The sequence below is a fragment of the Pomacea canaliculata genome, linkage group LG1 (genome assembly GCF_003073045.1).
Source record: "Pomacea canaliculata isolate SZHN2017 linkage group LG1, ASM307304v1, whole genome shotgun sequence".
In the NCBI taxonomy this organism is placed as follows: Eukaryota; Metazoa; Mollusca; class Gastropoda; order Architaenioglossa; family Ampullariidae; genus Pomacea; species Pomacea canaliculata.
The window spans coordinates 3129110-3388228 of record NC_037590.1 but is presented as its reverse complement, the minus strand read 5'-3'; the positions used below and the strand labels follow the sequence as shown (position 1 = coordinate 3388228).

Sequence of the window (259119 nt, the reverse complement as noted above, 5' to 3'; positions counted from 1 at the left end):
GAAGCAAGTGAGCATCGGCAGTGAATCGGAAAATTGCTTGCTTTAAACTATAGTCTTCAATTTCATGAAAGGCAGATTATATTTTTCTATTACTTCGCTCACCACTTCGACTGTTCTGATTGCTATCAATACAACTTTCAATACACACTGTTCTTCGTTAATTAAAGTTAAGCTTCACTAGCTCAGAGTTGACCTCAGGTGAGATGACACCGTGGACACAGAGGATGCCACTGCTAAGCCCCTGTCCTTTTATAGTGAACAGTGGGTTCATTGCCACCGAGCGATCCTCACCGGGGGTAGAAGAGTGTGGGAGGGGAGCAGGGGTGAGTCCAGCGTGAGAGACAGGACCCTGCAAGATTTTGATGGAAGGATGAACCGTGTAGTGACAAAAAAGTTCATGGATGATCCGGGAGAAGGGGAAAAACACACACACATCAACCCACCCACACACACACGTGTGTACACGACGGCACAGGGGGTAATAGGGAAGGAGGGGTTGGTGGCGCCACTGTTCTTCTGAAGACAACTTGTTTGTTGGTAGGGACGCCGTCGTGGCATAAAGATCTTGCCAAAAACTACAATAATATTGTGTTATAAAGAAAGACGCTGATTAGAATTAAAAACGGAGAGTTCACCACCACCACCACACCACCACCACCACCACCACCACCACCACCACCACCACCACCACCACCACCACCACCACCACCACCACCATGATAAAACTTCTTTTGTTTTCTTCTGTTCTTCTCATGTTTCTTAGTTTTCTTTCATTCGTTATGTTGTCTTGTTCTTTTTTATGTTGTTTTATTCTTTTGTTCTTATTATCTTCTTCCTTTTCCTTTTTTTGTCGTCTTGCTGCATGCGGTACTCTTAGTTTTCACTAACCCTTCTCTTCTTTTCCCTCGCCTTTGTCTTCTATTATCTCCACTCCGATTACTTTGCCATAGAGACCTGTCTCCAGGGTCACGTTCTTGTTGACTGAGGTCAAGGTCTGTAAAAGTGGACAGGTCTTGAAGTGATTAGCACAGCTCGGAGTGTACAGATGTCTGCAAAGTTTGCTGATTAGCATAAGGAGGCCAGCAGCAAGCACTAAATGTTTGTGTGTCGCTGTTCTCAATTATTTTGTTAGCTGGCAACAAATTTATTTTTTCCTCTGATTATTTAGAGAGATTAGGGAAGAAGAAAAATAGAATGCAGAAACAGAGACAGTAGAGTGGGAAGAAATTTCTTCATTCATTCATAATATACAAAAATATTTATATAAAGCACATAAGCCTTAATGACAGCGATTTTCAGGGGCGCTCGGTAGAGTAATGAGTAAAATGCTCATAACCACTACACCACCAGCACTATTACCAAGTACTGCTGCAACATCCGTTGTATAAACTTCTGAAATCTTATTTGCACCAACAGGTAGCTTACTCGGGAGTCAGGTTTCACTTTCTAGAAAATAAGAACTCGGTTAAAGTCTTATTAACACAAAGAGACGCAGAAAAGCCGTCAGAAAGGGTCTCACGAGCATGGGAGATAACTTTGTAATGCATCTTTAGCGCCGAGCTCCGCACAGTTAACTCCCCTAGTTTTGAGAGTTAACTTCTAGTTTGAGCAGTTTACATTCTTGTCATCATAAGTCTGATTCTTGTTTTAGTCAGCCAGTTGGTTGGTTAGTCAGTTGCTGTATATCTCGTTTGGCAGTCTTTAAAAGCTTGTCTGTCTACACGTGTCTGTCTGTCTGAGCTCCTGTCTACCCTTCGTCTCCTGTCTATTAGCACGACTGCGTGTCTCTGGTGCTCTGTTTACACGCTTGACTGTCTTCGGGTCTGGCGAACTAAATACCTGTCTACATGTCTGTCTCAGTGACTGTCTACCTATGTTCTGTCTACTCTCCCACTCGTGCTGAGGTATAAAAAATTACATCCACTAGAATGTTTTCTGTGATATTTTAAAGACAAAATACATAGCACCGGGCATATCGAAGTGGATTACAATGTATAAATATAAAAAATAATTTATGTTGCAGAGATGTCAGGCACTCTTCATCAAATTGGTTTAACTGAAGAAAGTTTTCTGTTTTCTGTCCTTTGATTTAAAACATACTGTATGAAATCGGAAAATAAAATCTTTCGTTTTCTGTTATCGAGATATAAGCCACACTTTATCAGATGGGCTGAACTAAATAATGTCTTCTGCTTGATGTATCGAGATATAAAACATACTTCCTCAAACCCACAAGTTAGCCTCCAAATGTTGACAGAGAGGTTGCAGATGTGTAGCAAAGAATTCCCTAATTTACTTTTAGTCAAAAGTCTGCTGGCTAGTTCTGAAAGCTTTTAGAAAATAATTATTTTGTTATGTTGGCTATCGTCTAAAAATACTGATATTATTAGGGTGGATATTTCCTTAAATATTTTTAAGTTATAATAGAAAATGTATGCAAGGTATCCACTCCCATCATCCCCAGTCATGCAAGGCTCTGATTGTAGACAGAAAAAATCCATTATTTAAAGTATTTTCGTATTTAATTTTTATAATTATAAGTACTAAAGGTCTTTCGTGTTAAAAAATGTTAGGAGGTAGTGAATCTGGTTTGATGCATGTATTTCAGTCGTGGCAAATGTGTCTGCACTGACGTCCAAATCCACACCCAGCGAAAATCTATACTTTGCCATCACCATCAATCGTCTTCCCCCTCCTGCCCACACCACACCCATCATCCACCCGATGTTTTGCTGTGGTGCTTAGTCACGCGCACCCAGCCGTTGCCAGCTTCAAAGGAGTCGGCTTTCCACCACCGTCCCGAAGATACGGTATCGGATCAATTGCTCAAACACCCTGGCAGGCTCTCCTAACGGCTTAACTTGTTACTGTCTAGCTGCGTTACCTGCGTTACCTGCGTTACCTGCCAGCTCAGGTGAGACACATTCCTGAGGACGAGGGTCGGCGTAGTAGTGGTCCGTCTCAGATCAATAGAAGGCCGACAGTAGGAGCAGTGCTGATGGTCGGACACCAGGTATGTTGACAAAGTGGGTTGTGAGCAAACTGGAGGCTGGCAGTGGGAACAGCTGCTGGTTCTACATTTTAAAATAATGGCGACTTCGCGCATCACGTGAGACCGTGAACAGCCACATGTAGACTCAAGGTAGACTCACCGTGAGTCAGATACTGATGTTTCCAAACATGTGAGCACACAGATGTAGAGAGTGTAAAGGTGACAAATGGTTGTTTTGTATGAGTTCACACGTGTCAAGGAGGCGGCAGTGTGTTGAGAGACTGCATGCAGCAGCCAGCAGCACTGGATGCCAGACAACCAGGCGCTTCCGGTACAAGCCTTTCGTGTGGCAGCATATTCCAGGTGCTGCAGTCACATGCAGGTATGTACAACAGCACTTTTCAGTGTAATTATCGACAATTAGTGTAATAAACCACAATTCTGTACACTAAGTAACGATAAGATAATGATGTTACCGCATGTAGTGCACTATAATTGTGTGCAACAGTCCTGTGATATAGTGATGTCAGTGTAATGTATGATAATTCTGTACAACAGTACTATAATATAGTTCTATTATAATTGTGTGCAACAGTCCTGTGATATAGTGATGGCAGTGTGGTGTATGATAATTCTGTACAACAATACTATAATATAGTGATGTTAGTATAGAATACTATAAATATGTACAACAGTACTATAATATAGTTCTATTATAATTGTGTGCAACAGTCCTGTGATATAGTGATGTCAGTGTAATGTATGATAATTCTGTACAACAGTACTATAATATAGTTCTATTATAATTGTGTGCAACAGTCCTGTGATATAGTGATGGCAGTGTAGTGTATGATAATTCTGTACAACAGTACTATAATATAGTTCTATTATAATTGTGTGCAACAGTCCTGTGATATAGTGATGGCAGTGTGGTGTATAATGATTCTGTACAACTACTATAATATAGTCCTATTAGTGTAGTGTACTATGATTGTGTACATCATTAATATAATAAAGTGTTGTCAGTGTAGTGTACTATATATATATACACAGCAGTACTACAATATAGTGCTGTTAGTGTACTATAATTATGTACAACATTACTATAATATAGTGATGTCAGTGTAGTAACTAGGTTATGTACAAGTGAGATGATATTTACATATTTATTTATTTTCGTTTTCTCGTCGTGATCTGCTCAGTTTATAGCAATGAAATATTTGTTGACATTGGTGCATTCTGTAAAGTGCAGGCGTCCTGATATTCCAACATGAACTGCTACAACACATTCATTTCTCCACTGTGTAATATTAGTGTTGATATTGCTAATCCATCCCACAGTAGTCTGTGCCGTTGTGATTCAATATTGGCAAAACATTAATAGAATATTCTTTGCATTGTAGTCACCAGTTCATAAATTACAAGTAGAACTGTTTACAAGAAACTAAGACGATACTGTGTCATTTATGTTTATCTATCTATCATTCATTCATTTGTTCATTCGTTCGTTCGTTCGTTCGTTCGTTTGTTCGTTCGTTGGTTCGTTCGTTCGTTAGTTGCACAAACAGTGAGCTACATTGTTCTGAAATTGTCTTTGCTGGGTGTTTCCATTTAATTAAAAGAAAACTCTCGCTGACAGTGAAGCAATTGGTAAACATCAACATCGACAATGCCGTTGCTTGGTAACGTCTGATCAACAAAGCCGTTAAAACTGATGGCTGTGCCGTTAAAGGTTTATTTAATTCCTGACCTTTCAAATGTTAATGAAAGTAACAGTCATAAAGGCAGAGAAGATTGTCACGTGACAGTTACGCTGTTATTAACCCTTTCGCTACCTGGATGGTCGGATTTGTGAAGATTTACTGGGATTTATGGCCTCTGTCCTGGTCTTTGTGTGATGGGAGGGGTAGGGGCAGACATCAAATACTGGCGATAACGGGATTGTTGTCTTTTCTTGCCTGGTTTATTTACAAGTCCGCAGGCCTCGAGGTGTTTTAATACAACAAGCTCTTTGATCAGATCGTTGACTGTCGTGTTTGCTTTGACAGCGAATGAACCTCCATCTTGTCTGTGGAGTCAATAAATTCAAGCCTCGCTCATTGGCATGCGATCAACACACCTTTCAATGCCTGAGATAGGGGCCTTTATAATTTAGTTTACAAAGGGGAAGGGGGAGAATGTTTCTGCTCACATACGAGATTAAAAGCAACATCAGTTTGTCAACCAGACCTGTGGGAAATACGAATCCGACTCAAGACAGAGTGTTCTCAAAATTTCCTTTTCCTCATTAGAAATGAAACTGGTCTTGTCTGTAGCCCAGCAGTTCAGCCAGTCATTACTGCAATCATGGATGGTGAGAGCAGCTCTTTCAAAAGGCCGTAATCTTGAAACGTTGAGAATTTTATGTACATTGCATGAAGAGGAGATAGAGTCTTTCCAAAAAACTACCTTGAGACATTTTTAAATGTTTATTTGACTTGTATCTCTTTATCGTAAGTATCTGTTTAGTTCATTGTCAGTTCTGTAAACAAAATATTATCGTATCTGGTACGTTATCGATCTGCTTTATTGCCCGGATGTATATGTTCATATTTCAGTAAGTCGTGAGATGACATGTAATTTATGAACAGTTGACTTCACCAATGCTGGACATGATGAGATTGACTGCCGCATAGCATCTTGCTCATGTCTCGTATTTTCCTTGCTTGTCTCTTATTTCGCGTAATTGGATTGATAATCCGCAGGTGCTTGAAAGGAAGTCAGTCTTCAAATAACCACGGCAACCATGCACCTGTCACGAGTCTGCCAGCCTACTCTGGCAGCCAATCAAATGATGCTGAGGCTAGTGCTCTTGTTGCTGATTGGCTGCCTGCGGCGCGAGGTGTCGTCCGTACAGCGTTCTTACGTGATCGGTACGTAATCAAGACTGGAGCACATAAGCACGCGCGCGAGCGCACACATAAACATCCCTTTCACACATACACACACAAGCACCCACCAACACACACACACACGCACACACAAGCATTCCTCACACCCACACACACAAGCATACCCCACACACAGGCACGCTTGATTACTGAATATTTTTTAAATGATACTCTCTGCAGGAATCATTTATGAAGACTCCAAAAATTACAGCACATTTATGACGAGAGTAACTTCCCTTTTTCACGAGCTTGATGGCGAATCTGAAATTAATATCAATGTAGTATCAAGGGCTTGGTACCCGGATCAGCCATTGACAGGTAAACATCATCTACTTTTTGTCTGCCATGCTCCACAATGTTTGATTGAGAATCATTTAATTTTAAGAAATTTTTATTATTATGATGATTCCTGATAAGAAACTATTTTATGTTTATTTACGTTTTGTTGTGTGTTTTGATATTCCTGTATCTTAAGAATATGATAAACGCCCAAATGCGATTGGTGGTAAATTCCGAATGGCAGCTTCATCACAGTGAACTGACTTGATTGATTTTCAGGGTTTGATCTGCTAGACAACAACACTGTAGTACTGGTCACCCTGGGGTCGTGCTTCTTCCAAAACTCCTTCACTCAGACCTTCGTGGCTCTGAATCTTCCGTTGCCCCTTGTTCGAGTGGATGCAGATGGACATTGTAATGGCATCGGGAGGCAGGAGAACATCTTCAGTGTGTCCACCTCACATCGGTGGCTTGCCCTCGCCATCATGGATGTGGTTAAAACTTTCAAACCAAGTCAGGTTGTCCTTGTGTGTTCACAGACACGTGAGTTACCAACTTCGCTATGCAACAGTGTTTAAAGTCAAAATACAAAGTTTAAACTCGTGCTTTAATATAGTCTGGTTGATATGATGATTATTGCTGTTATCATTAGTTGATGCATTTAAATAAACTGTCCGTCTGTATATAAGAGCAATATTGATCCACTGGGCAAGCATAAATAGTTTTTCAAAACACGCTAATTAAAAACTTTTGAAGTTTTCTTTTCAAAGCACACTTTAAGAGTGTACCTAAACACACCTTCTGTGTAGACGATTTTTCTGGATTTCCCTGGAATTTCGAGGTCTGGGCAAACTAAAGTTTAAATTTGCATTGAAAACAAATGTTCCAAGGTCTTTTTACGGTAGACTACAAGGCCCAGTGTTATCAATTTATGGATTAATGTAAAATGTACATCTCATCTACGAGATCAGGGATGCTTGTCGTCGCTTTTGTGCTCATACATTAATGTGGAAACTTAAACGAACATAATGCCATGATTATTAAGGGTTCCCTTGTCAATACAGAAAACACTTCGAAACACCTCTGTATACACAATATATTTGAGAATATCCTTTTAATGAAGGTTGAAAACTGAGAACAGGTTGTTGCAAAAATGGAATTCAAGGACGCCTTTGCCGGTCTGACTGACATTATACCTTCCAAAAGATTTTGCAGAATATTTGTGGTTTCGTAAGTTGAAGAAAATTGCTAAAGCCTAGCCGACAGAGGTATACCCATGTATAAGCCTAATGTCAGTTCCTTGAAAACGTCCACATGACGATTGGAGGAATGGGTCTCGAAAACTGAGGCTAGATTTTTCCTCAGATAAATAAATTACATTACTGAGTACTCTGTCCATTCACTAAACAGTGAGCTCTGTCAGACTTAACGACCTTTGCCCTGTTTGTAGTGTGGAGGTTAGCGACCGATGTACTGGCAGTCATGTCCAAGGAGTACATACAAGTTCTACTTCTGTCGACCGAGGAGGTGCTGGACATGGATGCCGAGGGTCTGGATGTCCTGATGTCAGGGGAAATGACCTGGAACACCAGCGGAACCGTGGTGACTTTGCTCTCTGACATGGATGTGGACATCAGACAACTGCTTGTAAGGATGAGACGGTTCCAGAGAGGAATGCTTTCATTGTTTCAGTAGACACTGGTACCGTTGTTTGGGCTAAAACAGTTATTGGTATTCAGACCAAAGGTACAAATATTTATTCTAGGGTTAGTCGGCAAACAGAGGGGTATGTTTTATTTTTTTTTTTTACTTCAAAATATTGCTACTATTATATTATATATGTTGATGCTAATGCTATTGATAATTTTGTTTTATTGTTGACTCTGTTGTTTTTGCTGGTGATGATGACTATTATTAATTTCTTTCAGGCCCTGAAAATAAAGAACTTTGTAGTATTTTCTGACAAGGCCATCAACACTGCATCATTCTGTCCTGCAAGTGAAAGTCTTAATGTCTACTTACTGACAACTGCCAGACTTTTTTCAACAGACTATTTAAATCACACGACGATGACTGATAACCGATCAGTAAGTTGTTATTCATTCAATTTTTTTTTGTCATTTCATGCCATTTTATTCACGTGTACAAGTGAATACGTTTCACCAGAACTTTTCTATCCTTCCCAAAGTATTTTCTGAGAATCCTAAATGGTTTGCTTCTAAAAAGAAAAGACTGATAGAAAGTAAGAAATAAATGTTAAAAGGACGGAAAAAACCCTTTATTCTATGTTATACTTTCTCTCTCCCCTGACAGTTTCATTTGTTATTTCGCTCTCTCCTAAAAGGTTGTTCCGGAGAATGTGATTATTGCTGTTGAGATTCTGACGAGAGCTTTGGTCACCTTGTCTCAAAGCCCAGCACTGGACAACACCACAGTTCAGTGCGGGGTGGAGAACAAAACAGTCAGTGAGGAGGCAAGTTGTGTCCAGAGCATCCTTACAGAGGTATGAACATCTTTAAAACCTAGTCTTTTTATTTACTGCATTTAGCCTCCAGCTTCTGATAGTGTGTAGTAAGACAAAAACTTGACTTTTAGCGTGTAAGAAAACGTGTATCTATTGTTGTTCTGTGAGAACAAAATAAATAAATAAGGCAACTCAATATTTGCTGACAAAATGTTATTTTCGTTGACTTTTTGACAAACTCTTGTGATAAAATGTTAGGGGTTATCCTAAGGTTCGACATGTAATGTTAATATTTAATAATATTTGAACTCATTCTGTTTTCCGTCTTCCGAATTCCAGACTTACTTCGACAAGGACGGTTACTTGAACTCCAACAGCTATGACGTCAGGAGAGTCTGTGACCCCGACTTTTGCGACGAGGGGAAGTGGATTGTCGACATGGGACTCGCTGGCCTGGACCTCAACACCGACATTTTGAAGACCCTCAACTACACCATCAGAGTCGGAACCACTGAGGTCAGTCGGCCACCTCGCCTTCCTGCAGCTGGATAAAATAAAATATTCAAAATAGTCCAGTATGGTCTCCACCGAACAAGTATTTTAACAGATGATTGCGGAAAGCATATTAATGCAAAAGAACAAAACTATACGGATTTAAAACAAATTTATTACCGGTCCGTTTTACAAATATTAGCTTGTTATTAGTTTTCTCTTGAAGCTTTGAATCAGTAGAAGGTTGTCACAGGAAGCAGCAAATACCATTTTCTTTACAATTTTTATTATGTGGAAGAGCTCTTTAGTTTAAAACAGACCTTCAATAAGACATGATAGAACAGGAAAAGGATCAAATAATTAATACTTTGTTGTTTTAAAGGTTACAGCAAAATATTTTAGTGCAGTACAATTTGATACTATCAAAAAGCATGCAAAAATAATTAGTGTAGTATTTAAAATAGTTAACTCTTTTTCATACATAAACTGTAAGTCAAGATTTAAACTGAAGCTGGATGTTTACTGAACTAATCCGAGTCATTATGTGTCATAAGTGATTTGATCATAGAAGTTGAATTTATTGTCACATAATAATTGCCTGATGACAGCTTGGATTCAATAGTACAGACAAAAGCACTTCCGTTCCAACTCTCTGAAATATTGAATGAAACAGTTGATATCAGATAATTAGTCAACCGAAGACACTAATTAGTTAATCACTGCTGAGCTTTAGGATACAGGAAGTATGCCGATAGAAGTGATTTGTAGACTGGTGAACCACTCCCACAGGCCGTGTGGCCAAGTGCAAAGCTCAGTAGACCGGATACCAGTGGATGTCCTCTTACATCCGGTTAGTTATCTAGATTATTCTTCACGCTGCTGTTCATGTAAATGTTTTTTTTTAATTTACTTTTTTTCCAGGCTTCTCCATTTGTGATGTGGAAAAACGGAGCGTGGGAAGGATTCTGCATTGACATGCTTAATGAGCTGGCGCTTGTGATGAAGTTTAAGTGAGTTCACAGACATTGCAACCATGTCAGGCAAAGGCCATGTCTCACAATAGAAGATTTGTTAATGGCAGTAAAATGATTAGCATGAAGTATGTTCATTATTTATAAATACGAGTGTAAGCAGCACGACATCAACATGTAATAACATAGGCATAACACTTTCTTTAGTAAAAACCAAACTATGTCAAAACTGACTGCATTGGTTTTTTTTTTATTTATCTGCAACTCTGCTGTTTACAAGACGATCACACTTTTAGCAATATTACAATAATAAAGAATTGGTGTATATATATATAAACCTAAAGTAAAGAAATGCGGGTACTTTCACAGTTACACAATCGTACAGTCTAAAGACAAGCTCTGGGGTGCAGCCAACTCCGATGGAACGTGGAATGGTCTGATTGGCATGGTTCTCAATGAGGTAAGTGTCTCTACAGCACTGGCTATTGGCTGTATTCTGAACTGATTGGCATGGTTCTCAATGAGGTAAGTGTCTCTACAGCACTGGCTATTGGCTGTATTCTGAACTGATTGGCATGGTTGTCAGTGAGGTAAGTGTCTCTACAGCACTAGCTATTGGCTGTATTCTGAACCTGTAGAGAAAAATGTAGGTAGTTCAGGGTACGCTGGAACCCGTGGCCGGTAAAACCCTGCCCACCCGGCAGCAATTCTTGTCTGATTTATAAAAGATGAAGAGGACGCGAAGAGAAGACACGGTGAGCCACTGCTGGTCACTGCTCCTGCGATGTCAAGGCCGTGGCCATCTTTAGTCTGAATGTTTACCATTAGTGGATGTCTTGCATCCTCACTGGAGAGCAACTGCTAAACATTTCAAAAACTTGACTTCAAACATTGTAAACAAAATCCAAATGTTGACTTTTTAAGCGTTGTCTTTACAAAAAAACACCAACAGAAGCGACTTGAAACCGAAGCAACCCTAATGAACTTTAAACCGTTACAGGAAATAGACTTGGCCGTCGGTCCAATCAGCGTCACGGCTGAGAGGGAAAAGGTCGTGGCCTTCACCATGCCTTATATGGAAAGTGCCGGAGGGATGCTCATGAAAAGATTTGAAGACACAACGGCGAAAATGTTCCGGACACTAATGCCCTTCACCTTTAACCTTTGGATGGCCTTGGCTGGGCTCATCGTTCTTGTCAGTATTCTCTTTGGTATCATAAACAGGTCAGTTTTAAATTGAAGTAATTAGAACAAGAGTAATTAGATTATTTTACTATAGAATATGATCTTTCAGTAGTACTGTGTGCTTGCTATGTTGAGCTATATATGTATCATTAACTATCTATGTATCATTATTATACACACGTTTATGATTTATCTATCAATTAAAGTGATGAGTAACTGATGTAAAGGGCGACTAAGCTGAAATAAATGTGTAGACAAGTGAATTAAAAAAATTTTAACGGCCTTTGCGCTAAGAAAAAAATAACCAAACCGTTCGTAGGGTTAACACAGGGAGGGTTACATGCTTTCTCACATCATCCCTGACATGGAGAAACTTCATTTTAAACATTTGTTTAACTGTACACGGTCAGATTTGTCATCTGTAGAGGCTTGTTATACTAGAGTCGTTGTCAATGACAAGTAAATACTGACATCAAAACTTACTTAGTTGTAATTATCAAGCATCTTTGGATATATTTTGATGTAGCATTTTGTGCATGAAGAAGTTTTAAAACTGTTGTTATTATAGATTTAGTCCTTCCGGTCGCATTCCAAGAGAAGAAACTGTGACCGACCGATGGATAACTAATATCTGGGACAGCGCCTGGGTGGTGTATGGATCGTTCATGGAGCAAGGTCGGGTGCAGCCTCTCTCTCCACTGAGTTTCAACTGACCTCTCTTACACCCAAAAATGAGCAAAAACTGTGAACAGATAATTTTCCTATTCGTTTGGCTTATACACTTAATTAACTGTAAAGTAGATGATTGGAGGTTCGATGTGACTGGGTACATAATTTCAGGGGAGGTAGAAACCGCGGAAGGGAGGGATAGTCTCCACCTTTCACATACCGTACCTTAGACATGGTGAACCACTTTTCCTCTCCTGACAGCCACTGGGATATGAAACTCTTTACATTTGACTTTCTTCTTGCTCCAAAAACCTGAGCTGCTTTTGTTTATAGCGTAAATATTTACAACTCATGCTTCGGGGTACTTTTACAAAAGCTGGATATATATATATGTATAGGAACTGCAGGAATGTTCTTGACACAGGGGCAGAGATGCATCCTCACGGGGTACCAGGCCGGGTGGTGCTGGGCTTGTGGTGGGTGTTCACCATTTTGACCTCAGCCTCCTACACTGCCAACCTCGCCGCCTTCCTGACCATCAACATGAACGCCGTGCCCATCAACACCATCTACGAACTTGCACAACAATCGCAAGTCAAACCGCTTGTCAAGAACGGAACGAACTTGTACACCTTGTTTCAGGTGACCAAGATTTGCTTACAATGACAAGCCATTAGTAACAGCATCCTATCGATACCAAGAAGATGACATGTTGCAAATGGGAAAATGTAAACAGGCATTTCGAAAGTTTTCCAGAAAGTACTAATTAGCACTATGGTTGTTTATTTTTCTTTTTAAAAAGATTTAGCTCTCTGGTATCAAGACTGATAACAACAGAGAGAAAGATGAGTGTTACTAAAGACTTCCTTCTTTCTGTTTACATTTATAATACAATGTGTGGCATCATCCAGTAGTTGGTGTATCGGCAGAAAGGAGAAACAGCAGCTTACAGACGGATATGGGAGATGATCCAGCAGGGTCCCACTGTCCAGAGCAACGCAGACGCCATGGACCTCGTCCTGTCCGGCTCCTACGCCTTCCTCACTGACCGCGAGCAGCTCAACCTCCTGAGGAAAGGCAACTGCCAGATGTTGGTACAGAGCGAGGAACCCTTCAACAACAATGGTCTGGCATTCTTCGCCAGGAAGGGTTGGCCGCTGCTTGATGAAGTGTCTCTTAGGTAAGTACAAAAATGGCTATCAGGGTGGCAGGATAGCAAAGGGTTAAATTACTTTTATTTACAGGGAGGCTCCTTTGGCTGAAGGCAAACACAAGCTAAGTGGGTAAAAACAGATTCAACCGAAAACAAACGTGGGATTTAAATTGTTTTCTAATGATTATGGAAACATTCAGTGCAAGATACTATTCCAAAAGTATGAATGCGTATTGCTCCTTCCATTCTGGAGGTACACACCCAAAAGAGTTAAAATCTTCAAGTCACCGTTGTATACAAATACATGTATCTGTTCCTCGCTCTTCTGTTGCTCTTCTGTTGACTGAGGCTTCTGGGAGTGGGTCAGCACTATGTAGGTCTGAGTGAAGACAAGGCGATCTGACACCGGTGTCCTTGGTCTGGTCTCTTGCAGCATAATCAAACTGATGGAAGTGGGTCTGCTGGAAAAGTGGCGGCGGAAGTGGTGGTCCGTGACGGACACGTGTCAGGCGGAGCAGGACTCGCTGGTCAACAGCGTCAACAGCCTGGAACTGGACTCCACGGCGGGTCCTTTCATCCTGTACGGTGCCGCCACCGCCCTCGCCCTCCTCCTGTTGCTGGGGGAGCGGGCTGTCCGCACCGTGTGGCCGGCTGTCAGGGCCATGGTCACCAGACCAGCTGTGGAGGTGTAGACGTGAGGACAGCTGTCAGGGCCATAGTCACCAGCTGTGGAGGTGTAGACGTCATTCCAGCAGTCAGGGCCATGGTCACCAGACCAGCTGTGGAGGTGTAGATGTCAGGCCCAGTCAGGCCAAGCTGCATCCTTATATTGTTTTTTGGTGAAGGGGAACATCCAGGAGTTAAACATTTAGAGGGACCTGTTATTTGTCACTTCACATAACTGTGGTTCGTTTAGGCCCTCGACTAACAACGATCATTTATTGGCGATGCGTTTTTGCAATGGGATAGATTTATTTTATAATAATAAACATATCATGTCTGTATGCATCTATATACGTGTGTGTGTGTGTGTGTGTGATATACGTGTGTTTGTAGAGGAGTGCCTGTACGATTGTGCTGTATATGAATGAGACACCACCCGGTACATTTGGGGTATTATATTTAATTTTTAATAAATTACTCTCATGATTGAATGTGTAGCTGGCAGTCAAGGACGGCTTCTTCCCGCCACCATTTTCCCCATTTTTTGTTTGAGGGAGGGGACAAAGTCCACTATTGGACTATCTGGTCCCTTTCCTAAAGAGCTCAAGTGATTTCGACGGTCAAGTAGGGGTCTTCACATCATTCCATGTGATGAAGAGAGTTTGTCTTGCAGTCACGTGATGTGACGACCACAGAACTGACTTGCCAAGCTTAACTTTCGTGCAATGAAATTATTAACTCTTTAAACTATGACAGTTTCAATTTTTGGTATTCTGATCTATGACATCTCCAATTCTTCACATTCAGAAACTGCTTGTAGTGTCATTGTAATTCCATTCCTTGATTTTAAAAGGAAAGAAAGTGTCACGAGAAGAAAAAGAGTGCAGGGAGGTGACTGGGGGAGAGGGGGAGGTGTACAGAATTATGCCAACGAACATTTCTGGACGATTATTAGTTCATCGTTGATCTCTTTAAAAAAAACCTTGTTTTGCATAACCTTTTTATCTGAATAAATAAAATTTATTAACTTACCTTCAAGTCACAGGAAAATAAAGTACAGAAGCCACCACAAGGAGGACAGAACTTTGTGTGACCTCTACAGACACAGCACATAATGTTGAGAGTTTTATTTTATTTATTTTATTTTATAGTTTCTCCTGTCACACTGGTTTCTAACATTTACTCTAGTTGCTAAGTGGAAACTAAAGCATTCATCTGTAGTATAGAAATAGTAGTTTTCATATCTCACAAACACTTTAAAATGTATTTTTTTAATTTCATTTCTGCATTAGTGTCTAAACTTGAGCTCGAAATGTTTATCACAAAACTGTCAGAGCAGGTCTTGATGCAAGTTAAGTGTTTTAGCAGTGTATCGGAAAATTGCTTGCCTCCAACTGTGGTCTTCATTTCGTGAAATGCATATTTCATTTCCTATGATTTCTCTCCTCACTTTGACTTTAATATTTGATTTATTTTAACACACGTTTGACTGTTAATGTTAAGCTGCACAAAACTTGACAGAAGTTGAGATGAAACCACGGAAACAGAGAATTCAATTGTCAAGCCCCAGAATTTCAGTGTGTTTAGAAATGTGCACATACATTTGTGATAAAATATTTGTTTACATTTTATTTCTTCAGAATCCATTCAAAGAACAGTAAAAGAAATGAAAACGAGAGAAAATGTAAATGTATTAGTCACTAAAAACTAGTTCATGAAGAAAAAACTCTTGATTCTCTTGTACTCTTGTAGGGTTGAGATGTATTAGAACTTAGGTACAGTGGAAATCGCACATATTGTGATGCTGAAAAGTGATTCTAGCTTATGTATATATCTCTATCCTGTGTAAGTGAAGTCCACTTCATTATTGTCAGAGATGTCAGGACCCGACTCAAGTCGACACTGGGATTTCCTTACACTAGAATAGCCAGCGCGGTTCTTAAGTCCCTGAAACAAAGTTTCTAGTTGCTAAAATGTAGAGTGGATTGGTATTGTTATTGTGATCACACCTTTCATTGGCGTGTTTTCATGCTCCATGCAAAAATTAAGTGGCTGTATATATTTGTTTTTAAAGACTGATATCTCTAAATTCACTGGTTGATAAAATCTGTGTCATAATACACCTTAAAGTCCAGTTAGATTATTTGAAGAAAAATTATGTTAATCTTTTGAAGGTTTTGTTATTTTGTAACAATAAAACAACTGATTTAAAGACTGTCAGTACCACCATTGTATGTATTTGTGTTTTGTGTGGAGACACAGTCCGTCTGTGTCTGTGTGTATGTGTGCGAGGGTTGCATCCGCAAGACTGGTGGTGCAGCTGTCCGCTAGACTGGTGGTGCAGCTGTCCGCAAGACTGGTGGTGCAGCTGTCCGCAAGACTGGTGGTGCAGCTGTCCGCAAGACTGTTGCTGCTCAGCCATCATGCCAGCTTCAAGACCAAGTGTGCACCTTGCAGATCGATGTCTGCGTCTTTCAATGATTTTTGTTGTCCGTGTATTTAAACTGTCAATGACACATCTCTTAAAGCACTAGTAGGCAAGAAATAGGTATGTGATTTATCAGGGGAGGTAAATGAGAGGGCTGGGCAACGTCACACCCTAGACAAGGTAGACCACTTTCAGTCTCCTACTGATTAAAGCCTATGAAACTCTTTTTTTCTTTTAACTTATGTGTAGCATTTCGCTACTCAAATAGCTGGTGTTCAAGTTATCTGTTGTGGGTTAAACACATGCTATTTTTTATTGCAGCCCACCCCTTATTCCACTAGTCATGACACCCAAAGTAATTTTAGATAAACTTAACTAGAATAAAAACTTCATTCATGGAAGGTAATTATATCTGAAAAGCTATTTCACGAGAAACAGTACTTTGTTCGTGTAAAAGGTCGCTTTAATAACACACAATGTTATAAAAAATATATTAAATATCTACCTTGACAAATTTAATTGTAAATAACAAAGCGATAATACACGGAAACTGAAAAGAATCAAAACACAGTTTAATAAGGTCTTCATCTTAAGTGGCAACAGCAGCATCACTGAGTGGCTCAGATGTAAAAGACAAGAATTTTCACACGTGGCGCAAACAAAAGGAGAGACAACAAAAGCATGCTTTGCCTGGTAGTAAACAAAATTGAAGTATGACAAAATACTGCATGGAGGTAGATACGAATACAAACGGGCATAATGAGAATCTCTCTGTCTATATATATATAAAAGCAAGTGACCACAAAACCAAATAGATTGCAAAAGTGGAGGGTTCTTTAAAAACTTAATGACTTAAGTAATTAATCTATAATAAAATATTTGTCTCCATGTTTTATCAGCTTTGTCACTTTAGGCAATTACCACTCTTGTCTCTCAACCTGGCTATATAAATAGATATGTGTATTAAACTGTTGACGCACCTTTATACGATACCCGCCAAGCGTGCTATAGTCATAGCAACACAATCAATAGGCTAACTGCATTCTTTCTCTCTCTCCGCCATTCTCACTATCTGTTAATGTCTGGCCATGCCAAGAGAAACTATTGCTTGGTGTGCTGCACATTTCCTGTCCACCACACACCTATTTCATCATTTCCCGCTCCTGATAATCTTCAGGGCAAAGTTCACACCACATCCTGCTTGTGAGCATGTCGCATGGAGAGTATGATTTTTTTTCAAAGTGAAGGTGAGGTGGACCGTGATGACATTGGTGAAGAGCGGCCATACTAGTCCAGACCCTCCCCCGACACTCCCTGTGTTTTGTGACTCGACGACAACCGAAAACTATGGAATGAAAGAAATGTTTAAAGCTTAGTATCGACAGTAATGTTACCTGTTTGCTGCCTGTCCACGAGGCATGCGCATGCCAGAGCCCACCCGGAGTGGTCGATTGCGTCAATGGACAGATGCTGGCAGCAGAATCTTTCCCGGAGAGACAAGAGCAGTTTCCTCACCCGTGACACGTCCATACCTGCGATATAAAGCCAGGTAAGTTCACCTTTGACACCACTTTAGTCTGACTTTGTAGATTCCTTTATTTGCTGCCAGATTCTGCGGTTCAGTGTTTTCGAGGAAAAAAAGCTCCACAGTGTTAGTTCCGCGTAAAATGAACTGCGGAGTATTTTTAGCCCTCGACACGAAACACATATTTTTGTGATTAAAGCTTATCAGTTGGGATGAAAGAAAGGGCATGTAGAACGAAGGACAGTGTACTATGACAGAAGATGTCGACATGCTAGGAAGGACTGCGTTACACCAAATAATCATTTTTCTGCAGATAAACCAGCCCTCGGGATGGGTGGCTTGGTACCCGTGCTACTTATTATCCTACCCGTACCTGTTCTGGCTTCGCTGGCAGTCAACACATCGAGTCTCAACGTGAGCATAGGTGCTGCTTCACAGTTTCCATTCATTTTGGGGATAAGCTTACATTCTGTTTTCAATATTTAATTATTCTCGCATTATTTACAAATTTCTGACTCAGAACTAAATATTTGTAAAGTTGTTTTCAGTTGTGAATTTGTGAATTATTTAGGTGCATCCTCTACTGAGGAAGTATACAATCCATATTAACTTTTAAATAATCATTATTATTTATCATCGTATCTTTTAAAGACTTTCGCAACAATATTACTACTAATAAATGACTACAACGACGACGGCGACAGGAAAGTCGATGATGGTGATCTCGATTACGAGGATAGATGTTAATAAACGCATGGCGTTACAATATAAACTGTAAGGAAGAAAAAAATCGATGAATAAGTCCATTAGAACCTTTTTAATTTTTAGAATTCTGTTTGGGTTTTGGATTTGGAAGTTAATGCTTTTTGCCTGCATTCAAGTCGCCATCCACTTCCTGTGATGAAATATAAAGTGTTGCTTGCTGGAGGTTTCATCTTTAACAGGAGCACTCACTGACTTTAGTTCTGTGTGTGCTGTCCATGGACTGTGTTTAACAAACATCCATGCTTTATGAGCTGAGCTGGCCAGTGAGAATCTCGTGAGAATGTTTGCTGATGTTAATCATCAGATACATGGCCTCCAGGCTCTTCTTACCGAGCAAATATAGACGAATGTTTGACCAAGATTGGTAATTTAAAAAAAAAATTAACTATAAGTATTTGGGTAAACTTTGTCAAACCTTCATTCATGTTTGTCCCATTAATAAGGACCTTAAAAGGCCATTCTAACTAGGCAAAGTGTCTAGGCGTCACACTTCAGCACCAAAGTTTCATTGTATTAGCAAATGTATTGACAAACACAACTGGACTTGGATCATCATGTTGACCAGTGCTAATATCTCGAAAGTTCGCTTCAAAACCATTGGTTTTCTGAGATCTTCACACACAGTGTTGCCAAACATGGTAACAAGTTTCACGACAGTTGTTCGGACTAACAATTGTTCTCGACGCCTGAAACCCTTAAAGGATCCAAACTTCTCAGTGACCTGTCAAACAAGTTTGTACTTAGCATGTTGCTTAAAGTTCCGATGTCTTGTTCCTTTCACCCCCAACCGTTGGTTTGTAATGTCTTCACACACACAGTTTCCAAACTGAGAAGTTTCAGAAGTATATCCGCATCTAAAATTAAGTATGCAGGGGATCTGCACGGAAGTTATTCAAATAAAAATTACATTGTGAAAAACCTTGTCCTGTCCTACTCCTCTCTCCCTCTCTCTCGTTGCCTAGAGGTGCAGGTACACTTGAACTAGGAGACAGAACACAGGAGACTACATACTGACAACTATGTATGACCATCAATAACGCACCTTCAATTTTTTTATGACTTTGTTTTCTCATCAGGTGTGATCTGGGCGCCATTAGAAAGCAGTTTCACGGTGGAGGCAGTGAACAGAACTCTCTACGAGTCGCTCATCTCCAATCGCCAAGTTACAATATTACAAGAAAATGAGATCCTCAGGTTCTATGTAAATGGTAGCTATCTCTTTAAAGTGCTGTACAATCTTTAGGAACTAGATGAAATATTTAATTAGATATTGTGATGTGTATGTATCTATCCGTAATTATATATATTTCTCCTGTCTATCCGCAGTCTATTTTTCAATTGTTGAACTTCAGAATAAATATTTAAATATGCTTAATTCATTACTGATCCACCTTGACAATAAGTTAAAACAACTTTTAGAAAATGCTCTTTGTTTTACGAGTCCTTTATTGTCTACTTAAACGTAACATTTCCTTTGCTTCTGATATTTACCGCATTTTTCTTCTCTACCAGAATATCAGCAGAGCACTAAATGGTGGGTTTTCGTGGATCTGAGAGAGTATGTGTGCCCAGAGGACATATTCCAGGCAAGGGTTTTGTCCTACATCAGTGTGACCCAGTTTTCCTGTCCCCGCCTCACCAACACCACCAGAAGGGTGTGGACCACCCTGGACACTCGGACCTTTGACCGCTGGCGTCTACTAGCTGACCTCACGGACACAGCAAACAAGACAACTGGCTCGTTGGCGCTGTTCTTTGATGTGACAGGGGAAGGTAAGTCTAGTTTCATGAACGATATTTTTATGTATGGTAAGAAATGGAAGCAGCTTCATTGTTTGCACACTCATCTGTAAAACGCTTTGTCCCGTTGTTGCTGGAGAAAGGTGCCATATGTACATCTTCTTTTTCTTCTTTTGTGAATAATCTATAAAACTAATAATGATTAATTTAATTATTTCATTAATAATAAATTAAAAATCTTTAAAATTAGTTACAGGTGAAAAAGGTAAGCTTATCTATGTCCAATAATTATATTCGGAAAAGCGGCTGCTTTGGTTGTAACCTTTCTCTCATTGCAAAGTGTGGTGTGTACTTGCCAGAATATATTTAAATAAAGGGAGATAATACACTGTCAGCTGTGCAAAGCCACAAAAAATGTATTATCAATGGTTTGTAGTAAAGCTCATTTTCTCGCCAGTTTTCCTTTCTTACTGCGCTAAACTCATACCTTTTTAGTCAGATATACACAAATATTTATTGATAAATTAAGACACTCAAAGATTTCTTATCTACAAAAGAATGCTTTTCATTGAAAAAAAAAATTAGTGGGTGTAAAACCTTTTGATGTGCTTCTTTCAGCAATGCCACTTAATCACTGAACAGAAGCCCATCAGGCGCTGAAACACACTGAGCTGTGTAACTAGAAGTTAGCACGCACTTCCTTGCAATAATACTGTTGTTGTCAAACATTTTCTTAAGCTTTTGTATCAACGGGACATGCAATCTTTTCATCAAGGAAACTATTCAGAGGACACACTCAAAGGATGCTTCGTTTCTTAGATCCTCCTTTCACAAAGGTCACATCAATAACTGTCACGGTGGCCGTCATGTCCAGAATATTTGGGATAAAGATAAAAGATTGTCTTCGTCTAATTTAAATACTTTAGTAAGACTACCTGCCTGAGACATGTTTTTGATGGGTACGTGAATACTTTTTTCAAATCTTTGTTTTTTTGAGCTAGATGTGTCAAGTGTGAGCTCAGTTCTTTGAAGTGTCCACCAGTTTACATGTTTGAGCTGTACGTCCCTCTGAACATGAACAGTTTGAGCTGTGTACCTCGATGTTCCACCTAGTGTGTGTTCCCTTGTTACCCAGAGTACGTGCTTGAGAGAAGCTCCTCACTGCGCCTGCCACTGGTCTTTGAGATCAACGTGGCCCTGGTGGACTGTCAGGCCACAGAGCAGCTGAAGAACCTGACGGCCAAGACTGAGATCAGGAACGTGCTGGTCATTGCCCGCAATGAGTGCATCTCAGAGCTTCTACGACAGGTGGGCCACCACAGAAACACACCTCATGATGCCACATGCTACCACAACCACGGCCTCCTCCTATATTTTTAAGACTTCTAGAATTATATTTTATTAAGAATGCATGGTTCATGATAGAATGTCGAGGTGTTCTTTTTTATTCGCTGTTCAAACTCGGTGAAAGAATATTGTCAAAATTTGATATCATTATTGAGAAATTTTCATTTATCGTTAAAATTAATTAGAATTTTAATTTGTGTATATTACCCAATAGGCCGGGGACCTTCAGCTGATGTTCGGCAGATATCGATGGCTTCTCAAGCCCACTGATGGCCGCCTTCCTGTCTGCCCTTTGTGCACTCATGTCAACGGTGTTGTTATCATTGAAGAAAATCGTCCAGAAGTATGGTTTCATAGTGTAAAATAGTAATGATGATGATGATGATAATGATGATGATTTGCATAGAAGCAAACTATTTGTCTGAGACTGTTGTTTATTAATCTTGATAAGTATGCTTATATTACTTGAGTCAGTTCCGGTTCTTTAGATTGTCATTACTTTCATTATGTGATTTTAGTTTGTTTACGGTTTCCTGTTTATTGGTGTTCCAGAACTTGGGTGTCACAAGGTTAGAAAAGATTTTGAACTTTGTAGACGATGCACTATCTAGACTAGATGACAATATTTCCCACTCGGAAGAAAGCATTTCTCGTGGAGACTCTACCCAAGGTGTTTGTGAAGACTACATTGAACTGTTTAAAGAGAAAATGACGAAGGTAAGCTTGCTGCTTACATTTCAGAAGCTCATGCGTCCCCTCATCATCATTTATTCATTTCATCTATTATCACCGTTTTATTCACGTCGGCTTTACGTCAAACGTCAATGAAGAGCAGAAGACTAAGTACCCGATGGTGACATGTTGATTAGTGACTGTACTGCAAAACTGTGCTCCCCTTCCATGTTCACCTCCTACCCACGATCATGTAAAATGGTATTAAAATCCGTGTATTTCATGAGCTTGATTCCTAACTTCTTCCTCTTTGTTCCCTGATTGCTCTTTGCGTCTTCAGGGCTCTCGTCTCTCGCTACTTCAGCTCTGGACCTTTGTCCCTCCCTAAAAGCACAAATTTTGACCTCATTAGTTTTTTTGTCTTTAATATCAGGTGACTTTAAAAATTGTGAAAAGTTTGCAGAAATGAAAAGTTTTTCAAATGTATTGCACTTGTGGTTTCTACAAAACCTTACCAAGATTTTAAAAGTTTTAATGTTTCCAGGCTGAAGGTGAAAAATCTATGGTCTTCTTCGCTAAAAGTGAAGAAAAGCAGTCAATTAAGTTCAACATATTACTAATGGCCAACCTCAATGATTCTCAGGTAATGACAATTAATATTTTACAAAGTAATAATATTCTACAATAAACTACAATATTTAGCTGCACACTATGAAGCTCCTTGTAAGCTACCCAAGCCTCATTACACGATCTTATTGAACGCAGTCTCTAAATGCATGAAAATCTAGTTTGATTATTCAGCAGCGATTTTAAACCAATCTATTAGCCCTGGAGCACATCATGTGTTCTAATGTACTTTGAGGCATAAAGAATTAAACAACCAGAAGAATAGTTTCTATGTTTCTCTCCCTGTTGTCCAGGCCCCTGTGTGGTCGGAAAGACTTGGACTACAACGAGGGTCCAGCAGCCTCTTTCCTCACAGCAACGCCGACATCGTCCTCCGGGCTGCTGTGGTCATTGTGAGTGGTCTGCCTTCATTTGTGTGCAAATGTTAGGTTGACAACTTTCTGACACTAAGGAAATACACAGTAGCGACCCCTTATGAAATTCTCGACTATATCAATCATCTATTTACTGTAATTCTCGACTATATCAACAATCTGTTTGCTGTAAAAGTAAAGAAGTAGATACCATGACTGGGCTAATATTAAAGACATCCTATCAAACTGGTTTGTTATCAGGAGCCGCCATTCGTGTTTCCTAAGGGAATGAACAACAACTCTAGTTACACGGGCTACAGCCTGGATGTTCTTCAGCGTATTTCTGAAATAGTGAGTTTTATTGTCTCAGATCATGTATTTGTTGAGCTGGTCTAACCTCTAACCTCACACAGAGGACAACACTACGATCTGTGTTTTAGAGGAGAAATAAAACCGCTGAGCAAGCTTAAGTACAAAGACTCGATTTATACAACTCACACCCATCTACCCTTATAGACAGAATCACTTGAAATAATTACATATTACCATTAATTGTACTCATTAATTCTGATAATATATTACATTGGTTGTAGTTATCAATTCTGGAAGCCTATGAATATTTCGAAACTAAATTCCATTTGAAAGAATTGATGGGTATAGATTATTTTGTTTATATCGTTATTTTGTTTACAGGTGGGTTTCTCCTACGTTGTGAAAGAATGTAAAAGCAATGATTACGGTGTCCTCAACAGTGAGAACCTCTGGACTGGGTGCATTGGCAGTGTGGTGAGAGGGGTAAGAATGCGTGGACGCACATACTCGCACACAACCGCATGATTTGAAGGTTCCGTTATTAACACCTTTTAAATGCAGCCCACCTAGAAATGCCCCTCTATCTTTTTAATTTCTACCCTGTGTCTTACAGATCTTGTATAGACATAGAAAACAGTAAAATGTCGACAAGCTAGAAGTTAGTTTGATTGGCGAACTGGAACAACATGTCTCAAACAGTCCCATCAGGTCAGCCTGATGAAGGTTCTTGTTTTCAGGAGGCTGATGTGATAGTAGGCGCCCTGACAGTGACAGCTGCGCGGGAAGAAGTTGTGGACTTCACATTGCCCTACTATGACTTCGCAGGCATCCAGATTCTGATGAAGAAACCCGATGCCAGCATCAACCTCTTCTACTTCGCCGACGTCTTCACGCCAGTTGCGTGGCTCTGTCTCTTCGGTGTTATTTTCCTTACCAGCTTCCTCTTGTACATGTTCGAGAAGTTTTCGCCTAGCAACGAGCTCCAACAGTCATCCGGAAGTGACGACAACGGCTTGCCAAGAGCGTTCAATTTGAAGGAGAGCATCTGGTTTGTGATTGGCTCCGTTACTCTGGCAGGTGAGAGACAGGTTTCCTGGAACATCAATTGAAAATTTTGTTAACTTCATCGGAAGAACCTTAAGTAGAAAAGTATTAAGAATAAAATATTTAGTATCTATCTTTATTTATATGTCTATATGAATATCTGAAATACATGTCAAACAAAGCGATTCTGTATTTATTTTATTCTTCCCTTTCTTATATACTGGAACTACTAACTTCCCAATTATATGACTTGTTTCGCTTTTTGATAACTTCAGAAGAAAAGCTTACTTACTTGCTTGATTACTGTCACTCACCTGTGCATCAGGTGGCGGGGAGCCTCCACGGAGCCTTGCGTCTCGTCTGCTCGTGGCCGGCTTCTGGTTTTTCTCGGTCGTCATCATGTCCACCTTCACGGCCAACCTTGCCGCCTTTCTCACCGTGTCGAGAATGGACACAGGTATCGCCTCGCTGGACAAACTGGCCGCACAGAGTGACATCAGGTGGGAGACGACGACGACGACGATGACAATAATGATACATTTCATTATTTTCTGTAGATTTCTCAAAAGTTTTATTTTGATTCAAACAAATTCATGTTACTGACAGTGGGTCAACCGGAGGACATAGTGTAAATCATTTATCTTATCTCAGGTACTCCGTGGTGAGGGAGTCTAACGTGATGGCCTACTTCGAACACCAAGCCACCATTGAAAAAAACTTCTACGAACTGTGGAAGAACATGTCTCTCGGCGGGACCTCAAAGTACAAGACCCCATCTGGAACGGGAGATGAAAAGAGTCTGGCAGTGTGGGACTATCCCCTTGGTGACAAGTGAGTAGATGAAGAGGCTTGACTTTAGGCTGGCTAAGATTTCTATGAAGCATAGGTTAGCGATGTGGCTGCTGACATTTTCTGTAATAGATATGTATATGTTACATTCTAGGCTCTCACGATGTACATATTGGCTTCTCGGCTCTCTAGCTTAGCTTCTGGTAGGATGTCTAGGAATTCATTATGAACGGATAAATCTTTTGACTTTCTTAACGCCTAGTATGGGAGCAGAGACAAGTAACGATGCCAGACAGCTGCTCTCGAGATAAAAACGACCTTTGCATCTTTTTTTCTGACCTGAATGTTACTCTGTCAATGCAGAACAATATGACAAACATGTCAGTATTTATCTAAATGCATGTACAAGTAATTTTTCTGTTTTGTTGAACATGTCAAAAATGTTTATTATGTCTGATTAAATTTTAATTTTGTACATTTGTACATTCTCTGCCCACTGATTCAGATTTGGAAATATGTGGAGCGCCATGCAAAGCACAGGACTTTTGAACTCGACTCAAGAAGGTCTAGAGAAAGTTCTGGAGGGCAACTTCGCCCTCATTACAGAGTCTCCTGTCATCAAGTATCTGACCTTCCAGGACTGCTCCCTGACGGCTGTGGGCGACCAGTTCAGCATCAGACCTTACGCCTTTGCTCTGAAGGAAAAATCTTTATTCACCTCCAAATTTACTGATGCGTACGTGAGGCAATCAGTAATAGTTGTAAAATAAAATTCTAAATTAGATATCAACAAGCAAGAAATGATGGTTTTCAATCATGATATATCAAAGTGATTATTACACAGAGGAATTGAAAATGACTGTATGTGGTACATCGTTTGTAAAACAAGACCAAGAGTATATCGAAATCGTTCTAGTGTGTTTGACTCAATATGAGTAACTGTGTTTAAGATTCTCGTCTTGTCTTTTTTTTCAGCATCTTGCAGCTTCAGAAGGAAAGAGAACTCGAGTCTCTCAAACGGAAGTGGTGGGATGACCGGAAGGTGTCATGCCCAGTGGAATCCAGTGACCAAGGCCTTGACCTGTCTTCTCTCACAGGAACTTTCATCGTCATGGGCGGTGGTCTGTGCCTGGGTCTGCTGGTACTTGGAGTGGAATGTCTCATCAGTCGACGCCGCCATCTTCTGCGCGCGGTAAGTGTCCAGTGACGTGACCTGAAAGAAAATAAGCGTGACGTCACTTCCTTGTCTAGCTTCCTGGTATATGCTTGTCTGTTTGAAAGTGAAGTGTAGTAACAAATCTTAGATACAAATGCATAAAATGCACGCTGATATGATTATGTTTCATGAGACTTTCCCATTTCCGGTCCCCTTGTTGATGACGAGTTGCTAAATGTAAAGGACACTTACCTCGAGGGTTGACGCAGGTGCCTAACAATTTCCCTTGTAAACTCTCTTTATTCATTTTCTCATTTCATTTCTTCACAGATTATTATCTATATTTCCATTTTTGTCTCAGTTTTCTATCTGTCTGTCTCTTCTTCTTTTTGCCTCTCTCTTTCTGTCCCTTCATTGACTATCTGCTTGCTTACCTGTAGCTGGCATACCTATGAGAAAGCAATGACCCTCTCACCTTTCAAATGGACTAAAAATCAAAATTGTTCTAAAATCAAATGAAATAGGAGGGCGTGAGATGGAAGCCTAACATTAGAGTTTTTTTTTGCTACGAAAAAGCAAGCAGTCTTGGGATATAACCCAGGGTGTCCATTCCGCTGAGTTTGTCCAGTGACGATTCATTGGTTCACCACTTAAGTGCCCCTGAAACCAAGCCTCTCATAACTGGTTATACAAACAAAACAACGAGCTTCTAAACAGGAACGTCCAACATGCTATCCCGACGCTAAAGTAAAATAAAATAAAGGAAGTAAAAATCAGTTGGAGATCGAATCAGTTGCCAGCGCGAGGCACGTTTGTGACGTCACTGTCGACCGTTAAACGTCACACTCGCTGGACTCAGGAGCAAATATTGATAACCAAAGAAAAGTGAGCACACTTAGCAAGAAATCTGCGGTTTTGGAGCATGCACATTTATATTTTATTCGAGTATAATTGTCTGCTGCCTTGTCTCAATGCATCTCCATGGCAACGGCAGACTCAACCTAAAACACTTTGCATTATAAGCTTGCACAGCGCAAGGTCGCCATCGTGGTCCGGTTGTCACAGACAGTTTGCAAGGACGATGAGTCTCCGGGTAGTAAGAGGAAACGAACGTTTGATCTCAGAAAAGACTGATTATTTTCTCGTTGCATAAGGGCATACAGGAAGTTCAACATGCCACCCCGGGGCTAAAATAACAGTTGTGAAAGAGGAAACGGAATCGAAGGCCGAGCTGTCAGTTGCCAGGGTGACGAACGTTTGTGACGTCACTATCGACCGTTTAAGTGTTTTCATTAGTATTGATGAGTCAACCTATTGTTTTTTTTCTCCAATGGGAAACCACATCCTTACTCCAGGTCGTCTTTATGTCGTTAGAGAGTCATTCTTGAAAACTGATTAAATAGCTAGGAGATAGTTAACTAAAAGTACCGCTGTTTAAAAAAATGACATTAAATCAAGGAATATAATGTCAATGTTTGTAATTGTGTTTGTTTACCTTCATTAAGGTGTGCAAACAACTAACAACTATTTTAATCATGTTTAGGGGACCAGTAGGAGGCCAGAAAAAGAGACAGAAGGTGCCACCCAGGGTGCACAGCACGTGACGATCTGCACAGACACACAGCAAACATCACCACAGTCGACCACCTCGTTGCGGAACGCGAGATGATGAAGCAGCTAGAGATGACACATTCCATGTGACCTGATCGTGATACCACGTGACTTGATCATGTGACCAAGGCCAGTGGTTCCTCATGTCTGTGAAAAAGACTGAGATAAACTTTTTCTTTAAAATAATGACATTTTTGTAATTAGGATGAATAAGTAGGAGATATGTTTGCACTGATCTGTTCACAACACACCTTTTAGAATATTAATACATGAGTAGTATCGGGCAGCAGTTTCGATTTAAATCTGTTCACTCACCTCTCTCTGGCTCAATGAAAATCACTTCGAGACCGACCCTTCACCCTTTAATATTCTCTCTGCGAATGTTTACAGAGGATAAAACTTTGCCCACAGAAAGTTTCAATCTTAAAGACATTTTCCTCAGTTCTTGCAATAATGATGCACATCTTCAAGCCACAATGTCACTTTTTATTACAGTTTAGAGTTGTTGTAAGCTTTCTGTATGAAGGTTGGTCAATAGAGAGTTTATTCATATAACTGTCAGAAAACTACATTATATAGAAAAAAGGATTTGAAATAAACATAAAACTTATATTGAAGTATTTTGTGTTTGTATTGCATAAAAATAATTTATTTAGATTTAATATATTGGAGGACAGATGAAACATTGGAAGAGTGTTTTCAATTTGACAATCTATCTCTATTTCTCTATTTGTTTCTATTTTTCAATATCAGCCTGCAACTCTTTATCCGTGCATCTGTCTGCTTGCATGGCTACTTTCCTGTCTCTTCTTTTCTCAACCGTTTCACACATTTGGTTGAACTTGGAGAGTTTCTTCAAAGACCATGACAGGACCCTTCTCACAAAAACTTAAAGAACAAATGAAACCCACAAAAGTTATTAAAACTAAAGCAACAAAGTAACAATTATATTCAACTGACGTAAGCTTGACTTCTCTGGCCATGTGTCCTGGCACGACACCTTATCAAAAGACTCTCCTTCGAGGTACCTTGGAGGTAAACCAGAGGAATGCCGGGCTTATGAAGATCAGGACCTGGTCACCATAACTCAAATAGGCAAGAGTACGGGACCTGCTAGCTGCCACCTCTGTCCATGTGCCCCCCCCAACGACAGGTAGCGGTCAAGGTACGACTGACCGACTAACTGACTGACCTACAAACTTTTAACCCACGCAGCTGTCTTTGAGTGCAGGAGCAATTTTTTCCACATCCCCACCTCCTCCAATTTTTGTTATCGTGTGCTTCAAGAAAGCATTATCAGCAGGAAGCAGGAACAAATATTATGAGAGGTTATTAAGAGCCAAATGTGCTTGAATGACTTGAACAACAGAGAGCAACTCAAAGCTTTTGAGAAGCATAATACTCTGACTCATTTTCCACATGAACATGTACCATACATCAGATTTTCAACATGGTTGAAGCTCCGTTCCCCACAGGGCTGCATTCAGAACTACAGCTTTTTTCATTTTGTGTGTTTCAGACAGTTCTGTGTTTTCAGAGAATGATAGAGTGGAAGCACACGTTATATTCTTCTGGTACAAGTCTGAACATACTCAGCCTTTAGTCACTGCACTCACAGAACTGTTCACAAAACATTGCCTAGTACTTTATCAGGTTGTTGTGTTGGTTGAAACCAGAGCATTGCAAACTTCTAGTCCAATTATCTTCCTTAACAAACCTTGTCACAGCGTACTTAGCTTCCATTTGATTAAAACTTTCAAAGGCCTAGAGAGTGTTTGCTAACATGATTTAAGGCCATTGTAAACAGGGCAAATGTCACCACGTTTGACCCAGTTCAGTGAACTGTGTGAAGGTAACAGAAAACCAAATGGTTATGGCAAATGCTCGGAACCTTGGTCGGCAAGCTCATCTTATTTGAAAATACATTTGCTAGTACAAAAGAACTGCCATTAGGGGGCTCATTGTTTGAGCTCTTTGTTTAAGAACCTCCTTCAGAAAAAAGTCATTTAAGTACTTCAAGAATAAAACCTTTAAAATAACTCATTAGTATTTTGATTATCAACCTTTTTAGTAATCAGCGCCAATCTCGGAAAGTACTGTCTCAGTTAGGTATTGTTTCTGTTTATTCATTGTTTGTATCCAAGGGATTAAAAAGAGAAACATGCAGAATTCAAGGAAAGATTAACTGTACATGAATGATAAAATAAAGTAATACGCGTAATTCAGTCTTCTTGAATGGTTCTTTTATTGCCTGTCACAAAAAAGATTATTTCATCGCAAGGGGATGAAATCTTTTTATAGTGAAAAACTATCTAAGTCTAAAACGTTTAATACTTCAATATCAGTTCAATGAGGAATAAAGCGGCAGAGCGAGGCTTTTGTGTGTGCATTGATCACCTGATGGCTGTGGCGGTGACTTCTTCTGCACTTCAAGAGAAAAACAAGAATATTGTATTGAAGTATGTCTACTTTGTGCTTTTACATATAAAGGGACAAGAAAAAAAACAGTTATGAAAGACTGCAACACCTCAAACAATTTACACTGATAAACCACAAGCGTTTACAAACTGTAGAAGTAATTACTCAGTAGTTTTACACTTGCTGCTTACAGTAACAGCAGCGTCTGTCATGACAAGTAATAAGTTGCAAGCATGGGTTCGCATTTAAATTATGTACTTTAACAGTTTTCCCCTGAACACTGCAAACATCAACTGCTAAACCTGTCCTCCCTGGATACAATCTCCATTCTGTTCTCCTATTACGCGAGCAGCTGACATGTGAGAGAGGGGAATGACTGTTTGTTTTCTCCAGACAGCAGTAAATCCATAATTAAAGTGTCTGATGTATCGTAAAAAGGGGAGACTGGCCGCAAAGACCCAAAAGGAAATGTGACCTGTTCAACGCATACAATAACGATTAGTTTTACATTAGTTCATGTGTCTTAAGAGAATTGCAAACATTACAATCTGATGCTTCTCTCTACTTGACTGAAGTAAATCCGCTGAATTCTGTTCAGTTTTGGCTGTCGTCGCTTATATGGCATGTCAAACCTGACTTCTCATACTTAAGAAGTCGAGAATCTTTGGAGAATGGATGCTGAAATATAGACCAGCACGGATTAATAAATACAAATGTTGACACTTAAGACCACTTTTACTTCGAGCAGTAAGTGCAGTCCCTTGCAGGCCCTTTGGTGATAGGAGGAAGCAAAGAAAGGTTTCTCTGCTAAACAAATTGAAACGATGAAATCTATGATCTTCCCTATTGCTTGCATTCTGTGAAGTAAAGTTTCGTGTCTCTTTACTAAGTGAATGCAATAAGAGTGCTGCTCTTGTCTGACTTTTTTTAAAAGGATATATAGATAAATAAAAAATGAGACAAAAGGAAAATCCTTGTAGGAACTTCTGTAAGAAAGCGTTAGTACTCAGCTCTGTAAAAGCCCTCTTTGGACTACAAGGCCATTTCAGCTTTATCGAATAGTGTATATCTAAAATAGATTACGTTCTTTATTAAAGCAATAAAATAATAGTAATGATACAAAGGTGGTATAAATGATTATTACAAATACTATACATGCTATCCGTAATTTAAAAAAAAAAAAAACCTAAGTGTAGGCTTGTTCAGTGCTACAAGTAGACTTCTAGGAAGAGCAAACTAAATTAAATGCCAGCTGAAGTGGATGCACACTTTTTCACTGTCCGGTTGTGTGAACTGACAGGCGATAGTACCTGAAGTCTAACGATGATATCAAAAAAAGTACAAACAATTGCTTTAAGCTGTGTGTCGTGCACACAAGAAGAATGCCTATGGAAAGAGATGTTCTGGCAAGTCGATCAACCTGTCGCTCCTTACTTCTTCAGAGACTCTCCGTTTGTCTAAGCTCCTGTCATCATGAGATCTCTCCTTGCCAACGGAAAGCGTCCTCCATTGCGTGGACGTGACATGCGCAGTGGAGAGCACGCGCTAGGGGCGACAACTCTCGCGACCTGCCATCGATCGAGCAGACGTGAGTCCTGTTGTCAAAAGAATAGGTTCTACGACCAAGGTCTGATTGGAATACAAAACTACGTGGCATGTGTGAGAAGCTTTAAGTGGTTTGTTCTTGAGATTTTCAATCATTCCTCTTCATTGGCGGAAAAATTACTTTTGAGGCTCAAGATGATGACTGGAAAGTGTGCGCCGCACTGAAGAGATCTAAGACGGAGATCGACGGTTCTTTGCTCAAGAATAAAAATTATTGACAGGAAAGTATTGAACACTTGCCGCTCTAAATTCTCTTCTACGAACAGTTTTACCCGGCTACTCTCGAAGCTGAATTTTCAAGAGATTTGAAATCAAAAGCCAGGTAATTCGAATACATTGTTGCTTTCTATGAATGTAATCCATTTTGTTTAAAATAGTTTGATTGATTTAAATGCTTAAGAAAAAAAAAAAAGCACGTATCACACAAAAGTAATACAGCCTACAATAATGTATATGTTACGTGTATAATAGATCTATCCATGTCCACGCATCCCACTCTGTCTCTCTCTCACACTGCCAGACAGACAGACAGACAGACAGACAGGCAGACTGTTCAGACAGACTGCTCAAGCTAACGATATTATATTTAATATTAGTTATACGATGATGTTGGTCTGCTTATTGTAAAGAAATCGGCAAATAAGTTTTATTTTATCCATTAGAATTTACTTCTGTTAATTAGGCATTCGCTAATTAATCCTCCATTCCACTGCTATTACAAATTAACGCATAGTTATGACAGCGTTTTTTCAACTTATCTTCCAATGATTGCGTTAACTGTACGAAAAAGAGACCTTTGATGGTTTATGACTAGTCGCTTCGCATATAAATCCAATTTAATGACTTCATATCCCTACCAGTTATTATTTTCGTATTTTTGTTGCTCTTGTAAATCGCTTTGAGCATTCCTTAATGGCGAGGAAACCCACTATAAAAATCAGATTATTATTACTACATACAAACAGAGGCACAGACTTTTTTCAGAAATAAAACCGGGTATACTGATAATATTTCCTAAGTGGTATTAATAAAACAAGCTATGATAACATGCAGCACTATTTTCAGCGTAAGATGGCTTTTCTGAGACATTTGCAGAAGGCCGGAGATACAATATAACATGTGTACACATGTCATATAAACTTACACAGGCATGCACGAGCATGGACATTCATGCGCCTCTTTAAGAGCAACAAATGGAGTAAGAGCAGGCGTGAGACTTCCAGTGATTCCCCCACTGTTCCTTACCTAACTTCTTGACCGTGAGAAATGGGCGTCTGCAGAATTACCGAAGTTTTCTTGAGTGGCATTGAGACCAGGCTTTTCCTATTGCTCTCCTGCTAGTTTCATGTCGATAGGTCACAGAAAGTCTTAAAGGCCGACCAGAGAGAAACATGAAATTAAGCTAAATATTGGTGATACATGAAGTCAACATATCCCTGTCATTAATCTGCCACAAAATGCGTTGTGCCTTGTAATTTTTTTTGGGTTGTGGGAAGAAGTACACGTACATTGATCTAACTTTAACCTTTTAATTCAATGAAGGTAATGCACTAGAAAAAAGCTTTGAGCAGTGTTATAGAATCCAGCCTTTAGTTGCGTCGTTGCAGGTTGTGATTCTCTTTCGTTCCAAATACGAGCGACCCTCGCATTGTTAAGTAGTTGTCTATACCGTGAAAAGAAATTAACAATTAATTTAACAATTATGATGTAGCAATTAAGCAAAAGTACTCGAAACTTAGTGTATCGCAATCTAAGCAGTGCGTCGTATGTACGCACTGCCTTACCGTGAGTAAACAAGTTGTGCCTCGCGCACAGGTATATGGTCTAAACACAGATGTATTGTTTGTTAATACAAGTGTATTTTTTAATCACAGATTTAGCGTTTCTAAATAGAGAATTATCGTTTGAAACAATATGTGTAAGCATTCCGTGCGAAATATGTAAAAAGCTGAACAGGTGCACTGTGTGTACGGAAATGTGTATCGTTTGTAAACATTGGGCATCATGCATAACAATAGTGTATCAAGCTTTATAATGCACTTATTGAAAGTCGACAACGATGATGACGACGACGACGACGACGACGACGACGACGATGGCACATATAGCTTATTTCCTTGGGACTCCTCAGCATATAAGGCCACTATGTATGTACTTATATATGTACTTAAAACCCGTACCCTGATTACGAACGAAACGTGGAGAAGATAGATTTCCTTAATCATGCACATAAGAGACTGGGGACACCTTTGGGCAAACTGGTTAAGGAAGAAAGGCTTGGTGGGTGTGGCTTGGGTCGCCTCACTGAGGCAAAATGTAATACGTTACAGACCTTTTACAGACAGGTAATTGTGGAGAATATCCACAGCATTAAAAATATGAGGAATGCAATCTGGGCAGGTTTGGGGCATTCATGTCTACAGGCAATGCTAATTTTCTTTCTATAGACTGTAGAGCTCCAATTTAGTCAACCACCTCAAAAAGAATTTTTGAATCTACTCACACCATTAACGAAGTTATAAGCTTTATTAAAATGTTTGTTTTGGTGCTATTTTGGATCGTTTCCATGGCAACCGATAGCGTGACGTGCAGTAAAACCGTTTCCTAAACTTCCATTCAACGGCAGACTAGCTGATAAAAAAATTAACGATATCTTGTGAGATGTAATTTTTTTCGGGACGTGTCGAGCCTTGATTACCACGGCGACAGAATGCAGTCCTGACAGTTCCTTGTCACTGACTCACCCCCTTGCTCAAGGTTCTCAAACCCAAGCGTCCTTCCTCCCGAGTCTTGCCCTCTTGGCTTAAGACTCGGTCTCACTGGAAGCATTGTGCTCTGCAACTAAAAACCTGTGGTAATGATTTTTAAAGTGGTTCAATTTTCGGAATTTCTAGAGACTGTCAAATCTGTTGAGTATTCACGAATGTTGTTTATAAACTATGAGAAATGTTTATGAGCAGGATTTTTTAATAAATTTTCATAAGGAAAGTCTTCTGCTGCCAGATCACGCGTGATGAGCATGAGAGGAAACTGGGTGATCACACAATTAATGACGATTCTTCTCATCGTCTTATTGTCAATGCATCGCCAGTGTGCTGCCACTACAGAGGTCACTGTGTGTACGTGAACCTATTTTCCTTTGTTTGGAATTAATTCTCTTCTAAAAATGTTTGCAAAACATTTTTTCTCGTTGCTTTTGAGAGCGTGTTTATTATTACCTCATCTGTTTTTCCTTTCTCTAGAGCTCGCACAAAGAGTTGGACTTCGCGAGAGTCGTTAAATCTTTTTTTCACAAATTCTTTTTGTCAACACGATTATGTCAAAGCGCATTGATCTTGCTGTTATTCCTATTTTTTTTTATTTTTATTTTAATTTTTCCTGTGTCTTTTGAAATTGCACTCAAATCATGAACATTGAACGTAGCTACACTAAGAACATTCATAAACTGACCCTAGTTCCAGGCTCACAGTGTAACTGTGCTATGTCGTTTCTATCCTGATAATACTTCCCTCGAATATTGTAGAGTAAATATTCACCGCTTATTTACATGTGTGTCTGCTTAATTTTCTATAACAGGCATTTTTGAGGAAGAGGGTTACAGTAGTTACTGGAGAGAACTGGAAGTCATGGAAATGTTAAAGTCTCGGCTAACCCTCCTCGATGTCAACGTTACTCTACTTCGCAGCGTGATACCCGACGTTCAGTTCTTGGGATTCCTGCTAGATGGTATGTGTATACATATATATCTCCTCTTTAAGATTTAGTTTTCCGATATATTGCACTTGATATCATAATCCAGATGCAGTTTTCGATTATGTGTTATCTCCCTATGATAACTCATGAAACAGTAGAACACCCATTTTATTAATTTACCTGTGTATGTGATATATATATATGTATGAATGTGTTGGGTTTTTTTTTCAACGTTCAAAGTGACTTTTTACTCTCTCTCTTTAGATAAAAACATACTTTCAGCCTCAAAAATTCACACAGGATACATTTCTATACTTTTATAAAAGACTTTCATTCTATTGTCACTTCTTGTGTTTGCTTGTGCTTTTATTTCTTTATATATGATTGAGTGCGTTATTTCCTAGCATGCCACCCTTATTCAACTCGTCCTGCGCTGGGTTGGTGACTTTCGCTAGCTGTCACTGGACTCCGTTCCTGGAGAGCTGGGCTGATCTACAAAATATTGTGAGCGTGGTCATCACCAAGACCCAGTGTGCTCTCACGTCGATGAGAAGTCCTAGCACGGCAAGCGAGAAGAAAACTGAACGGAAGTTGTTTCCAGATTTACTAAGATACACTGGCTGGAGTCAAGTGGCCATTTTAATAGAATCGGACACTGTAGGCAAGTGATTGACTAATTGAATTATTGGAAAGATAATATTTTTTTACAGTGAATAATCTCCATCAATCCCATAGATTCAGACCTGAAATCCCCCCTCCCCCATGCACAGAACAAGTTTGAAACAAACAATGAAAAATTATTCAGTCAGAAATGCCCATCAACGCTATATACTGCTTTTAGGCCCTTGGTCACCCAAGGTTTGATGTTAGGATAAACATAAACTGCTTTGATGGACTGGTGCAATCTACACTTTTTTACTCCTAACTTTTACTCTTAACTGTGTGTTAAATGTCTGTATGAGTATGTATGCCTGCCCTTGTGAGCGAAGACAAATTTCTGTCCTGGGTATCCTCGACAGACAATAAAGTCTGTTTTGATTTTGATTTGATTTGATTTGATTTGATAGAACCTACAAAGGAACTGTGACTATGAGTTGTTCAGTTTACTTTCTCCAAACAATACACATCAGACCTACAGAGCTAGTTTTCCACAAGCTTCAGTTGCTTACTCGTACGAGTCTTAGAAAAATGAGACTAAATGAGGATATAAACAAATTTCAAGAATGGATACAAATTTAACATTCTTCACGTCCCTGCGAACTTCGAAATGCACTTCAGAGCAGCCACAGCAGTAAAGTCCACAAAACCCCACTATTTTCATTTACACTGTCTTGAACAAAGAAAAGACAACATATTTCTTAAAATATTTTTCTTGTTCTTCCTTTCAAAAACTGTTTATTTCAAATAGTGACTTTAAGCTGATGAATAAAATACTTATCGTCAAAATACGTACAATATGTTTGCTGAATACCGATCCATTTGGCAATATGTAAACAGCTCTGTAGCTGTTGTTATGGCCTCTCATGCATGCTGCACGGTGGCTACAAAATTCTCTGTTGCAGGTGCGGCATTGGCCTCGAAGCTGGTTCGGCACCTCTCCGACGTCTTCATCGGCTCGCTCATTCTGCGTGTCTTCGACGACCCGACCCTCCCCAACTCCATGGCCACCCTCCCGGCTGCAGCAGAAGCCGTGAGGAAGAGTCTGCAGACTGTGGCGTCATCGCCTTTTTACAACATCTTACTCATGGCCGGCCTCGACACTGTCAGGCTGGTTCTGCAAGAAGTGAGTTCCAAACACGCGTGATCAGGCGTTTTTTTCTTAGCATGCTTTTTTTTTTACCCGTCTTCGTCTTTTCCATCTTTGACGATCGTCAATAGACATGTATTATAGTCACTGAACTGATTTTCCTACAACAACAACAACAACAACAACAACAACAACAGCAGCAGCAGCATTACTACTGTATTCTTTATTTTCTTATAGGTATTACAGTAGTTTGCCTAAATATATTACAAAACTATTTTTAAAAATAACAGCAGCTTGAATTTCTACTATTTGTGTTCTTCACTTAGGTAAAATATTATTTTTAGACAGTGAGACCTCTCATTCATTCCATGTGTTACTGTCGTTGAAACATTGTTTTCAGCTAGACCAAATAAAAATAAAATAAAATAAAATAATAAAGACTTGCTTATGCACACTTACATCTGTACATTTGTTTCCCTGTGTTCAGGCAGAGGTGAAAGGTCTACTATCTAGCAACCATTTCTGGATCATTTTTCTGCCTGACGACGGCTGTATAAGTCCGCTGGAAACATTTGGAGGCAATCAAACCAACATTCTTGTCATCCAGCCATTGTCTGCAGACAGACAGTCACGTGACCCCTGCAGCACGGCATTCGAGACTTGCCCTCGATCTGACACCAGGCAAACGCAGGCATGATAGCATCATACAGTACATTCAACTACGTTTTCTGTGACAAACTTGGATGGCTCTGCCACGTCGCTGACAACGGCACAATGACAAATCATTTTGTGACATACGAGGGTCGTCTTGTTAAGCTGTTCACGTCACAAAGAGACTGACCGACTACGTTTTCCAAGCTACCTTTTTCGATGATCTTAATTCTCGTTTGTTAGTTCGATCAGAATATAAAAAAGAAGAAGTTAAAAATTTGAAGACAAAACGACTATGCGTAGATTTGAATTGGCCAGTGTGAAGCAAATAAATACAAACGTTCGCCAGTCAAATACACAGCAGGGTAACGTCTGTAGATTAAAAATAAAAACCTTTATCGTGACCATGTGGTTATTTTATCGGTCATTGTTTACGATACTTTTCCATGTTTCGTTTTCGTCTTTATACTAGAATGGTTATAAAAAAATGTACACAGGGCCTACAAAAGGTTTAAAGTTGTGTTACAGTCTCATTCATTAAGCTGCACGTGCGTACTATATAGTTCACATGTGAAAGCATTTTTGTTGCCGCCATTAACTGCCCCCATTAGATGATTAAAATCTAGAGATCATATGTGCACAGCATTTATTTTCTTGTAGTTTTCTCAAATTTACTGAATTTAGACAAATATGTTTTACGTGTGAGATGGTTATAATTTATTTTAGTCGCTGGTGCTTCAGATCGAGGAGCTAGCCATCACGCTTGGAATCCAGTCAGTGGTGATGACCATCTTGAATGCCACGGCAGACAACGTGCCTAGCGATTCCACCTGCCACAAGACTTCAAACACTTTTCAGCATCAGTCACCTCAGGTGAGCTTCTCAGATGAAGCAGGAGTAAGATGTTTCCCCGAGACAAAATGAGAAAATGAAGGAATATCATGTTGCTGGTGAACTGTGCTTGTACCCTCTTTTTCTGCTTTTCTCTTTTGTGATGCCTGCCAAGCTCGTATTGGTGGTGTACTGTACTGATGCTCTCTTTTCCTCCTGCTGCCACTTGCTATCGCTGCCAAGGAGGCTTTCAAGTCCGTGGTAGTGGACTGAATTGGCTACCATATTCCTAGTGTTGCTCAGTTCTAGCTTATTTAGGTTTCTGCTATGTTTTTAGTTTAGATTTTAAAACCTGGGTTTTAGAAGGCTTGGTACCTCTTATGTATGGATGTTTTATTTTTATTTATGGAAATATCTATGGCAATACCTGTGTATCAAATGTATATTATATACAATGAAACTGCTTTTTGCTTTTATTGACTTTGCCAGTCTTCTCGCTGTAAGGGAGTCTTTACAATCTTTCAGACAACCAAGACAGTAGTAGTAGAGGATCTTCTCGCAGACATTTTCAGCAGCTTCTCTGACGCAAAATACTCCATCTGCAGCACAGAATCCGAGCATTCCACTCTGGTTTCCGTGGGTTCTTGGTCATCGTATTCTGGACTTCAGACGGCATCCGAACCACTTTTCCGCAACATTTTTCGGGACTTTGGCAACAAAAGCCTTCGAATAGCAACTCGAGAAGTACATTCCAGTCGCATAATTCTTCTAATCGTGGGAATCGTATATGTGTCTGTATGTGTGGATAGGTATATTGATGGACAGAAGAATGCACATTGGATAAGTGATCGGATAGTGGCACTTTTATCTGTGTGTGTGTGTGTGCACTTATTATGTCTGTGTGTGTATATATATATATACATGGCTGGATGGATATGTAAATGTATGTAACGATGTCGCAGTGTGGGTTTGGAAGAATAATAGTGTGTGTAGATGTATGAATGGATATCTGACTTCGTGTATATATGAATGGATGGTCGCAAAATCTTCTTTTATGCGTGCAATAGTGTGTTTGTGCATGTTGTCATGCTGTCATGCCTGTTTCCACCTTTAGACATCTCACATAATTTGTGTAAATTGATAGGAATGTTTTTAGCTTGCAACCTCACCTCTCCCCTCTCGCTTCCTTTCCACTCAGGCTGAGCCGTTTGTACGCAAGCGCAAGGTGAACGGGACTATAATCTTCGAAGGCTTTTGTGTCGACATCATACGAGAGCTTGCCACGGTATTAAAGTTCAGGTTTGTCCTTAACTCCTGAGATTCGTTGCCTGATTGGTTGTCTTTATTTCTTTTATAAATAAATTCTAGAGGATTTGGGCGTTTTGCACAGGAGATGAAACCCCAGTTCAGCTTTTTGTTACCTTGGTAGCGGGCTAAACAAGTCGAAAGACTATAGCTGCTGCTTAGAAAGTGAAGTGGGAGAAGGCTTAAATAAAATGATTGTACGGAACTTGTTGTTCCTGAGTTTTTCTATTGCATGTAAAGAGAAATTTCTTTATACTTTTTAGTTATCTTTGGTGTCGGGCAGTTACGTATTTTGTTTTTTCATCTTATCTCGTCATCATTATCTTTGGAGAACAACGTCAGCATCAGCATCAACAAAAACCAAAAACTGCAGCCAGTGTTTGCGGCTAATGCTGTTCCCACGTCACTTTCTGTGTTAGAGACAATAATATCGTTTGTGACAAATATCTGTGTTGCATAGCCAATCATGATAGCTTGTGATAAGTCAATATGGTCTCAGTTTACACTGGCATCACAAAATACACAAGCACGCAATGAACTCACAAAACTGAGGCTAACAGTAGAAAATAATTTCTTTATTTTTGAGTCGCTTATGCGTTTATTTTTGCATCATTTCACACAGAATTTCACGACTTTGCAAAGGTTTTGGGGAAGTAAAAATGAGCTATAGTTACTTGATGCTGTTAACTCAAAGGACAATGTGTTTCAATTGCCCTCCGTTAGGTGCGAGTTTGTTGAGCCGAAGGATCAAGAGTGGGGTGCACCTGGAAAGAATGGATTGTGGACAGGGGTTATAGGGATGGTACTAAGCGGAGTAAGTATGTGATTACCTTGATGTAAACCACAAGCAGAACAACTGTACGGAAATAGATATAAGGCAAGACAAATTTATGAAAAGAAAAACACTTTAATGCCCAGTAATATACCTTGATCATTTTAACATTATTGAGTTGTTTGTCTTATTCTTCATCCTGCTGTTAATGCTGTTCAGGAAGCCGATATTGGAATTGGTCCTATTTCTATTACATCCACGAGAGAAAGTGTAATAGACTTCACCAAGCCCTTCATGGAGGACGGGCTGGGCATTCTGACCAAGCGCCCGGACTCCAACGCCCAGAGTATGTTCAAAATGTTCACGCCGTTGAAGCCGCTCGTCTGGTGCGCCCTCGTCGCTGCAGTCATCATCGCCAGCCTGAGTCTGTACGTCATCGAGAAGACCAGCCCCTTCTCTTCCAGAAACGTGAATGGTAACACTCAGCTGGGCCTCCTCGGCAGCTTCTGGCTTATCTATGGCTCATATGTAGAGCAAGGTGAGGAGGTTCTCTCTCTCTGTGGCAGAGAATGTGTGTGAGATGGGTAGACAGATGTGTACGAGAAAGAGTGAGAGAATGTGTGAATAAGAGAATGTCTCTGTTTAAAGTGGGTGAGCGAGGTATTGTACATGTAGAAGCGAGTGAGTGTTTGTGAGAGTTAGTGAGAGTGTGTGAGAGCTAAAGTGTTTGTCTAACTTATCTAAGCCAGGGACTGTGTGCATGGTGAGGTTGGGGGGGGGGGACGAGGGAAAGAGTTGTATTTCTGTATGAGTTGTGTGTGTGTGTCTCAACAAAACCGAGATCTTCAACATTTCACTACCCAACAACCTGAACTAAAAGCTCAAAGGCGAGAGTAATCTGTCTTAGCATCAGTTTCATTGGATGTATTTAAGTAAAGTAATTCACACACAGTATTTACTCTCAGTCACTGTATTATTTGGTCAGTTTAGTACATTTATTTTAATTGTATTCTGTTTGTGAACCATCTGCTGTGTGTGCCATTACGCGTGTCAGTATGTTTCATATCGGTCATTATATTTGGATTTCGGTCAGTTTAGTTATTTATTTCCTGTCAGCTTAGTGCATTTTATGTTAGTTCGTATACTTAACTACAGTAGGTGTCTTCGATTTCAGTTGGTGTTTTCAAGTAAGGCAACTCTATTTTATTTTTTTACCTTTACAGTCAGTATCATTCCCTCATTTTTTTCAGTTCAATGCATCCCATTGATGTTTTTAATTTCCATGTATTTAGTTTCAGTGCAACGGAGGTCAGCTAGGTATTTAATTTCGGCTAGCATGTTTTACTTTATTCCAATTAACCCCTTGTATTTTGTTTCGGAACATGTCTCAGCGAGTGCATTTGCTTTAACAATATGTGCAGGTGGAGATCCACACCCTCGCAGTGTCTCAGCCAGGTGTCTCGTGGGGTTTTGGTGGCTTTTCACCATTCTAATGAGTTCCACCTACACTGCCAACCTCGCCGCATTTCTCACCGTCACCATCGAAGGCAGCCCCGTCAACTCCTTGACCGAACTCGCTGAGTCCTCTGACCTCCGGCCTCTGGTCAAGCAGGGCTCTAACCCCTACACCTTGTTTCAGGTCTGTTGTCAGTTTGCATGCTCTTGTGTACTTCAGGTGACACGTGTTGGTTTGTTTGTTTTAGTGGGTTCTGTAATATCGGTAAATGTTTTCATTTAAAACATTGTCGACCCGCGTTCTATTGACCCGCCAAAACGTTGTTTAGTGGATTGCGTTTATTGTTTTTTTTTTCACCCACGCTTTCATCAAGCAGCCGACCCACCGTTCCTAATGAGCAGATTGTTAAACGCAATGATGTGAAGGGGTTCTACATGAACAGTCAGCCATCACACTACCAAAATCTGGCTGTAAGGAGTATCTGTAGGAACAGTGAGCTATTTTGCTGACCAAATCCTGCCAAAAAAAAAAAAAAAAAAAAACTCGCGCAAGCTTTTCTTATTTTTTTCAACTCTCCTTACAATAATTTAGCTCCTTAACCCAACAACAAACGTTTTCATTAAGTTTCTACATTATTATCAGGACGTATCATTAATCAGCGACGTCATAGCTGCTCATTTGCCTTCATTCTTTAGTAGAAACTTTTACCATAACCAGCTTTTTTTGTGTCAGGCAGGCAGTACAACAGATGATTGAGCACCTTGATCATTTAACCATACCCAAGTTCGCTTGCATAGGAGGGAATGTGATGTAAAGTACGTCAAAGTACGTTCGAGCTACGTGACCGTAGGGCAGCAGCTTGATGAGGAAATCGTTCCTTTCCTTGCAGTCTCCTGGAACTAACATGACGAGGCTGGCACGTGCAGCCCTAACGATCAAAGCTTCGTGTTGAGGCGGAAACACGTAGCGAGCATAAAAAAGCAATCCGCGCCATGAAAGCGGAACAGTCGTAGATACCCAGATAGTAGCATGGCTCTCCTGTATCAGGAGACACTATCAGGGGAGTGAAACACGTTCTTTGAAGCAGAGAGGGAGCGAGAGAGAGAGAGAGCTGGGAGGGTAGGGGGGAAATGTCAGGCAAGAAAGTAAGGGAAGAGTAGAAATCCTGTATACTTATCCTTATATCTAAATCCTCACTTTGCGATTGTTTGTGTTTGTACCTATGTATCTATGTGTCTATGTGTGTGTGTGTTTGTGTACTTGTCGAAGTTTTCCATGTTTAGGAGGAAAAGAGAAGAAAGTGGAAGCAGAGGAAAACCCAAACATGTTAGGCAGAATAAAGAAAGTTTGCTTTGACAGATTCAGTTTTGTCTCCAAATCAATTTTATCAGCCTGCAAAAATGTCGATCATCTGGCCCAAAGGTGGTTGAGAGCGAGAAACGTTAGGACTGGAGCTGCTCAGCTGGCTGTTTGCTTTCTCCTCTCCACTGAATGATAAACACTGCAAGCCTCCGGTGCGTTACAACACCGCAACTCAATTTACCTTTAATTAAGAGATTTCACACCAGGGGAAAGAATTCAAAAATACTCATCTGCAATGAAAAGTAGAACAGGTGAATGTCATCTCCTGTCATTTTCGTTACTTATGTAAAGTGCTCGAGTTTTATCCGATGTTTTCCTTGTCCTGTTATCTTATCCATGGCATGTAATGTAATTCATTGAGAATAAGAAGAAAACGACAGCTCTTCACTTGCACATAAATTATTGAATGGCATTGAAAACGAGAGGTAAAACAAGGATATGGATAGAAGATGCAAGGATAGACACGAACTACGGATACAACGACTGAAAGACACACACACTCTCAATTGAACAAGGTAAACGCTGCTTGAAAGCAAATATCGTTTATAAAGTGTTCGCAACCATCTTTTAAATTCGATTCGCACACTTTTGTATGATACTTTCACATGAAAACACCAGATATCACTTTTCCCTTATGAACGCAGAAAACGAGTTTTCTCTTAAATCGCTTATTAAACAAACAACGTGTGATTTTTATCGAAATTTCCAATATCCATGGCTCAATTTTTAATTTACAGGACTACGATAGAAAGATCAACGCGTCATCGCTAACGACCCGAGTAAAGCCGTTACAGTTGGCTGATTTTTGTGAAGAATTGGACGACGACATTGTAAATCATTTGCTCCACAAGACTGCACTTCATCTGAAGTTGCCATGATTTTAAGACATTGTAGTTGCGGTCTAATGAAATAATATGCGGGGCTTTCTCAGTCTTCTCGTGTGTTATGTCTTCCAGCCTTTCTTTTAAAAAAATCGAGAAAAATGTAACTTCTCTTGACACATTTTTGTTCTGATATTTACAATCCATAACACATTATCATCTGCAGATTTTCATAGTACTTATTTCAAAAAGGCACCGGGGCCTGGTGACTGGTGCATTCAACTTCAGAGTAGAGCGTTGCTTGCCTCAGACTCTTTTGGGCCTGCGCATGTTACATGCGCACGTAGCATACGGGTACTTGATATATCAAAGAAAGTTCAAGGCAGCGGGCGGAGATGGGTTCCGCATGCCGCACTCTCGACACGGTGAACCTCGTCAGTTTACTACCACTACCCTTTACCTTTACCTAGGCCGTTTTCTTTACCTTTACCCTAGCTCCTTTCAAACTTTATGAGTCACTGAATAAGGTGGCTTCAGATTTTGCAGCAGACTGATAATCACCATGACTACTCGGTTGGGGACTTTTTTGTGTAATTTAACAGCTTGCGATTGTAAACAAGAGAAAATAACCTTTCATTTCAGAATGCTGACAACCCTGTGTATAGAGAGGTATGGTACAAGATGAGCAACATGCCAGTGGTGAAGAGCAACCTGGAGGCAGAGAGGTATGTGCTGCACCAGCACTATGCCTTCATCACAGACGCCAGTCAACTGGAGTACATCATGCTCGAGAACTGCAGCTCGTATGCCCTCGCCAAGGAGATCTTCAACACCGGAGGTTTCGGATTTGTCCTGCCTGAAAAGGCCCCGTATCTAGACGTAGTTAATTATAAGTGAGTAATTGTCTCCTTGCGTCGTAAACACTGTCATGAAAGTCATTGTCGTCATCCTGAACTAGACAGACTGGCAGCCAGAGACATACTGACTAGCAGACCTACGGACAGGGATGCACAAACAAAAAAGCATGCAGCTGGAAGAGCAAACTAAGAAAAAGAGAAAGTGAACAGCGTGAGCCTAGGTTCCTGACGCATGACCATATCCAGACGATTTTGTTTCACGATACTTTGCTTTAGTAAGCGTGGGCACGCACTGCTCGTCCGTTCACTGTCTTTCCTTTTTTATTCGACCGGTTACTAAAGTTTACTCGCTTACTCACCGTCTGTACTTGCCTGCTTACTTCTCGGTGATTGCCACAAATACCTTGTAAGATTCGTGTTACCAAGAGCTCTGTACTGAGAATATAATCAATTTCCTATCTTACGCAAAAGACGTAATGTGCAGAAAACAATGGGTTGTAAGAACATCGCCAAAGATTAGAGTCTAACAGCATGAAAAAACAACTCCCATTAATGTCAGCGAGTAATTACCATCTGTAGAGATCCATTACGTGAGAGAGCCATTTATTGTGATCTTTGATAAATATTATCTTGTGACACTTGACAAACATTATCTTTTGACTGTTCAATACTTCCTTGGCTGATCCTTACATGATGGCAGGTCCTACACATTTGTATTTAGTGCAAATAGAGTCAAATAGAGACTAGCCCCTCGCACTACTCTGCGCATCCTGAACCTGGTTATTCTAAGAAGATGAACAATGACTGAAGGAGTGCGTTGAGGTCTTTTTCCCGTTGAAAACCATTTTCAGTTTACTTGTCGGTACGGCCGGTGTAACCTCGCCTTTAGCTTAAACGGAGTTTATCTTAACATAAGCAAGACTTTTTCGCTTCATTTTCCTTTACCTTTTGGTTTCCACAGTATCATGAAGATGCAGGAAGCTGGGTTGATTGACAAGTGGAAGCAGATATGGTGGTCTAGCGCTGATTCTTGTGACACCAACAGCCGAACTAGTGATGCCAAGGAGCTTGACCTTCAGTCGCTGTCCGGAATCTTCTGCATTTTCCTGGGCGTCGCTCTGGTGGCCGTCCTGATCAAAGTGCTGGAAATTGCTTTCGCCAAGCCTAAGTTTTCACTGCTTTGGAACCATATGAAGTTTATGATCTTTAAGCCGTCGCCAGAAGACACCAGGAGCACTACCGCACGAGGAAGGAAAAGCTGGGTGGAGCCAGAGATTGGGCGAAAACTTAGCGACACCATTGACAAATGTGACAGCGCGGAAACCGAGACTAGACCAGCTCACGAAAACGGCAGACACATGAAACTGAACAAAGTTGGCGACACAAAAGCAGCCAAGGGTCATGTAAACAACTGTCTTCATGTGGAACTGATATGAATGTTGCCATGGTGACAGTAGAGGTCCAATGACAAAACAAAAATATTGCTTTAAGACAAGAAACTAGCTTATTTTTGTGCCAAAATTTGTAACTAACGCCAAATAAATTTGCCTGCTCTTGTTACAACGCAAATCTATTAATGTGGCTTTAATGCGGTTATTTTAGCCTTCCGTGTTCATAAAATAAATGTCATTTTCGCATACATGCATGGTTTTGAGCTCCTTGGTCGGGAATCACAGCAACGTCCTCAGGCACGTGTTCTTTAATGCCTGGATTATCCTCTATATCGGCAAGCAGAGTCTACTCAAATCCGTACAGCAGGAGGGAGGCCACGAAGGACTTGTACGGGGTGTATGGGGTAACAAAACTCTCGCTGTTACGTTGTCAAAGGCTTCCAGCCTGGCCTGGTCATTGCTGGTTGCTGTTGGGACCCTGATACGGATGTCTGCTTGCAGTTGTCGTCTTTAGAAGGGGAGTCCCCCAAGTACTATCAGCTGTTCCCCTCCAAAAGTTGTGCTCCTTTTATGTAGACCTTTGCGTTGCCGTTGGCGTTTGTGTTAGTCATGACTTTGCACTTGTCAATGCTGCTGTCCGTACCATGTGCATTCTATTTGTCAATCTGCTAGGAAGGTTTTGCAAGAGATTTTTGACGGACGTCAGTCAGTCAGTCGTCCCATGACCAGCACCTGTCGTTGGGAGATCACATGGATAGACGCGGCAGCTGACAGGGCCCGCCACACTTATCTATTGTAGGTGATAGTCAGCAGGTCCTGTACAGGATGAACTGTTCTTCTAGCAACTTCTCTGCGGGGGTTTTGATGGGGTTTTGTATGATCTTCAGCACGACCTTGCTTGGGTTGCTGATAAAGTTTATGGTTCTGTAGTTCTGGCACTGTTGTTTCCTTTTTTTTTTTTTTTTGGGGGGGGGAGGGGTATGTTTCATTCCTTTCTTGATGGCACAGTTGACTTCTTTAATCTTGTAATTGCTTCGGTTTTCGTGTCTATCTTCAAGGCCCTCCTTTAATCACAGAGATCTAGAATGTCATCTGTGACCCATGGATGTTTCTTATTCCTATGTTGCTCTAGAACTTTCTGGGCTGTTGACATTACCACCTCTTTGATGTTTCCCGCGAGGGTGTTAGGTTAGACTGTACTTCATGTATCACTTTTCGACAAGAAGATTGACATGTAAATAATGTCTGTGTCCTACTGTTTGCTGTGCTTCAATGCTCATTACTTAATTTTTCATCATGCTTAAAAGATAGCAATAAAAATTTACCTTAGCAATGTTTGGCTATTGCTTTAGGTGAGCTGTGTGAGATATTTAATGTGTGCAATCTCGTGACGCCATTTTGTAGTTTAAGGTTTGCTAAAATTATTATGTGTTTGCTTCTTGGCATAAAAATTTACCAAAGATTTCTTCAAGAAGCTATACATACCTTAAATTCAATTACAACAATGTAGGTTAGGAACATCCACATTTAAATGGGAAAATACAGAATAGGTTTAGCGCATATATTCATGGAGGTAACAACTATTGCAAAAAGATAATCAATCTCTGTCTCTTGAGGAAACCTTGCTTCAAAATTGCAAAGTCGTGTGCCATGGAGACCTAATGTTGTGTGTGCTATTCTGCTGATTTTCAGATGAAGGCGATAAAGATTTTTGAGAAAGGTTGCAGGAACTGTACCTGTGCTAGAAAAGTCGATGGATAATAGTTGTTATAAAAGCAAACTGAATATAAGAATTTTTGTCTTTTTTCTTTCTTTTTTAATTTCACTCACTGTCTTTCTTTCTGTTTCTTGCTAGATTAACAGGAAGTAATCAAATTTCCTTTGTGGTTATTATGCTTATCATATTATGGCTCCACAAGATTGTACCACGTCACCACTTTGAAAGCAATAGATTAATAGATTATAATCGACATAAGGAAAAGACAAAATAAAAAAAAAATTAAGTCACATACACCCGAAAGATTTTTCTTTCTTTCTTTCTTTTATACAGTAATTTCAGACATTATGTCCTGAAATGTTAAGGGCATTTTTTTAAACGGTTTTCCTGTTCCTAATCCATGTGTGTATTAGAAGAGCGAGATCAATCCGAATACATGGTCGGGTGTTGTTCATTAATAATAATCTTTCGCAAACAGCCGCTAATTTGTGAACACGGATGATTGCTCATGCGACTCGTCCACGTAATGCTAGCAAGAACAAAGTGGATTTGCCTTGTCAGGCTCGTTTCCTTGGCTCATTTCATTGTCTTGATTCTTTCGCTTTTTGTTTGCACGTCCGAGGGCGCACGCGAGTATTAAGTGATGGAAAAGTCTTTCTCTGCCCTCGCTGTAGTAAATATGTGCTTGGTTCATCCGTAGCCTTAAAATCTCAACATTTTTGGTTTGTTTTTGTTTTACTTTGTTTAGTTTTGATTCGTGAGTAAAAAGCAGCCCTTAGATTGTGGGGGAAATGTAGTGGTTGCGTGTCTGTGATGATGGAATCAAACATCATTTCACTTCGATAATCAGACTTGAAAAAAAAACTTTATTCTGTTTTTTACAAACGTGTTCTTAGTTTCTGTCCAGACAGTTTTGTCCATTTTATAGTTTTTGTCAATGCGTTTACTCGGTGCAGGTCCTCGTTGCCCTTAATGGAGTCTTAGCCATGGATTTAGCTACTTCGGTCCGTTGGACAATATGCCGACCTTTCGTCAACTCGAAGCACGATGAAAGGACGGCAGCTTTCAATAACAATTTTCTATTATAATCCTGCAACTCTCTTCTCTGAATTTCTTACTCTGAAAAACTATTTTCCCCTTATGGTAGAGAGCGTTTCTTCTCTGTTTCATTTTTATTTATTTTGTTACTTATGGTGTTGAATAAATTTGTTCGTTCGTTCATCCTTTTGTCTTTCTGTTCCAATATTAACTTTATCTGTTACCTGTATTAGTCACTTAAATTACATTCTTTATCTTTATGCTCTACGTGTATATCCAACAAAACATCATCTACATCTTCTTTAACACTCGATCACGACCAGCTTCATCACTGATGTGGGTGCAGACAGTCACTGAAACCTGTATTGTCATAAATGTTCTCAGGCTGGTGTGTAAGTGGCCATCCGGGTGTTTCACATCGTTTGTTTGTGTCTGGGAGTTCGCGTGCACCTGCCTGACTATGTGTGTTGTTAAGAGAAAGAGAGATTGTGTGTGTGTGCATGCGTACGTACGTGCTTGAGTGCAGTTACAACCAAGGAAGCAGCCGGAACTGTAAGCACCTGAGGGATCAGACCAAGAACAAATAGACAGCAGTTTCCGGTTCATTAAACATCGCCCCGAGGCGTCTGTGTTCCCTGCTCTCACATCATTAGTCTTCTCTTTGCTAAAATTAATTGCCAGTCTCACGTGCTCAAGGAGCTGTCTTGGCACCTCGGCCACAAATACACTTGTGAAATGATCTCTGGAGTATATTTACATTTCCCCTTACTCTCCACCTATTTACTTTCCTTTTGTGTATTTATTTATTAGCTCTACTTTTCCGCTGGCCTGCTTACATACGCACACACTTTCTCTCACAATCCCACCCACACGCACGCACGCACGCACGCAATGTTAGAACCTACATGAATGCCTTATAACTATAATGGCTGTGGAACATAAAGAAAACCAATCATAATTGGAAAAAGATTATTATGTCCTCACATAAAATTCTAAATTACTTAGACAAACTTGGCTCAGTAATTGGCTCTTTTGTAAATGTTAATAGTTTCTAGACGGACGTTCATAAAATGTACAAGATATTTGGATAAAGTGTTGTGCTTAAAAAAATTGAAGATATTTTATCAGAGCCTATCTTTTGTAACAACAAAATGAAGATTGGGAATAAACCATTTTTATATAGAAGTTGGGTAGACAAAGGGATATATTTCATTAAGCACTTACTGGATGAAAGAGGACATTTTCTATCATGTCAAGATGTTAAAAGGATTATGATGAAAACATTAATTTTGTCTCTCTGAATGGTTGCATTAATGCCATAAAGGAAGACATACATTCAAACAGAGAGAATGTAACTCAACCACCATCGCTTACACATGACACAAATATAACTTTTAGTGTAATTTAATCTATGCAGAGAGGTGCAAAACTGTATTACAATAAAATGGTAACCAATATACATGTACCTAGCTGCTGTCCAAAATGGGATAAAAGACTAAATAGAAATGTTGATTGGCGCATTATCTTCAGAAAAGTACCCAAGATATTATCTTTATGCTTGCTAAATCATACATTTACTCCTGCAGAATTTTAAAAAAATACACCCGAACTGCAACCATTCATTCGGATACTGCAGCTTAGTTATAAACTTGAAATTTAAGCCTGTAATATGTTTAATGTGTTAATGGAAAATAATTTTTTTAAAGTATGCACATACACACTTACACACAGGCTTTCACAAATATATTTAAGTTTGAATTAGACCACTTGAGGCCTTTTCAACACGACCGACCACGACTACTCTTTTGTCATTGTCTGGCAGATAGTAACCTCTGTCTAGATCAGGGGTCTCAAACTCGCGGCCCGCGGGCCAACTGCGGCCCGCGGAACAAAAGTTTGCGGCCCCCACCTCAATATCAAAGTTTCATGTTAGTGCGGCCCGAGTTTGATACTGTTACAGTATATCTTCTCCTCTCTCGCTCCTTAGTCTGCAACTTCCAGTTTCTGTCAACTGTCCTCTGGATGGTCCGGGCGGGTGGCCATAAATCTTGACCTGTGACACGTGGACTGCTGACTTCAAGCGGACGGCCGTGGGAAAAGTTGGGTGTCTACCAGTTTCCCTGAATCGGTCAACTTCAAAGGGAGGACTGGAGACACGCCACGTGGAGGGAGAAACATCTTGGCTTCTGCGTGAGAAAAATCCTCACTTTTCAAACTGCGCGCTGGCGAAAGGAGGTCCGTCTCGAGGAAACGTAAAGTTGTATGTGGTGAAGATACGCCGTTTGTGTTGGTGGTTCAAAATGGTGAAGTGTGAATTGCCAAAGAACTGTGAGTGACTATTGGAGTATGTGTGTTGTATGTAATGAGGTGTGCGGAACGAAAGTCAGTTTAAGTTTGTCATTGCCAACAGTGAGCCAGCAAAAACCTTTACGCACAGCCCCAAACATGTCTTTTTCAAAGCCTGCAGTTAAGAGAAAGGTTGGTGATGAGCACAGACAATTTCAGGAAAAGTGGGAAGAGCAATATTTCTTTGTTGAGCACAGAGGCAGCCCAACGTGTCTTATTTGCACAGAGAAAGTTGCAGTGCACAAGGAATACACTTTGAAACATCATTACACAACTAGACATGCTGAGGAGTATGCAAAATACCAGGGAGATGAGAGAGTCGACCGGGTTGCTAATCAAACATATCTACTGAGGCAACAAAATTTCTTTAAGAAAGCAGCCAAAGAGAATGACGCAGCAGTCTAAGCTAGCTACGTGGTTAGTGAGATGATTGCTAAAGCAGGAAAGCCATTCAAAGAAGGTGAATTTTTAAAAATGTGCATATTACAGGCTGCAAGTATTGTCTGTCAAGAAAGGAATGGTCAGTTTAGCAACATCAGCCTTTCTGCCAACACCGTAGCAGAGCGCATTTCTGACCTGTCAAATGACATTTATGATCAACTGTGTGAGAAAGCAAAATGTTTCAGTGTATACTCAGTTGCTCTTGATGAGACCACAGACATCACCGACACTGCCCAACTCGCAGTCTTTGTCCGCGGTGTTGATGACACTTTTGAAGTCATAGAGGAGTTGCTCACAGTGATTCCAATGCATGGCCAGACCACCGCTCAGGAGATATTTCACCAGCTGTGTGATGCCATTGAGAATGCCGGTTTGCCTTGGAGGAGGTTTGTTGGAATAACAACTGATGGAGCGCCATCAATGACAGGGAGGAAAAATGGACTGGTGGCACTTGTTCAAAAAAAACTGGAAGAGGAAGGTGTGGAGGAGGCCATTGCTCTGCACTGCATTATTCATCAGCAGGCCCTTTGCAGCAAATGCCTGAAGTTTGACAATGTGATGTCTTTCGTTGTGAAATGTATCAACCAAATCAGATCCAGGGGCTTAAAGCACAGAAGGTTTCGGGCTTTTTTAGAGGAAATGGAGTCAGAATATGGGGATGTGCTCTACTTCACCGAGGTACGTTGGCTCAGCAGGGGAAACATATTGAAGAGATTTTTTGAGTTGAGAGCCGAAGTGAAAGCCTTCATGGAGAAAGATGGGGTTGCTGTTCCTGAGCTTAGTGATCCAAAATGGCTCATGGACTTAGCTTTTTTGGTTGATATGACACATGAACTTAACGTACTGAACAAGAAGCTACAAGGTCAGGGACAACTTGTCAGTGCTGTCTATGACAACGTGAGAGCATTCTCTACAAAACTTATGTTATGGAAAGCCCAGCTTTCTCAGACAGACCTTTGCCATTTCCCAGCATGCAAGGCACTCATGGATGCAGGCACACCGTTCAGTGGTGAAGAGTATGTGGATGTCATTTTGAAGCTACAGGAGGAATTCGATCACAGATTTGCAGACTTCAAGACGCACAGAACCACATTTCAAATTTTTGCGGACCCCTTCTCCTTTGATGTGCAAGATGCTCCTCCTGTGCTTCAAATGGAGCTCATTGACCTGCAGTGCAACTCTGAACTCAAAGCCAAGTTCAGGGAGGTGAGTGGAAAAGCAGACAAGCTCGGGCAATTTTTGAGAGAATTGCCCCCTAGCTTCCCTGAGCTTTCCCGAATGTTGAAGCGGACCATGTGTCTTTTTGGGAGCACATACTTGTGCGAAAAGCTCTTCTCTACCTTGAACTTCAATAAGTCCAAGTACAGATCCAGACTTACTGATGAGCATCTTCAAGCCGTACTGAGGGTCTCAACTACTTCCTCCCTTAAGCCAAATGTGGCTCGGCTATGCGAGAGTAAGCGCTGCCAGATCTCTAGCAGAAAGAAGTAGGCAGAAGAAGCCATGTTCAAAACAGTTTATGTTCAATGTTCCATTCATGTTAAGAAAGTTAAATGTTAAAGAAATGCTAATACAGACATTTGAATCTGAATAATAATAATTACATTTCTCTGTTCAGCAACTGTATTTTCTTCAGTCTTCTATATCTGCTGTATTATTATTATATTTTCATTTTCAATTTATTTATTACTGATTGATTTATTTTTTCTTATGAATTTGTTAATTTATTTTTATTTGTTAACACAAAAATAAGATGAAAAAATAAGACATTTGATAACATTGGAATGTTTTTGTAAGAGTTTTCTTGTGGAAAACCTGATGCGGCCCGGCCTCATCCAGACTCTGCCTCCAGTGGCCCCCGGGTAAATTGAGTTTGAGACCCCTGGTCTAGATGTTTAGACAAGACATTCTGGGGCATCGCCCAGTAGTAAGTAGGTTTGATTGGAAGGGAGGGCAACCATTATGATGGGCAGCACGTGAGTATTGATCTTGACTTACACATCACATTGGACAAAATAAGAAACGAGCTGACGAATGAAAAGATCTTGTTCATCTTTTCTTTTCCACCCTAAGATGGCGGCTGACTGATGTCTTCACGGACAGGTAAGATGACAAGGTGTTGATGAATTAATTTGATACATGGTTGAAATATCTGACAATGAAAGTTGGCAACTGGGTGTAGACTAAGCTGGACTTTTACAAATGATCATCTGACCCGTAACTGTGTGTATCGTAAGCAAGCGCCTATGACTCGCAGAGCAAGCCAGGCTGCCTCTAGAGACTTCCATTCCTGCTACCATAACATCCAGCCCATCAATATTTCCTGCAGTAAAAGGCTTGCTATCAGAACCCAGTCATGCGTGTACTTGTAATGGATAGCTACGGCGTTGAGCAAATAACCGATTGCAAATGATAAAGCAAACCCCAAAATGACAACGACAAAGTGCACGCTGTAGAAAAGTGCAGTGGGAGGAGGTGGAGATGGAGAGGGAGGGGAGGCTTATCATAGCAAGCTCCACGCACCTGTGTTCTAATGAATGTTGTAAGACTTTGTGTTTGTGTGGGCTACTCGACTAGTCCTGCCAGGTAAATTGGAAGGATTTCCAGTCTGCTGCAAGATCCATCTGGTTATCTAATCGGCTGTCACATCTCGCATCATTTGTATGCCCTTGAAGACCGGAAGATGGTGAGTTATTAACCGGATGTGACGTCGCTTGGAGAAAATAAAGCAGAGTAATAAAGTCTTACTCCGGTTTTGCCCAGAGTGAAGTGCAGCAGGAAGTCATGGAGATGAGAAGTCCTGCGTTACCTCGCTCAGTGTACAGCCAGCGTCCCTGGTGACACCACCCAACAGTTCAGCCACGAACCTATGACTGGACTGCTGACAGAGGATTTTTCCAGTTAACTACTAAAGCGAGGCAGGTGTGTACAAAGCTTCCGGTTTATTCATATTTCAGATTAACTACTAAAACAAGGTAGGTGTGTTATGTTTAGTCACATTCTTTGTTTAGGCTCGCCGAGACTAACAGCGGAGAACTTCGCAAGCGTTGGTCTCGGCAGACAGACAGCAGTCCACCTACACTCTCCGTGGTTTATCATCGCTTTTTCTCCAGAGAACCAGTCATGATTTCTCCCACCACGAGCTTAACTAATTGCTTCCTCTTGCTTTTCGTCCTCATGTTCTTTGGACTGGACGGTCGTGTGTATGTGTGAACACTACTCGCACATCTGTGGAAAACTCTCCCAGTCTCTTTGGAATCATGTTTGCAGATTCATGCCAAAAATTAAGATATCATAAAACAAAAAGAGAAAGGAAGATAAGAATAGAAAAAGTTTATATTCATATTTTTAATAGTAGCAATTCTTCAACTACTGATGAATTGATACAAATGGATTTTTCAGATGATAGTCAGCAGCGGAAAATCTAAACGGGTAGGCGTGTTACTACACTCCCGTTGGTGATATCGCTCATCAAAGGCAACTTTCAGTAGAACTGAGGACAGCATAGAGATGTGTGCTCTACGAGATGTTCTTCGGACCGTCTTCATCGTCATCTGTGTTGAGACCTCCCATACAGTCTTCGGGGGACAAATAGGTCTGTTTTATGTTTATTTCTTCTGGTTATATATATATTGATTGGCTCGTTGCTTATTGTATCTTCTCCCACATGACCATGACACACAAAAGTTTGCATTTCTTACGTACTTGCTTGAGGCCACCCGTGTGGACACCAGGTCTGCTCACTACAGTGTACACACGGGTGGACGGTGGTGTCAGTGGCTCAAGCTATTTACCGACAAACAATCACAAAGACCCGCAGACAGTTATTGCGATGTCTGCGGTCGAACGATCTGTTTGCGGGTAGACAGACACACTACTCAAGTTGTACCCGGACTAACAAGCTCATATTTACACGGCTCTGGCGGGGAAAAAACTGGGTAAATGGTCTTTAAGATAGAAAAGCCTGTATGAAAGGTGCGATTGCGATTTTCTTCACGTTCGATGATTAAGGAATTTTTTTGGTCAACAAGAATAATTAGAATGAAGTAACATCAGCACCGTGCTAATGATCTTATGCAAGATAACACATGTACACCTTTCCATCCTCCCACAACCATCCACCCGCATACACGCACACAGCAAGAACTGGCAGAGAAAGCAATCTTTTACAAATGATGGGGTACTTAAACTGAATTATAAATTGAACATTTGTGTGATTTTTTTCTTCAGTTCTAGCTGTAGACACCAATTCGAGCATTAAGAATGACATTCTTTGTGACCTTTCCTTAAAAGAACCTGATTTCAAGTACCTTCTGTATAAAATCAGTCAGAATACGAGCGCAATGGATCTTCTTTCAACAGGTAATTTGTGATTCTGATATTTCTTTTTGACATTATATATTAAATGCACTAGAAAGTAAGCAGATAAAGTGCTTGGTAACTTGCTTATTCACTTTGAAACATTAAAAAAATATAACACTTACTTGAAATCAATTAAAGTACTGAGGAAAAAGTATAATTAGTATAATCTAACAAACACGTGGGATAACATGTATAAATTAAAGAAAATGTTACATATATAGCTTTTATTGACTTATACAGCTGGATACCAGCACAATATGAGTAAATGTTATCATAAAACCTAAACGTTGCTTATGAATTGTAAAAATTAAATTTTTAATCCTAGAGAAATTAGTAGGTCAGCTCGACACGGGTAGAAAGATTTGAAAACAAATAAAAATAGTTTATTTATTTCCCCTGACTTGCGTGTCTGCCTCAAAAGCTCAAAAGTGGCTCGCAGACGACAACCGAACAGCAGTTGTCGACATGACGAACGACTGTCGCTTGTCGGCCCTTGCTGCCGTGACGCAACTTCCGCTTGTGCGCGCGTCCGTCGTGAGCTGCGACCACGTGTACAGCCGCACGGTCAGCGCACGAGCCACGTTGCAGACATACGTCACGGCCAGCTTCACGACCACACCTCAAGGCTTTAGCAACTGCCTGGCACGTGTTGTCCTGGTAACGGAGTACGCAACAGGTGAGGAAGCCCAGGTGCAAAGTAAAAGATGAAGAGTACATAGTGTAGTAGCCATAAGGGCAGTTATCGTAAGTGGTTCACCATGTCAAAAGTTTTGAAGACGAAGTGAACTCTCTTCCACTCTGGCAAATGTTTGTTTACAATATTTTATTAATATTAATCACACGAGTTGTTGATCGTGTTGTTTTTGCATCTAGATGTCACCAGCTTTCCAAGATGTGCCACGTCTGCAGCGATTCCTCTCTTGATGCGCGTGCTCGGGGAGTGGCCAGTCTCTAGCGGACAGATTGCAGGCGCCGTCCAGTGGTTGTCACGATTGGCCACTCTACATACCTTGCATTATGTCACTGTCATCGGAAAAACTGCATTTCTCAAGCAAATTCTTGAAGATGTAAGCACCTTTCGTGCTCTGTCATCGTCTGTAGGTTTTGTCACTCGTCAGTTCCTGTAAACTAACGATAATTCACAAACTTTCTCCTAAATAGGAAACTTGAGAATGCGTAGTCTATTAGATATAAACGTTAGAGCTAGGCTGTTTTTGCATATTTTACAGCTGATACCAAAGATAAGAATACCTTCAGAGTCTGAATTCTTGAAATTCCTTTCTTACAACAGCTCAATGTTTTTTTTATTCCCGACATTGGGTATCTTCCATTTGCAAAACATCTGTTTAGGATCTAAAGCATTACTTTTCTTTATATTAATAAGAAGGATGCTAGACATGACCGGAATTTTGTTTTTAAAATATTATGGATCTTGTAGCGGACATTTAATTCATGGTGGCGTTTGAGTGGGTTCTGGGATTTTAAAAAGAGCTTAGGTCTTAGTAGCACACACGTGCAAGGCAAATACAGCGAACTCTGTGACATCAGGGTGATGTGATACAAATAACAAATTGTGTACACATTAAATACACGGATCAACGCAGATAAGTGACATGAGGTAAGCGACTCCCGTGATAAATGTCAACAAGAACACGTAAAACGTTTTCAGCACGTTTTAAAACGTTACGAGAGGATTGTGGGTTGACAGGCTTGGCACGTGGCGCCACATAAAGATAAACTGAGTTGATGCTTTGTTTTTCCTGTGGCCAAATCAATAATTGTGAAACCTGCCGGTGGACCACTTGCTGACGACGTGTTGCAGATGCAGCCTGACCACCTGCCGCAGAATTTGCGCTGGATGTTCCTGACGACTGATGCCACGACCTTTGACTGCACGAGTTGTCCCGCCTTAACCACGGTCATCGTCCACTCGGAGCAGTATGTCCAGGACCTTCCTGTCACGTGGAAAAATATCTCAGGACTCACTGAGGTACATGGCTTTCAATCCCTTATCAACGAATAAAAGAACTTGGATACTAAAAACAACAATAGTGAAAGCAAATTTAAATGGTGTGTGGCAAAGGTCATAGGTCGGAGTGACGAAAACCACCTCTTTTTGCTTTTAACACAAACGCGGTTGTTTTACTGTCATCACACTGATTTTGTGACAACTGCCTGCTCTTTTTATTTTGTATTTTTCAGGTTGAAAGTTTGATTCTTTTGAAAGCCGCGGCATTAGCAAGAGAGACCCTGAAGTCTGGTGTGACTGTAAGTTTTACATCCGGAGGTCAATCACAATCTATTAGTAGCATTGTAACATCTTGTTTATTCTCCAAGGCAGATGTAAGCTATAGTCATTTCTTGACCACAAAACTCTATTTTAATAAATAATAGCATATTAATTTATATTCTGTATGCCGTTACTATACATTTTTATTGAAAGGTACTTATTTTTCCAAAGCACTATACTAGCATTTCTAGTCTTCGTGTATGAAGAGGGTAACATAAAATACTTTGTTTAGGTAAAGTCTATCTTTAACGTGAGGGTCATAGTTTTTTTAGTATTGATATGAAACAGTCTGAGGATTAAAACTGGTTTTTTTCAGGATGAAATGGAAACTGCACCAAATGTGAACTTCTCTTTGGATTTTTATTCAGTTCAAGATACAAAGGCACTTAACAAAGTGAGAGCAGTTGAAGTGTTCATGAACGTACGGGCGTGTGTGTGTTGAAGGGGATGTGTGTGTGTCAGTGTTTATTGTTGGTAACTTCTTTAACAAACAATTGCAAATGTTTGAATTTTATTCTGATAAAATAACTATATCATTTACCTAAGTTTTATGTTCAGCAAAATTTTTTGATATTAATCGACTGGTTTTATCTTTAAATTAATATTTTATTCAAGCTTGGCGTGTGGACACCATCAAAAGGTCTAGTTCTGGATAAACCTGAACTTCACAGCGGCAACAATTCCTCTGTTCTTGCAGTGGCAACACTGCATGTAAGCAAACATATCTTATTTACATTCAGTCGGCTAAATGTAATGAATGTACAATGCCATTTGCTAGTTAAATCTTCTCAAAAACAAAGCTAAAATGATAACGGAAGAAATAAAGAAAATGAGTTAAAGGTGAGGCAACAACAACAACACAGGACAGCTTTCAGAAATGCATCTCTATGGCACTACGACTTAAAAGTGCAGGCAGAGAAAGTATGTGAGTGAAAGCAAACTTGATGTTTGTAATAATTTGTAACTGAAATAAAGCACTAATGTTTAAACGAATAGAAACGCTGACAGTGCATTAGGCATGAACAGATAAAGCTTTAAGCTTGAAGTAAAGGGAGATAATAGCCTCGATAGAAAATTAAAATTGCTTCCTTTTGTGGTTTCTTCATCCTTAATTTATTTTTTTATTTTATTTTCTTATTATTTTTTGCTTGCTGCATTTTATGGCTTTTTCATTTTCTTTGTTTTGTTTTGTTTTTTTTTTGTTTTTTTTGCATATATTATCATTGAATAAGCTTATCCTAAACCGCTTAGAGCGTACTCTCTAATTTATTATTGTTTTAATCGGATCTGTTACCCCAGTTGCTTCTGTGTACCTGTAGCACAAAGTATATCTGTGTAACTGTAGACACAGGTATTTGTTGGTTACAGGCTTCCTTGCTTGTAGAAGTAGCTATCAGTAGACGTAGTTGTGGGCTACACGGTCCCTTGCTTGTAGAAGTAGCTATCAGTAGACATATATTTGTGGGCTACACGTTCACTTGCTTGTAGAAGGAGCTATCAGTAGCTATCAGTAGACATATTTGTGGGCTACACGGTCCCTTGCCTGTGCAAGGAGATTTTTGTTGCAGGCGCCACCTTTTATCTTTCGAAGGACAGATGACAACGGAACAGCGCAGTACTCCGGGTATGCGGTGGATGTCTGGAACGAAATTGCATCAACACTCAACCTAACTTACTATTTTACCGAACCATTTGATCAGGAATTCGGGGTGCTGCTCGAAAACGGAACCTGGACCGGAATAGTTGGAATGGTCGTGTCAGGGGTAACACGGCGAGAGGCCCTTCTTTCTAGTTTGTTTCTACCTCTTGGCTTGTTTGACTTACTTTAACTCATAAATCATACTAGTAAGACAGTTTACATTTGAAACGATGTTACAAAAAGAAGAATAAAACCACTAACTAAATAAACAGCAACAGAAAGAATGATTAAAAAGAAAAATAACATTAAACACTATTAACACAAACAACAAAACAACAGGAACAGCAAAATGATCAACAGCAAAACTAAACAACAAAACAACATAAATAATAACAAAATGAAATATAACAACAAATACTAATTACAAGATTAAGTGTAACAGCAAATAATAATAACTAGAACAAAACAACATCAAGAAGAGAAACAAAACATTTCCAATAAAAAAATAACAGCAAAAAAAGAGAAAAAAATTCGCAATTAAAAAAATCATTAACAAGAACAAAGAAACTGCCAAAGTCGTCGGGTACTGCAAACGATGACAATGACAATGACAAGGACAATGACAATGATGGTCCTTGCAGCCATCAGCCAGCAAGCACTGACCCTGACCCTGTGTTGTTGTTGTCGTGCCTGTCGCAGACGGCGGACCTGGCTGTAGCGCCGCTGACGGTGAGTGCGGAGCGCGAGGTTGTGGTGGACTTCACCACTCCCTTCTACGAGTTCGCAGGGATCGAGATCCTCATGCAGCAAGTGAAGACGCAGCAGAACCTCCTTTTCTTCGTCACTGTCTTCTCCAACTCCATGTGGGGCGCGTGGCTAGGGGTCCTGCTCTTCACCGGGCTCCTGCTGGCCGTCTTCGACTACTTCAGCCCCTACAACGCCAGGAACTCTGGGAGAGACACCAACTGTCTAGATAAGTTCGACATCAAGGAGGGCTTGTGGCTCGTCACCGCTTCCTTCACCTTGTCAGGTGAATCTTTTCGCTTTGTGCAATTCTGACGCATAAAGTTCCTATGTATATCCATGTACCCAAGGTGTCTTCCTCTCATCCCCTGTGCTACTTTCAACCACTCGATCCCCTCGCTTAATTTCTTTGACTACCATCCGTTTGTATGTTCGTCTGTTCGTCTTCGCTTACTCCAATGTTAGTTCACTCCTGGCTACACAAGTTAATATGAGTTTGGTCATTACTAAGTCGCACTTACCTTCTGAGAACTTCCATGGTGTTCGGCAGGTCCAGAACGCACTCCTCGAGCGTTGTCCAGTCGCATTCTGGTCGCCGGCTTTTGGTTTTTCTGCAGCACAACCATGGCCAACTACACCGCCAACCTCGCCGCCTTCCTCACTACATCTCGTCTAACGACCTCCATAAACTCATTGTCAGTGAGTTCTTGTTACCTTGTAACTCCTCCTTGTGGCTACCTTGTCAGTCCCTTCTCGTGAAGTTTAAAGTAAGTTTTCTTTAATAACCGTAATCTTTAAAGATTCTCATGTCCTCGGATGCTTAAAAAGCAGCTCGAAGGACAAAAACATATTGTTCATTATACAATACATACAAAACATAAAATACTACCACATAAAATAATTTACATAAAACAACATAGACACAAGAAAAAAACGCATTGTTCCTGGCAATGTACACGAAATCTTTCATCAGCCTCTCATCATACCCTAACCCTATGAAGTCAGAAGCAGCTAATCATAGAAACATAACTATGTTAGTAACTTACACTAACAGAGATAACTTTTTTAACAACACATGCAATCATACTTAGAAATATTTCAATACTAGTTTTGGGATTTGACACATAAGTGTCACCCTCTTCCGTTTGGAAATTCAAACGGGGAGCTTGCCGGTAGGTGTCTTTGTCGTACACTCGTCGTAAGCCACATTCATCCATCCATCCATGGCGGGTAAACTTACCTTTCCTCAATAAGTAATATTTTTTCTTGCTAACATATATTTATTAGATGTCCGCTTGCACTCTTTTCTGATTTTTTTTTTTTGGTGGAACTTTTCTTGTCGAATATTTGCTACGTGAAACAAAAACACAACAATAATAATATTCAGGAATGTTCTGTGTGCGTCTTCTAAAAATGAGTAAAACACAGTGTTGAATGTCTACGTAGGACCTGACCAGACAGTCGGCGGTCCAATACTCTGTGGTTGGCGGCACCTCGGTGCAGACGTACTTCGAGCGCATGGCGATGATTGAAGGCAACTTCTACGAGTTTTGGAAGAACATCAGCAGCAACGCCTTTGAGTCCGGTGACCTGCAGAGGTCAGACCTGGCGGTGTGGGACTATCCTCTGGGGGAGACATATGTCAAGGTATTCCTGATGTTATTGCTTTTGTTCTTTCCGTCTTTCTGATTGTCTTTTTTCCTCACAACTTTTTCCTTGATTTATTTTACTTTTTATTTTCTTTACCCGTTTTCTTATTTCTCTTTTTTCGCAATAACCCTTTTTTGTATTTTTTTTCCTTTGTTTTATTTTGTAAAGTAATCTAAAAAAATCAAAGGAATGGACAAAAACAAAGCAGAAAGTTCAATAAAATGACATACACATAAACATGTGATAGTAAATCCTATTTTTAGATATTTAGATGTATGGAAAACAATAACAAGCTAACATAGGTTCTTGGACAGATAAGATAAAACCAAAACAACTGCTGGAAAGATTATTTGGATGATGCTGGAGATAGGTGAAAATATTCCATAATTTGCTGCTTTCTGTGGCTAGGCGTGGAGCGACATCCAGCGGTACGGCCTCCTGAAGGACAGCAAGGAAGGACTAGAGCGGGTGATGGCGGGTGGCTTTGCTCTCATCGATGATGCCCCGTATGTTGAGTACGAGAAGACTCAGCGCTGCGGCCTCATCACCATCGGCAAACAGTTCAGCATCAAGTCGTACGCCCTGGCTCTTCCTCAGGGCTCCCCTCTCACTGAACGCATTTCCAATGTGTTGGTATTCATCTGAACTTTTCATTTCTGTCAGTCCTCTGGCGAGTGTTCTTGAATACCTGTAAGGGTCAGATGATGGTTTAGTAATCAACTGCCTTGAGAATGCTTCTTAGGAATTTGTTTCTTTTTGTCTTTTCGGGTAATCGACATTTCTCACAAATTTAATGGCATTTGATCATAGTTTATATAGACTAACAGCTAAAAAAAGTGTCTTTAGGGTATAAAGAGACAAAATGGCAGACACGCTAGAAGGCAAATAGGCAGATGAAAAGGCAGACAGGTGGTTAGGAGGAATGCTGCATACCATTAGCTTAAAAAACGATAATATAATCACATGTATCATTATTCACCATTCTCAGGGTTAAGAATTATAGAATTAGAGTATAATAATCACACTGGACGGATGTATAGAAATCTGGTATATAATCACACAATATTATTCTGATGAGGGAAGACAGATTAAAAATTAAGTGAATAATCACAGATTATTAGACGAGTAGAAGTAACTTGTAGAAATAACGGGATCACAGATTGTTGAAGAAAAGAGTAAAGGATATATGTAGCAAAAAGGTTAAGAGCACAGAGGACAAAGTCCTTCATGTATTTCACTGTCACACCATCTGTTTCCCACCTCGCTGCTACAGAATACTGAAATGCAGTCGAAGACAACGCTGGAGGAGATGAAACATAAATGGTGGCAGATGGGCTCGCAGGACTGCAGTGATGTGGATGACAGAGATGGACTGTCCTTGCACACCCTCGGGGGAGTGTTCCTCCTGGCGGCAGTCGGGGTACTCTCGGGGCTCTTCTGTGCCTTCTGGAGCTGTGCTGGAAGTGGGTGGCTGACTGTCGTGCTAAGGTTTGTCAGCATCCTTGTGATTGTCTTCTCCTCCTCTTTTACAGCCTCCTTCTTCACATCTTCTATTATAGCTTTCCCATATTCAACGACAGCAATAAAATAAAGAAAACAAACTGGATTGCTTCATATCAAGACATTAAATCAAATTTTCTCTTACAGATTTTTAAGATGAAAATTAAATATAAAATTTGGAGACATATAAGCAACTTCTTTACCAGCTTTCCTGACTGAGAAATAACATCGAGAAGTGAATACTATTCCATATAAAGACGGATAATTAAGAGGAAGAGGAAGAGGAAGAAAAGGTTTGGAAATAAGACATCGGATTGATGAGATTGGTGAGACTGCTGGGATTGATAGGACACGTGTCTTGATTTATCATGTTCGGACTGGTTTAAGTTTGGTTGGAACAGAAGGATGACTGTTTTGATCTCTGTGATTTTACATTCGGCTTGACATGCACCATGTACAGAACAGTTAACAATTGCTTGCTGATGTCTCCATTTAATTGTTGTGAAGCTGGTGTCACTTGAAGGTGGAACTCATTTATATTTATTTTTCAGAAAGCCAGAAGCTCGCCCTCGGACAACACTCGGACAGACACAACACAGGAGCAAGAACTTGCCCAGAGTTTCGACTATGTCGCCACCTTATGTCGGGAGGATAGTAATGAAGTCATAGTTTCTTATTTGTGACTTTCTGTCTTTCTAAACCTTGGATGCGTTTGCCCTGATGGCCTCGGCCCTCACCCAAGACGTGTCTGCCATCAAGATTCAGCCCACGTGACCTCACGATTACGTCCACCAAAATCTTACCTGATTATCACAAAAACTCAGTATGACTACAACATGTTGGCATACACTGGCACTTGACAGTGACAGTGGCAGTTGCACTCCAGAGCTGAGTTGTCGTTGCACTGAAGTCGCTGTCGCTACAAAATATTGTAACCTCCATTAAACTCTAGTACAACCACACTAGCTTCTGTCAGTCCTGCCAACATCATTTCATTCCTTCTGTGACTTTCAATGAATACGGAACAAAGCTGCCACAAGAATCGCCATGTTGGTGTGACAAGGATAAAAATTAATCTGATTAGGTTTGACTTTGCCGAAGTCAGCATTTCATCATTACAACTTTATTTAATTGTTTAATTAAGTTTTGAATGAGATGTCGAGGGAGATTACGCATTGACCTAAGTATTGACAAAGTACATTTCCTGTGAACCCAGTACTTGTGTATCAGCCTGTACACATGACAATAGTCAGGTCCAGAAAGTCCAGCTTGGTTAGTCCATTGTACTGTTCTCCTACTGCTTTAGGAAGAAGTCGGGATGCTGCTTAGAAATAAGCTTCTCGTGTTGTAGAATTTAAAAGCAAATGTCGAAAATGTTTCAACATCTCCACAAAGTTCATAAATGAACGTACAACCTGACGATTATCTAACTGTTGTCATCCTCGTTCTCAATGCATGGCATATAATATGTATGGACAAATCTAATAAAAGTTAACAAATACTCAAATTATTGTTGAGTTGATGTATCCAGTATGATGAACTCAAAGCGGAAAAAATAGTTTCTTGAAATCTTGTCTTTCCTGACACAAATCTTTATTAATGATTTGGTTTGTGGTTAGTTCGGTCGGTTAGTTTGATTTTGTAGTTCGTTTTCCTGCACTTATCTTTCTGTTCTTTATCTTGTTTTTCTTTCTCTCTATTTGCTCTGTGGTGTGTGTGTGGCTTCTATCGCACTATCGCAATTAACTCAAGTACATGACAAATAGAGATTTTCGAAATGTACTTTAAGTGTGGACATACAGCAAAGGAAGGTTATGGCAGCAAGATAGTCCTTCCGCATTTCTGTTTGTTGATGGTTGTAGGTTAGCCTCTACCAGTTTGTCTACGATGAAATTAAAATTTTATCTTAAACAACTCCCAAACTCTGAAGGTGGTAGTTATACTTCAACACGTGGAGAAACTTGAAGCTATGATTGACCAACTTCTAAACTCATGGGTCTGTCCAGTGAGAAGAGAAATGCCCCTCGACCATGAACATACAATGAATACAATGACAAATGGCTCAGTTTCTCAAAAACATTGTGAAGCTTGCCTGCGGGTGTTGTTAGGAAAACGAATCTCCTCCCAATGTTAGACAAACATCCACACGTCGGCACGGGAAAAACTAAAAAGTAAAAAAATCCAACTAGTAGATGACTGCAATCTGCTTCCTGTCATGCCATCAAACATTTTAGCCAGTTATTAATGAGAACAATGGCTGGAGTATGTACACAGGACCTTCTATGTCAATAAATTTAGCATTATAGCATTCTAACAGCAACTTTTTTATTTTGTTATTGATACCGAAGTAACATGAGATGTTGAGAACAACCATCAAATAATATCTAAATGTTATCAGGCAGGGAGTTACTAGGTGAATGTCTGTATCTTTATTTCTGTTTTCTTTCTTTCTGTCTTAAAAGATTTTGAAATTCCTAAAGGCAATTTTTTATAATAAAAAATATCGTTGCCTTCCATTAGAAATTTATTTTATATTCACAAGGCATCATCCTCCATTTTCTCAATTTTCTTTACAATATTGGTCCCTGATCTTATAAATAGAACAGTACGATTGTGTGTGTGTGTGTGTTTTGTGTGTGTTTTTATTTCTGTTTAAAATATAAAGTCGGCAGTGTTTGCACCTCACCAAACTGAGCACACCTTGCGTCCCTGGATGAGACTCGTGGCTATTGACTAGAAGTGGTTCACTGGCACAACGAAAAGACTTGCATTGACAAAAAAATAATGAGCAAAAAGATTGATTTTCTTCTTCTACCGTAGCCAAGAAAAACACAGCGAGAAAGACAACCCTGTGTAATTTTATTTTCAACTGGAACCTTAACACGATAAAATACAATTCATTTCTTAATCATCGGTTAAACTTTATTTCTTTAAAAGCCAGGGAAAAAGCAGTTTTTATCAGCTGCTACTTTGTCATTATAACAAAGGCGAGCGTTGTGAAAGGGGACATCACTGGGATCAGCACCCTCCCACCCATTATGATTGATATTTTTTAAGATTATTTCTATCGACTGCTTCATTTACAGTCAACCAACACCTGAACTGCACCCTTGCACCCGGAAGCCTCAACCCACATAATTCTTGCCCATCGACTGTTATGTTTTGTTTTCCAGCCAATGAGTACTGAGCATGCTCTGTGACCGGCCTAAGAGCCCGGATGTAGAGAAGACTAGACGTGTCTGAGAGCAAATCATGGATGGAGGAAGCTTGTAGACGGGTACTCTGTGTACTCACCTCACCTCACCTCAAGTGTAATCGCTTTGCACTCGCGGGTTGTTGGTGGTGAGGGCGGGAACTGGTGCCAGACCCAATGTTTGTCGATCTGTGCATCTCACTCATTCTCTCCATCAGTCTTTAACTTCGGTCCTCCGTTGTTCAGATGTTTCCACAACTATATTTACAGGACACCACCTTGCCGAACGGTACCTGTCATGTCTAATGTGTTATTTTGATGTCACGCCTTTTCCCTATTTCCTCTATTTTATTCTGTTAAATAACTGTTGTTCATCTAGTCTTCTTTGATCTCTTACCCCGTTTTTTTCTGAGTTGTGATTTTATCTTAAATGTTCTTTGGTCCTTTAACTCTGACTGTAATTCTTTTTTCATTGATGTTTGACGAAATACGATAATACCAGAGGAGAACTTATTTAAGATACACTCCAAGATCCAAAGATAATTAAAAAGGATTTAATCTACTTTTTCAAAAAGAATGTTTTGGATGACCCTAGACTCACATCCAACCGCCATCAATGACAAACCTACATGAGTATTATCACCTAGTTAGCTCCTGTGAAAAATTCAGGTTTTAGATGATGTTATTTCTCCATTTTGGAAATAGATATTGTTTCTCTAAAATCCTTAACACCTCTGAGCTTTGTAGGGTCTCTTGTTTTGGCCATTCATGCATTTGCTGATTGTTGTAATGTGAGTGAAGACCTTAGTGTGCTGCTTGTTAGCGCTTTTTAAATACAACAGCTAATGACAGATCGAACAGTTCTCTTTGCCCTTTACCCAAGCACTTTACCAATCGACCTTTAGTGTCCACAACTTCCTGTGTTTGGATGGTTTGCACTTTGATCGTCTGCAAGCTTGAGCTGCTTTAATGCATAGTTTTCTCAAAGTGATTCGATAGTGGGTTGGACTACCTCTCCTTTGCATTGCACGAAACAGTGACAATTGATAAGGGAAAATCAGTGAAATGGAATATTTATTGACCTCGTGTGTGATGGAAATTGTTTGCAACAACCTTAATATTCTTAAAGTATTTTTGTGCTACGGTAACAGAAAATTCAAATAATGGACATAATTGTTATGATTGCTCAAAAGCAGAGACTTTCATTGACATCATCTGAGATAACCAGTTAATGGCAGTGGCAGTTGACAAGTCCGCTGACAACTGCTGTACAACTTTTCTTTTTATGTGTATCAGCAATGTCAACCGTGCTTGACAAATAACAGCAAAACGACCGTTGAACAAGGCAAAACAGAAATAGTAAAAATATAAAGATCATGAATATACTGTATAATAATAAGGACGATAATTTCACAATAATTTTCTGAAACTTTCCTGTCCTCATTTCGGGCGTGTAAAGAAAGTAGGCAGATTTTGTTAATCTCTAGACAAAACGCTTGTCTGCTTAAGTTTTAATGTGTTTGAAAGGACTACCAAAGTTTTTGTACCGACACACAGCAGCTAAAACGTGAGGTGAGATACTTGAAGGAAGGACATTTTGACAGCAAAGTTCCAAGCTGAAGCTTCATTGCAGTGCAGTTTCTTTTTATATTCATCTATTTTCAAAACCGATTATCCAAATTGCTTTTTTCCAGAAATCTGTTTTGAAAGTATTACTTAAAAATTTGTTTAGCCACATCGATCTGGTACCTGAACAATTTCGAGGCCAAGTGTTTCTTTTGGCTGGCAGCACGGCGAGAGATCGATGCCGCCTGTGCGCAGTGTTGTACATGAATGTTTTTAGTTGGCCAGAGGCTTGAGACGGCGACACTTGCTGCACTTGGACACACTTGAGCCTCTTGTGTCCACCAGTGACTAACCCTGGACATAGAAGACAGTAGGTATTCTATCTTGAGGTCCTCTTTTGTCTCTTTATGAACACAGGAGCCAAGAGAAGCGCCACATGGAGAGAAGATCTTGGTCGAGAGTTTTGTCAACTGTGTTCCTGATGATGAACATTCCGTTACACAGAAGTGAGAACATAACTCTATGTAAGTTTGATTTTATGATTTCTCCTCGAAATGTGTGCATCTGTCCTGCAAATATTCTTTCTATCATTGTCGTTTAGTTATATTGTATTTTTCCTCTTTGTCTTTTTTTTCATTCCACTCTTCTTCATTAATTTCTTTGTTAATTTATTTATTGTTGTTTCGCTCTCACGCTTTTTGCGTCTCGTCTTATTCTGTTTTCATTGTTTTCTTTTCTTTTTTTCATTTATTCAGTCATTACTTATTTTATTTCTTAATCGTAAGTCTTTCCTTATCGTCTACATTTTTCATTTCTTCTTTTTTTAATTTTTTAATGTATCCATTTCTCTCTGTTCTATATAATAGTATCATGACTTGTTCATTGGTTGGATGCCCAACAACTAGGTTTTCTCTTCCCTTTTTCGTTTCCCCTCTGTCACTCGTGAAAATCAATGTGAAAACATGTTTGATTTTTGTATCACAATGTCCGACCTCGTGAATAAATGTTAGTGAACTAAGCAAATCCACAATACAGACAATGAGTTAATACTTCGATGACATCTTCAAAAGGCACCTAAACTATCAGTGCAGTTTTCCTTCTTATAAAGGTCGTGAAATGTCAAAACTTAGTAAAAATGTAAAATGTAAAAAAATCGAGAAAGCAAACGGTTTTCGGTTAAGTCTCTTTCCCGTATATGTATTACAGCTGTTACACAGGCAAAGATAAGTAAATAAAAATCTGTTTAGGTATAGAAACTCCAGTAGGTAATTCTTCAAAATTTTATTTGCAGAATAAAAAGTGTTTTTAGATCTTACAAAGCATTACTTTCTAGCTAGTGTGTGTGTGTGTGTGAGTGAGAGAGAGAGAGAGAGAGAGAGAGAGAGTTTATGTGGCATTATGTGTTATGTTGTATAATTTGTGACTTGAGGAAACTAAAATCTTTTTAATAGGTGTAACAGAGATAAATTTAACCCAAGGAAGGTCGCTCATGTCTCAATATGTCAGTGAAGCCGCCGATGTGGTCAGTAAAACCCTCACCCAGGCTGGCTTTGATGTCCATGTTGTGTGGATGGAGCTGTCGTTGTTCTTTGGACGAGGTGAGTCAACACTTGTCATTGTGAGTGTTTCACGGCAATCCTTCCCATGCGATGATGAGACAGAACGATTTTCAGATTCTGTATTAAACTTCTAAATATGCAAATGTCAAATGCAAACAATTAAAAATTGGAGATACATGATATAACATCAACAGTTGTTGCTAATTTAATTAGTTACATCATAATGCTTTATTCCTAAATATGTATCATCTAAAGGGTTTTTGATGATGTGGTGGAGACAATGAAACTTATTTTTGTATTACTTCCGATGTAAAAGAATTTGAAGGCAGAGACACTTCATGCCAAGAGGTCTAACTCGTTCGACGTTCAGCGGCAATTCTCTGATAATTACAATAATCCATTTTTTCTCTCTTCTTCAGTTCCTTTTCACACAGTTTTCTTCACACCTTTTACAGTTCCCTCGTTATTTTTAATATCAAAATGACAGCTGAAATGGTCGCCTGCTCTTTACTGGTCAACGCTGTACTGTTGTAACGATTAAGTGCTTAAAATTTCAAAGAAAAATAAATTGGCCCATGAAACGTTTCTGGAGAAATAATCATGATAAAACAGCAAAACCAAACACACAAACAAAGAAAGAAAAAGAAAGCATGATCAAAACGAATATGCATTTCCACCCTCTCCAAACAGTTCCAGCAAAATAAGTGAATAAAGACAAGATAAAAAATAAAAAAGAATCTAGGACAGGATGGTGTCATTGATTTCAGTTGGAGACGTGGCAGCCATTTTGAAGGTGAGATCTGTGTTTTTGCAGACGGGAGGAGGAGTGCGACCTCCCAGCAGTGTCGTCTGCTACTGGTGGCCACCAGCTGCCATTTCGTGCACAGCGCCAACTTCATGGTGACGGACATCCTGCCCGAGGCCGTCGTCTTGACGGATGGCGAATGCTTAGCCAGCGCAGCGGTTTCCATGGCACCCTGGGCGGCAGAATGGACCAGCGCCATCTCCGGTATCATTCAGCAACTGAAATGGGAAGACGTTGTACTTGTTACTGATGGATTTCTGCGTCAGTGAATATTCTTTTTTTCACATAGTTTATGAGTCAGTGAGTCAGGGCGTGAGTCAGTCTGCAAGAAGTCATGTGATCTCATTTATTTTAAACAATCGAAATCTGTACTTGTACATTTTTATAAACACTTTAAATGTTAAAGTATGTCTATTCGCATTCATGAAAGAAAGATATTTTCTCATAAAGAGGCAACACTTCTGAGCTAAAGGTGACAACCTGTTTTCTAACAATAATTTTTTTGTTTGTTTGTTTTAAGGGGTGCCATCAATACAAAACACTTCCACAAAGTTTCGATTTATTTGGAGGCTATTTGTTTGGTTCTTAAATCTCACTAATAGTTATAAAAGTGTGAATGAAGCATATTAGGAATTGTCAAGCTGTGGTTTGGAATTCTTAACTTTATGCTTGCTTAACACTGTTCTTGGTGCCCGGATGTGGACTCACAGCTACCCCGGTGCGGTCCTTGCAGTCAGAGCTCAACAAGCAGCAAGTGGGTGTCATCCCGATTCACGTTGACCCCGACAGTCAGACGAACACACTCCACAACCTGACATATCACGTGGAGGTCGTCCTGCCAACGGTGGCCCCAACAGTCCGAGTCTTCGTCGTCTGCGCCTCCTCAACCACAACCGCCGCCGTCCTCAAACAGGTTAACGAGCACGAAATGTGGACATTGCAAATATACAAGTTTTGCCTTGGGATTCTTCTACATAACACATGCGCAAAGTTTTATTTCGAAAAATTCTTCCATGAAACATGGAAATAGTGGCAGGAATGGTCACTGACAGCGCGACGAGCGTGTGAATAATAGTATTCTACAAACCATCGAGTGTCATACAGGAAGTACATCTAGTCTTACTATTCAAATATAATCTTGCATTGAGATTTCAAAAGTCATCAGACAAAAAATTTGATCGCTGCTAGTCCTTTAAGTTAGCATCTCATCCACTATTTATATGCTTCAGGCTAAGGTACTTGGCCTTCTGGATAAATACTTCTACTGGCTTGTCGTTTGTGGCACTGGTGAGCCACTTCATTCGTCCTTGACCTTTCTTCACGATCTGCAAATCACCTTAGGTCTTCTGCAGCCTTTGAAGATCACGGTTACAAGAGGAGAGACGACTGATTCAATGCAGCTGTCTTCTTGTGAAAACAACGATGTAAGCATCAGACACGTGACTTTGTGTTATTAGTGTTGATACAATAAAGTCACAAGTGTTGTAAGCTGAAGACTGCTCCAAATAAAATCCTTTAAAAACATTTATGTCGGACATTATGCAAGCATATTATGTTTTATAGAATCTCGCCGTTAACAGAATTTCAGTATGAAAATTAGCTTGCTGTTGTAAAGCTAGTAATGTTAGAAATACAACATAATCTTGCTTTGAGGTGAACGGTCAATCAAGAAACAGAAAAATTGCAAGGTCCTCTTTATGTGGCTTTCGACCAGAATCTGACGATTTTCCCATGATGACCAAAGGAGATGTTGCTGAATGTTTACATTGCCTTGGATAATAGGAGGGTGAGGTTAAAAATGAAGTAGCAAAAGACGATAATTAATATGTCAATAAGTCAAACCGGTGACATTTTGGTAATTAAAACAAACTGTGTCTTTCTGAACAGATTTCTGAAAGTTTCTTGAAACAGGAAGTTTTGAAACGAGTGTTTGAAAAGCTGTCGTCTGATGTGACAGAGAAAATGTCGTATGTAGTTGAGGTAAGTGTAGGCTAACACTTAACACTTTTTATGAATTTTTTCCCGTTGATTCATTTTAAATTTGTCCTAAACAGGCAGACTGATAAATGTATCTGACAAGAACTGCTCATTTGTTGCACAGCGATGACCTAAACACGTATAAATACTTAAACTGGATAAAATATTAGGTGTCGATGGTAGTAATGTAGCCCAGACATTTAAGTTTTATTTAATTTAATAACATTTCTCCTGCAGAACTCTCTATGGGAAACAGAAGCCTATGACTTCGAGTTGTGTTCATTCGGTCCTTTGGTGAGATCGCGGTTGAAACAAGAAGCGAAATGGCGGAAAGGTCTTGGATGGGATGTCCGTCTTACTGGTGGAAAATTTGTGGACTTTGGAGATCGAGAGTTGAGAATTGGAACCATTGCTGTTTGTATTTTATATTTTCTGTGCTTCTTCTTTAAAACAGTCTTTGCTGCTCATGGCTAGGTGGTCTACTTTGTTAAGGAAAGTTCTCTAGGGAAATATGCTTGGTTAGGAAAGCTTCTGACAAAACCATAGTCCCACAAATATATTTATAAGTTATCATCAACTACTTAGAAAAAGTGTTCAAGTACACCACCACTGCCACCAACGACTTCGGTGTTGACGGCTATAATAATCCGTTAAAGACAAGGCCATTAAAATTACAATATTTAAAAACTAGTAAACAGATTTTTAAACTTCTGTATTAGAAATCAAACTGCCTGTATAAATTAAACGAATGTGTTATTTTATTACTAAATACTATATTAAAAATACGTTTCTGAAGCAATAGTTTGCTATAATTTTATGACAAACACATTTTTTCTTCGTTATCTTCCAAATATGTAACTGTTATGAATTACTTCCCTTTGCTTTCACCTTGCTCCTTTCGGTTTTTTTTTCTAGGCAGCACCTTTCGTCTTTCGAAAGGAAGTGAACAATACAATAGAATATGAAGGCTTTTGCATTGACATATTGAAAGAACTTGCTTCACAACTTAAATTTAGGTAAAGTGTTTACACGTTCTTCTCTATAGATAAAAATTGTTTATTTTTTATATGTTTTGAATTATGTTTTTATTGTCTGTATTGTTTATTAACCATACCTGTAAAGGTTTATAGTTTGAAATATTTATTTACGATATCGCTTGCATTATCACCTCATCTTTTGTGCATTGACAACCGTGTTTGTCTTTGAATATTACTCCCACGTTTTCTTTTTCATTTCTTTAAGCTTTAAAAAATATTGTCAAGCGAGTTGTTGGAATGGTCTTGAAGCTATTTTGAAGCGACAGATTCCTTTTCTGAAATGATCGGCAATATCAACTGATACTATTGTGACGTCATGCACAGTTTAAAAAAAACGATTCTGTTAACAGCTACGTGATAGTAGAGTCCCCTGACAGCAAGTATGGCGCACCGGAAGAAGATGGCAGCTGGAATGGAATGGTGGGCATGGTGGCACGAGGTGTAAGTATCTTTTCCTTTTGGAATAAAATGATCAGGACTGTCAGTCATTGGCGCTGCCACAGAGCTTGTAACCAATCACTTGTACAAGTGCTGTTGTAGAACTGCTTCCTGTGTTTGCTACAAGTGTCGCCAAGTGCTGCTAATTGCAAATATTGTATCACATAAATAGTAACAATGATACTTACAAGTACCGTTACAAGAATGTCAACACTGTTAGTGTCACGTGCAGTCATAGAACTCGCAGGGAGAGGAGAGTGGGTCCCGCCCTCACGAGAATGCCCAACTTCACTGTCCAAACAACCTCAGACAAGTAGAGGATAATCCTCACCTTTATCTGACACAGGAAGTGGATATAGGGGTGGGCCCCTACACGATCTCCAGCATCAGAGAAACCGTCGTTGACTTCTCCGTTCCCTTCATGGAGGATGGTGGCGGCATCTTGACCAAGAAAGGTAACTCTGGTATCAGCATCCTGACGGGGTTGTCGACCTTTAGCGGGACGATCTGGCTGTGTGTGGTGGCCACGACCGTGGTCATGGGCTTTTCTCTCTTCGTGACGGGCAAGTACAGCCCCTACTCTGATGTCAACATGTCGCAGGAGCGGCGCGACACCTGGACTCTCGGCACGTGCATCATCTACGTCTGTGGCTCGGTCATGATGCAAGGTCAGGCTCCTATGATGACACGCTGCCATTCCTCCTCCTCCCACCATCACCAAGAGCGGAAATTCTATCTAGAACACTTTTTAATGTCCATATCTGATTTGTGTTGGTCAGTCAAAGCGAAAAATACAATCTTATTTCTTTAAAATAGAACAGTTTTGTTTTTAGGGAGACACTGTTGACTTGTCTAAAAGATAGAATGTGTCTGTGAAGTAACACTGTTAATTATGTTGATGTCCGTGTAGGCATGGACAAACACCCGACCAATGTGTCTGCACGTTGTGTGCTGGCCTGCTGGTGGGTGTTCACCCTCCTCATCCTGTCCGTGTACACGGCCAAGCTCGCCTCCGTGCTGACGGTGGAGGTGCAAGGGGCGAAGATCGACTCTCTAGAAGACCTTCTGGCATCATCAGTCAAGCCTCTGGTGGTGGCTGGCAGTATTTGGGACAGTTTCTTTAAGGTGGATAAATCTATATTTTCATGTTTAAATGTTTGTGCGTGGATGTGAGACTGTGAGTGTGTGTGACCAACCATCACCAGTCTGTCTCGCTTTAATCGCATTTTTCGAGGCCTACGAGTTTCTTAAGTGGTTAAATATTAGAGACCAACGTTGACAATTTTTAATTTCTTGACCGATTAAGAGTAGATGGACAAATCAAAGCATTGCTGATTCGTAACATATTTTTACCCTAACATTTTTCTTTTTCTGCTTTCTGCTTACGATTCTTATGATATTTTTATTTATTTTCATGTTACATTTCAACCGTCCTGCTTATTTGATTCGACCGCATGACAAACCAATCTGCTTCTGTTGAATCCCATCGGAAAAATGTTTGAATGTCCATTGTACAACCTTGTCTAGCGTAGCCACATGAGTATGTCCAGTTTAACAGTCTTTTAGAAAACTTCTGTGCTTAGAACCCCACCACAACGACATACAAGAAAATTGCAGAGAGGATGACTGGGGCACCGGAAGTTGCTACAGATGCTGACTCCCTGGACTTCGTGAGTACCGGAACCTATGCTTTCCTGCATGATGTCAACAGCGTGAAATACTTGTACTCCTCGGACTGCCAGAAGCTGTACTTAGCCACCTCCACCTTCAATAACAATGGACTTGGCATCATCCTCCCCAAAGACGCGCCTTACAAGGATGCCATCGACACAATGTGAGCACAAGCATTGTCTTATGTTTATCTCGGAGTTCTTGTAAACAATTTTACACCTAATACGCACCTAAATTAAACACGTTTAACAGAAAATAAGTTTTTCCCTTTTTCCGATCGCTTTCAGCATCTTGCGGCTTCAGGAAGGAGGGATCCTAGAGAACTGGCGGGCCAGATGGTGGTTCACCGATGGTCATTGTACATCGCAGGCAGCTGCCAGCGTGCGCGACACCAGTCGTCTGGGCGTCAACAACATCGGCGGCATGCTGCTGACGTACGTGGCGGTGGCCGCGCTGTCGCTGCTGGCGTTCGCCCTCCAGTTCTGTCTCAAGCGCTCTGGTCTCGCCGGCACCCTGGCCCGAGCACCATGCTGGGTCTGGAGCAAGGTGACTGGCAGGGACCACCACACTGCCGCTCCAACCGACGTCGAGTGCTAGAGTTATCTGCTCTTTCATCTACTCCGTCGTCAGTCATTGAATCAACCCTGTTTTAGCAATCCAGCTCTATGTCAGCTTTGTATTTTTGAGTCTTAAGAACTCTTTTCCCTCCGTCAATCTTCGTTATATAATGGAAAGTTTTAGCACCTGTATTATTTTCAATATTAAAAATAATAACACATGATTTTATTAAGGATTATTTTCAGTAGAACAATAAAGAGCTGTACGAAGACTTTAAGACAAAACATTTGTTTACTCGTTAACTTTGTGCGATGTGTCTGCTTGGGGTTCTTGAGTTGTTTGCTTTTAATTCTGCAAATTGATTGTGCTTCTGCTCACATTTTAGCTGTAATCAACAATAAAACTTTCATACAAAGGTTGACACTAAGTCCACTAAGTCTGTTTTCTTTTAAACCTCTAGTGATACAACGCACTATTTACTGCACCAATTCACAATTTAGCATAGACTATATCATTCCACTGTATGCCAGTATTATAAAGGTCTATGATTGAGGATATAAATTAACATTCTGCAGTTTAGTTTATACGAAGTCCACAATTTAATGTATAATTTAAAAGCTCACAGTTTAGCCAGTCGCTTGCACTACATAGGTTGACAATTTATCGCACACTTCAATAGTTCATAATATAGTAAACATTGTAAATATTTACAATAAATACAATGCCAGGGGTATGCAAGCTTGTGGTACTCAGTTTAACAGAGGTTAACACGATATTTGTGATAAAAGTATTATAATCACTAAAAGAAAACTCAATGACTGGAATTAAACAATGTTGTGTTGTTTGTCAGCGGTCTTTTTTCTTTTTTCGATCCTAACAATTTTCTAATATGCAGAATATTGTCAAAAAATATCAATGGAGGAGGGAGTGGGTATTCGTAATACAACTTCCAACTACATCTGCAGGTTAAAGGTGACAAAGACAAATGAGAGGAGTAGAAACATCATGAGGTCAGGACACGGATTTGCCTCGTTTGGATGCGATTAAAGAACGAAACATCACAAAACTTTATAGCCGGCAGCACATCAATGAAATCTTTTATTTCGCAATAAACCTCCTTTCTCCAAAGTTTATGTGCACTTTGTTCTCTCCAGCCTGCTTTGTTTTTTCTGAAATATTCACAGGAAAGGACAAGAGAAAAAGCGGAATTTCGGGATTGTTTGAAACCTCTTTTGACATTGTTGTTTAAATTCTAACTGACAAAGCAAATAATAACTTTCTCTCGGCTTCTTTTGAGACAGTAAAACAGATTTTAATCGAGAGTTTTTTTGCCCGCTTTTGACTTAAAATTATCTGTTAATTGATGCGCTTTGCAATAGTAAGGAGACTGACATCAAATCAGCTGTTACCAAAAAGAGAAAATATCACTGCAAGGAAGAACTTAACCTTTACTTGTCCAGATGTTCTCGGATACCACGTTAACTGGACAATCATCTGGGTATTCTATTTTTCTTTATTTGATCAGTGAATTCCCGCATCTTATGTAAAAAAAAATAGGAAGGAAAAAATTATTTAAATGAAAGTAGGAACCGAAAGAAAGACAAAAAGAAAGAGGTCTTCAGATATCGGCGGTAGGACCGGTGATTACTCCTGTCCTCTAAAGCCTTGGAAGCAGGTCTTATCTCAGATCATCACATTTCACGCTCGTGCATGGCACGTGATTTCAATGAATCTTGAAATCTTTATTTCCATCGCCCGGACCTAGTTAACCTGACTAATTATAGAATCATTGCCGACTCACGAGCGTTTTGGACCTCAAACTGGGGCAAGGCTCTGACGGCCACGTTGACATGAAGGTCTTCCACTTTCATAACATTGCTGTCTTGTTGGACCTAGAGGCTCCAGTGTGCGATGTTAGATGATGATGATGATGATGATGATGATGATGATGATGATGATGATGATGATGATGATGATGATGACCCTGACACACATTTCTATGTATCTTGGGGCTTTTGTCCGACAACCTAGGGGACATTGTTGTGTGAGGCTGAGTCTCCAGGCTCCAGCAGCGATAGGAAATCACGTAAAGATAAAACTTGTTACTGGAGCGTTTCCCTTGACATTAAGAAAAACAGATTGGAACTTCTCTTCATGGCGATCTCATGGATTTCTCCATCGATTTGGCCCCGGGCCATTGTCCATTATAGTCTGGGACTCATGTTGGCCAGTCAGTTGCTGAAACTGTGGCAGACGTATCAGACGATCATCAACTTTTTATCATTGACATTAGAAGGATTTACAGGACATTAGGACAAGTCTCGCGAAGAAAGTATTTGGATACATTATTTAAAGGTGAGATTTTTGGAAATCTGTTGTAAGTAACTATTAGAGAGTTGTTTGCTTCAATAAGAGGAATTTCTTGTGTTTGAATATGTCTTGCATGTACTGTTAGTGATGGTGTAGTATTTATTGTTGTTATTTTGTTGTTGCTGTTGGTGGTGTGTTTATTGCTGTTTCCTTTTGTTCTTGGTCTTACTTTCCTAATCTAATCTTAACACTTCTTTTAGTATTCTCTGCTTAGTTTCATAACCTTTGCACTGTTATTTTACTTGCCCTTCCTCCCTCCAAACTAAACACGAATCTGTTGATAACGTTTCCAGCGAAGCTGCGTTCGTGCCACAATGATGAAAAGGTCAAAGGTCTCAACAACCCTGCATCGCTCTACAATTCCTCTCCTGTTGGCCAATTTCTTACTAACAGCGTCATCTAGTGATGTTTTATGTAAGTAAACAATTAAATAATATACAAACCACCCTGCCTTTACATCTACTTCTTCATCCATTTTGACAGTACCGTCAAGCTGTCTCAATAATATCATATAATCACAAAGCCTGTATAGTTTTCTAATGTATTTTTAATAGTTGTTATTCATTAACAATCACTAACAATCTTGATGTTCTATAAGCTGGTCATCGATAACAATCTTAATAATAATTTCTCGGTGTGTGGGGAAGGCTTGGCCAAGACTTCACATAACAAATACGGCAGTCGACCGACTTTCTCCGAGCAGCTTCTCCTCCTGGCTGCTTCCAGACTGAACATCGCCAGCCTCACTGTCAGCGTCAGACACGGTCAGCACTTGGTCCAATCTCTTCTATGTTGTTATGATGAGGAGGATAAATTGGAGAGAAGGAAAGAACGCAAAAAAAATGAAGGAATAAATGAATGAATCAAAGAATGTGTAACTCTCTTTTTTCAGAAACGATGGCGAATTTTCAGAACTGCAGCATCATTTTAACATCTTTGCCTTGTGAAAATATTGAGAGGCTGATGTCGAGGGAACATCTGCACACTCCACTTCTGGTTGTTGGCGAGGAGGTCTGCAGCATTGAAGCTCACCAGAGTGTAGTGTCGTGGCTTCCTCGGGACTGGACCTCGGGCATCGTGGACATCATCGTAGCTCTACAGTGGACCGACATCTTGCTCATTGTGGATGAACACATAAGTAAGGCAACCATTAACTGGTCTGAAAATCTGTCCGTGTGGCACTCCTATACTATTGAACTTCCAATAGATGAGTTCTCCATCATTTTTGTTCGTAATGCATTGCATTTGTGATTATGATTGAATGCGACTACTAGTCTTTCTGACTCACTCGATTTTATTATATTCAATTAAAGCTTCTGCACATCTGATCTGGTTTACGTCAGTAATTGTACTTTTATTCATTTTTTTTCTTTCTTGTCTGATTTTTTCCTTCCTTTTATCTTTTCTTCCTCGAATCCTTTGCAGTGTAGTCTTAGAAATCGCATACTACTCGTCAGTAATTTTTGACATCTTTAAAACACTCTGTGGCCAATGCTCTCAGCTCCACGACAACAGGTCAGCCTCAAGTCCAGGCTAGCTGCCCAGCACATCAGCTCCTGTACATTTTCTCTCTGTCCTGCTGATGACTACACCATCTCGGAAGCCGCCGCCGTGATTCGAACCATCACAAGTCGGTCTGTTTTCCTGCTGACATCGCCGGAAACAACGCATTCCTTGTTGTCTCTAGTAGGTATTGATACCTTGTATGTTTGTATAGCGAGCTGAGCATGCAGCCTGATAAATTCATTATCTTGCCCACAGTATCTGCCATGTTTCTCTCTCTTTCTCACACCTCCCTACCTTCTCCACTCTTCCTTCTCCATACTTCATTAATCATTGATCAATCCGTCTTTTTAAATGCTTCTCAGTTTAATCTTCAAGAACACGTATCTGGTGTCCATGACAACTTGCAGTTAAGAGACGAACTGGCCAGTGAGGACTTCAAATGGTTTGTCACGTCGCCCGGATTTGACAGTTTGAGTCTGAAGCTGCTATCGTCTGCTTCCCACAATGCAGTATTCCTGTTTCCTTTTAATCGCGATGACAGACCTGCAGTTGAGCCTGAGGAAGATATGAACCCATGCGAGTTCCGGTTTAATTTTAAGGAAGTAAGTAATAACGGAGCCGCTTTTTCTATTTTGACTGTTTGCTTATTTGAGTGTTTTAAACCTCCAAAGACGATTATTGTTCTTTTGGTCTTCCACCCACTCGTTATCGTGCTTGTAAGTTCTTGACATATGTGTATCTCCTGACACAAGGTTGTACAAGACATCTTTGTTCAGAGATCATTCCAATCTCTCCATCAAGCATCGGAATATTTTGATTGCTCGACTCTAATCTTGGATTTCTCTGACTTTCTCTTACAGTTGGCCGTCACCCACCTTATTGAAAGTCTCATTCGAATTTATCCTGGCGTCAACTTTACCTACAAGCCACCTAACTTGCCATTACCATATTCAGCCCTAGAGCACGTGAGTGAAAGGGATTGAAAATCAGAACTTCATAATTATTTATGTTAAATCTTCCAGAGACCCTTTTACTTCTTTAAAAACACCTCTTCATGCCCCGATGTCTTTGTGGTCTTCATTTAAGCTTTATTCTTCCCGCCGAAGAGTTAATCAGAATAAGAAATAGTAATTAAATTATTTGTTTTAGGGAAAACTACTGTATGGTTCATCACGTGACTTCACTGATTATGTGCCCGAGGGTTTAGCCCTTTGCAGCAGCAGCAAGCTGAAGAACAAGACATTAGTTCTGGAAGGTACCTGGACAAGCACTTCTGGTCTCCGGTTGTACAATGACCTCGCTCCTCAAACCCAGTTTCGTGATTTTTGGAACAACAACCTACGTGTGGGTGCTGTGGAGGTGAATAGCTCCTCCTTACCTCTGGCTTTTCGTTCTGTCATTCTCCTCTTGTCTACATCCTCAAAAATTACCCGGTGACCATGCTGGGTGGATCTGCTGTGTACAAGTGATATGTACAAGCTAAACTGATGAATTCGAGGCCTCTGGATAGAACGCTCAGACCTTTTATTTTATTTTACAACATATGTGTTATATTCTGAGTGAATTCTTTATTTTTTAATAATAATAATAATAATAATAATAATCTGTTTTTCGTTGTATATTTATGGCATATCCACCAAGTGAATGGTGTAGAATAAACATCGCTGCCGACAATAGTGAGAGAAGAATGTTAGTGCTGCGAGTTGCTGGTTTTCATCCTTTACTTGCAGTCCATCCCCTTCGTCAGACGTGTAAGGGATTCCAACCACGTGGTGTACTACGAGGGTTTTTGTATAGACCTGATGGATGAACTGGCTGATTACTACAACTTCACGTATGCTCTGTAATATCTCGTGTCGTGTGTGTTGTTGATTTATCAGCGTAATAGTTCACCTGTCAATAGTGATGATGACTGTCTCTGATTTGTGACCATGTAGTAAAGATTAAGGAGGTTGTTTAGCCCACCTTGCACTTCACAAATGGGCTTCAAAACAAAACAAAAGCTTTGTCAAGTCCCTTGTCGTCGCTTTGATGGTTTCTAACGATGGATTCCATTTCTGTTTTTTCTACAGGTACACAATTTTTGAACCTCCTGATAAACAATTCGGAACACAAGACAGCAATGGTACATGGAACGGAATGATTAGCATGATTGTACGAGGGGTGAGTGCCAGGTAGTGTAGTCTGTACAATACCACAGTCAAAATTATTTGACAGAAGCCTGAGCTTCCGTCCATACAGGCGGTCAGCTCGTGTTTGTCAAGTGATGAATGGTGATGATGACACAGCCAGAGGTCCTGGCCAGGAACCGATTTTTTTTCATCGATGTTATAACGAAACGACATGAGGACTTACTATACAGGACTTACTATACAGACACTAGTGAAAAGCGAATGTGAAATGAAATAGTGAAATTAAGTGTGAAAGGGAATTCCTCATTGTATGTAGACGTGGATCATGCGCATGTGCGTGTGTGGGTTCAAGTGCGCTTTCTGCTTCGTAGGAAATCGACTTGGCCATCGGTCCTTTTAGCATCACAGCTGAACGCAAAACAGTCGTTGACTTCACAGTCCCCTTCATGGAGGACGGAGGAGGGATCCTGACCAAGAGAGCGACCCCCGGCCTTGACCTGATGACAATGTTCCGACCTTTCCAGTGGAAGCTGTGGCTGCTGTGCGCCGTGTCCATCGTCATCACGGGTGTCGTGCTGTTCGTCATCACCAGGGTACACACCCTTCACGCCACAAACGACAACAGCAGGGAACCCATAGGAACTCTAGGAGAGTGTCTGTTGCTGGTGTACGGTGCGATGTTAAAACAAAGTAAGTCACGACCGGGCTTTGTTTGTGTTACTGGAGAACTCTTGTCTTAGAGTTCATAGGTAAATTCAGTACACTAGTCGAAAATTCCACAGAAATAGTTGCTAGTTGAAGACAAACAAAACTGCCATGACCAAATGTCACTTCTGTTGTTTTCAATTAAAAAATCACAATGATACTCTTTGTTGGAATGTCAGCGAATGCAAGTAAGCTCATCCTCGGCATGTAGCTCTCACCGTGTCTCAAGTGATCTTGTCCTCATGTTATGTGTGTGCAGACACGCCAAAGCATCCGTCACCCGCTTCAGGCCGCCTCGTTCTGGGGTCCTGGTGGGTTCTGACCATCCTCATCGTCTCCATCTACACGGCCTCGCTGGCAGCCATGTTGACTGTGACAGTGCAGGGCAAGAACATCGACTGCATTGAGGACCTGGCCTACTCTGACCTCACACCCTTCACACAGCTTGGCACCAGCTGGCATACATTTTTTAATGTGAGAATCGGAGAAGAGGTCTCTTTTTCTCCCTTACACATAAACACACACTCAAACTTACACTATATTCTTTCTTACCTGTTACACTCATTCTCAAACACACACAGAGACTTTCGCTCTCACAAACACATAATTTAAGATTTTGGTTTTGTACTTTTGCAAAGTTGTTTCTCTGCGCCGAGAAGAAACCATTTTAAGACATCTGCTGGTTTGTTTCTCTCGTTGCTAGTCGTCTGGGTCCGAAGTCTTCAGATGATTGCTCATCGTATGCACACGGCACAGATGGTGACCAGCGACGACGACGCTTTCCCGCTGGTGTACACAGGCCAGGCCGCCTACATCACTGACGTCAGCACGGTGGACTTCATGTACAAGAGGGACTGCAAGAACCTGCACGTGGCCAAAAACATCTTCAGCCCCAGCGGACTGGGCATCGCACTGCCTCAGAATGCTCACTACAAGGAGCCTTTTGACAGGGTGTGAGTGTGAGTGTGAGTGTGAGTGTGAGTGAGTGTGAGTGTGAGTGTGAGTGTGAGTGAGTGTGAGTGTGAGTGTGAGTGTGAGTGTGAGAGTTGCTCGTATGACAACCCCAACATGTCTGCACTCACTCACTCTTTTAAAAATGCATGGGGATGCCTGTACCCATCATTCCCACACTAGACCTTAAAGATGTGGAATTCTGTGTTTGTCGCGACTCTTAAGGTTTGAGATTGTCATTTCATTGTGGGATAACTCGCTGCAGGATCCGCAAGCTGCAGGAAGTGGGTGTGCTGGAAGTGTGGAAGAGGCGGTGGTGGCGGACCTACAGCGACAGCTGCACCACGGAGTCGCCGGTAAAACCCGCCAAGAAGCTTGGTCTTGTCAACATCGGCGGCCTCCTCATCCTCTACATCATCATGGTCGCGCTGGCCGCCCTCGTCTTGATGCTGCAGCGCGTGTTCCAGGCGTCTGTGCGCAGTGGGCATGCGCACTGCAAGCCCACCATACCACGTGACCGTGCTCGCCACGTACCTTTTGAGAAGAAGATACAGCAGCTGGAAGGACTACAAAATGGCGATGACCGCGAGAAGGACAAGTCAGAGATGAAGACAGAAATTAGTGACAACTAGCAATAACCTGATGAAGTTGACAATTTACTTCAGCTTTAACATTAATTTAATAATTTAATAAGTCGATGTGCTTATGGCGATTTAAATCAGTTGTGACATCCAGACAGACAGGCCATCTTGGCAACACTGAGCTGAAGCTAACCTGGCTGGCTCTGCTTGAAGCACAGTTGCCGCCATCTTGCTACTCGTAAGGCGACCCTGTCTCAATATCAGGGATCAAGCAAGACTGTTTATTATACATAGTTATTTGAGTGTAACAAGAGGCTGCTGTCACTGTTTCTATTGTCATATCACAGCAACTAGTGGACAGTGTTCTAGTGTGTTAGAGTCAGTATTCTAGTGTGTTTGATTCGTTCTTCTAGCATCCTAGATTCGTTGTTTTATCGTTTCACATTCAATGTTCTAACATTTTATATTCAGTGTTTTAATAATCTAAGCTCACTGTTAACGCCATGATGTTCTGTAAAATAAAAATGAACATTTAACATTTGTTTGTCTGTATGAAAGAACACCTTACCACATTTCTTTTTTCATAAACTACGTAGATCAGGGGTCTCAAACTCATATTAGCATGTGGGCCGCAGTGGAAAGTAACAGCCAGTCAGCGGGCCGCACCACGAAAAGAAAATGTTTTTTCATTAAATTTTACGAAAACTACTGTCACTGCAGTTAAATGCTAAAATAAGTTTTTATAATTATTAATTACAGTTAGTGTAGTTTATTACATGCACAGGCAGTTTAGTTTATTAAAATAAGTTGACGTTGTCTCTGTCACTAATAACTTTCACTGCGGGAGTTAATCACCAAGCACAACATACATATACACCGCGGACGTGGCCGAGGGCCGCACAAAAATGTTTCGCGGGCCGCATTCGGCCCGCGGGCCGCATTCGGCCCGCGGGCCGCGTGTTTGAGACCCCTGACGTAGATGAATGCGCTGACTAACCCTAACCCTGACTATATCTGTAAGGGAAAAAGTACGAAATGTAGAAGCTGAGAAAATTACTAAGAGGAGGAGCGGGTGGGAAGTGAAACAAAACATTGAAATGATCGCAGTAAACCTTTTTGAAAAAAGTTGTTTAAACTGATCGCCTTTACTAAGCTGGCCCATACACCTTCAGACAGACAAAGAACCGACCTAAGGTACACCTTGAAGTGTGGCAGGTAAACAGGACAACAGGTACTCACAAAGCTCACATATTTCCCATGAAGTCCCTTCACGTAGAACTCGTGAACAGGTTTTCTTGAGTGTAAGACTTAGTTTTACTTCTATTGTTTTAGTCAGAAGTATATGTGATAGATGTTTTTATCTTGAGCAAGGTTATTAACAGGAGTAGATTTTAAACTTCAAGTTCAAGAAATTATTAAGAACGGCTGTCAGACAAGATTCTTAGAAATGCTAAAATATCAACTTCTAGAAATGTCCTAAACAGGTCGACTTATTCGCTTAATGACCGATTTTCAAATAGATTATTTTTAATCATAATGTTTGCCAGAAGTTTCTACAAACATTTCGTGAGCTGGAAACCTTTAGAAAATGTGTGAATACAGGTAGAGAGCTCCAGGGATTGCTACTGAAAATGTAAAATGTTGAATGTAAAAGTTAAATTCTCCTACTACTGAGAGATTATTCTGTGTTCACTTATCAGCAACATTTCAATATATACTTGTTTCCTTTTTATTTATTTGCTATTTTTGAGAGGTACACGGACGTTTCACCGCCGGACGTTTCGGCGCGGGGCACTTCATTTCGGCATTTCACGCGGGACCTTTAGCCGAAGTCAAGTGTGTGACGCCCCTTAGCTCACACATTTCTCTCGCCATTGTATCAATGTATCAGTGAACTCTCTCTCTCTCACTATCCCTCCTCATGTGAACCCTTAGCTCACACATTTCTCTCGCCATTGTATCAATGTTTTTTCTCAAAGCTGTTACGCATAATCTGTGACAATCAAAGTAAACTGTCTGTGAAGTCTGTGTGTAAAATTTGTTTGAAATAAAGAATTATTGTGTAATCTAGTAGTTACTTTCGTACTTTGAGAAGTAAGTAAGCTCTCTCTCTCTCTCTGACATAATGCGGCGAAACGTCCGTCGGCGAAACGCCGGTCAGCAAAACGTCCGCACACGTTTTAAGAGATGTGATAAAATCCTAACGCATCTAGCATATTTTCTGCGCATTTAACCACCAAGGTGATATTGGATTTTTTTTTGTTAACACGATAATAGCTTCAGAAGGACAATTGTCTCCCCTGAGTGTCTCTATTTCCGGGTTATTTGAGCTGCTTCCTGTGGCACGTCCAGTCCCAGACTCTATGTCCGACAACAAAGCAAGTAAGCATGCTGTTTCTCTGGCTCACGTACATATGTACATTCAAAGAGCTACTGAGTACAAATGTAAATGCGAAACAACTTTATTAATCCTTTCCAGAAAATTAATTAATTAATCCACCATGCCAATATAGCATCAGACATCCCATGATGTTTGTTTTTTTTAATGATAACGGGGGCTAGATGTATGAGAACCTTCTGTCAAAGACGTATGCAAGCCCACCCTACCAGTTTCAGGGGGTGGGGATGGGAAGTGGGGGGTGACCACAACAAATGACAGCAAGCGCCGACTGTTGTGATGTATCCGCTGTGACAGATGATGCTGCACACCACCATGACATCCTTGATGAAGCAGGCCCAGGCTCAAACACAGGATCTGACAAATGTTTGCAAAACAAAGCTCGCGCCTGTCTATTGCGCAGTTGTTTGAAATCGATGCACGTGTTAATCAGCAGAGCTACGAACCGCCGCGAGGCAGAAGATTCCAGAAAACCTTGCAAAGTATCGGTGCTAACAAAATAAGCAGAAGTCTTTTTTTAAAGACAGCTGGACAGCTGGCTTGACCTATTGCAGCAGCTCCTTGCGCGATCATCAAAGAGGAAGATGAAGAGGAAATGAAGAAAAGCTGGTAATCAAAGAATTGTTGATGCATCACTAAGTTCATTTTATTTTTGTATTTTCGGCATGTTGTTAGTGTCCTTTGTCGTATCAGACTTGTCTGCACTACTACCTACAGCCTTTCACAACACCTTTAGCAGCCAGTCACTTCATTAGCCTGCTCTGACCCCCAGGGTTCAATTCCCTCGCTCCTTCTCGTCCCTCATCTTTGTTTTGAACATTCATTATCGTAAAATGCTCCCCAAACCGGCTCCTGAAATCCAGTAGTCCCGCTCTTCCGGTATCCTATTGTTTCTCTGGGATGGAAGCTGTCTGGCTTTGACTGATGACTGCACCACGTGACTCCTCCTGATGACTCACCGCTCACAGCATTTACCAAATGCTAAATGATTTGTCTCATAAAACTTATCATTTTTGTCTGTTACCTCATTCATTTTCTTGCGTCTGCTTCTTCTCGTAGATTTGTTCGTAGTTACCTTTGTTCGGTAGGTTGATAGGTTGGTCCACCAACAAGCGGGTCTCTGTCGTGAGCTTTCTTGCCAATGCACTCGAGTGGAAGAATGAAGAAACCAGTGTTCAAAATCTTTTGCTGGGAGTTACACAAGCAGTGGAGGGTGGAGAGTGGCAGATAAAGTGAGATCTTGACAAATATCTGCCCTCACCCACTCACTCATCTCTCTTCAATCCAAGCCACACCCGTTCAGGAATTCTCAGCTACTACGAGTTCACGAACAAGCGATTGGGATTCATTACTTATTGATGTTTCCGTCGGACAAAAAGATAATTTTTTTTCAGTTTTGTTTGCATTCATTCCCACAATTTTCTGAATGTGCCCGTTGACATGGAGACTGATGGCTGACCGCGTCAATACCTGGCTTGAAGCATGCTCCTCGTGTCTTGGAGGAGACGACCCTAAACCTTCAGCAGGTTAACTGACAATCTCGAGAAGGAGGAGAGGAGCGGGGACTGAGGTGTTGAGGAGGTGGGGTAGTCTAGTCACTTGTGCATGTCTTGCTCCTTCTCACACCTGACCCGCCGCCATATTTGTTGTGGATCGATGCATTGATTGTCCGGCACCTGCCCTCCTGTCTGTCTGATTGTTTGTGTGTCACTAAGTCACAGAGCTGGTTGGTCCCTGGGAAAGTCCACGTCATTGCATCATCATCATCATCATCATCATCGTCGTCGTCGTCGTCGTCATTCTGTAGGCGGCCATATGATTATCATAATTAGTTTTGTAGAAGGACTGGTGCTGTTAGTCTGGTTGGTGGCGGTTATTTTCCAGTCTTTGCAAGCGATGATGTGGATTTCCGCTAAACTAACCGATTGTTCCCCTCCCTCCTCTCTTTGGACGATTTTAACTAAGATCAGGACCAAAAAAGTGGGAAAAGAAATTACTTGCAGCAAAGACCTTAACTACACCACAGATAGGTCATCCAGAAAATTACTGGATAACAAGCAAGCTCCCTACAGTGGAAAGAGTGATGGCATCGAGAGCTCAGCTTGCACCACACATAGAAAATTATGGAGCGGTAAGTTATTTGAATCGCTATAAAAAGTTTATAGCGGGATAAATATCTTGGAAAGTAGTTTTTTTTTTAAATTTACTGAACACCAGAAGTAAAAGAAGTACATAAACATTGCTGTGCACTCGGCTTCGACCAGCCACTTCAATTCCAAGACCAGGTCATGTAATGACATCAGTCTCTAGACAGACGAGTTGATCTCTCTCTCTTTCTCTCTCTCTCTTTCTTTCCGACCTTTGCCAGAAACTACAGGTGAGTGCTAGTTTTTCACAAAATTCCAGTGAAATAAAAAGCAGCCATTGCACGTGGGACACACATCTGATCCAAACCTGCGGAGACCTGCAGATGCAAATTACCGGTGTTAACCTCCCGCCCCGACAGTCTATTGATTCCTTCACTTGCAGTCGTCCTCCACCTGTCGTTCTTCCTGAAATGGATTTACTTGGCGCCGCACACCTGTGGAGGACACTGCTTCATCTGTGCAATCTTATTTTCTTCACGGTGCACGCAGCGCAGTCCACCCTAATATGTAAGTATTGTACTTACAGTTTCTCTCCCTTACAAGTATACGATTGAGGGGGTGGGTGTGGGGCGGGCCACAGTAATTCCTTTTAAGTAAGATTTTTCAGGTTGGATGAAATCTGTGAAACTGCTGTACAGGAAATTTGTGTAGATAATTGTACGCTATCTAGACTTAGTAGGGTTAGCTTAGGAATTAAAAAATGAAATATTATCAAAATTATAAAATTACAATCCAGAAGAATATTATGAAACAAATTGGTGTTCTTGTTATTGATTCTCGATGTGCAGTTATTTACTTGTCGCAAATTGGGAAGCTTCAGAACTACTAGTACAATATTCCCAGGTAGCAGACGACGAATGATCGACTTCACACTACCACATGGTATGGATCGTTGATATGAGAGGAGTCGTTTGTGATAAATGTCACCAACTGCGTAAGTCTTTAAGCTTCCCAATTTACTGGAAGATGTAGGCAACTAAGCAGAGGTCACAAGAGTGGAAGCAGTCACGAGCCATACCACTGCCTAAAAAAAGTAACATGATGCAGTGTCAGAACTATGCATGATCACCTCATCATTCACCCAAGTAAAGTTTCTCAAAAGGATTTAAAAGCGCCTCACTCCGATGGCAGAGGGATTACTAAGTGATTACTAGGCTTTATTCCAGACTGGCAGGTCACTGTTGAGCAGATCGTCAACAGTCAAATCGAAAACATCTACAGCAACGTTATGATCTGTTAACACAACTTTATAGATATTAAGAAGGCATTTGATATATAGTACTAGGGGCTATGGAACTTACTGCTCGTTCAATGTAGAGGAAGATCTGGCACGCGCCTTCAAGGCACTGGACTACAGCTCTACGAGTTCGGTACCCATCAATTACCAAGTGGGTAAGCTTTTTTCCACGTGGTGTATGCCAAGGATGTAGGTTTTCCCAGATCTATTCACCATTAATTTGGGGAAAATCATTTTTGACACACTCCAGGACCATCACAAATCAGTGTCTATGCAGGGGAGGCTACTCAGCAACCTTCGCTTTGCTGACGAATTTAAAATCATGGTGGGAGGCAACAGCGTCTCAACTTATCCTTCAATCTGTCATTACACTACAAAAGACAATACAGTGTAAGGGGATATATATATGTATGCGTACATACACGTGTGCATTTGTCTGTTGGTAGCCCTGCACTACAAGAGTTTGCCATTTACAGAATACAAACTTTCTGTCTGTCATTGCCTGAGGTGTCTTGGAGGACTCCATCCACAACTCTGAGCAGTCCACATCAATGCACATCCTTCGTCAGGCTTTGGCGGAACTGAACCTGACGTCCGCGGATCTGACGCTGTCAGCCGGCACTGCGCATGGCATAACGTGGAGCTTTGCTGACGGTACGTGAATCTGTTGGTTGGTTGGTTGGTTGGTTGGTTGGCTGGCTGGCTGGCTGGCTGGCTGGCTGGCTGGCTGGCTGGCTCGCTCGCTCGCTCGTTCGTTCGTTCGTTCGTTCGTTCGTTCGTTCGTTCGTTCGTTCGTTCGTTCGTTCGTTCGTTCGTTCGTTCGTTCGTTCGTTCTTTTCTTTCTCCTTTGCTGCCTCCTTCAGTTTGAGCTGTATCTGCTCACCTAAATCACATTTATGTTTTGCGACACCGAGCGCCTGTAGACAAACAGAAAGCTATAACGCGCTCGTAAAACCTCAAACACAATTAAGCTATAAAATGTCCACGTGAAGATAATAATGACAATGATACGGCTGTCTTGATGACGAGAGACTGACTGTATTTCCCGTTATTGCAGGTCGGACCGACAATTGCAGCGTTGTCGTAGTGGCCGCCACGTGTCAAAGGGCTGAGATGCTGAAAACGGCCTTCAGCAACAGTAGTCTGCCGCTGCTCGTCTACAGCGACGACATCTGCGACCAAGCTTTCACTTTATCTCCATGGTCACCGACCATGTGGACAAGGGCAGCCGTTGACGTCATTGTAGCGCTAGGGTGGACTGACGTCATTTTGGTGTACGACGAAACGTCACGTGGGTATCACGTGTCTGTGTTGAAGTTTGTACGTTAGAATATGTGAAGAGGTCTATTCTGTACTTTATGAAAACTCAATCCTTGTCACTCATTTATTTACTTTACGTTTTAATAGAAAGTCCTGTGTTCCATGAAAATGAAAGGACGTCTGTCAGACTAATTTTCCATCCCAAGAGTAGTCATTGTTATTCTGTGTGCAGTGGAGTCACAGAGGCGGGCATTGGTAAGAGAACTGTCTCGTCATCATATTGGAGTGGTTCCTATAGCAACCACAGGTGACAAGCTCACTACATCCGTGGCATCCTCAGTAACGGCGTTACGCATCCACTTGATTCTTGTGTGCGTTGGATCCTCCAGTGCCGCGCTTGATGCGGAGCATGTAGGACACCTTGTATACACTTTCTATCTATCAGAACGCATGTCGTTCCAAATAGTTTTGATTCAAAAGCTCCTTCACATTTTGACTGAATTATTTTATTCCTTATTTTTTAAAATATCTTTCATCTTCGCAACATTTATATTGCTGAAAAACTGTTTTTCTATGCTTTACTCTTTTGCCTGCATGTCACAACACTAGTCGCCCTGACTTGCCGCTGTTTCCTTTTTGATGCTTATGGGTATAGCTAAATATTGTTCTGTCTTTTGATGTATTATTAACAACAGATATTTCCCACTCAATTCTTAGGCCTCTCCTTTTTTCTCTCTCTCGAAAAATATTAAGTAAAAGTATCAATCCCCTATCCTTCTTTCTGTCATATCATCATATCTTTTTACGTTTTAGTGCACACACTAGATATATGATATCACATGAAGTACTGGTAAACACATACAAAGTACACGCACACGAAATAATTGTTATAATATTTAATAGTAGTACAATCACTCGATAGGTTAGTTTTGTTTATGTCAAATAGATAAAAACAACATCCATTTTTTTCCAGCAGGAACTGTACAACGAGAATTATTCCTGGATCGTCGTATGTCCAGCCCTGGCATCCTGATCTGCAGTTTGTCTTTCAGAATGCCAGCAACATGGCGGTCCTCTTCATGGCACCACATGACTCCTCCAGACTGCAGAAGACTTGTAGTCACGTGAATTTTACAGCAGTACGTCCTACTCTTCTTTATTCAGTTGTTCATTTGCTTTCAAAATCTAACCCCACCTGTCTGTAACAATCCGCGCAAGAAAAAAAAAAAAACAAAACAAACAAAAAGGGGGGTTGGGGAGAACCCACGTGATTTGCACGAGTTTGTACTAGATTATTGAATTTGCATTAAGTGACCCAACCAGCAGATGCTTATGTTTCTGAGACGAGTTCTGAGTTTCTGGGGAGCCGGTAGTGGCGAAACAGTTGCGGATCGATTCCAGGATGGAGTATGTCAATACGCTCGTCGTGGCCAAGTGATCATTTGTTACTTCCCACATGGCGCAGCGTGACACTTCTCCCTTAGCTGAACTTGCATTATTTTCTAAAGAAACAAATGTGCAAAGAGCGGTTATGGAGCTAACCAATAGTCTTGTGTCGGCAGATGGCGCTCTCCCGTGTGAAGTCTGCTTTATCAGAGACGTTTCCAGAACTGTTTGTGTCGTCTGATTGCAGCAGTCGGCTCGTGGAGTGCGCTGAGGTTTGTGACACTGAATTCCGGTTGAGTGATTTGACTGGGAAAATAAAACCACTTTGAAGACTCTATGACCCATCACGAGCAGGAGTGAGTGGGCGAAGGAGTAAATGAAGGACGGAGTATGCAAGGGATTGCGTGTGCAGTGTCAATACAATTTATTTCATTTAATCTCAAACATTACATGTGAGTTATTTTGATTTATTTCATTTTTGTCGATTTAACACTTGCAGGCAGTACTTTGGGAACCCCTGTCCTGAACGGTCATTGCAAAGATAAGACTGGAAAGTCATAGGACTTCTTTGTTTGACAACAGATTGGTGTAGTGTCTCTCGTCAAATAATAATAGTAATAATAAATAAAAAATTTGTAAAGCGCATACTCACACTTCTAAGCAGCATGCTCTGAGCACTTAAGACCAAGAACATGGACAGCATACGAGGGACACGAAATAAACAAATAACACATGAACTCTAAAGGAACTCTAAAAGAATGAACTAACGAAGAATAAAATCAAAGAGAAACCAAATAACAAGAATAAGAGCTGAGAGTAACATGATACATTCTTTTTCCGTTTTTGCTTCGGTATGAGACGATGGCGGACTCACTACGAGTAAATGAACTGTTTGATACTCGCTGACATGTTACTACATACAGATTGAAATAGCTAGCAACAGCATGACGATGCTCATTTGTTTACTTGCTTCTTTTGTTGATGATCAGGTCAGGTGAAGGTTTTTGCTAGCTGATCATATTTTCTGCTGCTTCAGAACAAAAGAAACTACAGTGAAAGGCTTGAGAGGTTTAACGAGAGGCCTGAAGAGTACGTCCTGTGCGCTCATCAACAAAGCGGTCCGCTCAGCTTCCAGCCTGTGGGCGTGTGGTCCTCTACTTCCGGTCTGACCATATCCAGTGATTTCACCTTCCCCATGCGCTTCAAAGGTTTCTATAACAAAACTTTGCGCGTGGGAGTGTGGGAGGTAAGACTCACGACCTTGTGACCTGAAATAGCATTAACGCTATCGGTACGTTATTAACAGAACAATATTGTAAGAACATAAAAAGTTCACATCTTTATCTTGCTATCATATTTGTAAATCAGATGTCATTGCATACACTAGTTGTTTAAAAATTGAAATAGCGATGGCAGGTAGCTTTCCAAAATTTTGGATGTACAAAATCAAAGAAATTCAAGAATAATTAAATGTAATACCCACATTATATATATATAACAATGGCAAGTGTGTGATTTGTGTGTGTGTGTGTGTGTAGCAATTCACGAAATCGTATAAATTTTCGTTCTTAGGCCATTCCCTTTCTGAAGCGCCTGTCCAACCAGTCCGACAACATCGTGTACGAGGGCCTGTGTATTGACATTCTCCAGGAACTGTCACAGCGCCTCAACTTCTCGTAAGTTTAAATCGAGTCTTGACATTTTCGGATTTCGTATGTAGTTGTCACATTTTTTCGGAATTAACAATATTTATTTGTACTTGGGCATTTTATAGATATCAGCTTATTGAGTCCATTGACGGCCACTTTGGGGCTCCCACTAGCAACGGATCGTGGAATGGAATGATTGCCATGTTGATGCGTGATGTAAGCATATATAACATTTCTTGTGTTTGTCTGTGCGTGAGTGTGTTTATGTGTGTGTGTGTGTGTGCTTGTGTGTGTGAGTGTGTTTTTACTATACCATTACTTCCATAAAGTTGGCCTCTCTAAGTTTACTTTAATATAATTTATATAAATATAGATATTTATAAATCAACTGTACTTATTTTATCACTACAGCATTCACAAGTAAACAGGTTAAATGTACATAACAAGTACTTGTAGATGTACTTTACACAGCTATATCAAACTACTTTCACCCGCAGGAGCTTGATCTGGCCATCGGCCCGCTGACAATCACATCAGTTCGCGAGGCTGTCATCGATTTCACGGTTCCTTACATGGAAGATGGCGGTGGCATCCTAACCAAGGGAGGCGAGCCCGCTCCTGACTTCCTCAACATATTCCGTCCCTTTCCCCTCGGCGTGTGGCTCATCCTCTGCGCGTGCATCATGACGACAGGGGCAGTGTTGTTCGCCATCTCCAAGACCGACACCGCGCGTGGGGTCAGTGGTGGACAGCACACGACCTGGAGTTTAGACGACTGCCTCTTGTTAACCTTTAGTTCTCTCGTGTCTCAAGGTGCGAGTCTTTTTTTACAACCCACCCTTACAGTTTCTATCTTTCAACCTTCAGAAATTGTTTCTTCTAGTTATAATAATGTCCTTTCCTTCTTATCTCCTACCTCTGAGCTCTTAATTTGTCCACCTCTAGTCATTGTCAAACACAAGCATAGTCGTAGCAAGATATAACAGATGGCTTGCGTTATAAGTGGTAAAGAATTACACATGTTGACAAGAGGTAACGAGATGTGATAATAACTGATACCAAAATGAAATGTGTTGTCAAAGGGTTCGAGCGACACCCCACCTGTACGCCCGCCCGACTGGTGTTGGGCTGTTGGTGGGTCTTCTCTATCCTCATCGTCTCCATGTACACAGCCACATTAGCGGCCATGCTGACCGTTACTGTTGGTGTGGACACCATCGACTCCATCGACGAGCTTGCAGAGTCGTCGCTCACCCCAATCACCTTGACGGGTAGCAACTGGGAGACATTGTTTCTCGTAAGTTTCAGCTAGCGCTTAAAAAAAAAAAAAAATTGTGTTTTTGTGTCAGTCCGTCGGTCTGTCTGCATAATTTTTAAAAGATGTTCAATGATATACGAGATCTCTGTGCTATTATTTTCTGAAGGAATGATGATGAAGGCAATGCATTTTCAGTGTTTTGTAAAGAAATTCATACACCCAAAATGTTAAAGATGACGACGACGACGACGACGACGACGACGACGACGACGACGATGATGATGATGATTTATTTGCGTTTTGCTTCTCAGACAGCAGAGAGCGACGTCTTTGAGAAAGTCGGGAGGAGAATGGCCCACACCCCGGTTATCAGAGCCGATGCCGACGCTCTGAAGTATGTAATGGAAGGCTCGGCTGCTTACATCTTGGACCTCAACATCATCAGATACCTGTACAACCAGGACTGCAAACACCTGCACATGGCCAAGAACACATTCGTCAGTAACGGACTGGGGTTCGCCGTGCCCGAGAACGCCAACTACCGAGAACAAATAAACGCTGTGTAAGTACTTAAAGAGGGTAACCTTTCAGAAAAAGCATTCCTCGAATCTCCAAGCACTTGTTACTTCAAATTACCGTAAATCAGCAGATAATAATTAACTAGGAAAGATAAAATAGTGTGACGCATCTGTGTGACGTGTCCCGGAAACTGCCGGAAGTTGATGAAGCAGCGCCTGTGGATCGCTAACTGGCATCGTGTATGGCCATAGATACGACAGTATCTGATCTTCAAACCTTTGACTTTTAAAAATACACTTTTGCTTAAAACTGTGGAATGTACTGGCAGGTTATTTTACAAAAATATTTATTACTCAATAAGCAGTTTGTTAGCCTCTTTTCTCCGCCTTCCCACATTTGTTGACAGGCTTCTGAAGCTGCAGGAGAGTGGTCTGATGGACCTGTGGCGCAACAGATGGTGGAGAACATTCTTGGACTGTGGTGCACAGGGTGCTTCCGTCAGATCCAGCCAGCAACTAGACTTCATCAGCATAGGGGGCGTTCTCATCTTGTACCTTGCAGTCATCACACTTGCCATCGTCTGCCTCCTCTCCCAGTTGTTCTACAAGCAGCGAAAAAGTTGCAGAAGTCGAAAGCTGCAAGGGTCATCGACGAATGTGTCGGATGCTGTCCATCAGTCTCAGACAAGCCATGAAAGCAAAACATCGGAGCACTCAAGCGAAAACACTACTCGTAAAAGTTCGCTTTCTTCTGATGCTTGAAGAGCATGAAAGACAATGAAGAGAGGTTTGGTAGGTTCAAACCGTCTTTCGAGACACAGGTACATGCTGTGGATGAGACACTATCAGATGCCATCTTCACAATTGAAGCCAAACTGATCAGCTATTTGATAATAAATATCTACTGTCCTGACATTTCACCATCACTTAGAGACGAAGCAGAGATTTGAAGAATCCATAAAACAACCTAAAGATATTAGAATTTACTTGTAATTATAAACGATGTAATTATAGACAATTTAAAGATCATTATTTAATCAAGGTGCTAAAGATGTGAGAGATATTATTGCTGGTTCTGTAAAGTAGGAAGCAGTGATGATTGTGAGAATAGACTGATTTTTCCATGTGATAGGAAGTCAAGAGTTGTCTGTAACAAAATTTTCAAGTCAGCTTCCCACAGAACCATGTTATGCTTTACATAATCATAAGCTGGAGGAGTTTGAAATAAATAAGAAACACGTACTTGCTGACAGTTGTTGTAATGAATACAGGAACCTTTAAAAAAGCTCTTGTTGATGAAAGGAGGGTCTACCAGGAATCTCTTTTGTTCACCTGTCAGATTGACAAAGACATGTCTGTGTGACAGCATGAAGGTGATCCTTTGCCTTAACCTCACCTGGAAAGTTGGTTTGAAGTAATGTGATAAAAAAAAAATGGTGTACCGTGCTCAAATGAACTCTTTGCTTTTGTGAGTTGTGAGGTTTCTTCTTGTACATGGCATATATAAATAATAATAATTATTATTATTATTTTTGGCAAGTAAACGTCCGTATTATTTTAATATACACTATGTGCGCCTCATTAATTTAGGAATTGTGATCTTTAAAAAAAAATCCCAGGCAACAGAAAAGAAAGAAAGTTCATTAACTTTATCCTCTCTCATAGGACAAACAAAATGATTGTTTCTGGTCTCTGTGGTTGTAAGCTCGCAAAAACTGGGTCCAAATTTTCCCTTTCTTACAGTAAACACATGCAATCTTCAACAAGTTCTGTTGCTGCTGACATCACCTGAAGCATGTAGACAAGTGGAGCCCACCCCAACACTCTTCACTCCAGAAAAGATACCCAGACCTATTCAGGAATTCTCAGCCACTCTCTAAGCGATGATGTGGATTTCCGCTAAAGTAACTGATTAGCACCCTCCTCCTCTCGCGAACGATTTGTTACTAAGTGTAGAACAAAAATTTAGCGATGAAAAGATTTTAATTTATAGCAAAGACCCTAACGACAAGATGACTCATCCTGAAATTTACTGGATGCCGAGCGAGCTCTCCAAAGTGGAAAGAGAGATGGAGAGACTTTCACGGCGGTACAATGTGAAATCAGAGATATAAGAAGATTGTAGTGCGATCAATGTCCCGTAAAGTCGTTATTCAAAGGCCCTAATGATGATTAGAGATATGTAAATGTTTGTTTATGTGTGCTTTTGCTTTAAATGGAGTTTTTATCACACGGAATAATGGAAGTTCCTCCCATTTGAGTGTGGTCCCACTTGCTTTAGTCGCTGTTCTAAGTGCTGTCCTCGCTGTTGAAATCGACCAAAAACACCACGTGACCCTTCTTAATAAATTTATGGTCGCTGCTTATAGCGAATGCAAAGCCTCAGCCCCGACTAGCCACTTGTAGCAAGTGCAAAACCTTGTTGGTAACCAGACACTCAACCGTCCTGACAGTCTTATTTAACTATGGCAAAACACCAACAGGCAGCTTCACTTCACTTGAAAGCTAACAAAATTAAGAAATAAAAAAGTTTTATTATTTATTTTATTATTCATCTCAAATTTTTATTCAAAATTCTATTGACGAAAAAACTATGAAGACTCGCTTTACTTCTAAATACAGCCTCAGGCCGGTATTCGGTTTGGAGATATTCGTAAGCAGGTCCAGTTGGAAGACCAGGTTTCTGGACTGCATCTCTCTCTCTCTGTGACCAGCATCAGAAACAACAGCTGAGTACTCGTTATTTACAATATTCCAATGAAATGAAAAGCATCTATTGTATGTGGTACACATCTGATCAAAGCCTGTGGAGCTCTGCAGTCGCAACTTCAAGTGTTGTGCACGTGACGATCAGACGACTGATTCCTTCACGTGCCTTGGCGCTCAAACTATCCTTTGTTGTCGAGATGGGTATCCATGGCCCGCACAGCTGTGGAGGACACTACTTCACCTGTGTATTTTCCTCTCTGTGCAAACAGCTCAGTCAACCCTGATATGTAAGTATTGTACTTTCAGTCTCATGTGATGCTTCTCATCCTTACAAGGTTACTTTCACGGGGCAAAGCCTTCTCTTACTAGTTGTTTCTGCAGCCTGGGGGAATCTTCTGTAAAGGCTGTGCCAATGATTTGTGCCTAGAATTGGTATACTTTACAGGGGTAGTATTTATTGTTTAGCATAAAACATTTTAAATAAAATCCTAAAATTAACATAAAACAAATTATTGTTCTTCCGTTTTTATCAATTCAGGCTTTTTATTCCTTGGTGATGGCACAGAACTCATAAGAAGACCAATGACCTGAGTTGTATCCATGTATGTCGGACATATCTCTGGGTTGAGATATCTGAGAAGGCATTAATGACTTGGTACAACACAGTCTCGTGTGGCTAAATGCCTCTTGTCCATCTAAAAAGTTAGCGCCGACATATAAAGGATGAGTGAACTGTATAGCACTCTAGAACCTCGTTCTTTATCGATATTAACCAGACAAATTCCTCCACCAACTAAGAACAGCCGTATAATATCACCCACCGTATCAAGAAAGAACTTTGAATCTGTCCATCCCAACAGTCAAATTAAGCCGCGGATTCCATTTATGGTTGGTCCCTTACGTTTACTCCTTGATTTTTCATCTTTGCAACCATTTTTCCCCTGAAACCCGTTGATGTCCCAGAAGCTACCCACAGAGTCGATGAATCGACACCCGCAGATCGCTCGTTGCCATCGTTTATGATTAGAGCACGGACGGTATCTGATTGTATTTGAACCGCTGACTTTTGTTTGTGACTGATAAAAACATTCTTGGAAAATGCTTCCGCAATTGTTCGTCGCTCGTAAGGTTCCAGAAATGTCTATGTTTGGAGTCTTTGAATGAGCAGAGAGTGGTCGATAGTGTTAATGCAGGAGTGTCGCTTGCTAACTTTACGTGGGAAATACAATCACCCACAATTAAGGTCTAGTCTCGAAATCTCCACACCTTCACAAGCCAGAGAATTCTTAAATAATTAAATTGTGTTTTAGTACCGGCATTTTGAGAGGTGCTGTTTGAAGTAGAAGGCCTTAAGTGGCCTGTATGCAAGGACTACTGCCAAGGCAGGGAGATGTGGTCTTCCACTTTTCTATGGGGGTTAATTTTTACTTCGTTAAGTTAAAAATATATAAATGTCAGTTTACCGACAAACATTTTTGTTATTTTAAAAATGCATTGGGAAGGTCACTTCTTAAAAAATCCCACGCTTGACATTAATGCTTTACACAACTATAACCCAGTCTCCTTCTTGCCTTTTCCCTCTAAAATATGGCACTTTTGACATCTCTTGCCTTACACGTGTACCACCTCATCCCCAGACTCAGTCGGAGTATAAACCTCATGACAGGACCACAAATATCTTCATAAAAGTAACCTCCAACATTCTATGTTCCTTCGACAGTGGTGATGTTTCGGTGCATGTGGGTCACAGTTATGTAACTCTTACCGTCCACGTGAAGACAATCCTGCAGGGAAACATTAAGTACACTGATCACAAGATAGTCTCTTAACAAAATCTCACCACACGACTCTTTCCCTGAACAAAAGGGTTAGCGACCCGGATACGAGTGCTGTCCTAGTCTAGGGTCTGCACGTGAATCTTTCGACTACTGCTTGTCCACCCTATTTCCCTCCTAGATAGCACACAGGAAAGCCCATCGGGATGCACAGCCGCCTCACAAACACCCCCATTATACTGAGATGCTTTGAGATCACGTGGACAGGCACAACTTCTCTCTTCTTTCTTGAGAATGAGACTCCTTTTGCTGGCCTTGGTATCGAACTTCTACCTTTCAAGGGTAGCCCAAGTTCTGACCGCGTACTCCTTAAACTTTTATGGCGACATCTGGCAGTCTTGACGGTCCATCGTCCCTTGAGTCAAGGTTATATAACCAAACGGTTCGACTTTACTCCGAGTCTTTGCCTTCCTGGTCAAATTTTGATCTTGAAGAAAAATCCTTTGGCACTGAAGAGAGCAAAAGAAATTAGGAGAAACATCACAAGAGATGTTGGCTATCATCAAGTCTAGTTCGGAGATCGTCCGGGTGAAGCAGTCAATAAAAACATGCGGCAGTGTTTTATTTGTGAGATGGATGTGACACAAACTAAACAAAACGGAAGATGAGCAGCATCTCTCCCATATTGACAGCGTCAGAATGAGATTTTTGGTGAAGTGCACATTGAAATCTTCGAGAAGTTTTGAACTGCATAGTAACTTAGCTACTTCAGCAATTAAATTGTAATTTTTCAGTTTACTTTTTACAGATTTTTTTGTTGAGCCTTTGCTGTTGTCCTCAAGTTGTCTGCGTACTATTATTAATGTCTCAGCTTACCCTTCAATCTGCATCAAAATAAAATAAGAATTTATCTTTTGCACTTTTATACAAGTGTGTGTGAGAGAGAGAGAGAGAAAGAGAGAGAAGGAGAGAGAAAGAAAGAGTTTATGTCTTCGTACATACACGTGTGCATTTGTGTAATGGTAGCGCCTGCACTACAAGAGTCGACCATTTTCAGCATACAAACTTTCTGTCTGTCATTGCCTGAGGTGTTTTGGAGGACTCCATCCACAACTCTGAACAGTCCACATCAATGCACATCCTTCGTCAGGCTTTGGCGGAACTGAACCTGACGTCCGCGGATCTGACGCTGGCAGCCGGCACTGCGCATGACATAACGTGGAGCTTTGCTGACGGTACGTGAACGAGGATCTGGTGGTCTTGTTCCGTGAAGTAACACACATGATTGCCATCACATCGGATAATAATCTAGCATCTTTCTGTATAGAGTGGCTACTTCATTGTTATACTTTTTTTAAATGTTTTTCTGTCCGTTGGCGAGTATCATCAGCTTTCCTCCATAAGTCAATGGAACACGACTTGCAGCTAGATCACTCTTGTCAATCTTATTCTTCAACATTTCCACGAGCGTAGCCTCTCAATGATGCCGTTACATCAAAGAAAAAGTAACACCCTGTGATAAAATTGTTACAAAAAGTAATGAGTGGCTGTATTTCCCGTTATTGCAGGTCGGACCGACAATTGCAGCGTTGTCGTAGTCGCCGCCACGTGTCAAAGGGCTGAGATGCTGAAAACGGCCTTCAGCAACAGTAGTCTGCCGCTGCTCATCTACAGCGACGACATCTGCGACCAAGCTTTCACTTTATCTCCATGGTCAACGACCACGTGGACAAGGGCAGCCGTTGACGTCATTGTAGCGTTAAGGTGGACTGACGTCATTTTGGTGTACGACGAAACGTCACGTGGGTATCACGTGTCATGTGTGTTAAAGTGTGTACATTAGTATCACGTGTTATGAGTGTTGTGTACGTTAGTGTCACGTGTCATGTATGAAGTGTGTACATTAGTATTTCAGAAGTCAGTTCTGTACTTTTTGCAATCTAGATGACTGTCACTTATTTACTCGCTCACTTTTTAATAGATAACAGCGAACAAAACAAACAGCACTTCCTCTAGACTTTCTTCCTTATATTCCATAAAGAGTGAAAGGAAGTCTATCACACGTAGGTATTCCATTTCAAGAATTGACTTATTTATATGTTAATGTTATTCACTGAAATAAGAATTGTCAACTTGGGAGGAAGGTCCAGTTGGGAGGCTGTGTAATTTTGGTCTGAGCGTTTTCGTATTCAGTGGAGCCACTGAGGCGGGCATTGGAACGAGAACTATCTCGTCATCATATTGGACTGGCTTCTATAGCAACCAGAGAGGACAAACTCGTTGCATCTGGGTCATCCTCAGTGACGGCATCCAGCATCTACTCGATTCTTGTAAGTATTTGATCCTCCAGTGCCACGCTTGATTTGGCACATGTGGGACAGCTTGTATACACTGTTTATCAGAACTTAATTCATTCAAAAGCTCTGTACCATTTTTCATTAAATATTTTTTGTCTTCGTTACATTTATAATCCTGCAAAGACACTACTTTTCTGTTCTTCGTTTTGCCCGCATGTCACAACACCCATCTTCCTCTTCTTAGAAATAATCCTTAATAAGCCGCCCCACTCCGCCTCTGATTTGCCTGCTAACTGAATACTTCAGAATTTGAAAATAACTAGCATTTTTGTCTTCTGCTTTGTGTCATTTTAATGCTTGTGGGTGCAGTTAGTTTTTGGTAAGCTGTGGCATTATATTCTGCAGCCAGACAGTACTCTATCGATCAGCTCTGTTTATTTTGAATAGTTATGAACAAAACTTTTTTTCAGTGGAAACTGCGCCATGAGAATTATTCCTGGACCATCGTATGTCCAGCCCTGCAATCCTCTCATCTGCATTTTGTCGATCAGAATGCCAGCAACATGGCGGCCCTGTTCCTGGCACCACGTGACTCCTCCAGCCTGCAGACGACTTGTAGTCACGTGAATTTTACAGCAGTACGTCCTACTCTTCTTTATTCAGTTGTTCATTTGCTTTAAAAGTCTAACACCACCTGTCTATAACAATCCGAGCTGAAAGTCGTGACAACCCACGTGATTAACACGAGTTTGTACTTGTTGATTTTAGTAGGAAAAGTGCTTTCATCTAAAGACGATTTAATACGGAGGGGGACAGAGATCTTTGGAAAATAAAGGGAGGGGAGTAGGGGTGGGGAGAGGAGGGGAAGGGCTTGGGTATTAGTGAGTGGATGAAAAAAAACATCTTCAAAGCACGGTTATTCTTGTCTTGTGTCGGCAGATGGCGCTCTCCCGTGTGAAGTCTGCTTTATCAGAGACATTCCCAGAACTGTTTGTGTCGTCTAATGGCAGCAGTCGGCTCTTGGAATACACTGAGGTTTGTGACAATGAATGCCGGCTGAGTGATCTGACTGTGAAAATAAAACCTCCTTGAAGACTGTTAAACGAGCCAACACTCGCAGTCGAATGAGTGAGTGGGCGAATGACTACATGAAGGATAGAGAGAACAAGTGATGTGTAGTATCTTCATACTATTTATTTCACACATCTATGATAACTCAAAATCAATCACACTTAAGCTATTTTGCATATTTCATTTTTGCTGATTTAACCAGTACAGCGTTAACATTATTTATAGTATAAAATTTTTCAAGTATTCGTTAGTTAATTTTATAAAATATACATTAGTTAACGCTACACGCTAGTTAGCATTATAAAATATCATTAAAATTGAACAGTCAAATATAATAGGACAATCAGAATGAGACCAAGCTTAACATGTCTTGGTCCTTGTATCTAAGGTTCTTCATTCCTCTGATAGTGTTAGGACTAAAGACTATTATTTTCTGGGTATGTAAGTCGTTTTTTCCAGATGATCTGGTTTATAATCCGATTTGTCAAAGACTAAATATCTCCTTGGAAGCGAACAATTCAACCTTTTAACTTACTTTTGTATGAACTATTTACCACGTATGCCGTATGGCAATGTATATGAAAGTTAGATGCTTTGCCAAACGTGGCAATTTGTCGTGTTTTATTAACTAATGATCATTGAAAAAATAAATAATAACGCTGCAGGTGTTCTTTTTTCTCGCCTGTGACTTCTCCGAAAGCACCATATCTCCTATCATAAAAGCAAAAGTTGCTGATTTCAATAATAGACTGGTGCATGACCCTCGCCGAACATTTTACAGCCGACTGCTCTCTCTACATCTCTATCCTTCCCAACCCATTTCTCTCTTTCTCTGATAAAAGTTATGGTGGTAAATAAACTTTGATACAAACTGCTGCGTTACTTCAGTTCGTACTGACACACCGAAACAGCTGTTAGCAGTGAGACATTGTTCATCTTTTGACATGCTTCTTTCGTTGATGATCGACTGAATGTGTTAGCAGTAATAATCTTCTCCGCTGCTTCAGGACGAAATACATTACAGTGAAAGGCTTCAGAGGCCTGAAGAGTACGTCTTATGCATTCATCAAGGAAGCGGTCCACTCAGCTTCCAACCTGTGGGCGTGTGGTCCTCTACTTCCGGTCTCACAATGTTCAACGTCCCAAAACCTGATGGAGTTTTCTTTAACAAAACTTTGCGCGTGGGAGTGTTGGAGGTAAAATATTTGAAAATATTCTCTTAAAATGTGCTCATTTAAATATTAATCATAGAAATCCAAGATCATTGAACTGCAATTTCCGCAAAATATAACAATACCATCCGTGTGTGTGTGTGTGAGTGTGTGTGGCAATTCACGAAAACGTTTAAATTTTCGTTCTTAGGCCATTCCCTTTCTGAAGCGCCTGTCCGACCAGTCCGACAACATCGTGTACGAGGGCCTGTGTATTGACATTCTTCAGGAACTGTCACACCGCCTCAACTTCTCGTAAGTTTAAATCAGTCTTGACATTTTAAGTTTGTTGTTTTTTTTTTATCGCAGACAGTTCGCACACAATTCAGTAGCTTAATGTAACTTATTGATTTGTTTACTTCAAGTGTTTCGTATGTTCATAACAATTTGTCCCAATAAGCAATGTGTTTGTTTATACATTTCTATAGATATCAGCTTATTGAGTCCACTGATGGTCTCCTTGGTGCTCCCACCGCCAACGGATCATGGAATGGGCTGGTAGCTATGTTGCTGCATGACGTAAGTAATAATTTCCTTGCTTTCGTGTGTGTGTGAGAGAGAGAGAAACATCATGAGTGATTAAGCGAAATTACTATCGCTTTTTAAGCTTCCAGTTGTTTATTATCATTAAAATCAGGTAACAACTAAACGGAACAATCCTACTAACTGCCAACATAAAGCTTTGCTAAGTGCTCCACACGTTCATAATTTACATGTCCTCTGCTTACGCTACCATCGCTGTTGATATGTATTTCATTTTGGTATTATCTATCTAATCGACACTAAATCTACATGAATTAATTCCGGCCTTTCTTCGTGTGATATCCTAGGTGAGCTCCTACAAGATTGTTTGGAACAATTTAGCACACTGTAGCCGGCTTTTTATTTGTTCGTTTGAATTTTCGTGATATCACAACTTCCACAAAATTGGCCTTTTCAAGTTGCCTTGGTCAGATACTTTTTCTTGTAACGACATGAGGCTTCGGGTATCCATTATTTCAAATTTAATCCAGTGAAAGTTAAATGCAATCCACAATTTGACCTGAAACAAGGTACAGGTATTTACACAGCTGCATCAAACTACTTTAACCTGCAGGAGCTTGATCTGGCAATCGGCCCGCTGACAATCACATCAGTTCGCCAGTCTGTCATAGATTTCACGGTTCCTTACATGGAAGACGGCGGCGCCATCTTGACCAAGGGAGACAAGCCTCCTGACCTGCTCTACCAGTTCCGTCCCTTTTCGCCGGGCGTGTGGCTGCTGCTCTGTGCGTACATCGTAATGACAGGGGCAGTGCTGTTCACAATCTGTAAGGTCAACAGCGCGTGTGGAGTCAGTGGTGGACAGCACACTGCCTGGAGTCTACAAGACTGCATTTTATTAACTTTTAGTTCTTTCGTGTCTCAAGGTGCGAATATTTTTTCTACAACCCACCCTTACAGTTTCTATCTTTCAACCTTCAGAAATTGTTTCTTCTAGTTATAATAATGTCCTTTCCTTCTTATCTCCTACCTCTGAGCTCTTAATTTGTCCACCTCTAGTCATTGTCAAACACAAGCATAGTCGTAGCAAGATATAACAGATGGCTTGCGTTATAAGTGGTAAAGAATTACACATGTTGACAAGAGGTAACGAGATGTGATAATAACTCAGACAAACTGAAATGTGTTGTCAAAGGGTTCGAGCGGTACCCCACCTGTACGCCCGCCCGACTGGTGTTGGGCTGTTGGTGGGTCTTCTCTATCCTCATCGTCTCCATGTACACGGCCACATTGGCGGCCATGCTGACCGTTACTGTCGGTGTGGGTAACATCGACTCCATCGACGACCTTGCAGAATCGTCGCTCACCCCGATCACCTTGGCGGGTAGCAGCTGGGAGACATTGTTTCTCGTGAGCTTCAGTTTCTTAGTGTTAAAAAATTTGATGTGTTTTTTGCCAGTCCGTAAGTTTGTTTTCGTATTCTCTTAAAGACGTTCAAATGTGCATATTTACAAGAAAAACTAGCAGAGCTCTGTGCTCTTTACAGAAGGAACTACTATACAGCAAGTAAATTTTCTTTGTTTTATAATGGAACTAATACTGAATTTTCCCCTGTGGGACCCCGGGGTATGCTTGCCTAGCAAGCATTGTAAGAATAGGGTCCCTGCCATCCAGCCAGGCATGTCGTAAGAGGCGACTAAGGTGGACACCTCACCTAGAGGTAAAATAGGTTGTGGTAGGGCTAACAACCCCACCATGTAAAAAAAAATTCATGTTACAGAAACTAAAACCAGAGAACTCGTCACAGATGGCGAAGGTAATGAAGCACACCAGGAGACTGGACTAATGACGGACGACAGCCAAACCCGAAAGGGAGCTGGCGCCCCGACAGTGGATTTACTGAAGCCGAGGCAAAAGTTGAGGGTGGGGTGCTGGAACGTCCAGACCTTGTACCAGACTGGCAGGATGCTCCAATTAGTCAAGGAGTTTGACAACTACAACTTGGACATCCTGGGAGTCAGTGAGGTCAGATGGACCGGCACGTGAAAGAGGAGACTAGCGTCAGGACATACCATCTTGTTCTCAGGAAGATCAGACGCTCAGCACTCTGAAGGAGTAGCTCTACTCCTCAACAAGAAAACGGAAAAGGCACTGCTGGAATGGAAGCCTTATGGACCCAGGCTTTTGAGAGCAAGATTCCATTCAAAGTACACCAAGCTGACAGCGCTAGCTTGCTATGCACCAACAAATGACTCTGAGGCAGAAGACAAGGATGCTTTTTACGATCAGCTCCAGGCAGCCTCAGAAAGCGTTCCAGCCCACGACATGTTGCTCATCATCGGCGATCTCAATGCCAAGGTGGGAAGTGACAACACCTGCAGGGAGCATGTCATGGGCAAACATGGAATCGGAACCATCAATGACAACTGAGAGAGACTGGCAGACTTTTGCGAAGAAAACAACCTACTGATTGGAGGCACACTCTTCCCACACAAAGACATCCACAAGGTAACATGGACATCACCAGATGGGATCACAAAGAACCAGATAGACCATGTCATCATCAACCGAAAATGGAGGAGCTCACTTCAAGATGTTAGAGCCTACAGAGGAGCAGACATTGCCAGTGATCACACTCTTGTGATAGCCACAGTTTCTCTGAAGCTGCGTCGATCACGAGGAAAACAGGCACGCCAGCAGAGAGTAGACTCCGGCAAACTAAAAAATCCAGCCACCGAAAGGGCCTTTGCTATGGAAGTAAAGAACAGGTTCCAGGCACTAGGAGACCAACAAGAGATGACCTTAGACGACTTCAATCGAGTCTTACAGGAATCAGGAGAGAAAATACTGGGCTTCCAACGGAAAAAAGAAAGAACAGTGGATCAGAGAAGAGACATGGAAGAAGATAGAAGAGAGAAAGTCAGCCAAACAAAGAATCAACAGCACCAGATCTGAACGCCTGAAGGAACAACTCAGACAAAGATATACAAAACTAAACAAAGAGGTAAAGAGGATGGCAAGAACCGACAAAAGAGACCATATAGAGAAACTGGCAGATGAAGCAGAAAATGCAGCAAGTAAAAATGACCTGAAGACACTGTACAAGATAAACAAACAGCTAAACAACGGGTTTAAGAACAGTGATGTGCCAGTGAAAGACGTGAACGGTAATGTCGTCGAGGGAGAGGCAGGAAAACTACAGCGCTGGAGGGAGCATTTTGAGTCGGTTCTGAACAGACCAGATCCCCCTCAGCTTGCAGACATCCAGCCAGCAGCTATAGACCTTGACATCTGCACAGACCCACCAAGCCTGGAAGAAGTGACAGCAGCAGTCAAGACAATGAAGAGCGCAAAGCACCAGGGGCAGATGGAATAACAGCAGAGATGTTGAAAGCAGATATAAATGTGACAGCTCCCAAGCTGACTGAAATCTTCAGGCAAATTTGGGAATCAGGGCAGGTCCCTGTTGCGTGGAAGACAGGGCTCATCTTCAAGTTACCCAAGAAAGGAGATCTTCGAGACTGCAATAATTGGAGGGGCATAACACTTCTTTCCCTCACCAGCAAGGTCTTCAGCAAGATTGTTTTGTCAAGACTGACGGCAACTCTTGAGAAAGACCTCCGACCACAGCAAGCAGGATTTCGCCCTGGGCGATCCTGCTCCGAACACATCTTCATTCTGCGACAGATTCTGGAGCAGAGCAACGAATGGAACACACCGCTGTACATCAATTTCATCGACCTGGAGAAGGCTTTTGACAGCATCCACCGCGAGTCCTTATGGAAGATCCTGAGGCATTACGGAGTCCCTGCAAAACTTGTTCAGGTCATTGCAATGCTGTACAGCGATTTCAAATCCCAGGTTGTCTGTGACACGGAGCTCACAGACCCCTTCAACGTCAGTACCGGGGTGAAGCAGTGCTGCATTCTGTCGCCGTTCCTCTTCATCCTGGCCATGGACTGGATCATGAAGACTTCCACCGACAGTGAGAGGAGAGGGATCAGATGGACCATGACTATGACAGCAGCAACAGTGCTGGAAGACTTAGACTTTGCTGATGACATTGCCCTGCTGTCACACCGCCACCAAGACATGCAGGAAAAAACAAAGGCCTTCTCAGAAACAGCTGGAAACCTTGGCTTGAAGGTCAGCACAAAGAAAACGAAAAGTATGAGAGTGAACGCCAGAGTCCAAGACAGCATCAAACTAAATGGAGAAGAGATTGAGGAAGTTGACAGTTTCACCTATCTTGGGTCCTAAATGTCAAACACCGGGGATGCGGAGGTGGAGATTCGAGCCCGACTGGCGAAAGCCAGCCAGGTCTTCGCCTCACTCAGGAGCACATGGAAGGCAAAAAACATCAGCCAGAAGATCAAGCTGAGAATCTTCAAGTCAAATGTGATCAACACCCTCCTTTACGGATCAGAATCTTGGAAGATGACCAAAACCATCAGTAACAAGCTTGACGTCTTCCAAAACAGATGCCTCAGGCGCATACTTAACATCTTTTGGCCAAACACCATCACCAACGAAGAACTCCACCGAAGAACTGAAACCGAGTCCATCACCACGCAGGTTCAACGAAGGCGTTGGCGATGGATTGGACATGTGCTCCGCCAGCAGACAGCAGACCTTTCCAGAGTCGCCCTAAGATGGACTCCAGACGGCCGAAGAAAACGAGGCCGCCCAAAGGAAACTTGGAGAAGAACAGTGGAAAGGGAGATGAAGGGAAAGGGCTGGACATGGGGTCACCTAGAGCGGGTTTCAGCCGATCGACATCGGTGGCGGACTCTGGTTGAGGCCTTATGTGCAACCTGATGCACGAAGAGGAATAGATAGATAGATAGAATACTGAATTTTGGCTTATGTCATTATGGCAATCATGTCCCAGAAAATAATAATTATCAGTCTCACCTGCTGATGATTTATTTGCGTATTGTTTCTCAGACAGCAAAGAGTGGCGCTGTTCAGAATGTCGGGAGGAGAATGGTCCACAGCCCTTATGTCAAAACTGATGCCGACGCTGTGAAGTATGTAATGGAAGGCTCGGCTGCATACATCGAGGGCCAAAACATTATCAGCTACTTGTACAACAAGGACTGCAAACACCTGCACATAACAAAGGACACCTTCATCAGTATGGGGCTGGGTTTCGCCGTGCCAAAGAATGCCAACTACCGAGAACAAATGAACACCGTGTAAGTGCTTAAATGGAGACACGATATTACAAGATGCATTGTTGGTACAGTGCTCTTTGACTGTTCTGTTGTGTGTATATCGATAGGGCATGTTAAGAATAGTGAAATAGAAATGATTCGTATGAACATTGGTTGTCATGGAAACAATCCAAAATGGCCACCAAACAGTAAATTTTAAAACAATGAAATCATAAATATGCTATAAAGTACAAATCTTTTGTCATTTGTTACTTCATTCGGTGCCTATAAGAAGGCATTAAATGTTCTTATAACTTACTTTTATGAAATTTTCCAACCTTCTATGGAATTAAATTACAAGCAGTTACAAGTGAAACATCGTTACTTAGTTCTTATAATTAACCTAACGGATTTTTTCGCATGTAAGTTTTAAGAACTATATGTAAACAAACAGCCCGCAAATTTCCTTGGCTCTGCTTTTGGTGAGAGTTACTTAAATTGGAATGTAGAAAGTTGGGTAGCGAAAAACTAAAGGAAAGCTAAAATTATTGCACATTAGAGTTAAGTTTGCATTCTTTAGATAGGTAAAATTCAGAACTTTCTAATGGTAAGATTCAGAGTCGACTTATTTTACAGATTAACTTTAAGTACGTCTCATTAAAATTAACGAAATGATTTTGAAAAGAAGGTCCCTATTCAACATCCTCAATGAAATAGCGTATTGTTCAAGATGTTTTGAATTATATGAAGTTAAATAAGCGCAGAAGAGTTGTTCTAGAGTCAGAATATATAATGAACTCATGACTGACATTTTTGTCAAAATAATACACTACCGTGTCCCCCTTTAAATGGAGTAACCTTTAGTAAAAAGCACTACTCGAATCTCCAAGCAGTGGCTTGATCAGAAATATAATGTAGTGTGACTTATTGCTGGTGTTTGCTTTGAACACCAGAGGAACATTAAAACCTGTCTTAGTTTAAAACTCACGATTCATGGAATCATAACTGTTAAAGGCTATAGCCCGAGAATAAAGTTGTTAAAAGGCTTTCAGTAAAATACTAAGTTTGCGGTTATGTCTGAAAAACATGTTTAGTATTCAACAAACGATTAGCTAGCCCTCTCCTCTTCTCCATATTCTTGTTGACAGACTTCTGGAACTGCAAGAGAGTGGTCTAATGAACCTGTGGCGCAGCAGGTGGTGGGGTCTGGAATTCGACTGTGATAATCACGATGGATCCGTCAGGTCTTACCGACAGTTAGACTTCGTCAGCATAGGTGGCGTTCTCATCTTGTACCTTGCAGTCATCACACTTGCCATCGTCTGCCTCTTCGCCCAGTTGTTCTACAAGCAGCGAAAACGTTGCAGAAGTCAAAAGTTGCAAGGGTCATCGACGAATTTGTCGGATGCTCTACACCAGTCTCAGAAAAGCCATGAAAGCAAAACATCAGAGAAGTCAAGTGAAAACACGAGTCAGAGTTCGCTTTCTTCTGATGTTTGACCAGCAGGAAATGGAGAGAGGTTTAGTTTAGTTCCAACAGTATTTTCCAAGAGGAACATGTTGTAGATGACATGCCATCTCCATAATTGAAGCCAAGCTGATCAACTATTCGATAACAAATTTACTATCCTGAATTCCACCGTCACTTAAGGAAGTATATAGGTATTTACAGAATCGTATAAATAAGCTGATCACACGGGAACAGCCTTATCACATACTTTGGACTACTAGTACACTGGTGTCTAGATAATGTCGTAGCCCACAAAATATATGACCGATGTGTGTAGGGTTCTGTCAAAGTTTGCTTTCAAAAAAATAGAAAAATAACAATAAAATTGTCGTCTGCTTTTGGGAGACGGTGTGTATCCAGATGAAATGTGTACACTTTTCTGCAGCTGATTCTTATGTAACAGCAATTTACTAATAGTCAAGGCGCCATAAGGTTGCAGAAGATGCATGTGGGGAAAAAATACTTTAACTCAAATTCTTTACAGCAATTACTACATCCATGCCCTAATATATTTGATGAGCTTTGTATATGAATGGGAAATAATTTACTAGTCTGTAGATTATTTATGTAAGGAAAATATTCTTGTTCATGAGTTTTATTTTGCCGTTGTCCAGTTCTTCAGATCGCTAAGGGCACGTTTCCGAACTTAAAAAGATTGGTGGTGGTGTTTGCATCGACCTAAGCGTGCGAACAGACTTTTCGTTCGCGGATGACAGACGATCATAATTATGGTCACAATTTTAATACCGCGGCCAGATTTTGAAAGGCTCACGAGCGAATTCAAACAGCTTCACTTTTCAGTTTAAAAGTGAACACCACGATGCACGCATGCTTTCACTAGCTAGGTTTGTTGTATACTCACGTAGCGTGGGTCTTTTTTTGGTATGTTACCGGCCCGCCGACCAGTTAAAATTTTTGAGACAGGCCCCTAAAAAGAAAACTTTTCCCACCCATGGTCTAGAAGGTAGAAATTAATATTATGTACTAACCTAAAGGTAGTAACATGAGTGATACTCTTAGTCATTCAGGTGATCAAACTGTCCAGCTTGAAACAAATACTTAGCCGCGATCCTCGAATTGAGTCCTACCCTTGTCTACTCAGGGTACTTTGTATTATGGAGAGTTTAGAACATAAGTTAACATAGAATTGTTTTATTGTCATTAACATTGGATTAGTGGATTAGCCTGACTTATCCCGGCATCATTTCCGTTACTGATAATCCTAAACTGACAGACTTGATATAAATCAGTGTTACAATAGTTTTGTCCGAGTCGACAGCATTCTATTCGGAAACTTGGATGTCGGCGATTGGCTAATTGACAGTGTTGTCCATAGGAATGGGAATCCCATGGGAAACGTCCCATGGGATGGGATGGGATGGGGCAGTACACATTTGTATTTCCCATGGTAGTCGATACTTGATATTGTAAAATAAATTTACGCTGAAATTTGCATTGTCAGACTTTTTAAGCACAAGAAAAATACTTTTTTATTCCAGTTTCATTATGCCACGACTTTGTTAACATGTGTGCAATGTGCAGTGTTGTCCATAGGAATAGGAATCCCATGGGATGGGATGGGACAGGCATAAATTGCCATGGGATGGGATGGGATAGAAAAATATGTCCCATGGACAACCCTGCTAATTGAGGATATTCAAGAGCAGGTCTCGACCTTTCTATTTACATTAATGCTTACATTGATAGTGTCAGAACAAGAGCACTAATTTCATGTTGTTGTAATAATTGTTTCCAGAAATTTTGTTTGGTAGCGATTCAGTAGGAGTTAATAATACTGTGAGTTGACTTGATGCTACTTAAGGTCTTATTGTTGTTCCTAATCTCCCCGTGGAGCTACTGCACCCCGCCATCGGACCTGGTTCTGGGCGTCCCTTTCCAGTTGGGACCGTGTCATACCAGCAGCCTCCGCCTTTCTGTGGAGTGATCTCCATGTCTGTCTGGGCCACAGCCCTGTGGGGATACTTAGGGCAGAAGTTTAGAATTTTGGAAGTTGCATTTCGGATTCCCTTTAGAAATATTTAAGCATGGAAAAATCCATCCATACAAGTTAATGAATTATTTTTGTGATCTTGTGTAATTCCCCTTACTGGTGTTCACCGCCTCTTCCAAATCAGTAATCACATGTAAACAGTCACACCAGGAATTTTTTTGTGCTCAACTACTAGGACAGTGGTTCTTAACCTTGTTTGAGGTACCGAACCCACAAGTTTCATATGCACATTCACTGAACCCTTCTTTAGTTTCATATGCACATTCATCGAACCCTTCTTTAGTATCATCACGAATTGCGGGTGTGTCTTGACTTCTGTGGCGGAGACTCCGCCAAACCCCTGAGATCGACTCACCAAACCCCAAGGGTTCGATCGAACCCAGGTTAAGAACCACTGTACTAGGATGATAGAAACATGTCTATGTGATAGCATGACATCAGTCCTTAGCCCTACCCTCACCTGTCAATGTAGGTGATGTGATAAAATAATGATCTAGTCTGCTTTTAAACAGACACAACTCAACACATGCTGCAATTACTGACTGAAATCCTTTGAATAATTTTCTTAGTTCATAGCATAAGTTGGTCTTTTCTCCACTATTTTTCAACACAGCTGACATTTTCCAATACTCTGATCCCAACCTATAGAAGCTAGATGACAAATTAAATGATTAAAGGCAATTATAAGGCTTAAACCTAAGCAAAACTAACGCTGCAGAAAAGGAAGTGAATTATTCACTCTTTATTTCACACACATTCAAACATTTTTGCAACTTTTTTTTGCAAACAACAATTATCAAGTAATTAGTAGATTGTATTAATAGTTTTTAACAAAAGCTGATATCTCTGAGATTTAAAAACAAAAACTTTTTGTCGTTTTAAATGTCTGATTATGTATAATATTGTTTACATACATTTTGGGTTCTTCAATGAAAGAAGATTGTAGAGATTGTAGAGTTCTTTTTTTCAGTCTGTCCAGCCTAACTACTATAATCAATACCCTTTGCCCCACCAACACAATCCTCTGGAAAAAAAAACCCACAATATTAAATGAATAAGAATAATTAACTGGAATTTATCATGCATCTTGCCAGGCAAAACTGCCGATTTCTAAACCTAAGATGTGTGCATCTCAGCAAATAATGGTACTGGAATCACTGACCCTCTCCTTCTTGTCTACTAAAATAAACATCCTATGAAGAAAACATCACCGATATAATTCCGGATTATAAACAACTTATAAGTTCATACTCTCAATGAAAAAGAGTCTTTCAGCAACAAGTGTAACAGACCTGTTGGGGTATTGATAGATGCACATGCACAAATAATATGAAATTAAACAACTACTGCTCGTCGGCGTAAAATTGTGTAGTGTATAGACATGTATAAAAGCAAATATTTTGACACGTATTTCTGGTGTATGTACAATACTGAATATTAAATAATGAGTGTTCTTTTGCCTTTCTATATGTTGTTCTTTACATGAAATGCACGTCTGTACTATTCTGTTATTCTGCTACAGAGAAAGGTGTGTGTTTAGGTATGCATAGGCATGGTGTTGCTGCTGTTATTGCTACACATGAGGAAACAACCGAAAATTCAATGAGACTCTTTCTTACATGACATGACGTGGCAATCATCTACATCCACAATCTAATAAATATTAAACCCAGCAGGACTGAATGTTGATAATTCCTAATTACATGCTCTCTCATGTAAGCGCAGATGACATAACACCCCATAAGCTGGTGACATGATGGCAATGCATAAATATATGGTTGAACAGTCCTGGAGCCCAATGTTTTACATCCTCTTGCACAACTGCACAAATGTTACACAGTAAGGACACTAAGATCTAGCAATATAGCCATAAGACAGGACTGATGGCCTTAGTCAAGACCACTTTCAGAGGTGTGCATGAAACAACAAAATAGGCAATGCAATGCACACCATCACCATCTAGGACGAGGCAGCCCCAATTTTTAAATTTCACAACTGGTAAGAGGACAAGCAGTAATCAAGACTGTATTAGCAGCATGGCTCTTGAATTCAACAACCAGTTAAGCCAGTAAATACAGGGCCAACAGACTGAAACTGAGAATGGAACATTCAACTGGTAGGGGATAACCAGAGATAGAAATTTTGTTTACTGTAAATTTCAGTCTATTGAGCACGCTTGTATAGAAGCTGCATCCACTAAATTTAAGAAAAATATCTTTTTGTTTCACAAATATGCTGCACTGATTTATAAGCTGCATCATAATCATTTCATCTCATTTTCAGCATGATGAGGGAGAGTGCTTCAGCAAATGAGGAGCTCATCTAAAACTTAATTGAAATTGGAAAAATCCACAAATAAGCTGTACTGCTGTTTAAACTGCAGAGTTTAAAGCTAGGGAAAAAAGTTGCGGCTTACAGTACGAAATTTACTGTATTTATTTTTGTCTGAAGGTTGTTGAACTAGCTAGCTTCAAAGATCCAACAGATACCTGAAACAAACTTTAATCTGCATGTGATTACATGCATTTATGTACAAAGATGATATCTATAGAGGTAAACAGTTGTGCACGACACTTGAATACTGTATAAGCCAAATTGCACGCAGTTATTTTTTTATTATTTGAAGCCTATGCCAATACCACAGTATTCTGAGAACAATAAAACAGTTCTCCATAATCCCTGATGGTAGAAGAGAAGAAAAAACTATAGTAGACATGGCTATTGAATAAGCAGCAGCTGGAGTAGCAGCTTTCAGTCTTTAATAAGTGTATTTCAGTCCATTAAATACTTTTATCACAGAACTTGGCTTAAAAAAAAAGTGCAAAAGATTCCCTGCTAACAATCCTCTGTTCTGGACTTCCGCTCTTTGATCCACTTTTGGATTCTTGCTTTAAGCTCTGGTTCTGGTATCACCATGTCCATGGTCAGGGGCATGCGATTAAAAGGATCACTCTGATCACTGGAAAGAACAAGAAAAAAAGCATACACTGTACACGTGTAACATTTTTTTTGTTAAATGTCAGATTAACATGTATAGTGTTAGTATGTACATGATTTTTACGAGTGTTTTTGGACACTGTGCTTTTTGATTATACCCTAAATGTATGTAGAATATATTTTTCTCTAAAATTTCTCATCTTTTGTGTTAACAGCGATTTTAAACTTTTGATTATATAGTAGAAAAATAATGATCTTTCTAATTTCCTTAATATATATACAGACTGTCTGCAATTAGGGTTCAGGTTTTGTGATAATTAAAAATGAAGTGCTATGGCTTAGTGGTGTTGATAATCTCAAATAAATTTACATGCACACACATTAAATGTGAATCCCTATGTTAACGTAAAAACAAAAGAAAAACACAAAGAACTTAGTGTGATCAATGTTACAAGTCCACTATTGATGACAACCTTAAAATATGACGAGCAATGACTTTGCGGTCAACAATGGTACTGGAAGAGGGCAGTCTGACTGGATCAGTCATAAGTGTGCCCAGGATAGGATCAAGAAACTCGTCAGGAGCATCTGCTAGCTGCTCCTCTTCCTCTCGACGCTGCTCCTCCAGATCCTGCAAGGACATATCAGTTATATCTAATTATTCAACTGTTGGCAGAAAACTCTAGATCCTCCCAGTCATCCTAGTTGTGCTGATAACCTAACAGCAGCCTCTGTAAATATTCCACGCACTTAACAATATCATCTGTAAATTTGCAAAATTTGTAAAGAATGTGCAGGTTGTATCAAAACACTTTGATTAACTTTCCCACTCATATCCAACCCAAAGAATGAACTTAATCCTTTTAAAAAAAAAAAAAAAAAAAAAAAAAAAAGAAAAAAGACAGCCCAGTTGAGAGATCTATTATGGTGTTCTTTCAAAGTGATGCTAGCTCTAAAGAATACTTTGTAACATAATTTTCATGAATGTATTATCATAAATGTATTGTTTTTAAGTTACTTCTCTGATGCATATGACATTGTCCGTAATTTTAAAATAGATTTTTAAAGTTATGCCTGTTATTTTCTATGTCTTATGAATAATGTATGCTCAGAGGAAGATAAATATTTTAACCATTATTATTTCTTAATCTAATATTTACTGCCACCTTTAATTTTATCTCTATATACATTGTATGTATTTGCATTGACTAAACTAAAACAGCTGGACAGAAAGACTCATTTCTCACCTTAATCCTGTCCTCAAATGCTGAAAAATCAGAGACCATCTGTGGTGATTGGGCGACCTTCTGCAGTATCTTGGCAGCTTGGTGCAACAACTTTGGTGTAAATGAGCGCTCATCACTGAGTACTGCTACACAAAATGTATCATCTTTCTCCAGATTGAGATAAATCTGAACAATCTCCAGCAAAATTACCTGAGGCTTGAACTCAAAGTCTTCTCTGTCCTTCACAGAGAATTCTCGTTGTTTGGGCCCAACCTAGAAACAAAAACAAAGAATTTTCTTTTTTGAAGGTGAAAAAATCATTTCAAGCAAACACTAAAATGGCAATGCCAAAGTTATTTACATTCAGAAATACAGCAAGAGATATGCTAAGACTGAACTTCCATGCATGAAGAACAAGTAAGATGGCAAACAGATTGGAAATAAAAAGAGGGACGAAAATGTGTCCACGTATGCAAATGTGTCCACTGAATGTGTACATATATCTGTGTGTTTCTGTGTGTGTATGCGTTCACATCAGTAACACTGCAGAGGACATTTCCACATTCTTCTTAACACCTCACACTTACAAGATGTGGTATCCATGCTTCCTGAAGACATACTTTCCAGAGGCACATAAATATCTTTCTGTCGTCTCCACACTCTCCCACACACTTACGACAACGCAGAGCACATACAATCTTACCAAGCAGCACAGAAAATAGTTTAACATAGCAGCGATGCGGTCCACAAATGTAGGATGGCAGAAAATTGAGGTGATGCGAGTTGTCAAAAGCTGCAGGGCATGGATTGTGTGGTTGGCCATAACATTGTGGTAGCGAGCCAGCATGCCCAGCTGCCGAAGTAACCCTTCCTGTTCCTGTTTCTGCTGAGGTGTCATTCCATTCCATGCTCCAGACTCTTTTTCCTGCTGCTTGACCTTAATTTGGCTCATGTGCTGTCAACACCAGTAGACACAGACTTATCACAGAGTCTAGGTTAAAATGATAGTATTTATTTGTTACTCTATGTCAGGGGTGTCAAACACCCGGCCCGCGGGCCACATCCGGCCCGCCATGAAATTTTACCTGGCCCGCGAAAGAAGTTAAGTTAATCATTGTTAATGGCCCGGTGACAAGTAAAAGGCAAACAACAGAAAAGTTCCAAGAAGGAAAGCAAGAGATGGGATGAGTTTAGTGAAGTTTGTATAGACCACCAACAGTGCACTGGTCAAGTTACCACCGCTCCTGTTGATGACCAGAAGGGATGGGGAAGGCGGGGCCCATAAATCTGACCTTTGACACGCGACACCCTGTCCTGAACACGGGCCGCGGGTCGAAGATTTTTAGTACCTGTTAACTTCCCTGAATCGGTCCGAGATCAAAGGGTGACTAGACTTGAATCTTGAGCATGTTTGGCAGCACATATTTGTGTGAGCAACTTTTCTCTGTGATGAAGATCAACAAACATCACACAGGATTCGTCTTACTGATGTCCACTTGCAGTCCATCCTGAGACTCTTCACAACACAGAAACTTACTCTAAACACAAACTTGTTGCCAAGAAAAGATGTCAAACGTCCATTTCTGACAAAATAAATTAAGAAGAAAAACTGCGAATCCTTGGTTTGTTATTACTTTAATTTTGTTTTAATGTATGATTTTTTTTTACACAAAATTAATAACAAAAAGTTTAGTTTTTTACTGTTCAATAAAAAGTTATCGGACTTAAATAATAACCTTCGGCCCGCCACCTTGTGGACGATGTGAGATTTGGCCCCCTGGGTAATTGAGTTTGACACCCCTGCTCTATGTCATAGTCATAGAAGCAGACTTAAAAAAAAAAAATTAAAAAAAGGCTTGGTCACTCACAGACAATGCTTCATCCAGGAGAAATGTAGCATCATTCACCAGAAGATTAATGAAGCGAAGAAAAAGAGGTGCATTAGTGTCTTCAATGTGCTCTTCAGCATATGCTGCCAGATCCTGTCAACAAAATGTTTTACACAGGTAATGTTTTCTGAGAAACTATAGCAGCACAAAATGCTAGATATTTACTCTTCTGATAGTGTTTTGTGAGGTGATTCAACCTTTGTCTTTTGCTGTAATTCCACAAATTTTTATATGGTCATATCCAAATCCTGGGAAATCAACAAAACCTGATGAAAGAAGCGCACTGATTTGCATACTCTGATTAGCTAGTTGTAAAAGTGTGAGCAAGGTTCTCACAGGACACAGGTCTCCAATGCCTTGATACTCATACCTGGATAGCCTTTTGATGAATTTCTTGTTCCCAGATGTAATCAAGGACTAGATACATGGGCCGTCGGTAGTTGAACTTTTGCTCAAATTGTACGCTTTGTCCAGTCATCTCTATGCTCACAAACACATGAAGTAATGTCTCTGCCAGGTGTGAAATAAGTGGGTGTCTTTGGAACACCTGTTCCCTGGCAAACCTGTAAATAAGAACGCACTTCTGATGTTAGACATAAAAAAACAATCACCAACTCTGCAAACCTGTGTTACATGACAGGAGGAATGATTTACAGCATAGAAAACACTACATTAATTTTCATGACCCTTGGCAAGACTCAAACAAATGATTGACACTCATATCACTTACCTCCAGGTTTCAGTTGACATAATGATTACAATGACCTTCAGTAAAGTTTACCGTTTATGCTTAAGTAAAGAGCTTTGTATGCGGTCAATAACTACTGTATGACCAGAAAACATTTTGGTTCTTTTTTTTTTTTTTTTTATAAAAAGGACAGCTCTCTCGTGTTTGCAGCTCAGTTAAAAACTCACTTTGCAAAAATGCCCCGTGAATCATCACGTGGAGGAATGAGTGCAGCTAACATATCAGCTAACTCTGCTCGGAGATGAGGATTTTTCAAGCGCTGTGGGCTTCCCATGAAAACTAACACCAATGTCATGAAATGGTCACTCTCCTCCCCAGCAACATCAAACATATCATCCTTCCAGAAAACAAAAGGAAAAGATTATGCCACAATCGTAATCCCAGATAATACATTTAGCACACATTTCTAGTCTTTGTCAGCTTATTTGAGCTGATATAAATGCTTCAGACTTTATCTAAAGTGATCAGTTTTGAAGTTGTTTCTGGTAGAAAAAAATGTGCTGAAAATTAATTAGATCTGATTCTTTATCACCAAAAATATTTAAATAAACTATATCTATATGGTAATTTCAAATGTAAAAACTGTTTTTTTTTCCCATAAATTCTTTAAACTGTGTAAACTACTGTCTACTGCTGTATTAACTACAGTGCTCTTCATCGTTATTTTTAATGCAGTTCACAGAACTGTTTGACAGAGTTCTTAAGCCATGGTAAAATTAGGGTTTGGGTTTGTCCAAGTAAATGTAGTTTGCTTGTGTAACAGAACTGTGAACCCTGCCTCACATTCACATATTAGATTTGGCTATACATGGATGGATCTCAGAAAATACAAACTTACCTTGAACTGATGCATAAAGAGAACAAAATCTGTCACATTGCCAATTACATATTCTGGAATGTAAGTAATGGCTGGCATGGTTTTCTGGGGCAAAGGAAAGGTAACAGACTGGAACTTGTTATCAAGAGGATGGGTTCCCAACTGGCACAGCCATGAGGACGTGGCCAGGTGAAAATGCAAGCTCATTTCCAGAAGTTGTGTTTGGGACAATGCTGCTTTCATGCTCAGAAACAAGGTCATACCTAAGATAAAAGTCATATGATTATTTATGTTGATATTGGCCACTTAAATGGATTTGCAAACATTTTCTTCCAAAGCAAATCCCCAAAATGTATAGAAAATCAGACCATGAGATGGCACTTAAGCCAGAAAGACCTAAAGACTATGGTCTGAAATACTACCCATGTAGTCGAAACATGTGAGATATAAGATCAACTAAGAAAGAAATCTGAATGCTACAATATTTCTCTCCTGACATATTATGCTAAAAGAAAAATGGCAGTCCACTGTATGTTTACCCTTCTCCATTTGCACTTTGATGCTTTGAACAAGATCATCCTGGTCAGAACCTGCCTGAGCCCTGACCTCTTGATAAAGACGCTGGACTCTGTGGAGATCCTGGTTGAGTTTGACTAATTTCTCATGGACTGCATGAAACCCTACTCGTAATGCTTGATGTGTCAAGAAGAAACATTCAGTCACAAAGTTGTAGGGGGCTTGAGTTGGCAGAGGTTCCATATCTTCAGTGGTAACCAGTCGAGTTTCTTCTTTTAAACCTGTGCATGAAAGCTTTGTTATTTAGATGATTGTTCAGAGAATACAGTAACAGATGAACCAGCATAAAAAGCAGATTTCAAAACTTGCCTACACCTGACAGGTCATATGGGATCAAAGATCTTTGATGCGACTCCTTTCCAATGCAATTTAGATATTGAAATAAGTTCAAACCCCAAATCTATGGAGACATTTTAAAGCACATCAGTTTATTGGGCATGAGATGAATGAACTCACAAATGTAACAACCTTACAACTTTTAGGGACATTTCTAATCGGTAGACAAGTGTAACTTTCGCTCCATGAGGCCTGTTTATCTTATTCCCTAAATTATACCTACCTTTAGCATGGACACCCATGGAGTTGGCTTCATCTTCATCAGCAACAACTACAGCAGTGTAGCTAGGCTGTATCTTCATAAGTTTAGGTGAAAGAGGTTTAGCAAAGGGCTGTGACAAACGAAGCATGACATAGCATAGGTTGAGAGCAAATCCTTCGCTGCAGTATGCTTGGCTGAAGAGCTGCGGCATGCTGGACCATAGCTTTGTGCGTCCTGACAGAGGAACAAATGTCAAAATCAAATATTGTTCAGTATATGCAAATTCTTATCTTCTGATTACTTAATGTTTCTTTTTATTTCGAAAGAAATATTCACCGTATTAAAGCATTTTATTTCTTATACACATAATCTGGCTTTTATTTTGTTTGGCACCCTATACTTTCTTCTTAAACATATTGTATTATCTTCATGAGCAGAAGCTGGAATTTTGTTTTGATTCTGTGAATATAGTGGAAGTATTAAGGCAGATTAAGTACAAAGGGAAAGAACACAGTTGGATGGTTAAAGCACTGGGGTCTGAATCTGGAGGAGAACCATTCTAATACCTGTGTGACAAAGTGAACTTCCTCAGCTGACTCAGCTATCAAGCATGGATACCTTACTCCATAAAGGGTAGAGGAGGTAACACAATGAGGAGGAAGAGACGGGAAACCTCCCAGACAAAAAGCTGGCCATGAGTAAAGTGTGGTCTCTAATACCTAACTCCCCATGACCAAATAGCTTAGGGAATAGTCTTTACCTTAAAATATGATCTGCAGTGCAGAAATAAGAAATATTTAAACTCTAATTATAATTCAAATATTATTCCTTCATAAAAAAAAAATTCATCATGTAGCAACACTTTTACAACATTCTGCTCAAGTATGAAAGCATTCCTGATAAATTAACATGCCTGCACATATATGCACCCAAGTATGAATGAGTGAATCCCTATTAACTTGCATGTGTCGATTCATACATTAACACATCCATGTTTACATTTGTAAATCCACACATGTGTGCACTTGCACATTTAGACCTTGGTATACACTTGTACATTTACACATTTATGTGTACATTTGATTGTGATTTACACATTTCAAAATGCACCTTACCTGCATTTGCATGCAAACAGTTTCCAAGCCAAGACAAGACTCTATTACGTAGATCTGGGGATAATTTGATGATAGAGAAAAGCAGGTTGTAGACTCCATCACACACTACTGATAATGGCTGAAATTAAAACATCAATAATGTGCTTAGTGAAGTAAAAACATGAGGTCATGATAAACCTAATTAGCAAGTCCCCAGCTCTGCCATAGACTGAGATCTTCACAACATAAATATATCAATACACTCTGTCATTTGTGTTGTCGATCTTCCTGCACATGATGATGTTGTTAGGCATCTATCATCTCAAGAATGAAAGGGGGTTATTCACCAAGATAAGAAATATAGTATCTTGCACTAAGCTTTATCAGATCATTACATGCTGTTATACCTTTAAGTGAATGTATGTCACTACTTACCAGCCACAAATTAGACTCTGTAATGTCATGCTCCCTCTTGGACTGGGAAGAAGGGCTGGTGAAGAACTCATAAGGGCCAGTCTCATTCTTGGGTATGCAGCTCAGAGACAAGATAGAGCCTAGCAGTGAAGACTCATAAGCCCGCCCATTGTTTGTATTTTGAGGTGTGTTGTAATTCATGAAAACCTTTCCAAAAGCATGACATTCCACATGAACATATGGCACAATCAGCTACTGATGCAATAATAACAACATTTTAAGCAATAATTGCAACACTTTTACAACAAATGGGTAGCTTTGAACTACAGGCTTTTGATGCATACTATTCTTTTGAAAATATGTCTGAATCCTCTACATTGGCACTGCATGGTCTCCAGTACCTCTCCGAATTCACTCCCATATCTATGCCACATGACTTCTTTGCTAATCTTCTGACACCAAGCTTCTTTGAGTTCCACTAACTAAGACAAAGACATATGGACAGAGTTCTTTCTCCTACCAAGCCCCATCAACTTGAAATGGATTACCTGTCAGCATTCGTTACTCTAATTCTCTTACCACTTTTAAGTCCAAACTTAAGACACATCTTTTCAGAACGACGACTTTCCTGTGACCCTCTCCATAAGCATGCATAACGTGCCTGTAATTTACTTTTTGTATAAGTGAGTGTATGTTGTAGAAATGAGCATGTCTGTTACAAGCGAATGTGTGTGAATGGTTGTTGATGATTTAGTCTATATATGATTTATGTAAAGTGCTACGAGCAAATCTTTTGAAAGGAGCTATATAAATCCTTATTATTATTGTTACACATGAAAATAAGATTTTGTAAAAATAAGATAAACTCCCCGAGTACAACTCTTAACAACAGCAGACATATGTACAATTCTACTAAGGAAAAGACTGAAGATACATTTCCCAATTAAAAGATATGCACAAACATGGGTTGATGAACAAATTCAGCTTGTATGGGATGATTTTTCATGTGCAGGTTGCATATGACAAGGAACCAATAGCAAAGCAGGAAATCTGTAAGTACCTCAGCCAGGATCGGATTTCTTGCGAAGAATTCCAAAAGACAGATGTGAGCACCAACTTCAGCATGAACAAGAGTAAACTTTCGGAATTGCTGTAAAAGTTTGTTTAGGACACCTTCCAACACAGCTTGCAGTGTGATATCTTCTGGATTGTTGTGAATCTCTTCACAGACTGTCTGAAGAAACTGAACACCACTTCCTGAACCTTTAAATAAAATAAAAATTAATAAAAGTCCTTATTTCATCTACATTTAATCTTAGGTGAAGTGTGATCTCAGTCCACAGTACAACAAACATAACATAAAACATAAAGCATAAAAAAACATAAAACATAAACATAAAAAAACGTAACATAAAACATAAAAACATAAGCTTTACACACATTCATCCTCTGTTTATGAAGCACTTACCACCCCTGACCAAGTCTTCTTTCAGAATCTCCAAGAACTGATCAGAAAATGACTGTGAAGGAAGTAAAAATGGCTGCTGAAGGCACATCTTGGCATTCATGATAACTGATGCCTCGCACTGAACTGCAAAGGCATACTGTCCCATCAGTCCCGAATTCTGAAACACAACACTCTCAGAATTATGAAAGTTGAATCAAATGTCTATAAAATTATAATTACTAGCTATCATAGTGAGCTCTTTCATTACTGGAAGTTCTTCAATAACCCATACTGAAATGAAAAGTATGTCATGTTTAACAGCTTTAAAAAGGAAAATATTTACTTTTGTCAATGTTGTTAGGTAAGAATGAAACACCTGGGCAGCAAATAAACTTCAGCATCATTTTGTTATCCAGCATGTAAGGCTCAAGAAATTTAGACATACTGCAAAGAATGGGAATTCAATCAAAAATCCCAGGAAAATCCCACAAAACAATAAATGTTCATTAACTTAATCCCTTCTCATATGGAAGACAAAATAATTATTTCTGGTCTCTAGCAGTGCAAACACACAAAGTTTTCACTTCCATGAAGTAAACACAAATAACCTTTAAGAAGTTCTGTTGCTGCTGGCATCGCTTGAAGCATGCAGACAAGTAGAGCAAGGCGTTGGCTTCTGTCGCATCAGCAGCACTTGCATCATGTTTGCAAGGACGAGTGGCTTTCAATGCTGCTGATGGATCTTCTAGCATTATCCTTTCAAAAACTACCTGAAAACAATTTACCTTTTGAATAAAAAAGGGCAGAAAAATGGTTTGGGGCACGAAAAATAAAAGTGAATCTTTTTTAAAACACTGAATCATCAATTAAGCACTCCTGAGACATAAATGGAAATAAAATAGTAATGAATAAATGAAAGAAAATGTAACTAATATGATGATGGGAACCTATGACTATAAAAGTGTTTAGATGGGAGGTTTCACTAAGTAGTTTGTAATAAAAAATACAGGAAAATAGATATTTCATCATTATGTTGCTATAAATGTCAGTGATAGTGTTATATGCACAACATCACAAATAATTAAAGCTGATTCTTGACAGATCACAATAATATTAATGCATGATCAAATTTTGGGGTTTTCTTTTTGGTGTGGAGTCAATAAAGTATCCAATCTGGAAATCCATTAAATTTCTTAGCAGTTTTAACTGAATACATTCCAATCACTCTGATGTATGCCAAAATCTTCATTGTTCAACAGTGGTCCATTACAATACAAATAAACATGAAAGCACACAACACCACCCATCCACCAACTAATCCCTATGTAAATCTTTTGTAGGTACGAATAATGCATCAGACACTATTATACTTACATGACCAAGCTTTTCTTGGCTAATGATCACACGATCACCCAAAACTTTGGCCAAGTCAGCCAGATAAATGCAGTGGGCTGGTCTATTAAGATCTTTTCTAAGGTCTGTAAAAATGGAATGACAAGTGACAGGCAAGCTCCATATGCATGTAGATGATTTAAATCACATCAACAATTCTATCTATTCTATCTAATACTCTTCGTGCATCAGGTTGCACATATAAGGCCTCAACCAGAGTCTGCCACCGATGTCGATCAGCTGAAACCCGCTCTAGGTGACCCACATCAACAATTAGTACCAAAAACAAAACCAAAAAAACCAAAAAAACAAAATTGAGAGTAAATTCTCTTTCTTTGAGACTTACCAGATGACATGACCATTGGAAATAAAGGGCTAGCCCTTTAACCATCAAAAAAAAAGTTGTCTCCCCTGAAAGTGAGCTCGCACATCTCTGAGCCCTCCACTATAGTTAGGTGAACAACTGCCAACACCATAAAAGCCCAAATGTAGGGCTAACACACCAGTTATTTTCAATGGTTACTGTGGTGTTCACTAGCCTCTGCTCTTACCATATGCAATGCTCACTTTGGGCTGAAAACTTGTGCTTTGTCATGTGGTACCAACTGTACTATAGGTGCATGCTCTCTACAAATCTTTCGTCATATTTTCTTGTAACATGGTCTTCTTTTCCTTGAAAAAAGATGTGTGTTTTTTCCAAAGTGTCACTGGTATTACATTTACAAAGAATTCCGAAAAAGGACATGTGTTTGTCAGTCACCAGCAAAAAAGCTTATGACACCAGACTTGTCACTTGTACTATGGTTTTTTTAATGCTATAGAGAATTCTATGTTTTGCGTCAGAATTCTTGAGTCACTGTGCTTCTTTTCCTTAAGAAAAAGACCTGTTTGGACAGCCAGTGTCTCTTGAGCTACAACTTTTCGTTTGTTAAACAGAAAGTATAACCTTTTATTTCCTATGGTCATGTTATCTGGTACAGTCAGAAAAGAAATGCTACTCCTACAGTGCTAGAAACTCATGCTAAATAAATGTCTTGCAAAACATACTTTTTTTTTATTACAGTCTAACAAGGGAAATCAAAATAAAATGAATTCATAAACATAACACTTTGGTAATAATGAATAATAATAAGAAGAACCATAGCTGCTTTGTGAACATTTGACTGTAATCTGTGTGTGTATGTGTGCATGTGCTTGTGTGCACATAAATATACATTATGAGTCAAAGAGAGAAAGACAGAAAGGTTGATAATGCAGGATTTTATGATTGAGCAATTTGTTAGAAAAAAATAGAAAAATATTATCATGTTCAAATATCTATCAAAACAATTAGTATTATTATTGCCTGTACTTTATATAACCTTAAAAGTTCTTCCTTCAACATTTACCACAAACATTTATTACAGCATTACCATATTATACTTTAATAACTGTTGAGATTATGCCACTGAACTATGTCAATATACCCATTTCTAAATGGCAGAATAGTTTACCTGGGTCAAGTGTAATCAGAAATATTTTTTCCACAAGTGCATTCAGCTCTGCTTCCTCTCTCACAAGACTTGATGGCTCTTCTATTTTCTCAGCTGTTGGAAGCTTACCTTCAGAACACAAGATAGTGACAGTCAATTTATAAGAAAGTGCTGAAACAAACTCTTGATGTCATAGAAGGCTAGGATGAGAAATCAACAAAACACATGCAGTTTTTTAATATTTCATGACTGCTGAAAATTAATAGCAGCCACTATTATTTCTATACTTTATTCTGCCCAAGCATTTTAAATTCATATGTATACAATAATAAAGATGCAGGCAATAGACTTTTTCTCCTAGGTAAAAAAAAAAAAAAAAAGACTGCTTTACACATTTCTGTGAAGGCAATAAAAGAAGAAAACCATGTGACAGGAATTAAAGAAAAAAATGTTTACTACAATTTTTCGTTTTATCCTTCCCAGCCTGCAAGAGCTTTGGGATTTTGAAGGGCCCCCTCATGGGAGGACGGGATGAAAATAAGGGCTACGGGCGATACTGCTCGTAAATGACCGAACCCCCATAGGGCGTAGCCGTTACGCGATTACAACAACCCAATGAAGAAGCAATAAATAAATCTGTGAGGTTCTCACCACTTGTTGATTGTGTTTGACTATACTCTTTTGCAAGGTCAAGACTGGGAAAAAGAGCTGCAAACGGGTTGCTAGAAATGTCAGACTGTGAATCCATCATGCATCTGAGCCCTGAAAAATGTGCATAAATCAATCTAACAATCATCACTGACATTAAATGACATTAAATCCTAATCAGCATCAGCAGCATTTATAAGCATTTTCATAAGGTACACTTATTCAGTAATTCACACTATAATAAACATGAGTGGATGAATAGTTACGTAAGACCACTATTCTCGATCAGGAATGAAAAGCAATACTCAGTAGTCAAAGAAGAAGTAACATTAAATTGTTCGAGCGTAAAAAAATCAAGCAGTATTTTAAGATTGTACATAATTAGTACTTTTTCCAATATTGTCACTCGTCTCCAATTTTTGTTCTGGATTTCGACCTAATTTTGTGGTTTTGTATTTACTATTATTGCCCTAGCGTATGCGATGGGTATGACAGAATTTGTTTTTCTATAGTGCTTTTGATGTGCAGTTGTCGTTAACATGCTTCTTATAAATGATAACTAAGATTAATTTCATCTTTATTTTTGTTATCTTTCAACTAATATCAATTTGTTATCGAAGTCGTTTCTTTCGAGCGAACTATTGTTTTTACTCAATAGAACAGAAACATATATACATACATCAAAGGTTTTACAATTTAAAATGAAAATAATAGCTGAAAAAAGACTGCAGTATATGATCTGCGAGTACATCATGCAGTAAAGGCATCCAGCAATAAACTTACAAGGAACTTCAAGAACTAGTTTTATAAACAGCAGACGGCTTTTACCGGAAACACGTTTGCTGTCTCATCTCGCGGTTTATCGTGAGATCACAGGCGCGTTGTTTCGATTCAGAACTAAAGCAAATCACTTCAATCTTCTTTTTTATCTAACATAACTTAAAGTTTTAAACACGCATGCAGTCTTCCTCAATAGAAACGATTTGTTACGAAATGATTTATTGAAAAAGAGGTGTTCATGCGACTGTTACAAGGGGATAAGGGGTCACGCTTTATTGCAGCGAGACGAACATCTAAACCGGATGCTTTGGGCTTACATATTGCGCATGCGCGAATAATGTAAACACCATCATGGCGTTCGAAGAGTCTGTTTATTATGGAGTTTGGAAGGTAAAGACGAACGAGAAAATGTCAAATATTTCATAGCGAACTGCTCAGAAAATCAGTATGAAGATTCAAAATTTTTACTTTTTTTTGTCTATTTACAGATTGTGGAGTGTGTGTCTTTGGCTGGGGTCGTTGAAACGACCGGCATCGAGGGGTAAGCGACTATAGGTTTTGATCTCAACACGGAAACCCCTCCCTTGCCTTAATTCTGACTTAAGATACTATTATTAGCGGCAATTATAAAAAATGTTCGTCACTGCTGCTGCCTTATTATAACCTTCATTATTTAAAATATGAAGATTCTCTTGTTCCATTTGTGCCTACCATCATTTAGAAACCTTGAAAAATATAAATAAAAAAGACCAGTAATAAGTCCTTGAAATGATAAATAATCTTACTTGGACTGTTACTGCAATAATAAATATGTAGAATTTCTTAAGCAAACACCCAGTCAGTGTTAATTGCATCGCAGAGAATGAAAACTGCATGTTGTTTGACAATCTAGTTTTGCTCAGGGCTGGTGTTGCTGACTCTCCAAAAAGTGATAAATAATCAGGGTATCTTAATAATAATTGGAAACTTGTTGAATATCATACCCTGGTCAAAGCTAGTCTCACAACAATTAACAAAGAAAATGAAGGTACAAGTAAGTAACAATAAATAAATCTACAGTTCTTTCTCTTTCACACACACACACAGTGAGAGACATAGGTCAGTCTTAAGCACATTCACACATAACCACACCTACATGCAAGGAATGCAGGCAACTAGAAATGTAGTTTACTGATGTTATTATGTGGCTAATTGATATTTTGATAGCATTCACTACTTGGTATATGCATAATCTAATAGCTCTATTAAAATCTAATAGCTCTGCAAACATCTTTGCACTTGTATTGATGAGTGTAGGTAGACATGTGTTGATTTATATGACTCTTTATGCTGTGGGTTCAGAGCTATATTGTTTTAAACGTATCTTCATGCCCACGGAAGTCAGCTCAGTAATTGTCACTTACAAAAATTAATTTTTTTTATCTATAAGCAGTCACTACCATACCATGTACATTTATGAGACCAGTGCTTGCAGTTGATTTTTGTGTGTGAACTATAACAGTTTTTTGCTTTATAAACTCAGTGTTATATCAGTAATGTTCAAACAATTTTGTTTTAATGTCTATTAGACTATTCTTAAGTCTAAACAAAATTTATCTGATTGCTATGAGCACATGCATGCTTCTATAAACTTATATATCTTGCCAGTTTTGCATAAATGGAACAAGATATCTTTGAAAATTATATTTCTAAAATGCAGTTTTTCTAAAAATGTACAAGAAAGTGATTGTACAGCTGTAGAGTAAGCAGACTTTGAAATGGTGAATCACAACAGTTTTACCTTTCAGGACTGAGTTTCGATTGGATGAGAATGGTGATGTCACATGGAGAGTATCAGAGGATGCTGAACCCATGCTGTTTTTCTCTTGTGAAACTTATGAGGTGGGGCCGTATGACTATTTTTAAGCGGATAAAATATTGTGCAGGTATTTTTTTCAGAAGTTGATAAATTGAAAGTATACGATAACTGTATCAATGGTGAGATTTTAAAACAAAATCTTCTGGTTATCAATGAGTTATAGTCTACCTGATTAAAGCATTGATTCAATTTGCTTTGTTTTGCTTCATCTTAATTTAGTAAACTTTTTTTATGATTGCGTTTGTGAATTTTCTTAGATTACACCAGAAACAGGAAGTGGAAGCTCAAGAGATTCAGCTTTGCTAAAGTTTATTGGGACTTACGCAGGACATGTTATAGAGTTCAAGGTGAGCTCTTTCATAAATAGTGCAATACAATACAAACACAAAATATCTTTATTAATCATTTTTAGGAAATAGTTGTCATTTAACGGTAACATTAAAATATTGCATAAAATGTCAACAGAGGCTAAAAAAGAACTCAGAATGTCTATATCCAATTCTAGTTTTCTGTTTATAATTATTTATGCTGGCACTTACAGTCACTCTCACAAGTATTAAAAAAAATCTGCACGAATTCATAGTGTCACTCAAGCAAGGAAAATTAAAAGATAAGTGTGACATGAATGAAAAAGTATTTACAAAGGATGTTTCTGAATGGGAGTAAGGGGCATAGGTATCTGCATTTATGTGTGTGTCCTAGCCATGAGCTGATTGTTTATTTAGGTTGCAGCCAGGATAAATGAGTGCAGACAATGTCTGGTTTTAGCTTTAAAAGCTCTAAACCTACCACATCTGTGGACACATCTAATGTCTCATTCTTGTCTAAGTGCATGCAAGTCATACTTTGTCTCTATATTGTTCTGCCTTCTTCCAACTACTGCATTTTTAATGTTCTTGTGCCTGTCCTTCTTTGCAACGTTCCCTCCCCAGCAATCAGCACACTAGACCAAAAGTCATGGTACTGCATATAATAGATGTAAAACATTTGCAGAAGTTCTAAGCGCACCTTAAAAGATTTCAGTTTTCTCATACAGTACAGTTGGCTATGCACTTCCTAATAATGTTTTCTGTGTGTGGTTTCTAAGTTATCAATAATTATACCTAAATATCTGTAACTGTCCACTCTTCTTTATAGTTCTTCTATAAATAAGCATTTCATTAAAAATGACCCTGTATTTCCTAAAATCAACAATCATTTGTTTCATTTTCTTTTACATTTCTTTTACTTTTACCCTAAATAATTATCATCTTTTACTTTTACCCTAAATAATTATCATCTCACTATACAAAAAAAAGGGATCCGTTTCTTGTCATCATCTTTGGAAATCAATGGCATAAGTTCAGTTTCATATGCAAATTTAACTATATCTTCATTTCTGTCTACACTCAGCCATATACCAGGCAAACAAACTATTCCTATTGGCTGGGTTTTGAACTGACGTGGCTTTGGGCTTAGAGGTCTGTTCTCTAACCACTCAGCAATCTGTTTCCAAATTAGACATTATATTAGACCTTCAAAGATCCCATGAATGCTAAGGTGGAAGCTTTCATTAGTAAATTTGTTTCATTCATTTTCAGGCTGAAGTAACAGATGATCTCATGCTTCTAACATATGAAAAATGTTGTATGCTGCAGTGTCAGAAGGTAATTTCTCCCCCACACACCCCATTCCTTTTCATTCTTTGTTTCTTTCTTCTTCATTTCTTCATATTAACAAATAACAGAGCTCTTGAAAGTATCTGCCAGAAATACCAAAAAACAGTAATATGAAAGTTGGAAGCTTTTTGTTTGGCTTGCTCTATACTTTGTTTTATAATGCAGGTGTCTAATAATAGCAGATGTTTGTGTCAGAAAATGTTCTGACATATGAGCTGCTTATATGTAAGATTTTATTATGTATGAAACAAAAGCTTAAGATTTTTAAGGGATGTCTGTATAATTATACATCTGCCATATTAGTTGTTGGATTGGGACAACTGGTGGTTTTCTCATTTAACGTAACTTGGAGAGTGATGTCCCTTCATCCAACTGGCTAGAAGGGGACAGCTCTTCATCTGATTTCATTTTTCGCTCATTTATTTATGTCGGGTTTTATGTCTACTAGGGATTTGTAAATCTGCGACATTATTACCAATGTTTATGGATTGGTTTCTGACAACTTCAAGCACCCCGTAAATGATTCACAACTATTGGTTTCTCAGCCATTTCAAACAGCATTTAATATAAGCCCTTCTTCAGGCTCAAGTGTCCCAGAGCCTGCAGAGTTCCTTCTTGAAGCATTGACTGTCATTGTACACTCATTATATTTGTATTTCTGGAACTTTTGCTCTTGCAACATTGTATTCAGTTATGACCAGTCAGTACTAGGACTGGGCCTAGAAGAAATATGTGAACTAGACTGTGCTATAAAAAGTTATTTATATATTTACTTTCTTTTTGTGAAGCATAGATACAAACTATAAACATAAATCACAGAATGATGAAAACAGTATAAGAGTTGTCAGTCACTGTAACATTGGGCTGACATTCAATTTACTTTGAAAATTCTTCCAAAATATCTTAAACTAAAGGTCTATTAGGGTGCACAAATTTTTGTTTTCTAATGTTTGGGTAAAGTTCAGTTTAAACAAAAAATACTGTTTCCCTAAATCATGGTAAATACTCCCCTTCCATTCTTGAGACATACACTTAGAAGCATTATACAATAGAAAGAGGTCAATAACATAAACATAAAGATTGTATAGGTATGTGTTTATGTTGTGAAAACCTCAGCCAATAAGAGAGTTAGGACCAGATGTTAATTAAATGTATCTGCATAAAAATGACGTCACAGTTTTGACTTCTTTCTGTGAATGATTATTTTTTTGTCATAAATTTCATTTAGTAAACAGAATTTTTCTGGGATAATTTTTCTCACAGATTTCTTCTAACGAGCCAACAGGGGATCTACCATACACTTATGTCAGTGCCTTAGAGCAGGGTTTTTTCTCTGATCTCTCCATCAAAGCTGAATCGGGGAAGGAGGTGAGTTTTCTTAATTTATTTTAACTGTATCCCTATTGCTACTGTTCAAAGATTAAAACCTATCCTTTGGTTAATAATGAAGACTCATAGCTTTTATTGAATACATCAAAAATAAAAAGAGATGAAAGATATGCAGAGGACTACTTCAGAAGTTTGTGAGCATTGTATGAACATGATTCACAAACTTAAGCATGTGTACTTACATGAATAATTATACATTTAATACATTTATTAAATAATAGAGAATGGGTAAAGCTCTGTCTAAGGACTTTCTGTCCACTCTTATTTTCTTAGTTCCTTGTGCATTCTGTGATTCTGAGGATGAGCCTGCCTGAAATGGACTGGCTAAGCAATCCCCCCCCACTCACAGGCCTGCCAGAAGAGGTGCTGCAGACAATGCTGCACTATCTATACTGCGAATGCCTGCCTCCAGGCCTCACTGAGACCACTGCCAAAGCATGTGTGAAAACACTGGGCAAAGTGCAAGGCTTTGCCCAATTTTCCCACCTCTGTGAAACCTTTCTGAAGAACACAATGTTAAAGCAACGTAAGTTTTTGTCTTAATTTTCTTGATTCATTAGACAGTACCAGCTTCATGTGTTGTCACATAAGTTTGTCACTTTTGATTAGTTACTCTACTTTTCTTTGTGTGTATTTCCAGAATTAAAACAGTTTTATCTGAAAGAACTGTTAGATGATGCATTTTCATTCACTACTAGATGTAAAGCACTTGCAGATTAATCTGTTTATGTTGCAGAAATACAGACATTGATTTCTGAAATGCACAATTGTTTCGATCGCATAATTGAATTATTCAGTGGTCGAGCAAACCTCAACAACCCAGAGTCTCCCATCAGTACAGAAGCTAATATCTGGAACAATCCAGCCAAACTGTGTTACACTGTCAGGCAAGGGCTGAAAGAGGCAGCCATTGCTTCTGCTAAACTGTTGCTTCTGTGTGATCTGTTTTCAAAACGGAAGTGTGAGCTATCACGACAAGAAAGGCATGAAATTATGAAGCAAGCCAAGTCCAGGTATATTTGATTTTATCTAAATGGCACTCAGAGAAGTGTGTGAAAGTTGTACAATCAGCATCTTTAGAAATTTGAAAAAACTTATCAGAGTAAAGCACTCATGTCCTAAAAAAGAAATCTACTTATTCAAGTTGTATGTGGGTGTTAGATTTTCTGTTTATATCTGGTTTTATCCTACAGCATTATGTGCAAATATATGTGTGTGTATCGTCACACGTGTACACACCTAACAACAGGTAGGGAGAAGACAGAACCAGATAAGACACAAGATTAAAATAAAAAGCAGAAAGTCAGAGGAAGACCATGTTGAAGCAGTAATCTTAAATTCTCCCATATAATATACAGATATTGTACAAATATTAGTGCTAATTTCAAAGAAGAAAGCATTCCAAACCCTTACCCTTATCATTATCATTTTGTGTCTGCAGAATGCCAGTGTTTCTGAAACAACTCCACAAGTTCTTGGTGGTGCTGAAGCAGCACTCACAGACTCTTACTGCACACCAGCGCTATGATTTCGCCTCTTATCTCGTGCCTGAGGTAGATGTAGGATGACTATATGCTGTATTGTAACACTTGACAGACCTAAAACAAGAATTAACCTCAGTATTAACTAAAAGTGACATTGACATGTATTTGCACTTTGGTAGTCTGTAATATTTTTTTTCCAGTAACTTGTTTTAATGTAAGATTATGAGGTGTATTTGTTTATGATTTATTTGTTGAAAAAGTTGTGGCTAAATATCCCCTGTCCTAATGACTGTATGAGGTGGTAAACTGTGAGTTGTTCACCCATTGAGATCACAACATATATAAAAGATGGAACCAAGCCTTTTTTTTTTTTTTTTTTTTTTGTCTTCACTGCCAAATTGGTTCCCATTAGCTGGTTGGTCAACAGGGAATTTTCTCTATTTTGCCTTCAGCCTGTGATCTGCTCAGAAGTTGAGCACACTAATCACAGGACTAGAAAACCTTCCTAGATTGCTTCATTTAGATTGTTTAATTAATAGCCATGTATTTTGTGGTAACTTTTCCATACATCTGCATTCCATCATTATAAATAAAAAAAGGATGAGCTGCAGACATATTTATTTTTTAGATCCTTTTTCTATGTCTATTTTAAGCAGTGATCTATTGCAAGTAGAGTCATAATCACTTGTAATGAACATTATCCTCAGATTGAAGTCATACTGGACACAGTTTCACGTTTTGCGGTTGAAACCAAAGTGGCTCTGGAACAAGTGATCAGCTCAAGCAATGCTGAGCAGAGCCACAACGAACACTCTGACAGACATGAGAAAGGGGAAAAGAGCAAGAGGGGGAACATTGGGGAAGTTCTTGGCAGGACATTAAAAAATGTAAGCTTCTCCTTTCGCATCAATCTTCCTCTACCACCAATCATCTTTTTCTGGCTTATGGCTGTCTCCCGCCTTTCTTCAGTGCTCATTTCCTTGAAATCTTATCTTTTTTTTTCTTTCGACTTTATTCTGACCTTCCATTTTCCCTGCAGATTCTAGTCTGTGTATGAATGTTTATGTGTTTGCTACACTGTTGTTGCCATTGAGGAAGCTAACGATACCTTTATATTCTATTTTAATAAGGAAAGAAAATCTCAAGAGCTAGAAACAATGTTTGTAATGTAGGGCAAGAGGTTTTAAGATCACTCATTAATATTAAAACATTGATTTGGATTTTAAAAAATTTTTGAATGTAGATAACAAAATTTAAAAACTGAAAAATTTGAAAGCACAAATTTTCTTGATACAGGCATTGCATATGAGAGAACTGAAGAAACTGAAGAAGTTTCATGACAAGACAACTGCCAGTTTCGTTGAGCTGATGAATAGAAAGTGGGTATATTTATGCAAGTTTCTAATCATTATCCAGTGATGATGATTTATAAAGCACCATTGTTTACCTATTATTGCTTACATTTCCAAAGATGTCCAGGTCATTTTAAAATGGGGACAATACTCCATTCTTCAGATGAACACAAAAGTAATTATTTATCCTATGGCTGTTAACAGTTATGATTGCTGACAGTTTTAAAACTGTACAGTAATACATGAGATGTTTTTAGAGCTTCGGGGCATTTTATAACTTGTTTAGCATGTGACTGATGTTTAATTAAAGCATTTTACTTAATCAAATGTGTTCGTGATTTCGATAGTTTTATGGTTTGCTCTTTGTCTTTTTCAAAGAGAGGACTTTAGCATCATGACTGAGGGGGACAAAGTGAGGGCCATCTCAAAGTACCTGGAGCAGTTAATAGATGAGGTAATGCCTGAGACACTTGCTACACTTGTCTCCTTTTGTGTACATTATAATCGCTAAAGGTTTAACAATTCTGTCGGCACAAGGTAAAACTTCTGTCATTGTTTAGTTACTGCTAATTTTCTATATGAATTGTCTCCCTTAGACTATGTAGCCGTCATTTTATTATTAAAGCATACAAATTACCGGTTGTGGGAATTCTGTTGTTGGTTACCTGTTTTGACATGGATTTACACAACATACACGAAATGGGAAAAGATTCAAATAAGTTTAATTTGATACATTTTTATAATGTTTAATTATCCTTTACTTTATGGTGGTTGATAGCAAAATCCATTCACATGGGAAATGTGAATGGCCAGTCTCTCATTTTTTGCTTGCTTTCTTCTTTCTGCCTCATCTACCCTGGCCTAATTTGTCCAATTCTACCTCACATGTTCACATACACATCTGCACAAGTATCCTTACTAATTCACTCTTTTATGCCTGTAACCTTAGGAAGCTATTTCATAAAAGATAACACCCAGAAGGTCAGTGACAGATATGTAAAAGTGTTTGGCATAACGCATTCTTAAATTTTGTGTGCTGGTGTGTATATGTAAATAAATTTAACACAATAAAGACAAGCCACTGAGCCACATGAAATCTGCATAAAAATGATATAATTCTCATTCATTTCATTCACACAATTCATTCTCACTTGATCTAGTATTTCAAGAACTTTTCCATGAAAATTATTTTTGTAATCACTATCAGCATCATTCTTTGTTTAAACTAGTCATGGTGTGTGTATGTTTGCGTGTGGTAGCTACCAGTAACAGTTCTGCGTCTTGAGGAACTGATCGGAGCACTAGAGCAGAAAGTGCCATGGACAGAGTGGAAGTACCTATTCAAGATGGCAACATCGAAAATAGTGAGTCAAAATGTCTTACTGCTTTAGCAGATATCAGAAGAGTTAGAGCACTGGTATCTAAATCTGGAGGTACATGTACCAGTATGATAAGCTTGTGGCAAAACAAACTAGCACAGTCAACTCAGCTGTTGGAAAAGGGTACCAGACTCCATAGAGAGTTGGGGAAGGCATGGCAGAGGACATGGGCACCACCCACACAGAAGCTGACCCCAAGAAAATTATGGTCTTGAGATGAATCCTTTAACACTGTTATGGCTTTCTGATAAACCATAATGAAACGTGCACAATATTTTTATTCTGTGGCTGTGCTTAGAAAAATCTTGACATTCTTTTGCTTAAGAAAGAGTAGCCATTCAAAGAAAAGAACTGCTATATTGCTACATTAATCATGGAATCAATTCTCTATAGAGTTACATCCTTAACAATTTATTTCCAGTTTAGGGTATGAATGGTCAAGAAGAAGCAAGCATGTCTTACTATTAGTCCTCATTTTAAGATGAGCTCAGACCCTTCAGGAAACTGTAACTATAGTTTGAAGGCAAATAAGATGATATACTATAATTTGGAAAATGTAATTATTTTAAGCAGCTCAAAACCATTGATTTAAATATGATTAAATGTGAAAGAACAAAAATTAATGTAAGAACAACCTTTTCATGTTTACATTATTGTATAAAAGAGCTTACTGGTTATTTCGTGCTGACATTAGAGCACCTAACCAGTGCAAATGTCCTGCAATCACACTTTCTGTTCACATATGCAGTCTTGGGGCCTAAGCAAGGTGCAGTCCAATCGAGCGTCCCTGCAGCCTCTAATTGATGAAGTGTGTGACATTGTCAGGAGTGACCAGTTTTCAGCAGCTGTTGCTACTCTTGGGCTGCGGAATATTGCTGCAGAAAACAGCCAGGAGGGAGGAGCATGCTCTGATGGAGGCCGGGCTGGCAAATCACGAATGTATCCGGTAGGACTGTTGCCTGGACAGAAATATTCCAAGATCGCTTTCTTTGTATAACTTTCTGGCATAGCACATTTATTATACACATAGCACATTTATTATTTATAAGATAGGAAGGCAATTAGTGAATACCTTAAGAGAAGACTTAATCAAGGAATGGACTATTTTGTTACAGACATAATTTGTCATATGTTTTTAATCACAACAGTTGTCATCTATGGTAAATTTCAACAGTTTAGTTCACTATGACATCCATCTGTGATTTTTGTGTGTGTCTTTTTATCACTTCATAACACACTGGATCCAGTTATCGACTTCAGTTGTTGTGTGATCTTTGGTTACTGCTCAGATAGATGTCGAAATTATGCAGTACATAGCCTGCGTCATGTGTAGTGTTAATGGTTTTCTTTTTTGCCATCAGCTTAACCCTGTGGAATCCTTGTGTGTGTCACCTTTCCCAAAAGATAGCAAAATGGCTGGGCGTGCGCTTGATCTTTTCAGAAAAAGAGAGGGTTCTGACATGGTCTTTGAAATCGTCAGCACTGGAGGTATGGTAATACCCACTCATGGTTTCCCATCATGATAACATGATACAGAAAATGAGAGGTGTAATATTTAGTTCTATAAATATATCACTGTTTATCAAATGTGTATGATCCAGAGGGCGGAGACATTGTGATTGACCATACTGGAGATAAACCAGTGACAACTGTGGAAGAAGGGGTCATAGAGGTCGACCACATTCCATGCCACAGGGTTATTGTAGCTAGTCGCTGCGATTGGTTTCGACGAGCCCTTCTCAGTGGCATGCGAGAATCTATAGACAAGTATGTGTTCCTGGCATTTTGGCAGGTTGTTGTTGCTAATAGTCTGTGAGAAGGGTCTCTAGAACTGTCTGATTCACCGGAACTTTCTTTCCTTGTAGTGTTCAAGTCATTAATGCCAGTGTTGATTCACTTATGGGGACAGGTAGATCAGGGAATTATAACATATCTTTGAACATCCTTATTTATCATATCTAATACAGATATTAGATAGAATTTATAATCTCCTTACTTGGTTTCTTGCAAAACCCTTGGGTCCACATCATCATCAGAACATTTTTATCTGCTCATCAGTTGATGATTATACAGTGTAGTCAGTGCTTGTTTGTTATATGGCTTTCTTTTTATTGAAAATATTTGATGTAAACAAGAAAAAGTGCATAATGTGGTTGCAGGAAAATTGTCGTCCATGACATACAACCTCATGTGTTTCGACTCTTCCTTGAAGCTCTTTACTCAGGGCAGCTTGATACGTCTAGCCTGACTACTGAACACCTTGTAGATATGATGACACTGTGTGACAGATATGAAGTAAGTGCTGCTGAACACTTTTTGGTTTTTCTTCCTTTTGGCTGATTTTCTTTTTAACAGATGTTATGGATTTATGACCTCACCATGATTTTTGTTTTCACTGGATCTAACAAGTTATTTGTTTTTAAAATGCTGCTATGGTGATGCCTGTAGGAGAGAGATAATGAAAAGTTGCTTCTTTTCCAGATGGACAGTCTAAAAATCAGTTGTGAACATGCTTTGAAGCATCATGTAGATGAAGACACAGCGCTGTACCTACTGAGCCTTGCAGATCAGCTTGGATGCACTTCTCTGCAGGTACCAAAATAATAAACAGTCTGTACTGACATTAGCAGGAGTGAGTTAACTCTTCTTGAAACAAAAAAGATAAGATTGAAGCTCATTTATTTGATGGATGTCCATGCTCATATACATGTGACTCATGATCCTTCTTCTGACTTCAGTGAGTAATTTCATGTGACTGACAGCTTGTCTCACATATATTAGTCTCTCATTGAATTTCTAAAGAAGATAACTGTCTGAGGTTTGTTCTCCATGTATCTCAGGTGATGTTAGCATGTCTGGCAGAAACGCATTCTTACCTAATGCTTTTGGTGAATTTATCTTGCAGGATTATGTACTGATTTATATTGCAAACCACCCCCAGCTGGTTCATAGTGATGTCTATGAAGACCTCCCAGACAAACTGAAGGAAGATGTTGAGGATGCAATAGCTTGGAAAGGGTAAACATTACAACAGTTTTGTGTTGTCACGTCAGTTTTTGTTATGTTGAAGTATTATTTTTATGTGAAAAAACAGGGTACAGTGAATTTTGTTTAGTCAGTAATGGCATTAACACTGAACGCGTAGAACCCCTGCCTCCTTCACCAAATATTTGGGATAAATGAGAACAGTTTGAACTGTTATCAGTATATATATATATAGCTGATTAATCTGTGTAAAATGTTAATATTGTTTTATTATTATTTGATTTAGTAATAATTCTCATTTGAATAATGAGACCTCATGTTTGGAGATTGTGCTGAAAGGCCAAATGGGGCTATTGAACAGTTTGTCCCTTAATTTAGCAATTCATCAATGTCCATTAATTTCAGTCTTGAAAGTGAGCGGTGCAGGGAGCCTAGCAGAGGGATGGACGTGACACCTAGTTCCGTCTCCAGTATGAGTGAGCTGGAGGACCTGGTGGGCAACATAGAGGTAGCTGACCGCACGGTAAGACAAACACCCCTTTTACTATTGCTTGGCTTTTGTCACAGCTGTCTTGATGTTCTTGTTTAGAAATGTGTTGCACTGTTTGATTTTGTTTGCACCGTTTTGTATGTGGAGTATTAGTAGTGAGTTTTGCCTATGTGACCTATGACCTTGGTCAAAATACTGAGCAGAATGATATGAAACTTTATTAATCAGCCACTACAGTTTTGGTTCTTTTGGGCCAGCCTTTGCCTTTGTAGTTTATGGATTACGGCCGGACTAGCAATTTACCAGACACTTTTATAACTTTTATAACTTTGGCAGTATGCACCTGCTGGACACCTTTAACGTGGAGTTTTGTTGGTTTTCATATTCAAGCCATTCTTCTTTTGCAAGGCTTGAAGTTTTGTAAGTTGCACTTTCTACTTTCTATTTCATCAGCAGATCAAGAGAATGCTACAGCTACTGGCAATATGGCTTGTTTCTGAAAGCATGCCTGGCTATTTAAGATGTGAGCCATGTTTACAGGCTGGCTTTGTGGAATATTTGATGCCATTGCTCTTCTATGAGTTTCCAGCATTTAAGTGCACTATTATTTTCGATGATATCATATACCATTTTCTGCATCGTGCATTATTTCATATATGAAGACTGTGCATTGTGTGTTTAACTCTCACTATATGGTGCCCTCAATTTTGAAAATACAAGATTGAATGCCACCCACTATACAATAACATACAGTTTATTTTAAAACTTTACATTAAGAGTTATTTTATTATTTTAATGGTACTAAAAAATGATTAAAGATTGATGTAATGGTACTCAAGTAACGTTTTAAAAAATAATATGTGTATAAAACAAAGAAGATGATGACACAAAGGACCGAAAGATTTCCTATCTTTTCACTTTCACAACGTGAACGCATTCAGTCAGTCGTCCCTTGACTGGCACCTGTTGCTGGGGGAGCATATGGATAGACATGGCAGTTGACGGGACCTTTCACTCTTGGGTGATAGTGAGAGGGTCCTGCACACAACGACCAGTCCAATCTTTGACATTTGTAAGCCAGTTCTTTCTCAGGCCACCATGACATTGACTACTCTTCAAAGTGCCTTGAAGGGTAGTTTTCAACAAGGTGTCGGGCCAGGTCACCAGCTTACATCACTTGATTGTTAAAAGTAGAGGTTTCTGGTGTCCTACAAGTGTGACAATCTTGTTTTGTACAAAGTTGTTGGTTCTATGTTCTTTGTATGAGATATGGACAGCCTCCTCAGGCACTTGTTCTTGAATGCCTGGATTCTCCTTTTTGTCTTGGTGAACAGAGTTCACTTGTCACATCCAAAGAGCAGGATCAGTACTACCAGGAATTTGTACAGATTGTACTTACAACCAGCATCCATTCTGCCGTTAGTTCAGCATAGCATCTAATGCCTCCAACAAAGCCAGTGACATCGGATAGGGAAGCACAGTCATACAAGATCATATAGTTATAGACGTGGCCTCAAGACCTAACAGGACTGGTCACAATGTGGATTCCTGAACTATAGCTAAGGAGAGCAGGAGTAGACCTAACTTTTCCAACAGTAAACAACTGCATACATTGGGTGAAATTCAATTTGAACCAGCTGAACACCAGAACGAGTCACTGCTATACATTAGTTGATGAAGTGCATGTTGAGCACAACAAAGGATACAAGAAGAGCAAAAGCTTCTAGTTACACCTAATTGTTTTCCCTTTAGAATTTCTATGAAGAGGCATATAAAATATTCAGTTGTGGCATTAATGGGTCTTAAGCAAAATTTATAAAAGATATGTGAAATTTTATTTAAAGTAATAAAAATAAAATGATGACAAAAGGGGCAGAATTTTTAACATCAAATGTCAAGGGCCCATATTACAATATATTGTACCTTATTTAAATGTGTACACTAGTGAAGCCAGACCAGCTGTTCCACCTTGCTGCTTAGTATACTCATTATGATTGCTCTTTACAGTGATTTGTATGCACCTTGTTCAGATTATTTCATATACCTCATTAATGAACAACCCCTTTGGTGCATGCTAGGGAGGTGTGGAGGGATGCATTTTTTGAATAAAAAAGCATGAGATAAAACTGACTGAATGCAGAAGCTATGACATCCTTTGTTCCTGTAAGCCTGTAGCCTCTTGTGTATATGAAACTTAAGTTTAAAAAACAGTGTGTTGTCAGTGGAGTGCGGAGGCCCCATATTTACACAAGCCTTGTTTGTGATGTCTGGTCATAGAGGACAGGAGTAGGGGGTGGGGATGTTAGTATGGAGGTCTGTGCTCACAAAAGTTCCTTGGATATAGCTTCTTTTCAAGTATTATAGTCTTTTAATTTCTTTCGTCATTAGCATTTCATCCCTAAAGCACCTCTTGTAAATTTAAAATCATTCTTTGTGCACCGACACTTATGCTTAAAGGCCGAAGTCGAAATGGGCGTGTTTTCAAATGGTTTCGCCCGTGCGAGGGAAGGTAGGAGTACATGCGGTTCTGACTATTGGCTGGTACACCACCACTTGTACTCCTACCTTCCCTCGCACGGGCGATACCACTGTCTTTCCTCCGGACACAAAACTTCGGCCTTTAACATATCAGATGTTTGCGCTAATAAACAGAAAAATGAAAAATGAAGAAAAGAGAGTAATCTCAAGTAGGGCTTCTTGCTGCAAAGTCTTTTCAGTGTCTCAGCAGAGAATATGAGAATTTCTGTTCATAGAAAGCAGACCTTTTTAGAAAGCCTGGCATTGTATGTTAAAAAAATTAAAAGGATGTCCCCAAACATTTCAGTCATTGGCGAGTGAGGTGTTAGAGACTGCACTTTTCATGTTGCCTTACCATACCATCTATGGAGTCAGATACCTATTCCCAACAGCTGGGTTGATTAGAGAAATTTGGCTGTGTTACGTGGGGCGTCGGAAGCCAGTACTTTAACCACCTGGCTGTCCTCTTCCTCAGTGCATGTAAGCTACTATGCAAAACATTTTGCCCCTCTTCCCTAAACTCCCAACTTCCACAAAGCTACAGTACATTCATGATCACAAAATGCAATAAAAGTAGAGGAAACTGTACATAGTGGGAAGATGGAGGTCTGTGAGATAAAAAGATAAATGATGTTTGGTACGGTAAACACTACCTGGTGTTTCCCTAAACCTTTCACCGATTGAACCTAGATTAAATATATGCTCTGTGCTCTGTTTGAGCAGCCTGCCCAGGAACTATCATCTTCAGTGTCATCAGAAGACCTTCAGCTTATGGGAAATGAGGAGCTTCTACATTCATGTCTTGCAGCTCTCCGTGACGTTGTTGGGGATGCTGTGCCAGAGGAGGAGCTGGTGCGAGTGGCCCTGGCTGCAGATTATGATGTCAACCGTGCAGTCAACTTTTTCTTCCTTTCATCATAGCACTACAACCCTATGATTTATATCATTTTATTTCAATTTCTTGGCAAATGTGTGCCTGCAGTGCATCTGTGTATATGTGTGACTGTGGCTGGACAAACTTCCTAATTATTTGCAGAAATTTGTACTCTCTCTTGCACATTGCACATGATGTCCCCTTTCCAAGAAGTTTGTCTTTGCACTTTCCCCCTCTGTTAAAGATAACAAATTGGACTCTTGTCTATATATACTTCTGCATCACTTTTTATTCCTGACTTCTTTGCTTGTACCAGACTAAATTCAACCAGACATTTAATCATCTGCAAACTGATACTTTAGAAAAGTTTACAAGGCAGTTTATGTTCTGTAAATATGCATTGCTACTTTAAGGGCTTATATATGTCTGTTGGGAGGGCTTTGTGTTTACTGTTTATTTTCTAATGAAAAAATTGGGTGGTCTGAAGGTGTTGGAGCAACTTGATGCTGTGATAGTTATTCTGAACTGTACATATCTGTGTGTGTGTGTGAGAGAGAGAGAGGCATTATGCTGATGGTGTTTCCCTTATAAACACTCCATAGGCAACAAGACACTTGTGTGTGTGGAAACTGGAAGCAACCTCACTACCAAATTCCCATATAAAGCAGCTCTAATACAGGACAAGTGTACAAAGAAAATACTGACGTGATCACAGCCTTATCTCTTTACTCAGCTATGTAAAGTTAAAAAAACATACATGCTGGATTGCTGAGCAAGAAACCGTGATCTGTAAAAAAAATTAATAAAATGAAATGTGTTTGCACTTGGTCTGTCATTTTAGTGATAAGGAGAGGAAAGTGCCTGAGAAATGTATAGGTGTAACCTTACTAATACTGGAATAGCATGAATGAAAGTATTTTTGGTTGAAATGAATCTAGGACAGTTAAATTTCTCATATCAGCATTCATTTATGTGGTCTTGTTGCATCTATTTCTGATGGTACATTCAGCTAGCATAAGATCAGAAAAAAGTGGCATTACACATGAAAGAGTAAATAAATTGGAGATGAAGTAAATAAAAAATATCCATCTCTTTCTAACAAGTATAGAGCATGCATTCATTTCAGTTTGTTGAATATATTATTGCAGGATTTAACAAAATAGTGCATCTGTCATTCTCAGTTTAGAGTATATTTAGTTATTGTGCTTTAAGAATGACAGAAATCTGCATCATGAGTGTAATTCTGATTCTCTGCAGCCCACTTTGCCAAGGAATTTCCCTGAAGCCAAGAACTTTGTCTTAGAAGTTGTTCAGGAGTATCAGAAAATATAATAAAAAGTAATTATTTTAGTTTATAATTTTTATAGCAATAGAACCAATGTTTGCAAATCCCAGAATTATAAGGATTATCAGGATCAGCCAATATGGCCAACATTATATCGGTGAAATATTTCTACCAACTTTCATATCTCAAAATGTATAATCTTAAAAGCCCAGATTCATTTTTGGGAAAAGATTTGTATGCATATATATGAGAGATTTTGCCATTTTTAAATACATAAATGGAAGAAAGAATGTCAATGCATATAGTTAATATATCAAAAGGATTGTTATCATAGTTATCATATGTGATCATGATGACCTGTGCTTTTTGCGTATCATTTATCACATTTTGAAGTCTGTCATCAGGGGGTCTTTTGGTGTTTTTTTTGTATAATTACAACTGTGTTCTAAAGATGATTTGTGTGAGCATAGCAGTCAGATGAATTCTTGGAGCAGCGGCAACATGTCATTAATGCTGCAGTTTGAAGCTTGTCATTACCTGCTTGTTTGAGTATTTAAACTGAGGCTTATTACATTTTTATCAGATCTCTTTGACTTGGAACTAAGAACACTTTTGATAATAAAAGCCCCAGAAGGAATCAATGAAAGAAAGAACGATGGTATACCAATACTGTTTGTACCATCTGTCTAGCATGTGATGTTGGATATAGACAATATAGCTGTGCAGAAGAAGTAAGTTCTTTAAAAAAAGTTCTTTAAAACAAGTTCAGTTTTGTAGTGGGTCCTGTGGGGCTTTCCAGTGGCGCAATGGTTAGCGCCTGTCAACAACATAGTTTAGATTGGCTCTCTCGGGTTCAGCTCTAGTCTCAGGCACGCTGTTCTCTCTGTATGTGGCATCTGTTTACAGGGCTGGCTGCCTTGCCGTGATATAGCCTTCGTTGCTGACTCCGCATAAAACACCAATTTTCCCCCTCCCTGTGGGGCTTATTGTGCAATGCTATTAGTGTAGGTTTTCAAAACAGCACTTTCCTTTTGTGCTGCATGTTGACTCTTGCATATCTAGAGTGATGCACCTGTATATTTCAGCTTGCCATATCTGGGTAGAAGGTGAAAAACTGCTCATAAACTCCTGTGCTTGGAAATTAATATTTAGAGAGGTGAGGATGAAATCACAGTCATCATTCCTGATAAAGGGTTTATAACGCAGTAAATACTGCAAGTCTTTTGAAAATTTCCAAGTACTAGTCAGATACTTTAGGCAGGTGTGTAATATGACAAAAAAGAAACCATAAAATTGGTGCTCATCATTGTTTCCTTTATTATTGTTTGGAAGGGGTAGTAAGCAGTAACAGTGCAAAATGTGGCTGTTTGCATTTATCTTCTCTTTCCTCAAGCCACATGAAGAGGGCAAGACCAGGCTTTGTTGCTGAGGTGATACCATACCTATAACATTTTACCCAATGCCTATAATGCTACAATAGCAACAGTTCATATGATGCCCAGTTTAATGCAGGTCATGAGGACAAGGAGACAGGTATCCTTGACTCTGGAGTTACAAGTAGTGATGGTAGGCAGGTCTCTCTTTCCTTCAGTACTGGCTTGTACTTATTCAGTATTGAGTTCCAATATTTTAAGGGAAAAGGTAGGCCTCCCGAGTGGTTGGTAGAGCAATCGGTAGAATTGTGTTCTTCTTTGCAACTGGCCGAAGATTGATGTTTCATGTTTTTTGTTTGCAGTTCATGTTCTGTCTTGAATAAAAATAACTTGTTGAGGAAAGCAAATAGGTGTAATGTAACAAACTAAAGAGTTTTCTGTATGAAGCTTAGGGCACAGTGTGCACATTTGGCACCAGAAATATGTGTAACTGAGAATGCTAGATTGTCACCTGTTGTCAGTACCAGTCATATCACCAGTGTGTAAATGGATCAGTAGTATCTGATGATTTCTATCAGATTTTTATGTCAACTTTCTAGGCCATTGAAACCTTTATAGTACATCAGTTTTTAAAACAGGTAAACAGGAATTGTTTATTTTGACTTGCCGATGGTATGGTTAGTAAATTAATAAACGCAGTATTTACCTGTGGAATTGTCACATCAAAATTTTGCGTCAAATACTCAGGTCAGCTGGTCAGCCATGTTTAATTCTTTATATGGATTACTAACATTATTTTTTTCAAATCTATTTTTCATAGGTTGTTTGTATTTGGGCATGCAGTTATGATAAGCAGGACCTTTTAAGACAAAAGTGCCTGCTTGTCTGAGCTGTGAGTTGCATTTCATTTTTGTGGAAATACTGATGAACAGGTATATATTGTTGTTGAACTGTACAGGTGTATGAGAGCGAAGAGTGGCTGGCCTTGTTTTAACAGTCAGTATCTTCTCTGCACAGAGCAAGCGGAGTGACTACCTTATGATTGTTTAAGGACAGAGATGGACCAGTTTGAATAAACTGGAGAGAAGTGTGTCACAGCTTTGTTGTCTTTCAGATGAAGGAGAGAAAAAAAAATTACTGTTGTTGTAGATGAAGACTGATTACAAAATTATTCGATGTTTGTTGCAAATCAAGACTGTTCAGTTAAAAAAAAAAAAGATTGTTCATATATCATCAATACCATTGCTAACATGGTACCTTAGTTATTCTAGTAGAAATGAAGGGTAATTTTTTTTTCTTTGAGTTTCCCAGTGAGAATAGCACAATGCTGTCTAATTGTTTTTTTCCTTAAAATTTCCACAGCTTGACTTTTTCAATGCAGCATTACTTGGCCTGACCCAGGTCCTCTTTGGAACTGCCATACATTGTGTGCAAAGATGTCATTAAAACACACTTCTGAACTGTTCACTAGCCACAAGATATGCCTGCAATAGACTGCATGACTGCTCTTCTTTAGATCGCGTAGTCTGAGGTTTTGTTGAGTTGTGCAGCACTGTTCAATGTTTGTGCAGGCAGTGAATGTGAACAGTATCAGAATGCATTTAAATAGTCCCCGTTGTGTGGTCTAATGTTACAGCACGACACAAAAACTACAAATCTTGAAGCATTTATTCACAACGCTGCCAAGTTGCCTGCTTCGTAGACACTTCATAAAGGTGTCCTGTACTTTTATAAACAGAAATGTTTCAAGGTGAAAAAGTAGGTTTATGCTAATTTCCAAAGCTACTTTTTCAGTTTGGCTCTCAAATACAAGCACAAGTTACAAAGTACACATAGTCATCAAAAATGCCTCAATTTACAAAGAAACTTACTGGTATTCAACATCTTTGACCATTAGTAAACACACCAGTAAATAATGCAAGTTTTTCTTACTTTCTTTTTCTTTTCGACATGGAGTATTCTGAAGCAATAATAACCACAGAGAGCTTAAGCTCATTCAAATGTTTAAATGTTGGAGATATCAGATATCAGTTTTTAACAAGGAATTCTACAGTGTGAAAAAAATGTAAGGACTGCAAATTGTGCTTAACATGAACTGGTAAAAACTTCATATTGACGTACAATACTTAACATAAATCTCTGAATCAACATGCCTGCAAGAAGTTCTAAAATAGGTTAGTACCAGCATCTTTAGACTGTAAGAAATGAACTTTACAAATCAACCACAGGACCCTACCTCATGCTTGAAGCCTATTTTGAGGCCATCCACATGGCTGCAAGGATGTGAAAGGTTGGCTTTAAGTAAAATCTCGATAATTAAATCTGGAACATTTGTGACACTATAATTTCTACATAGTGGACATTGTAACAAAATCATTTACTTGCTAGCTTGTTTGCCATTTAAATACACTGTCAACATTATTTTCTTACAAAGTCTCTTCACTCTCTAACACATGCATGTAAGCACACACACACATAAAATAAACCGAAGTTTACATATCCAAACATATTCATGCATACAGATATAAAATTCCCTCAATCATGAATATATATATGAAACGTTCAAGAAGCTTAGAACTGAAATTTTGGTAATCCACCAGCTGAAGACCAGGTCACCAAACACAAAAGATAAAATGGGATGAAAAAGGTACTACCAAAGTATGAAATTATAATCAATAGCAAACCTTTCTCACAGCATTCAGCATTGTAGTGGTCTCAGAAATGTCTTTAAAGGGATAAGTAGAGATGTATATCCAAATCACAAAAAGCTGCCATTTTATCTCCTGCACATTCCTCTTACTATTGATATTAAAGCTGTTGAGATGGTGCAATACATATAACATAAATCTTAATCTGAAAACACATCACAGCACTGCAAAATATTTGTTGCATAATCATACATATTCTGCCCATAGTGATTTACCAAAGAACATTATTACAGAGAGGGTTTTTTTTGGTGGAGAGAAGGGGCAGTTAGAATGTGGGGGCCTTAAAGTGCTGTCCATTATGAAGAATTTGGCAAGTAATTTCGTTGGCAAAAAGCATTAGAAACTGAAAGCATTTATCCATTGGTTCTTTCCTTGAAACACTGCATTTATACCTTCTGAAAATGAATTGCCATCAACACCCTTGATGTCGCAATAATAAACCCAAAACTGGCTCAGCACCTGTAACACTGCAGCTCCAACTCCTCAAAAGCAGTTAACACACTGAGCTCAAGTCACAACTTAGTACAATTTTTAAAGCACAAAGACTACCTGCATGCATTGTTTAGTATTCCAGCAACAAGAGTTTAAAGAGGAAACAGGAGATTATTGGAGGTAGACATTTTGCGGTGTTGTAAAGTGGTACTTTCGTTTGGAAGAAAAAAATGACTGAACAGAAACAGCTTAAAAATTCCTTGCAACAAACATAAGGGATGCTGTGAAATCTTATTTCGCAGCAACAATAAAGTAAATCAACCAATCTTACATGATCACAATGAAGATGCAGTGAGATTTGACCTGTTTTCTTGGTATTCTGCTTCCTAATGAGTGCAAAACAAAATAGTAAACAAATCTTACATGTAAAAATTTGATTCCATAGAATTGTACTTTTGAAAGGCTTTTGCGAAATTGAATTAGTGTGAATTCTTGACATATTCTTCACCTGTTTTTTTCTTGTATACACATGCTTCCCCACATATGCATAAGCAAGTAAACTTGCACATGTGCCCAACTTGCAACACCAATTCCTAACCTGTAAAAGAAACTAGTTTTCCAGCAATCCAACCTCCCAAGCTTTCTGCCACTTAGTGTGTATCCTAATTTCATATTGTATGCAAAAATAAAACCATGTGGGTCCACTTAACAGAGTCAACAATCAAACAGTAAGTTTGTTGCCTGCATGTTTGTACAGGTGAGTAGAGAGAAGTGGTGATCACAAGACAGAAAAGCAGAAGCTGCAGTGGGAGGGCAGTCAAGAGGTAGAGAGGAAAGGCTGATCTCTATTTTCGTGAATATGGCATAAAGTAAACTTGAAAACTGTGCCTATAATTTTGCTAAGCTTTGTGATTTCTAAAGATACACACAACCCAAGACATCTGTATCTTTCAGCTTTAACCAGTGTTTTCACTTAAATGGTGCCTTAAATAGTGATGTTGTAGCCTTCCCTTGCTGCAGCCACAAATTAATGCTCAGTCTTACAGGGCCAGTTTATCTTCTTTTGATAGAGACGGACTGATAATGATCACAAGTCAGCTTGACTTTCTGATGTGATATGCTATACAGGGGAGAAGGTGTTCTTCCGATCATGTAAGCTTATGAATACATTATGTTCCTCATGTCTCTTTTTTCAAACATCTTTGGCAACCTCTGAATCGATTAAAAGGAATGATTGATACTGGGTATTTCTTTAAACATGTTCAGCAAAAAGTTTGGTCATTTAGTCATTTATCTCTTGACTGGTATTGGCCAGTGGGTGGAGACAATGGCTAGACATGGCAGCCAACAAGGCTTGTCACTCAGCCCTGTCTTGGGTGATGCAGAACAATTGGTCCACTCTTAAGCCAGTTCTTTCTCTGGCCACCGTCAATCGTCTTTGACAGTGTTGCGCTGGGTCACATGGATAAAATAGAGCAGCTTATGCTGCTTAACTGTTGTAAGTAGGTGTTCCTATGAGTGTGCCAACTATGCTTTCTAAAAAGTCACTGGTTTTAAGTTAGAAAAAGTTTCTGCTCACTTTAAGAGGTTATAAGAGAAAGAAATATGACTTCTTGTGGTCTGAATCCAACATCTATATGATATTTGCATATTCATTCAATACATTCATCACTGATGCCGGGGATGGAATAGATATCAATGTTTCATGAGTGATGCATACATGGAGAGTGCCACAAGAAGCAAAGCTGAAGTTAAAAAGTATATATATCTATAGGACTATATATACACGTATGGCATATACACGCTTTCTTCAACTGGTGGTTCTTTCTGAAAAGATTGACTCATTGGAATTAACAACAGCTGCTCTGAACGAAGAAAACGTATCCTAAAATGCTGCTGGAAGTTTGAAAATGCAGTTAAAATACTGTCTGTTTCTTGATGTTTGTGATTCGGGTTATCAGCAATGCCTGAACCTGAACAGACATCAGTTTGTAAACAGGCGCTGACAAAACAAATAATGTCTGTAGATACACTGCTTTTACGATTGCTCGAAATATTGATACATCTTTTTTTAACCTTCCTGTATAGCTGTCTTTTAAATAGGAAGTAAAATGGACCTGTCAGCTAACTGCAAATTTACTCTTACTTTCTATCTAAGTAAGTAACATTTTTGGTTACACATCAAATGTAGGCAGTAACATACCTACCCACCCAGCCACAAGAACACATTAAAATTCTGAAAGAGCTCTCACTCATCATACATGCAAGCAGGACGATTACTGTTCCGAATTATGTTTAAGTCAATAGCTTTCACTCGTCATACACACAAGCAGGATGATTACTGTACTGAATTATGATCAAATCAAAGAACGTATGTCAAAAATCATTTCACCTCCTGATGTAGAACATGGCTGACAATGTATGTACATGATGTACTGCTAACTATGCTTCTTTGTGTCTTTGATGAGTATCATAAAAAAAAACACATTGTGTTTCTAGTTATTCAAGTAGCCCAAGTTCGCTAAGTGCATAAACATCACAGACCCTGAAGAAATAAAGTGTAGTGGATAAATTGTTTCTCTTGTGTTGATCCACTAACACAGGTAGCAGCCAGGTAGAACTGCAGGAAGGACATAAGGAACTTGCTCCAGTAGTTCAAACACCACCCTATATTTCTCAGCAAAATCCAAAGCAAAGTTTCTTTTGCATGTAAACATTGTCTATGTCTTCTGCCATTATTCACATGAGATGCATGAGTCTTCATACATCAAGAACATAATGGTTCTGAAATTCAATGTCCTTCTACATCTGTGTTTGCATTTTGATGGTCAAGTTCAGCTCTCCCCACATTTCAGCTCAAGCTGCAAGCTTGCTTCTCTGTCAAGCAAATATGTATCCACAGAAAGTGAAGCCTACACATCTGGTATCCTCTGCTGGACACCAGCTGTGGTGCAAGAGCTCCTTTGGCACATCACGCATGCATGTGTATACGAGTGTGTATGTGTGTGTCTGTGTTGTGCACTCATGCATGCTATTATACATATAGAAGCATGCATGTATTTCACGGATCCTCGAGCACATGTAAATGTGTGCATGTTTCCTGAGTTCTGCAAGACCAGCAAGCATAAGGCCACAGTGTTCATGCTCTCACATCAGGCCAAAATCCTCCTTCACAAGCTGACTTTACCGCTGCACAGCAAACCATTTCTTTGCTGGCTTGTGTCTTTGTTCTGGTCATGATGATCATTATCACCCATGGAAGCGAATTCAGTTTCAAAGCCAGATTCAAGCAAAGATAAGGCTTGGGAGTTCACAAGGAGGTAGAAAGTGTCAAATTACAAACGCAGGTGGGTTCGCATTCGACGAATGTAGGTTTTATTACTGGGTGTATTTGGCACTGCAACAAAGAAATGTGCATACAAACATACATAACAGAGTGGTGGACACAGAATACAGATGAAGGATGTGACTCTTATGGATAAAAACATTCCCCACACAAGAGAAAATTTACAAGCACCATTGCACTGAGGGTTACAACTAGATCTGTCTTTGAAACTAACAATACTTTTGTGTACATGAATGTATATATAAATTACATAAATGCATGTGTGGATTAGTGCTGTGTGGTTATTATTTCAAATGAATCAATCAGACAGACAAAAACAAAACGAAAAAATCAAACAGACACAGTACAAACAAAAAAATAGAAGAAAAAAACAAATCCCAGACAGATGATGTGCTTGATATGCAGTGAAACAACTTACTCCACTGGTTGTGCCTGATGTCTTCCATGGGTGTCTCTGGGTCCTCCAGTATGTTAGGAGGTAAAAGACTGACAGGAAGATGGGTGGTGGGTTCTCCTAGTGGATGCAGGGCACTGCCAGTGATGTTAAGTGAGGCTGCAGGAGAATCAGAAAAGCCACAATCAGATTTATAGCAACAACTTCACCTTCTCAGTGGCTCATATACTTGGAAATAATTTGTCTGTCTGGATCACTTAATCACTAAGTTCCCTACCCCAGCTAATTGTATCCATGGCTAAATTGCAGATGTCCATGAATATGACCCCAGAAGGATAAGGCAATATATAATCCCTAATATACCAAAATGGAGGCAGTCTCCCACATAAATGTGAAGAACTGAAAACAGGTCTTACGATGAAGGAAGGATACAGGATGTCGTGAAGCGATACTTTGGCTGAGAGGTGTTGATGACCTTCGGTTTATACTGCTGAATGGTGTTTCTGACTGGAAAATAGAATGAAAAACAAAAACTTGAGGAAGGATAGGTGTCAACTGCAGCATGAAAGAAGACAGTAACAAAAACATGTTTACAATCTTAGAACTATGTTATGATACCATATTGTAATAACTAGCTCACTAAAGAGTTTGGTCTTCAGAAGCCAGCCTAAAAGCATACTAGTATATTAACATTTCCTCCCCCACACACTTCCTGCACATATGCAAATATACAAAGCTTAACAGCTTACTTAGCAGCTTCTCACTACTGAAAATTCTATGAGACAAAAAGACAAGCAGCCCCTGTGTTAGAGTGTTTGTACGTGTGAATTTGAGAGACTTAGAGAAATCATGTGAACATATGTGATGCTGGATTTTCACCTCGTCTACCTCCCAACCACCCACCAACCCTGCAGTCTTTATCTTCTTTGATTGTCGTTTACCTGTACATTTCTTTCTTACTTGTTTCATTGTTTATTAACTCTGTCAACTAATATTGTTAACGGTTTCAGACTGAGAAAAGTCCAAAGGAACAACTTTTCCTGAAAACAGAAAAAAGCACCCCTGACTGTTCTGTCAGAGACAAACAGCATGTGCTCCGAGCAATATACCCGCATAGCCTGAGTGGTGCTCGGTCGGTTCAACTCCAGCAGATTGTTATTGCTCCGCTCACGTCCTCCAGACAAACGGCTGTCCTTGTTGTCAACGGCACTGCTTGCTCTGTGGCTGCTTCTCCGCTGCACAGGCTACAGACAAGAGAGAGGGCCAGGCAGCATGTAGCTGGCTTGCTGGATGCTTAATATAATTAGCTGCACATCTTTCTTTTCTTGATCATATGCTTCGAAGGAGTTTAGCTCTGTGCAGTACATATCATTCTAAGGTTCTTGTACTTGTTTTGTCTTACTGCACTGTACATAACAGTGTCTTGCACGGCAATGTCATCTTTCATATCTAAGCTGCTATTTCATTCCATTGACTAAACTGCTTTGTTTTCAACAATGTGGTATAAAAGTGTGTTGTACTTAATAGTACTGTAATGACCTCATCGTGTGAAGCAATGTACAAAATGGTTACTGTATTGTCTTGATGGATAAGATTATGAACACTGTACATGCTGGAACTGTTCTGTTTGTACATTAATGATGCACTATACTGAAGCACTATTAATGAAGCATGCTCTACAGTCTCATGCTGTACTGTCTTGTGATACAAGACTGTACTGTATTGTCCTTGTGCAGTATGACATTGTGTTATTTTGTCTTGTAAGATAAGAGGTACTCTACTAATTTAGACAGTACTGTCTTGTCATGTGGGATAAAAAGACAAATGATTTTTTTGCTGCACTATGGCAAGCTGCAGTAAACTATATTGCACTCTATTCTGTTAGCCAGCATTGTAGTGAACCAAACAGTATTAGTATTACACAGCACAGCTGTAAGAAGCACTGCATTCTAGTACCTGGCAGCAAATGCTGAGCCACCCCTATTTGTATTGTGTTATGGAAGCAGCCTACAAAACTAGCACCACCACTGCATTAAAATACACAGGTTGTCCTACCAGGTGGCCCAGTCTTGTTAATATGCTATTATTGAACTTAGGGACAAAGAGCATTATAGACTAATCCAGCCACAGCAGATGTGGACAAGCTGCGGCACAACCCTGACAAAGGCAAGGTCTCAGGGTAGGGAGAGTACCTGCGAAGAGCTGGATTCCAAGGGAGGCAATGTACTCTGGCGTGTTAAGCCAGATGGTTGCAATGCCAAAGAGGTGGTTGGAACTATCTGTCGCACACTCAAAATATCCTGCGGATTCTGTCTGCTTCCCTTATCATCCTGCACAATGAATGTATGAGTGGATGAATACTTGGCTCCACTGAAGAATGATCATTAGGCATCAATATGCTGCTACAAATACAGTGGAGTCTCCTTATCAGCATCCTTCTCTACAGCAACCCTTCCCCCACACCCACCTTTCTAGAGGCAGTCCAAATAATCCTCACAGATGTATTTTGCTATGTTAAGCATCATCTCTATCATGACTACCTCCTCAATGCAACAAAAAAAAAAATTAAGTACATTTAAATTAGACTACTTCTGGCCAACTCTCATAGAGTGAGAGACAAGGATTAAAAGACATGAGATAATGCACACACATACCATAGTTGGCCTGAAAGGCTCTGTTAGAGGTTGAAGAAATGAGCGAGTTGGACCTTGCCGTAAACGTGGGTGAGCAGTATGAGTGCTGACAGTTGACGGTCGTGACCCTACTCTTGAGACTGGGCCGATGACTGTGGAACTTATAAGTGATGAGGTATCTGGGAGGTCCGTGCTAAACAAGACCATCAGAATATACATTAAGCCCAAACTCACAATTGGTGGTTAATTTTCAATGCTGCATTGCAATCAGCTGTAAGTCATCTTCCATTATATTGACATTTGAAACACATACTCACACAAAACTCTATAAACAATAAAAGAAAGTACCTCTGAGAGTTTCGGTTTTTAAGTATCATTGTAGATATCTTGAGAACACCATCAAAAGATACATTGCCATCCATTAGATGAGGCCCTTGCACAGAATATGGCTATATAGAAAAAAAATTATTTAACAATTGTGAGGTTTTTTTTCCACATTTTTAATGGTAGTCATTAGATGCTCTATAAACAAAAGGATGAAACCTTGAAATTTTCTTTGTTTTCATAAATTATTTTATTTAATTTAAAATCTTTTGGTGCACATGCCCACAGATTTAAGCAGACACTAGTCTTTCTTAGTAGTTCTGAATAAAGCACAGATTCTACTGCCAGTTACACAATCATGAAGGTAACAGTTTGAACACTACTTCTCAATCTCTCTCACCCCCACACACCCACAGTCATACTTGTTTTCTCATCCTCTCACACACAAAAGAACACAAATACTTTCACACAGGCATCTAAACATGTAAACAATGCACTCCTCCACTGTCCACCAAAATATGTAATGAATTACTCTTGAGATAAAGGAAGAAGCACGGAATGGTGGAGTTGGTGCCAGGGAGCGTCCTGTAGAGAAACCAGCTCCTTGCTTCTTGGCATCTGCAAAATAAACAGTTCAAGTCAGCTTATTATCCTGTTGTCTTCACCAGGTTGTTGGCAGTCGGATTATTATCACTGTTGGCAGTGACTTCATGTCAATATCTACTATGATGCTGGCTGTAGATCAAGTTTAAATCTTTAAATTGTTAATACTTGTGTTTATGCCTGTATACATAGTTCAATATGTGCATGTGGGGAGAAAACCCACAGAAAATGTCTACACACCACATAATGTTATGGTTTGTGAATGTAATAGTGCAGTAAATTAAACTCAAACTATGATTTAAAGAGGAAGGATAGTGAAAGAGTGATAAAAAATGACAGACTAAAAATAAAAAATGTTCAAATTTTTTTCACTGAATGTTTATGTAATGTGTCGATAAATTTTGTACATGAGAAACACTTTCAAAACATTCTTGAATGATTGTTGATGATGATGATGGCAATGATAATATAAATGACAGAAATGGTGGCAAGAAGTCTTATAATCCCACAAAAGCAACAACTATGATTATGAACACAACACATACCCAGAATCTCTGCTGCATATTTTCTCACTAGTACCCTCAGCCATGACATAATCTGAAATTAAACACATTTTACTGCTCCACTGCAAGATCTTTCTACATCACATTTCTACAATATTTTCAAAAATGTTTTCTTAAAAAAATGCTTAAGATCAATATCAGTAAACGTTGTTAGCAAAAGAACTGTATATAAAGCTGCTCAATTTTTCTGAGATCCACGGATATTACTGTTCTTAACCCTAAATGCCCGGTTACTATGATGTAAGAGGCTTAGAGAAACTTGAAACCTGAAATTTTTTATGACCTGGGATGAGCTGCCAATAGTCAGGTATAGAAAATAAAGGTTTTTTTTCTGAAAACTAAAGCTTTAGCATCAATCCCAACCAAAAAATGGATGGGAGGATTTGAAAACTGAAAACCTGCTGATTTTCACTGCGTGTATGCACAGATACAATCTGACTATGACAATTGATGGACACCTAGTTACCATTGGCAGCCAATCTTACCTCTTGCCACATAGAATCAAAAACTTCGCTGGAAACGCTGTCTTTGACACATGCATTTGGGGTGACAGGTGGATAACCTACTCTACGCCGCCGAGGTGTAATCTGCTTTTTGTGTTCCATATTCTCATCATAGCTGTTAAAATAAAAAATCATAGCAGGAATGCTCATAAACAATATTTCACCAACAGCAAAGCAATCAGTTTCAATTCAAATATGATGGATTTCCTGATGTGCACTTCTTACAAACTGAGCCCTGAATACAATGAAAAAAAATTTATAAATGTAGTTCTGTGACCTGTTGAAACATCGAACAATTAGGTTATAAGACCCACTTTCCATGAGGCCAGCTTTTCTTGTGAGGGTGATTCCCTCTTCTTTTGGGGTCAGGTTATCAATTTGAAAGCTGGGTTAACTATGGGATATAGGTTGTCCCATATGAGTGCTGAAATGGTTGACATGCAAGGCTTTTGGTCTTGGATGCTAGGTCTTCAAACATCAGGTTAATCAGTTGCTTTAGTCTCTACAGGTTTACACAAAAGCAGTTCACATTATGCAGCAAATCACTAATAGCCCAGTTAATAAAGCCGTCTGGTTTAAAAAGTAAAAGATTGCTTTGGTGCAACGTACATATTTTTGTAGTCAACTGCAATAATGTCTTCATAGATGCCATCTTGCTCAAAGACCTCCTCGTGGAGGAAGTCATACTGGTTACAACTGGGAAACAGCTCTGGACTGGGTATTTCTGGCGGAACCTGGATAGGTTTTACCTTCCGGCCAGACAGAGTGAGTCTGTGGAAGAAATCCGCACAAGTTTCAGCATTCATTTGTCGTCTGATACTTTGTAGGCAACACACTTAGCTTGCCCACTCTGTTATGATGATAGTTACTATTTTCAACTCACATTTTATGACTGACAACTAACATTTTAAAGACATGCTGTTGTGCTGCCAATGCTTGTGTAAGTGAAAATTCAAGTCACTTACCATGGGAGGCAGGGTATATGAGCAAGTGTAAACTGACCAGTGTGTTATGATGACAGTACACGTTTCATGCATGTGTATGTGTGTGAATGAAATAGCATCCTTTTCATCTATTTCTCACATCATCCTCTGTTTCACAGTTTTTATTCACCAGACTTTTCGTAATTATTTTTTATATCTGTATGCTGATTGGCTTAACAATATAATTTGTCAGTTTAACTGTATGTGTACATACTTGCATGCATGTTTGCACACATGGAGATATGCATGCAGAGTTCTTTGCTATCTTTTGTTAATTGCACCGACCAAAGCTCCACTTACCCCTGAGTGTCTGGGGTAAAAGTAATGTCATTATTTGTCAGGTCTAGTTCTGCTGTGCCTGACGTGGAGGGCCGAGAGGTGCTGACACTAGATGGAGGTATAAATTCATAGCCTGTATCTTGATCACAGTCTCTGTCCTGAGGTGCTTGAATTTTCTTGCCAAGAACCCTGCCAAATGATAACCGACATGATATGAATAAACTCCAGGTATTGAAAAACTGTTCCTGTTCTTGCAATCTGCGAAAGTAAAGTAATACAAATCTTGATACCAACATTCTTGCCACTGTGTCCATGAATCTGGTTAGTCTGGACAGTTGCTTTTATGTAAAATTACCACATGAAAAAGAGCTCAACAATATGTGAATACAAAGCTAAGTTTTTAGTCTGCTTCAGAAATATCTCTAAGTGTAGCTCCCTAATAGAAATATCTGCAAATGTTGCTCAAAAATAGAAAAAACAAACTTAGCAGTACCTAAGATGTGGAAACTGTGTAATCCATTCATGGCACTCCTGTGAGACAGTGGATGATGTTCCCTTTTTGCCCTCATACAGCATAGACTCAAACTCCTCGAAGTGCTTATTGACAGTGCTAGATGCTTGACGCTCAAAGTCCTGAAATAAAAAAATACTTATCAACTCCAAGTCTACCTTAATATGAACTGCTTCATTGCATGAGAATTGGAGGAGAACCCTCTGCAAATACTTCCATTGGTCAACGATGGACCTTCACAAATTATTATGGGAGCAGAATAAACTTCTTGTGCAAATGTTTTCAGGTGCTAACTTTGTTTATTTTAAGACCTCTGAAACAAATTGTTCTGCAGAATGGTGCATTTGTGGTCTTGCTCACTGTTGGTCGAACAATCACTCTCTATCAACTGAGAACACAAACAAAACTTGATTAATCTCTTTCTGTGTGGGTGCTTGCATGCATATGCATGTTAGTGAAACAGAAAACTGTCATACAGGTAGCAGAAGGAAAAGGAAGAAGAAAGATGACTGCATGGCAGGATGATAGCAGGAAAGCAGTCAAGGAGGAGCAGAGAGCAAGGCAACAGCAGTGGATGAATCTCAACAGAAGTAAGAATCTCATCAAGGGAAGAAATTGTAGTACAAGAGCAGCAGTCACAAGTGCCAGAGCTAAGTTGATGTAGTTATAACGAGAACCAACAGCACCGTAGTTTGGAAGTATGGATAGTACTGCTATTCTGTTTAGATAAGCCAAACTGTTGTATTATGTTGTATCCACACTTGCACCATACCACAGCAAACTCACATCAAGGGAATAGCAGGAAGAATTGCTGCGTTCGGTGGTGTAGCCAGTGGTAAGCTCTAACTGGAAGGCGGATGTTGTACTCTGGGTCTCAGCAATCGGAGATGAGCGGCCGCTGCTGGACGGTGTTTGTGGGTAATTGCTAGATGATGATAATAATAATAATCATTATTATCATTGGCAGGAAATGCTGAAAATATTTCACTTGCTACTTTGGTTAGAATAAAAATAAGCTGACAAACAAAATTATATCTCTGCAGCCAGGTTACAGTGCAAAAAAAAATGTGGTGGCGATGAACATTTATAATTAATACGAAAAGCAGCACACAGAGCACATACATGATACACAAAAGACACAGAGATGGACACATACACATACAAAACTATGGATATCCAGTTAGTAGCATTAACTTTGCAAGAATTCAGTCTTAACATTCGTTTAAAGAGATGTGTTTTTAATTCTCTACTGACTGTGGATCTGAAGAATGTTTTAATGTTTGGATGCAGAAGATATGTGTTGACCACAAGCTTGTATGAAAATAACACACCCTCAAAGTGCCAAAATCCTGAGGAAGCAGAGTGTTAACTGAGGAGTGTAAGGAGTGAGTGAGCAGAAGGCTGAAGATAAGCCAGTGATAAACACAGGTCAATAAATGTGCATGTAAAGACACCAGTCAGCATTCCTACAATACATTGATCGTTATGCCTAATCAAACTTTCAGCTCTCTGGTAGCCTTGGCAACTAAACTGTGCATAAGTACCACAACTGATTTTATGTTTCTGAGGTCTTTCAGTGCAGAGATATAAATGTCAACGTTTGAGTAGAAAGAGGGTCTTGATTCAGACCTGGTAAATAAGCACTGTAATAAAATTAACTAAATGTCGACAGCACATTTGCACTAATCAATAAGTAGACTGCATGGCTGAAAATGTCATGTCCTAATGGCCTTAAAACAACTCAACATCGTCTGTAATTCTACATGATGATAGGCACATCCCTCTGAGAGCTCGTGTTGAGCTGCAGATTTTCTGTCTGCATGCAGGACCGACAGAGGTTGTCCCTTAATTGTTGTTTCAGTCATGCCACTTCTGAAAGCTGCTGTGTGTGAATGAATTATGATCATATGCAGGTCTGAACTATGGTTATATGAGGGACTGTCTGGTGTGGCAGGTATCAATGTGTGTAGACCTTGCTGACTCTTGATGCTGTGCGTGTGGTTGTAACCCTTACTTCCTGATTGACATACTACTAATTACCCTCTAGGTTAAATAAAGCTATCCCACCACTTACCCATCCACTCAAAAAAAATTGTGGGCAATGCATTTATCTAAAATCTGTCCCCTAGTAAAGTATGAGTTACAACCAGTATTATTATAAATTTAAAGACATACGAGCAAAACACAAAAATGATTTGGATCCCAGTCTCTAACAAGTATAAAAATGTGAACAAAACTATTGATCCCAGTCAAAATGCATTTGCAAACATTAGAAACCTCCTGTGTTTGCATTCCTGCATTGTTTTCTTGCACACCTCATGCTGGTGCAGTGGTCGAAACAACAAACTGAAAGTCTGGAATCACAATCCTAATCAATCCTGCAGCTGCCACCACCACGACCATGACCTCTGGCACCACCATCGCCTGCACTCCTCAGGGACCACCAGGCGCTAGGACACTGCAGCCTTGGCAGCCTTCGATTTTCCCGCTGCAGCCTCCAGGTACACGACCTTGCTTTCCACCTCCCTCCATCCCACTTTCTTCACCTCGCCCTTTACCATCCAACCTCCCCCACCACAACCACTGTTGTTCTATCCATTTAACTTCATCCGTTGTTTGGGCTATCGCCTCGGTAAAGCCCTAACACACTGCTCTTGTGTCTTTCTGTAATGGATGCTAGATGTATATCCCATGGCACTGATGGTCAGTCTGAGATATGAGCGTGAAGACGACGGGGTCTATCGAGTGATGATGGTTATGGGGCGGTAACGAACTCTGTGCAGCCATCTTCAGCTTATTAATAGCTTATATTGTGCAATATCATACATTTTATACGTTATTGAAAAGAACATAACACATCAAAGATTGTTGACAAAAATAAATGTTAAACACTTAAAGAAAACAAGACAGAAAGCCGATTGAAATCAACACACTTTTCCGAGGCTTGGCGAGTCAAGATCTCACTAGTAGATACAACTTAATTGCATTGTGATGCCGACCATATACTCCTACTCCCCCAACCATCAACTCACGCACCTTGTTACTAGCTTCTAAACACTTTGGAAGGTAAGCGACAGGGAGAAAAGAAATAGCTCAATTGAGCGTGCAAAACTGAAAACAAACAAAACAAAAACCGTTTCCTTGGTGGATGAACAATTTCAGGACTGTTATAAAGGTTCGTCTGGACGGACACATTTGTTAAAGGCTTGCTTTGGTTCGTTACAAAAGACTGATTCTTCAAATCAACCCAAACTGAAGAAACAACAAACCATGATCATCATCTAGAAACCAGAAACTGAACACAGCAAATGTCATTTCCTTCGATGTTTGTCACAAAAGGACGCAGGTTGTCATGGCGACACCTAGTCAACGAGTTCGCTGATCTGTATTAACGTCTGCTTTCAGTGACATCTGTAGCAGCGTCAACCCAGGTGTGCTTTCTCCAAAAAGAAGGAACAAGGTTCTTAAGCTGCAAACAGTGAATGAACCACTGTGTTCCAATTATCTCTCAACAACTTTGATCTTAAGTTCGTGTTGTACTCAGGAAAGGGCTCTAATGTAAGGCTCCAACGGTATTACACGGTCCTCCTGCCTTCCACAAAGATTCTCCCTCTCTCCCCTTTCTTGTCCTTTGTCACACCGCCGGCTGCAAGTTTGTCAACTGCTTTCCCACAAGGGGACCAACAATTACTGTAAACTCTCAGAGGGCCTGAAGATCGTCAGAGGGCAAGAAGCTGGAACAAAGGTGGTCTTGTCCAAACCTTCTGACACTTGGCCTGGAGGCGACATGTACCTTGTGACAGGCAGGCTCTCCTGGGTCATCCTACAGACAAAGCCTTTTGTGCCAACCCTCTCTTCCAGTTAAGGTCTTGCTTTCACGAGAGATGAGTCCAGAGATACTTCTATGTTTTTATTTTTCGTTAATGGATTTTCTTTCGTCCATTGCCCCTTACCACATAAACCAACGTGACTCTGGCTTCATCAATCTTTAAATAACCAGTATGTACCTTTCCAAATAAACTAGAAAAAAAAAGATAGCAAACAAAGAATCTTTTTAAAACTACAAGATATGTTGATTAATTATTTACAAGGTAAATACCACTAAAGTAAGCCAATGAACTCTTGGCATCTCACTGAAAGAAAGGGGTGGCGGGAGACCTTCCAAAACAGGGGTATCTTTATCTCCACAAGTCGGAAACACGATAAATGTTATCTCACAGCAAGCCTAACCACAGTTTGTACAACAAAACATGTATCCTACTTATCCTGTGCCGCTCCACTTCCCACCACAATAAATAAATAATGCCCCCCACACACACACACACCTCGCGCGCACACACCGTTTTTTTCGCTATAAAACGGAGTTGTGTAAGAAAAATGTAAGAAAAAGTTTTGAAGCCTGTGTGATGGAGATACTACACAAAGTGAGAACTTAAATCTGAGAGGAATGCAAATCGTGGCCCACTATGACAGAATTGTTTACAGCCTATACGATGGGTTAGTCCCAACAGGAAAGAGGCGATGACATGAGAATGAAAAGGTATTGAGAAAAAAGGAGCACAAGGAAAGTTTGAATGATTATGATGATGATAATTTTTTTTTAAATACGCTAAACTGTACATATGTAACCGGATTTAGGGAGTTGCAATAACTCCTCGAATGTCTGAAAATGATTGGATGTAGGATGAACAGTAAGAGTGAAGAAGACAAGAGGAGAAAGTCCTGTCAGCTGACTCACCTGCCGAGAACAGTTGACAGGCTGTAGCTCGGGGCGACGACACGATGATGCTCGTCGGCAGGTTCTGGCAGCGGTCGGTCCTGTAGAGGGGTTCGCTGGAGGGCCCGTCTGTACACACAACAACAAACAATGTACAAGTAATGTACACACAATGCAGCACACACCAGCAACTACAAAAGCAAGGAGACATGTAAGTAGAGAGTTACATGAAGGGAGAACAAGTCCCTTGACAGACAGACAGAATTACACTGACAGTACTAACCCAACACTAACACTGTACTAACTAAACCACTGATCGTCAGGGTCAGCATCTCGTGACCCAACCTGTGGCGCCCTCACAGTGTGAACAGGTGAGACTACATACAGCAGTGGATGGCGGGACGCTCAGCAGCATTCAGAGCCAGGAGTGAGAGAAAGATGAGATACCATATTTTTTAATGATTCAGGCTTCTAGCCCAATGTCATGGGGGTACGACATGAAAATACATAATGTATAATGTTTATATTTAAGTAAGCTCTCCACTATACGTCTATTTGTGCCTGTGTAATACACGTTACTAATACAGACATGCATAACCATTACAATCATGCATATGCACATAAACTAAAAGCAACCATCTTGTCTGACTGAAAAACAGGCAGAAAAGTGAGAGAAAGAGAGAGAGAGAGGGGAAGGGGGAGAGAGAAAGACCAAGAACCTGGAAGTTCCAGCACCCAGTGTAACGGGACAAAATAAAACTGTCTTCTGCTGTCAACCGTTAACACATGCAATAAAGAACACACTTTGTTGAAGTGCATTACTCATGACAATTTAAGCAGGAAAGCCGTTCAGTCAAATAATGGCAGTAGAGAAAACCTTACACAAAAACTGGCAAATGAAAACACTCAATGAACATAAAACAAATGGAGCACAATAAGAACTTCACAAGCCAGCCCACTGGAAAAATAAAACTCGCCCAACTGTGCTAAAACTTCCATGAAATCCTAACCCCCAGTAATCCACTAAACTGAGCTGTAAATGTAGAGAGTGCCATGGAGGACAATGAACATCATTGTGTGCTGTGCTTGTTGTAACATACACTTGTACCCGATAACTGTTGTACCCTGTACTTTATGATGAGTGTTTATAGCCACACTCCAAGGGCAGCCAGCGATACCTTTAGAAAAACAGATTAGCAGAAGAGACTAACTGTCATGAACAACCGAATGAAAAGAAAGGATCCCTTTTACCTTTGTTCTTGCTTGTTTGCATTTTTCTTTTGGTTTGTTTTGTTGTTTTTTTTGTTTTTTTGTTTTTTTGTTTTTGGAAGCAAGGGAATTCGTATTTTCAAATTGTGAAACTTCTGTTACTCTGAGACAAAAGGGAAATGTTTACTTAATTAAGGTGTTTTTGGTCCCAGACTTTTTTTCCTGTTCTCTGTGATCTCTGTTTCAAGAAGAACACGCGTCTCATAAACTCTCTGTCTACATCAGCAAAAGCGTTTATGACAACAATCATATTTACAACCTCTACTGGCTTCTTGTAAATGTGTTCTGTTCTTGGCGCAGACGATAAGATATCATCCCCCTACTCTAATAAAAAAAAAACAAAAAACAAAGACAAACAGATGAAAGATGGTGTGGCTTGATCTACTTCCCGCTGGGTGACTCAGGCGGTGGATCCACTTCCCACGTCCTTCACTGCGGACAGGTGAGGCGGACATGGCAGCCGCTTTGCTGAGGGCCACAAAAACATTTCCAGCGGAGTTCACTGGAGCCAGTGGCAGCAAAAGGCTCGAGTTACCGGCAGTTGTGAGGCACATGCTAAATATACAAGTAATTCTAGTCCTCGTCCCGGACTGCTTTTTTTTATTATTATTATTTTACTTTTGTTCGCCGGTCAGCTCGTGATGGTGCGACTTCACTGAGCTCCCGGGTATACTACTAGTAGTGTTCTACCCACCCGTTCTACTACCCACACAACGCTGGCTGGACTGAAGACTTGAAATTATTCAAACTCGAGTCGGCTTGAACCAACATTCAGGTCTCCTCATGCATAAAAGTAGCCATAAATTGTAGAGGGTAAACGGGAGACCTGTCAACACGCTAATGTATGGAAGTGAGGAACATAATGCACCATACACGTTTTAACGATAAGAAAGAAAAAGTATGGAACGAGGAAAGAAAGGGCGAGGCCGGGTGGAGAGTCCGCAATGTCCACAACAAACCTCGCCACCCCACACATCAGAGTCACTGCTAAGTGAAACTTGACTTGGACATGTCACAGGCGATTGCGATGACCAGGTGAACTAAGTACCTGTGTGAGAGAAAATCCAATTAGGAATGTCTGCGCGGACACTTTGTACACCCTTATCTCACACCATAAACTGCGAGGACAAAACATCTCCACACACCCGGGTGTGTCTTACGGTAAAAAGGGTTTTGCGCGGTGTAGCCTGGGAAACGTCGATTCTCCACTAACAAACATATGAACTCGGAATAACCTACAGCAGTGATGACTAACGAAGAAAATGAAGGCAGACAACGAATCGAACTCCACCGTTGCCATGGTGGCGCAACCTCGGCCAACGTCATCAACACGCAAGGGATGTACCCACGCAGGTCTTCATGGCTACCCCGAATACTGAGCGAATGTCCGGGTGCTGACAAGACCTAAAGCTGCACACAACCGAGTTCATCGCTCATGTCTTTGGTGACAGCACACAGAGGTCCTCAACAGTGGAATCTTCTGGACATCCACAGTTAAAAATTGGTCTGCGTCAATAATATCTGCTTCAAATCAATCACAAATCTCAGCGACCACTACAATGACAGAACTCTTATCCTAACCCACTCATCGACCCACACTGAATCTTTGGCCACAACTTTGACCAACAAACACACCCTACATTGATGTCCCAAGTGGTAATCTACCAACACTAAACAGAAACCAAGGTCCTTCGACAAAAACTAATAACAGGATAGAGTATTTTATTGTTTTCTTTACTCAAAAGGGGGGTCCGGGTGGCGGAGAGGAGGTGAAGGTAGATGCCCAAGCATTCTGACAGAAAAATCAATTCTGGGATGAAAGCCCGACAATGAGGGGAAATTACTCTCCTTATCTTCTCTCGCCAGAGAAAGTGGAGTGGTTAGTCTCGTCAACTTTGCCCAGTTTCTGACCATGGCAGGCAGTATTAACGACAGGAACTTGAGGAATTGTCTGCTTCCACCAGGCCTACTGCCAATTCCTTCCGTGCACAATAAATCTCCATCAATAGCTTTCTAACCCCGGCTCCCACGTCCGCCACACACCGCACACCAGCGGCGCGACACCACGTCCACGTCGTCGTCTCCGGCAGACATGCGCAGAGCGGCCAGGAAGTGGCCGGCAGTTCGTTCTCGGCGAGAACTACACTGAAAGATGAACATCGACTCCTCAGCTTCATCTGCGCTCTGGAAACAAAAGGCGATGGGAGGAATAAAGGTCTGTGGTGCCGAAGATCAATGGTGTGTCTCAGTTCTGTCGGTGCCCACGTGGCCAGAAAGTGAAGAATAAGGGAGGTCACAAATCACCTGAGGACGACAGGATCGGCAACAAAAGACGACCATAAAGTTTTGTCACAAACTCTCAAGAAGAAGGAAAAAAAAAAGCTTCAGCTACAAACACATCTGTTGGTTTACTGAACACTTCCAGCAATTCATTGTCCATTCTTCCAAACTACTAGAAGCTTCGCGGCTTTCTATGGCAGAGAATTGCAGCCGTTCATACTTTTAAGTGATGGCTCAATAACATTTACAGGGAGCTGTTCAATGCCCTCATGACCGCCAGCCCAATGGCCTGGTCTTGTAGATGAATAGCATCTCGTCCATTGTTGTACTGGACTCCTACTACAGTAAACTGTGGTAAATGAACTGTTGATCATGGTGCAGGACATGAAATATTTTAAACACAGTTCACATCGTATTTACCTGAAGTTCTATTCAAATGCAATTTAAAAACGCACTTTACTGACAGGTAAAACTGCCATAATAATGACCTTGTGGACAATGATCTGTCAGTGAGTGGTTAATCGTGTCTAATGCACGGTATGTTAAAGGAGGAGCCACTCTCTCCGCCACCTTTAATGGGAAACACATCTTCATAAAGACAGACTGAAAAAAGAGAACGAGATTTACAATGCTTACAATGGACACCGTCCAGTCACTTTCTACCCACCCAAGACACCGCACACACAAACATTTGTAATCCCACAAGGTAGCCGCGCTGACATCCCCGATGTCTAACTGGAAAATGTCAAAGGGCTTCCATGTCCTCCCCCACCCTTCCTTTCGCCGTCCGCCCGACCCCCGCTTGCGCCAAACGCTGTTTAAGAGTCAATAAAACCGCTTTTTCATGAAAAATGCAAGGAATCACAGAAGGCTGGCACCCGGCTGCCGCCATTTCTATTTCGGTCTGACACTCGTCTTGTCAATAATTGACCACCAGTCTTTGCTCTCACTGCCTCCCTCCTCACTGCCCTCCGCCTCCAGCCTGGTGTTCCCTCCCCGTCGTCTGTCTGCAGCCTACGCAGGCAGGGACAACAGCGGGATAGCTCTGTGGCGATCACACACACCGATATTTCTCTCTTTCTCTCTCTCTCAGGCCCTTCAGGCCTCTCGTCAGCTTGTCCACGATGCCTGCCTGAATCTATGCTCCATGTTTATCTACCGGTCTGCAACACGCCGTAGTCATGGAAACGCGCACAGCATGATGGACAAGCCCTGACATCTCTGATGTCGGATAAAAAACATCCTCCTGGTGAGTTAGGAAATAATATTTTATGATATTATTATTGCTGGCTATCGATAGCTGGGCTTCGTATTTTGCATCAGGAATGGTCGATAGGAGCAGCAAGAGATAGTGTAGGAAAGTAAGATAGCATGCAAACACACACACAGACACAAGAGACGGGTAGAGAGACTGTGTACCCGTACCCACTGATTGAGCATGATAACATCAGTCTGTCGTGCGGTCATGATGATGTATGCTGAGGTACATACCGTGCATACAGGAGTATGCAGCTCTGCCATACTCGCACGCGAGCTGTGCTTCAACACAAGAGGTTAATACCCAGGTGGATCAGGTGGATGAATAACATTATAACCCCAAAGTTCTTTTTCATGGAGTACACCACACCTTCAAAACCCGCTAGTCTCCTCCACCCCTGACAGACGGAGGGTATGGCTGTGTGCGTGATCACGATAAGGTTGTTATGAAATGGAGGATACACCTTGATATAAATTCTTTAGCTAAAGTGTTGAAGGAGGAAACAAGGCTCATCGTATGATCACCTCGCATCTCCCCGTCGTGTTCACAGAACAAGAGAGTGGCGGCCCCTGTCAAATGCTCTTTAGTCTAAAGTGAGGAGGCATGATGGGTAGCCGGAAATGACATAGGAGTGTGCGTGATGTTGTGAGAAAGATCAAGGTGTGAATACGACCTTCCAAACAGGCAGCTGACATGTCTTATCGCAGCTGATCCTCCTTTCCGCCGCCATGTCACGTGCCATGCTATCGATAAAGAATGGTTTCCTCCGTGTTTGACTGTCCTATATCCTCCCTTTGGATGGGCATTACATTATGTGTTCAGAGTTGGGCTCTGTGAGCTTGGCAGAGCAGGCAGGTAGTACAAGCTCTTTGTAGATAGATAGATGTTCTTAGTGGAGCAGATGACGATGACCTCAAGGCGGCGCTTCCAAGACACTGCCAGACAAGCACTGAGAGAGGTTTGGGGCGAAGCAGACTGATTGTTACCAGCAGATGCCGATGCATTAGCAAGAAATGAAAGCTTTCCTCCCAACCCACCCACTCCAATCTACCGAATAAACGTTAAACAAAACAAGTAACATGGTCACACGAGCAGCGCGTGCCATTATCAAAGGACGACTGTCCAAGGCGGCAGAGGTCTGTAACGATACAAAAACGATGCTGACGATGACCCCATGATAAGAGCCCTCGTCAGCCCCTACTCTACGCGCCACGTCGACCCTGTGTGTCCCTCGTCCGGTCGCGGGGCCGCCCACGGAGCGGCGTGGTTGCTAGGGACGACGGGCGCAGCAATATTATCGACGACAAATGCGGTGAAAATTTACAGCTTTAACTTTACCGCCATGACTAACGACTTTCTGGTCGTTTCGCACCCCTGAACCACGGGCACCCGGCACGAGCTACACCTATAAAGCGGGTATCGCGTGCAAGATACGGCTGATGGCCGCGAGTTGCCTGTAGGTGGCGTTGCCACTGCCTCGTGTTTCTTGACACACTGAGGGTCCTTTGTACCCGGGCAAGTGTCACGTCTGACCACTCTAGCAAGCTGTGTGTAAAGGTCACAGGGAACCAAGAGTTCTAGACAGGATGTTTGTGACACTGGAACACTGGTCAACACGCTGATCTCATTCTAAATTGTTTGCAGTATCGGCAAATGTATCATTTGCAAATACACTGGGACTTCGGACGTCTGACACTTGGGCACTTGGCCCAGTTAAGAACACTTTAACTGGGCATATACTGAATTCTGATGAACTTTGGCAGGCTTTTACATGACAGTTATATCAAAGTTTGGTCAAGCGTTCGTCATGTCTATACATAAGTTATGAAAGACTTATCACAACAAGTAGTCAGCTTGTAAGCTGAGTCAACAGCGCCCCTTGATTCTACACAAAAACTGAAAGTGAATTTTCCTTGATACTTAAAGGCTTCTTTTTCAACAAACTATGACACTATGCCATCAAAAGCTATCAAGCTATGAGGATACATTCAACTCATTTCTATCAATGGAGTCCCTGTCAGCTAGGTTGCTGTTGATAAATATTTTATTTTAATCTCGCAAAAATATTGTTGTCATATGAGAAACACACTAGGGACATGCTCCAGAATGTCCAATATAGATTTTTTTAAATAACACGGAATAACTAGGTCACACTAACGTACTTTGTCTACAGTGACGTTCACAGGAGCTGCTCCACCTGCCCAGGGTACAGGGTACAGGGTACAGGCCAGCAAACCCACAGCAAACGTCTCGAGTGTTGAGGGTGTTTGTGGTTGTTCTCGTCCTACAGATCAGTCGTGTCCCTCGAGTGTCGAGGCTGCGAGGACAGGTACAAAGGGACAGCACCGCCGATCAGGTGCGAGGGATGTTTAGGTAGTAAATCCACGTTCCACAGTCCGGTGCGATAACCAACTCTGCAAATATGTGCCGGTGGTGTTTTGTTGATCCGGTTCTTGATGCCACTCAAACAGCTAGTCTTCTGAGCTTTATGGTATTAATTACTCAAGTTTCACCTTCTCGACGTCTTGACCCTTGACTCCCCACCCCACCCCCACTGTAAACATGGATAAGGTCCTCCCTCCCTCAGGTTTAACGTTATATCGCTTCTTGTTGTGGTTAACCTTTGACACACCAAACGTATAGATTTCCTCACCTGGGCGATTTCTAGCATGTTTCGTCAAAACGGAAGAAAGATCACACCTGACAAGTCAGGACACGACTGACGAAGAAAGAAAGCAAACAGGCCGACTGTTATTCCAGCAACAATCACCCCCACACACTTTATCCAACGATGAAGCCTCGCGCTACTTTCCCCTCTCTAATGTCTGTGAGCTGAAGCACTCCACTCTGCACTCAGGCAACAAACCAACTACGGCAACAGCTCTCTAGCAATCAGTAACCGTTGCACAGGTGACTATCAAGACGGCCGACACGGTGGGGAGAACAGAGCTAGAATACAGAAGTCTTCAGGCCTGACGCAGTACATGTAGTAGTAGTAATAATAATAATAATAATAATAATAATAATAATAATAATAATAATAATAGTAGTAGTAGTAATAATGCAATAGATGCAATGAGTGTAACTTAAGGATGAAGGTGTAGGGGCACACAGTTACACGAGGGACAATCCACTATAAGCAAGTCTGAACATAAACACTACAGAAGGTGTCAGAGGTGATGATCTGACAGCAGCGTGAGACAGAGGAGCTGATGTTCTAAGGAAGAGGATTAAAAAAATAAGTAAAAAGGTTCATAAAGCAGGAGAACACCAGTTATAGAGCGGTGGCAAAGGTGCCCTGGGGTAGAGAAACATGATGTACCCCATGTCACGTGTCGTTTGGAAGCAGAGTTATTTTATGAATAATTCGTTTTTGAGAGAGGAAACTAATGAAGTTCTTTTGTGGAGGAGGAGGACTGGATAGCAGATAGTTGCAAATGATGGCGCTCCAATGAAAACTACAAATGACAAGTCAAACCACTCGAATACAGTCTCTACACAGCTGCCTTTCCCACACCCCTGACAACACCGACAGAAAGCTCCTATTGTCTAAAGTTCAACTCAAGCGTTCCCCGTCCACCCCACCCCCCTCGGGTAGAGTCTCGTGGCCACGCGGATTAAACAGTCGCCCGACTGGAACATCCTTCACGTGATGTCAGGTAAGCGCACGAGAGAGAATCCTCAACACCTGGGTTGTCAGTTGTCGTTGATCCCTGCAAGTGAGACATCTTGACAGGTGTTACTCCTAGATCCTCTTCTGTTTTACTTTAAAAAATGGACTAAAGCCTATACTAGAAATGTCGATGGGCAGGTGAGATAAAGAGATAAAGGATAGAGGGTGCATTGTGATGCCATCTAGTCCCACATGATGGCCTCCCACCAGCCTTCTACACACAGTGAAATGTGACCTCATGTCAAGACCTGCCAGTGGCGGGTACTTACTACCACCCGGAGGTCACCCACCCTAGCAACACTCGATGACAGCAGGTGTCCTGATAGGTACTTGCCATCTGAACTGAAATAACAACGGGACTTCAGGGTGAGACTGGCTTTGCCTTCGTGTTCTTCGTGGACAAAGCAGAAATGTTGCAGCAGACTTGTTCTAAATATCACCTGGATGCTGGACAGGTGGGTAGCGAGCGACACAGGACGGACGCTTGGGCCGTTATTGTAGGTTGAGAGATTAAAAAAATCTTGCCAATGACCAGCCCATTGGTGTATTGCGGTCGGTGTTTAGCCAGAAAACAATGACCATGAGAATTGTCCGTCTGGTGCGACAAAGAACATGTCCTGCACATGAACCTCTCAGCACATTGCGACTACATGAACAAACACAGTATACAAATGGCGATAAGGAAACAAAACATTCTCACTGTACAATTATATCTCTACTACATAAAGGCCGACATAAAATTACACTCCCTCATGCGAAATATACTTTTAGGAACAATTCGGAAAACCCCCGAGTATGTCCTGTTGATCATGTTTGGACAAGCGATGGTCCTCTCATCATGATCATGGTCCCAGGGCCCAGCTTGTCGCCAATACAGTTGAGGATCGGGTGTCCTGGGCGCAGATATCGTCTTTATTCTCTCTCTGCATGTTACACCCGTTTACAGGGCCGTCTGCCTTCAGTGATATACCCTTAGTTACTTGCTCCACGTAAAAAAGTGATCATGTGACAAGACAACCGTCAACCACAGAAGACCAGAAGCACAAACGGGTGTTAAGGGAAGGAAAGGCAACGACAGTGGCTACTGCAGCAGCTGCAGAGATGGTGGCTGCTGTGTCCTCCTCCGACATTGTCGTGTCTAACAGAATGTCATCTTCCGACATTTTTGGGCTAATCAGGATGATTAGGCTTCATTAGAAATGAATGGAAGGAAAGACAGAAAAATGACAGATAAACACACAACAGTTCTGACTGAGAGCGCTGAAAACTCTAGTCTACTGTCCACTGGTTTTAAGTGTTGTTGTTTCCCGCTGCCAAGAACATGACAATGCCGATCAAGCGGCGTATTCTTGATGTAGAAGTGGACAACTAGCTACTATAATTATAGAGACATGGCTGTGGGTTGATATTTTTGAGGGTGGCGTAATGATTAACGATTGATGACAACAAATATGATGGTTAGCGTTTGTCTGAAACACAGCATCCATTACTCCCTTAGAATTTATTACTGCCAGTAAACAAGAACGGGCAGAAAAAGCTCTTCACAAAAACTTGACATTCAGGTTTATTAGCATGGAGGAACAAAAGCTTTTTGTTGATGATTTTATAGGAAGGACGTGCTTTTACCTAAAGGCCACCGCACTGTGGGGAATAGGAATCTGTTGGGAAGAGAGGAGGTGAAGGGGTTTGGGGAGGTGAGGGAGAAGGATTTAGAAAAAACTAGAAAATATGAAGACAGATAAAGTAATAAATATGTTCACACAGCAAGGCCAGTTGGCAACCCCCGTGTAGCCACGTCCTGTCTTACCCTCTGACAATCAGCTCGTCCTCGGCAACACCACGAAAGCTGTGACCTGATGAGAAGGGCGAGGAGGTCATCCCAAACAAAGGTGGCCAGTGAGAACTCGCGTGTGGTCCTCCTCCTCCTCCTCCTGGCGGTCTGGAGCTCCGGGGTGGGGTGTTGCATCCCTTTTCGAGGCTGATAGGTGGAAGCGAGACCCCGTATAAGTCCGGAGGATAGGGGTATGGCTGCCGGTGCAGGCCCAGCCATTGCTCGCACAGCTCGGCGGACCCCATTGTTTCCGGGGTCGCCCGGAAGTCCTCCGGTGGTCTGGACTCCCACCCTGAGCATGCTGCCATCACGTCTTCCTCCGCTCAGACCTGGCCATGACCGTGCGACACGCCCCCTCGTGTCCTCTTGTCCACGCCACGGAGTGTTGGCTCTTCCCTGTTCACAGCAAGTGTTCACAGCAAGTGTTCAGACGAAGTGTTCAGAGGAAGGGTTCAGTGACTCATGCTCATGCGTGACGTAATCCGGTATATGCTCAACGCCAGTCGCGTCAGGACAGGTCAGCCATGCCGGTCACAACAACGACCTCCAACACACACTGGCCAGCCTTTGTTCACATCGGCGTCCACACTGCTTACTGAACAAAGTGCCGCGATCTCATGCGACACCCGGTAGAAAGGCGGATGTCAGTGTTTAGCGCGTGGTCATTGGAGATATACCCACAAACAAAGCGACTCCTTTCCGTTGTAGAAATGGCAGCTCATCCGCGTCTACCACAGCGACAAAGCGTGACTTCTAGAAAAGTCTCCAGCCTCTCAAATGCGACTGGAAACGGTGAAGATTAAAAACAAAACAAAACACACAACCTCCAAGATCAGCTACCTTCTGTTGGTTCAGATCCAGATGATGACACAAGTTTCTCTGCCGACCCTATTCTGTGCACGGTCATTGACACCCTCGATGAAGGCCGGGTGTGACAGGTGGCGTAACGGCGATTGTGGAGGGTTTGACGCCTCGTTGAAGAAATGTCTTTTTACACGAGACACACTAGCGAAGACACCTTACCTCCATTTATCAGAAATTCACAGTTTATGTCATCCGTGTCTTTCCCTTCAAACGTGCCCCAACGGCTCCCGTGCGAAAGTTTTTTAAAAAAAGCTAGGCTGAGAACTTTCCAGTCTCAAGCCCTCTCGCCGGAGAGAAATAAATCAACAACAATACCAAATAATCCGTCACAGTGCGTTGGCAGCTCGGCGACACGCCCTCTGCGACATGCCGCCACCCGACTGATGGCGAAATGAAGCATCGCAGGGCCAGACACACAGCTTGGTCGCGCTGAGGCGGGTAGCGACAAGGGCGGGGATCGGGTGGGAACACTGGCACCAGCGGTTCCTGTCTCTCACGACAGGCGGATGGACAAGGCAGGAGAGCTGGGTGTCAATCAATGAAACCTTTCAGCACACATTCTCTCTCTCTCACTGGGCGGGTCTTCTACCCGCTGGAAAAGACGGATGACAAATCGTATGAGTTCATACTACGTGCGTAGGTAGAGCAGATGGAAGAGTGTGGGAGATAAAAAAAAAATAAAGATGGAAAGAAAAAAATAAAGCCATTTAGCTTGACATCCTGTTGGGCGTGCATGAGCTCGACCTCAGGGAGCTTCACTTGGTGTTGACGGAAGCCAAGGCCACTGTGGCCATCAGTGTGAAAACAGACTTTCTCGTGAAGTAGACATTTCAAAGGTGCCGACAGTAAGACGAGAGAGGTGCTCAGCCAAACGTTGCAGGTGTGCGTCACTCTCCCTCGCTCTTCCGCACCACTGACGCTGAGTAGACAGGTGAGTGTGCTGCAGGTTACCTGGGTTGGCCCTGAACGCTCCGCACGAGTAGTTTGGTGTCTCCACACTTTGTCATCGGTCTCGACTTGATTGCAACAACAACAATCGACAGAAGTGCTACATTAGTATCCCCCTCAAACCCGCATACCCAAGAGATTGATTTATATTGTGCTTTCCACTTAAAAAAAACTTTCCCTGCAATTATGACGGTGAATCCTCTTCCCATCACCTCTCTCCCCTTTCCTAAAACAGAAAAACGATGAAGACCGGCAAAATACCAACTGTAAAAGGTAAAGGGTTACAACTCCCACAAGTAGAAACAGGAACGACCAAAACAAAAATCTATCAAAACGATCTACGATGACATTAGCTATTAATTAAGCTCCCTGTTTGCTTAGCATGTCGATGAAAAATGGCGCCTAAATGCACAGGAATCACCATAGCAACCAGGTGTGGCGGCAGTTGACGACGTAGCCAGGCGCCGTGTTTGTCCGCCACGCTGCTGGAGCCGCCAGCAACACAATGGCGGTCGGGCTAATCAAGAAACAAACGAGTGACCGTGAAAAGGAAAACAAAGCAGGCAAACTCTGGGTGGAGACTGTGGCGACAAACTTCGCACTGCGGCAACATGCGTCTGAAGACCACCGCGACACAGTGGCGGAGACAAAACATCGTCAATAAAGTAATACCGACGGCAGTTACCTCCTCTGTGTGAGAGAGCGAAAGAAGGAGAGAAAGAATGAGTGTATGAATGATCACTTTATTCTGCGTAAATGTCATGTGCAAAGCTCAAATAAAGGATGTTATATATTTTAATATGATAATTTATTTCTTTACCTGAACGGAATCTTTCAGTTTGCAATTAAATGTAAATTAATTCCTGCACATGCATCCTTTTTTTAGTTTTGAATGAAAACTACATTTTGGAAACCTTGGTCCATCCAAACAAAACAATCTAAAAGAGAAAAGTTTATTCTGACACTGGAATAAGTTAGAGGAAAAAAGAACAGCGCGTGTTTATGTGTGGACTGGTCTTGCCACAGGTCCTACTCGCACGCTCCACTGAAAGGTGTGTCGGTCCAAATGTCCACAACAAAAAGACACGGACAGCGTTTACACCCATTGACACTTCTGCGCAGTCTCTGGTACCATCTTCCCTTGCAGCCAGCTTGTGACACGGGTTCTGGTTCCAGTCGACAAATGGCGACAACGGCGGACCGTAGGGTCAGGTCAAGAGGTCAGAGGCCGACCAGCGGTACTTCGTGGTTCCCAACCTACGGCCAGCGAAGGTGCCTCATCCGGGTAGCTCATTTTAACCAGACACAACATAATTTCATTTTAACATCGCGATTCTGGCAAATCCATCATGATATGTGCCGCGTGATTGTCTGTCATGTCCAGTCCGGCCCTCGGGCGAGAAAGTGTCGGGCATCCGTTGAGACAGGGTGGGACAAACGCCTCGTTTGAAGTCACATCTGGTTGACAGAGGTCCGCTCCACCCGCCCATAAACTGTACACACGTCGGGCACTAAACACTAAAAAACGCCTTCTGCCCGCCCCTCGTCTCTATACAAGTGCATGTGGTGTGTGTGTGGAGAGTGGGACTGCGTGTGTGTGTGTGGAGGAGGTGGCTGCGTGTGTGGGTGTGTGTGGAGGAGGTGGCTGCGTGTGTGGGTGTGTGTGGAGGAGGTGGCTGCGTGTGTGGGTGTGTGTGTGTGGAGGGTGGGACTGCACGTGGGTGTGTGTGTGTGGAGGGGTGAATGCGTGTGTGTGTGTGAGCGTGTGTGTGTGTGTGAAGGGGTGAATGCGTGTGTGGGTGTGTGCGTGTGTGTGTGCGCATACACGTGCTCAAAAGTCTTCCAGTCAGATGCGCTAATTCGCCGTTACATTTCGCCGTGCGCATGATAAAAATGTCAGTCTCAAAAGCTCCGCGGTGCTTTTCATCTCAGAACCGCCCACCTCTCACAAAGGGCCACGAGCCGTCACCAAGGCAACCAGTAAACATTATGTCTCTTTCACTATTTTTCCCTTCTTCCTGTCTGGCGTAGTTACTCCATCTCCTGGTGCTGTCTTTTAATCCCAGAGAGAAAAAAAGACGATCGCCTTGTTACCCCGGGTAGCTCCAAATAAACAGTCTTTATGCCGGAGAACGGACGAGAAGCAAGAAACGCTGACATTGTCCACGTGACCACTGGCCAGCGAGTTCTGACTCCAAGTTTATAGAACTGTAGTGAAGTTAGGTGATTGAAACCTGAGCTGATCTCGCCAGTTGTAAAGCTGGTGTGTAGACAAGTGCTAGGAAGTGCCTACAAGTGTCTAGCTCCCGTCTATACTGCACAACGCATTTCTAAATACACACATTAATTAACCTTTGAATGCATTTAATTAAAACAGTTTTATAATGAGTACGGTGGGATGTCAAGGCAGGTGTTAAGCGGATCACCAAGCCACGCGGCAGGCGCGCCCTCTGCACTTTTAGGGAAGAAAAAGCAAAACTGGAATTTAGGCCAAACCATTTCTTTCACAGACTTTCTCAGAACTGCTGTGGATTGTGGTTTCTCTTCATCTGTGTACGTATCATACTACTTACAAGAAATACACCATACTGATGGTTACATGGAATACATCACACTGGTTACAAGTAAATATCACAATGGTTACAAGGAATGCATTACAGTGGTTACAACGAACACAGAAACGGTTACAAGGAACAAATACATTACACTGGATACAAGCAAAATATCACAATGGTTACAATACATCGCGCTTGTTAAAAGCGACATATCACACTGGTTATAAACAATAAACATTTAGGTTACAAGCAGTGTGTGACAATAGTAAATAACCTTCAATTATTACTATACAACAGAAAGCCTTCCAAAAAGTGCGAGTAACCCGATGTTTGTTAACATCTAAGATTATAAAATATGCAATATCCTCATATAATGTTTACTGCCGTGACCATTGCTGGTACACGAGATTTCATGTTCTATGACTGAGGGCGATTTGCAGGTCTAGATACTTCTGTTTGGTGTCAAAGGTCACCATGCAACTGCACTGAAGGACAAAACAAAAGTGATCACTGTCACTGTGTACATACATAATACACCAACATCACCTCCTATAATGCATGCATACCACAGGAGTGGACCTGCTATACCTAAGCTGTATGTCAAACCTCGCCAGGAGATAGGACTTGAGTCAGTGAGGTGGGTACGTGTGCTTCATACCTCCGGACACTAACAGCGCCTTGAATAGCTGTCAGGCTTCTGTCAACTGTATTCAAAACGAAATGAAAATTTTACACCACTCCACCCCATGCTCCCCACCCCGCGCAAACACTTGTGCATGTATATCTACGGTGAGGATATACGACACTGGACGATCGACGTCTTCTACCCCTACCCCACACCACCCAACTATTTATTCTGATGCAGTAGACATGGTTCCGAGTGACAGATAGCTTCGTGCACGAACCTACAATCGCCATGTATACCCGGGGTCTGCGTGCAATCTCGACTCTCATAGGACGGTGCACCGTTAAAAAAAACAACCTCCAGAACCCTCCCAGATCCCAGCGCGCGTCGAAGCCTTTGTGCCATGCCCAAGGACTGGCTGGCGATCCACAGATAAAGCACGAGGGTCACTTCCATTCGTACCTGTTCACCGCTCCAAGACGTGTTAGATACGCTTTCAGCCCAACTGTTTCGCATTACCCACTCTTTCCATACCCTGCCTGGCTTTTGTGGCGGGACTGACAGCTGACAAAGGAAACCACGGTCGTAATTAAAACGACCTACTCCGACAAACATCAATAAAGGCGTCGCTAGACATTCGGAGGGTGCCCCACCTCCTCCACCACGCCTCACTCCAAGAGCTTAGGTAAATACAAATAAAGGGGGCTAACGACCATAGGTACAGGGAGGTTCTGTGCTTCCCTTCAAGTCCTAGCTGAGAAATATGCTGCCTGCTGCCACAAATTAAAGTAGAGTGTGCCATCAACCTCTACCGCAACACCAAGTCTTTTTGCGACTTTCTTTTCTTTAATCTTAAAGCGCATGGTCCTCGAAGGCAAGCAATGAAGCCCTCGTATTTCAGCAACATGTCAGGGTCAGAACTATGTGAAGGTGGCGTAGTTTGAAGTAGCTATTAAGGGTCATCACTCAGCGATTGTCCAAAATAACTTTGTTGTCGATTATTCGATTAGCTGTCACAATGGCAGATAACGGGAACTGGCGGTTTCAGTTGGAACAGCTTACTACAGAGCTGCTTTCAATGACACGCCCGTGTTTGTGAAATGGAAGGTTGGTTGGTGATGCGTGGCGTCTCAAAATGACGATGGAACGCCTAGGAGTTCCTGCTTTGCTTTCTCCAGCATCTGAAATGGATTTGTCCTATTTCCAAGGAATGTGGGCCAGACATCTAAAGACAACACATTTCTGTCACTTGTGTCGCCTGGACAAGTTCTCTGCAAGGGAAGGCAGACGCGGGAATAGCTTCGCGAAAGTCTCACCCGCTTCACACCCGAGATAAATATCTGAAGAGTTTGAAGCTTGGTAAATCTTCCGCAATGTGGACATCTCCGCGGTTAATAACGACGCTGATACTGCCCGGAAGGTGGCATGACCACCACCTTCTGCCTTCTACGCAAGGAATGTACTAGGGGCAAGGCTGAGCATATGAACAATGTTATCGCAACTCTCTTTACCTTGGGTACGTGTCCGCGCATGCACGCGAGATAACGACAGAAGTGAAATGATGATATGTACGACGACCGACGGAGAGAAGGGATTCCAATGTTGTTGATGTTGCTACCTGGGGCGGTAGTTACGAAGCGAGGGTAAGCCTGTGGCATCATGGGTACTCAAGGACAAGCGTCTTGTTTCCAAAATCATAAAGTGGCGTCCAGATCCTGCAGATGTCGCTTTACCCATAAAACTGTATCATCTAAAGTCTGCCAGATGTGCCCTGGGGTAAAGAACCATGAAGTGGTGTCCACTGGGTCTGAACATAGCCTTTTAATTTAAAAAAGACGCTTTTCTTTAAGTTCTTCATTTTGCTCTGGGGAAACTATTTACTCTCGCTTAGTAACAACGGCCCCAGATGCGTAATCGGGAGACAGGAGCGAGGGTGGAGTAGGAGTAGGATGCATGAGACGACATAAGTTGTGTAAATTGAGGTGAAAGGCATGACCGTTTGATTACGAGTGGCAAGCTGTTTATGGGTGGAACACAATCTACAACACGGATGTGTCTGATTAATTTGTCGCCGCCACTGAACATCAAAGCCACACGTCCCTCTCTCGTTCCACACCATAATCTGATGTTTTCATGAATTCCGATCAATAATTATCCCCATCCCCTCTCTGCTACCCCTCTGCCTTTGCTCACCTGGCAGTCTTTGAAGGAATTTGAATGAGTCGAGTGCTGCGTGTTGGCTGCGACTGGGGCCTGCAGATGTTGGGGGTCCCGATCATGCTGGTCCTGTCCACGTAGTCCACCCGGCCGTACAGCGAGGCATGGGCCCGGGGACTCGAACCCACGATCTCCAAGCGAATCATGATCCCGCCTGCAGAACGTCCACTCTCCCACGATCAAACGCGCGAGGACAGGTCACATGGTGCAGCACACGAGCACAGGTCCCCCGGTGTCACGCTCTGTTCGCTCTGCCACACTTCACCAGCTATTAACCAAGCACTCACGATGCCGACTTCTTCAGCTACTCTTCGGCAGCAACCCCATCAACGCCACCATTGGAGTAGATCCCTTGATGAGCAAGTCTTGACCGAGGTGAAGAAAGTGCGGTTGCTGCTGCACAGAGGGAACACGCAGCGAGTCCTCCCTTCGCCATGTTTGTACACCACAGTAAGTGAGATCGAAGGCGCAGTGAAGCCGTGGTATCCAAGGCTGGCGAGGTCCCAATTCGTGCCAGGAGAAACAGTTATTGAGGAAAGGATCACAACCCGTCCACTCCCTTTCAGTTAAGTTCCTCGCAGTAGTTGGTCGGTGACTTTTGTTGGCTCTTAGCCACCCGGGGTATTAAAAGCGGGGTGGGCAGGTGGCATGGGAAGAATAACAGGGTATAATCTATGGGCTGATCTCAGTTCGCGGTTGACGTCCAGAGTGGAACCAATAAGACAAGTGGCCTGTGCCTGTAGGTTTGCTGCGTTACCTGGAGAGAGAGAGGGGTGGGGCGAACGTTGAAGGGAGTGTTGGAAAAAAAAAGTAATCGCCGAGAAGCCGATAAAGAACACATTCGTGCTATTGCTGACAAATTAAAGCCGAAAGACGATAAAAGCTTTATGTCAGTACAAAGTGCTACGTTGGTAGTTTTTTCTCCACAAGGTAGTGCAATGTTCTGCAAGCACAGTAATATGAATTCAGCCTCAGGCTCGCGGTCGACTTCAGGTGTTATTGGTGAAAGGCATTTCCCTGCTGACCACCTGTTGAAAAACTCATTAAAATGTGATTAAGCTTCAAGTGCGACAGTCTACTTTCACATCGGTCTTTCATACTGCCTTGATAGCGACACCTCAAGCTTCCTGCATCCTGTGTAAAGCATGATTCCAACCTGTCTACAATTGAATTCCAGTCTGTGTACAGGTCAATTCCAGCTGAGCTCTAGCTAAATTTCGGCATGTCTTTAGCTAAATTCTGGATTGTCTTTTAGCTAAATTCCAACACGTCTGCTGCTCAACAGACAACAGTTTAAAGATAAGATTTTAAGAGACTAGCCTGAAGACTAAGAGGACACGAAGGACCAACATCTGGCTGTGGATCCTCAAACACCACTGACTGTGAAGGCAGAAGCACTACATACATAGAATACAACACCCGAGTCTACAAGACAGGGTGTATCAAGTATGTGACAAGCCAAGACTCGTGCTGGCAGCGGGTAGGAGGGGTAGAGACTCTCAAGACATGGGGACCCTCAGTCGGCTTTGTTTTCCACTTCAGTTGGCCTGTTCTACTTCACGAAGCACACAAGCATAAGAAAACCTTTAAAAATTCGGTTCGACAAGACAGGAGTGGTGTCGGAGTAATGTCCACGTCTCAATGCCGTCTTTGTTGTTAATGATTTAAGCGGATACGACGGCTCTCAAAGCTCTCTTTACAAAAAAAAAAAAACAACAACAAACAAACAAACCTGCACTCTAGGAGGCACATCTGTTGTAAGCCGTCTGTTCCGTGTTACACAGCGTTAAGATGTAAATAGTTTGTTTTCTGTTCGTAAACATTACATTATGCACTTTTGCTTAAACTCATCGGTCTCTCTCTCTCTCACACACACACACGATATCACGGATACACATGTGCGTGTATATAGATAATTATTTTATTTATATATATATATGCACGCATATAGTACGCACATATATACGCACACATTTGTGAACAGATACACACACACACACACAAACGCACGCACATATGAAGAACCCACACCCACAAGAAAGCAACTTCTCGTGACAACAATGAATGAAAAATGAAAACAATGACGATGCAAGAAATGGTCTGTCAAACTGAAGGAAATGCTCTGGGAGGCTTCCTGTAGAAACACAGTGTCAAAGAACCAACTCTGACAGGTGTCTGGCCAGTGCCGCTGCCTCTGTGAGCCTGACGCCCTCCGGTGTTGTTCTTCACCCAAGATAAACATCGAACACAGTATAACTTCTTCCCTTCGATCAATACAATGGAACACCATATCACAACCACTCCAGGTGTGACAGCTGAGAGGAGATCCATTCTCAACCTGCCTTGTACAGAGAACGAGACCTAAACACTCCATCATGATGATGATGCACATATATTCTTATTACACTTTTCAGCTTAGAAGTTTTTGCTTGAACAAAGGAACAGCACAAATATTGCGCCAAAGTTTACAAACCACAAAACCAAAGTGAGAAATTGCTAGTGAGAAGAGTACACTACATGTTGGAGGTATTCATAAACTAAAGTAGACCTTTAGGCCAACAAGGTATACCTGACCCTAGGACCAGAAAAAAAAAGCGACGCCCCAATTTGTCCTGTCTGATGCAAAACACACAAGAGATCCACAAGAGCGAACTAACTTGACACGATTGTTTCATTTGAGGTCGGCCTGAAGTGAGAGTTGATTAGTGCTCGTATTGCGAGCATTGTAACTGTTTGTACAGACATGATGGATGTGTGTGGAGGTCGGGTGGGGAGAGGGGGGAGAGGGAGGAGAGAGATGTGGGTATGCACGTCTCGCAGTCTGCACACTGCACGGACACCAGACCGGGAGGACGTGTGCGGTGGATCGTGTCGATGGCGTAATGCTAGCCCATGCACAACTTCATAAAATGATGAAACCCTATAGCCTTTACACTAAAGCCCGTCGGTTTTCTAAAAGCCTTTACATGTTTGCAAACAAACAAACGAAAACATCAGTGTCATCGCAACGAGTGCAGACTAATTTTCATGAAGGGGCGGTAGCTGCTCGAAACAGTTGCACGCAGATCAAGTTATACTGCAACACTACAAAATATCTCTCGAGGGCGGTTCAAGTGTTCAGATCGTCCAATGAAATCTTTTCAGATGGTGATGAAGGTTAAACCAATCGACTTCTGATGGTGGCAGCGGGTGATCTGTTCGTTAGATCAAAGCAATAGTCTCTGAAGTCAGTGCCAGGTGGTCAGTGTGTCTGACCAAATCAATCCCCTTCTGGCTGCTGTTATTCTTTGCGGGAATTTTTGTTGATGGCAAATGGTACTCGCCAAACACACCTGAAAAACCCTCGCCAGTCCGTAGTCCAACGCGGCAAGTGTATGTGACTGGTAGACTCTCTTCATCTCAATCGCTTTGCCTACTGGAGGTCTGCTGGGAAACAACCTTTACTTCGTGAATGAGATACCCAGTGCCGCATAACATCGTCGCTTTCGCAACGCTCCGAAGTGTTTAAATCGCCCAACGTTCACAAGCTGTCACACAAGATGTCTAATGTTCTTTTCATCCGTTTTTAGGGTGTAAATCTTTTTACAAATATTACAACTTTTAAAAAAAAAACAAGCACCCATCAACACCCATCCAACCATTCACCCTTCACAATGGAGGACAAATGATCATGTGATCCGAAACCCTAATACCCCGATGTTCACAGAACTGTGGTCTCTGACAAGCTCCGCTTGTTAAAATGACACTACGATCTTTAACCCTAGTTCGGGACACGAATTTCACCTCAGCTAACCTGGATAAACAAAGAAGAAAAAAAAAGGCGGAAGGCCGGGTCGGTGGAGGGCAATTAAAGAGCCAAAGGCAGCGTCACGATAACTCACGGGCTGCGCCTTTTCACTTCTCTGTGGAACTGCAGGGCAACCAGCAGCAAAACACTGGGGTAAACATGTCCCACACACAAGCCAGGTACGTGTTTGCCACCGGGACATGAGAGGGCAGGGAGAAAGACCCTGTCTATATACATATATGCCGCCCATTGGAATGTAAATATAAATTACGACAATTTCGGGCTATTTAATGTGGTGGAAGCAAGGAGAAATGAGTATATTCACTATCTGTCTTTGTGGCAGCACTGTGTTGGCACCCGCAAGTCTGTTAGCATAATAGAAATTGGCGTCGAGCTACCAAGATATTCTGCCTTCGCCCGTCGTCGCCCCCGCCCTAGAATAGTTCCTCCTTTCGGTCTGTTTCTGACATTAATATGATCTCCCCTCCCTTTTCTTGACAATACAGAACGAGCTATTAGGGCCGTTGAATGACAACACAAACCCATCTCACCAACGTCTATCTGGCTTCTTTTAGATTTCATGGTGCTGATGATGGGGACATTTATAATTATTAGGTCACAAGAAACTCTTATTTGCAAGGAAAACTCTTAGTACTTAAAACAGTACAACTCTTAGAATTCTAATGCTTCAACTTGCGACCAGAAGAGGGAAAACATTAACTATTATTTGATAATTAATTTTGTAAACTAATGAATTAATTTTAAAAATCAACAAAGTTACTGAAATTCCGTGGAACAAGTTAAACAGGTTTGTTATACAGATGTCTTGGCAGTTTTTTTTTTACTTACCAAATAAACTATATAAACCAAGAAATGTCCAGGATGATTAAAACTAATAAAAAGTAATTAAGTTCATTTATAATATATGAACATTGACACCTCTGCGGAAGGCGCAGTAGCACTGACACACTGGGATATGATTTCCAACCAGAGACAGAAGAGAAGGACTTTGAAAATTAAAAGAGAGTGAACTATGAAATGCCAACCAGGTGAAGCAGCTTGTAGATTCTATTACATGATACTGACATACTACTTAGATATAGCCGTCAAATGTTATTCTTTCTGTGGAAAACAACTTGTTCAAGCTGACTGTTGGTTTCCTTCCATTCAGTATTTGAGCATTAAGGAGGAAATAAGAGAAAAGTCAATTTCAAAATCGAAAAGATAAATGCAAACTGCATTAATAACATTTTTTTAAAAATAGAAGAATAAATGGATGTGCCAAACACAAACATAAATGTAATTTGTTTTTTATACACATTAAACATACATCATACAAAGACACTCTAAGGGAAGTAATCCAGATCTGCTACACACAATACTCCATCAGCTGTTTGTCATGTTATTTATATTATATGTGTGCATGTGTTTTTTTATATATGTACACATATAACTCCGCCTGGATACCCCCAGGGGAATCTGCCGGTCCCAAGCCTGGATGAAGGAGGAGGGTTGGGCATGGGGCTAGCAACCCCAGCCTTAAAAAAAAAAAAATGCTACAGAAGCCACAAACACATTATGCGGCCCTATGCTTCACTGGGGAGGACTAGGATCAAGAGAGAGATATGCACATATAAAATGGAGCACATTGATAGTGACTAAATCTTCATTATCACGATCAACTATTTTATTAAATATTCTTGCTGAAAAAAAGAAGAAAATCTATATGTTACTCTCAAAAAAAAGGAAATTAGAAAAAGAAATTTATTATACAAATAATGGAGCTAAAAGAAACCAGTATATATATATATGTGTGTTGAGAGCAACAGAAAAAGGAAAATGATAACAAAATCATTAATAGCAAAGAAACTCATCAAGATAATTTCTGTTAGAAACAAACGGCTCACTTCTGTTGACAGCAAATTTTGTACAATGCTTATGCCACACCTCTTGTCCATAATTATATCATGAACGTGTATAGGTGGATTGTTGTGTCTGCCGAGATCAATGCTTAACCTCTTGCGAAGTTCTCCACTCTTAGTCTTGGCAAGCCTTAACTATGAATGTGACTAAACCAGAAGCTTTGTACACACCTGTCTCGTTTTAGTAGTTAATCTGAAATGAGACTAAACTGAGAGCTTTAGATACACCTGCCTCATTTTAGTAGTTAGCTGGAACAAATCGTCTGCCAGAGTCTAGTAATACAAGTTTGTAATTATACATATCCTATTTGTTAACATGAATAAAAGCAAACATACAGTCATGCTGGTCATAAGGACTTGATGGCAATATTAACAATTGGTTGTTATTAGAAACTCTTCACTAGAAAAATGGATGCCTAAGTTGTTTGGTTCACATAGTAAAAGCATAATAATTTAATTTATGTGACTGCTATTGGCAGCAGGGAGGCTCTGTAGCTTGGTGGTTAGTCTGTATGATTGTATAGCAGGGTGATTATTTGAGGCCTGCTCAGGCCTGTGACTAGAAAACTCTTCCCAGTCCTAATTAGCTGGCTAATCCAGAAGTCCAGAAGCAGATACCAAGCTTATCCAGGAAAGTGATAATTATGGTAGAAGCTAAGGGCTGGTCTCTATCTTGTACGTGGTGTACCCTAAACATGGTAAACCACTTACAGGTCATTACAGCCGTTAGGGCTTGGAGTCTTTACCTTCTGTCAATGGTATCAATATCTACAATAAGATAAAATAAGAAATCTGCATACTGCTAAAAAACCCAGTAATGAGTATGGTATGATAAATGTCAATATTGTTGATAAAAACAAAAAAGTTTGATTTTAGAAATTCCAAACCAAGATTAGTCAAGTTAATTTCTTTTCACTTCCAACTTTTCCTAAATAATAAAGACATCTTTATATCAAAACCCCATAATTACATGCATTCAAACACAAACGCACAAAAAAATATGTGTGATTGTATGTATGTGAGCATACAAAACACACATACACGAAAAAGAGGATATTCTGTAGCTAAATAAAATGTCACGATGCATAAAAATGTCTAATAAATGTCAATTAACATTCAAGATTTTTAAAAAAAGTTGCAATGAATGTGTAAACTGCAGAAATGTGCAATGGTTTGTGAAAAAAATATATTACTAAAACAATCAGGCATTTTGCTTATTATATGTTAATTCTTATCTTCACTTTTTCCCACTAGGAAACCATAAAGAAAGAATGTTAAAGTAAATCAAATGATTACAAGGACACAAAATACAAATTTTAAATAGTTATAGAATATTTTTATAAAATGTTCCTACTATCACAAACCATTGAGAATGTTATAATCACAAGTGCTCAGATGAATGTAAACATCACCGATATAATCCCAGTATGTTCGCTTTTTTTCTTATGTGCATGGTTGTATTTGTGTGCATAGTTGTGCACACATTTGTAAATATGCATGGATTCTTGGATTATGCGGTATCATATTGGGAAGCAAGAGAGGAAAACTAGTGTTTTACGTCGAGCCATCAACTAAGGCTTTATCACGGCAAAGTAGTCAGCTCTGTAAACCAATGGCACAAGCAGAAACAGAAGCGTTGTCATAGTGACATACATTACATGCTGCAACGTGCAGAATAACAGTACACGAAAGATATTTACTCACATTTCCGTGAATTCCTGCGAAACAGGTTTTCGATGGTATCTGCTTGTCATGTTTTGCTTTTAACTTGAACGCTTCTGCTCAGGTGACATCTTGTGGTGCCTCAGAGAACTGTATTTCATCTTTTGTGCTCCACTGGACTAAAATAACATAGAGTCCTTGTAGAGTAACATAAAACGCTTTTATCCCCACGTCACTTTTATTACAACAAATTGCTACAGTTCTAAAACTGACAACACAAGGACTTGTCCCCATGGCATGCTACAAACGAACCCAAGTAGCTGCGCTTGAGTATTTACTAGTCTACAACCTGTTCATTTACTATTTAGTAGGATGGTAATATCCGATGCGAAATAATTCTATACAATATTCTTTTGCCCCCAGGTCTGTGCATACCATGCAATTTGAAGCCCCGGGTGTACTTGCAAAGATTAAAAAGTGTGCTTTGGGGGCCATGTTTTTATCCCATAGTGCACCACTGCGCATGCGCACACCACTCTCGCCGCTGGCATTTAAAAAAGGACCAAGCCATTGCCTAGCAACTGCCCTGTGATAACGAAGAGTCCGCTGGCGACATTATGTAAATTCACTTTAATCTGTTTGCTGTTCATGCTAACAGTACGATTTCCATTTTAGACAAATAAATGTTTACGCTCTCAAACAAAATGTAATGAAGTCTTATTTCACTGAATGCATGAAGCCACGAGTGATCCACGCTCGAGGGCATTTCATGGTTGGTGCAGGCATCGTTCACTGACTTAGTTTGTGTGACTTGTTGTGGAGAAAGGAAGAAGAGAAGATATCTATCTTAGGTTCAGTTTGGTACATGAGCATTTTATCACCTCGGACTAACACAACATCGTGGATTGAATGAGCTTGTGCACGGACACGTAAAAGAAATTATAAGTTCGTGCATGGTTGGTGTGACGATTCGTTCTGCATACAGCCATGGCGTATCTGCGGCCAAAGCTCGCACCCTGACACATGATCAGAAATAATGAGGATATGGGTTGCCTTTGTAAGGATTTGCTAATTACTCAAGACTATTCAGTTCCTTTGCTTGGTGTTTTGGTGATATATATTGCAACAGACATTAGCAAGGGCGACAAGACCATTCATGTTCTCTAGGCAGAGATTGTGGAACCAGGAGATGACAGAAAAAGGAATGAGACTCAATAAGGGACTGATAGAACCGAGTGAGAATGACAGAACTGACGGAGAAAGACTTCAAGTTTCCGTAAAAGGTATACTGACCTTTGTGGCTCCGCTTGACGATATTAGTGTTGGCGTCCCATTAAGTGTGAAATATTCATACAATGCTGACAATTAATGTACAGAACCGACCGATACGTGCAGCTTCAACTTATCAGTTGACACAAAATGATAAGAAGGCCGAAGGGTAATGAAAGTGCTCTCGGACTAGAAAGTCCCCCCTCCCTTCAGACTTCAGGCATTGTAGTTTATCAGCCCATAATGAAGTTTATTATGCAGAGAAACTTCCTCTTCTCCTCCTTCTCTTTCTCATGCACTTAACTGACATTGGAGTTCACACAGCACCATGCTTGTACAAAAGATTGTTTACCGGATGTTAATGTAGCTGGAAGACACAAGTTTTATTCGCCTAAAGAATACAATTTCTCTTCGTCGTTTAAACGATGACAAAACATTTACATTTACAAACATTCATTTATTCCATTTCACATTTCCATTTCGCCTCCCGCAGTTGAATGTCCTTTATCTTGGAGTATACCAAATGATCGTCTAGGTACACAAGAAGGACTGAAATTAAAAAGTTCGGCATGGTGGTCTGCATTAACCTCTGGAAAGTGGCTGGTGTGGACGTCAGACCCATTGGCATCCTGGAACGGGCGTGTTGCCAGCGGCCCTAGCCAGTCCTTTTGTTGACAATGTCTTCTCAAGATGAGCTTCATGCACGGCTGCCTGTACTGCCTGCGCCACATCTGCGGTAGAGTCCATTATCCGATCAAGGACGTTCTTCCCTAGTAGAAGCGACACGCGCCTCCTGCGCTCACTTGTGACCACATCGACCAGGTCCTTGACCACCAGGATAGGAACGTCCTCAGACGCTGGCCGTAAACATGTCCACCACCGCCACTCCTGATTTTGTTTTAGCTGTAAGTCCTGTATATGCCCTCGTGCCCACTCGTCAGTGACCGTCGTTACCTCACTGCCGGTGTCGAGCAACGCCATCACCCAACTGCCATAAATGACAACCTCCGCCGTCGGACACTTTCCAGTCAGGCCAGCTACACTTTTATTCCCTGTCATCCTGTTACGGAAAACGGGGGCAGTCACTTTCCCTGACCGGTCGGGCTGCAGTCCTCCGAGATGGTGTCAATCGCCGCCACTTCGACGCTCTGCGCCGCCTTCTACCTCGCCTGCTTAAATTCTGGAGCTTCGCGGCGTATTCGTCGACCACCTCATCACGTTGCTGTGGCACTGATGTCGACATCTTTCTTGTTCGCCGTACGCCTCCACTAGGACACCCAAGATCTTTCTCGGCGTATCTCTTGCGTCATGCGGAAGCATCATAACTCGACGTCTGGCAGGTCCCTCCAGCGAGCTCAAGATGTAACCACGAGCCGCATTCTGACACATCGGGTTTATGGCGAGAGCTAACTCGACCTCTGTTTCAATCTCGTCGACACTCGTTGGTCCACCGGCAAACTACTGAAAGCGGACTAACTAGTATGCTCGTAGAGCCTCTGCCCACCCAACGGATAGCATCATGGTCCTCTCTATGTACTAATCTTCTGTCGTGGGCTTCTGCCCATGATGAACAAATGTTTCTTTTTGTTCAGCAGTGCTTTTAGGCCCTTGGTCACCCAAGGTTTGTTGTTAGGATAAAGATACACTGCTTTGATGGACTGGTGCAATCGACACTATTTTACTCCTCACTTTTACTTCTAACTGTGTGTTAAATGTCTGTATGGGTATGTGAGCAAAGACAAATTTCTGCCCTGGGTCTCCTGGGCAGACAATAAAGTCTGTTTTGATTTTGATTTTGATTTTGATAAAAACGGTCCGTGAGCTTAAAAGGGATTTATCCACATTTTGCTGTTTACACTTTGACTTAAATAAAATTCTGAATAAAATACTTAACTTCTAATCTTTGACGCTGAACTGAAAAATATCTTGCAGGACACCAACAACTAGCAAAAACTTAATTATTAAAATAAGACCTCTTAATCATAGGCAAGAAAAGAATACGAAGAGATTTCTGAGCGAATCACCTTTCGGCACCAGGTTAAAGGATTAATGAAAATACTGTATCTATATACGCCCATGCTCACACGGAGGTACAGACCCACTCACCCATTTGTCATCCGACAACCTTTTCCGTTTCTCGTACCTGTCTCATCTGACTGATTAAAAAAAGAACACCAATTTTATGACACTGACAAAGAATATTGATACTCATATTATTGTTTACTCTCTCCGATCAGCGCACACTTGGTAAGACTGTGGAAGGCAGGCCAACTCGAACACTCTCCCCAGTGTGTACTCGGGTGCCCCGGGTGGCTTGTACAGTCGACAGCGTTGGATGAGGGTAGTGAAAGCCAGGAAGACCTCCATCCGTGCCAGATACTCGCCGACACATCGTCGTCTACCCATCGAGAAGACGATGACTTGCTCGGTCTTGGCCTTGTCCAGCTGACCGTTGTCCAACAGGAAACGCTCTGGCCGGAACTTCTCGGGGTCTCCCCACGTTTCTTTATCGTGGAGGACAGAAAAGATGTTGACCAGAACCACCGTTCCTTTAGGAACATCGTAGCCTCGTACAGTCGTGTCGCAAGTTGTGGCGTGAGGCAAAGCTAGCGGAACGGGGCTTGCAAAGCGAAACACTTCGTAGATGGTCGCCTCTACCATGGGTAGACTGGAACGGTCGGCGAGAGACGGGTAGCGATTTAGTCCGACAACCATCTCGATCTCTCGAAATACTTTCTCTTGGACATCAGGGTAAGCAGCCATGAGAAGAACGCTCCAGTCAAGAAATACAGACACCGTGTTGGTCCCAGCGCCAAATATTACATCAAGACTCTCGATGATTCGTGTTTTATCCATCCCCACATTTTTGTCCTCTTCAGACAAGTTGTTGGCGGCGGAGATCAGGCCATCAGTGATGTCGCGAAGATGCTGCTCGTCAAACGTTCTCTCGTGTTCTTCAACCTTCTTTGTTCTGCGTCTGGTAGCCGTGACTAAGAATTGTAGAAACTTCCTGACTCTCCAGGGCATCACGTGACGGAGCCACGGCATCACGTCAACAGAATTTCCAGCTTTGGCGAACTTCGAGATTTCTCTCGTGTTGGTTAGGATGTCATGAAAGTCTTGATCTTCGCGAATGTTCTTGTGTCGGCCGTAACAGAGTTGGTACATTATACTCGCCGCTGCCAGCAAAATACTATTGTAAGGATGGAAAGGTTTGCCTTTCTGAGCGACGAAGTCGTCGACGATGGTAATGGCCTCAGACACGACAATGTCTTCGATGGGATTGTTCCTCGCATTGCCGAAAGCGTACATCACGTGCCTGACGATTTTCCTGTGAGCTTTCCAGAGAGGACCTGCCGAGAGGAAGGCGAAGTTTCGACCCTCGTTTAACAGTCTGCCTGTAGAGAATGATGGCCTGCCCGCAAAGTCGTCTCTCTGAGCTAGAAGAGCATCTTTGATGCCATCTTTCCCATTGACTACGATAGCCGGGAAGCTGCCCAGAGTGATGCTGAACACGTCGCCATAGAGACCACGCAGGGAGCTGAAGGTCTCTACAGGAGCTTTCCCGAGGAAAGGAAGGTAACCAACCAGCGGCAGGTTTCGTGGACCTGGTGGCAGGTTGTAGTGTTTCTTGCTGAGGGTGCTGAACAGTTTGACGATGGCGAACGTGACAATAAAAACAGCCGCTGCAGTCTGAAACAAGAACCATGAAGGTCTGCTATAGCAAATTGGTATACCAATATTATGCATCAAAAAATTGTTATTTCTTTCATTTGGCTTCTAGAGGAAGGCGATGACAGTAGAAAAGTAATGTCTTGAGTGGATTTGGAGGACAAAAGTCTTCAGTCAGGCTTCTGTCTTTGGCAGCGAAATTCCAGCTATCATCCGGGGTGTGATTAACGGTTCCTTTTCTCGACGGTTGGACATTATGAACACAGCAGGTGACAGACTGTGTGATTGGCAGTTTCTACCTCTGAACGGTTGGCCAGTGTGAACACAGCTGAACAACAACATATGAAAATCATATCTAGATTGCAAGCGAAACAACTCACATACACACAAACAACAACAAATGAATGAATAAACATACGAACATGAATGAAGGAGTAGAAGAATAATGAAACCAATAAGAAGAAGCCTTACCAGGATTTCATTCAAACTGTTTGAATAAGCACCGTGAAGAACTGCCATATCGGAATGTCAACAGCTATTTCTGTTTTGCCAAATCCTTGAAGAATCAGAAGTTTTGCCTGTATTTTATCAGTTGAGAGGCGTCGTTAGTGAAAACATGTTTCCATCAGAACTGTGGTGTAAACTGTAGCTACAATATATATATATACATGCATGGACGAAGTTGCATTTATTCACCAACATTCTGACAAAGTTCACGCTTTCAAATCCTAATGTGACTGTTTTCACACTCAAGCATGTATCAGACTCGGGTCAAATGTTCAGTGATGGCTACCTCCTTGCCAGTCCCTACATACCTTCACTAGTCCCTGCAATCCCCCGGCCCCATGTAACAAAAACAAAATTAGCATGCATTATCATGTTGGTGATTCAAGTAAACATCTTGAAGACGATGTTCAAGTAAGTCTTTGCAACTATATTTTGCAAATGAGTTAATGCAATGTTGCAGGTCAGCTCATATAAGAAACAATTAAATAACATAAGAAAAAAACTTATTTCAGGCAAACAAATGCGTGGCTGTGCAAGAAAAAATAAATTTAAAAAAATTAAAAGCCTGTTGGACACTGAACTCCCCCCCACACACACACACATACATAAACAGGAATACAAAATGTTTATTTAGCTGAGCATTGGGTCGATTCCAGTGGATTGATAAAACATAAAGATTACAGCATAAAGATACAAAATATATTATAATCCTAAGATGAAGACTATACTTTAAACTACATATAATATTCTTTAACATGCTTGTTTATTTTCTTGATGTCTATATATACTAATGTAGATAAATTGGGTAATATTGTGTGTACACATCAACATTAGGAGTGCAAAATGTAGGACTGCAGTAAGTTTTTTTGTGTTTGTTTTTCTTTGGTTTTTGTTTGTTTGGTTTGTTTTTTTCTTGTTTTGTTTTGTTTTGGTTTTTTTTTTTTTGGTTTTTTTTTTTTTTGCAATCAAGCAAATTGATAATTCTTTAAAACGGGCAGCAAAATGTCAAATGACATTCATCCTCGTCATTGATAAGGTCCGTAGGGAGTGATCTCATCTTATTTGGCAAAGCTGGATTTATAGAAACAACGACTATCGCTCCTACTGACAATACAACTTCATTTCTGAAAGTGGTTGTATCAACCTTTACTTAAGGAATCTAATAAACTGCTCTGATCTCACTCTCTGATTGAGCCAAAAACCAAACCAAAAGCCCAAAACCAAACTAGAAACATACACTAAATAATACCTAATAATAATAAAATAATAATCATCATCTTCATGTCAGATCCACAGTTTTGTTTCCCGTCATTGTCTAGCTCTGATATTTTAAGACTATAATTACATTCCCGTGGTTTTTAACCAGTGTCTCACATAGCATTCATGTATATTGGTAAAAATCAGATACCTTCTAGAGTATTATATCTCACATCACATCACATTATGAGTACGCAAACCTTATCCTAGAAATCGTTTCATAGCTAAAACATTATCTCAATTTCCATTTAAATGTTTTCCTTAGTGTAAGAAGTAATTACAAATACACCGACAAACAGAATAAAGCTCAGTTTTTTAAAAAGGAAAGGCAAATTCCATTAAGTAACATTTTACTCGTATATTCATGTAAGTTGAATGTAGTTTTTATTCTCTGAGAGCCACACACACTTTAAAAGGTGCTGGATCACATCCGATTCCATACACCCTCCCCAGCGTGTAGTCGGGTACCCCGGGTGGCTTGTACAGTCGACAGCGTTGGATGAGGGTGGAGAAGGTCAGAAAGACCTCCATCCGTGCCAGATACTCGCCCAAACATCGTCGTCTACCCAAGGAGAAGACAATCACTTGCTCGGCCTTGGCCTTGTCCAGCTGACCGTTGTCCAACAGGAAACGCTCTGGTCGGAACTTCTCGGGGTCTCCCCACGTGTCCTTATCATGGAGGACAGAAGAGATGTTGAACAGAACCACCGTTCCTTCAGGAACCTCGTAGCCGTGAACAGTCGTGTCGCAAGTTGTCAACCGAGGCGCAGGTACAGGGACAGGAGCAGCAAAGCGGTACACTTCGTAGATGGTCGCTTCTACCACGGGAAGACTGCAACGGTCCGCAAGGGAAGGATAGCGATTTAGTCCGACAACCTTTTCGATCTCTTGGAATACGTTCTCTTGGACATCAGGGTGAGCTGCCATGAGCAGAACCATCCAGTGTAAGACTCCCCCCACTGTGCCTGTTCCAGCAGCGAAAATAGTATCTAGACTTTCGATGACCCGTGTCCTGTCCAGACCTATTGCTTTATCTTCTTCTGACAGATGGTCGGCAGCGGAGATTAGACCATCAGTGATATCCCGAAGATATTCCCCGTCGAATGTTTGTTCGTGTTCTTTAACTTTCTTTATTCGATTTTTGGCAAACGTTCCTGTGATTTCTAGAAACCTGCTGACCTTCCAGGGCATGAGATGACGTAGCCAGGGCATAACATCTACCGGATTCCCGGTCTTTGTGAATTTTCGGAAGTCCCGGGAATTCTGCATGTTGTTCGAAAAGTCTGGATCTTCCCGAATATTTTTATGTCTACCATAACACAACTGGTACACCATGCTAGACGCTGCCACTGAAATGCTTTCGAAGGGATCAAAAGGTTCCTTTCCGTGGGCAGCAAACTCCTCAACAACAGTGATGGCTTCCGACACAATGATGTCCTCAATGGGGTTATTTCTGGCGTTGGTGAAGGCGTACATAACATGGGTAACAACTTTCCGGTGAGCTTTCCAGATGGGTCCAAAGGCCGCAAATCCTAAATTCCTGCCCTCATTCAGGAGTCGGGCGGTGGTGAACGGTGGTCTGGCAGAAAAGTCGTCTCCTCTGGTTAGGAGAGCTTCTCTAATAGCATCCATCCCGTTGACCACGATGGCCGGGAAGCTGCCCATTTGGATGCTGAACACATCGCCGTAAATGTCCCGCAGAGAAGAGAAGGTAACCGGGGGCTCTTTCCCAAGGAAAGGGAGGTAACCTACAAGGGGCAGGTTCCAGGGACCAGGGGGCAGCTTGTAGCGGCGCTTGTTCAGGAAGTTGACAAGTCTCACGGCGACTAAGGTGACAACAAATACTGTAGCTGCAACCTGCACGTAGAGACACAATGAAATAAGTTTAAATATCAAAGGACAAAAATTACTTGTTGATCGTGTGGTCTTTCTGATTACGAATTGTGTTTATATGTGAACGAGTCACCTGGGGGTCCTTTAGGTGTGTATGTATTTCAGTGTGTGACAATCTGAATGTTGTGTGTTTGTATGAGGTAGGGAGGATGAAAGACAGTAATGATATTTGAGGATATGTGCACCCGTTTGCGTGCGTGTGAGCTCGAGAGATCATTAAGGAAAAGGAATTACATCGTTATCATTTCTATATTTATCCCTGGTTTATATATAGCTGGGCGAGACCTGAATCTAGGACAGTCAATCCTCCCTGTGTTGGTGACTTTGTAGAGGAGAAGAAGGTTTGAAGAAGAGAAGAAGGACAAACTAATAAATAATTCCTTACCTTGATTTCTGTTGAGAATGTGTTCTCGAGATTGGCGGTCATTTTTGTTTTCCAGTATTCTTTTCTTTTCCTCTTCTTGATGTTTATGTTTGTGGAGCTTCAAGATGACTCAGCTCAGGTCAGTTATGTTTCTGCGGAAACAAGGACTTAATTGTTGGAAGAGACACTGTTAGCAGGGGTTTGCACCCGACTCTTGCTGTTAGCTGTGCAACAAGATGGAGCCAGCGATGTTATACTCGCTGCCTAACAGCATGCAGTTCCCTCACATGTCCTCAGTCCAACAGGACGAGTATTTATGTTATTTGAGCCTCCTGCCATGTTAATCACTTACAGCCAGCTGACATTCATACCTTCCTCGCCACTGTGACACACATACACTCAACTTTGTGACACGCTCCACTGCCATCCTAATACATACATGTATTTGTGAGTGCGTATGTACCGATGTGTGATAAATATTTGTGAGTGGGTGTTTACCTATGTGTCTACACAAGTTTGCACCGTGCAAGTGCCTTGATTAGCGCCTCAAAAGAGAGAGAAAAAGCGAGTGAGAGGGATGGAGGATGTTGGTTATTTATTAATTCAAGAGTTAGCTCCAGCAAGGGTATGACCATCTGCCAAAAACTTACAAAATCTGACATAAACCAGTAAACATACGCCATTTCTAAAAATATGTGTTAAAATCGTTTCTCTATAGCACGTACAAACAGCGCTGCACATAAATATACTCATTCCACATATAGTAGACTCTTTGAAACAAAGAGGACAAACATAAGCTACTCGTGCAGACACATACACTCACAAGCATATGTACAGCCACACGTACTAACACACAATACACCACTACAAACAGGGGTAACAACTGCTGTGTGATAGAATGCAGGTCGTGCAACAGTTGCTGCCCCTGCTACACAAAGCACATTACGGCAATTAGTGTTCTCTGCCAGAAACTAAATATAAATGGACATGTGTGTGTGTTGCAATGACATTTGAATTTAACTGTCTATACAGATATATCTTGTCACGATTCATCTAGGGAAAGTGTGACACTTGTTTTAATCATTTCACCAAAACTGCGAGGACAATATTACACGACACTTGTGCTGCTGAAGTTTAAATGTACCTGTTCATCTCAAACATTTCATTCTTATTTCATTATGTGGAATGAGTCTTCGCTTTCAACAAAATATTTTTACTTGTTAATTTATACTCCTCTAGAAATTGTCCTTAGAAGTAATATTTATTCTATGTGTTTTTGTCAAGTAAACTCACTATTAATAGGGTTTATTCCGAGTTTAAAATATACCTATTTGAAAACTTAGCTATTCCATTCTTTTTCTTCATCTTCTTCTTGCTGTTGTTGTTGAAGGCAAGACTGTAAAGCTTGAGATACTTGAGGTGTAAAGTTATGCATCAAGTCTGATGATTGCAAAATAACCACAAGTAACAGTCCGATCTCTAAACCCTCGTGTGCCATTTTGGAAATTTCTAACGAGACTTGAATTATTTAGAGCTACTCAAGCTGAAAGGTGTGATTGTTTACGGTTGCAATGTCCTGTGCACACAGTCTTGACCCTCGTCTGGAGCACACCTCACCTTGACACTCGATTGTACAAAACAACTCCACAAACCTCAGGTAGGAATGTGTGTGTGTGCGCGCGTCTTCGAGGTGGAGGTGACATTAGAGATAACAGAACAAAAAAAAAACAATCACACTAAACAAACACAGCAGCTGGTGTTAGAGTTTACACGTATATTTTCAACACGCACATCGCTACATAGTCAGACCAACAATAGGATATATACAATGATAATGCTACAACGGATATCATTCCTTTGATGACTAAGAACAAAGATAAATGAACGTATAAAACAGCTTAGAATGTTCGAAACACTGACAATTTAAAGCATGTCGTTACTATTTGCATATTTTTACTATCAGTATATTTCAACTTTTTCAAAATATACCATTAAAGAAGATAATCTATCATATTTTCCCTGTTATGGGACTTTATGTAAAGTTCTTCAGAAAAGCTACTCGACCATAAATCAAACAAATGAAAGTATAAAAAGCGGTCTTGGTCTAGTTACAGAAAATAACTGTCACTCTCGACGAGCAGCACAGACTTCGTACGGGGCTGGCTCGCACCCGAATTTAAAAACCCTGCCCAGTGTGTACTCGGGTGCCCCGGGTGGTTTATACAACCGACAACGCTGGATGAGGGTGGTGAAGGCCAGGAAGACCTCCATCCTTGCGACGAATTCCCCCAAACATCGTCGTCTGCCCAAAGAGAAGACGATCACTTGCTCGGCCTTGGCCTGTCCACCTGACCGTTGTCCAGGAAACGCTCTGGTCGGAACTTCTCGGGGTCTCCCCACGTTTCCTTGTCATGGAGGATGGAAAAGAGGTTGACCAGAACCACTGTCCCTTTAGGAACATCGTAGCCTTGTATTGTCGTGTCACAGGTTGTGGCGTGAGGCAAAGCAAAGGGAACAGGACAGCTGAAGCGAAGCACTTCATAGATGGTGGCCTCCACCAAGGGTAGACGGGAACGGTCAGCGAGAGACGGGTAGCGGGATTGACCGACAACGTCTTCTATTTCTTGAAATACTTTCTCCTGTGTCTCGGGGTGAGCTGCCATGAGCAGAACACACCAGTCAAAGAATGTTGACACTGTCATGACACCAGCTCCAAAAATAGTGTCAAGACTTTCGATGACCCTCCTTCTGTCCAGCCCGACTTCTTTTTCCTTCTCAGACAAATGGTTGGCTGCGTGGATCAGACCATCGGTGATGTCACGACGATTTTCTTCATCGAACGTTTTTTCATGGTCTTCGACCTTCTTTATTCTGTAAGAATATAACGATTGTAAGACTTTTCGGAAGTCGAGAATTTTCCAGGGGAGGATGTGCCGTATCCACGGCATAACATCAACAGGATTCCCAGCTTCAGTGAACTTTGCAAACTCTCGGTTATTTCTCAGAGCAGCCGAGAAATCTGGATCTTCTCGAATATTCTTGTTTCGACCATAGCAAAGCTGATACATCATGCTACAAGCTGCCATGGTGACAATATCGCAGACACGAAAAGGTTCGTTTCCATGAGCAATAAAGTCTTCAACGACAGTGATGGCCTCTGACACGACAATGTCTTCAATGGGATTGTTTCTTGCGTTAGTAAATGCGTACAGGACATTACTGAGAAGTTTCCTGTGAGCCTTCCAGACGGGTCCAAAGGCCGAGAATCCCAAGTTCCTGCCCTCGTTGAGCAGAGTCGCAGTCGTAAACGGTGGTCTGGCCGAAAAGTCGTCGCCTTTGGTTACAAGAGCTTCCTTGATGGGGTCTTTCCCATTGACGATGATGGCAGAAAAACTGCCCAGTTTGATGCTGAATACATCGCCGTACATTTTTCGCAGAGAAGCAAAAGTGAACAGAGGCGCTTCCCCAAGGAACGGGAGGTAACCTACAACAGGTAAGTTCCAGGGACCAGGCGGCAGTTTGTGGTGTCGCTTTTTCAGGTAGTTGACGAATTTGGCAGTGACCAGTGTCAAAATAAATACTGCTGCCGCGACCTGCAAAAAAAGATCAGACCTATGCAAATTAAATGACTATTTAAGGAACAAATAAAATAATCTCCGTCTCTCTACACATTCTGAGTCTCTCCATTTCTCCTTCGCAAAATCTTCCACATGAAAATATTGTGTGTGTGTGTGTGTGGTATGGATGGATAATGATGTCAACTTCTATCCAAAAACTAACTCTGTATCAAGTCTAAGCCCTGTAAACTGGTGTGATGTGGAAAGAAAGAAAAAACTCTCAGCGTGTCCGAGGTGAGGTTCGAACCAGGGACGCTCAATAATCACTATTCATAAGGCTTTAGAGCCGAACCAAAAGCAACTCCTTGTTGGACCAACTTGTGACAAAGTTATCAGCTACTAGAACTTCTGCCATAACTACTGTCATTTTGACACAACATACATTAACATTTAAAACTGTAGACTTCATACTTTAAATCTCTCGATGGCACAAACGGAAAATAAGAGAGAGAGTAAGATTCAAAAAAGGAAAATAACGAGAAATCATCAGCTAATACCTTGATTTCTGACGAAAAGTTGACAATTCTGGATGTGAGGCCGACCACCATTTTTACAGTTTTCTATTTTCTCGCCTGTGTTGTTGTCGATGAAAGATAAAAGCACTCAGACTGCCAAACAGACACCCTGATGAAGTACACTTTCGTGTACCCACAAAATGAACTCCCCTGGGACCTCTCAGTGTTCACACCTGCTGTAAGCTTTGAGCGACAACTTGAGAGACTATGGATATCGTCTTCTTTCCTACTTTTATACCTGCGGCTGCCGGAATATTTATTCAGAGGATAAACTGAATTTAAGTGGTTAGCAGTTTCTAGGGGGAGAGTCTATTTATAGCCGCGTTACACGTTTTGAACTGGAGGCCATATTTATCAAATAAAAATAAAAAAAAACCTGCGTTACACATTTTGACCCTAGGTTATTTAAGCTACTGGTGTTATTCTTAATCGAGGTCGGTGCGACTGTACTACATGGTTTTTGACCTTTGGCATCAAAGCTTTTGTAAACATAGTTCGGAGCGTGAAGTGCGCACTTCTCGCTCAGTGCTAGCTGAGACAACTGTATATTTAGTGTTAGCCGAGACAGCTGTATAGTTCTTGTTAGCTGAGACAACTGTATATTTAGTGTTAGCCGAGACAGCAGATTTGTCATAAAGCAGCGAGTGCCACTTAGTTCACAATCTGTCACAAGCTCCATCGCCCATATCAGTTTAGGTCAACATAACCCACATGCGACCTCAGACTGAACAACAAGTTATAGTTAGACCCGCACATGGAAAAACACGGTGTCAAACCAGTCTCCTCAGCTGTCTTCTTCCAGAACATCACTTTAATTGGTTGGGTAATTAGGCTGGTGAAATTTCTTTAATTGGTTGGCTAACTAGATGGTAGAATTATCATTTTTCCCTACCTTACAGTGTCAAGTTGTGGTGTGTGGCATTCAGTGTATTTTCAGTCTTCAGACAATCAATTTTGTACAGCAGCCTTTCTGAGGTGATGTCCACTATCGTCTTCGATGGTTGAATCCATGTGTTGTCTGGTCTGGTGAGTGTCTGAGTGTCTGTCAGGCCTTCTGACTGTTACCAGTGCCATTACACTATGTGGTGCTTTATTATCCAGTTCTCCACGGTTGTCTTTATTTTCCTACTGACCTCGCTGGTATAGTCTTGTTTTTTACCTTTGGTCAAACCTGCATCATGCCCTACCCTAGTCACAAAATATTATGCTGGGAGTAACCAGAGGTGCATGGATTGACTACAGCAAGATCATCATAGCTGCACGTGTTAGTACATTATCCAGATCATTGCACATGTTTACATCAGACACCAGTGGAAAACATGTTGTAACTACTCTTTCTCTTACATCAGACAGTAGCAGAAGGTAGGTCAGCTACATTTGTTCTGACATCAGAAAGTAAGGAGATAGAGGTCATTGTAACTGCCCTCGTTCTTACATCAGACACTAACAGGAAAACCGGAGGTTACAATGACACTTGTTATGACATCAACCAATAACAGAAAAATAGTCATTTCTATTGCAGATGACAATAAATAGAAGGAGGAGAACTTTATTATATATTTTCCCACTTTAAAGTAGACTCAATGTGTGGGACAGAAGCAAAAAAAAAAAAATAGATTAAAAATAAGAAGAACAAACGTACAAGCTTGTCAACAAACAAATATACAGAGGCACAGAAAAACACCATGAAAAAGAGAAGGATCCCGCAATCAGTCTTTATGTTTATGCAATCATTGTTCTTTATGTTTATGTCTTCTTCAGATTGCGGTAAAAGCCGATAACAGTCGGACTTTCAGGTTTGGTTCTCCATGAACTAGAAATGCATTCAGTCGTAAGTAAAGTGAATTTCAAAAGAGAGGCGTACATGATGTTAGACAAATATTTTAATACATGTTTATTTCAATATATATATGTGTGTGTGTGTACGCTGTATACACTCCTACGAGATACATCTGCTGTATAATAAGTCTAGAGTAACCCTGTGGTATAAAATTAGTGTTTACATGAACACGTGCTGTAAAATAAAAATTTCGACTACACATACGTAAACAAAGTAAAATTGTCTTCTACCCACATCAACCATTATAACACTTCATAAAGACTATTTATGTACTTTCAAACTATTTGATATATTTTTTTCAGTGAATTATAACACTGGGCACGTTTTAATGGCATACGCCTTACACGACAACAAGGGAGCCACACACTATTTAACTTTCATACATGATTTATAAAACAAGCTTTAAGTTAAAAGAAAGTAAATAATGCTATTCTCGATGATGATGGTGATCCCAATTCTGGTTTATGGTGTTTCTGTTCAGCCACTCTTACATCTTATATATTTCCACTTAAGTCAGCCACAACATCTGAGAACATTGTAAAGAGAACGGTACCCATTAACAAAGAACATTATTCAAGTTACTCTCTTCGAGCAGCGCACACTTCGTACGGTTCTGGGTCACAACCAAGTCTGAAGACTCTCCCCAGTGTGTACTCGGGTACCCCGGGTGGCTTGTACAGTCGACAGCGTTGGATGAGGGTGGTGAAGGCCAGGAAGACCTCCATCCGTGCCAGATACTCGCCGACACATCGTCGTCTACCCAGAGAGAAGGCGATGACTTGCTCGGTCTTGGCCTTGTCCAGCTGACCGTTGTCCAACAGGAAACGCTCTGGTCGGAACTTCTCGGGGTCTCCCCATGTTTTCTGATCATGGAAAACGGAATAGAGGTTGACCAGAACCACGGTTCCTTCAGGAACATCGTAGCCTTGTACAGTCGTGTCGCAAGTTGTGGCGTGAGGCAAAGCTAACGGAACTGGACAGCTAAATCGAAAAATTTCATAGATGGTGGCCTCAACCATGGGTAGACGGGAACGGTCAGCGAGAGACGGGTAGCGGGATTGACCGACAACGTCCTCTATCTCTTGGAATACTTTCTCCTGGATTTCGGGGAAAGCCGCCATGAGCAGAACACTCCAATCAAGAAATGAAGCAATTGTGCTGCCACCGGCTCCAAAAATTGTATCAATGCTTTCAATGACTCGCGTACTGTCCAGCCCCACAGCTTTGTCCTCATCTGACAGATGATTGGCTGCATGGATCAGTCCATCAGTGATGTCCCGAAGATGCTCCTCATCGAATGTTTTCTTGTGCTCTTCCACCTTCTTTGTTCTCTTGACACCTGCCGCGCCTGTGATTTCTAGAAAGGTGCTGACCTTCCATGGCATGATGAACCGGAGCCACGGCATCACGTCCACAGGATTCCCTGTGCTGGTGAATTCTCTAAATTTCTGGCCATTTTTCAGAGTACTAGCGAAGTCTGGATCTTCTCGAATGTTTTTGTTTCGTCCATAACAAAGCTGGTAGATCAAACTAGACGCTGCCATGGTGATAGCGTCGGAAGGCTGAAAAGGTTTGTTTCCGTGGGCAGCAAACTCCTCAACAACAGTGATGGCCTCCGACACAATGATGTCCTCAATGGGGTTATTTCTGGCGTTACTAAAGGCATACATGACATTGCTAACAATTTTGCGGTGAGCTTTCCAGATGGGTCCGAAGGCCGCAAATCCAAAATTCCTGCCCTCATTCAGGAGTCTGGCGGTGGTGAACGGTGGTCTGGCGGAAAAGTCGTCTCCCTTGGTTACAAGAGCTTCTTTGATGGCGTCCATCCCGTTGAGTACGATGGCCGGGAAGCTGCCCATTTGGATGCTGAACACATCTCCATAAATTTTCCTCAGAGAAGAAAAGACAACTGTGGGGTGCTTCCCAAGGAACGGGAGGTAACCCACTAGGGGAAAGTTCCTGGGGCCAGGCGGCAGCTTGTAGCGTCCCTTGCTTAATGAGCTCATTAACTTCACAGCAACTAGTGTTACAGCAAACACTGCCGCTGTCACCTGCAAAGGTCAGACAGGAACATCTTAGATGAATACTGACGCAAACTATTATCCCTGTCATCGGTCCTCCGTTTTATTTATGTTAGTGTCTGTTTGTCTAAATGTCTTCAAATATTTCTCATTTTCAATATTTTCTATGAAAACAGCAATATCCTCTGTGGTTTTCAAAAGACTTTTGCTTTCGCTATTCCATAGCGCAAGAGATCATATTGAGTCTGTAGTCTGTAGTCTGTAGTCTGTAGTCTGTAGTCTGTAGTCTGTAGTCTGTGGTCTGTATTCAGGTAACATTGCACCAGACATCGCAGGTGTTGCATAAACCTGTAGCAACACCCTGTACCCAGTCAGACAGTGCAGGTGTACCGACTAGGTACACGGCTCCTTAACACCTATCTTGGATAATGTGGCCTACATTTTAAGTATTCTGCGCACAAAGTGTCAAAAACAAACTCTCAGCGTCCAATTTAACAGATGGAAATGTTTTCTCGATGACTATATATATATACATTGCTTCCAACGAGAATTTTCGTAAAAATTGTGTGCTGTCTTACAACTATCAACCATGAGCAGGTTCGGTGTCATTTCTGGAGTGACAGCACCGAATGTATGAACATGTTTAGTATAGTAATATATTAACTATTTGTCAATAAAGATCAAAAAAGAAACAAGCAGAAGAAAAAGGCAAAGAATGATAATAATAACAAGGAGAAGAAAAAGAAGAAGAAGATGGCGATAATACGATACCTTGACTTCTCTGGAGACATTCCAGATGCTGCTCTCAAAGCCGACCACCATTTTCACGGGCTTCTGTGTTTGTACCTTTGTTGGTGTCGACGAAGGACAGAACAACAAGCGTGCAGTCTCGGTCTGAGCGAATGACACTCGCAGGAACCTTATATAAGTCTGTCCTGACCTACAAACAACAGCGATGTGTGCTAACTGGGTCACGCTTCACCGTTACCTTCCTCCCTTCTTCTCTCGCGGAGAGCTGTGAGTGACAGCTGAATGTTACTGTTACCATCTAACAATGTAGACTGCAACTACATGACATACAAAACACAATCTTCTGACCTTAGGGCCATTGAGTTACGAAAGCAGTCCGTAAACTTGGCAGAATTTTTTTTAACTTAAAAACTTAGTAGAAAAACTAAGAAGCTCCAATCTTCGTCAAACTAGCCAGCTTTGGCTACAACATGGAACTTGTACTGGGCAACAACGACTGCCAGAAGGAGACAAAAATGTGTCCTGACGACTCGTGGACAGCACGAAGTTCAAGCACTCGCAGTCCTGATGACAGTCGAGGAGAGAAGCAACAACTTTCGACACAAGTTACAAACCTCTGAGCTCAAAATTCCAAGTGCAATGAAGCCAAAGCATGTCTGTTGGTAATCTTTGCCCTGCCTCGCACCAGTCCTATGGAGATCCACTGTGGAGGATGGGGTTGCCGTGGAGTATTAGAGGTAATGTTAGGGTGCAGGCGTCTCATTGTTAGTCATCCTGAGCACGCGTTTATCAGGACTAACGCTCAGACACTGAATATCTTACCAGTCGGTGTAGAGTAGCCTAATTACCGCGCAGAACCAGTGTTCGATTCCCGCCTGTCTGAGACAGTGAAGTTTTCTTCCCTCTGTGTGTTCCTCCCGCTTTCCCCCAAACACACCCCACCCCAACAACGACAACTCTTGCTTTAACGCATAACTCTTGTTGACGAGTGCAGCACACAGTAAATAAATATTGTCATAACCATGAAAAATTTACATGACTGGTACTTACATCTGAACAAGAAAAGTAGCGATGGAAATTCATTTGTAAGGATCTGCGTGCGTGCGTGTTCGCTTGCTAGACAACAGGTAACTTTGCATTAATGCCCAGAACTGGCAGGAGTCTGGGTGGCGACTCACATTCTAGGCACGACAAAGTTGTCCCGCTGGTCGTGAATCATTTCCCCCTTGCCTGTCCACCCTACCCCCCTTAGCAGACTCCCCGTCGCGTGACTCCTGGCGTCGGTGACGTCACCCATCCGGAAATATAGGAACTGTCAGGACAGCCATGTTGCTTATCTTCCTTCTTTGTCTCCTCGTCAAGTGGCAGTCCACAGACATTATCACACAAGATGATGTTGACATGACATTTAAAGGTTTGATGCAGACTGAATATCAGCTGGACCGTTTTCATTCATCCTTAATTTAGTATTTCACCACTCCATGAACACTAATCACTCTCGTGCCTTTATGTCAAAAGTTTAGACATTGTTTTCTTTTTTTCCTTTTTTTTTTTTTTTGTTGTTGTTGTCTGTTTGGCCAAGAGTGTTGATGCACAAAAAATTATTTTTAACTACAAACGTTCCAATTTTAAATAATCATTATGTTAAAATTAAAATAATACAAGATATGTAAGTTGCAAAGTCTTTCAGTGGATTAGTAGCAACAACCTCTACCGACAGGACGCCAGATATGACTCCACTTCATGATTTGAGAAATCTGTTTGACCAGACGTTTAAACAAAGAAAGTAATAATAAATGAGATTGAGGTATGTCACAAACCTGCTGCGCTATAATTTGTAATTTTTTTTTTTTTTTAGCTAGGAAGGAGACAGGGAAAAAGTAACTGGAAGGGGGAGGTTGAAAGACAGCAATTACTGTCTGAGTGCGCGCCACACAGGGATGGCCGGCCGGGCTTTGTTTTTTTGTTGTTGTTGTTTTTTTTTAATCAACTGGTGTTGATAGGTTGTTTTGTTCGAAGAACAAAGGAAAGAGTGTTTGAGTGTTTGGGATGTTGCTGTGTGAGTTTTTCCTTGACGGGGGCGGGGAGAAGTAACAGTCTCCTCGGTGTCATCAGTGTGTCCGGACGTTTTGTTTGCAACAAGTCTTGAACCGACTTGGTGTTGTAGTCCTGACCGGACTGTGCACATCCTGACCAGATTTGTGTTATTTAACAAGTCCTGAACAGATTTGTGTTATTTAACAAGTCCTGAACAGAATTGTGTTATTTAACAAGTCCTGAACAGAATTGGAGGTTAGCCTTGACTGGACTGGGCACATCCTGACCAGATTTGTATCTGTTGAGGTGAGTGTGTATCTTTGTTGATTGTTCGGTGAGCGTGTGTTTAATGTTTGAAGAATGTTAGTTAAGTTTTGAACTTGCCATTTAGCTAAAGACTTTTTTTCTCCAGGTTTTTGTGGGGTTTTTTTTTCTCACTTTTGTTGTTTGATCTTCGCTTATTCATCGTATCCGCCTCGGGCTCACCAACCAGAGCTGAATTAGAATTAACTTCAGGAAGAGCATCGGTGTCAGTGGAAACTTTGTGTTACTTTCAAGTGGACATATTTGTGTTACCTAGAAGTGGAAACTTTGTGTTATATTCAAGTGGAGACTTGGTGTCATTTTCAACTGGAGATTTTTTTTTAGGGGGGAGGGGGAATTGAATGGTCGGAAGGAACATAAGATGTGTTGTGACAGTGGAAGTGTTCGGACTGTGGGTTCGGAAATTTGGAAAGGTGAAAAGTTCAAGTGTTTATACCTTTAAATTAAAAACTGCGGTTGCTGGTGATCCCACAGGGACCCACGGGGCCCTCGCTGCTCATTTGTCACTCCGATCACGTGACCCACCCGCCACGCTCCGCCTCGCACCGTTGCGTTAACAACCCTTGTGCGCATGCCCGACCTCACCCAGCTTTGTTGAGCGGGTGGCAGGGCCATCGAATAGCCATTACTGATCATTACCCATAATTTGTCACCAAGAGGCTAGCCGGGTGGGAGTACGGAAAAGAAGGTAATAAAAAAAAAAAAAAAAAAAAAAAGGTGTGTTGGGGACGGGATCTGATCTCACGGCTACCGACAACTTATAACTTCAAAGAAAGTCCTTTCCTTGTTGTCCTAACGATGGCGCTGTCAAAGAGGTACTTGGTTTAGAAAAAATCCCGAGACTAAGCTAAACATTTGTTGTTTCTCTCGCCTACTGGTTGCTAAAGAAAGGAAAGGGTGCTGTACTTTGAAACATTGTCTGACGGGAAAACAGTTCCAGTCTCGACCCTGGCAGTTCCCCTTCCTCTCAGATTTTATCTCATCGAATGTCTCGCTTCAACAAAGGCTTCATGACCAATTTCTGGTAAGTGGATTATGACACTGCTATCTTAGGAAATAACGATGATGATACATTGAGTGGGCTAACTGTGAGTGGTTTACTGGCTCTAGGCTCCTAGAAGAGCTTTTTCTTGTCACTGGGCCAAGCGAACGTGGAACTGAGAGCTGCTATGAAGTAGTAAGCACAAGGCTTTATATCAGTTTCATAAGGCTTGATGCAATTTATATCAGCTGCAGTTAATTCTTTTCCGAACTGAAAAGGACGAAATGAATGTCTCTGCCCTGTGACTTATATGTCCTGCATGTCTCCTTTACAAACATTTCGGAACATCTGACTGCAAAGGTTCGACAGCCACAAACAAATCGCAAACGTCTCACTTTCGAAGAGGCCAACCATCTGTGATATCATTTGTTTTAAATCGGAGAGGGAATCAACACCACGATGCCCAAACAATAAGAAAAGTGGAGAAGAGAATACCGAAGAAGAGGAAAGATACAGGGAGGAGGATACATGGAAAGTGTGGACAGCGCTGGTGTGATTAACTCCCCATGGGGCTTTGAGGAACCGTGAAAAATGGACAGAACTGGGGGCGAGGTCACCGTTGGTCAACGAGCATGAAAGCTGGGGGTCACATGACAGTGATTTGTCACTGGCCACCTTACAAACTCAGCTTCATCTCCATGTTCCGGTGAGATGGTCGAGGAACTCGGGAAAATGTGCTTCTGGGGAAGAGATGGAGATGAGAAATGATGTTACAAAACCAGATGCGTAGGTAGAAATAGTAGGTTGCCATGAGAACGCTGTGGTAGGTAGAAGTGGTATTGGAATATTAACGTCTCTGTGGTAGACCTGTAAGTCCAGATGTAACTGTGCTTTCAACATGATCATAGACTTACAAAATGGTGGAAGCAGCACACACACACACAAACCCACTTATCTTTTTAGTCTTCTTTGTCCTCCTAGTGCCGCAACCATACCAGCGGATCCGGTTCTGGGCCAAGGATCGATCTCCTCCTTGTCTGTCTCCGAACCCTGCGTTTCATCTGTGGGTTTAAGTCCAGAACTTGTCTGGTTAAACTCGGTGTCAAATTGCAATAAAATCAAATTGTCAACCGTACACTGCAGTCTATGCAAAAACTTATTAAATACATGTTTTACTAAAAACAAGGATATCGGCCGGCAGCTCTTCCTTGCGATGTAAGTGTCGAAGCAGGACTGAAGTATCGTTGGAAGTCAGAGAAACATTGCAGTATACTGCTGACGTCAGCAATGTCTGTAAGACACAATAACAAACACGTTAATGCTTTGTACAAAGCCAGGATTGTGTGTTTTCACGAGCAAACCGTCGATGTCGCAGTTGAAGATGTGAAATATTTTCACGGGTGAGTCCCGTGCTGTGTCCTGGTGACCGTTAGCACGGACACCTCGTGTCGCGTAGTCACTGGGTCAGTGGAACTTATTCTCTCCCTTGTCTTGCTTGTGTCTTGCCGTCCACACAAAGTCCCTCGACATTATGGGATAGCAATTGTCATGAACTGTGGAGGGCCGGCCATCTTGTCACTCATTTCTTGTAGGTGTTCTTTGTAGGGTACTGTAGTCCGTTTTCGATGTCCTCCATTGACTGGGCAGGCAACTCTGACCACGCGTACAATGATGTCTGGAGGGGAGAGGATCGGGTAGGTTGTTGCCGTCTGTCACTCCGATCTTGTTCACTCCATTGAGTGTGACGTGTGTGTTCCTGGCAGTTGGAGGGACCTAGGGGGACAGTAGCAGGGTGTTTGTGGTCCGTCGTGCACTAGTCATCTTCGTTAACAGCAGCCTCGTTGTCGATGACGTCACCGGTTCTGGGGCGTGTGCGTCTCGGTTCAGCGGATATGTTCATTGTTGTAAACGGCGAACTTGACTTTTTCACGAACTTTAGACACGTTAGTTGCTAACGGCTGTATAGCCTGGTGGTTAAAGACGAGGTCTGAAGACTGAAAGGTGGTGTGTTCAAATGACTGAGTCGTGAGTGAGTGAGTGAGTGAGTGAGTGAGTGAGTGAGTGAGTGAGTGAGTGAGTGAGTGAGTGAGTGAGTGAGTGAGTGAGTGAGTGAGTGAGTGAGTGAGTGAGTGAGTGAGTGAGTGAGTGAGTGAGTGAGTGAGTGAGTGAGTGAGTGAGTGAGTGAGTGAGTGAGTGAGTGAGTGAGTGAGTGAGTGAGTGAGTGAGTGAGTGAGTGAGTGAGTGAGTGAGTGAGTGAGTGAGTGAGTGAGTGAGTGAGTGAGTGAGTGAGTGAGTGAGTGAGTGAGTGAGTGAGTGAGTGAGTGAGTGAGTGAGTGAGTGAGTGAGTGAGTGAGTGAGTGAGTGAGTGAGTGAGTGAGTGAGTGAGTGAGTGAGTGAGTGAGTGAGTGAGTGAGTGAGTGAGTGAGTGAGTGAGTGAGTGAGTGAGTGAGTGAGTGAGTGAGTGAGTGAGTGAGTGAGTGAGTGAGTGAGTGAGTGAGTGAGTGAGTGAGTGAGTGAGTGAGTGAGTGAGTGAGTGAGTGAGTGAGTGAGTGAGTGAGTGAGTGAGTGAGTGAGTGAGTGAGTGAGTGAGTGAGTGAGTGAGTGAGTGAGTGAGTGAGTGAGTGAGTGAGTGAGTGAGTGAGTGAGTGAGTGAGTGAGTGAGTGAGTGAGTGAGTGAGTGAGTGAGTGAGTGAGTGAGTGAGTGAGTGAGTGAGTGAGTGAGTGAGTGAGTGAGTGAGTGAGTGAGTGAGTGAGTGAGTGAGTGAGTGAGTGAGTGAGTGAGTGAGTGAGTGAGTGAGTGAGTGAGTGAGTGAGTGAGTGAGTGAGTGAGTGAGTGAGTGAGTGAGTGAGTGAGTGAGTGAGTGAGTGAGTGAGTGAGTGAGTGAGTGAGTGAGTGAGTGAGTGAGTGAGTGAGTGAGTGAGTGAGTGAGTGAGTGAGTGAGTGAGTGAGTGAGTGAGTGAGTGAGTGAGTGAGTGAGTGAGTGAGTGAGTGAGTGAGTGAGTGAGTGAGTGAGTGAGTGAGTGAGTGAGTGAGTGAGTGAGTGAGTGAGTGAGTGAGTGAGTGAGTGAGTGAGTGAGTGAGTGAGTGAGTGAGTGAGTGAGTGAGTGAGTGAGTGAGTGAGTGAGTGAGTGAGTGAGTGAGTGAGTGAGTGAGTGAGTGAGTGAGTGAGTGAGTGAGTGAGTGAGTGAGTGAGTGAGTGAGTGAGTGAGTGAGTGAGTGAGTGAGTGAGTGAGTGAGTGAGTGAGTGAGTGAGTGAGTGAGTGAGTGAGTGAGTGAGTGAGTGAGTGAGTGAGTGAGTGAGTGAGTGAGTGAGTGAGTGAGTGAGTGAGTGAGTGAGTGAGTGAGTGAGTGAGTGAGTGAGTGAGTGAGTGAGTGAGTGAGTGAGTGAGTGAGTGAGTGAGTGAGTGAGTGAGTGAGTGAGTGAGTGAGTGAGTGAGTGAGTGAGTGAGTGAGTGAGTGAGTGAGTGAGTGAGTGAGTGAGTGAGTGAGTGAGTGAGTGAGTGAGTGAGTGAGTGAGTGAGTGAGTGAGTGAGTGAGTGAGTGAGTGAGTGAGTGAGTGAGTGAGTGAGTGAGTGAGTGAGTGAGTGAGTGAGTGAGTGAGTGAGTGAGTGAGTGAGTGAGTGAGTGAGTGAGTGAGTGAGTGAGTGAGTGAGTGAGTGAGTGAGTGAGTGAGTGAGTGAGTGAGTGAGTGAGTGAGTGAGTGAGTGAGTGAGTGAGTGAGTGAGTGAGTGAGTGAGTGAGTGAGTGAGTGAGTGAGTGAGTGAGTGAGAAACTAGAGTAACCCTGTGATACAAAATTAGTGTTTACATGAACACGTGCTGTAATATTAGAATTTCGACAACACATAAAGTAGGGAAAAGTAAAATCATCTCATCAACCATTATAACATGTTCATAATGACTATTAATGTACTTTCAAACTACTTTATTTCATATATTTTTTCAGTGAATTACAACACTGGGCACGTTTTCAATGGCATACGCCTTAAACGATAGCAATGGAGCCAGACACTATTTAACTTTCATACATGATTTATAAAACAAGCTTTAAGTTACAAGAAAGTAAATAATGTTCATCTCGACGATGATGATCCAAATTTTAGTTTTTGGTGTTTCTGTCAAGCCCCTCTTACATTGTAAAGAGAACGGTACCCATTAACAAAGAACATTATTCAAGTTACTCTCTTCGAGCAGCGCACACTTCGTACGGTTCTGGGTCACAACCAAGTCTGAAGACTCTCCCCAGTGTGTAGTCGGGTGCCCCGGGTGGCTTGTACAGTCGACAGCGTTGGATGAGGGTGGTGAAGGCCAGGAAGACCTCCATCCGCGCCAGATACTCGCCGACACATCGTCGTCTGCCCAGGGAGAAGACGATCACTTGCTCGGTCTTGGCTTTGTCCAGCTGACCGTTGTCCAACAGGAAACGCTCTGGTCGGAACTTCTCGGGGTCTCCCCACGTGTCCTGATCATGGAAAACGGAATAGAGGTTGACCAGAACCACTGTTCCTTCAGGAACATCGTAGCCTTGTACAGTTGTGTCGCAGACTGTGGCGTGAGGCAAAGCAAAAGGAACTGGACAGCTAAATCGAAAAATTTCATAGATGGTGGCCTCAACCATGGGTAGACGGGAACGGTCAGCGAGACACGGGTAGCGGGATTGACCGACAACGTCCTCTATCTCTTGGAATACTTTCTCCTGGGTTTGGGGAAAAGCCGCCATGAGCAGAACACTCCAATCAAGAAATGAAGCAATTGTTGTGCCACCGGCTCCAAAAATTGTATCAATGCTTTCAATGACTCGAGTACTGTCCAGCCCCACAGCTTTGTCCTCATCAGACAGGTGATTGGCTGCATGGAGCAGTCCATCAGTGATGTCCCGAAGATGCTCCTCATCGAATGTTTTCTTGTGCTCTTCCACCTTCTTCGTTCTCCTGACAAGGGATGCACCTGTGATTTCTAGAAAGGTGCTGACCTTCCATGGCATGATGTACCGGAGCCACGGCATCACGTCCACGGGATTTCCTGTGCTGGTGAATTCTCTAAACTTTTTGCCATTTTTCAGAGTACTAGCGAAGTCTGGATCTTCTCGAATGTTTTTGTTTCGTCCATAACAAAGCTGGTAAATCAAACTAGACGCTGCCATGGTGACAGCGTCGGAAGGCTGAAAAGGTTTGTTTCCGTGGGCAGCAAACTCCTCAGCAACAGTGATGGCCTCCGACACAATGATGTCCTCAATGGGATTATTTCTGGCGTTACTAAAGGCATACATGACATTGCTAACAATTTTGCGGTGAGCTTTCCAGATGGGTCCGAAGGCCGCAAATCCAAAATTCCTGCCCTCATTCAGGAGTCTGGCGGTGGTGAACGGTGGTCTGGCGGAAAAGTCGTCTCCCTTGGTTACAAGAGCTTCTTTGATGGCGTCCATCCCGTTGAGTACGATGGCCGGGAAGCTGCCCATTTGGATGCTGAACACATCTCCGTAAATGTTCCGCAGAGAAGAAAAGACAACTGTGGGGTGCTTCCCAAGGAACGGGAGGTAACCCACTAAGGGCAAGTTCCTGGGGCCAGGCGGCAGCTTGTAGCGTCCCTTGCTTAATGAGCTCATTAACTTCACAGCAACTAGTGTTACAGCAAACACTGCCGCTGTCACCTGCAAAGTTCAGACAGAAGCATCTTAGATACTGACGCAAACTATTATTCCTGTCATCGGTCCTCCGTTTTATTTATATTAGTGTGTGTTTGTCTAAATGTCTTCAAATATTTCTCATTTTCAATATTTTTTTATGAAAACAGCAATATCCTCTGTGGTTTTCAAGACTTTTGCTTTCGCTATTCCATAGGGCAAGATATCATATTGGGTCTGTAGTCTGTAGTCTGTGGTCTGTATTCAGGTAACATTGCACCAGACATCGCAGGTGTTGCATAAACCTGTAGCAACACCCTGTACCCAGACAGACAGTGCAGGTGTACCGACTAGGTACACGGCTCCTTAACACCTATCTTGGATAATGGGGCTTACATTTTAAGTATTCTGTGCACAAAGTGTCAAAAACAAACTCTCAGCGTCCAATTTAAGAGATGGAAATGTTTTCTCGATGAATATATATATACACTGCTTCCTACGAACCGCAGGAGTGACTATTATGATCCGCCTTACAACTATCAGCTATGAACAGATTCGGTGTCATTTCTGGAATAACAACACCGAATGTGTGAATATGTTTAGAATAGCAATATATTAACTATTTTTCAATAAAGATGAAAACGGTAAAAATGCAGAAGAAAAAGGCAAAAGAATGATAATGATGACAAGGATAAGAAAATGAAGAAGAATATAGCGACGAACAACGCCAATAACACTTACCTTGACTTCTCTGGAGACATTCCAGATGCTGCTCTCAAAGCCAACCACCATTTTCACAGGTTTCTGTGTTTGCACCTTTGTTAGTGTCGACGAAAGACAGAACAACAAGCGTGCAGTCTCGGTCTGAGCGAATGACACTTGCAGGAACCTTATATAAGTCTGACCTGACCTACAAACAACAGCGATGTGTGCTAACTGGGTCACGCTTCACCGACTGCAACCTTCCTCCCTTCTTCTCTCGCGGAGAGCTGTGAGTGACAGCTGAATGTTGTTGTTGCCATGTATCAATGTAGACTGCAACTACATGACATACAAAACACAATCTTCTGACCTTAGGCCCATTGTGTCACACATCTGTCGTGTGGGTTTGGTCTGTAGACAGATAAGCTAGAGAGTTCATGCAGGTTCCATGTCTGTAACCCGCAGCCTTGACCTTGTCTATTTTTGCCACGTTCCACGTGTGACCTCATAGGGGTGGACCTGGAATCAGCTAGTACCCGGTAAACCAGCTCGAAATCGTGTGTCTGTGTCTGATTCTCTTTGTTTCTTAGTGGATGATAGATGTCGCTTGTCGACCACTCTTTTACATGGAATGTGAGAGTTTTAGATAGATACTGATAATGATTTTATAAACCGTCATAATTTCATAAAGTGTCAGCAGGATCTGCATCTTCCCGAACATAGTTTTTGTTTCACCATAGCAGAGCTGGTACATCATGCTAGCTTGCCATGGTGACTAGGTCAGATAAGGCTGGAAAGATTGATAAGCAAGGGGTTCTTCAACAATAGTCTCTGAGCAGAATTGTACCGTTATTTTGTCAACATTGTACCGATTAACACTGTAGCAAAATCTTGGCAGTATTAAATCCTATATATATTCAACTTCTCGACAATGTCGGCCCAATATAAAATCGACTTTGCTCTTTGAGTATTGGGCCAATATACTTGGATATGATCGTACTGAGATGACTGCGATTGGGGTTATATACTGGGCTCACGTGGGTCAGCATTGTACCATTGTGAGCGCAAATCCAGCATGAATCCAATGTCTCCATTATAAACTGACTTTGCACTTGTAAAGTTCAATATAAGGTCAAAACGTCCGGCCAAGTCAGGCCAGTAATGTGTGACCATGTGCTACTGGAGGTCTTCTCAAGAGAAGAAACTATACAAAGCTAGCTACAAAACCATCGGCCTGTTTAACCCTTTCAGTAGAAGAACAGGCTGGCTTTAGACAATGCAAAAGAACAAACCTGTCCTTAAATAAAACCCTGCAGCAATGAGATTTCTTCCACAAAGTTCACTGACTTTAAGAAGGCGTTTGACAGAGTCTTGGGTGAAGCTTTGTGGCATGTTTAGTTTAGTTTACTCCTTGTTACTCCTGGAGGAGTATAGGGCCGCTTTGTGTCATACCGAGCTGACATTCCCTGTCAAAGAACTGTTCACGAGGCGTCGAGTTAGAGCTCAAATAACACAGTAAATGGAGTTTTAGTGAATGGTGATCTCTGAACAACTGCAAGAGATCAACAGGTTCAAGTATGTGGGATGTACCCTGTCCAAAAATGGCAACTGGACGGCAGAAATCTCCATCATTACTACAATAAAGGCGGCAGCAATGGCCAGGCTAAGCAGCATTTAGCATAGCAACACCATTAAATTTGTGACCAAGTGCTACTTTGCAAGTCTCTCATAATCCGTCTCCCACTTTACTGATACGACGAGAAATTTGAAAGATAAATGAATAGTAATGCAAGGAGATCAGGTGACTAAGACCTCGCGCGCACGTAATAACGAGCATATCTTTCTTTTAAAAAATCTGCACAGTCCTTTAAACAGGGTTTATCTCATCGGGACTTTCCGCTTTCTTTTTTTAATCTTTATTCTGGATTATTCGAGCTTAAAATAGGAATGACCAGATCATAGTAAAAGCTATGATCCATGAGTTGCATGGCATAAATGAGTTACACATTCTGACCATTGACGCAAACGCTTACGTGCGACGTGCAATTAGAGCGCTTGACTTGAGATACCCGCTGTCAGCACCAGATAACACCTGTGTTTATGGCTACAAGAGGCGATAGGCTGGTTACAATAAACCACACCTTAGTGAGTTTGCAAGTCTTCAGCAACAAAGGACTTAGTGCGTCCACGCAGCTCCCTTGATTGCAACACGTAGGGGATCGTCGATTTTTCCACCTGTGGGTGACCCATGCATGTGCAATGCAGTAATCAGGGTTTTCTACATTCTTGTTTTACGTTCGCGGTGACGTAGACGAGATTGGAGAGAATAAAAGGAGCTGAGGCGAAGATATCCTCTAGAGACTGAGAGGTTCTCACCTGAACAAGGTAGTGTATGACATTATATCAATTTATTTCACCTTTGATTTAAGAACATGATATTTTCACGTACTTTTTGACTTGTCGTGTGGAGTCCTGCTATACAGAGTGCTATATGCTGCTGTATGTATACAAGTTGCTGTTATGATAGTTTTAACTGTTGACGTTGCAGTTATTTGAACTATTTATAGGACTACATCATTTCCGCGCTATGCACACAAGCTCAAAAACATCATTCACTCTGGAACACTTACCTGCAGCCACCCGCGCGCACACACACACACGTCTATACTCAACCATTCTTCCCATTTTTGCACGAGGAGGTAATGTAAGAAAACACGAAAACCATGAAACAGCCGTTGCTTCATCATTACATTATTTCTGTTGACAATAGAGAAGAAACTCTATACAAAGCTAGCTACGGGAACCATAGGCCGCTTTGTGACATACCGTGATAAAATTGTCAAAGAAATGTTCATCGTGGCGTCGTTAGAGCTCAAATAACTATTAAAGGAGATCAACACTCGCGCGCGCACGTAATCATGAGCATATCTTTCTCTGAGCACAATGTGGCGAGCCTGTAAGCAGGGCTTATCTCATCGGGACTTTCCACTTTCTTTGATCTGTGCTCTGGAAAATTCGCGCTTAAAATAGGAATGACCAGATCATAGTCAATATAATCAGTTGAGCCGACGGTATCCCTTAGAACTTTACACACAGAGCAGCGTTCAAGTATTACACATCGACACCTGCGGAAGTCTTGACCCTACAGGTTAGTGCGAGGGATAGTAGTAATAAAATTCATATTTAATTAAAGAAAAAACATGATATATGTTTTCAGATGTTGCTTACACGTTGTGCCGGGAGTATTTTTTTCATTTATTCAATATTATTTATAAACCCAGTGTTTATGATTTTTTTTTATCTTATTGGTATTACTTATAATTCTGATTTCAAATGTGTTTATTTCCTCCAACCAGTACGAAAAGAGATTAAAAAAGTAGAATATTCACAGCAATCACTATTTAAAGAACAAGTATGGTGGGATTTTTCTAATAATTTGGCACAGCTCAGTATATTCCCCCACTGCTCTGTAGGCAGATCATTAAGCTTAGTTGATTAGTTGAAATAATAACAGCTACTTTTGCTCTTGTTCTTCACAGAAACAAAAATGAAGGCACGCCGAGGGACCCTACAGGCCCTGCTTGACAAGGCTAAGGCAGGACGCCTGAAATCCGTTCGTGTTTCCAAGGTTCCACCAACTAGAGCCTGGAATCACACGCCCCGTTACTCGAGAAGTAAAATAACCTTCACTCCAGTACCAAATATGAAACTGGCAAAGACCCTTATGCTTCAAACTGCCAAAAAAGGATCCCTTGATAATAAACAGAAAACTAGCAATGCCCCCAATACAAGCGGCTACTTGTGTGCAGTCGAAAGAAGGAGGAGACCTCGTGTTAAACAATAAGCTCCATCAACTATATAGTCCACAATATCTTGCAGCACCGAAGCTATGGTGTCTTCAGCTTTAAGCATCCCAGACATTTTTAAATAGCGTCTGATAGCATCTTTTCTTGATTTAAAGCATTTAATTTAAAGTTTTGTCATTTTATTTGACGCATAGTGTTGGATGTGATTATTTGGAAAATGTGCAAGTGTTTGAATTTAGGTATTGTGGTGTTGATTAGTGTCTTTGGACTTCAACTGTACTGGCGTTAGTTTACAATTTTACACATTTACTATAATATGCTTGCTCTGATGCAGAGTGAGATAAAAGAGAGAGAAACAGAAAAGTTACTAATTCAAAAGACTCGCAGTGAGACGAACAAATAAAAAAGTATAAATTAAATATTTGTTACAATACATTACTGCTGTATGCACTTTTATTAATTGATTTGTTTGTAAAAATGTAACAAATATAATAAAATCTTGTCCAGAAGGATTTTATTTGGCTCATTTAATCATTCGATATTAATTTGCATGAATAAAAGTAAATCGTGAGCATGAAGGAATGACAAAGTGTCAATTAAACTTTCAATACTAGTCTTCCCCTTATCATTTCTTCAGACAGACAGACAGACAGACACAGACAGACACACAGACAGACACTCTGACCCTTTATGTCCCACATACCGAGAGAATTTGCGGGATCCGGAGACTATCCTCAAGCCAACGATCCTCAAGGTCCATGCGTCACTACACGTGTCAAGACGAACAGACAGACAGGCTCAAGAGACAAACAAACACATCAGCAATTAATACAAATTTAATATTTATTCGAATGCCCAAATTATCGTCTACACTACCTCTAATATGTTTTTTAAAAAAGTAAAAGCTGCGCCAGACTTCTATTTCTTTATTGTAATTACTCATCATCATCATCATCATCATCATCATCATCATCATCATCCAGCATAAATTTACCAGCTAAATAAATCATGGCCTAAAAGAATTCTGGTTTATTATATATAATTTCTGGATTCATATTTTTTAGATAAATACATGCCCATAGAAGTCAAACCGTCCCACAAGCAGTTCCTGAATAATCATCTGCACATGAATCATGAAACAAGATTTTGTGTAACCCATGTTCCAAAACTGTCTGATGTCACTATACACACTTTCAAGGGCGATTCAGACATTGGAATGCAGGAAATTATTTCGTAATGTGTTAGAAAATTGTCAACGTGACACGTTTTCAATATCATATGCATTCATTTAAGTCAGAAGCAGCACTTAGGTTACTTTTTGACCTGATTTAAAAAATCAAATTACAACTCAAAATGTCTTTAAAAAGTGAATGAATCAAAGTCCAGTGGCAACTCACATCGCTGTTGTTACTCTCTTCGAGCAGCGCACACTTCGTACACTTCCGGCTCACATGCAAGTCGAAACACTTTTCCCAGTGTGTAGTCAGGTGCCCCGGGTGGCTTGTACAGTCGACAGCGTTGGATGAGGGTGGTGAAGGCAAGGAAGACCTCCATGCGTGCAAGAAACTCGCCGACACATCGTCGTCTGCCCAGGGAGAAGACGATGACTTGCTCGGCCTTGACTTTGTCCAGCTGACCGTTGTCCAACAGGAAACGCTCTGGTCGGAACTTCTCGGGGTCTACCCACGTTTCTTTATCATGGAGGACAGAATATAGGTTGATCAGAACCACCGTTCCTTCAGGAACATCGTAGCCTTGTACAGTCGTGTCGCAGATTGTGGCGTGAGGCAAAGCCAATGGAACTAGACTACCGAAGCGAAACACTTCGTAGATGACAGCCTCTACCATGGGTAGACTGGAACGGTCAGTGAGGGACGGGTAGCGAGTTAGTCCAACAACGTTCTCTATCTCTTTGAATACCTTCTCCTGGACCTCAGGGAACGCTGCCATGAGAAGAACACTCCAGTCAAGGAAGGAAGACACTGTGCCCCCACCAGCTCCAAAAATAGTGTCCAGACTTTCAATGACTCGCGTGCTGTCCAGTCCGACGGCTTTCTCCTCTTTAGACAGATGGTTGGCTGCATGGAGCAGCCCATCGGTGATGTCCCGAAGATGGTTCTCATCAAATGTCTTTTCGTGTTCTTCGACCTTCTTTGTTCTCCGTTTGATCCCCGAATCTATGATTTCTAGAAACTTGCTGACTCTCCAAGGCATGATGTGACGGAGCCATGGCATGACATTAACGAGGTTCCCGGGACCATTGAACTTTCCAAACTCCTGGGCGTTAATCAGAGTGTTTTCAAAGTCTGGGTCTTCGCGAATATTTCTATGTCGGCCATAACAAAGTTGGTAGATCATGCTCGACGCTGCCAGGGTGATGGTCACCCGTGGATAAAATGGTTTATTTCCATGAGCAACGAACTCATCGACAATGGTGTCGACCTCCGTAACAACAATGTCCTCGATAGGATTATTTCTTGCGTTGGTGAAGGCGTACATCACATGCCTGACAACTTTCCGGTGAGCTTTCCAGATGGGCCCAAAAGCAGCGAATCCGAAATTCCTGCCCTCGTTCAGTAGTTTAGCGGAGGTGAAAGCTGGTCTGGCCGAAAAATCATCGCCTCGCGTTACAAGAGCTTCTCTGATAGCATCCATCCCGTTGAGGACGATGGTAGGAAAGCTGCCCATGTTAATGCTGAACACATCGCCGTAGATGTCACGCAAGGAGCCGAAGGTCAGGGCCGGAGCTTTGCCGAGGAAAGGGAGGTAACCCAAAAGAGGGACATTGCGGGGACCTGGGGGCAGGTTGTACTGCTTCTTGTTCAGAGAGGTGATCAGCTTGACAGCCGCAAGTGTGACAGCAAACACAGCCACTGTGGCCTGGAATACGAACAAATAGTCTAAAAGGAAATGTCAGCAGAAAATGTTCAAGGAATAAGGGAGGGAAGTAGAGACTGTGGGTGCTATTACTTGCTGAAAACGTTATAGTTGGTTGACATGTCAAGCTATTTTGGCCTCATACACTGGTGCAGAATCCACAGATATATTATATGCATCAGATGCGAACTTTGAACTCACGATTCTCACCGACACAAGTATTGCCAGTTCGTCACCGTACTGCTGTTATTTATTTATCTGGCAATAACAGCTATAATAATATTATCATTACGAGGTTTCAATTTTATGCTGAAGCATTTGCGTGAGAAAAAGATGTTAATCAAACCTTCAGTATTTAATCGCAAGTAATTATTCCATTTAAGCAAATACGATATTCGTCTTCAGCTTCTGTACATTGTAGACTAAATGAAGGAATGAAACAAAGAATACTTTACCTTGATTTCATTCAAATGGTTTGAAAATGTGCTCCCTAGATCTGCCATTTCAGTTCAAAACTCTTAGTATATTCAGGTTTCACAGATATCCTTAAAAATGCACTAGAGCCTCACTCACAGATGTACATATATCTTGAATCTTTCAAATGAATGCAGCCCGGGACACGACTACTGATGACTACGTAGGATGTCAAACTGCGAATGAAAACTCGATGGGCAAAGATTATATATGATTAGAAGCACATTGTCCTTTGTTTGCGACAGCACGTTCATCCTTGACCTGTGGGTGGCTAGGAGAGCAAAGCATGTGACCTTTTAAAGGTACCATTTATGTCTCTTGTTTTTCTGGGTCACATTCTGACTCAAAAGGCTTATAATCCTTACCCTCTGTTCTCTCTCTCCCTCGTTCCCTCTTTTGCTATCTTCATCTTTAATTTCCTCATTAATGTTATCAAAAGCATAATCTTTCCCATGAAACATATGAACCGTTTGACAGACTTTACTACAAAGAATTTTTTTAAAATTATGATATGATGTCGGGTTGTCTCTCTTGTACACTTGCATCTATTTTACACCCGCATAAGAGTATGTTGAATAGCAGACAAAAGTACTTGTAACAGCGCCTTAAACGATTTTGATGTTATCTTCTTTTTAACGACTAGATGTCCTACCTAAACCCTTTATAACAAAGATTGCAATGGATATTAATGTACCCTTATGTACTGAGGGCAAAGCTGCAATCAGTAGTTTGTCATTAGCTTGACTGACAGCACGGAGACCTCACATGTCTTCACAGTCTTGTCTTCAGTTATCCTGTGCAAGTGCAAGACATTTACTGTGATCCTGTTTCTACTGAAAACTAACTTACAAATTCAGCTTACTGAAAGGGCTGATTGAATGAAACAATGCCATTTGTCTGTTAAAAAAATCCACGAGTCTTAAGATTTACTCCTGAGTATACTCAGTCATTCCGGGTAGTCTGTGAGTTAAACTAAGTTGGATGAGGGCAGTGAAGGCCAAGACTTCCATGCGCCCCAGAAACTTTCCCACACATCGTCGTCTGTCTAGAATGGATGTAAGAGAGGAGCAGCATGTCTGTGGAAATAAAAGCGGGTACGTTTGCTTATGTTTAGATTCATTGCTGTCTTGCTTTAGCTCCCTGTCAAAGCGAATGACTTCCCATGATTTGCTTTATATGTACCTCTTTTACACAGCTATGGCCACAGAAAGAAAGCGTAGTGGGAACGCTTGTATAAGGTAGCGTGTATACAGGTGACAGTACTTTGTTCCCTCCACCCTGCACCCCTTCCGCCCTCGATCATATCTGGTCACGCAAGTGCAAAACAGACACAACGGCGGGTGACTTAGTCCCCGAACTTGTTAGTATTCATAGCAGGCACAATTTAGTGTTTGCACCCGTCACCGAAAGGTGACTGGTCCCGTAGGAAGGGAAGTAAAAACCTAGTTAATTTCCGCAAGGTGACTAGGCTCTTTAAATTGTTTCTCCATCGACATCCCCTCTCCAAGTGCCGCGAGATGGCTACAGATTTTTTTCAAAACTTTAGTTTCGATCGAGTCCCATGCACTATAACTATAGAAGACAACAATGAATTGACAGAGGTCCTTCTCCTACCAAGCTCCATCAGCTTGGAACAGACTTCCCGTCAGCATTCGTCACTCTGATTCTCTTACCAGCTATAAGTCCAGCTTCTCGGAACAGCTTCATTCACACTGACTATGAGCGCCTGTACGTACTCGTATGAGCGGGTTTTCTGTAGTAAAAGTGAGCGTGTCCGTTCTATATGAAGCGCATGGTGGTTGGTGATTTACTTCTCTATATCATTTCTGCAAACGCTTTGAGAAAATCGCTGGAAAAAGCGCTACTCTCATTATTATTGCGTACTTGACTCAGCAGACGACATACCAGTCGCTACAACCTACTTTGCGCATGCATATATAATCATGCATCCCATTGACTTACGAAGCAGTTACTTACACTGCTGTCATGCTATGGTGATCCTTGAGTTGCATGGCCTAAATAAGGAGTTACACATTCTGACCCTTGACACAAACGCTCACGTAAGACGCATGATTAGAGCGCTTGACTTGAGATACCCGCTGTCAGCACCAGATAACACCTGTGTTTATGGCTGTAAGAGGCGATTGGCTGGTTACAATAAACCACACCTTAGGGAGTTTGCAAGTCTTGAGCAACAAAGGACCTTGTGTGTCCACGCAGCTACTAAGCTTGCAACACGTAGGTCAGCGGTTCTCAACCTTTGGGACGTGCTTACAAGGGGGGCGCGAAGGTGGTTTTTCTCTGTAAGGAAAAAGTTACATCTGATACCCGGCTTATGTCATGCACCCGAGCCTTATTAAGATCGGGATTTTCCACTTTCTTTTTTTACTTTCGCGGTTAAAGTAAGAATGACTAGATTGGAGAGAATAAAAGGAGCTGAGGCCAAGATATCCTCTAGTCTAGACACCGAGAGGTTCTCAACCGATCAAGGTAGTGTGTGACATTAGAGCAATTTATGTAACCTTTGATTTGAGAAAATCATATTTTCACGTACTTTTTGACTGGTGGAGTCCTGCTATACAGAGTGCTATATGCTGCTGTATGTAAACAAGTTGCTGTTATGATAGCTTTAACTGTTGACGTTGCAGTTATTTGAACTATTTATAAGACTACATGTACATCATTTCCGCGCTGTGCATCACAAGCTCGAGAAACATCACTCATCGCCACACACACACACATGTACACTCAATCTTTCTTCCCATCTTTGCACGAGGAGTTCATCATTACATTATTTATGTTGCCAATTGTTATGTTGTCTGTTGTTAACTGCAGACGTTTGCTGTTACTTTGGGAAATGAAGCCACGCCAGGTTTCAATGAAAACCCTTGTCAAGAAAGCCAAGAAGAGAAAGCTGAAGTACATCGGAGCTACCAAGAATGCTAGTGCCAGATGGAAACAACATAAGCAAAGATTTCCACGAGCGAGAATGATTTTCGCTCCCACACTCAATATGAAGGCCCGTGAGAACAGCCTTTTCAAGATTGCAAGGGGAATACTTAATAAACAGAAACGAAGCAACGCCCCCAAGAAACCGGGGAATATTTACGGGATTCCAAGAAACAGAAAATAGACCATGAGGAGTCCTGTCACGAATGTCACGAGCTTCACCAACTTTCTTCGCTGCATTCTGTGGTAGTGAAGACAATATCTACAAGCTCGACAGCCAAAATGGTCTACAAGAGTAAATAATTTCATATGACTGAGCTGAACTCAACACCCACGTCATGGTGACTACACAACCTCAAGAATCAGAGACGTTAAAAACTAAACATTTAAAGGCTACTTTCATTTTCTCAAACTTAAAACTGTTCCTAAGAAGCTAATTTAGAAATGTTCTGCAAAAGTCCTTCCGATGTCATTTATGTGTTGCACATATGCGTGCACAGAAAATGTGGTTCATACTGAAAGTCTGGCTTTAAGCAGTTTTGTCTTATTTAAAACAATTTTATTTTTTAAAATTTTCTATTAAAAATTCGTTCTGTGCACCATGTTTTTATAAAACTTATTATCTAAAAAGATTTTAAGCTTAGAGTTGTTTAAAATTAGGAATGTGTTATGCATCAACTATCCACAGGTTTTATCGTGGAGACGGCTACATTTGTTAAATTTGCTCTTGTAGACTTTCAAATGAGAGGGAAGAATAAAAAGTTTTTCTCTTCCTAATTTGTATGAGTATGAGTGTTTATTGCAGACTGTGACTAATACATTGCCATGTTGAATGCTGTAAAGTTTGTTTTTTTTAATTTTCGCTAGACCACAAATAGCACGAACTAAAAGATGAAGTAACAGACAGACAGACACAGACAGACACACAGACAGACACTCTGACCCTTTATGTCTCACATTCCGAGAAAAATGTACAGGATCCGGAGACTATCCTCAAGCCCACGATCCTCAAGGTCCATGCGTCACTACACGTGTCAAGACGAACAGACGGACAAGTTCAAAAGACAAGCACACACATGAGCAACTAATACAAATTTAATATTTATAGGAGCGCCAAAAGTATCGTCTACACTACCTCTAATCTGTGTAAAAAAAAAAAATTAAATCTGCAACAGAAATGTATTTCATTATTTTGATTACTACTCCTCCTACTACTGCTACTCCTACTCCTACTCTCTTCTCATCATCATCATCATCCTGCAGCATAAATTTATCATCTAAATAAATCATGGCCTAAAAGAATTCTAGTTTATTATATATATTTTCTGGATTCATATTATTTAGATAAATACATGGCTATGGAAGTCAAACCATCCCACAAGCAGTTCCTGAGTAAACATCTGCACATGAATCTCTTTGTAACACATGTTCCAAAACTGTCTGCTGTCACTATACACACTTTCAAGAGCGATTCAGACATTCGAATGCAGGAAATTATTTCGTAATGTGTTAGAAAATTGTCAAAGTTACATGTTTTCAATATCATATGCATTCGTTTAAGTCAGTAGCAGCACTTAGGTTACTTTTGACCTGATTTAAAAAATCAAATTACAAATCAAAATGTATAAACAAAAAAAAAAATTAATAAATCAAAGTCCAGAGGCAACACATCGCTTCTGTTACTCTCTTCGAGCAGCACACACTTCGTACGGTTCTGGGATACATGCAAGTCGGAACACTTTTCCGAATGTGTAGCCGGGTACCCCGGGTGGCTTGTACAGTCGACAGCGTTGGATGAGGGTGGTGAAGGCAAGGAAGACCTCCATGCGTGCAAGAAACTCGCCGACACATCGTCGTCTGCCCAGGGAGAAGACGATCACTTGCTCAGCCTTGACTTTGTCCAGCTGACCGTTGTCCAACAGGAAACGCTCTGGTCGGAACTTCTCGGGGTCTACCCACGTTTCTTTATCATTGAGGACAGAATAGAGGTTGATCAGAACCACCGTTCCTTCAGGAACATCGTAGCCTTGTACAGTCGTGTCGCAGATTGTGGCGTGAGGCAAAGCCAGTGGAACTAGACTACCGAAGCGAAACACTTCGTAGATGACAGCCTCTACCATGGGTAGACTGGAACGGTCAGTGAGGGACGGGTAGCGAGTTAGTCCAACAATGTTCTCTATCTCTTTGAATGCCTTCTCCTGGACCTCAGGGTACGCTGCCATGAGAAGAACACTCCAGTCAAGGAAGGAAGACACTGTGCCCCCACCAGCTCCAAAAATAGTGTCCAGACTTTCAATGACCCGAGTGCTGTCCAGTCCGACGGCTTTCTCCTCTTTAGACAGATGGTTGGCTGCATGGAGCAGCCCATCAGTGATGTCCCGAAGATGGTTCTCGTCAAATGTCTTTTTGTGTTCTTCGACCTTCCTTGTTCTCCGTTTGAGCCCCGAATCTATGATTTCTAGAAACTTGCTGACTCTCCAAGGCATGATGTGACGGAGCCATGGCATGACATTAACGAGGTTCCCGGGACCATTGAACTTTCCAAACTCCTGGGCGTTAATCAGAGTGCTTTCAAAGTCTGGGTCTTCGCGAATATTTCTATGTCGGCCATAGCAAAGTTGGTAGATCATGCTCGACGCTGCCAGGGTGATGGTCACCCGTGGATAAAATGGTTTATTTCCATGAGCAACGAACTCATCGACAATGGTGTCGACCTCCGTAACTACAATGTCCTCAATAGGATTATTTCTGGCGTTGGTGAAGGCGTACATCACATGCCTGACAACTTTCCGGTGAGCTTTCCAGATGGGTCCAAAAGCAGCGAATCCGAAATTCCTGCCCTCGTTCAGTAGTTTAGCGGAGGTGAAAGCTGGTCTGGCCGAAAAATCATCGCCTCGCGTTACAAGAGCTTCTTTGATGGCATCCATCCCGTTGAGGACGATGGTAGGAAAGCTGCCCATGTTAATGCTGAACACGTCGCCGTACATGTCACGCAAGGAGCCGAAGGTCAGGGCCGGAGCTTTGCCGAGGAAAGGGAGGTAACCCAAAAGAGGGACATTGCGGGGACCTGGGGGCAGGTTGTACTGCTTCTTGTTCAGAAAGGTGATCAGCTTGACAATCGCAAATGTGACAGCAAACACAGCCACCGTGGCCTGGAATACGAACAAATAGTCTAAAAGGAAATGTCAGCAGAAAATGTTCAAGGAATAAGGGAGGGAAGTAGAGTCTGTGGGTGCTATTACTTGCTGCCACACCCTCACTTTCTTTTTCTGGGAGGTGGAAGGGAGGGAAAAGGTTAGAGTTGGTTGACATGTCAAGCTATTTCAGCCTCATACACTGGTGCAGAATCAACAGATATATTATGTGCATCAGATGCGAACTTTGAACTCACGATTCTCACCGACACAAGTATTGCCAGTTCGTCACCGTACTGCTGTTATTTATTTATCTGGCAATAACAGCTATAATAATATTATCATTACGAGGTTTCAATTTTATGCTGAAGCGCTTGCGTGAGAAAAAGATGTTAATCAAACCTTCAGTAATTTAGTGCAGGTAATTGTTTCATCTAAGCTAATAATTAAAGAGTTTCTTCGTCAGGTTCTGTACATTGTGGACTGAATGAAGGAATGAAACAAAGAATACTTTACCTTGATTTCATTCAAATGGTTTGAAAAAAAGCTCCCAAGATCTGCCATTTCAGTTCAATTTTAAAACTAGAGCCTCACTAGTGTATATATATATATCTTTATTTTTTTCAAAAGAATGCAGCCCGGAATACGACGTACTGATGACAAACCGAATAAAAACTCGATGGGCAAAGATTATATATGATTAGAAGCACATTGTCATTTGCTTGCCAGGACACGTTCATCCTTGACCTGTGGGTGTCTAGAAATAAAAAGCATGTGACCTTTTAAAGGTACCATTTAAAGGGATACTCAAGGGAAAATAAAACTGCTTAGAAACTCGTAAAGAGTAGGATCAATGTGAATCTCGACTATTTTCATGTCTGTTCATGTGGGAAAAGTTTAAGGCTTCTAGTAGAATGTTTTGTTTGATAAGAGAAATTACACTGGACTCTTTCGTTTGTTTCACGTGACGTCACGTGACCTTATGACGTTTCAGTAAGATTGTTTACTCACAAATGCACCAGTCTGAAACTCTGATAAATAAATCTATGTACACACACATTTAAACAACAAACATATAATTTAAAAGCACAGGCATAATAACACATAAAGCAAACGTCTCTGCTTGAATTCTGTGTATCGTTGTTATAAAGTAAGTCTTTAGTGGAATTATTCAAACTATACCCCAAAAGGCTGCAAATATTGTCTCTTTAAAATATTTAAACACAGATATTTCGAAATATTAATTTTTGAAACTATCCTTCGGAAATTTCACTTTTAAACCTAAATTATCATGTACAATGGGAAGATTCCGGTTTGTATGTGTGTGTGAGAGAGAGAGAGAGGAAATAATTGGCAAGACAAATATAATTTTATTTTTTAAATACACTACGAAGTGAATTGGTCAACAACAATGCCCAGTGAACAGAGTTCGAGTCCATTATGTTTATTTAAAGTGCTTGAAGGTAAAGCATGCGTTCACTTTCTGTTCCCGTGCACACAATATAACTTACTCATATAGTCCTATACCTGCTTTGTCCTTTGACTGCCGCAACATTTTCCTCGCCCTCCGAGGATGTGCAGTCGATGACATTGTGAGCTGATGCAAGTGGTTAAGATTGGTATGGTTGAACATTACTCATGGCCACCTTGATTTAATGATCACAAATCCAGCTAAGGAGACACCACCGATCACGATCCTAGCAATGACCACCGACACTTCCTGTCCGTCTCTGACGTCACAAGAGGGTTCGTCTGCTTGACTATCTCGGGAAGATATCGTGGTTACTCGGCGGAAGGACACGAGGGTCAATTTCACTGGATTTTTTCGATTTTTATAAATATCGGCAACCGAAATAGTGCCAATAAGTGGTAATTATGTGAGAAAAGAATCATTTATTTCTCCTGTATCGCTGTCGTGCTCTGTAATTGTAACTAAATATATTTTTGAAACGTTTGACAGTCGCCACAGCCTTATCACAACCCTAGAGTATCCCTTTAAGTCTCTTGTTTTTCTGGGTTACATTCTGGCTCAAACGGCTTCTCGATCCTTACCCTCTGTTCTCTCTCTCGATCCCTCGTTCCCTACTTTGCTGTCTTCATCTTTAGTTCCCTTATTAATGCTGTCAAAAGCATAATCTTTCCCATGAAACTTATGGACGGTCCTACAAACTACAGTCTCCTCACTGGCCTCTTCACCCAACCTTTAAGGTCCACTACCCCCAGACACACCCGAGCACCTACACCCTGTTGCTAGTCGACCCCATCCCGCTCTCCTTCGGTCACGGGGTCGTCACCCGGCCGGTGATTACCCCCATCACCAGCCTTTACCTTCCCTGTGAGCGTGTGTGTTCGTGCCATCTTCCATCCTATTTATATGCGATGTCCCATACTACCATATTTGTAACAGCGCCATAAATGATTTTGATAATGTTATCTTCTTTTTAACGACTAGATGTCCTGCCTAAAACCCTTTCTAACAATGAATACAATGGATATTAAAGTACCCGTACGTGTGACCTGAGGACAGAGGTTCAGTAAGTAGTTGGTCAGCTTGACTGACAGCACGGAGACCTCACATGTCTTCATAAAGTCTTGTCTTCAGTTATCCTGTGCAAGTGCAAGACATTTACTGTGATACTGTTTCTGCTGAAAACTAACTTACAAATTCAGCTTACTGAAAACGTTGAGAGAAAGAAACAATGCCATTTGTCTGTTTAAAAGAAATATCCACGAGTCTTAATCCTGAGTATACTCAGTCATTCCGGGTAGTCTGTGCGCTAGACTAAGTTGGATGAGGGCAGTGAAGGCCAAGACTTCCATGCGCCCCAGAAACTTTCCCACACATCGTCTTCCGCCCAGAATAGATGTAACGGAGGAGCAGCATGCCTGTGTAAAATAAACAAAAGCAGCAGGTTTGCTTATGTTTAGATTCATTGCTGTCTTGCTTTAGCTCCCTGTCAAAGTGAATGACTTCCCATGATTTGCTTTACATGTACCTCTTTTACACAGCTATGGCCACAAAGAGAAAGCTTAGTGGGAACGCTTGTATAGGTAGCGTGTATACAGGTGACAGTACTTTGTTCCCTCCACCCTGCACCCTTTCCGCCCTCGATCATATCTGGTCACGCAAGTGCAAAACAGACGACAACGGCGGGTGACTTAGTCCCCGAACTTGTTAGTATTCATAGTCACAATTTAGTGTTTGCACCCGTCACCGAGAGGCGACTGGTAGGTAGGTAGACTGCTGTCTGTATGCCGAGACTCACTCTTGACCTCTTGCGAAGTGATCTGCTGTTAGTCTCGGCGAACCGTATCAAAGAATGTGAATAAACCGGAAGCCATGTCGTCTAATGCCTCGTTTTATTAGCTAACTGAAAACAAGTTCGTCTGCCGGCAGTCCATTAGTTCGTGATCGGCATACCCTAGACTCCAAGACTTTAGTTTCGATCGAGTCCCATGCACTATAACTATATAAGACAACAATTAATGAATTGACAGAGGTCCTTCTCTCACCAAGCTCCATCAGCTTGGAATAGACTTCCCATCAGCATTCGTCACTCTGATTCTCTTACCAACTTTAAGTCCAGCTTCTCACAACACCTTCACTCACACTGACCATGAGCGTATGTAACGCGGGTGTACGTATACGTGTATGAGAGGGTTTTTCTGTAGTAAAAGTGAGCGTATCCGTTCTATATGAAGTGCATGGTGGTTGGTGATTTACTTCTTTATATCATTTCTGCAAACGCTTTGAGAAAATCGTTGGAAAAAGCGCTACTCTCATTATTATTGCATACTTGACTCAGCAGACGACATACCAGTCGCTACAACCTACTTTGCGCATGCGCTAACACTTGGTGTCGACTGCTGCAAGGTGTGAAACAGAAGTTATTCGAATTGTGACCTGTGCGTTGCTTTTATTTTCCTTCAGCAGACGGACTGAATACTATTGTAAAAATTCGTACCAAATATAGACGAAAATCTCCTAGTTATCAGGACAACTACAAAGTATTACCTGTATTATGATTTTCAAATTGTCAAAATCGCAAATGGCTAAGTTCTCAAATACTCAACAGTGCAAACTACAAGAAAATCTATAATTTAAATTAAGGAAAGAAGCGTGTTACTATATATTAACTGAAAAGCTGAAGTCATGTTTTAATATAAACTAATTAGGGATCACATTAAATAACTTTCTAATTCTTTTAGGTACAAAATTTATTTGCAGGTTGTATTGCAAAGCAGCTTGATAACAGTCTGCCAAATCTCCGACGTTCCGTTCTTTCCTCTTGAGTTCAAAGTTGTGAAAGCGAATTGCACCTTATTCAAGGTGAACTGTGCGAGCTAGGAATACAGTATGCATTTGCTTACGTGAATTTATTTATCAATTAGATCAAAATATTATGTCTATAAAAATATAGTCCATTTCTCCTTGAGGCATATAAAAAGAAAAGTCGATGTTTTAAACAAAATATATTTCTTCCTGAATAAGCCATGCTGATTGAGTGACATATACTGAAGGGCGTGCTCATCTTTTATTCATATTTTAATTAACAGTTGGGTGACATTTGGGTGAAGTAGTTATTCACTTTGACTTTGACGTCTGCACTCGTAGAATGGCCACATGTGACAGAAAGGCAATTTTTTTAAAAGCATGTGCATAAATGTAATGCAGCTAAGTAGGCCGATTAAAATATTTGTGTTTTATTAGACATGCTTTATAGAGTGGCAGGCAAAATATTTGGATAATATAGCCGAACAATGAACAATAATGTTTTGGCATCAAAAGTTATGAAGACATGAGGAGTAAACTGCCTGGTATGTTGTGCTTGTATTTTTTCTGTTGTGACAATAACAGGGCAGAAAAGAAAGGCTGCCTACCAAGAAAATGTCATCGCGGCTAAGAAACAGTCTTGCACAGCAGTTTAAGAGGCCACATAAAGGACTACTTGGTTGGTGTGTTTTGGTTAGTAATGCTGAGAGGCCTCTAGCTTTTCTTTCTAAATTTTCAGATTGCTTATGTTATAGTAAATGTTATAGTAACAAAGAGAATACAAACGGTAGTCTGAAATAGACAGCTATAGCAATATATCAGGAACCGCAGTTGTGTTGAACAGTAATGTCTTTACATGACAAACTATTGGCTTAAGCATGATTTTTCTGAACATGAATTGTTTGTGCAAGTCCAAATTAGAACAGCTCACCAGCAACTTACAAGTAAAACAGAGCTCTGCTTTTATCACAAAAAAAAGGAAATATCTCTAGTACTTTGTTTCCATTTTTTTGTGCGTAGCAATGGTTTAAATATAAAAATGAAATGCTGAATAAGTGTGGACCACGTCTTTGCAACATCAAGCCTGACCACAAAGTTCTGGAGATAGGATTTGGACCAGGGTTGGGGATTGAGCATGCTTTAGAATATGTGAAAGGTAAGTAATTCAAACATTCTAATATTTTGAAATTCCACTGAGTTATGTATTATTCTGCAAATTAAAAAAAATGTTATGTACAAATGAAGTCAATTTATATATTATAAATAATTACACTCTACTTTCTATATGGAAAAATACTAGTGAACTTAAAATTTAATCTAACAGCTTCCATAATAGTATTCTTAAAATAACTGAGAAAAGTTAATTACTCAATTTAGAGGAAATAATTATGTATAAAGAAATGAATAGTTCATAGCCATCAGAAATTAAACTTTAAAAATGTATGTTATTATGTTGCCTTAGTAATAAGCATGCATCTTGCGCATATTGTGTTCACTTTGCTGTTAGACTATATGCTACCACCTACATTTTTTTGTGTAAAGTACAAAAGAAGAAAAGTAATAAGATTTAATAAACATTTTTCTTTTCTCTTCTTTAGCTGTACCAGGCGATGTTATTTAAATAATTTATTTTTGCCAAGTCTTGTCACATAAAACATGAGAAATCAAAGTGTATGTAGTCTATTTTTCTCAGCACCATACTTGCACTGTTGTTCATTTTATAACATCCTGATCATTAGTATGACATTTCATCCTGTTATGATAGTAAAAGGAAAATTTTTGTATATACTGCCATGTCATGTTGTTCAAACAGTGCTCTTGCTACTGAACTTAAAATATTGTTTTTAAATTTTTTCTTAGATGGTCCTGGTAAAATATATGGAGTTGAAGTATCCACATACATGCTCGATGCAGCAAGCAGACGCCTTAAAAACCCAATAAGCAATGACAAAGTACACCTGAGCCTAGCCAGTGTGATCGACTTGCCATTTGATACTGACACCTTTGATCGAGTTTTTCACTGTAACTCTTACTACTTTTGGCCAAGTTTGCCACAGTCTGTGAGTGAATTGTATAGAGTGATGAAGCCTGGTGCTTGCATGGTGGCAGTGTTAAGTTTGGACAATATCCGCTTGGCAAAGTCTAGGGGATTTCTGAAGCATGGAGACCCAGATCCACTGAAGTACATGTTTGCATTGGAAGCATCTGGGTTTGAGGATGTCAAATTTGAATACTTTATGGAAGGGAACTTCAAATATCAAGCCATTTTTGCCCATGTTCATGAAAAACCAGCATACCATTTTGATGAAGAGCTTGAAGATTCAGATTCAGAACTTGCCAAAGATGAACACAGTGAGATTCAGCAGAACATTCAGCCATCAAACAAGAAACCATCGTCTTCCCAGTGATGAAATATTTTCTGCCAAATGTTATTTGGTTTGGCTAGTAACTTATACTTTTCAAAACACTAAATGGTTTTGTGAGGTGTTTTTTGTTCACATAATTTATATGCTTACTGAAGTGTGAATGACTAGACTAAGCTGAATTTTAATAATACCTTGTGTAAATGTGAAGGAAATGGGAATTGGTGTTTTGTTTTTTCAGCATCTAAGGGTATATCATGGCAGAGCAGCTAGCCCTGTAAACAGATGTCACATGCAGAGAAAGAACAGCATGGCTGTGATGAGATTTGAACCTAGGACAGCCAATTTTCACTGTTTTAGGTACAAGCCCAAACTGATATACCACCAGATGTGCGTGTGTGTTGTGTGGGTGGATATGTGTGCACATGTGTCCACCACTAAAGTAGATGATTGTGATAATTACAAAATTTTATAGCATCTAAGAACTTACAAAAAGCATATTGCATTCTTAGAATACCTTGGACCTTGTTTACTTGCATTTTCAGGATGGTGTTATTTTCAACAACTTTATCCTAATGGTTTCACACATTATGTACACCATCAGAGGGGTTTAAAGCAGTGTTTCATGAAAGAAATCTCTGACAAGACAAAATGTTCCTCAGATATATGTCACATAGTCATGTGATCCTTATTATCAGGAAGCATTAGAACATATTCTAATAAAAGAACTTGTTTACTGCTAGAACTGTTGGAATCAAGGCCAAATATTCTTTGCTAAAACAAATTATAGAACAGTCACAGTGCAGTTTAAAATTTTTTAATCTTTAAAAATGTGTGGGCGTTAGGATGATGGAAAGAATAGAGCTATGGTAGTTGATGAAAATTTTTCCAATGAGTAACCATTACTGCTTAATATTTCCACCAGGCTTTCTGAGGCAGACCAAAATCACTCTGGACATTTCAGGACAATATCTTTGATGAATGTATCTAGAGGTGCTTTATAAGCATCAAGATGTTTTCTAGGCAAACAGTATTGTTCTTAAAACAAGGGAGTAGTATTAAGGCAGGTCAGTCCAACATCTTTGCAAAATTTTCCAAATGTGTAACAAAGGGGGACTGTTGCACAATTATTCATTCCCCTCCTTTCCCAAAAGGATGTGCTATGTAGGATGTATTTTGTACTTAGTGAATGCAGGTTCTTTCTCAGTATCTGCACATCTTGCTGCTGGGAGGACATCACCCGCTAACATCTGGAAGACCATATATGGAATGCTGTAGCATGAAAAGTCTTGTAAATTCATGTTAATCCTATTGATTTGTGAGATGTGTACACACATACCACGAATGTATACAAGTCTGTTTTTACAGGTCCAAAAATAAATGAATTTAATGACAAAAAGAAATAATAAATCCTACTTCAACAAGTACATAGGAACTGAAATAGTGCACACAAATAATATTTCACAAATCCCTTTTTTTTCTTTTTAGCAAAAGTTTATTTTCAAAAATAAATTGTAAAAACTTGTTCAATGACAATCTTATTTACATGGGAAATATACAAATGAAGGAATGTTCTATGGTTACACTTGCATTCATATATATATAAATGAGTCTGATATGCAGTTTGAAATACATGGCAATTTTGAGATTGTACAAAAAGATGTTTACAAAGCATTTGTTTAGCAGAAAGACAAAGGCTCGGAATGTTCGTAGATAAAAAGGTCAACAGCTTGTGTGTTGTCTGTTACTATATGATCTCAGGACTTATCTGGCTACTAACAAGCCACATCATTCCATAAGAAATTAATTTACAACAAATCACTTCATATGTCTACCCATGTCCTGCTAGTTTTATCCATGCTGATGCATGTATATGGTACAAATTGATAACTTTCCACTTGTCCAAAAGTATAGTAACAGAAAGCCAGTGCTGGATGCAACAGAACACATAAAAATTTTTTTTTTTCTTCTGATCCATGCTCTCCAGAAAGAAAAATAGTTTAGAACAAATTTCTTTTTTTAATATAAGTTTCGGAAAAAACTCTTAGGACAGTCTATGCTCCAAATGAAACCGATACAATTTTCTGATGCTGGAAAATAAAATCCATGGAATATCATTTTACACAAAACTGTACAAGGCGAAAGTCTGATGATGATTTATGTACACATGGAAATATCTATTTGTGGCCCATAAAATAAACTTATTTAACCATATTTAGGTCAGCTGTTTGTGGATATTGATCTAGAATATGACAACTGTATAAAATGCAAAATGCACAAACAATGCCAAACCTGCTGACTATTATACCTAACCTTTTGTTAGTCTATTATTGCAGGAACAGACCTTAAAACTTTTAAATTTGCTGCATGTTTATTATTCTTTTGCCAAGAGCAGTGATGAACCTTGTTACTTTGGGTTTCATACCAGCAGTGTCTGCAATGTGGAGGATACACCAGCACACTACCAAATCTTTGTCAAACTTAGTGATGCAAGAACCAAATCAGGATCAAAGTTGTTAACAGCAACACCATACTGCTAGTAGCACTGCTTGCTCCAAGCTGAAAACAGCCCATGCAACACATGAACATCACAATACACCTTAATGCCGCTCTTTTGTTTGACAGTCTTTTTCTTAAACCATTAAAATACTATTTCCATTTTGAAAGAGACGTTAAAAGAAGTGATGAAAGAATAAGATTTGATATAAACATGGATCCTGCAGATGTGCTTTGCTAATCTTAATGGTGTTGCTTTGCTACAAAACTCACAATGACTACATATATTTCAATGGCAACACAGGGTTATCTATAATCATAAAACTCTTTTAGATAGCATTATCCCCATTAAAGTTCAACATTCTTTACATTTGTGATATACTTCTTCCCAACAAAGATTCAAAAACAAACACAAAATAATTTATATCCACATTGTATAACAAGCAATTTATCCCTATTGGCATTATATAGCCTTAAGAGTACCTACATCACTAAAAAGTTTATGAAATCAAGAATTTAAGGTAAGAACTGGGTTTAGGTTTAAATAACTGTAATATTCATTGAAACTAAAATATATTGTTAAGTTTGAGGTGAAATTAAAACATGTAAATGAACTGAAGACCTGTGCAACTGAGCAACTCATTAAAGACATTCATTTTAAGCTACATTCTTCAAACAATGTCATAACATTATTTTCACCATCACAAGCTTATTGAAGATTTTGTCATTCTAACAGAAGCAAAAAATATTTTCACTTTTAATAAGGAAACAGTTTTCACATAAAGTAACTTGGTATAGAATTGATTCAGCTTAGACTACTTCCATTACATGGCTGACTGAAACTGAAGTTGTAGAGGGCAGTAGAAGTTAAACATATCTTAATTTTTTTTTCCGTTTTTGTTTTTAAATCAATATTGTATTTTCTTTAGGAAATGTAGCTTCATTTAGTTCATTTCCAAAGTCCTACATTGCACCTTGGTATCTGGCGTAAACAAATAAGATCGATTTAACATCCTTAAGCCGATAATTTGATTACCTACTTTTCTGACTATCCTGCTGAAGTACATTTCAACTGGACTGTTGCATCTTCACTAAAGACTTTTTGATATAGTGGTATATGGTATATAGAGTGAAACACGTAAATGTACATGCATACCGTAACATAGAAGTTGCATCTATCACCCTGGCAGCACTCCAGACACTCCCAGTCTTTGTACCAGTCCCTCATGCATCTCAGTCCAAGTTCTCTTTGTCGCTGACTGCAGTACGCATTGGTACCACATCGTTTGCTGATAATATTTATTTTCTCACTGCGAGGTGTCCAAAACCCAGGCGCTGTAAGAAAAATGTTACAGCATTATATGAGCTGCTAGGATTTCTTAAAACTGTTCTTTCGCTATTTTTTTTTGTACTTTTAGGCTTAAGAATGCAATTGGGAGTAGTAGCTATGGAGCTTGTCACTACAATTGTGAGATTCAAACATCATGGATTCAAACTCTCAGCTCTAAAATACCCCTTAATTGATGTGATGTCTGTACAGGGCTGACTGTGGGTGCTTTTCTCTGGGAACTCTCATCCACCCTAGCTTGTGTGCAAGAGTGTTTGTGTGAGCATGTGTTTGTGAAGACTCGAGCTCACAAACCTTAAAGGCTGCTGTGTGATGTCCTATGTTTCCACATTCTATTGTAAAGCATAATGAACATATCTACGAAACTACGTTAAATAAATGTATTATTATGTTTACTTGTATACAAAGTAATACTTTGTTCATGCCATGTGACATGCTTTTGAAGGCAAAATATGACGACATCTGCAAGTAAATTGTCAGAAAAAAAATAAATTACCTCGCCACACAATCATTGACAGGCATGCGTCTTCTTCTTCTCTGCACTGTACACTTGTTTTTATGCACTTGTCTCTGTTGTCAAACTGATCAGTACACACATAGCACTCCAGAGCCCAGCCTGTAAGTGAAAACTCAGTTTTAACTTTAGTTGTCTGCAAATGGCATTTCAACTTTCCAATATCATTTTATCTATCATACCATTTTTACTATTCTCTTGTTTTATTATTGAGTACTAATCCAAAAATTCATTAGTAAAATCTTCTATAAGTTGTTATATATCTGCAGTTAACTCCTTAAATCTTTTAATACAATATATGTAAATACTATAGAATTTTTTTTTAAGAACACAATATTACAAATGTGTTGACGACTTACCCAGTACCTCATTTCCGGGTTATGGGACATGCATTATAAACCAAATCTGGTACCTAAATAACTTCTTTGAGTTGTTATCGGTGAAAGATAACATAGTAAATATTTTTACTCTTAATTATGCGCTCTTTGTTCGCCTTATAATTACATCAAAATTTAGCTCAAATAAATACATTTTCAGTTCTATGTGTCCGCCATTTCATGACCTAGTTTCAGACAAGGTGGTTGTTTTCTTTTACAGGTAGTAAACTACTTTGAACAAAGTATTAAGAATATCCGTGGCTCAGGTGACTAAGATAATGACTTACCAAATGATATTAATCCTAAGAAACATAGAATTCCAGCCTGTAGAAACATTTTGTCCATATTTATAGCATTACCTGTGCGCGTCACTGTGACACGCACCTGTGATTTCCACCCAAGGCGCAGTTACTCCGCGCTCTAACCGGTCTGCAGTAGTCTCCCTTGTACCTGTGTACACCTGAGGCCGAGACGCTGGTAAAGAATTTGGTGGCAAAATTATTTGATCCTCATTTTGCATGTATGAAGATCTGGATACATAAACGGCAAAATTCAGTGCGGGAAGGGTGTGCGGAGGCTGGGTGTGAGGTCCGATGCTTTCTTGCCTTTTCTTATTATTTTACATGTCCGCACACTCGACAGACGACACAAACGTCAAATTCACGCCGTAAGCGAAACTCAAACGACTAAGTTAAGTTTAAGCAATTGTTGAGAAAAGCTCAGGCAAAAAATATTAATTCTTGTTAATCTGTATGCGTCTTTGGTCTTGTCGAAAATTTTAACAAGCCATTTTACGGCGGTGCAAAAATTATTCCTACTTGTGCCTCTTCAAAAGCTGTATCAGGTAGATTGAGCATCGCTAATCGTGAGATAGGTGTTTCATAGATATGTCCCTATCATTTCATTTTACCCGTCAAATTCTTATTTTTGTGGTTGTCTTTATTCGACATAAAAAGATTTTACCTGCCAAGTGAACGTGTCTTGCACTGCGTCAGTATAGCATTTTAAAGGGAGAGCAGAGATTTTGTTATGAGCAATGTAATTGAGGTTTCTTCCCTTTACTAATGAAATGCAAGTGTTTTTTTTTGTTGGTTTTTTTTTTTTTCGCCCACATTTCCCCTTTTCAAAAAAAAAAATGTTTGTGAAGCGCCTCAAGCTTACTTCGATTTTAAGTGCACCGTTAGTTGTGTCGTCAAATGTGGTCCAGTAATACGTTCTGTAGATTACACTAAAATTTGTGGCTTCAATTTGGGTATGACTAAACAAGGGGAGGAAGACCGGTATTTCAAACACTTCATTACCTAGTTTCGCGTGATACTTTTAAAATTCGCCACTTTAATTTGGATGTCCTGAATCATAATAAATATACATTAATAAATTTTATCAGGTGTTGTCGCCTGCTGGTTAATGCATTCAACCTCATAGTGAACCACTTTCACACCAGTTCCCCTATAGCCACAATAGGTACTTATTTTTTCTTCTAATATTAATTCTAATAAATTTTTACTTGAAAATAAATTATTAGCTATGTACAGGATAATATACATTAGTGCATTACAAAAAATTCAGATTGTATTAAAAAAAAATATAAAAAAAGAGAGTATGCCTAATCGCGATCGACACTTTATCTTGATTTATCTTTGTCCTTGTTCATCCTCATCTTTGTCGATGTGGACGTTATCGATATATTTCGCGTTCTCCAAATCATCTCACGCACAGAAGAGCCATCGTTATCTGCCGTGACATCAGCTCGTGTGTCCTCAATCAGCTCGCAGGTAGGGGAAGTAATTACATGCACACGCACAGGCGTGCTGAAGGGCACTTACCTGGAGTTGCCCGCCCTGCACAAGCTCGATGAGATCCTGCTCAGAAAGATGGATGGCAGCGCTATTTCAGCTTTCTGTGCTTGATGTCCGTCATCGAAAATAATCTCTCTGCATCGCTTCTGTTTGTTCCACCTCTTACATCTTGAGTGTGTGCATGCGCGCTTGAGAATGAGATGAGTGCGAGAGTGGGTGGTCGTAAAGGGAAGCTTTCCAAGCTTTGTTGGGTGGATTTTCAATGTTGACGAAACAGGCTTTACTGTTAGCCCAAGCTTTTACAACAAAACATACAAATAATGGTGGACACCTTTGTCTGACGAATCAATAAATATGGAAAAAAAGTGTTTTGAAAGGAGATACTAGTGCAGGTCGCTTTGCTACATACTTTTTTCAAGTGTCAGTTCTATCGGATAAAGGAGAGCAGAAATCTGATATTCACCACATAAACTTAGATTATTTATCAACTAATTTAAATACTGCTAATGAAAAGTTAAGCAAAGCAATCAAAAAGGAACTATACAAAATAGTCAGCACTCTTTAAATATCTCTTTAAAAACGAAAGTCGCTCTTTAAGTTCTTATAAACATTGCTGCAAAACTTTCAAGACAAATGTAATTAAGAAAACTAAAAGAGCAGTTTTGAGCATGATATTCGTCCAATTTGTGTTCCTTTCACGGAGCGGGATGCTCATAGACAGTCAAGGTTCTGTTAAGCTATTCTTCCCAGTCGGTACACGGTTGGAGAGGATCAGCAGTCGACGACGATTCAAGGTTCGTTTTTTTAAAGACAAACGAAATGGCTTACGTTTGCATATATCGGTAGATATCAGTGATATAAGTCTAACCTGTAAAATTCAGCCTCCAAAACCCATCCGTTAATTATCCGCTACTAAAGTACGTGATTCACACTTCGATCAACGAGCGCTGTTAACAGTGTACTACATCACACAAACAGTGCACTACGTCACGTTGGTACACTATTCACAAGTCGTCAACACCAAAAAGAGAGACAGGTCGGGTCATTCGGACGTTGAAAGTCTGCTTTTCTCGTGCTAAAGTAGCAGTTTTTCAGACCCACGAGAAATGCAGACTGTCAGCGTCCGAATAATCCAAACTCTCTCTCTCTGATTGGTGCTGACGGCAGGCAATGCTGTGAGTGGTTCACCAACGTGACGTAGTACACTGTTGTCGTGACGTAGTACCCTGTTACAGCGCTCGTTGATCGCAGGTGAATCGTGGCAGATAATTAATTAACGAATGTATTGGAGGCTGAAACTTACAGATTAGTTTTATATCGCATATATCTACTAATATCTGAAAAAATTGCTAACCATTCAGGTTGGTCGTTTAACCACTACACTACCGGGCGCCCCGAACCCGGTTGAGAACACTGTCCGTTTATAGGCTACCTCCCCTTCAGTAGTGTATCGGGTGAGGGTGCACTGTGTCCCTGTTGCAATGAGAGGCCTTGGGTTCAGATTTCGTCTCAGGACACTTTGTATGTGACACCTGTTCGCACATCCGTTGGAGGTTTTCTCCGGTTCAGACGGGAGACAATCAGCATATGCACTTTCTCTTTCTCAGGACCCCCTTCTCTTCGGACTGTGTCTACAGTTCAAGCTTTCAAGTGCCACCTCAAAACCCACCTCTCTCAGATTAACCCAGCTGACCTTTTCGTTCTCTCTTCAGTTCTTCATCTTGATCCATCCACTTCGTTCAAATTTGTCGCAGTGTCATCCGTTTGCTGACACTTCTGCCCCTTTGTTGCAGTCTCTCATGCCCAGCGTATTAATTAAGTTCGTCTCCATACGGGAAAATGGTTTCCACAACAAATTTCTTATTGCTGTTATATGTGACGAATTAAAGAGCTGTATCCGTGCACCCCCAACAAACCCTCTCCTCTACCCAAATGAGGTTGTGAGAAGAAGTCTGGCTGACTCAGGGCAGACCTGGAAACACATGTCTGACCCAGGCTGACCTTTCTCAGTGCATCAGTTGTATTTGTTGGCTTTGTCCAGCCACCTTTAAACACCGCCGCTGTTCTGCGCGGTGCTCGCCATCACTGGCAGCTGCTGTGGAGGGAGTGAAGGGAGGTGTTTGCCTCCTCTGGGCGAGGGTGAGCGGTGTTTAGTCTATCGCCCTCAACATGGCTTCATTAATGAACGAGACGAATCAAGCGGGTGGGTGAGTGAGGAGACAATTGTGAGAAGAACGAGCTACATTTCAAGAAGATTAAGAACCGACATTACGTTTATTATCTACCAACACGTACGTCGTATGTGTGTGTGTTGGATTGCTCGTGTGTCCCTATATATATATCAAAGAAGCATATTTGTCTAACGACAGACTAGACCAGCTGGACAGAAAAGGCAAGGAGGTAAAGATGGGAGAACTAGAGGAAGAGCTAGAGCAAGTGAAATAAAAACAACTTTCATCGCCAAAATGGAGTTCGTCATCCTTTCCCATTTCATCGCCCGCGCAGGCGTTGACTTTGCTGAAGCACCGAGGTGGACAAATGTTGAGACTGATGTGGCTTTTTAAACCTGATCAGCCGAGCGTCTTGTAGAGCCTCGAATCCCAGAAAGTCAATAAACCGTTTGCAATAACACAGTTGCACCGCCCCACAGACCTCCCACGAACACAAATTTCCTTGCACATAGGGACACACACACTTCACTCACCGAGAGATAAATGTTGGAATAAGATCATAACAGAGGTCTAGGATTAGGCAGGCGCGGAAAGAAAAAACAATTACTTGTTACTTCTGTAGGCGAGGTGGGAGTATGACAAGCTTTGCATGAAATAAAAAACATTTTATGGGCGTGTACGTGTGTGCCTGTGTATGTATGGTGTATCAAATGCTCACAATGCGCACACCTCATTCATAACAAACTGTTGTCTCCTTAGTCTGTCAGGACCAACGGCTTGCGACTGCGCAACATCTTGTGCCCAGCTTCTCTGCAGCCACGAGGGGCAGAAACCCGAGTAAGTTTGAAGTAGGAGCAAGCGACACAAGTCCGCCGCCTGCAGCGCCCTCTGGCCGCCCGCCCGGTGCACAAAGGGAAGAGAAGCCGAGGCGCATCCATTTAATGGCAGCCACGTATTTGGAGACCATTGGCGCCAGATTGCTAGATCTGACGGGCAGAAGTGGTATGTTTTGGCTTCCCTTCACCCACGGGTCAACATGGGTATATTTGCACACGGCCCGTATCCTCAACTCACCCACCCATCCCACCACCACCCTCGCAACTCGTCTAGCTCTTGTTCTCCTTCTTCTCAAAGGTTGTTACATCTCCGCGCGCGCACACACACAGACACGCCTGCATGCACACACATACAGACCACGGAGGTGGACTGTACCCGTGGAGGTCCCCACTCTCTTTCCCTTCTTTCTTTTTCCTCCTTCAGCACACAATGTTGAGGAGATTTCGAATCTTAATTTTCTCGAAGGCAGCAAGTACCCTGCGGCTAGTCGGTATGCAAACTCAGGAGCTAGAGGGAACTTTTTTCTCTCTTTTTTGTGATCTTATTCAGTTGTCCTTCTTGGGTCGAGAAAAGTCTTGTAAGAAGTCCACACAAGCGAATAGCAAACAAGAACAGCTGCTGCACTTTTCATCTCGTTTCTCTTCGGAGGCGACGTTGACTGAAGAACAGACCTACAGACCTAAGCTGGGAAGAAGAGTGGGGGGCGGGGATGAGAAAGCGAAGAAAGGAAGAGAGTTTGTAACGGACATGTCTTTGTCGTCATCCAAACTGCTTTAGGAGGGGAAAAGTGCTTCCACCTGAAGGCGATTTCGCACTGTGTGTAAGGTGTGTGTGGTGGTGGTGGGGGGGGATAGGGATCTCTATGGAAGTGTACTCTTTTTATAGAAGTCAACCCGTTGTGGTTAGAAATGAAAGTCGTCACCATCATCGAAATATATAAAGAACCTAGACAACAAATAAGTTCTGGTAATGTTTCTGTCTGATGTTACAAACTTTATGAAAGTTTTATGAAGAGAAGCCTAAATAGCCAAAGACCTTTGCCGTAACTGAAGAAGTAGCCAGGAACCTTTTCCTGACCTCTGAACTGTGACAGTCAAAACTGTAAAAAATCCTTTGCCCTGTCTTGTATGTGCGGTCAGGCGTCGCAAAACTTTGGAACCATCTATTCAACATATATATATATGTGCGTGTATTCAAAGTGTTGTCAGTATGTGCTCATCAAGGCTTCCTCAAAATAATGAGGGGGAAAACTACACAAGTTCGAACAGACCCAGCCGGCACACAAGTGCTGACAGCTGAGTGTCTTCAGTGCAACTCTTGTAACGACTGAACACCAACTCCGTTAGATACCTTGGTCACAATATGGTTTGTACATAAACAGTACATTATTGTACAATACAAATACAATGGGTGCAGAGTAGTATTGACATAGAAAGACTTTAACTTTTTGTCTGGCTTTGTGACTGTATGAATATTGTTTGCTGCACCTTGCGAGGCCGGCACAAGCCTAAAGTTTGTCTGACCTTTGCCCTGCTCTTTGCTTGACCTCACGCTGGCCCTTCCTCTCGTGCAATGGCGTCCACGCGCACCCTGTTGGCAAAGAGGCACAAAAACCATATTTCTAAGGCAGGCTGCGCTGAGGACTGTGGGAGGAGTTCGGATTCAGGAGCCAAGTGATTTGCAGTCATCATATTAAAGTAAAGATGATGATATAGTTTAAGATAAATACGCAAGCACGCACGCGTGCGAACACACTGTAGAGTCATAAATGTAATACAGTGTCTTTTTCTACAATGCCTCGTGTCGGTGGATTTATTTTTAAGGGCTGTGTCTGAAAGCCCCGGTTTTTGTTTTGTTTTTGAAGTGCAGGCCATGGAGCTGTCACTGTGTGTAACGCCCAGCTCGCCAGGTGCAGGCTGTAACAGGTGAAGTTTGCACTGAAATCTCTGGGGCTGATGAAGGATAGGCTCGTACAATGATCTGCATGCAGGTATTCAAAATACGACAATAATAATAAAAACAGACACTCATACACCTGCACATGATGCATGCATTTTTTCTTTCACACGCGCGCACACATATGCAAGTGCAGACAGATGATCCAGGCCATAGTCAACCCGAGATTCCGACAGGTCATCACGTGCAACCACCCCACTTACCACCCAACCACCACAGACTCCCAGTTTTTCCTCCAGCTCGTTGAGGTTAAAAGCAAGAAAATTTGCAGTCACCAGAACTTCTTTTGAGTTATCCACATCTTGTGCTAAGCTTTGATGCAAAAAGAGTGTGGACACATATTGCAACTAGTGACATGATGTGAGCGAATACCACCATCTTCATTCTGTCGTCCTCCACTTTCTGTTTGTCCACAGATCTTTTTGTCTTCGCGGTATCTCTTAGTGCACCTCTTCTCTAAACTAGATAACTCGGGAGTGTGCGTAGGTGTGTATGTGTGTGTGTTTTGTCAGATATTCTGTCTGGCGAAATTCACAAATTTTCACACGGGGGGAAAATGTCATTTTTCGAAAGAAAGGCGAGGAACATGTAGAAAACACATGCCTTCAATCCGTTCGTCGTATTCTCGTGTCCTTCTGGTTTCCTGGGCGAAATACCAGTCCCTGGCCTCGAATACTTCAGCACTTCGTTTACTCGCTGGCTTCCCTCCCCTATCCAAACCTCAGGCTCTTTTCTTCTCAGTCACAAGTGTCGCCGAGATCTGCGAGCAGGCAGGTGCAGGAAGATGAATCGGTGGTAAATATAGGGCTAAATAATGGCCGGGCCGGCCAACTCAAGACCTGCGAGCTCGGCGGCTAGAGTAAACATGGTCTTGTGTGAAGCGCGCACAATCCGCCAAACTGTGTTTGAGGTCGCCCCCTGCCTCATCGCCGATGGCCTCGCTGCTTACCGTCGTCACCGCGCCAAGCTGATTCCCAAAAAAGAAGTAAAATGAAGCAAATATTTGAATACCAATGCAAAGCGCTGGGAATTAATAACGAGCGAGGGAAATTGCTTTTTTGGGAGCAGAGGAGAGAGAGATCGCCGGGCACTGCGCAGCCGCGGTGAACCCTGCTCACGCTAAGTTCAATGGCGCGCGTGACAAGCGTGGAAGACGAATAGGTCCTGCTAAACGTGGACCTCCATCGCTCCCGGTACCCAGTTTCGCCTCCCCTTGCTCGTCTGCTGCGATTAGAATGCAGGTTTGTTTGGAGAGAAATTTGAAAATCCGCCCACGAGACGGCGCTCGTGGCTAAACAATGTTGGCCGTCACTTTAATAAGAGCGAAGCCATCTTGGGCTATTGTTTCCTCAGACTTATTGGGTTGCTCCCAGTCGTGATTGTCGGCTGCTTAGACAGATGTTCTCACCCTGTCTAACATGATAAACCGCTGGGCGCGTGGTAGGGAAAGGTGAAGCCTTGAGACACAATAGAAATGTTTATGCAAAGACCAAACATTCAGTTCTTAGGGTTTCTTCAAGGACGTGGGGGAAGTCTTGATTAAAATGTATCAAGGCCAGGATCCAGCTAGTAGGGAAGTGGCTGGTCATGGCAATAATTAAACTAACGACTGTGATTACCTCTTACCTCGAGACTAAAGTCGACATGGTTCATTGCAAGTCAAGTGTTTGATTTTCAGAATTTTCCTGTCACTATTGAGGTTAAAGGTTTAGTATCGCCATCTTTAACCGTCTCCCTCTCCAAATCATGACACTGACAACTCATTTACTTCCTGTGTAGGTTTGTCTATGATGATTCCCTTCCTTACACTGTAGATATCTGTGGTTATGTGTTGGTAGGGAAGGATCGGGTTCATGCAACAGTAAACGGTTAATAAGTTTGTAAAGCGCCTCGAGTCTGACTTTGGTTAAGGAAGAATGCTAAATAAGTTCTCTGACAATTATTGTTATTAATAACTTTTTTTGTCGATCGAATCCTCGAACGATGCCTTCACTGGTAGCTCGGCTGCTGACAATCACTTGTGCGGCAAAGGTAATTTTATTAAGAAACTCTTTGGTGTGCAGCGATGCTGAGCTGGGCTCACTTCAGCGGCTAATGAGATCACCATTAATGCTGTCCAACCTTTCATGGTAATGTATGCCATTAGCAGAGGGGATCAGGCAACGCCTGATAATCAAAATAATTTGAATTTCAAAAAAGGAAATGAAACAGAGGAGGCGAAGAAGAATAATCGACGAATGTTCAGAACGGATGTGTGGAGTTGAAATCGAGGCTAAACAGTAATATTGTGAGAAGCATCAACAAAATCCGTTACCCATACACAAGAATGCGTTCACGAGTCATCATCATCGTTGTCATCGATATCATCATCTAGAATAGAGGGAGGGGAATGGTGGAGGTGGGGATGGGGAGAGAAGATGTTTCATTGTGCAGGAGTGAAGGTGGTCCCCATGAACCTGCCTCTTGTGTCCACTGGCTGTACAATAGCCAGACGAGCACAGCTGTCACAACAAAGATAAAAAGTGACGAGTGGATGATGCAAACACCAATCATCTGCCTCCTGCTTGCATTGGAATACATCTACACGGCATTTGCATGTCTGCTCGGACATCGTGCAAACACCAGATGGCGAAGACCGGGTCTGGAGGAACATTGTATCGCTTTCATCGTCTTCGACGTTTCGTCCTCGGTCTTTGCTCCTCGCTTTGCACATTTTAAAAGGTACACACGGTGAATAAAAGGCAGAGCCCTTCAGCCTACTGATCGCAGTGAGTGAGCTGGGAGTGGTTTACTGTGCCCAGGATACTATATGAGAAGCTGATCCTCATTTTTGCCCCTCTTTTTTAACCTTTCCATATAAACTAGCTGCACAGGTGCAGTGAGGCCAGGTGTGTGTGTGGAGGGGGATGGGTAAGAAGGTAGAGGAATATTTTTCTGGTCGAAACTCTTAACACGCAATCTTCTTCCCTGTAGTCGCATGACTAACCACCAACAGACGGCGGACTATTTGCACTGCCTGACTTTTCCTCCGTCTTAATTTTTCACTTTTTTTTTTTTATTCTTGAAATTATCGAATGAAGTTACTTCTTGCCGAGAGTATGAGTTTCTCTGTCCTTTTATCTTCAGTTACAGAATAATACATCTTTGACTGCTTCCAAACTGATCCAAAATGTTCTTTACTCTTGAGAGTGAGCTGAAATAACTAAGACAACTCTCGCAAATTACAAACACACGCACCAGACTCTGGAGTACACACGCGAGTGCCTTCACCACGCATGCGTGACGACTTCGTCGAGGGTTGTCGTTGTTGACGAGAACTCTTCCTCTTTGCTCACCGACGACACTCGATCATCAAGCGCGAGCGTCCGGGCGCTCTTGGCGCGTCGTGCGAACGTCTGGGGTCGCGACAGCGCATTGTTGGCGTTGTTTGTCTGTTGTTGGCAATTTCACATTCCAGAAACCCCCCCATGAATGCTCTTTCTTCGTGGATTACAATATCACACACCAGGGGGCTGCCGCTGTGGCGTTGGTGGGGGAGTTCAGGAGGACAGGGGGCGGTGTTAGGTCCGTGGGTTTGTGACTGTTTAACTCCGACTACCTATGAAAATGCGTTTAAATCAGCAGATTATCGGCTAATTTCTCAGACTTGAAATTTGCTAAAGAATATTATTATTCTACACACAGGAAAATACAATCTTTAATACAATGTACAAAAATATATATATTTTATACAAAGTCTATAATATATGTATATATATAATATATATATGTATATCATAATATATGAGCGTATTGCCGGGGCGCTCCCTCTGTCTGTATTATTAGCTCCAGCAACCAGCCCCTCTGCTTGATTGAATTCCACGTGTATCGCCACCCTGGTGTATCGCCACAAGGCTTAAGAAAAAAAAAAAAGAAAAAAAAAAGAAAAAAGAGATGTTCAAGAAAGATCTCCACGGTTATCTGTAGACCCTGTCCATTCGAAACTCAAATGACCATAGTGTCTTTAACGGACTGGTAGCAGCCTCTTTGAAGTGTTCGTTATCTCCCACCTCCATATTGTCACGTGACCCTATATCGACATTGTTAGACACATCTATATTGTTAGATACCCACCCTGTCAGCTGTATCGCATTTACGTGTACTTGTGTGTTTGTGTGTGTGTGTGTTTCATAGAGGTTAGCAACATCTTTTTGTTGACAAATTAAATTACGATTTCTTTGATACAGTGTACAATTAAGAACCGCTAAAAACAAGCAAGAACAAATAAACCAAAAATATTGGTCAAAATACATATGAAGCCATGGCAATTATGTATTCATATATTTTACGTGTAAAAACTGGTTTGTTCTATAGAAAGGGTTAGTGTAATAAATAAGTCATATCGTCCCCCTTATTAGTTTTTTCTTTTTTTAAGATTCTGTATTTATTTCTTTTTTCCTTTCTCCCTGTGAATTTCCACGATGGGTGTGGTAATAAAAACACCCACAAAGCCCTTGTTTAGTCCCCAGACCTGATATCTTTCAGACCTGTCAAACGGTCACGCAGTTTGAAAGAAGCAGCTTTGGCTAAGGAATGTATTGGCATTTAAAGTCAGCGCATGACACATCAGCTGGCAGTGTCAGTAGTGACAGACAGTATTTCGCAGCAATTGCACGCCGGGAAAGCACACGAGCGATTAACATGAAAATAAAACAGGCCTTACATCATTTCGCAGGCAAACAGTAAGCCTTTTTTGTGCTCCACTGTTACTGCCATTCTATAGGCTTCCAAAAGTGAATGAGGGTGAGCGGGAAAGATGCTAATGACCACTCCATGTCGGCGTCTGGATGGCGGAGGCTTCGCGGAGCCCGCGCGCATGCCCAGTGGCATCCCTGCCTGTACGTGCGCGCGCGGTGGCGCAGGGGTGGAGGACCGGGGGCTGGCATGCTGGCAACAAAAAGCATCCCCCCGCTACCCGTGCTCCACCCGCCCACCCGTGACCTGTAACATGGTGGAGATGTGGCGTGAGATTGATTAGAAGCACACGTCCAGCGATCGTCTGCTCCACGCCAGACCGCGATTCAAGCCATTGTTGCTAACGAAGAAAGCGCCTTGCGTGCAAAAAGCTTGGTCGGCTTTTGGGGATCTGCGTTTATTGCTAAGCGAATTCTCCCCTCCCCTCAATGCAAAGCGGTTTTGAAATGTGAATTTTTCTCCAGCGAAAAAGGCCCTTAATTGCAGTTTCGCTCAACGGGCGAGTGGCTTCATTTCCGGTGCCACAGCTGTCTGTCAACAGTCTGAAAGAGATTTAAAGTCGAGAAGAAATATTGCGAAATTCATTCTTATTTTATTAATCTCTTTCAGTTCAGGTTTTTTTTTTTCTTGTATTAATTTCCTTTCCTTTAATGTCCGATGCTTTTCGTCATAGTGGCAGGTGCACGATGTTCAAATTTTGATGAAAGTAGCACTTGTATTATTTCAGTTTGACAGAGGACAGCATGGTACAACCCATGAATTTCAGTTTAAAATTTATTTATTCTGACGGGTTTTAAAGCATATTAGTTTTTTTAGGGATATGTTCTAGCCTTGTGGTCCCTGCGTTTATGAGTTTGAGCAAAGAATCGCTGGATCGAGGCTGGTGACTAAACAGTCCCCCTTCCGTTCACCTCCCATTTGCTCATCCACAGGGCAAGTCACTTGTAGTTGTAGGATCTCTTGCCTTTCCCTTCTGACCCCATGATAAGTCAGTCAGTGTGTCTAAGAAAACAAAAGACTTATCACGACGAAAGGTTCACTCAGTGAGGTCAGGATCAATGTCTCAAGTACCATCCACAGCTCAAATAAACCAGTATTGTACACTTCTTCACTCAAGTAATCAGTATTTTACACTGCCTCACATAAATAAACCAGTTTTATACACTTCACATTAATAATCAGTATTTTACTCTGCCTCATGTTGATTTTTTAAAGATAACATGAGGAGACCTCCACTCTACAGCTTCTGACAGCAAAATGCATTTCGCAAGTCTCCATGAAGACATCAACAACTAAAATAAACAATCCTAGATGACTAGAAATGTGGGAATCGGCTCTCAGCCCCGGGTAGACGGCCCAGTCTAGGACATTCCTCAGAATGAGGTGTGAATGGGTGTTGCCGATGTTTGCAGTGAGATTTGCAAGTATTTTACATGTTGTGGACATGTTCCATCTCAAGAAAGAAGTCTTTATCCAGCTGGACAAAGCCAACCTGGCTGCTGGCGATGTGAAGTTCTCACCTGAAGGCCTGCCAAACCTCGTGACGACCGTTTGAAGTGTTTACCCACGTGAACCCCGGGTCAGAACGCACCCTTCATCGCTCTCTGCATTTTCTCCAATGAATAATTGCTACAGGCAAAAATGTGAGCTGAGTATTGACTATGCCACTTGCATAATGTATGTGTGTTTGTGTGTTTGTGTGTGTGTGGCGACCTTTTTGTGATGACTTTTACTACCTGCTGTACGGGGCTGACTTGATGTCACGGTCCCTTCGTACACCGACATTGCTCGAAGATTCGATGAATGTGTATGTCGATGTTTACAGGATTGGAAAATGTTCTTAAATTACAGGTACCCGTGTATAAACACATCCTGCATACAATCAGAAACTGTAAACAGATTGTCAAATTCTGTGTCTGTGTACTGAAGGCAAGACAACAGACAGATCGCCACAAGTTTCCAAAACCTTCCAGAAACACTAATGGACACAGCGAAAATAAATTGCAAGTGTGTGGGTGGGTGGGTGGGTGGGATTTCTCTTTCACCCACCTAATAAAAAAATTACTGGTAGTCGTTAGACAATAAGAAACGACTTCAATTTTGAAATGTGATTGTTATTCGTCAATGCTGAGCGAACACTAACATAATCCTTTTCTGTAAAAACTGGTCTTGAAGACTGTTATGTCTTTTTTTCCCACATC

General features: G+C 40.9%; 21 protein-coding genes and 2 long non-coding RNA genes across 38 annotated transcripts; 13 read left to right on the top strand and 10 right to left on the bottom strand.

Moving 5' to 3' along the window:
- The first annotated feature begins 2822 nt into the window (after positions 1–2822).
- LOC112576607 (glutamate receptor ionotropic, kainate 1-like) lies at positions 2823–16013 on the top strand. 2 transcript variants are annotated; one of them, XM_025259202.1, is made up of 16 exons: positions 2823–3374; positions 5737–5904; positions 6103–6240; positions 6481–6744; positions 7652–7848; positions 8130–8288; positions 8546–8704; positions 9005–9181; positions 10079–10167; positions 10498–10588; positions 11129–11352; positions 11882–11988; positions 12407–12624; positions 12912–13162; positions 13569–13821; positions 13923–16013. In XM_025259202.1, the coding sequence occupies exons 2-16, from the start codon at positions 5778–5780 to the stop codon at positions 13926–13928; spliced, it is 2460 nt and encodes an 819-aa protein (XP_025114987.1). In that variant the 5' UTR covers positions 2823–3374; positions 5737–5777; the 3' UTR covers positions 13929–16013. The 2 variants fall into 2 exon arrangements, with proteins under 2 accessions (XP_025114987.1, XP_025114977.1); XM_025259192.1 differs by having other exon boundaries at positions 13569–16013.
- Positions 16014–17314: 1301 nt separating this feature from the next.
- On the top strand, positions 17315–28784 carry LOC112566335 (glutamate receptor ionotropic, kainate 4-like). Of its 2 annotated transcripts, none has more exons than XM_025242480.1 (17): positions 17315–17775; positions 18065–18175; positions 19593–19724; positions 20029–20289; positions 21392–21564; positions 21818–21946; positions 22156–22320; positions 22820–22918; positions 23196–23294; positions 23517–23606; positions 23949–24041; positions 24305–24644; positions 24937–25111; positions 25263–25442; positions 25906–26136; positions 26376–26592; positions 28100–28784. In XM_025242480.1, exons 2-17 carry the CDS (start codon positions 18082–18084, stop codon positions 28223–28225), a joined length of 2604 nt encoding a protein of 867 aa, XP_025098265.1. In that variant the 5' UTR covers positions 17315–17775; positions 18065–18081; the 3' UTR covers positions 28226–28784. The 2 variants fall into 2 exon arrangements, with proteins under 2 accessions (XP_025098265.1, XP_025098257.1); XM_025242472.1 differs by having other exon boundaries at positions 23949–24050.
- A 3379-nt stretch (positions 28785–32163) lies between these two features.
- On the top strand, positions 32164–48403 carry LOC112576207 (glutamate receptor ionotropic, kainate 2-like). Its single transcript, XM_025258504.1, has 14 exons — positions 32164–32512; positions 35194–35309; positions 35767–35916; positions 36288–36544; positions 37446–37666; positions 38118–38321; positions 39023–39154; positions 39638–39856; positions 40311–40411; positions 41141–41231; positions 41409–41727; positions 42611–42828; positions 45471–45721; positions 46647–48403. The coding sequence occupies exons 4-14, from the start codon at positions 36289–36291 to the stop codon at positions 47119–47121; spliced, it is 2487 nt and encodes an 828-aa protein (XP_025114289.1). The 5' UTR covers positions 32164–32512; positions 35194–35309; positions 35767–35916; position 36288; the 3' UTR covers positions 47122–48403.
- Positions 48404–54660: 6257 nt separating this feature from the next.
- LOC112576584 (ionotropic receptor 25a-like) lies at positions 54661–66258 on the top strand. Of its 4 annotated transcripts, none has more exons than XM_025259165.1 (17): positions 54661–54721; positions 55196–55540; positions 56021–56213; positions 56849–56980; positions 57402–57656; positions 57854–58047; positions 58803–58970; positions 59183–59248; positions 59587–59664; positions 59886–59981; positions 60839–61033; positions 61609–61939; positions 62204–62352; positions 63100–63300; positions 63712–63932; positions 64577–64791; positions 65355–66258. In XM_025259165.1, exons 3-16 carry the CDS (start codon positions 56129–56131, stop codon positions 64614–64616), a joined length of 2211 nt encoding a protein of 736 aa, XP_025114950.1. In that variant the 5' UTR covers positions 54661–54721; positions 55196–55540; positions 56021–56128; the 3' UTR covers positions 64617–64791; positions 65355–66258. The 4 variants fall into 4 exon arrangements, with proteins under 4 accessions (XP_025114950.1, XP_025114965.1, XP_025114958.1 ...); XM_025259173.1 differs by lacking the exon at positions 54661–54721 and having other exon boundaries at positions 55081–55304; positions 55382–55540; XM_025259180.1 differs by lacking the exon at positions 54661–54721 and having other exon boundaries at positions 55080–55540; positions 56912–56980.
- Positions 66259–67962: 1704 nt separating this feature from the next.
- On the top strand, positions 67963–77869 carry LOC112566716 (glutamate receptor ionotropic, kainate 3-like). Of its 2 annotated transcripts, XM_025243051.1 has the most exons (14): positions 67963–68285; positions 69980–70086; positions 71014–71160; positions 71936–72187; positions 72637–72839; positions 73156–73350; positions 73814–73906; positions 74141–74317; positions 74819–74919; positions 75291–75381; positions 75725–76046; positions 76289–76503; positions 76962–77212; positions 77337–77869. In XM_025243051.1, the coding sequence occupies exons 2-14, from the start codon at positions 69999–70001 to the stop codon at positions 77644–77646; spliced, it is 2445 nt and encodes an 814-aa protein (XP_025098836.1). In that variant the 5' UTR covers positions 67963–68285; positions 69980–69998; the 3' UTR covers positions 77647–77869. The 2 variants fall into 2 exon arrangements, with proteins under 2 accessions (XP_025098836.1, XP_025098843.1); XM_025243058.1 differs by lacking the exon at positions 67963–68285 and having other exon boundaries at positions 69856–70086.
- A 3005-nt stretch (positions 77870–80874) lies between these two features.
- On the top strand, positions 80875–84991 carry LOC112577265. The gene is made up of 10 exons (XM_025260319.1): positions 80875–81208; positions 81479–81663; positions 81846–82199; positions 82344–82448; positions 82633–82842; positions 83214–83317; positions 83556–83646; positions 83987–84305; positions 84580–84794; positions 84959–84991. Exons 1-10 carry the CDS (start codon positions 80875–80877, stop codon positions 84989–84991), a joined length of 1950 nt encoding a protein of 649 aa, XP_025116104.1.
- Positions 84992–85039: 48 nt separating this feature from the next.
- On the top strand, positions 85040–86203 carry LOC112575296 (glutamate receptor ionotropic, delta-1-like). Its single transcript, XM_025257047.1, has 2 exons — positions 85040–85273; positions 85537–86203. The coding sequence occupies exons 1-2, from the start codon at positions 85047–85049 to the stop codon at positions 85901–85903; spliced, it is 594 nt and encodes a 197-aa protein (XP_025112832.1). The 5' UTR covers positions 85040–85046; the 3' UTR covers positions 85904–86203.
- Positions 86204–91017: 4814 nt separating this feature from the next.
- On the top strand, positions 91018–99249 carry LOC112577257 (glutamate receptor ionotropic, kainate 3-like). The gene is made up of 12 exons (XM_025260307.1): positions 91018–92288; positions 92692–92925; positions 93127–93490; positions 93871–94033; positions 94457–94552; positions 95317–95526; positions 95853–95956; positions 96055–96145; positions 96427–96742; positions 97012–97226; positions 97499–97749; positions 98113–99249. The coding sequence occupies exons 1-12, from the start codon at positions 92186–92188 to the stop codon at positions 98465–98467; spliced, it is 2502 nt and encodes an 833-aa protein (XP_025116092.1). The 5' UTR covers positions 91018–92185; the 3' UTR covers positions 98468–99249.
- A 6176-nt stretch (positions 99250–105425) lies between these two features.
- Positions 105426–113907, top strand: LOC112577249 (glutamate receptor ionotropic, kainate 3-like). Its single transcript, XM_025260295.1, has 8 exons — positions 105426–105521; positions 106565–106753; positions 106920–107023; positions 107197–107287; positions 107865–108036; positions 108447–108661; positions 112199–112449; positions 113556–113907. Exons 1-8 carry the CDS (start codon positions 105426–105428, stop codon positions 113905–113907), a joined length of 1470 nt encoding a protein of 489 aa, XP_025116080.1.
- A 2750-nt stretch (positions 113908–116657) lies between these two features.
- Positions 116658–131967, bottom strand: LOC112570680 (ubiquitin conjugation factor E4 A-like). Its single transcript, XM_025249241.1, has 19 exons — positions 131910–131967; positions 131130–131240; positions 130500–130607; positions 128989–129092; positions 128223–128384; positions 127636–127792; positions 127228–127430; positions 126189–126374; positions 125775–125892; positions 124681–124893; positions 124085–124342; positions 123567–123808; positions 122896–123065; positions 122351–122543; positions 121960–122073; positions 120795–121046; positions 120113–120364; positions 119339–119496; positions 116658–118887 (listed from the first exon to the last, which is right to left on the bottom strand). Exons 2-19 carry the CDS (start codon positions 131227–131229, stop codon positions 118764–118766), a joined length of 3114 nt encoding a protein of 1037 aa, XP_025105026.1. The 5' UTR covers positions 131230–131240; positions 131910–131967; the 3' UTR covers positions 116658–118763.
- A 57-nt stretch (positions 131968–132024) lies between these two features.
- Positions 132025–151640, top strand: LOC112576505. Of its 3 annotated transcripts, none has more exons than XR_003101875.1 (22): positions 132025–132296; positions 132395–132447; positions 133694–133787; positions 134022–134111; positions 135345–135410; positions 136686–136790; positions 137085–137337; positions 137548–137824; positions 138253–138364; positions 139003–139182; positions 139592–139674; positions 140026–140101; positions 140907–141011; positions 141775–141972; positions 142388–142514; positions 142628–142793; positions 143186–143321; positions 143508–143618; positions 143932–144044; positions 144417–144534; positions 144838–144921; positions 147742–147756. XR_003101875.1 is itself a non-coding variant. In XM_025259119.1 (22 exons), exons 1-21 carry the CDS (start codon positions 132258–132260, stop codon positions 144913–144915), a joined length of 2526 nt encoding a protein of 841 aa, XP_025114904.1. In that variant the 5' UTR covers positions 132025–132257; the 3' UTR covers positions 144916–144921; positions 147742–147880. The 3 variants fall into 3 exon arrangements, 2 of the variants coding, with proteins under 2 accessions (XP_025114904.1, XP_025114825.1); XM_025259119.1 differs by having other exon boundaries at positions 144892–144921; positions 147742–147880; XM_025259040.1 differs by lacking the exon at positions 144838–144921 and having other exon boundaries at positions 132027–132296; positions 147742–151640.
- Positions 151641–152200: 560 nt separating this feature from the next.
- LOC112576641 (protein FAM149B1-like) lies at positions 152201–195314 on the bottom strand. 5 transcript variants are annotated; one of them, XM_025259624.1, is made up of 17 exons: positions 193873–195314; positions 193480–193616; positions 168568–168675; positions 164616–164754; positions 163812–163951; positions 163340–163507; positions 162666–162827; positions 162039–162171; positions 161536–161587; positions 160920–161005; positions 160412–160512; positions 160085–160256; positions 159623–159760; positions 158540–158674; positions 157847–157937; positions 157455–157589; positions 152201–157087 (listed from the first exon to the last, which is right to left on the bottom strand). In XM_025259624.1, the coding sequence occupies exons 2-17, from the start codon at positions 193527–193529 to the stop codon at positions 157026–157028; spliced, it is 1872 nt and encodes a 623-aa protein (XP_025115409.1). In that variant the 5' UTR covers positions 193530–193616; positions 193873–195314; the 3' UTR covers positions 152201–157025. The 5 variants fall into 5 exon arrangements, with proteins under 5 accessions (XP_025115409.1, XP_025115323.1, XP_025115234.1 ...); XM_025259538.1 differs by having other exon boundaries at positions 193480–195314; XM_025259449.1 differs by lacking the exons at positions 193480–193616; positions 193873–195314 and adding an exon at positions 186043–187443.
- A 1589-nt stretch (positions 195315–196903) lies between these two features.
- On the bottom strand, positions 196904–199031 carry LOC112572295 (cytochrome P450 1A1-like). The gene is made up of 2 exons (XM_025251907.1): positions 198850–199031; positions 196904–198399 (listed from the first exon to the last, which is right to left on the bottom strand). The coding sequence occupies exons 1-2, from the start codon at positions 198895–198897 to the stop codon at positions 196927–196929; spliced, it is 1521 nt and encodes a 506-aa protein (XP_025107692.1). The 5' UTR covers positions 198898–199031; the 3' UTR covers positions 196904–196926.
- An 801-nt stretch (positions 199032–199832) lies between these two features.
- Positions 199833–202805, bottom strand: LOC112572303 (cytochrome P450 1A1-like). The gene is made up of 2 exons (XM_025251919.1): positions 202421–202805; positions 199833–201999 (listed from the first exon to the last, which is right to left on the bottom strand). Exons 1-2 carry the CDS (start codon positions 202460–202462, stop codon positions 200527–200529), a joined length of 1515 nt encoding a protein of 504 aa, XP_025107704.1. The 5' UTR covers positions 202463–202805; the 3' UTR covers positions 199833–200526.
- A 1753-nt stretch (positions 202806–204558) lies between these two features.
- On the bottom strand, positions 204559–208273 carry LOC112560125 (cytochrome P450 1A1-like). The gene is made up of 2 exons (XM_025231716.1): positions 206514–208273; positions 204559–205992 (listed from the first exon to the last, which is right to left on the bottom strand). The coding sequence occupies exons 1-2, from the start codon at positions 206562–206564 to the stop codon at positions 204721–204723; spliced, it is 1323 nt and encodes a 440-aa protein (XP_025087501.1). The 5' UTR covers positions 206565–208273; the 3' UTR covers positions 204559–204720.
- A 123-nt stretch (positions 208274–208396) lies between these two features.
- LOC112560095 (cytochrome P450 1A1-like) lies at positions 208397–212603 on the bottom strand. The gene is made up of 2 exons (XM_025231673.1): positions 211164–212603; positions 208397–210422 (listed from the first exon to the last, which is right to left on the bottom strand). The coding sequence occupies exons 1-2, from the start codon at positions 211212–211214 to the stop codon at positions 208950–208952; spliced, it is 1524 nt and encodes a 507-aa protein (XP_025087458.1). The 5' UTR covers positions 211215–212603; the 3' UTR covers positions 208397–208949.
- Positions 212604–218393: 5790 nt separating this feature from the next.
- On the bottom strand, positions 218394–223195 carry LOC112560085 (cytochrome P450 1A1-like). Its single transcript, XM_025231661.1, has 2 exons — positions 220850–223195; positions 218394–220135 (listed from the first exon to the last, which is right to left on the bottom strand). Exons 1-2 carry the CDS (start codon positions 220898–220900, stop codon positions 218663–218665), a joined length of 1524 nt encoding a protein of 507 aa, XP_025087446.1. The 5' UTR covers positions 220901–223195; the 3' UTR covers positions 218394–218662.
- A 10-nt stretch (positions 223196–223205) lies between these two features.
- LOC112560139 lies at positions 223206–225129 on the top strand. Its single transcript, XR_003098480.1, has 2 exons — positions 223206–223958; positions 224350–225129. It is a non-coding gene; the product is annotated as an uncharacterized LOC112560139 (long non-coding RNA).
- On the bottom strand, positions 225127–228163 carry LOC112560099 (cytochrome P450 1A1-like). 2 transcript variants are annotated; one of them, XM_025231693.1, is made up of 3 exons: positions 227949–228163; positions 226014–227496; positions 225127–225736 (listed from the first exon to the last, which is right to left on the bottom strand). In XM_025231693.1, exons 1-2 carry the CDS (start codon positions 227994–227996, stop codon positions 226024–226026), a joined length of 1521 nt encoding a protein of 506 aa, XP_025087478.1. In that variant the 5' UTR covers positions 227997–228163; the 3' UTR covers positions 225127–225736; positions 226014–226023. The 2 variants fall into 2 exon arrangements, with proteins under 2 accessions (XP_025087478.1, XP_025087471.1); XM_025231686.1 differs by having other exon boundaries at positions 225440–227496.
- A 2135-nt stretch (positions 228164–230298) lies between these two features.
- LOC112560133 lies at positions 230299–231693 on the top strand. The gene is made up of 2 exons (XR_003098479.1): positions 230299–230457; positions 230803–231693. It is a non-coding gene; the product is annotated as an uncharacterized LOC112560133 (long non-coding RNA).
- LOC112560115 (cytochrome P450 1A1-like) lies at positions 231069–234699 on the bottom strand. Its single transcript, XM_025231705.1, has 2 exons — positions 234567–234699; positions 231069–234068 (listed from the first exon to the last, which is right to left on the bottom strand). The coding sequence occupies exons 1-2, from the start codon at positions 234612–234614 to the stop codon at positions 232596–232598; spliced, it is 1521 nt and encodes a 506-aa protein (XP_025087490.1). The 5' UTR covers positions 234615–234699; the 3' UTR covers positions 231069–232595.
- Positions 234700–237652: 2953 nt separating this feature from the next.
- On the top strand, positions 237653–242417 carry LOC112567216 (uncharacterized methyltransferase YdaC-like). 3 transcript variants are annotated; one of them, XM_025243827.1, is made up of 5 exons: positions 237653–237688; positions 238279–238380; positions 238909–239016; positions 239344–239479; positions 240184–242417. In XM_025243827.1, exons 1-5 carry the CDS (start codon positions 237668–237670, stop codon positions 240729–240731), a joined length of 915 nt encoding a protein of 304 aa, XP_025099612.1. In that variant the 5' UTR covers positions 237653–237667; the 3' UTR covers positions 240732–242417. The 3 variants fall into 3 exon arrangements, with proteins under 3 accessions (XP_025099612.1, XP_025099621.1, XP_025099629.1); XM_025243836.1 differs by lacking the exon at positions 237653–237688 and adding an exon at positions 237938–237956; XM_025243844.1 differs by lacking the exon at positions 237653–237688 and having other exon boundaries at positions 238097–238405.
- Positions 242159–245862, bottom strand: LOC112567236. Its single transcript, XM_025243856.1, has 4 exons — positions 245709–245862; positions 245027–245146; positions 244339–244517; positions 242159–243245 (listed from the first exon to the last, which is right to left on the bottom strand). Exons 1-4 carry the CDS (start codon positions 245764–245766, stop codon positions 243168–243170), a joined length of 435 nt encoding a protein of 144 aa, XP_025099641.1. The 5' UTR covers positions 245767–245862; the 3' UTR covers positions 242159–243167.
- Between the last annotated feature and the right edge of the window lie 13257 nt (positions 245863–259119).

Excerpts from the sequence above, each read along its gene's own strand:
- LOC112572295 (XM_025251907.1), bottom strand. The coding sequence starts at position 198,897 with ATGGCAGTTCTTCACGGTGCTTATTCAAACAGTTTGAATGAAATCCTG. Across the intron at positions 198,400-198,849 it reads ACAGTTTGAATGAAATCCTG|ACTGCAGCGGCTGTTTTTAT; the intron begins GTAAGGCTTCTT and ends TTCTTGTTTCAG.
- LOC112572303 (XM_025251919.1), bottom strand. The coding sequence starts at position 202,462 with ATGACCGCCAATCTCGAGAACACATTCTCAACAGAAATCAAG. Across the intron at positions 202,000-202,420 it reads CATTCTCAACAGAAATCAAG|GTTGCAGCTACAGTATTTGT; the intron begins GTAAGGAATTAT and ends CTCTACGTGCAG.
- LOC112560085 (XM_025231661.1), bottom strand. The coding sequence starts at position 220,900 with ATGGTGGTTGGCTTTGAGAGCAGCATCTGGAATGTCTCCAGAGAAGTC. Across the intron at positions 220,136-220,849 it reads ATGTCTCCAGAGAAGTCAAG|GTGACAGCGGCAGTGTTTGC; the intron begins GTAAGTGTTATT and ends TGAACTTTGCAG.
- LOC112560095 (XM_025231673.1), bottom strand. The coding sequence starts at position 211,214 with ATGGTGGTCGGCTTTGAGAGCAGCATCTGGAATGTCTCCAGAGAAGTC. Across the intron at positions 210,423-211,163 it reads ATGTCTCCAGAGAAGTCAAG|GTGACAGCGGCAGTGTTTGC; the intron begins GTATCGTATTAT and ends TGACCTTTGCAG.
- LOC112567236 (XM_025243856.1), bottom strand. The coding sequence starts at position 245,766 with ATGGACAAAATGTTTCTACAGGCTGGAATTCTATGTTTCTTAGGATTA. Across the intron at positions 245,147-245,708 it reads CTTAGGATTAATATCATTTG|GCTGGGCTCTGGAGTGCTAT; the intron begins GTAAGTCATTAT and ends TTTCACTTACAG. Across the intron at positions 244,518-245,026 it reads GTCAATGATTGTGTGGCGAG|CGCCTGGGTTTTGGACACCT; the intron begins GTAATTTATTTT and ends TTTTTCTTACAG.
- LOC112575296 (XM_025257047.1), top strand. The coding sequence starts at position 85,047 with ATGATTGCTCATCGTATGCACACGGCACAGATGGTGACCAGCGACGAC. Across the intron at positions 85,274-85,536 it reads AAGGAGCCTTTTGACAGGGT|GATCCGCAAGCTGCAGGAAG; the intron begins GTGAGTGTGAGT and ends AACTCGCTGCAG.
- LOC112570680 (XM_025249241.1), bottom strand. The coding sequence starts at position 131,229 with ATGATGGATTCACAGTCTGACATTTCTAGCAACCCGTTTGCAGCTCTT. Across the intron at positions 127,431-127,635 it reads AGAAGACTTGGTCAGGGGTG|GTTCAGGAAGTGGTGTTCAG; the intron begins GTAAGTGCTTCA and ends TTTTATTTAAAG. Across the intron at positions 120,365-120,794 it reads ACTATTTTCTGTGCTGCTTG|GTTGGGCCCAAACAACGAGA; the intron begins GTAAGATTGTAT and ends TTTTGTTTCTAG.
- LOC112576607 (XM_025259202.1), top strand. The coding sequence starts at position 5,778 with ATGCACCTGTCACGAGTCTGCCAGCCTACTCTGGCAGCCAATCAAATG. Across the intron at positions 5,905-6,102 it reads ACAGCGTTCTTACGTGATCG|GAATCATTTATGAAGACTCC; the intron begins GTACGTAATCAA and ends TACTCTCTGCAG. Across the intron at positions 7,849-8,129 it reads TGGACATCAGACAACTGCTT|GCCCTGAAAATAAAGAACTT; the intron begins GTAAGGATGAGA and ends AATTTCTTTCAG.
- LOC112576207 (XM_025258504.1), top strand. The coding sequence starts at position 36,289 with ATGCCACCCTTATTCAACTCGTCCTGCGCTGGGTTGGTGACTTTCGCT. Across the intron at positions 40,412-41,140 it reads GCCACGGTATTAAAGTTCAG|GTGCGAGTTTGTTGAGCCGA; the intron begins GTTTGTCCTTAA and ends GCCCTCCGTTAG. Across the intron at positions 41,728-42,610 it reads TGGCTCATATGTAGAGCAAG|GTGGAGATCCACACCCTCGC; the intron begins GTGAGGAGGTTC and ends CAATATGTGCAG.
- LOC112577249 (XM_025260295.1), top strand. The coding sequence starts at position 105,426 with ATGGCGCTCTCCCGTGTGAAGTCTGCTTTATCAGAGACATTCCCAGAA. Across the intron at positions 105,522-106,564 it reads GGCTCTTGGAATACACTGAG|GACGAAATACATTACAGTGA; the intron begins GTTTGTGACAAT and ends CCGCTGCTTCAG. Across the intron at positions 106,754-106,919 it reads TGCGCGTGGGAGTGTTGGAG|GCCATTCCCTTTCTGAAGCG; the intron begins GTAAAATATTTG and ends TTTCGTTCTTAG.
- LOC112566716 (XM_025243051.1), top strand. The coding sequence starts at position 69,999 with ATGGAGAGAAGATCTTGGTCGAGAGTTTTGTCAACTGTGTTCCTGATG. Across the intron at positions 75,382-75,724 it reads TGGGCATGGTGGCACGAGGT|GAAGTGGATATAGGGGTGGG; the intron begins GTAAGTATCTTT and ends TATCTGACACAG. Across the intron at positions 76,047-76,288 it reads TGGCTCGGTCATGATGCAAG|GCATGGACAAACACCCGACC; the intron begins GTCAGGCTCCTA and ends ATGTCCGTGTAG.
- LOC112560125 (XM_025231716.1), bottom strand. The coding sequence starts at position 206,564 with ATGGTGGTCGGCCTCACATCCAGAATTGTCAACTTTTCGTCAGAAATC. Across the intron at positions 205,993-206,513 it reads ACTTTTCGTCAGAAATCAAG|GTCGCGGCAGCAGTATTTAT; the intron begins GTATTAGCTGAT and ends CTTTTTTTGCAG.
- LOC112576505 (XM_025259040.1), top strand. The coding sequence starts at position 132,258 with ATGGCGTTCGAAGAGTCTGTTTATTATGGAGTTTGGAAG. Across the intron at positions 136,791-137,084 it reads AAGCTGAATCGGGGAAGGAG|TTCCTTGTGCATTCTGTGAT; the intron begins GTGAGTTTTCTT and ends TTATTTTCTTAG. Across the intron at positions 140,102-140,906 it reads TGGAGCAGTTAATAGATGAG|CTACCAGTAACAGTTCTGCG; the intron begins GTAATGCCTGAG and ends TGCGTGTGGTAG.
- LOC112560099 (XM_025231693.1), bottom strand. The coding sequence starts at position 227,996 with ATGGCAGATCTAGGGAGCACATTTTCAAACCATTTGAATGAAATCAAG. Across the intron at positions 227,497-227,948 it reads ACCATTTGAATGAAATCAAG|GCCACAGTGGCTGTGTTTGC; the intron begins GTAAAGTATTCT and ends TTCGTATTCCAG.
- LOC112577265 (XM_025260319.1), top strand. The coding sequence starts at position 80,875 with ATGGCGAATTTTCAGAACTGCAGCATCATTTTAACATCTTTGCCTTGT. Across the intron at positions 81,664-81,845 it reads CGCATTCCTTGTTGTCTCTA|TTTAATCTTCAAGAACACGT; the intron begins GTAGGTATTGAT and ends AATGCTTCTCAG. Across the intron at positions 83,318-83,555 it reads GCTGATTACTACAACTTCAC|GTACACAATTTTTGAACCTC; the intron begins GTATGCTCTGTA and ends TTTTTTCTACAG.
- LOC112567216 (XM_025243827.1), top strand. The coding sequence starts at position 237,668 with ATGAGCGTATGTAACGCGGGT. Across the intron at positions 238,381-238,908 it reads CGAATTGCACCTTATTCAAG|GGCAGAAAAGAAAGGCTGCC; the intron begins GTGAACTGTGCG and ends TGACAATAACAG. Across the intron at positions 239,017-239,343 it reads TACTTGGTTGGTGTGTTTTG|CAATGGTTTAAATATAAAAA; the intron begins GTTAGTAATGCT and ends TTTTGTGCGTAG.
- LOC112560115 (XM_025231705.1), bottom strand. The coding sequence starts at position 234,614 with ATGGCAGATCTTGGGAGCTTTTTTTCAAACCATTTGAATGAAATCAAG. Across the intron at positions 234,069-234,566 it reads ACCATTTGAATGAAATCAAG|GCCACGGTGGCTGTGTTTGC; the intron begins GTAAAGTATTCT and ends TTCGTATTCCAG.
- LOC112576584 (XM_025259165.1), top strand. The coding sequence starts at position 56,129 with ATGTGTGCTCTACGAGATGTTCTTCGGACCGTCTTCATCGTCATCTGT. Across the intron at positions 61,034-61,608 it reads TTGGAATGGTCGTGTCAGGG|ACGGCGGACCTGGCTGTAGC; the intron begins GTAACACGGCGA and ends TGCCTGTCGCAG. Across the intron at positions 62,353-63,099 it reads CCTCCATAAACTCATTGTCA|GACCTGACCAGACAGTCGGC; the intron begins GTGAGTTCTTGT and ends ATGTCTACGTAG.
- LOC112566335 (XM_025242472.1), top strand. The coding sequence starts at position 18,082 with ATGGGTGGCTTGGTACCCGTGCTACTTATTATCCTACCCGTACCTGTT. Across the intron at positions 25,443-25,905 it reads GACTATCCCCTTGGTGACAA|ATTTGGAAATATGTGGAGCG; the intron begins GTGAGTAGATGA and ends CCACTGATTCAG. Across the intron at positions 26,137-26,375 it reads ACCTCCAAATTTACTGATGC|CATCTTGCAGCTTCAGAAGG; the intron begins GTACGTGAGGCA and ends CTTTTTTTTCAG.
- LOC112576641 (XM_025259289.1), bottom strand. The coding sequence starts at position 179,165 with ATGGCAGCATGCTCAGGGTGGGAGTCCAGACCACCGGAGGACTTCCGG. Across the intron at positions 164,755-168,567 it reads CTGTCAACTGTTCTCGGCAG|CAATTACCCACAAACACCGT; the intron begins GTGAGTCAGCTG and ends ATCATCATCTAG. Across the intron at positions 162,172-162,665 it reads GCAGTTGACTACAAAAATAT|CTATGATGAGAATATGGAAC; the intron begins GTACGTTGCACC and ends TTATTTTAACAG.
- LOC112577257 (XM_025260307.1), top strand. The coding sequence starts at position 92,186 with ATGCACATCCTTCGTCAGGCTTTGGCGGAACTGAACCTGACGTCCGCG. Across the intron at positions 94,553-95,316 it reads GGCTCGTGGAGTGCGCTGAG|AACAAAAGAAACTACAGTGA; the intron begins GTTTGTGACACT and ends CTGCTGCTTCAG. Across the intron at positions 97,227-97,498 it reads ACTGGGAGACATTGTTTCTC|ACAGCAGAGAGCGACGTCTT; the intron begins GTAAGTTTCAGC and ends TTTGCTTCTCAG.